Source organism: Elgaria multicarinata, chromosome 8, assembly GCF_023053635.1.
Source record: "Elgaria multicarinata webbii isolate HBS135686 ecotype San Diego chromosome 8, rElgMul1.1.pri, whole genome shotgun sequence".
Taxonomy (NCBI): domain Eukaryota; kingdom Metazoa; phylum Chordata; class Lepidosauria; order Squamata; family Anguidae; genus Elgaria; species Elgaria multicarinata.
The window spans coordinates 67,917,216-68,205,573 of record NC_086178.1 but is presented as its reverse complement, the minus strand read 5'-3'; the positions used below and the strand labels follow the sequence as shown (position 1 = coordinate 68,205,573).

At 41.4% G+C, this 288,358-nt stretch overlaps 3 protein-coding genes across 4 annotated transcripts; 2 read left to right on the top strand and 1 right to left on the bottom strand.

Moving 5' to 3' along the window:
- The first annotated feature begins 48,448 nt into the window (after positions 1-48,448).
- On the top strand, positions 48,449-55,505 carry VAX1 (ventral anterior homeobox 1). The gene is made up of 3 exons (XM_063131579.1): positions 48,449-48,683; positions 50,245-50,432; positions 54,966-55,505. The coding sequence occupies exons 1-3, from the start codon at positions 48,449-48,451 to the stop codon at positions 55,503-55,505; spliced, it is 963 nt and encodes a 320-aa protein (XP_062987649.1).
- Positions 55,506-118,517: 63,012 nt separating this feature from the next.
- Positions 118,518-236,964, top strand: SHTN1 (shootin 1). Of its 2 annotated transcripts, none has more exons than XM_063132709.1 (17): positions 118,518-118,666; positions 130,364-130,416; positions 143,264-143,324; positions 152,212-152,306; positions 160,114-160,282; positions 163,066-163,163; positions 164,481-164,562; positions 170,390-170,484; positions 181,693-181,839; positions 185,203-185,356; positions 188,107-188,209; positions 193,260-193,342; positions 201,549-201,652; positions 202,361-202,414; positions 218,758-218,878; positions 219,719-219,896; positions 236,123-236,964. In XM_063132709.1, the coding sequence occupies exons 1-17, from the start codon at positions 118,609-118,611 to the stop codon at positions 236,325-236,327; spliced, it is 1,860 nt and encodes a 619-aa protein (XP_062988779.1). In that variant the 5' UTR covers positions 118,518-118,608; the 3' UTR covers positions 236,328-236,964. The 2 variants fall into 2 exon arrangements, with proteins under 2 accessions (XP_062988779.1, XP_062988778.1); XM_063132708.1 differs by having other exon boundaries at positions 201,546-201,652.
- Positions 236,965-240,185: 3,221 nt separating this feature from the next.
- ENO4 (enolase 4) lies at positions 240,186-269,281 on the bottom strand. Its single transcript, XM_063131578.1, has 14 exons — positions 269,105-269,281; positions 265,371-265,499; positions 264,414-264,604; positions 263,040-263,173; positions 258,936-259,105; positions 257,525-257,656; positions 255,267-255,320; positions 252,937-253,008; positions 249,876-250,043; positions 249,511-249,636; positions 245,343-245,538; positions 244,060-244,127; positions 242,456-242,573; positions 240,186-240,632 (listed from the first exon to the last, which is right to left on the bottom strand). Exons 1-14 carry the CDS (start codon positions 269,279-269,281, stop codon positions 240,520-240,522), a joined length of 1,848 nt encoding a protein of 615 aa, XP_062987648.1. The 3' UTR covers positions 240,186-240,519.
- Between the last annotated feature and the right edge of the window lie 19,077 nt (positions 269,282-288,358).

Below are 288,358 nucleotides of genomic sequence, written 5' to 3'. Positions count from 1 at the left end.
TGAAGGGCTGTCCAACCTAGGTCCAGTTTGTAGTCTGTTTTTATGCTTGTTATGGTTTTAAATTTTGTACATTAGTTTTAAAATGTTCAATGTTTTTAATCTTTGTAAACCTCCCAGAGAGCTTCAGCTATGGGGCATTATTATTATTATTATTATTATTATTATTATTATTATTATTATTATTATTCAGTATCATAAGAAGCAAGAGCTAAGACCTTGAAGTTGCCCATCAACAGCACCCAGACAGCAGACTGAACAAGCACACAGGCCTCTTGGGTGACAGAACTTCTCCACTCGAGCAATTTATTGCACACTCATGATTGGTCACTCATAGAAGTTTGTGGGTCCTTTTCAAAATATCGTCAACATCCAATGCCCCTCCCACTGTTTCAAGCAGTACTCCACCCTTTTGATAAAAACCTGAAAATGCAGTCCTAAATAGAAAACGCACTATAACACTGTGCCATCTGCTGGAAGTAAAATGGAAACATATGGGAAAGAACAGCAAAAAATAAGGGAAAAGCACATGAATTGCGCCAATCCCTAAACCTGCGAAGACTCTAAGGCCTCAGCTAGACTTTTCGGGCCTAGCGTGATGGAGGGGTGAGGATCTCACAATATTTTTATTGTGAGATCTACTCTTCTGTTTACACGTGGTGCACGACGACCTCAGAGGGAGAGGAGGGCACACCCACCATTTTGTTTTGTTTTTTCCTTAAAGGAGATGAGTTCACAAGCGCTCATGTGCAAAAGGTAAGTTTTCTTTTATTTTTAACAATTTTCCCCACTCCCCCCACCCCCCACCCGCAGGTCCCGGCTCCTCGCGAAGAAGCAGGACAAACCGTGACGCCCACCGAGATCCCAGGGAAAGGGAAGGATCATCCATCTCTGCTCCCGGGATCCCCTGTGTGTCATGTGGACGCCCCGGGATGATCCCGGGGATCGCCCCAGGATATCGCCCCATCTAGCTATGGCCTAGGTAAGGCTGCAGGATTTTTGTTATATGTGAAATGTATTGCATTTTTATTTAAATTATAGTTGTTATATCGAAATGTACAGCTATACATATAAGCATATGCAAATGTTATGCAAATTGGTGTTCTCTTTTGTTCACATTCCACTCTCTTTTACCTTGAGTCTGGTTGATCACAACCAACAAGATGCACAGGCCCAAATCACATTGAGGGATATGAGAATGGGAGTGGGAACCTCTATCAGGCCAAGGGCCAAATTCAATTTCAGAGAAGCTCTTGGAAGTTGCAGCCCAGTGACGGGTGAGACGGAAATCAAAGGGGGTGGAGCCAAAAACAAAGCAAACGTATCAGCATATTTTAGCTTAAAGCTCTTAACTGGCAGTAACTAAGCTTTAGAAGAAGAATTTCAACCTTGCAGAATGGGGGAAAGAACTGCAGAAAAGCCAAGAAGCCACCAAATGAACAATGGCTACAGAAAAGGGGCTAAGGCTAGGGGAAGGGGGGGATGACCCTCTAGGGAAACCCAGAGGGCTGGATTGGGACTGCAGAAGCGGTTTGCCTATTGCAACTTGACTAAAGTCCAAGCTTGACTATTGCAACTTGTTGTATACAGGATTTCCCTCGAAGCAAATCCAGCGTCTGCAGGCTGTACAAAATGTGGCATCCAGGTTAGTCAAGGGGCTTCCGAAGTGTTCTTCTATCACTTCGGTGCTTCGAGAGCTCCACTGGCTGCTGGTGGCTGCTAGGGTGCACTACAAGTTTTTATTAATGACGTCTAGAGCCCTGCACTACCTGGGCCCTGGTTACTTGAGTGCTCGCCTCTCTCCTGTGTCCCACCATTGGCAGACCTGCTCTCAGGAGCAGGTTGCCCTGATGGTTCCCCGCTACAATTTGGAATGTGTGGGGGACAGGGCCTTTTCAGTGGTTGGCCCCCAGTTATGGAGCAATTTGCCTCTAGAAATTAGATAGGCTTCCACTGTCAATTGTTTCAAACGCCTCTTTAAGGCATTCTTATTTTCACAAGAGTTTGGGGGAGGGGGTGGTTTGAATTTTAATGTGGTTTGAGGGTTTTTAATGAGATGGCTTACAACAGTTCAAATAACACTAACAACAAAAAGTAGCAGCACAACAAAGAATCTCAGCAGAGTAAAGACTCGAGTAAAAGGCAGAAGCAAATGAAAAGCTCTTCACATCAGAGTTGTTGCCAGGTGAGCATTCTGCAACAGGGCATTTTCAGCCCCAAAGGCCCTGCCCCAAGTAACTTCACTTCTGAAGGCAGGAGGATGCAGAAAAGGCCCTATGAGCAGGCCCTTAGCTGTCGAGCAGGTGCTTGCAGGAGGAATCATTCAGGTCCCTAAGTCCCAAGCCATGTTAGTTTGCTCCAGAACTGATATTTAACTCTTTCAGTTAATGAGGATAATCACCACCAGTAACAGGCCTAGGCTGCAATCCTTTATACTTTTACCAGTGGATAGGGTGGCCATTTGCATCACTAAAACAGAGGACACTTGTTTGCATAACATTTTCACATGCTAATAGAAATTTTATTATAATTTAAATTGGAATATGGTACATCTCACCATGGCATGGATGATTGTGAGCTGTCTAGCTTGCTCAGTCTGTTGTCCAGGCGCTGTTAATGGCCAACTTCAAGCTCTGGGTTTTTCTTCTGATGGTTCTTTATCTTTGAACAAAACCTGGACCAGATAGCCATTCAAATAGAGGACACCTTCAAAATAGAGGACAACCCATTAGCAGCCCTTCAAATAGAGGACTGCCTCCATAAAAGAGAACACATCCTGTGGACCTTACATCTGAGTAAACTTGCATAGGCTTGCACAGTAAATCTCTAGCAGAACTGGGCTTAACCAACTGAGGATGGATGGGTACCTTCCAGAATCCTCCCAGCATCTTCTGGAGATACCAAGAGAAACAATCTCATTGAAGAGGACAGGCTTTGGATTGTCATAGAAGGCTTAGGAGCTAGACAAGAACTTTATTATCACTGGGTGCTTCCAGACTAAGCTCTTATTGTGCGATCAGCTTGCCTCGTTCATGGATTTTTACAAGGGGATCCAGACATCATCCTCTTGTAGCCCTCTCACGTTTTCCCACTGCTTTTTCTACCTTTTTTCTTACCATAGAAAATCAGTTGAGGAGGAGGGAAGGAGGGAATCGCTCCACAATTTACTTTGATTGGTAGCACTAGGAGCTGTCCTTCTGGATGCACTCTCTATCAAACAGAGAGAGAATGGTAACAGGAAACGCCTGACTAGATCACCAGATACACTTAAGGCCAGTGCTACTTAGTGAATGAAGCTTATAATGACACTGTCCACACAAGAAACTACCAGGTTGCCCACTGTGCTTTCTCCAGATGAAGGCATTGTGTTGGTAAGGTTGGGAAGAGCTGAATTCCAAAAACAAAATCCTTAAACTGATGAAGTGTGGTGTAGTGCTTTGAGTGTTGGACTGGGAAGACTTGGGGTTTTATTCCCCACCCAGCCATGAAACTCACTGGGTGACGTTGGGCCAGTCACTGACTCAGCCTAGCCTACCTCACAGGGCTGACGTGAGGATAAAATGAAGAGGACTATGTAGACAGCCCTGGGGTCTTTGCAAGGGGAAAAAGGCAGGATATAAATGTATTAATAAAGTATAAAAAATAAAATAAAATAAAGTGGTCTCTAGACCATGCAAATGGATGCCACAATAAATATGTTTGTCTTTAAGATGCAAGGATTCTTTGTTGCTGACTTTGGTGCAAATTTTAGCTATAAGGTTCAATGGGTAACTTTGATTAAGTCTTTATTTCTTAGAAAATCTATAGTACAATGCTGTGATTAATAAAAATAAATAAATCCAAAAGCAGTTTGTCTGCCCTGTGAAAAAACTAGAGAAAGATGGTGTCAGTTTTGCCACAAGAGGGCACCTGGTCTCTTTCAAGGTTATTGGAAAACCACTTGATCCTTAGAGCTGCCACTCCACCCCAACCCTGGAGTCAAGATAGAGTTGAAGGAAGTGCAGATAACTACTCTGGATGTGATTTCATTTAGTCGTGTACACCATTCTAAAATGGGCAATTGTGATATCTGGCACTCTCCAAGGAGGGGACACAGAGCTCAAATCACAGGGGGAGGGGTCAGGTTTGGCAGAGTTTATCAGGCTTTTAATGTGAGGAATTATACGAATGACTTTGAAATATTTTATTTTATTTATTTGTGACACTTTTATACCATGGAATATAATAACATTTCCCATACTGAAGGGAAACCAAAAGTAATCTCCATAATTTCCTGTTAAAGGTGAAACACCACCAAAAAAAGTGATATGTATTGTTGGCGAAATAGATAAACCTAACAACCTCCTAAACTATTGATGCTCCATTTTTTTTAAAAAAAAAACATGCTACAGATCAAGTGTTATTCTGACAAAGGCACAGACAGACAAGACAACTGGGATTTCTTCATTTGTTTTGTTTATTTGTGATATTTTATATATTGCTAAATATTATAAAATCCCTAAGGAGGAGATCGCAATATCATCAACAGCTCTAAGAACACATCTGTAAGAAAACAAACCTTTAATTCACTAGACATCAGTTGAACCAATAAATGTGTGATGCATTTTCTTTCTTTCTGAACCCAGTGAGGGGGGTGGGGGACTTTTGTTGTCACAGCAAAATTGATTCTAATATTAAGAGAGTGGTGGCTGGAGAGAAGGAGAGGATGGAGAAACTCCTAGAGAAGAAATTGAGCCACATGGGATGTCTGGAAGCTCTAGAGAGCAGGAGGAACAGTCTAAAGAACAGAGAACCACCAGGATATTCCCTGGATGGGGCGGAGGTTGGTTTGAAGCAGTCTTTGCCAACCTGGTGTCCTCCAGGTGGATGCTGGGAGTTATGGTCCAAATGGTTAAAGAAGCCGGGTTTGAAAGGAAGCAAACTGGGGGGGGGGGGAGCTGTTTAATTTTTTGCCTCACCGCTGCATCCATTTGGTGAGTTTTGATGTTTCCTCTTTCCACATTCTGAGACCTTGACCCTTTCTACATCAGGCTTTTATTGGGTGTTTGTGATTGCTCATTCAGGGCAGTTTGTGTGTCCTTTATCCTCCTCCTCCAGATCTTCTTCCACATACAGAGAAAGTGGAATCAGCCTTCACCAGATTCTGCCCAAATAGACATCTATAAACAAAAGCAAAAATCACACCACACGGGACATTCATAAGGGGGCTCTGTCTCAAGCTTGCTTAGAAAGTACTATTCTCAGGTGGATATCCTCCTTTCTTATTTTAAATTGTGGTGGTGGGCTAGTTATTCAACAGTGATGAAAAATACTCTGCATATGCTCATTAACACTATCAAATTTTTTTTTGTTAAATCACATGTCAAAGGATTTTCCCTCTGGACATCACACAGGATCCCAATACTGATCCTTTTGCATCCAATTCAGCCCAATTTGGTCCAAAACACAGGCCTGTTTTACTGGAGAATCTGCATTGACGGACTTCATATGAGTTTGTTACTATTCAAGCAGAGGGCTGGCCTGGGTGCCACATCTCTTACAAGGCAACTGAGCTCTGAGGATCCTGTTTCAATCTGGGCTGAAGGAAGCCCTGCTTAGGGCAGGAGGAATTGAGGGGTGGGTCATGAAAGGTGCTTGGTGGGAGAAAGGGCTGCAAGAGCCTGTGAATGTTGTGCATCTAGCCAGGTTCACTTAGACTTATGGTTACTGTGTAAAAAGCAGAGCTCCATTAGAGTGCTGACCTAACTGCAGAGAGAATTCTCAGCTCCACCAAAATTGGAGCCACCAGCCCCCCACTGTGTAAAATCATACACTCCAGCAGGATCTACACTACTGCTTTAAAATGGTTTATAATAATAGTGACAACTGTTTTGTGACAATCCGTTTTCAAACTGTCATATCCTGCTTGATGTAGATCTGGCCCAATCAAGGTATGAACACTGGAGGCTGGTGGCTCCAATTTTAGTGGAGCTATGAATCCACTCTGGGTTTCAGCCAGAACTAGCCAAAACCCTAAAGGAGTTATCCAATGTACTGGACCTTTGTGGATAGGGTTCACCACCTTTGATAGCTCCTTTAGAGTTCTGGCCTCTACTAGTATGAAAGAGAGTGGAGGACAGCCCTGTAGTGAGTGAAATAAGAACCTGAACATTGCAGTCCAGTACACGCCTAATCAGAAGACCCACTGAGTTCAATGGTGCTTACTCCTGGGAAAGTGGATAAAAGATTGCAGCCTAACTCTCTTCTCTTCATCTTCAAAAACTATGAATAGGGGACACCATGAATTACTCCAGATTAATTGGGTTGTATCTGATATCAATCTATTTTAAGTCCCAGTATTTCAACAGGTTTACTCTAGGTAGATCGGACACAACCCATTCACTTCCAGTTCCCAGGTTTTCCCTGCATGAAATTTCATAACCATATTCACCGTGGACAGGTCTGTTCACCATCCATAAGAGCCTCATCCATCTTTTGAAAAGTTTTCTTGTCTTTTCTCTCCCCCACCCCTTCCCTGTTTTGGCTTCCTTCTTTTGTTTTCCCAACTGATAAGGGTGCAGTTTTTTAGTTGTTGTTGTTTTCAATGTTTTATTTCTTTAACGGTGGATTCTTTTTTTATTATCCAATGCTGACAATACCAGAAATGCTGTAGCTGCCAGCATCGCAGTGTGGAGCTGGGGGGAAGGGGGGGCAAGATGCAAATGGCCATGAGTTGCTTCCTGAGCCTTCCAAGCACTAAAGACCAAATGTTCCAAAGGAGAAGGATAGAAGTCATCCTCACTACTATCTTCAACCAAGACACACTATAGTACAAACGCCAGCCCCAGGCATATAGGTACGTATTACCTTTACAAATCTCGTATTTCTGTCGATAGAATTTGAGAGCTCCGTGTGTACATTCGCAAGTATCGCATTACAGATAGACAGATGTACTTCCGTTTCTCTCTCTGCTGTGTTCCCAGTTGGATGTTGATAGAAAATACGTTCAAAACCATTCCGCTAAGATGAGCACCCATGTTATATTACTCTTTTAACGCTGCAACGTCTAGGTGCGACAGACGTCTGCCCTTTAGCAGAAATGTTAGAATGAGCACATTCAACTTCTTCTTAATCATATCGAAAGACTACCTCTCATAAGCGCTATTTCAGGACTGCATAACTGTGCTTCTCTCTCCCCCACCCCCACCCCCACCTACACACACACACACATTATTTATCCTTCTTCCACCACCACCTTCTTCTTTCAACAACTTAACTGAGAAACAGGGTAGGGGGGTACTAAAAAGTATTCAATTAGCAATAATGTGCTTCAGATTAATTTCATTGACTACGATACTGCATTGTCGTTCTATATCCACTATACGTATACTATAAGAAGTGATCTCACAAGTTTTTCAACCGGCAGCAATAGACAGATAAAGAAGTACCATCCCCGGCTGAAAATATAGGCGCAGAGGTATATTTAAACAGATGCGGAGGGTGGGGTGTAAAAAGGTAGGAGAAACTGCGAAGGCAGAGGAGCAACGTGCATACTGATACGTAAGCCCCATTACAGCCGACGGGGCTTACTTCTGAGTAAACATGGTTAGTGTTGCGCTGCAAAAGCGGAAGGAAAGACGAAACACTATCGATGCAATTTATGTGAAAAGGAGCTAGAAATAGAAAAGAATAAGGATGTAACTCCGATGGAAGAAAAACCTGAAAACAGGTCTAAACATCTGAAGGTGGGTGGATCGCGTAGAAGCCCAGGCTGACTAGACCGTCAGTTACATGAGGACGGGAAAATAGACGTGTAGAAGCGACTTCTAGGAAGTGGCCTTGTGGCTGCCGCCTTCTCTCTGGGAGGTTCTTCCCAGCCCCTCCTTCGCCTGGGCGAAGTTGCGGCGTTGCTGGCAACTGGTCCTCGAGGGCGTCGGGGGGCTCCCCCTGGCGCCCTGTTCTGCGGGCCCGCGCCAATCGCTCCTCTAAAATTCCTTTCATTCCGCTTCCCGTCGGACAAGGTCTTCCAACGCTCCAGCCAGGGGGAGGGGAGTCCCTCCTGCGGCCCAGGAAGGGTGGCGACGGCAAAACGGTGCTGGGAACCAGAGCTGCAGCCCAAGGGACGGTCAGGACAGAGGCTGGTTAGGCTGGTGACTGACTGGACATGGGGCGGAGCGGGCTAAAGGCAGCCGAGCCCTCGGCGGCGCCTCTCCGCGCAACTCGGACGCTGGTCGGGGGAGTGAGCCGAGGGACAGATGCCCAGCTTCGTCAGCCTCGGATTCGCTCCCCTCCCCCTTCTCCCCCAGTGCTACAGTTTCCACAGAATAGAAGAATTTGGAGTTTAGACAGGGGAGCCAGTAGATGCTTCCGCCCCCCCCCCCCGGGAATGCTTTAGGGTCGTTAGCGCTAGAGGACGCCCCCCCCCCCCGAAGCCAAACTCCCAAAAGTCAAGGAAAGAAAACGCCCAGCACTGCCGACGCCTGCCTCTTACGCCAGACGAGGTTGAGTCGGCTTTACTTTGGGTTCCGCGTCCATCCGCCCACCATCCCTTCAATGCGAGAGCAGGACGGGTGGGTGAAATCTGATGTATGAGTACAGTGAGGATTCACTTCCAAGGCTCCTGTTGGGTCACGGAAAACACACCACCACCGGGGCTGTTAAACAGTTTCTCACGACGCAATCGGGAAGCAAGAAAGAGCTCCTTTTGAAAGCAAAGCCTATTAACCTTAGCGGCATCTTCGAAACTGTCGGTAACTGTAGAAATTAGTTGCGAAAATATGTCTCAAAGGGCGCAGCGCTATGCACGTTTTGGCAGGAAAAAAAGTCCTACAACTCCCAGCATTCCCCAGGCAGATGGGGAGTGCTGGGAATTGTAGGACTTTTTTTTTTCTGTCTAAACATGCATAGGATTGCACCAAATCATTTTTATGGTGGTTTTAATGTTTCAAGGTTGTTTTGATGTTTTAATATGCATTTATGCATTTATGAATTGTTATTTGAATTGTTGTATAACAGCCTTGGTGACATTGGTGGAAAGCCAATATATAAATGTTAATAAATTAAGATGCATGTAATCCATACTGGGAAACAGGGTGGATTTTATTTATTTATTTATTAGTTAGATGCATTGATTTGTTATTTTGAGTGTTGAGGCGTACAATCAAGTTAGCTTACAATCTTCTGTATATCTATTCAGGAGTAAGCCCCATTGAGTTCAGTGAGACTTACTCCCAGTTAATCCTTACAAACCTGCCAGGCCTGAGATTGGAGGCCTTGCTCTCTGGCTCTCAGCTAAAAATAATCAATGACATGATCTTTTCAGCAGGTTTGGAAATTCATTCTCTCATTGGTGACTTTTAAATGGATCACTCTCGCTCAACTGTTTATTGGACTTCATGTTATTGTTGCAGCTGTTTTAATTGTTAATTTACTAATCTCGCTTTTAGTGTTTATTGATATATTGCATTTATTCATTGCTGTAAGCTACCTTATCAGGGTTTTACTTGAAAAGGCAAGATATAAACTGAATCAATCAATCTAGGCATCTGCAGTTTTGCAGCCCAAGCCTAACCATGCTTATTCAGGAATAATTCTGACTGATTTCAATCGGATTTACTTCCGTGAACATAATACTTACAACCTGCTGTGAAGTAGTTTTGTCAAATTGGGCTCCAAGAGGGTTTACTTCATAAGAAGTATGAATTTAGACTGCCTCTTTAGAATGGCCAACCTGGGTTGATATACGTGGATGCAAGAAAATATTTAATTTTCTGGAATTTATTGCAATCGGGGTTTCTGTCTTTTAAACAGGTCATTTTGATCCTTTCTAATTGAATGGCAAAAGTCATTCGCTTAGAATGGATCCAGGGCGATGAACGTACATTTATTTCAATTTTCTGGAGTCTTGACTCTATTACCCAACCTAAAACCTTTTATTGGGAGACTGGGGGTTGCAGGGAGATAAATGTTATCTTTCAAGATGTTTCCCCCACCACCACCATCACTCCTCTTTTCCACTTGTGGCTTTTTAGGAGTGGATAGATTTCAGATAATTCAGGTAGACTCAGATTAAAACACCTGACCAGTTCAAGATCACGAGGGACAATACTTCTGAAAGTTCATAAAGTTTCAGAAAGAGAATCTATGGTTGGTTTCCTTCAAAAGCACAGTCTAATGACCCACAACAACAGAGTATGGCACCTTAAAGACTAACACAATTATTATGGTACAAGCTTTTGTAGGCTATACGCACGTCAGTTCAGCAGATGCCAGAAAAGCATTAGGTAGAATCTGATCCTGTTTCTTCAGCCAAGCTCACGCTTACTTGTAAGTATGTCTAAGTTCAATGGCGTTGTCACCACACCACACCATCCTTTGTGGAGGTCGCTGCGCCCAAGGCTAGCTCTGCCATGTAGAGCTGCCTACTCAGAAGTAAGCTCCACTGAGGTCAATGGGACTTACTCCTGCATAAGTATGTGTATGATTGCAGCCTTAAAGTTCATCTAAACCACCTTTTACCCCAGCTGGTACCCTTGGGGGGGATCTACAACTCCCATCATCCACAGCCATAGCCAGTGTCTGGGAATTATGGAAGTGGTCATCCAGCACATCTAGAGGTCAACAAGTAACTTGGGCAAGGCTATTTTTAAACCAAGCCAACTCAGCTTTGGATATAGAAGGTCGATTAATCCTGTTGTATGTTGCTCAGCACTTCTTACCCAAGCCGCTTTTAAGGGAAGGTGCCCAAGAGCTCTCCACAGTCATAGGCCGATCCTAAACACGTGCACTTGGAAAGAAGAGAAATCCCATTGAAGAATGACTTCCAGGCAATGTAATTGTGGATGTGGCTGCCACAATAGTACATCATGATTAATTCTCTTTCCCTCTCTCTCTCTCTCTCTCTCACACACGCACCCTACTGATACTACAGTAGTACAGTCCTAGTGCTTCAAAAAAGAAAACGGATAGGGTATGATCCAGCCATAGCCAATCACCTTCTTTAAGCCCGTTCCTTGCAGTGGGATAGGAAAATCAACTGCTTCCAGTTGAAATCAATGGACCTTGAAAGGGCTTAATTTTGGCTGGAAGCCTTTTAGGGCGCAACACTATACATGTTTACATGGGGTGGGGGTGGGGAGCCCTACAACTCCAGCATTCCCCAGTCAGCATGTAGGACTGCGCCCTTAATGCAATAGTCTGGGTTGTTTTTGCATTATATTGCAAACATGAGTGGCAGCCCAGTCCCATTCATATATACTCAGGGGTAAGTACCATCGAGATTGTAGGTACTTGATTTGGCTGAATTTGGCTTTCCTGCCTGTCAGTAGAAATATTTAAGGATGCTCGAGGAAGGCTATATGATCCGCCTAGTGCAGTAACCTCTACAAACTGGTGAGACTATTAGGCAGTGGGCTGGATCCAGGCTTAGTCATACTTAGAGTAGACGCATTGAAATCAATGGAATTTAAGTTAACCCCAAGTATGTTTCAAAGTGGAAGGTAAAATTCGACATTTCTTTTCTGTCTCTATTTATCTGTACTCTTCGTATTCTGAACTGGAAATAGTACTCAGAAGATCACTTGGGGCTTTGGGTGGGTTTCTCTTGGTTTTGTGTAGAGAAGCTCTTTTTCGCCTCTTCTGTCAGCCCTTAGAGAGGGATGGTTTTATCTCTTTAAGAAAGCAATGCTAAAAGCAGCTGGATGAGGCAAGCTTTCGCTGTCTCAGTCTTCCATCCAGCCAAATTCCCTCCTGAAAAGTCTTGACTTAGTTTGGGGAAAGTTGCTATTACAGGAGTTAAAAATCACACTGCTAGATCTAGTCAACCTTGCCCCACTTGGTGTCTTCCAGATGTGTTGGACTACGAGCTCCATCACACCAGTGTTTTATCGCACTCTCACTATGCTTGGTATGTGTTTTTGCAGTGCGGTATGCACATGACGTCATCATGATGTTGTCCCTGTCCTGCACTCATCTCGCCTCTTCTCCTCCCTTTTCTGTCTTATTTTGGAGCAGGGGAAAGTCCGTTTCCCCCCTCCATGCACAATAAAGCCGCTCCTCTGTCCCATGTATTGCTGTCCTTGTACTATATCAGACCATCTCATTTTTTTGTTGGGGGCGTGTGTGTCGATGGGCGGTCTCACTGGCAAAAGAGGAGGGCGGGGCAGTTCTCCGCTCAACTACTCGAGGGAGAGAGGGCGCCCGAACACCCCACAGAGAAGGCAAGCGAGGGCACTGCCGCCCGTGCCCAGGACTCGGTCCCATTCAACTCTATGGTTCTTACTCCTGAGTAGACATGTGGACATGTCTAGGTAATTGCACAGTTTCAGGCTGGTTTACTATTGTACTTTTCCAGAATCGCAGGGTATTTCCCTTCTGTCTTTATTTGTCTACCCATCTTCTGTCTCCCTTTCATGTCTGTGCTCATCTTTGTCTGTCTCTTTGGGTCCGTTTCAATTGGCAGCATAAATTCATGGGACCTCTCTTTTGGGGACTCTCTTCCTTCCTGGATAAAGGCAGCTGGAGGGATCTCATCCATTGCTCTCCATTGTATTCAGTGTATAGCAGGTGCCATAGATATTCTGAAATATACATTTGGGACTTTCCCCAATCTAGGGTTCTCCAGATGTTTTAGACTATTTATTTATTTAAAACATTTATATCCCGCCCTATATCATTAAGACTACAACTTCCATCAGCCCCTGCCAGCAAAGCTAATGGGTAGGAATGATGTAGTTATAGTCCAGCACACCTGAAGGGTAGCAGGTTGGGGAGGGCTCTCATCAAGATGCAAATAATCCATTTATCCAGTTACAGCCCCATTTCCTTCACATTTTATGGGAGTAATCAAATTTTGTAGCTTGGTCAGGGTGATGTAGTGGCCAAAGTGGTGGACTGGGAGTCGGGAGATCTGGGTTCTAGTCTCTACTTGGCCATGGAAACCCAGTGGGTGACTTTAGGCCAGTCACAGTTTCTCAGCCCAACCGATCTCACAGGGTGGTTGTTGTGAGGATAAAATGGAGAAGAGGAGGAATATGTTCGCCACCTTGGGTTCCTTGGAGGAGAAAAGGTGGGATATAAATTCAACAACAACAATATTGGTTTTGTGGATGTGTCTCAGCATAGCCATGGAACCTGAGATTGGACACATTATGGACTTCACTGCTGATCTTCACCTAAAGATTGTTTTGGCACTGAAATTGACACCTGATGGATGACCTGTGCCAGGACAAGTACAGGGGGCATGTAGTCCTGGGGAGAAGCCCTAGCTCAGTAGTAGAGCATTTGCTTGCCATGCAGGAGGTCCTGGAAAAACTCCTGCCTGAAACCCTGGAGAGTTGCTGCCAGTCAGTGTCAACAATACTGGGCTAGATAGACCAATGGTTTGACTCAGTATAAGGCAGCTTCCTATGTTCCTATATTCCTGTTAATTTTCCTGGTGGCTTTTCATACCTTTTGAGATGGTTGTCAGGATAGGGCTGGGCACCCTGAAAAACAGTAGTTCTGTTCCAATCTGGATGGTCAGTTGCAGAGGACTATTGCTCTGTCCCATGCCACAAATGCTATGGTTTCTCTACTCTTTCTCCCATGCCATTTAACATCCGCAACAGGAGTGCAGAAACACAGCCCCAGGGCACACCCCATCCCCCCCCACACACTGATTGGTGTTCTCCCACCTCTTGTGCAGTCCCCCCTCCCCACATTCTGTAAGGTTGAAATGTCTCTTACTGGCGGTGAAAGCTTTAAACTAAAATATGCTGGTATTCTGGCCCCACCTCTTTTGCCCTCGGCCCTGCCCACCACTGGAATGTGGAACCCAACAGTGGACATGCAGCATCTGGAGAGCCTGATGACACTGGGGGCTACATGAAATTAGGCCAAAGGCCACATGAGGGTGGCCTCTCTCCCCACAGGTTTCCCTGCCCTAATGGATCAGATTTGCAGCTTAGATCTTGCCCTATCTTTGGAGCCCTAAGTGGCACAAAGCATGCTATCTATAACCCTCTGCAAAGAGAGAGCCAGGTCAGTGTTCATGCTGTGGTCATATCCAAATTAAATTACTGAAGGGCATTGTACTTGGGGTTGCCTTTGAAGCCTTATCACTTGGGAGGATTCTACACGCCGTACTGAGGGCGCCCCCAGTGCGGCCCCAAAGCGATCGTGTAACTTGCCTGGAGAAGCGACGAGGAAGAGGCGTCCTTGCTGCCGCTGCCGCCACCCACCTACCTCCGACCCGGCCGGGTTGGAGAGCTTGGCGGAAGAAGGCGGGGTGGAGAGCAGAAGAAGCTCTCCACCCCGCCTTCTTCCGCCAAGCTCTCCGTCCCGGCCGGCGAAGAAGTAGGTGGGTGGCGGCGGCGGCGACAAGGACGCCTCTTCCTCGTCGCTTCTCCAGGCAAGTTACACGATCGCTTTGGGGCCGCACTGGGGGCACATGGAAGCGCCCTCAGTACAGTGTGTAGAATCCCCCTTGGAAGCTTCCATTAGTCAAATATGTTTTAACTGCAGGACTATTTACCATCACTGGAAAACATCTCATCAGTCCTTAAGCAGCTTACCAGGCTACCGGTCCATTTCTGAGGAAAATTTAGAACGGGTGAGGAACTTGTGGTTCTCGAGATGCTATTGGACCCCAACGTCAATCAATCCCACCCAGCATGGCTCACTCTTGCTTAAAAAACTTATACTGCTTGGAGTATAGCATCTAATGGACAACTTAGCCCCAGATGAACACAGTTTAAACCTGAGATTACTTTCAAGGTCCACCTCCAGGTGTCTTGCCTTCTAGTTTCCGAAGAAGGGGCCCTTTCAGTGATGGGTTTCCTTATGTGTATGTTTCTTACCAGGAAGATGCATCTTTTGTTCTTTTGGCATCAGGTCAGGTTATTTATTTATTTACCGAGGCTTCTTATGTTAATACTGTTGATCCCCCCTTTTCTTCTTTTTGTAGTCTGTTGCTGTTTGAACTAATGAACTGCAATTCAATGTTACTTTTTTTTTAATCCTAAAAGTATAAGCCACCCTAGTAGTTCTGTACAAACAGAAGGGGAGGTGCGTGGAGTTTATAAATAAATTAACTAAAATTATTACATTAAAATAAATAAATAAATAACTCTCTGGGATTATCCATTTCAAATTTGTGTGACATAGGTTCCTGGATGGGGACAGGAGGCGGGACATGAATTAGCTCATTTTGAGGCATGACTAGACAAGCAGTTCCTTGCAAGATGGGAGGGAGAAAAGTTGTTGAAGGTTGCAAATGATTTAACCTTCAGGCAAAAATAGCTCAGCATGCCATTCATCACCCAGAGCAATTTTATCAGATAGTACTTTGGAAACACAATGGCAATGGGGAAGAAGAAGAAGAAGGAGGAGGAGGAGGAGGAGGAGGAGGAGGAGAAGAAGAAGAAGGAGAAGGAGAAGGAGAAGGAGAAGATTATTATTTCCTCCTCCCCTAAAATATAGTGCTTTATGTTGTTTGGTTTGTTTGTCTCTTGCAATTGTCCAGTTAGAGATAAAACATCATCCATGACTCTTGCACACTGCATCATAATATGGCAGATCATCAGTTCATCAAGTATTTTACTGTCACTGGCAGGCAGGCAGATAAAAGTTTAAAAAGCATATAATATCAGAGGTTCAAGGCTGGTACATGACACAACCTCATACTGCATCATTCTCTCTCTCTCTCTCCCCCCCCAGATAGCAGCTCTTTCTTTGCCCGTGGTGGTCAGAGTAATTGCCTGCAACTTTACAAACCACTGCTAGAGCTACATTCAGGAGATGTATAGTGGTGTGCGAATGAGTCTTAAAGCAAATGGCTCAGGAGATCCATTTGCAGCCATGTGCATTGTCCCTTGGGTGGAGATACAAATAGAGGTGGATTTTCCAATGGTTTGGGAGGGCCATGAGGTTCCAGGTAATTCTCAGTTCCAGGATAGATCAGAGGGTGTAGGATGGACCAGATACAAGACAGCTGTAAATCATCCAGACCAGATTTGTGCTAGTTACAGTTGTGGAATGGAGTAGTGCAGTTGGTAGAATGTTGAATTTCAAATCCCTGCTCAGCCACAAAGTGTAATAGATGGCCTTGGATAACTATTTCACTCTACCCCAGAGGTGGGTGACTTTTTCTCTGACAGGGCCATACGTTGGCGGCGGATGAAGCCAAAGCTAGTGTTGAGCAGGGCCAAGGACAGAGCCAACCATCCCTTTCTCTTTCTGCCACCCTTCCCTGCTCCACTGTTTTTGCCATCTCTTTTCTCTCTCTCTTGCCCATGCAGGAGGTTACCAAGGAAGGGTCAGAGATCTGAATTAATTGCTTGCAGAAGACTTTTCTGCCTTGGTTGAGGGCATTGTAAGGAACTTTGTTCATGGAACATTGCTGTAAAACACATGGTGTGGAATAATAATCTAGACATCAAGGCAGATGAGAATGAGATACCTCTTTTTACCCTTGGACTGAGCAACAAAGTAGCTGCTAATGGCTGTGTTACACATTCCTGTTCTGCTCATTCTTTGGACTTGTTCAGTATAATTCAATTTGTATACAAGTGGGTGGACAGGTGGGGAGGGTTTAACCCTACATTAGAGGAACAGATCATTTACATTTTCATTCATGTACAAAAATTATAATAACTGAGACTGTTGTGAGAGGTTTCCAGTTTACTACTTTCAAATTGTATAGATGCTTCATCTTTGACCTGATACTTTTAAATGCCTTGCTTGCATTAACATTTATACAGCAGCCTGAGACCACTATGAGGCAACATCAATAAATTCCATTCTTGCTTCATAGTTTCTATACAGCAAGTGTTTCCATTCTGTCTGACACCATGTACAGCAGCACATTGCAGTAGATTTATTTTGCAAAATAACAGCATATTAGCAGTTTCTGGTTCTTGATCTCATTAACTGGAAAAGAGTATCTAGGATTGCAACTTTCATTGCTCTAGTCTGGTCTGGTAGTTACCTGAGTAGGCTAAGACACATGCTACAAATGGGAAGAATCTGAGGACATTATCTTGGTCAGATCTAAAATGATATGGAAAGTATAATGTTGAGGGCCATGATGCTATTACTACACATTCAAATCTAAGAATACGAGTGAAGCAGAAGTTGAGGGGGCAGGATTGCAGTTTGAGATTGATAAACAAAAGGTCAGAGAACACCTAATTTCCTTGAATGAGTTTAAATCTCCAGGGCCCAATGAACTGCATCCTAGAGTAATGAAGGAGCTAGTGGAAGAACTCTCAGAACCTTTGTCTATTATCGTTGCAAAATCATGGAAGACGGGTGAGGTGCCGGACGACTGGAGGAGGGCTAACGTTGTCCCTATCTTCAAAAAGGGTAAAAAGGAGGAACCTGGGAACTACAGACCAGTCAGTCTGACATCCATCCCTGGGAAAATTCTGGAGCAGATTATAAAGAAGTCAATCTGTAAACACCTTGAAATCAATGCAGTGATTACTAGAAGCCAACATGGATTTGTCAGGAACAAATCCTGTCAGACTAATTTGATCTCATTTTTTGATAGGATAACCTCCCTTGTGGACTGTGGGAATGCTGTGGACGTCATATATCTTGACTTCGGCATTTTTATTCAACATTTTTATTAATGACTAGCTGTACCCTGCCACGCGTTGCTGTGGCTCAGTCTGGTTAAATTGAAAAGAAAGAAAAGACAAAGCGGATGTTTCTAATATGTTTAATTTCACAATGCTTGTGGATATACAATATTTTTCGTTGTTCCATTGTCTGTGTAGATATAGAGATTGTTTGGTTTGCTGACTCTAGAACACGCAACATATAATTGTGTGACATCTATATTCACTCAGCCAATTGTGAGAGAACATGCAAATAGGAGAGGAGGCAGAGGCAGTGGATAGCTGTACCCTGCCACGTGTTGCTGTGTCTCAGTCTGGTTAAATTGAAATGAAAGAAAAGACAAAGCGCAAGTTTCTAATATGTTTAATTTCACAATGCTTGTGGATATACAATATTTTTAGTTGTTCCATTGTCTGTGTAGATATAGAGATTGTCTGGTTTGCTGACTCTAGAACACGCAACATATAATTGTCCATGTGAGAAGCAATCTGTGTCTAGATCTAAACCGCACAATTCTAAAGATTGGCCCTGAGCTTTGTTGATGATGATTGCAAACGCCAATCGAATTGGGAATTGCAATCTCTTAAATTGAAATGGCATATCTCTTGGAATCATAGGAATGCGAGGAATGAGGACATCTTCACCTTTGAGAGGTCCTGTCAAGATTGATCTCCGACTATAACAATTGCCACTTCGTCTATAGTTGGAGCATTGAATCTTCGCACATGTTCTCCAGCAGGCGTTTTGTCAGCATGAATAACAATCTTGTGTGTATCAGATGGCATCATGTCAATTGCTGTTTTGAACAAATGTACTAAATTGTTTTTTTCGTGAAGTAGCTGTTGCAGTTTTGAAACGATGGACCTTTTTATGCCGGTATAAATTCCGCAGCGTGCATTCAATTCATCATTGCCATCACCAATGAAATACATTTGTAGGAATTTATGTTGACTATCTTGAAACGGAAGGAAGGAGCCGGCTTTATGATAAATTTGTCCTTTGACTTTGAAAGTTGGCATAAATGGAGCTGTGATGATTTCTGCGCCGAACGACGTCATTTGGAAGCATGAGTTGTATTTCCTGATGTTAGATAGGAAATGCTTTGATTCTGCGGTATATCCGGCAAGCAAAGTTTGTAATGGCTTTGGTGATTCTCCAAGTTGAGGCAGTTTAATTTTTCCAGCAGCGCAACACATTCCTTTTGTTTCTCCATTAAATTTAAGAGCCTTGCAATAAGGACACACTTCAGTCATAGTGCCGATGAGAACATGCCACCTCAAACTATAATCATCAGCTGGGTTGTACCGGAATGCAAGGCGATTGTAATCGTGTGATTGTTTACCACGGAGTCGTGTTTGACGATGATGTGCTGTTTCTCGTTGACGTCTTTCAGCCACTCTCAGCCTGTCGCGTTCATTCTGTTGAGAACAAAGCAGATCTGAAGCTGTAGAATGCGATTGCTGTGCTCGCAACCGTGCATCCTCAAGTCTGGCTGAACGTTGCTTGGCTGGTTCCTTGGCACGTATTTGAGGCATTCTTTTTCTTTTTTTCTCGTTTGCTGATGCCCGTTCTTCCTCAGTCTGATTTGCAATTTCTCGTCGCAGTGCTTCCGCTCTGCGAGTACGACAACCTAAGTGTGATCTTCTGCGAGGCATTATTTGGATGAAGTAAAGCAGATTGTTTGGTTTTTTAAAAAGGATGTTTTTACGGTGAGGAGGTTAGTGGAAACTCCTGGCAGTTACCTTTCTTCAGAACGTGTAACTGTCACAGGTGTGACATCTATATTCACTCAGCCAATTGTGAGAGAATATGCAAATAGGAGAGGAGGCAGAGGCAGTGGATTGGCCTACTGGTTGGCGATGTCACAATGACTTATAAGAGCAAATAGGAGAGAACATGCAAATAGGTGAGGAGGCAGAGACAGTGGATTGGCCTGCTGGTTGGTGATGTCACAATGATCAGCAGGACTGGTTTTGAGGAGGCCTATTTCTTTGATTTTAAGACAAACTTTTGACCCCATAGAGAACATAGTTACATAACAACGCTTGCGTATTCGAACGCAACGCTGTGTCAAAATTTCAAAGCAATCGGTGAAGAACTTTCAGAGATATAAAAGCATGTTTTTACGGTGAGGGGTTACTGGAAACTCCTGGCAGTTACCTTTCTTCAGAATGTGTAACTGTCACAGGTGTGACATCTATATTCACTCAGCCAATTGCGAGAGAATATGCAAATAGGAGAGGAGGCAGAGGCAGTGGATTGGCCTACTGGTTGGTGATGTCACAATGATCAGCAGGACTGGTTTTGAGGAGGCCTATTTCTTCGATTTTAAGACAAACCTTTGACCCCATAGAGAACATAGTTACATAACAACGCTCGCGTATTCGAACGCAACGCTGTGTCAAAATTTCAAAGCAATCGGTGAAGAACTTTTGGAGATATAATGACAGTAACGAACGGTCTTTTTCATTTTTATTTATATAGATTTGGACGAGGAGATGCAAGGAACGCTTATCAAATTTGCAGATGACACAAAATTGGGTGGGATAGCTAATACCCTGGAAGACAGAAACAAACTTCAAATTGATCTTGATAGGCTGGAGTGCTGGGCTGAAAACAACAGAATGAAATTTAATAGGGATAAATGACAAGTTCTACATTTAGGAAATAGAAACCAAATGCACAGTTACAAGATGGGGGATACTTGGCTCAGCAATACTACAAATGAGAAGGATCTTGGAATTGTTGTAGATCACAAGCTGAATATGAGCCAACAGTGCGATATGGCTGCAAGAAAGGCAAATGCTATTTTGGGCTGCATTAATAGAAGTATAGCTTCCAAATCACGTGAGGTACTGGTTCCTCTCTATTCGGCCCTGGTTAGGTCTCATCTAGAGTATTGCATCCAGTTCTGGGCTCCACAATTCAAGAAGGACGCAGACAAGCTGGAGCGTGTTCAGAGAAGGGCAACCAGGATGATCAGGGGTCTGGAAACAAAGCCCTATGAAGAGAGACTGAAAGAACTGGGCATGTTTAGCCTGGAGAAGAGAAGATTGAGGGGAGACATGACAGCACTCTTCAAATCTCTGGAGAGGCCACCAGTGAGGGAGTAAGCAGCAGCCAGGCACCTCTCCACTGTGCCTGGGTCCAGCTCCAGCTGAGAGCCCCCTCCCTCCTGCTGTCAACTGTAACTGCTGAACTTTACAACTAAGATTGTAGTGCCTGAATTTGCTTTCCTTTTCCCCCTCCTCCTCCTCCCTCCCAATCCCCTTTCCTTTTGTGTCATGTCTTTTAGATTGTAAGCCTGTGGGCAGGGACTGTCAAGAAATACTTTTGTAAGCCGCTGTGAGAGCCTTTTTTGGCTGAATGGCGGCATAAAAATCCTTAAATAAATAAAAAAAAATAAAAAAATACTTAAAAGGTTGTCACACAGAGGAGGGCCAGGATCTCTTCTCGATCCTCCCAGAGTGCAAGACACGGAATAACGGGCTCAAGTTAAAGAAAGCCAGATTCCAGCTGGACATCAGGAAAAACTTCCTGACTGTTAGAGCAGTACGACAATGGAATCAGTTACCTAGGGAGGTTGTGGGCTCTCCACACTAGAGGCCTTCAAGAGGCAGCTGGACAAGCATCTGTCAGGGATGCTTTAGGGTGGATTCCTACATTGAGCAGGGGGTTGGACTCGATGGCCTTGTAGGCCCCTTCCAACTCTGCTATTCTATGTTTCTATGATTCTATATGAACCTGATTAAAAGCCACTTGAGATAAATGAGCATCTTTTAAAGACATATTGATGCGATGTCAAAAGCGGCTTCCCCAAACAGATCTGCCCATTAGTCAGTCACCTGTTATGGCTTGCTGATCTTGGAGCAACCTTGAGGTTAATTATGCCATTTCCTTTGCCACTGAACTATATCCTTGGCTGAGAAGATTTGCTGAAAGTTTAGTCTGGGGCATGCGATACCTATAACAGCAAGGGAACTGCTACATTGTGACTGATTCCATTCTGCCACCAGTAACATTGGAAAAGTAACTACTACCCAGTGTGTGTTGTGTTTGAACCATGGGTTATCGTTTTGTCTGAACACAGTGCATTTTTATGGGGTTGCTTGTTAGCCATGCAGTGTGGCTTATTAACCACCCTGAATACCCCAACAACAAGCCAAAGGTTCCCAAGATGGCTTCCTCAGGAAAAATAAACCACACTGCACGGTTAAAAAGCCACCCTGTGGAAAACGTGCTGCATTTAGACAACACAATTACTTACCTTGCAGAAAACTCACTTTGTTCAGAAATCACATTAACCCACCCTGCAGAAAAAGCACTGCTGGGTTGGTGTGTTGTGTGAATCCAGCCAACGTATGCACCATGCCCTCGCTACATTCTATTGAACTTTGCCATTCCCCCATTTGCTATAACTACTTCCAGATATCCTTTTATAATCAGCTGAGCAAGAGGCTCACTCTGGACTGGTGTTTCTCAGTTCCAATCATTGTCCCAGCTACTACTCTACTGTCTTTTGCTCTTCACTTCCTTATCTCCAGACTACAGAGACCATTACCTTGTCTGGAAGGGGAACTAATTCTGCCATCATTTTCTGCCAGGATTAACATAATTTTATAGCAGGGACAGTGAACCTTCAGCCTATCAGGCCAGCTCATTCAGCTGGTGGAGCCTCGGGTAAGTCCCTTCCTGGAAGGGCCTTCCCCCCACCCCTACCCAGAGAGGAGGAAGGAGTGGGAGAGCAACTGAGTTGGAGTCTTGAGGAGCTCAGTTGGCTTTGCTCTTCCCTCCCTCATCTACTGTTTGCAAGAACAATGACTAGGGCCTTAGCTAGACCTAAGGTTTATCCCGGGGTCGTCCCTGCCTGCTCCCGGGATATCCTGTGTGTCAGTTACATGAACAGGGATGACCCCAGGATGATCCCGGGATAAACTTAGGTCTAGCTAAGGCCTATGTTTCAACATCAAACCGGTATAACATATCACCATCACACCTATGCCCCAGGGTTGTTAAACCTCAGGCCTATGAGCCTAATCCAGCCTGCCTAAAGTTCCAATCCACCCCTTCAGTGTCTGAAACATTGAAATGCCTCTGCTAAGACCTGCTTACTGGCAGTAAGAGGTTTGAGAGCTAAAATGTATTGGGCATTTTAGCCCAACCCGCTTGCCTTCAGCCTCTCCCACAATGAAATGCAGCCCCCAAAGGTGTTCCAAAATTGTATTTTGTCCTTAAGCTGAAAGAGATTCAATACTCCTGCTCTATCCTTTCCTAGTTAGAAATGGAACCTATTATTTTTAATCTTTTATATTCTTTAGGGGACATATGACTAGTAGCCATTGATAGTGTCCTCCTTGAATTTATCTAACCCCTTTTAAAGCCATCTAAACTTGTTGCCATCACCACATCTTGTGGAAGATGAGAAAACTGCAGATGGCGAGAAAGGAAGCACCTTCCACTAAAAACAGGAAGAGAATACATGAGAATCCCAAAGCTCTCACATGGTCCTTTCTCTAAACTAGCAGCACCTCTTAACGTTGCCATCATGTGTATCTGCGATAGCTGTGAATACAGCCTCAGCCTTGAGCTCCATGAAAATCATTCATTTTACACCAACACAATCACTCCACTCATTCGTTTTGCCATTTTTAAAATGTTTGATAGTCCTTTGTAGATATTAACAACTACCTCTCATTTAGAACACAGCCCATCTAATATTTCAGGTGCATTACATGGCGTCCTTCATGGCATCACATCTGATGCGGCTTCCTTTTAATTTGTTCAACAAGATTAGTTCACTAAGGCATCAAGGCCTTCATCCACTTCTAGGTTTTTCCCCTCTATTTAAATAATCGAATCATTATTTTTGCCAAGCACTAAATGTCTTTGGCAAGTAATTTATAATACACATGTCAAGTGTATTACACCGAAAATAAGCTGTGTCTCACAGGAGTGTTAGATGTTTATATTTAATCATCCAGCTCTCCACTTTCTCAATAAAACCGAGCAACATGCATCCTACTTTACATAAGGCAATCCTCCATTTGGAGGCATCCTCTGTTTGAATGGCACTACAGTCAGAGTCCAATTTATTTATTTATTTATTTATTTATTTATTTATTACATTTTTATACCGCCCAATAGCCGAAGCTCTCTGGGCGGTTCACAAAAATTAAAACCACAGTTAAACACCCAACAGTTTAAAACACAATTACGAAATACAGTATAAAAAGCACAACCAGGATAAAACCACAGAGCAAAGTTGATATAAGATTAAAATACAGAGTTAAAACAGTAAAATTTAAATTTAAGTTAAAATTAAGTGTTAAAATACTGAGTGAATAAAAAGGTGTTCAGCTGGCGACGAAAGCAGTACAGTGTAGGCGCCAGGCGGACCTCTCTGGGGAGCTCGTTCCACAACCGGGGTGCCACAGCGGAGAAAGCCCTCCTACTAGTAGCCACCTGCCTCACTTCCTTTGGCAGGGGCTCACGGAGAAGGGCCCCTGTAGATGATCTTAAGGTACGGGCAGGTACATATGGGAGGAGGCGTTCCTTCAGATAACCTGGCCCCAAACAGTTTAGGGCTTTAAATGTCAATACCAGCACTTTGAATTGGGCCCGGACCTGGACTGGCAGCCAATGAAGTTGTAAAAGGACTGGCGTAATGTGATCTCGCCGGCCAGTCCCTGTTAATAACCAATTTAAACATAAAGAACCCTGAGAAGGGAGAGCAGCAGGGTCTGTGAAACTTTCCATCAATATTTAGTACCCAGACAGCAGACTGAGAAGACACACTGGCCACCCCGGTCACCCGTCCTCTGCAAAATGGTGAGATATATTTCTATTTAAATTGTAATTATTATTTCTAAATTTGCATCTATACAAATCAAGTGGCGTATACAAACCTGTATCCTCTCTCCTTTCTTCTTCCTCTTCCTCTTCCTGATATGTACATTTCTACCTTAGACCAATGTTTCCATGTGCAAGCATATCAACAAGAGATCATATGCCTCTGAAACAGGGCATAATCTAACGGGCAGTTTCACCTCCGCTGACTACTTTCTTCCCTGCCAATTCCCTTCTGCAAGCAGTGGGTCCCACTGATTCTGTTGCACAAATAGGAGCCACTACTTGAACAAGGAACTAGAGGAAGGAACTAGAGGAAGGAACTAGAGGATCGGCAATCCTTGACTTGTTATTGACCAATAGAGATGACTTAGTGGATAAAGTGGCAGTTACGGGAACTCTGGGGAAAAGTGACCACGTCATACTTGAATTCTTGATTATGAAGGAGACAAAAGTCGAGCGTAGCCATACACGTACTCTGGATTTTAGGAAAGCTGATTTTAATAAACTCAGAACTATAATAAGTAAGGTCCCGTGGCAAGGGAGCCTAATGAGAAAAGGAGTGCAGGATGGGTGGGAGTATTTAAAAAATGAAATTTTAAAGGCACAGTTACAAACAATTCCAACAAGGAGAAAAGATAGAAGACAACAGAGGAAACCAATGTGGCTCCACAAAAAGCTTATTGATGAACTGAAAACAAAAAGGGATACATATAGGAAGTGGAAGGAAGGCCAGGCTACAAAAGAAGAGTACAGACAAGTGGCGCAGAAGTGCCGAAATGGCGTCAGGAAGGCTAAAGCTGTGAATGAGCTGAGATTAGCGAGGGATGCTAAAAGCAATAAAAAGGCTTTCTTCAGATACGTGAGTAGTAAAAGACAGGAAAGAAATGGTGGTTCAACTGCTTAATGAGGATGGCAAATTGATAACAGACGACAAAGAAAAGGCTGAAGTGCTCAATTCCTACTTTGCCTCAGTCTTCTCCCAAAAGCAGGTCTATGACCCCCCTGGAAAAAGTGAAGCAGAAGTTGAGGGGGCAGAATTGCAGCTTGAGATTGATAAACAAATGGTCAAAGAACACCTCATTTCCTTGAATGAGTTCAAATCTCCAGGGCCCGATGAACTGCATCCAAGAGTAATGAAGGAGCTAGCGGAAGAACTCTCAGAACCTTTGTCTATTATCGTTGCAAAATCATGGAAGACGGGTGAGGTGCCGGACGACTGGAGGAGGGCTAACGTTGTCCCTATCTTCAAAAAGGGCAAAAAGGAGGAACCTGGGAACTACAGACCAGTCAGTCTGACATCCATCCCTGGGAAAATTCTGGAGCAGATTATAAAGAAGTCAATCTGTAAACACCTTGAAATCAATGCAGTGATTACTAGAAGCCAACATGGATTTGTCAGGAACAAATCCAGTCAGACTAATTTCATCTCATTTTTTGATAGGATAACCTCCCTTGTGGACTGTAGGAATGCTGTGGACGTCATATATCTTGACTTCAGCAAAGCTTTTGACAAAGTACCACATGACATTCTGATTAACAAACTAGCTAAAAGTGGGCTAGATGGAACAACTATTAGGTGGATTCACAGTTGGCTACAGAATCGGACTCAAAGAGTACTTATCCATGGAACCTTCTCAAACTGGGGAGAGGCAACGAGTGGGGTGCCGCAGGGCTCAGTCCTGGGCCCAGTGCTCTTCAACATTTTTATTAATGATTTGGACGAGGAGGTGCGGGGAACGCTGATCAAATTTGCAGATGACACAAAATTGGGTGGGATAGCTAATACCCTGGAAGACAGAAACAAACTTCAAAGTGATCTTGATAGGCTAGAGTGCTGGGCTGGAAACAACAGAATGAAATTTAATAGGGATAAATGCCAAGTTCTACATTTAGGGAATAGAAACCAAAGGCACAGTTACAAGATGGGGGACACTTGGCTCAGCAATACTACAAACAAGAAAGATCTTGGAATTGTTGTAGATCGCAAGCTGAATATGAGCCAACAGTGTGATATGGCTGCAAGAAAGGCAAATGCTATTTTGGGCTGCATTAATAGAAGTATAGCTTCTAAATCACGTGAGGTACTGGTTCCTCTCTATTCGGCCCTGGTTAGGCCTCATCTAGAGTATTGTGTCCAGTTCTGGGATCCACAATTCAAGAAGGATGCAGACAAGCTGGAGCGTGTTCAGAAGAGGGCAACAAGGATGATCAGAGGTCTAGAAAAAAAGCCCTATGAAGAGAGACTGAAAGAACTGGGCATGTTTAGCCTGGAGAAGAGAAGATTGAGGGGAGACATGATAGCACTCTTCAAATACTTAAAAGGTTGTCACACAGAGGAGGGCCAGGATCTCTTCTCGATCCTCCCAGAGTGCAGGACACGGAATCACGGACTCAAGTTAAAGGAAGCCAGATTCCGGCTGGACATCAGGAAAAACTTCCTGACTGTTAGAGCAGTGCGACGGTGGAATCAGTTACCTAGGGAGGTTGTGGGCTCTCCCACACTAGAGGCCTTCAAGAGGCAGCTGGACAACCATCTGTCAGGGATGCTTTAGGGTGGATTCCTGCATTGAGCAGGGGGTTGGACTCGATGGCCTTATAGGCCCCTTCCAACTCTGCTATTCTATGATTCTAAGGGAGATTTAGCACTTCCTAGAGGAAGCCCCAAAACGAGTGGAAATGCTCCTTTCTGGAAGGAGGAAGGTCAGCAGAGCTTCCTTATGCGAGCTCTGTTGACCTGCCTCTTTCCAGAGATGAGCATTTCTGCTTGAATTGGGTTGCTCTGGAAGCACTTGGGGACCACTTGCACAACAGCATTGGTGCCGGTGTAAGAGAACTGGTGGCCACAATGTCCTGTTGGATTCTGCCCAAAATCCATATTTTCTATAGCTCGTTCTTTTTGCATTTCTGTTCATAAAATGTTTTACTAGTGGAGAGAGAGAGAGAGAGAGAGAGAGAGAGAGTATATATATATATATATATATATATATATATATATATATATATTCATTCTAGCAAAACAAATATTTATTTAGGTATTCATACTCCATTTTTCAAGGAAAAAAGATTTCACAAAGCAGTACTTGGGGTCAGTTTCAGATGATCCGCCAGCTATGGCCTTTCCTGGACAGGGATAACCTAGCCACAATAGTGCATGCACTGGTAACTTCCTGATTAGACTACTGCAATGCACTCTATGTGGGGCTGCCCTTGAAGATCTCAAGTTGCAGCTAGTGCAAAATGCCGCACCTAGACTTCTGATTGGTACATCTCACAAAGACCATATAACACCAATCTTAAAAGAATTGCGCTGGCTGCCTATATGTTTCCGGTCAGTATTTAAGGTGTTGGTAATGATGTTTAAAGCCCTAAATGGCTTGGGATCTTGATACTCGAAGGAGCGCCTCTCCTTATATATGCCTGCCCGAGACTTGAGATCGGTTGGAGGAGCCCTCTTCCACATCCCACCAATGCAAGACATATGCTATGGTGGGACATGGGAGAGGGCTTTTCTGTTGTGGCACCCTGGCTGTGGAATGCCCTCCCCTTGGAGACATGACTTGGAGACATGACAGTGTGCCACACACTGACTTTATTCCAGAGCCAAGTAAAGACATTACTTTTTAACAAAGCCTTTGATGGCTAAATTCACCAAGCTTGCACACTGTTTTAACTGTTTTAATTGGTTTTACTGCTTTTAAAATCTATACTGTTTTTAATAGCTGGATTAATGGTTTAATTTCTTTTTTAGCTGTGCATATTTATTGTTTTATATTGTTATATAATTTTATTTGTAGGCTGCCCTGAGATCCTAGTGATATAGGGCAGGATACAAATGTATAAATAAATAAATAAATAAATAAATAAATAAATAAATAAGGTAGAGAAGTTCAGGAGATTAGTAATGATTAAATTTTATTGAAATCTTTGGAATGTACACCTTTTGCTAGATTATGCCCTAAGTGTATACTAGTGAAATCATTGATCACTTGTCTAAACAATTAATTAATTGAATTGTAATTTAAACTTGTAGTTTTCTTTAAAGTCAGATTGTTCAAAGCTTTTGCATGCAAAAGGATGCTGTACTGATGGTGCTAAATCAACTCACTCTTGTTGCCTTTATGCCATCCATGTTTGTAATATACAATGTGATGCCATCCTCATGACATATACAGCCATGATACACACACACACACACACACACACACACACACACACACACACACAGAGAGAGAGAGAGAGAGGAAAACATATTTGTCTTATACTGCACACATCTTAGCATTGTACCTGTACATGCTAAAATGCAACTTCCGAAGTAACTCTCAGACTATCTTTCCATACAGTGTTGCTGTGAGGGTCAATGAGATGGTAAGCTTTAATGATTTTTATATATAAAGTGCTTTAGAACAACAGCATTGAGTTACTGTAATATTTATTTTAGGCTTGAGACAGACAATAGATTTTTTAAGAAGAGACATGAAGACAGTTAAATGTTGTTTGTGAGATCCAGCACTTCCCACCATGTGCAAATGTATTTCTTTTGTCCTGCTGTCACTTCTAGCCAAACAGGTTTTACAAGTTTTAAGAACAATATAAAGACCCACAAAACCTGGGGGTACTGCCACTCTATTCTGCTGAAAGACTAGCTCCATCACGTCTTCCCTCCTTCAACTGTGCCCTAGCACCAGCCATACCATCACTCTGCAGCAGAGGGAGGGATGGGAAAGAGGGCCCTCCATTGACTGTGGGGAGAGTCCAGCTCCATTGTGCTCCTCCTGTCCCATAACTGCTCCCATGACAGCAAGACATAATCAGATCTGCTATTTAACTTGTATGAATTGGTGGCAGTATTGGCTTTTTTCCTCTTCAGACTCTGCCCATTTTTCCTTTTGTATTATATCATTTAGATTGTAAGCCTACAGGAAGGGACAGTTTTGTTTTGTTTCGGCAAGCTCCGTTGGAAGCCTTTTTGGCTAAAAGCAGGATGAATGGCTTTCAGCAAACAAATAAATAGATGTTTGTTCTGGAATTGTCACTCTTTGTTTTATGGCGTATCTGCATGACATTGTTAATGAATTGTTGCTCGCCTGTGTTTTGAGGGAGCTCACAAACCCATATTTTTTGGGGAAAGAACAGAATATCAGTGCAATTTCTGCAGGCACAGTTTTCTGCCTTTGTGCTAAGTCTTCCCCACTATAGTGAAACACATTGCATTTCAATTAAGATGATAGTACTTCTTTCCAAACTTGCATCTATAGATATCAAATATTTATGCAAATATTTTATCCCATTTTTGGTGATGCATTTAGCCTTTTTTAATAAGTCGCCACCTTATGAAGAGATGTGGCTGTGAGGTATACTGTGACATTTTGAGTGGTTGAGCCTTATCTCTATGCCTCTTGAGTTTGGCGCATCTTCATTATTCCCTTTCTAGCCAGCACCATTGTAGAAGTGTGTCGATATATATATATTTAAGTTTTCATTTGGACTAAAAGGCTTATTTTGCTTACATGTTTTTTTAAAAAAACAAAAACAAACCCTAATTGTCGTGCAAGAGCACTTAATTGTAATTGATTGTAGGTTTGTTTAAGTTCTTTGCAAAAGGCTGGGAACAATGAAGAATCAGTGTTCCCCTTCCAGCAAAGAAATTAAACAAACCTACAAGCCAGTCTTTTGCAACTACAAAAAATTAAACAAACCTGCAATCAACTGCAATTAAGAACTATTGTGTGAAAATTTAATAATATTTTTAAATGTAAGCAAAAAACATTTTAGTGCAAATGTTTGTTAAATTAAAATAAATAGGCTTATTAAATGGCCTGTCCAGATGCATCTCTCCTGCCCACATGGCTGTTTAGTTATTAATTTTAAATATTTATATATCACCATTTATCTGGTGCCAGGGTAGTTTACAAAATATAATATAGTATCTATTTTTTAAAAAACAAACAAACCACAAACCTACAAAGGGTTGGATCCAGATTAAGTCCTACTTAAAGTAGACCCACTGAAATCAATGAGACTGAAGCTAGTCATGATTACCTTAAGTCCCATTGATTTCAGTGCATCTATTCTAAGAAGAACTAATCTATAGTTCTACTTACTCAGTGAAAGTGGAATGTCAGTTGCAATCCTGCATGTAGTTTGTTGTAGCAGATGGACAATGACTGGTTAGTGCCCCCACCCACCCCGCCTCAGTCTGGAAGTACTCCTATTTCCAGAATAGAAAGTGCAATCAGTATATACATCACAAGCAGCCAGCTCTCTTTCCAACCATCTTCAATTCTCAGGTGGGGGGTGGGCAGATGGGGACCCCTATAATCTGTCCCTGGTTTAACCTGATTAAAGTATTGATCTGTTAAAACTTGAAAGCTTACAAACGTTTAACATTTCTACATTGTGCCAATTGCATGCCTCCAGGAATGTAGATCCTACTTTCAAATCCATTATGTTTTCCCCTTCAGCAACAAACAAAAAATGTAGTCATCACCTAACTTAAGTAACCACGCCTTCTCAAGGTGAAAAACATTTGTGCCCTGAAGGTTAACAAATCTTAGTTCAGGCAAAACATGCATTCCACACAAGAAAAGCTTCTGTTTAGGAAATCTTGTGAACATTCAATGAAACGGGGGGGGGGGGGAATCAATGCAGTCTGAGAATAAGCAGGTAAACTAAGCAGAGATGGTGTTGTATTGAGAAAGAGGCCTTTTCTATGAAAGTTAAAGTTCAGGATCTTTTATTTGAGAGAGCAAACAAATGCCTTGCATGATGCCCAGCAATCAAATAACCTCCTCCTCGTTTAATGTTTGCTTTCAAAAATGATTGGTGTAGCAGAAAACTATACATGAGCTATATATATCAGTACTTCATGTAGTGCTATTTGGGGATTTGGAACACTGGGCAATCAATATGCTGATGACACCCAGCTCTGTTTCTCTATTACATCTGAATCAGGTGTGCAGATTCTGACCTGGTGTCTGGATGCTGTGATGGGTTGGATGAGAGCCAACAAGCTGAATCAGAATCTTGGTAACACCAGAGCCTTGTGGCTGAGTAGTTCTCGGATTTGAGAGCTGGGTAATGAATTGGCCTGATCCGCCTTGCCCAGAGGCGGAGTAGAAGTGAACCGGGGTCCTGGAGAAGCATGGCAAAGAGAAGCGGCCATAGGCGGAGCGCTTCTCTTTTCGTGGAGCGATCCGCCCACCATTTTGGATAATTTCGCCCATAGGATTGCATTGCGGAAAAGATTAGGGGATAACTGTGTTGTTTTTAAAGCTATCTTTCTGAAATTTCGTGTGCTTAGAGAGTCATGGCTGGGAGTCATTTTGAGCCTACTCTCAGTGCTCTGCGTGGTGCGGTTTGCTTGCTATAATTTTTGGGGAAATAGGGTAAAAAAAGTGGGAGAGGTACCTTTTTGAAGTGCTGAGAGGCAGATTCAACTCCAAGTCATGATCACCTGATGAAGCATCCTCCAATCCCAAAGTTGGAGGAGGGGATAGGCAAAACGGGATACTTAGTAACTTGGGATACTGGGAAACTTCTCTTTCTTAGTCTGAACGGACTTTTCCCAGTGTTTTTTAAAACAGTAGCCCCACCAAATGCACAAATACAACCTGAATCACATACTAAACAAATAATTAACAGATAGGAAACACAGCACTGCTACCCACCCTAACCTTGGTGAACAACTGAATAGATGTGGTGCAAGGGGATGAGATCCCCTAGGGCATGTGGATGTGCCCAGTGCACTCCTTGGAGGATCATCAGAGCCCTCCAAAGAGTAACCAGTGGAGACTAACGCCTGTCATGAGTTGAAGTGACAGGTAGCTTCTTAAAGACTGGTACTTACTTAGGGCCAGTCAAAAATTGGCATATCCCCCTCCCCCTGGGCACGTCCACTTTCCTCTTACTGGTAAAAGACAGACATAGCCTTTTAAAAAAAATTCTTCTTGTTTGTTCACCAACACTGCTGCTTTTAATTCCACCCCTCCTTTGTTTGTTATGTATACATACACACACACCCCATAGCCCAAGCTCTCCTGATTTTTCCTCTTCAGTGAAGTCAGGCAGGCTTTCATTGTGGTTCAACTCCTTGTTGTTGTTGTTGTTGTTGTTGTTGTTATTGCTATTAATATTAATTAGTACTGCTATTATTAACATTACTATTGTTGTTGTTGTTGTTGTTTAATAATGGCTGTGATCACAGTGCAGTCAATCAACTCTGAAGCAAGGATCACAAAGCTTTTTTCTTATCCTCCTAGCCTCCTAGTTATGAGATGCAAAAGAAAAGGCATCTCTCTGTGCTGCTCCTGCCTCACAGGGATGGTTTGCATTACTGGCTTTGAAACAATCCTTGGCTCACTTCCTTGTGCCCCCAGAAATGTCTGCTGCCTGCCTGCCTGCCTGCCTGCCTGCCTGCCTGCCTTCCCCCCCGGGATGCTGCTGTGGTGGGGCATCTGCCGGGACTGACTCCCCCATAGATTTATGGCATATCTCTGCCTGCCTCTCTGCCCACCTGGTGCCTGGGAGATGGACTTTGTGGTTCATGCCCAGCAGCCTCCGGCATGCTTGCTCCCAGTCGTCCTCCTCTGTGCTCGCCTCAATGCGTTACTGCTGGCTTAGAAAGAAACAAGTCATCCTTGCCACACTTCCTTGTGCCCCCAGAAATGTCTGCTGCCTGCCTGCCTTCCCTCCCTCCTCCCCTGCCCGCCTCGCAGGGATGGTTTGTGTGTGTCTTACTTTGACTCAGGGGATAAGTCCTTCCTGCGCTCACTTAGACTTTTTGAAGTTCCAAATCAATTTTTCAAGTGTGGAAGAAGATTCATATTTAGGGTTATCTACTCCCCAATTCATGGCATGTTGGGATTTCCTTTGAAATGGCCCCATTGAGCTGTCTGCAGCTTTAAATCCCTGAGATACTGGGGTGTCCGATTTTCAAAAAATCCCCCAAAATCAGGGGAGGCTTGGATTGGCTTGAGTCTTGGCATGCATGTGTATACGTGCATGAGGTGTCATGGTGCTGAGTTTGAGGTTTCTAACGTGAAAATTGACAGAGATATAGAAAGGGGTGTGTGAACTGGGGTTAGGGGTGCTGCATTAGAGGTTAAAGCCCCCCCAAAATCAGGGGATGATGGAATTTGCTTGAAACTTGCCATGAATGTGGATGTGCCTGCTTCCAAGTTTTTATCTGTCAAAATGTCGGAGAAAAGTCCATGTCTGAAAATGGGGTGTCCGATTTTCAAAAATTCCCCAAAAATCAGGGGAGGCTTGGATTGGCTTGAGTTTTGGCATGCATGTGTATACGTGCATGGGGTGTCATGGTGCCGAATTTGAGGTTTCTAACATTAACAGAAAAAAAGTTGTAGGCTTTTTTGGATTTCAATGCAAGCCTATGGGGGGGAAAAGGGGAGCTCTGATCCGGATCCGGAGCTTCGCAGCGAACTGGAGCGGACTATAGGCGGAGCGGAGCGGACCTGATCTGGAAGTTGCAGATCTGGAAGAGAAGCGGATCGGGGGGTCCGTGCACACCCCTAGTAATTTCCTTATTCTTCTTGGGATTGCATTCTCCTTAAAGGAGCGGGTTCTTAATTTAGGGGTGCTTCTTGATCCATCTTTGTCACTAGATGCTCATGTGGTCTTGGTTGCTAGGGGCGCTGTTTACAAGGTTTGGCGGGTGCACCTGTTATGCCTATTCCTGGATGGAGAGAGTTTTACCACAGTGACACATGCAATAGTAACCTCTGGATTGGATTATTGCCATGTATGCTATGTGGGGCCGCCCTTGGAGAGTGTTTGGAAATTGAAGCTAATGTAAAATGCAACAGCTAAGATGCTTAGTGGAACATCCTACCATGCACATATTACATCAGTGCTGAAAGCTGAGTTTAAGGTTTTGTTGTTGATGTGTAAGGATATAACTAGCTTGGGGCCAGGCTATCTGACAGAGTACCTACATCCATATAGACTACAGCAACAACCCTGCTAGTCATGCTACATTTGGCAGAGAAGCATCTTATGGTGAATTGAAGGAAGGCCTTAAATGTGGTGGCCCCCATACTGTGGAATGACCTCCCCATAGAGACCTACAGTACTATTCTTGCAAGCATTCCTAGACATTGAATTTTAGTTCCAGCTTTGTTTAATTTTGGATATTTGTTGTATTGGTTTTATGATGAAAGGTGTTCTATAATCTTTCTATCTATTATCTATCGATCTATTGATCTTGTTTACTTGTTCCAGGTTTTCCAGTAGCAGACAGCATTCTATATTGTGTTATAGTGGAATTCACTCAGGTAGGTTATCAAGCTGTCAGGAATGAGTGAATAAGGAATGCAGAAAAGGTTTTCATGAATGGGTTGTAGAAGGTAGACCATGTAATTCAAAGACTAGTTGCCAGCTTGGTTCAATGTGGTACAGATTCTGAGTCTGATTTAGAGCCTATATATGTTCTGTAATTGAAGACCATGCAAGGGATCACTACCTGCAAAGAAAGTTAAATGGCAGCCCTTCAGCAAGTAGGCATGGAAAATTGTAGAGCTGGGAAGGAAGGCTCTAGTAGACAATTCCTTGCTTTCTGGCTGCAGATATGTCCAGCAGTGGGATGGACTTGACCAAAGGACATATGAGTTCGCACAGGAAATGATAATGCTAGGCAAAACTCCAGTCATGCCTTAAACAGCCTTCCAGTTGTTTTGGACTTCAACTCCCACCATTCCTAGCTATTGGCCATGCTGTCTGCAGCTGATGGGAATTGAAGTCCAGAACATATGGAGGGCACTGGGTTTCAGACGAGGCCTATCAGGTGGTCTCTAAGTCAGGCTGTGGGGTTTCCAGAAGAGTTCTGAACTCAGAGACGGTTTCAGTGTGTCTTGTATTAAAAACAAAACACGATCAATTCTTGAGAAATTATGCACATAGTTTGAGGTGACAATTCTTTTCTGTCTTGTGCAATCAATTAATGTACAGTGTTATAAGATAGTTTCTAACTTACGTCAGAATCCTGCTTGATTAAACAACCATAGCATTATGCAGCTCATTTTTTAAATTATAACAGTTGCAGTGGAATTGCATGGAAGCAAGTCCTGTAATATATTCGGGGAAAGTGCACCTTTTTCCAATGTATATTTTACTCCCTTTTAATTCAACCTGGAATTTATTCCCATATTATGTTAAGAAGGAGAAAGGGGAAGTGTCCACTGTCCAATGTACACTTACGGGAGCCTGATTGCCACCATCAGGCCTTCTCTAATTCACTCATACCAAGCAAAATAATTCTACGCTTCACAATCTTTCTTTGTACATACATCCTACCACACCTATAATCAGTCATTTTCATCACTGTTTCCAGGAGCTTTTCAGACTGCCAATAAATATACCTTACAAGGCAAGTGACCCACATGGAACATGGCATTAATGGGAGGGGAGATTCCTACCACACTTCTCTTTCAGGGACATGCTTTACATTTCTCTAAGACCCCCTTTTTTCTAGTATCCCAATAAATCCTTTTGTGGCATTTAAAATAAAATAAAACCCTGCAGACACAGATTCAGAAGAAAGTGGCACTGATGATATCTGCAGCATTTCCCTTTCCCTCTGAGAGTCCTGAATGTTCAGAGGCCATCCGATTATTTCACTAATGTAGCACATTGCAGCCACTGTGTAATACCTTGCATTTATCCATGATCAATGTCACTTCTTGACGTGCTGCCCAGTTCCCCCACACGCTTATGTCCCTCTGTCAAAAAGCAAGATAAGCCCAAACTGCCCTGAAATCCTCCACAGATTTTTAATAACTATCACCATGGGCAATTTCTCTTGCTAACCCTGCTTTTGCAGTCTCTTACAAGTCATTAGGAAGTATATTGAACTCTATGAAGTGCCCATTTGAAGAATGAGTCAATTAAAGGTAAATTCTCACAGCTCCAGAGCCACAGGTCAAAACCAAGAATATATTGTAAATGTAGACTTCTCTTATCCTGTGTCACACCAGCAAATAAAGTTTTCTTGCCTTGTATCCCCTTCTTCAGCTTTAGTGAAGAAGAGGAGACTATAAGATGAAATTACTTTGTTGCAGATGTCCAGATATTGAACCTGACATTTCTGAATACCCCTAACTTCTTATGGAAGGGGGGGCATATTGTTGTTCAAATGTCTTATTCATTGGGTTTGGTTACTAAAATGATGATTCAATTATTAAAAATATTGAAAAAGGGGGAAATAAATTTGAAGTGCATGAAAGCTTTGATGCCTTTGTGAAGACGAGAAACTTAAGTCAAACAATAACTATGGAACATGGTATGAAGACTCCCATACATAACGATTGTGGAGCCCAAGTTGGGACCAGCCCATATGCAAACTCAGAAACAGGTGAGACATGGTCAGAGAAGGAGGAGGATCTCATCCGGCCATAGCACATATGAGGACTAAGGGAAGTTCACATACTCTGGTGGGCATCCTAAGGCTGCCACTGAGGAAGACAGCAGATCCAAGGAATCTGTAGTTAGGGGATTCATTGCCCCATGATTGCCCCCCTCCCAGTTCCATACCACCACCATCAACCTCTTGACCCCAAGAACAAAAATGGCTATGAGCCTGAGTTGAAGCTCAAACCAGGAGGCTCAATGCACACCTGGCAGCATGAGGCCTCCCATCCTTGAGCTGTACTCAGGATGCAGATATAAGGGTCAAAGCATGCTCAGTATGCTCCTTCTGCTCTGCTTCTTGTGAGCTAGTAATCTAACTCTTTGGCTGGATAGCTCCCCTGCTGCTTCAGCACTTCTTTCTTGGGCCTGATCTTGCCCTGCAGGACAGCTGATATGATGTGAAATCTAGCCACACTACTCAGGTTTGACACAAAACATTGTGTGTACTTTGGTCCCCACTCAAAACGGCCATGCAAGAGTGGTCTATGATGAAGAACTGCAGTTTTAAATGGTACTGCTAGCAGTATGGGAACCATTTGTTGTCAAAAGATGTTGGAAGTAGTACAAGATGCTTACATGTTTCCATTTATTATCAGGAAGATTCCCCCACTTCATCTCCAAACCAGGCAATAGTGCAAACTACTAAAGGACAGACAGTGGATTTCAAATGTTACCTTTTTACTTAAAGATGCAAAGTGTTTGCACTTCTCCGATGCAAAAGCAAAGCGGAAGTAGTCAGTTCAGGTAAAGCGAATGGATGTGCCAATGACCCCCAGCACCATTGATCAACACTACAATTAGAGGGTCGTGAAACCTGTAGTTCCTTAACTCAGGAAATGCAACACATGCCCCACAAGGCCTGAATTGTCACACACACACACACACACACACACACAGAGAGAGAGAGAGAGAGAGAGAGAGAGAGAGAGAGAGAGAGAGAGAGATGCCCTGCCCCCACACCACATTTCCCTCCCCAGAAATCCTGATACAGACCACTTGTTGGTAGCAAAAGCTATGAAAGAATAGTCTGTATAAGGTACTCTGGAAGAGCAGCTGGAGGGAAGGCTAGCAACAAGGAAAGAGCAATCTATATCAAGATTGCTGGGATGATTGCATATGTGAATGTGTATATGTGTGTGTGTTCCAGGATGTTGAAGAAATCTGCAATAGATCCAAATGAGTTCAAATTTCTATGAAACTAACCTGCGGATTTGACAGTGGACTGTTTTTTTTTCTGAGTCAGATGGATTGTGCAGACTTGAAAACCTGTTTCCTTCTTTCTTTCTTTTTTACTTTTGGGGAGATTTGAGCAATTTGGTTAATTTGCAAATGAACAAAATTCTCATACAGAAAATCCAATTCCATCAATGAGCAGCTGATGGAACAAAGGACAAACTGCATAACACAGATGGAGCAAATTTAACCAAATCTGTACATCCCTCATGTGTATATGTACGTGGATGTGCAGCCCCAGAACCAGCATCACATGCAGCCCTCAAGACCAAAAAGGTAGTGCATACCTGTTTTACCTGAACTGAGCAGGAAAAGAGTTGAGAGAGGATGCCATGCCTTTCCTAACAACCACCCACCCCTCAAAGTTGGACTGACCTCGTACTTTGAGAACAATGGGTGAAAAAGTTCCAGACTGGATGATGGAGACAGTGGGTGAAAAGCACAGACACAGATGATGATTGGGCTAGTGATCATGTATCTTGCTGTTCAGGTGACTAGGTGCTCATCTATACCAAGTGGTAAAGAGTGCTTTAGGATAAGATAGGGATGCAGTAGTGGTAAAAAATATTGTGGTAAAGATGGTCAACTGTATACACCCAATGTGTCTTGTCAAAAGCTGTTTTTTTTAAAAAAAAAAAAAAAAGAACAGGCAAACATCTCTCAAGTATGATTCAGGTAAACCTTTCCGATATTCTAGCTCAGGACTAAAATCTGCCTTGTTGAAGCCTTACTTGCATGAAAGTGTGTGTTTGGGGGGGATGAGTATTTTGGCAGTGAAACATAAGAGGGCTGAGTGAGAAGATCTCATATTTTAGTCAGGCGGTGGGATGGACGGATGGATGTCAAGAAAATAATGAATCATATTGGAGGGTCTGATCAGTGCCAGTTCAAATATACAAAAGAAGAAGAAGCCCCACCAATACACACACAAAACCTTCTCACATGATGCACCCAGACAGTCCCTGTGTATTCATGCGGAGATAAGTGACCCAGTCTATGTCGATTGAGAGACCCACGGCTGTGTTACTGGATATTGTCCTATGTATGTTTCTGAGTCTGGGATAATGTTCTAGGATTATTTATACAGTTTGTGTAAATATTAAGCCTCCCTTTTTTGCCTGTCGCTAATATATCGAATAAACTGGTTTTTAAAAAATACTTGGTTAAAATTGTACCTATTTTTACTGAGTTTATTTTAACATTTTATTTTCCTCCAGCAGAGAACATAGAGCCGATGTCTTCAGTTATGGTGTTTTGTTTCCAAGCTCTCTTTTGTACATTGTAAATAGCTATGACCTGGAGAGAGGCCAAGTCTTATTTGTCTCCCTTAATACTGAAGATGTTTAGCACATGTGGGTTAAACAGAATCTAAAGACTTAAGTAAAAGGGTTTGGTTTGGCTGAGAATAAATCTCATGAGATTGTCTACCTCTTAAGTGCTTCACCTTTTATACAGGGCTAAAATGTATAGGTCTGAGACTGCAGGCAGATAAGCATTTATTCAGAGATTGTAATCTACTGAATTATTAATAGAAATTTGGCAACTGGTCACTAGAAAAATGGAACTGTACTGATGAATGAGAAATGCTTGTTTCTACCATCTTGTACCATTCTATTATGAAATCTTGTGACCACATCTGTTTGGTTTTTTATATTCCCACACATAATTTATTATTACTTTCATGCGTACACCACAGATTTTCCCTTGCATTTTACCAGAGAAGAAACTGGAATACAACCAGACATGCATTCAGAATATCTCACTGAATCTTCTTTCCACATGGCTTTTATCAGTGAAGGCATACATTTATGCGTGTGTAGAGGGGCATCATATACAGGTTTGGATCCAGGTTCTACCTGCCGTTGATGGAAGTACTCTGCTCACAGAAGGTGCCTTCACCCAGTTTTTGAGGATCCTTCCACCACTCACCTCAGAGTCCCCAACCTGCTGTGTATCATTTTCAGGGGGCTAAAGGGGTTTCCATGGGAAGCGGGAACTAGGAAGTCTGCTTCCACCAGCCCAGTTGCATCTTCATTTGGATCCAACCCATACTTTTTTTACTCTCTAAAGATGTTCACATGTCATGTATGAAATGGCTCTGAGTAATAGCATTGAAAAGACTAAGCATTCTATAGCATCACAATCTGTAACATAACATCGCATCAGCAGTTATGAGTCAATCATGTGCTCCACACCCGAGCCACAGCATGACCTCACACTAGTGAATCTACCTGAATACTCCTCCATGAAAAAAGCAAACTCCTTATACATAGAAAACTATGTATAGTTTTCTCTGCCCCCACAGCCCTCTGCACTCATTGAAAGTCTGCTGTAAAAGGTTTCCCAGATACTGAAGGTAGCATGTAGCCATCAAGACAAGTAGCCATTGATCACTTTCTCTTCCATGAATTTGTCCAATCCCCTTTGAAACCAATTGGAATTGGTGGCAATCATTACTTTTTGAGGAAGTAAATTCTATACATAGTTTAACTATGTGCCGTGTGGATAAGTAGTCCCTTTTTTCTGTCCTGAATCTTCCATCCATCAGCTTCATGGGATGACCCTGGGTTCTAATATTATGAGAGAGGGAGGAAAAGATCTTCCTATACATTTTCTGCACACCATGCATAATTTTGTGCACCTCTATATCATGTTCCCCCTCATCTTTTTACTAAGATAAATAGTCCAGGCTGCTGTAGCCTTTTCTCATAAGGAAGTTGCTCCAGCCCCTTGATCATTTTAGTTGCCATTTTCTGCACTTTTTCCACCTTTACAATATCCTTTTTTAATTGTGGTGACTAGAACTGTACACAGCATTTTAAGTGTGGTCACCATAGATTTGCTTAAGGGGAGCATGATCTTGGCAGCTTTATTTTCAATCCCTTTCCTAATTATGCCTAACATGGAATCTTCCTTTTTCACAGCACCCACACATTGGATCAACATTTTCACTGAGCTGTCCAGAGCAAACCCAAGTTCTCTTTCTTGTTTGGTCACTGCTAACTCAGATCTCATCAGCTTATACCTGAAGGTGGTGGTGGGGTTTTCGGGGTTTTTTTCTTTTCTTTCCCCAGCGTGCATCACTTTACCCTTGCTTACACTGAACACAGTGACTATGTATGTAGTATTGCATTTATATCCTGCCTTTTTTCCTCCAAGGAACCCAAGGCGGTGTACGTAATCCTCCTCCTCCTCTCCATTTTAACCTCTCCATTTTAACCTCTCCAACAACCCTGTGAGGTGGGTTGGGCTGAGAGTCTGTGACTGGCCCAAAGTCACCCAGTGGGTTTCCATGGATGACTGGGGACTAGAACCTGGATCTCCCAACTCACAGTCTGACACTTTAGCTACTACACCACACTGGCTCTTGCTATTGACTATGCTATTGACTCTTGCTAACGACTATGCTGTTCAGTGCCGGCTCCGGGTTTTTGAGGGCCCTTGGGAAAGACACTCTCAATGGGCTCTCTCCTTCAGTGAGTCTTACCTTCTGACTCCCATTGCTATCAACCTCTATTGTCCTTCTTGCACTTTCTCACCATTGTTTCCACTTGCTTGCTTGCATGCTTGCTTGCCAGGCAGAGAGCCAGTGAACAAGGAGGCAGGGGCATCTGTGGCTCCTCCGTCTCACCACCACTGTTGCCTAGGCTAGAATGAGAGGCAGGTGAACAACCAGGTTGCAATGGTGAAGAGGTTGCAATGGTGAAGAGGAGAACTCCAGGGGGTTCGTGTCAGTGGACCCCTGCTGCAGCATGGGCCCTTGGCAAGTACATGGCCATGGCCTACCTTTGACCCTGGCCCTGGCCCTGATTTTATGTCTCTCATCTCTACAACACATTTGCTGCTAAACAGATGTAAAATGGAAGAAGAAGGTCACTGTTAAGAAGAAGAATGTTCCACAATGCTTCTAAAAAGAAAACAAAAATGACCACATGATAGATATAGATATATATTAAAAATGTATATAAGTCAAAGGAGATGAACTGACAGACATCCATTGGATTAACTGGATTTTGGAATAAGCATGTAATACAAGAGCACAATGATTAACTTCAAAATATTTTTATTTAAATGGTATAATTGAACTAAACAGCTCCATCTTTTAATTATGCCATACATGTGGAAATTGGTATTACTGAAGCATGGGGAATATGTCATAAACACACCCAGACACTTTTAACGAATGTAATTATCACTTTCCTTTCAGTTTTACAATACAGCAGTGTTGCCTGGTTTATTTTAAAACACTTATGTGTTTTTACAAATTCAAAATACATTTTCTCTTATTTCCTCTTGTAAAAACATATTGCTTCCCTACAGACTATTGACACTAGCACAATCATCTTTACTCTTACTTATGTGTGTATTTTGCACAGATTAGCAGTGCCAAGAACAAAATTTTAGGACAGACACAAGAACCAAATGCATACAACTGTCCTGTACAAAACAGAATTGCTCCAGTTACGGGGGGTGCGGAAAGGGTGCTGCCTTTTACCTTTTGTGATGGTCCCTGGAGATGCTGTTTTAAGAAGGTTACCAGGAGTCACAGTTTGGGTAGAATTGGTGACTGTCAGTTGGCATTCATTAAAAGTTTCCCACTCCACCTGTCACCCATAATTAAAGCACTGACAAAATGTTTCATATTTTTATACTTGCTCTTGGCTTTTTCCTCATCCACAAAAGGTGTTTGCTGTTCTCAAGTTCTTATTGGAGAAAATTGCTGTTCTCGTTTCCATCTATTTTAGGGCTGATTTGAGATGCAATTGTTCCATGTTCTTGCCTTAAAGACTTTGGCCCAGTTCAGTCAGTGGCACACTGCACATGGGGATGCTCTCACCTTGTGACCAGTGGGGACTCATGTGGTGTGAACTGGCAACTCCAACTGGAGCCTAAGCTGCTGCATTTTGTGTGACTGCCATAGTTCAAATGAGGGCCACGGGTACTAAACAAAATCATAGGCCCCTATAATCCTCTGTATATACTAGCCCACATATACCTATTCACACACAGTCATTTTCTTTCACGCACAAATCATACATACATGCACAGCATCATTCACCTAAAATGCACACCCCTCGTATTGAGTGTTATGAAGGAAGAGAAAGAACTGCAATGGGGGAAAAAACATTTGGGAAGGGGAAGCACAAGGTCCTGCCCCCAGACCACAGGGTCCTTGGGTCGGGTAAACTGTAACATTTTTTTTAACATAATAAAGATCCCTTCTATTGTTCTGTTAAACTGAATGGAACTCTTTCTTTCCATTCACTTCTATGAAGGTACAAGAGTTATACCAACAATGCTCTTCTCTCCCAGGCCCTGGTGGCTATCTTCTGATGGGGAAGAAACCGCTGCAGTTCTGTCTCTTCTGGAAGGGAGGGGGCAACACCAGGGAGTGTGGATGCTGCTAGCCATTCTGCACATGTGCAGAATCTTTCTCTCTGTCTAACAACCTCCCATAGCATTTGTATTTGCCCAGTTGTGGCGCGGTTAGCCCATTGACAAAGAAGTCTCAGGATGACTATCTACTATATTGCATAAATACATATATAATAGAAATGATATCACTGCAATCCCTCCAGCACGTTTACTTGGAAACATTCTCCCCCTGATTTCAAAAGAACTGGTTTTCAATGAAGGACTTGTCCACATGTGCATATTTCTTTCAAGCAATGATTTATATGTGTGAATAAGCAATGATGGGCTGAATACCATAGTCTACAGAACATTCATATCACCCAATTTCATTTCAGATACAAACAATCATGAAATGATAAACACGCATGTTTATTATTTCATGATTGCAACATCAAGTGGAGTGTTGCATGTGGGGATGAGCCATCATGGACCAAAAACCACAGACAAAGTTCTTTAATCACTTCACATCACCTATCACACAGTGGAGTCAATTAACACCCAAAATTGCTGGTAATCAAACATTGAGCAATCAAAAGGTGATAACCAAGGGATGAACCTGCATTTGTGAACCAGTTCTAAGTGTCCTCAGGACAGGGATATTAATTGTTTCCTAGAGGAATTATTGCTATGATTTTTATCACCATTATCCCAAAGAAACATATACAGTACTACATCCTTTATCTGAATAGCCTAGAAGGGCAGGAGGAGATTTAGAATGGCCCATTGTTGGCAGTTTCTATATAATAGAGTGCAATGTACACAAAAGATGCCATGAATGTGGACAATGAGGAAACTTAATAGCTAAGGTTCACATAACTGGCATTCAACTGTGCAAAATAAGTGGAGTACATCTAGATATAAAAGGCCCTCATTCACTGGAGCAATACCTTCAGTACAGTTAAACCACAGACTGCAGGGGGAAAAAGCTGTTGCCACGCATAGATCTTCCTTGTTGCACTGAAGTTTCCAAATGTTTTTCATGTTATGAGATAACCCTTCGTATTAGGACTATCACCTGGTTATCACAGACTGCAGTCCTATACCCACTTATTTATTTTATTACATTTCTATACGACCCATTCACCAAAGCTTTCTGAGCAGTTCACAAAACAAAACTTAAAACCATAAAGCACAACAATGTAACAAAACAGAATATAAAAACCTTGAAGCCCTCTCTCATCAGGTCTTTCGCACTCCCTTGCACCTTCCTACAAGCCGTATGTTTTGAGCTTTTCTAGACAAGGCTTTTGTGTGCTTGCCATTCCTCACGCCTGGTCTTTTAAATGACTATGTCACTCTCCAGCTTCACATCTGGGTTTTTTTTTTAATAGCAATTTGCAGGGGGTGAGGGTAGAGTTGGGAAAATCCAGTATTTTTTGGCGCTGTGAAAGAAAGTACAAGTACAAGAAAGTACACTAGTGTACTTGCATTGCTCTGCTAAACCACAGCACCACCTAAAGATTATGTAGCAGAAAGTAGGAAAGGAAAGGAAAGAAATTAATCCATATAGAGCTCAAGTCTTAATTCTGCAACAAAACTGGAAGTATAATCAGTGGGTTAAACAGCCTCATCTAGAAAAACTCTTTGTTGGTGTTTGTTTTAGAATGTCTAACCCGATTGACAAGGGCTGGGCAATCTCTTTCACTGTGTGTAGAGTGACTCCTGGGTGTGAAAGTCCATGTCTAGAAAGGAAATAAGGTGCATCCATTTCTACAACGATTCGACATAAATGGATATTTAAGACTGATAGCTGATAGATAGGTCAGTAAGGAGAGTAAGTTCCCATGACCTGGAAGCTTACTTAGGAGTAATCTGCACTGAACTCAATGGGACTTCTGAGTTCTGTAGAATTGTGCTATTAGTTGATTAATTTAATTAATTGATACATTTATTAATAGCTCTGAAAAAGAGGCATGCCTTATTTGTTTTTAGATCATGCACACTTGTAGCATCATTTTAGAAGCAGCATTTTCTCCTATGTTAGAAAAAATGGGGAAGCCTCTTTTATGAGGGTGCTTTATATCAGAGGCTCCTTTTAGTCAATTAAAATGTGTAATTGATAAATCTACTTGACTAATCAATTAAACATTGCCACCTTTCTTGGTATACCTATGCCTCCCCTTTTCCACATAAAACCACAGCTTTATAGTACATTATATATTGTCCTCCATTATGGATTCATATTACACACATATATTGATTAATTACTAGCTCATCCTCATACTGAGGAACTGAGGTGGATAGCAACACTTAAAATGACGAGTCAATAAAAATAAGATTATAGTAAAATATAAAATATTGTATACTACTAGGGACTAAAATTATCCCATGCCTGTCTTATCTCATCTACTATGAGGCTGCCTGGAACAGATGTGGCACTGGCAGGACTTCTGGTGAGATATTTGTACTTAGGGCCCCTACACACAATCACCTGGGAATGAGCTAGGCTTGTGGTGGCTTCTAGTCCAAGGTGAACTGGCTAGACAAACCCTACTATCACATGCATACTGAAATTAAAAGACTTCACATGGGAAGAGGTGTACGGGAACAAGAAATTCCATACAAAGTTGAGGGCTTTGCTGTGCAGATTTCCCCAACTGGCTTCTACCATGCACCCAGATGGTTGTATGAAGGAGTAACCATCTATCTCAGACATGAATGCATTTCTGGGAGAAGAAGCCCTTAGAAACCACTGAAAGAGCCAGTGACTGGGTTCATACAACACAGTAATCCACACTCAGTGACTGAATATGGGTTGTTGTTGAACCACGAAATGGTTTGTTGAACCATGGGTTAGTTTGTTGTCTGAACCCAGGACATTTTCTTCAGGGTGGCTTGTTAACCATGGAGTATGACTTATTTTTCTCAAACAAGCCACCTTGAGAATTCATGGTTTGTTGTTGGGTTGTTCAGGGTGGTTAAAAAGCCACACTGCATGGTTAACAAGTCACCCTCACCCATGAGTTCAGACAACACACTAATCAACAGTTCACCCACTGAGTGTGGTTTAGCATGCTGTGTGAACAGCCCCACTCTGTACCTTTGATGTTCAGACTGGACTAGAATAGTCCAGAAAGAGGCTCTTTGGCCAATATTTTTGTTAAGAGATTTCATTTTGCTTCAAGAATCCCTCTTACTTTTCCTGTCTTGATCTGGAGACCTTTAATATACAACCTTGGTGTGACTGGGTTTCCCCACCCCCATCTTCCCACCCTCTGTACTATGGCCTACAGCTTCCAGTCCCCGCTATTCCTCCTCCTCCTCCTCCTCCTCCTCCTTATAACACAGAAGCACCGAGTCTGAGAGTGTGGGGAAGGATGTCTCACTAAAATGCCTGCATTTGTGTGAAAAGTTCCCTCGCTTTCTTTCTCTCCGCCTGGCCCCCTAAAACTCTTTTGTGAATGAGGCCAGTGCAACATGTGGCCTTTCACCCCGCCCAAGAACCAATGCCAGACAGCCACACTCAGAGAATTGTTTGTTAATAGTCCAATTAGATAATTGCCATCTTTCACTCCTTTCGCTCTACATTTCCCATAAAGGCATGAATAAGGAGAGCAGCATGAAGAGGGCTTCTGCCCTGCAAGGTGACAAGAAAGGCTGGAGCATGCTCTTTGCACAAAGCCAGGCGCTTGAATTGAATCATTGTAGCCTAATCAATGGTCTTATTGGATTACTGGCTGTTGCGGTTCTCAAAGATATTGTAGCAGAGACAATGAAATAGCTAGGGGGAAACTTTTTCTCCCCCTCTAGTAGATCACGCAGTTGAGATCTCCCTCCCTCTCTCTCTCTCCCTCTCTCTCTCTCTCTCCTGGATCCATCTGAATACAAAGCAGGCTTAAAAATAAAAAGCAACCAGGAGCCTGTTCTGCAAATGCGTTCACTGTTTGTGAAGGTGCAGAGAATTAGAAAGAAGTAGTGGAGGGGTGGGGAGGGGTGGACACACACAAATATCTGAACCAAATTCTTGGGAGAGAAGAGTTTAAGATGGCTGGCTGTGGAGATAAGGGTTGAGAAGGATTCTTGCTACTTGGTCAAAAAAGAAAGGGGAAAGGGAAACAGATGTGCTTTCTTGGATAAGAACCTGCACCAAAGAAAACTTCTCCTTCTTCATTGTTGGGTGTTAACTTTGGTGGTGACTTGGTGGTAGTTGGCTGAGACCTCAAGATTCCTTTTGTCAGCTTCATGGCTCCTCTCTCCTCTCTCTCTATTTCTTCCCTCGGTGGCTTGATGTCTTAGGCGTGTCTTGGATAAAACCACTCTGTAATCGGGAAGGGTCAAAGGAAAAACTGGAGAAAGTTAATAATGGCTGCTAATGGCTCCTAACAATTCAGGCTGAATCTTGTCAAAAGTTTTTTTTTTCTTCCCCTATTCCTTTTTTCTTTCTCCCCTTCGTCTCCCCTTCTTCTGGAAGTCTCCGTCTTTTGATTGTGTGTTTCCTGAAAGCAAGACCAATCATTTCAGTTTATTCACTGGCTAAACTCGACTTGATTGGGGACAAGCATACAAACCACCCATTACGATGTGATATATTATCCAAACAATTTAGTGTATTCATGAGGTAACCTAAATGTGGAGGCTGCAAAATTACCCGTAATCAATTGAAACAGCGAGTGCGCGTCCCTCTGGGTGTCTAACAACTGCATCCCTCTCCGTAATAAGGGAGGCATTAAATCATTTTAGAGTTGCACTGTGTTGAGTACCTGATCATTGGGGCGCAGGGAAGCTGGACACTCGCACTAGGACGCTGGGACCGAGGGAGCTGCGGATTTCCTGCCTTTCCATCAGACGAACCGACCTCTCGCCTTCAAGGGACTTGCTTGTTACTCACCGATCTGACCATAAGCCGTGCAATATCCAACACACACAGAGAGAGACTTCTCTTCTTCCCACACACCCCTCCTTTTTTTTCTTTTTTTTGGGGGGTACTTTTTTAAAAAAACCCATATTGCACTACATGTTTGGGAAACCAGACAAAATGGACGTTAGATGCAATTCAGAGATTGAAGCCAACCGGATCTCCAAGAACGGGCATAAAGAGGGCAAAGAAAGCAAAGGCTCCGAAGGAAATATTTCGACTTTTTTGAAGGATCAGCAAGGGACGTTTTCGGCCTCTGGCGTCTCGGAAGATTGCAATAAAAATAAATCCAGTGCCGCTGATCCGGATTACTGCAGAAGAATATTAGTCCGAGGTAGGAGCGTCGCGTTATGTTGTCCGTGTTTGAGATCCCTATTAAGGGAACGCTACTTGCCCCCTCCTTTTTTCCCTTCCTCCTCTTTTTTAGTCCAACAAATTCCTGAGATTTCTCAATGTCTAAATTCTATTGATTTGTTTCACAATATTCTTTCCAAGTCTGGGGATATTTTGCTGGGAACTGGAAGGCTCAGCATTATAAATTAACTAGGTGTGTGTGTGTGTGTGTGTGTGTGTGTGTGTGTGTGTGTGTGTGTGTGTGTGTGTGTTCGTAGTTTCCGTTTCTCCACGTTCTTCTCAAGGGGATATTTTTTGGGGGGAGTGGGGGGGAATCGACGACCTTGCCTTCCACGTATTCCTTTCCTAGCTTATTTTTGCTTGAAGCCCCCCAAAGCTGATGCTTACAGCGAGGGACCTACACAGGATGACCAAGTCCCTTTTCTTCGCCCTTTGATTCAGGCTGCAATCCTATTACCTGGGAGTAAGCCCCATCGAATTCAATGGGACTTTCTTCTGAGTAAATGTGTGTAGGATTTCACCATCTCAAACCTTTTGAAAAGGTTCCAGCTTTGAAGTGTCAAAAGAAAAAAAGAGAGCCCCTCATTGCCACAGGTAGGCGAAATGGGTACGGAGGGGGAGAAAAGAAAAAAGAAATATTTCTCTTCGAAATATTAAGAAACACACGAGGCTGCTTCTCTTACTATAACTCTCCTAGATCCTTCGTTTTCTACAACGGGCAGGGAAAATCTGCTGCTTCTCCTGCATGCGGCGTCAGGGGGGAACCAGTTTCTTCAGGGCTGTTTTATTTCACAGGGAACCCCTTCAGGAAGAAGGGTCAGGTATTTGGAGGAGATTCTTTTTATAAAGGTGCCAAGTTTCCTTTCGGTTGTGGTCATTTTTACAGCGATTTTTATTATAACACGTGTCAGATGATGCCCAATTTTTATTTTTATTTTAAAAAATACCTTCACTTAATTCAGTGTTAAAACCTCCCCTTAAAAATACTGTTTAAAATACTGGGTTATTTCTTCTCTCCTCCCGCCTGGTTCACCCCAAATCCACCGGTGCAATAATTTTACCGGATTATTATTATTTTTTAAATGCTTGTTTAAATTCCGAAAGAAATCAAGTTGTGTTTTTTTAAAACAGGCCTCGGGTAAAAATCCTGGCCGACCGGTTGACCAAAAGAGGCCCATATATATATATATATATATATATATATATATATATATATAAATTGGACTTTTCTGTGGTTGAAACCTTATTAGGAAGGTTTATGTACGGTTTCTTCTGGGTCCGTGTTTGGAGTGAGGGGGGGGCTCTCGGCCTCACCATCTCCTTCTTGAGACGGTGGCGGCGTTTGGGGGCGACGGGCTGGGGTTTTCAGGGCTGGGGGCTCGGTCAGCTCAACTGACAGGAGATGTTCCGCTCAGTCCCGAGGTCGATATCCGTTGCCTCTGCGTGTCAGTTCCTGGAGAGGGGTCCCTTCCCGCTGTCCTTTCCTTCCTTCCTTCCTCTCCCTCCTGGGTCTTAAAAGTACCTCCATCTCTCTTTGCCAGATGCCAAAGGTTCGATCCGAGAGATTATTCTCCCGAAAGGGCTAGATCTGGACCGGCCCAAAAGGACCCGTACATCTTTCACCGCCGAACAACTTTACAGGCTTGAGATGGAGTTCCAGAGGTGTCAATACGTGGTCGGACGGGAAAGGACCGAGCTGGCCAGGCAACTCAATCTCTCCGAAACTCAGGTACTAACAACGGGCAAGAGTATCCCACGGAGAGCGATTCACCTCTCCCTCCCTCACACCCGCACACTATATTGCACTCAGACAGTATGGTGCAATGGCTCCAGGGTTACACTTGAACGTGGGAGACCCGGGTTCAACCCCCCCCCCCCCGCTCTCCCCAGTTATGAAGCTTACTTGGGGTATCCGGAGCTAATCCCTGCGCCAGAATCGCAGCCAGCACAACATTGGCCTGGCACGATTCATTGATCCCATCAGTGCACTCCATGCACTAACGTGATCAATGGATCGGGCCAGGCCAAGTTTTGTAGAGAAACGCCGTTTATGGAGATTCCCAGATCTTCCAGACATAAAAAGTCGCCCTTTCCCCGAGGAAGACATTTGACCGCTTTCCACAATACACGGAATCATGGTGATCTGGTAATACCCGGAATGCAGCGGAACATGGGCCAAGAACCCTGGCTTTTCACAGCACGCGTGTGAAAAAAGCGACGATTCAAAGGAGGTCGCACTTCGGGTTGACCGAGATCTGAGCTACTTGGAGGGTGTGGAAGCCCATGATTTCAATAGGGTGTGCATTGCATCCTTAAATACTAAGCTCACCATCCTAAGCATCTAATAAATAAATAGATTTACGAGGAAGTAAGGCCCACCCTACTTTATGAGACTTATTTCCGAGTATCCACGCTGAGGGGAGCGCTGTCAGTCGTTGATAGGACTCTCTAACTGACTTAAGCGGGTTTTTTATTTTATTTTCCAGAATATTTATTCAAGGCATAGAAGTTGTCCTGTTTGCTCACGCTCAGTTACCTATGTTCGAAGAACACTCCGTTGTCTCAAACAAAACATTACAGTAGAAATGTGTTCTCCCTTAAAGGATTGTAAGGCTAGAGCTTAAGTGTCACAAAAGACATCTTGGGAGTTCCAAAAATTACAGAAGCACCTAAACACAAGAAGACCCTATAAGTAGCAAAAGTAAACTATTCAAAACAGAAATAAAGTTCAAAATATTTTCGGGAAGCCAGAGCCTGAAGAGTTAGCTTATGCAGGCTTACTCGGAAGTAAGTTCCATTGTGTCCAATGGGTCTTATTCTCGTGAGCGTTTAAGAGGTGGAAGGAAAAGTCGGTAAGACGCTTCCGCCCAGAGAAGAGAAGGAAGACTTTGTCTAGTGTCTGACCACCGTAACTGTCAGTCTTTTCAGAGTGGTATTATTATTATTATACCACTAATACCACTATACCACTATACCACTATACCACTAATTAACAATAATAATATTATTATTATTATACCAATATTATTATTATTATTATTATTATTATTATTAATAATAATATACAAATGGGTTGCATTCAGTGTTACTCTGAGTTAAGACCTATTCCTTTTAACGAGTCTATTCTAAGCAGGACTAACATTGGGTACAGCTCTATTATTATTATTATTATTATTATTATTATTATTATTATTATTATTATTATCATTATCGTCCTCATCATTCAAGCTAGATTTCTCTATCCTCCAAAGAGCTGAACTTATTTCTTTAGGGGAATTGCTGTAAAATTTAAAAGTCGAGTTTCACAGATCAAGCCTTTGTATGACCTTAAAAAGCATTCGCGGAGAAGTCCTCTCTGCTCCAGTTCAGGCTTGTCTGTTCTGAAGTAAGTCCCACTGACCACGGTGAGACTTACTCCCCCCACCCCGGAGAAGGCTGGCAACTTAAGTGCCACTGGTCGCAATGGGGCTTCCGAGGATGTGTGGTGAGATTTGATAAATTCAAAACTCCGAGCCTGAAGAGACACCTTACATGGAGGGGGATTTCACTTGTATGCCTATTTCAACTGGAGGTTCCACAGCGCAACGAAAAAGTACAGGCCACAAAGGCCTCCCCTTCCAGGAGAACCGATTTTTTTGCAATCTGCCCTTGCAAAAGGGAGGGGAGTTTTCTACTGCACAATCCTATATATTGTTTACTCACAAGTAAGTTCCCTTTAATTCAATGGTGCCTACTCTCAAGTGCAGCGCAATCCTATACATGTCTACTCAGAAGTAAGTTTCATTGAATGCTATGAGGTTTACCATACCCAGGCAAGTAAGCAGAGAATAGCTTTGGGGCCTTAGTCTGGCTTGAAGTTTGCTTGGGTTGAATGTGTCCCTCGTGCAGTTTTGCAGGGAAGGCGAATGGAACCTCAGAAGCATTTTTGTAATACAACAATCAAAGAGGGGAACACAGGTAAAGCCCAACAATCGAATCTTTTGCATCAGGGTGTAACGTTTACTTTAAATGTATCCTACGGATCCCACAAAAAATGAAATCAGCCTACTCTGACTTTTAAAAACGAGCCCTTTTCTTTCTTATCCTGGAGCCATTTGCTGCAAAATAAGTGTAAGTGGGGTGTTGTTATAATTTTAAGGGCGGACCCATTTTTCTGGCAGTGTGTAGAGAGCCGTGTGTATAGCATAAGAGGAGAGAGGGCGCTTTCTCCTGTTCTGCAGCCCAGGAAGGAAATACCGTATGGAAGATTTACTGAATAAGACAGCATGGCCAAAAGATAATAGGATGAGGCAGAAGGGGGAGATAATTATATGATTATAATGAAATGCTTGGGGAGAATTGAAAATATCCCCAAAGCTCAAAAACAGAAAGAGGTGGTAAAAGGCCCTCTGACCTGAAAATATCATGTCAACTGTGTTTGACGGTTGTGGCTACATATTAGCTCATGAAATAGATGGGAAGGAAGGAGGCCAGATCCATTTGGCTTTGCGTTTACGCATCCTGGAGTAAGAGGAGAAAAAGTGCGAGAGGATGGCGAGACGTATATGAGCGGCTTTATACCTCCTCCTCGAAAACCTCACGTCGGAGCATTATTTCAAGGTGAAGAAAGGAAGAAAGAATCAGTGCAAAAAGACTAAGCGTGTAAGGAGTGGTTTCTTATTTCTTGAAAAGATCCTATACTGTAATGAATCCCTCTGACAAGCTAATTAGCATTTCTTTGGCTGTCAGATTTAGCCGAGTTAGTATGACAAACGAAACAGCCTCAGAGGCTACAGCGTGGCACGTGATGTTGATTTGAGTGAAATAGTATTTGAAATGGGGGAAAGGAGATCTAAAGTCGAGGTGTGTGTGTGGAATTGCAGGTGCTTCTTTTATAAGCCTGGAACCGAAAGAAGAAGAAAAAACCAAAAACTAGCAGGCTTGGACGCTCGCTCTTGGGTCTTCGATTGGGAGCGCTCCAGAACACCCTTGCTGCTCTTGCCACGCACAAGATTGTAAGCAAGCAGCCCAGATTATTTATTTATTTATTTATTTATTACATTTCTATACCGCCCAATAGCCGGAGCTCTCTGGGCGCTTCACTGTAAAAACCTACCCCAGGTTTCTACAGATAGGAGGGAAATCTCCTGCTCCCCGAGGTAAAGCAAGTGGAAAGAAAGTGGCACATTCCGAAGACTTACAACACAGTCACAAGCCTTGTATTCAAGATTCGGGGGGGGGGGGGGGCTTAAAAGGGATAAGATGGAGAAAAGGCTAGTGATTAAATCCGTGGTATGGCGTTTCAAAGTGTGTAGAATCTGATACATTATTGAAGTGTCTTTCATTGGGGGGTTTCTTCTCCACGCGGACTTATTTAATTTATGACCCGCCTTTCTAGCAGGAACTGACACTCACGGCGGCTAACAATAAAAGACAACAATTATTACAGAACGAATACATTAAACACGCACAATAAAAGAATAAAAACGGCACTTTTCGGGGGGAAATTCCGTGTTAGGAAAACTCCCGGTTAGAGGCAGGCGGTAGAGGATATTCAAAGACCAGGTGCTGTTGCTTCTCTGTGAAAGAAAGCTTCGTTCGCGGGGTCTGTTTCTCCTCCTCCTTTTGAATCTCTCGCTCACGTAGCCAAGAGATTCCCTCCCTCCTTCCCAGCCCCGATCCTTCTGTGTATGTTTTCCCTGAAGCCTAAACTGTCCACTTGGTGCAATCTGATGAAGTGGGGCTCTCGCCTAAGGAAAGCTTATTACGCCACAATAACTGCGCTCCTCCTTTAAGGTGGCTGCGAAGAGAACCCTTTGTCATTTCTGCCGTTCTCTGCCACTTCAGTAGCACTTTTAAGTGTGCAAGGTGGCTTGATGGTTCTTATCACGTTTCAAATGGCCACACACGCTCTCGCTCGCTCTTTCACGCACGCACGCACGCACGCACGCACGCACACGCAGGCACGCACGCACCCTGGCTGCCCCCTCGATCCACTTGAGGTCCCGGGGAAATCTGTCGTCTCCTAGAGGTCCCCACTGCTGAGTCAGACGAGGCCCTGGCCCAGTCACACGGGGAGAGCTGGGGAAGGGATGGACGAGGAGGGGGCGCCAGCGGAGGGCCACGCCGACCCCTGGCAGGATGGTGGTGGCGAGGGTCCTGCCAATGTGGGGCTCGATGGGCGCCCGCCCCCCTGCCACGGCCTCCTCTTCTCCCCGCTGGGCGCCACGCCGCTGCGTCTCCTCCGCGTGGCTCTTTTCACCCTCGTGGGTTCTTGTTGCAGGTCAAAGTCTGGTTCCAGAACCGGCGCACCAAACAGAAGAAAGACCAGGGCAAAGACTCGGAGCTGAAGTCGGTGGTGTCGGAGACGGCGGCCACTTGTAGCGTCCTGAGGCTGCTGGAGCAAGGGCGGCTGCTCTCCCCGCCGGGCCTGCCGGGCCTCCTCCCGCCCTGCGCCACCAGCGCCTTGGGCTCGGCTTTGCGGGCTCCCAGCCTGGGCAGCGGCACCGGCGGCGGCGGTGGCGGCGGCGGCGGCTCGGGATCCGGCCCGGCGGGCGGTTCCCCGCACCAGCAGCCGGCCGTTAGCGCCGCCGCCGGCCCGGCTCATCCCTCCCCTGGCGGGAGCCACAATCTCTTCAGCCTGCCCGTGCCCACCCTGCTGGGCTCGGTGGCCAGCCGGCTCTCCTCCAACCCTTTAGCCATGGCCGGATCCCTGGCAGGGAACTTGCAAGAACTGTCCGCCAGATACCTGAGCTCTTCCGCCTTCGAGCCCTACTCCAGGACCGCCAACAAAGAAGGCGCGGAGAAAAAGGCCCTGGACTGACTCGCCGCGGCGCCCGCTGTATTTATATTTATAGTTCACTCTATTGGTGGCAATTATTTATGGAACAACCGCAGGTTAGGTGTGCGCCCCCCGCCCTCGTTTCTCCGTCCTCCCCGCCCGCCCCGCTTTCCACACAGCTCTTCCCCGCACCACTTTTGACGGCTTCCGGAGCCCTCCTTTTTGGCCGACCACCAGCAGCCCATCCGCTCCACGCACCAGGAAGGCTTCGCCGATGGGACCCGAAGTGTCAAATCAGTGAAGCCAATCGATCCGTAGCGGCAACCAGGAAGCCACCCGCCCAAGCCAGACACTGGCAGTAAACAGACGGAGGGGCTAGACAAAACATCCCACGACGAAGAGGTGGCGGTGGTGTGAAGGATGGAGAGCGGGGCAGGGGGCGGAGAATACCTTGTCCTATTGCTGACCCACGTTTGTTATCCTTTTAGAAACGGGGGTGGGAAGAGTGACGCTAAGATGGGATGATAGCGGGGAGGGGGGGCAGGAGAAAAAGAGAGGGTTCTTGTCGAATCGGACACCTTTTACTTCAAGTTGGCTGCCACAAGGTGATGATCAAGAAGCTGCGTGTCTGACAAGAGAGCCGGGCTTTGGGGTGTTTTGAGCGAGAAGGATGGTTTGGGGGGGTGTCTGTGTGTGTGTGTGTGTGTATGCACCCGCGTACATTCACACACACACATTCGAAAGTCCAGCCTGGGAGGCAAGCTGGTGTCAAGTTCTTCAAACACCCCTCTCTTATTTTAAAGAAATGCCCCTTTTCTATCAAAACCCTGCCAGAAAAGGGGTGTGTGTTTTTCTACATCACCCTGAAGATGCACACCACCACCTCCACGACTTACACCCACTCACCCCCATCATTTGAAACAAATCTCTTGGACCAAGAACACCGTTGGGGCAAGTGGGATGAGCCTTGCAGCGTGAGACCCTCAGAACGCTCACTTCAACGGGACTCACTTCCGTCCTCAGGCCGCAGTCTCATTTCCCAGTTGTGTATCTTGAGGGGAGTTGGCAACGCACAGCTGCGAAATGACCGATTCTTGAAATATTGAACCCGGCAGTGCTTATGAAAAGGCCACCTTAAGTGAACTGACAAATGATGCAATCTTGAGGATTTGAGAGTAAACCTCACAGCGGCCAAAATAAATAAAACTTAGCCAAGACTTGTGGTCTTAAAAACTGCCCTCCACTCCACTCGTGTCTGGATCCTAGCCTTTACTTCACCGTGCAGCCCAGAAGAACGGTTTAAACAAACTTTTCTTTGGTTAAACCCTAAATGTTTGAAAGAGACCAGCAGATTGTGATATATATATATATACATATAGGCATAAATGCAGAAAATTGAGGTTTTTAAGGAAATCTTCGCAAACAGACCTTCCCCCCACCTTTTTAATGAATCTAATTCTAACTCTAAAAAGAAATGAAAAACCCACAAGGCAGATAACAATGTGCAAAAAACAAAATGAATAGAGAAAATAACGGAGGAAACTTGAATGCGTCTATGCCTCTAGAACTCGCCTAAGACCAACATTGTCCTTGTTACTTTTTCCATATAAACTGGACCTAAACTGGAAGCTTCAAGTTTTTTACTCCCGTTTTCTGATGCATTTCCGTCTAATAGACTTACCCTTAAATTAAAACAAATGCAAAATACAAATAAGATATTGTCTGATTTGATTTTATACTTAAAAATACTCTTCTGTAACAATCGTTATTTTACTGTTATTTGTTACCTTCACCTTTAAAATATGTGTATTTCTGGATTATTATTTTTCTTTTATATTAAATTCCAACACTTGGAATTTGTCAGGAAACAAACAAAAATTACCTGTATTCAGTTAGTTCATTTTAATTTAATTTTTTAATTTAAAAAAATTGATACTTTGCGTTTACAGACTGTATAAATATGTGCCACCAAACTTTTTAACCAAAAAGGCAAAAAAGGCAAAAAAGTGGAATGGTTGATGTAGTGGATAGAATTAATTCTAGAAGAGAAAGAACTAAAGAAAGCAAGAGAGAGTGAAAGAGCAAAATGAAAACCATCACAGTAATTTTATTGTAAATTATTTACGTCTGAAGTTTCTAGGCAACTAGTGAAGAAAATAATGAATGAATCTGTGGAAGAAGGTGAGTCCCCTGCTACTAACCCTTGTTCTGAATGTTTTGGATATATGGCTGTTTTGTATTTATGTGGTGAGAGTGAAATATATTATATCTATATGATGACAGTGTTAGCTGTTATTTTCGTCTCCTGTTTAGAATTCTCCAGCGTATTGTCAACTCACGTGATAACACCCTTAACTAGTGGGCGTTCTACAATCAACTCTCTTTCTGAAATGATATCTCTGCTGAATGGGTACATCCAGAGGACAACTTTGGGTTCATAGTTAAATAATTGAATATCTACTAGCGTTGGTGGGGATTTTTGTTCTGTTTGTTTCTTTTTACTCAAATTCTAAATATTGCCCCTCCATTTAACCATTGGCATGCCTCAACCCCAATACATTGTGGTGTAAGCGGTATGTTTTATTCTAGTCAATTTCTTCAAGTTGCTGGCTGGCCACCTTTATTAATTAATGATTTCAGAATCTGTTTTCTAGAAGTCCACATATTAGAAGCAGAAAGGCAACTGGTGGGATTTTATTGGAGGGAGAGAGAGATTCGTTACAAAGAAATACCTAATATGGGTCTGATCCTGACCTAATTTTCCCTGAGGAAACCACATCAATCTGGAAACCAATCAATTCTATGCCACAGAGATCATGATAATCTTAAGGCATGTAAAAAGAGATATAAACAATGTACAATTTCAGTATGGCTTTCCTTAAAGTCTCTGAGGAAATTGACTACCATCCTTAAAAACGTCAGTCCATACCTGATAGGTGAAAAGAGAAGAGGACTTCCTTCAAAGGTGAAAACCATTATTTTTATTTCAGCAAGCTTATGAATTTATAAATAGCAATGTATTACAATCTATGAATATATTTATGGATTAAGTGGGTGTTTAAGAGAAAATAACATCCCCAGAGGAGAGCCAGTTTCTTATGGAATGATCAATTGCTCCTAGTTTTAGCCCCATCTTATCAATACATTTAAAATTGCTTTTAAAGCAGAAAGCGTTCCTCCAAAATCAAGCGAAAAGTCCCATCCCACCCCCATTAAAGTGTGGAAGGATTTAGACCCTAAGGGCTGCAATCATATGCAAAGTTGACTGGGAAGAAAATCTATGGAATTAACTGGGACTTCTGAGCAAACGTGCATGGTATCAAACTGCACTGTTATTTATGAACCAGCATTTTACAATAACCAAATAGATTAGAAAAGAAAAATCGTCTTACAGAAGGAGAAGAGCTTAAAAGCAAGTAGGCAGCAGACAGATGAAGACTTCTTCCAGCAGGTATCATACTAAAATTACCTCCCTAAGCTTCTAGTTATGAAGTAACTTCCTTGGAAATGAATGGGACTACTTGCAGGCAAATACTCTGTTTGGGATGAGAGGTGAGATTTGGGATACTTTAAGGATATGCCAGCAATTAAGAAAAATCCTACTGCAGGCACCATTCCCAATTTCTTATGTTTATACCTGTTTCCACTTCCTCATTCTGAAATTATAAAATTGGATGGAATGATTGGTATGGCATTTAAGGAGTGCCTTGTTTTGCCACCTCTCTTAATTTAGATAAATTAAGATGAACTCATACTTCCTGTACATAGAAAGATAAATTCTACTCTGACACAGGTCCAGTTAACACATTAATTCTGCAACCCACACAGGCAGGATCTACACTATTGCTTTATAGTGGTATTGAAGTGCACTGACAATTGTTGGGGCCCATGAAACATCTGTACCAAGCAGGACATAACACTATGAAAGCAGTATGAAAGTGGTATGGCATGTGTCATGGGCCAAAACAGTTGTTAGTGCACTTCAATACCGCTATAAAGCAGCAGTGTAGATCCTGCCTCCATGTAACACTTTCATACCACTCTCATAGTGCTATATCCTGTTTGGTGTAGATCTGGCCACACACGCACACACACTGAAACAACAACTTTCTCTGTATTCAGAGTGGCTCCCATCATAGCTCTGATGTAGTAAACACACCAATCACATTGGCTGAATGGATTACATGCTTATGTCTAACAACCATGTCAGTGCCCTGTTGATGCTGTGTAACCACATCATCTTGGTGAGCCGGGTGACTGGTGCTTTTACATTACAATATAATCTGGGAACTGAAGTATGGGGGAGAGTGTAGTACCTGCCTGGCAACCTTATGGAAATATGTAGTCTGAAATGGTCTAATAAGTCAGGAGATCACCTTTATTGCCAACTTTGATAAAAGATGCACACACACACACACACAAACACACACACACACACACACACACACATCCCAAAACTTCAGTGCAACTTCACGTAACAAGTTTCCTGCGTGGAGATGAGCTCTTTCTAAGAAAAAATAATGTTTAGCACAGGGATAGGCAATCCTTTTGGGCCCATGGGCTCATTTGGTGTTTGAAAAACAATTCTGGGCACCACCACAAAATGGCTGCCATGAGAGGTGTGGTTAGTTACAATGGGCAAGTAACCTGCCCTACAGACTGGAATAGAAGGCAGAGATGAGGTCTGAGTTCCAGACACTAAACACTCACCATGATATTAATCGTATGGTTTAATATGCTTCAAGTATGGATGTATTTTTTAGGTAATCTTTGGTGACGTTTAGGTCAACATATTGTAAAAGCAAGAAGCAGATTTGCTACAATAAGGTGGCATTTATCCAGACTTTACTTGGTTCTCTTACTTCTGATCTTAGCTTGCCTGGAGGGCTAAAGGTGATCTGATCGACAGGTCAGGAATCAGTATGGCATCAGGAGAAGTCCAGCAAGGTTCCTTCCAATGGATCTAGAGACAGTTAGATCCATTGGAAGGCTGAGTATCACTGGCCTGTCAGCATCCTGAGTAGGCACAGAGGTTGTTGCTTTTTGACCTGCTGAATTAATGTGCCTAACATTCCAAGTTTGTGTGGGGACTGCACTTATTTCAGTATTCCTTATAGTCCAAATAAAGAATCGGGGATAAGTGGGATTTTTTTTTATTTTATTTAAGATATTTCTATACTCTCCTTCAATTGGATATTTTCAGGGTGGTTCTCAATGTCATTAAAATACACTATAAGAAATTGGAAAGAAAACAATAAAACAATAGTCAAGGGCAGCTTACAGCATTCAGAACAACTATTTATATCCCACATTTTTTCCTCCAATGAACCCAACGTGGCATACATAATCTTCCTCCTCCTCTCCATTTTATCCTCACAACAACCCTGTGAGGTAGGCTGGGCTGAGAGTCTATGACTGGCCCAAAGTCACCCAGTGAGCTTCCATGGCTGAGTGGAACTAGAACCCAGATCTCCTGACTCCCAGTCCAACACTCTAGCCACTACACCACACTGGCTAGCAAAGATAAAATGATGACAGCAATTCAAAATAGCTGGGGAAACAAAATAAAACAAAATGCTTCACCTAGCACCTGAAAGCAGCATAGATGCCAGTGGAGATAATACCGTAAGTAGGATATTACAACAGAAAAAGCCCTCTCCATTCCTGACCTTGCCCCATTGCACCTCATCTCACTTCACGTGGATGCTGGTCTTCCACCAGGCAGATTAGTATCGGAGAAGACATTACCCAGTCCCAAGCTCTGTAAACCCATTCATTTAGTCACTTGACAGTGTTTGCTGATTATTTCCCCAGCAAACCAGAGTTTCTTCCACTTCATGGTGCTATCACTGTTTGGCTTCTCATCCCAGCAGTAACCATGTGGGGACAGGTATCAGGAGGACATTGAGGTTTGGGGTTTGCCCTGTCATCCTTGCCGATGCTCCTGTGGCAAGCCTGTGGGGGAGGGGGAAGGCCTGGTGGAGTGCTGTGGACAGGACCTCTCCCATGGTCCATTCCATCATGAAGGCTTCTGATGACGACACATTATGACTTCATCTACCTTGTGGAACTGCTACCACAACTGCTATTATGAATCCCTCATTAGGTTGACTTCCTAACTGTCTCAGGAACTATACAAAATAAACAGAAATTTATTCTTTTATTTACCAACTCCAGGAAATGGACCTTTTGTGCCTATTTGGAAGATATGAGAAGGGTCTCTTCAGGTGGTGAATATGTTATTGCATCCCATTTGTTAAGAGAGCAATTCCTTCAAAGCAATTGTATCCTACATAATTTTTCCGCAAGCATCTGGAGAAATTAGAGGTTTCAACCAAATCTGAACTGAATCAAGCTGATTTGGAAAGATCCAAGGGATGTCTGCATTGAAATGGGGCTCCTCCAAAGTGCAGTATATCCAAATCTGAACTCTCCCAAAGCTTTGTTAGAGATTCGGGTTCAGAGAGACACAGAAACCCCTGGTAGTGAGTCTACAAAATATGATACATTTCTCCCCAAGATCTCCCTATAAGGAAAACATCAGGATGTGGGGAAGGAGGGGAGGGGGCACAGTTTTATTACCCACAGCGCTAGGTTCTAATCACAGTGGATTAGATCAGCATTCTCCTGTCCCAGTGTTTTGGGGCACAGAGAGAGCTGGTCCACAGCATGTTGTTGCCTGTGGGTGTGTAGTATCAAAAGCCAGCCAAGTTATTCTGGCACATAAAGCACCTCTTCCTATACCTGGCTGGCAGTAAAAATACAACCCTAGCAAATTGAATAATTAACCATTTTCTGTCATTTCATGACATCCCAAATCTGTTGCCTGAGGCAACTGCCTCACTTTGCCTAATAGTAGGGCTAGCCTTTGTCAGGGATGTTGAAGTAATATATCACAGTACTGCTTCAGTGTTAAGTGCTTTTTACTAATTCTCTCTCCTGGGAGCAGGAATGTTAAAAGTGTTTTGTGTGTGTGTGTGTGGGAGCTGGGAGGGTGTAGCATTGGGAGCTTTCTTCTGTATGCTCCACATCCATCATTTACTTCTACCCTATAGCACTTTCTGTGACTTGGGTGTCAACAAAACAAAACAAAACAAAAGCCTTCATCTGTAATTTGTATATCATAACTCACTAGACCTTGCACCTATCTTTCTGAAAGGCTGCAGGTTTCCTGCCTAGGGATGCCATTATCATGTATGCTAGTTTCATACAAATTGCAAAACAAAACTAGCAGAAAGGGAAATGAATTACTTTAAAAAAAAACAACCCAAATTTGAACACTCCCCTTCCACAAAAAATGCTGCACCTATCTTTAAGAAATTTTGCAGGTTTCTTAACTAGGACCACCTCTATGGCCAAGTAGGATATTGCACAGTGCACTATGAAAGCAGTGTATAAGAGGCAGGAGTGCACTGACAACTGTTGGGGCCCATTGACACATACCATATACCACTTTCATACCGCTTTCATAGTGTTATATCCTACTTGGTGTGGCTCCTGCCTCTTATGTACCACTTTCATACCATTTTCATAGTGCTATATCCTGCTTGGTGTAGATCTGGCCTATGTTTTATGCCATTTTCATAACAATTACCCATAAAGAATACAGGGGAATAAGCACATGCTTTTTTAGAAATGAAGCTCCATCCAGTTTTATTGCACACTTGTTACTGTGCGCTCATGGAGTTTGCTCAGGTCCCTCACATGATGTTTCCTGCCTCCTGAGTACCTTCTGCACCTTCTGGCCTTCATTGCGCAACAACACCAAAACTTCATTAAGTCTGATGGTTTTTTAAACTCAGAATTGCAGCTCTCTCCTGCTGTCTACAGGAGAAGCAGCGCCATTAGAGCAGCAGACTCAATGGGCCTCGTCCTCATTCTGTACTTCCTGTTTTGAAAAGAGGAAGTAACTGAGGAAACAAAACAGGCGAGGAAGTGAAGGTAGGGAGTATGTTAACCCCTGTGTGATGGATCTTATGCTCTTGTACAAAGCTGCTTGAACCTATTCATCTGAAAGTTGGCAGACCTGATTTCCTCAGAAGGGGAACTATGTTTTCAGTTTTCATCAAATTCTACAAGAAATAAACTAAATAAATAGCACAGAAGTCTCTGCCTTTATTTGGCTCAAATTTGACAGATTTCAACCCCTCACACAGTGCTACTGTGCCCATGAATTTCATCTATGACCATCAAACTGCAAAAAAGTTATAGTCATGAATTAATTTCCAGTTATAGTCACTGGGAGGCACAACATTTTGAATTTCCCCGAGTCAAATTGGGCAGCTCCTGAACAGGTGGTTATTATAGGCACAGTAGCTGCCATATATGCAAAGCTGTGCAAACCAACTAGATCATTGTATCCTCTACCCATTCCTGATGTAGCAAGCATTATAGAATGAAGTGTGAGCAATGTGTTCTTGTTGTTGTGGCCTATTTCTTTTATTTTCTCTCTCTCTCTTTGTAATATGTGCACAAGGAAGCCACCTTTCTAATGAACTGGAAATATTTCATGGAGACAGGATTACAGAGTGACTAGGTCTCCAATGGTGCAGAAATATTTTAGTAAGGAGCATATTTTTAGTATGAAACTGGCCTAATTTATGTGCTTTTATCCTGTTAGAGTAATAATCTTTGAGAAAACTGTTCATTTTAAAATACATGTAATGCCTTCATTTGGCAAAGCAATTAAATGTTTTACATGTACTCCACATGTGGTCTAAAAATCTCAGCCTGTGCTGCCTGTGTAAGAGCATTAAGGGCCCGAACAGACATTATGTTAAATGTATGTCAACTGGATTGTTCTTTGACTGTTGCTCCCAGAACATCCATCAGCCCTGTGAAAAAATTGGGGCCACCAGTCTACAATGTACTTGCTCTGATGTGGTCATATTAGTTTTAAAAAGGCTACTGGGGAGCAAATGTGGTGTGACTTGCACCACCTGCTCTGCATTTTAGGAAAGAAAAACTGCATCTACAAGAAACAGCACCATCTGGTGACTTGCTAACATAGTGTTAAAGACCAGGCAGATGCGTCTTGGACCAAGAGTTCTTAAAGCAGGATCTTGGAGGAGTTTACACATGCTGCATTGTTGTGCCTCCTGGAGGAAATGCCAATGAGGTGAGTTGGGGATGCAGGATCTAATTTATAATAATATATCAATGGGAATCAGGCATCCTTGTTGTGCCTTTTTTACCTTTGAACAGCTATACTTCTCCTGTGTCCGTTCATCCGATTGTACAGCTTTGGTAATGTTACCGCCAAGCTCGGTCAGCAGCATTTAGCCCAGAAATGCCAGCCTCACTTTTATGGCAGGGAACAGTGACTGACGCAACAGGAGCAAGTCACATGACGTAAGTAGATAGCTTACCTCCTGCCAAATCTATTTAGCTGATGAATGGGCACCGGGAAACCAAACGTATCTGGACAAAGAAGTCAGGGGAAGCAGGTATGTGCCTAGCCTAAGGGATAAGCCGAATGGAGATGGATTATGAGAACAACTTTTTAATTTATACATTGGGGTCAAATTCCCACCACCATCCAAATTCAAAATATTAATGCCTTTTCCAATTGGTAATGTTGGCAAATTAACCAGCATACTGGGCAACGGTTAGCCAGCAGAGAGCCCACAAAGAGTGAGTGAGTACTCACCAGTTTGAATTCTGTACATGTGCACCCACCCACACCTTCCTGGCAAGGGATGGCAAAACTTGAATGGTCAGTGAGAGACCCTGACTGCTTATCAGCACTGGGAGGAGGCAGCAGGCTAGCCAGAGAAAACTCTTAGGATACAATCCTATGCATGTTTAGACAGAAGAAAAGCCCTACAACTACCAGCAGGCTTTTTGTAGGGCTTTTTCAGTCTCAACATGCATAGGATTGCACCCTTAAACTCTTAATATTCTCAAGTGAAGATGGGCAGTAAAAAGAGCATAATCCTTTACATGTCTTCCCAGAAAGATATATCTATTGAGCTAAGTTGCAATCTTATATCCCTCTTACAACTAAGCTCAACGGAACTTACTTCTCATGAGTCAATTTTTAAATTTATTTAATTGATTTATATACCGCTTACCATATTTCTTTTTAAAAGGTCTCTAAGCAATTATGTAGATGATTGCACTTACTAAACTTCTTACAAACATCCTTCACAGTCCTACCCACAACTGTATTTCTGTAAAAGAAATTCAACACACTCAAAGACTAGATACTAATGCTGGACTACCCTGTAGAGGTCTCATTATTTTCTCTCTCCTTCCAGAAATATCGGTATAATAGCAATGCACTACTTTGCAGGACAGATGTAAGTGATGCTCAGCTTCAGTGCTTGCTTGCCAACCAGCCAACCAGCGAGCCCCCCACCCCACCCCCATAATATGGGTATAATGGTGGACTTTATTTGCATTGGCAGGGGGAATGTTTAAAATATTTCCAAACACCTTTTTAAAAATGCATTGTAATTGTTGTTCTTGCTGCTGCTGCATGAAATAAAAGCCAGAAAATGCATGAATTCCTGTAGTTGCTGATGGCTGTGGGTTTGGGCTGGATATATTACTGCCCAATCACATCTAGACTTCACACATCTTTGGGAAATCTTGGTGTTTGTGGAAGGTGTTTCTTCTAGAACAATAAGAACAAGAAGGGTTTAGCGCAGGCTTGAAATATACCATGAGGGCAGTGTGCAAAATTGAAAAGAAGATGTACGTTTCTAAGCCCTCATGCCATAGATGCCTTTTGAAGTGGAGGCTGGTGGCTCCAATTTCAGTGGGGCTGTGAATCCATTCTGGGTTTCAGTAAGAACCAGCCAGAACTCTAAAGAAGTTTTCCAAGGTGCTGAATATATTCTGGGGATAGGGTCCAGCACCTTGGAGGGCTCCTTTAGCGTTCTGGCTGTTTGCGACTGAAATCCAGAATGGATTGACAGCTCCATCAAAATTGGAGCCACCAGCCTCTACTGGCCTTGTGCAAAAATTGAAAAACAGTATCTAGGCTGACTCTGGATACAACAGGTATTCCGTGTGGAAACTCTGGGTGGGAGTTCCTAACTTGTACTAATGCCATTGTCTTGCTCACTGCTTTACCAGGGGGAGCAATGATTTCTGGCATGGTGCTTTAACCCTCCAGGGCCATGATTGATCAATTCAAATGGGTTTGCTCAGGAGTAAGGATGGCTATGTGCCCCTTTTACAGAGGACCATTCTCTCTATTTTGAAGGCATCCTCTATTTGAAGATGTCCTGTAATTGAAGCACTGTTTGGTTTAAAGATCAAGAACCACCAGAAGGGAAAGCTGGGCTTAGAAGTTACCCATCATCAGCACCTAAACAGCAGGCTGAGCAAGCCACACAGATCACCTGATCAGAGTCTTCCCCACTATAATGAGTTGTACTGTGTTTCCATTTAAATAATGATATTTAGAAAAAATTCCATCTAGCATATACAAAATTCATGTGAACAGATATCCTCTCCCCCCCCTTTTTTTGGTGATGTATGTTCTCTTCTTTAGCAATTCACAAGTGAACACCCTACCCAGGATGGCTGTGTGCAAAAGGAGCTAGATTTAGAGTAAGGCATTTGCATATATGTGGAGTTCCTATACACACCCTTAGGTCCTGGGGTCCTGGCACTTTGCATGAAGTACATGCAAACCACCCAGGGAGCTTTAGCTATTGGGCGGTATAAAAATGCAATAAATAAATAAATTGTAAAATGGGGGTTACAAATACATCTAGGTCATCTTGCCCTGGTTCCCCAAGTCTCTGTTTCTTTCACCTTCCCAAAGCAAAATAATATTTTCCTTTTTAGAGTCAAAGTTTTAGAAGTGTACTCAAAATAAGGTTGTGCTCCTCTATAACAATCTGTCCTGGGGCAACAGATAATCCATCATTTTTTATAAACTGAAAAATAATAAGATAGCTCTTATTCACTCAAAGAGTTGGAAGACAACACCAAAAATCCTGTTTCACAACATTGAGGCTAACGTTGTTTTGTTCAAAGGGGAACATTCAGTTCAAGGTGTACAAACAGTAAATTATTCTATTTATGGTACATTAAATTGTTTGGAAAATAATAATGGTTACAAAAGTGTCTGAAATTGGAAAAAGAAGTGTTTTATTCTCTACTGCCATTTCATCTGTGATTGATTTTGTGCATTAATTTTGTTTGCACATGCACATTCTTTTCCAAAGTTCTCAGCACATCGAATTGAAAATAAAAGCACAACTGAAAAGAAATAAAACACAAAAAGTGTCTCATTCTACCCCTGGAAAGAAATTTTATGTATGAAAAAAGATATAAAGCTTTCCCAAGTTCTTGCTGGACATTGACTTTATTGTGTCAATTGTGTATCTCATTCTAGCCTCTGATGGAAAAAAATGCAGAGTAATTGTCACCCAGCAAATGCAACATAAACACCTTCTTAATATTTGATTGTTGCTTGTCTGACATTTATACATGAAACAGAACCACTATGCTTCATTCACTGACTTTTTATTGTGCACGCACATGACTTTGACATCCTCTGGTTGTCTTGTGTTTTTCATCTTTTCTCTGACTGAAAAAAGTCCAACTTTTTTTGAAAAGCATGGAAGAATAGTGCAACTCTGCAGGTACACATGGCTTTAGCGCTATTTATCCTTTTTTTAAAAAAAGAAAGAAAAAGTTGTGGTTCTAGTATGTGCAGTGATGCATTGAATCCCACCACCCAGCAAACTTCCACCATTATATTTCCAATTGGTGCCATTTTTTCTTGCTGCTAATTCTTTTTCTTTATTTTTTACTAATCCTTTAACTAGCCCTAAAATATTTCCCAGCTATGTTTAAAATTAAAATAAAAACATTTGTGCAATAGCACTTAAATGAAAGAGCATTCTAGTATTTTCATCTTTATTAATCAAACCCAATCTAAAGTTTTGAGTAGGTGGTACGTCTCTCCTGCAAGAATTTAACTAATATATCCAATAGTCAATATTGTTGAGGTAAGTATAGTCAGATTTATTCATATTTTCATCTTTGGTGGGAATGTTCCACAGTGGAGGAGTTTTGGAATATGGTTATTGATTACCTTCAGGAACTTCTCCACATTAGGAATTTCTTCTGGATTCTTGTATGAATTCCTTCTTAAGCAATTGTATATAGCAGCAATGTTTTGTATAATATGCAACTGGAGGTTTCCAAAGAAACCAGCTAAAAAGCAGTGGATTGATGAAATTTGGCAGGCACTGATTATGTACAAACGTACTCAGCAAATGCAGCAAGGAACCTTAACCTTTAAAAGGGTATGATGGCACCATGGTTTCTGTTTATCTCCTATGTGAAAACCCTTTAATCTTTGTATCAAATTCCAATCAAGAACAGATTCCTGTATTTTTTATCCTGGGATAGATAGATAGATAGATAGATAGATAGATAGATAGATAGATAGACACATACATCCCTTATATGTTATATAGCTTATGTATCCAATCTTCTCCTCAGACTGTTTTACTTTAGTTGTTCCATAAGCATATAAGCAGCGAGTTTCTTTATTTCTTTAGTGATCTTGTTGTATTGTGTGTGCCTCCTCCACCAGACACTTTAGGGGATGTATCCTCCCCCACTCCTCCACCACCTTATACCGTATTTCTTCGATTCTAAGACACACTTTTTTCCCTAAATAAGCAGCTCTAAAAATGAGGTGTGCCTTAGAATTGATGGCGTCTTAGAATCGAAGAAATACGGTATACTTTTTAGGGAGTAAACATAGTGGGACATATTTCAGAGTAAAGACGTATAGGATTGTAATATACATATTTGATTATAAAATGCAAATAGGTTTAAATATTTGAGCTAAACCTTTGGCATTACTGAAGATAATTGGCAATGGCTAATGTCTGCATTCTAACATGAACCTTCTTATAGATGCAGTTGATGTTCTGCATTTTCCTTCCTTCATGGAGCTGAAATGAATTTAGAGAGAAAGTCTTACAAATTAAATAAATTCCTGGCTCAAGTCAACTCACAAAGATTCAGGTCTATAATCTCCTAATTTGAATTGTTTTGCCATCCCTAAATCTAAATGGACATTGCTGATTTTTAAGAAACAAGGGATGGGTGAGCAAGTTAAAATTATCTGATTTGGTGAGCTGACGTTGTTGATAAAACTAATCTGTATAACTTCAGTGCATTCGATAAAAATATTTCTCAAAGGTTAATTTCAAAAGCAAAATTTGAAAATCCAAATTCAAAACTGGCCACTGAAAAAATTGTCTAATTTGAAATTTGTGTAAAATTTTAATTTCTAATTAACCTTGCTCCAGTCTTTTGTGACATATATCTACTGGGCAAGGGCATTTAGATCATCCTGGTTGAATAGCAGCAGTAGAGCGAAGCGAAGGATGACAATGGCATCAATGACAGAGCTTCGGTTATTGGGCAGTATAGTAATGTAAAAATTTATTTATTTATTCATTACATTTATATACCGCCCCATGGCCGAAGCTCTCTCAGGGTGGTTTACAAAAGTTAAAAACAGTGAACATTAAAAAGTATACAAAATTTAAAACCATCAAAAACATAAAAACAACAGTATAAAAACAACGGTAGCCATTATTATTATTATTATTATTATTATTATTATTATTATTATTTTGCTGCTGCCAAGTAGGGGTGCAAAAGGCCCAGACCATGGACCTAATACAGTCCACTGGGTTCCCCAATCTGCTCTGCAAAGCCTTCTGCTATTCCTCCAAGAGTCCAGGGAGTGGGGCTTCAAGGCCAAGCTTAGATTGGATATAACAGGGTGGATTGCCCTGAGCACCACATTCCCTCCTATTGGGCACCATGAAGGGGAATCCTGTGTGTGTGTGTGTGTGTGTGTGTGTGTGTGTGTGTGTGTTCGTTCGCTGTTTTCTCTCTGGCTGCTTTCTTGGTCTCTTGCTACTTCTCTCTTGTGCTCTCTACCCCCCTTCTCTATTTGAGTTTTTCTACACTAGACTTTTAATAAGCTGTTAATCCACTGTATTTACTTTCAGTTTCATCACAGAACTGAGATCCGAGCATTTCCTTTTCTGCTACTTAACTTCTAGGTGGCACTGAGGTATAGTGGAATAGTGCAAATACACAAGGGAAAAAAGCAGTTTCTTTCTCTCACAATTAAATGCCTGTATTTCCCCTGCTCTAAAAAAAATTCACAGAAAGTGCTTGTTAGACACAGAAATGAAACTGGAGGATCACAATTCATCTAAACAACCTATAAACAAACCATAGGAGGAAATTACAACTGCACGATAAATGCTCATGTAGAAAAGCTCTCTCTCGCTCTCGCTCTCTTCTACTCACTGCTTTCATTTGCAACTGTTCCTGTTCTAATGGCCAAAGGGAGATCCCTATATGGCTGTTGTGACGTCTCATGAGATCTTGTGACCAGCGTGAAATCTTGCCAAACCTTTCAGGGACAGCTCCCTTGTTCAGAATTATGGGGAGATGGAGCAAAGGAGAAGCAAGGGATCCGCAGGTGCTTGGAATGTCTGCAAGGTACCACATTGTGGCTCACAGGCTTATATCATTGCTAAGGATCAAGCTGTCCATGAGATAAGAATTCAAAGCATTTTGCACAATATGCTAGGTAAATGATAGACTATAAGGATACCCAGCATTGTATGAAAATCCATTTCTCAGCCTGGAATTTGTCCCCTTGTCATTTACCAGGATGTCTTTTTACTCCCTATTAAGCGAATGCTGCCATGAAGTGAGAGCCACAACGGTAAAACACATTTTCTTCTGCTGAAAGTTTGGTGGCAGCTTAATTCCTTCTGTCTCCTGTAGAGATGCCTAAGACCCATCTCCAACTGTTTAGGCTGGGCACTACAAGGAATAAAACTTGAGACTGACTGTGTGCCCTGTAAGGGAAAAGATCTGAGGTTTTGTTATATGGCTTTATTAATAGTTTTCCCACTAATTCTCTATTCATCGGTGTCCATTATGAGATTATCCTGCTAAAATTAGGTTAGTGCATATAGTATATCTATAATGAATTAGGCAATTGTGTGCTTCTAAAAGGGAAAAGATTCCATAATTATATTTAAGACTTGCATTGGGCAGGATAGGCTTTGTTGATTGAAAGATATTTGTCAGGGCAGCTTTACCTTCTCTATGCAAGTCATATGCATCAAAAAATCTTTCTGGATTTTTGTTGTTGCAAGAAATATGGCTATAGCAGTGGAATATGAAGCTGGGCACTGTCTTATGCTTCACTGCCACGAGCTCCCTGGAGGAAGGGTAGGACAGAAATGTGATTTTCAGAGGTTGGGTGCACGGCATGGATCCAATCTCAGATGACGCCTCAGAGTTTAATGAAATATATCCTCTAATACAACTCCGGCTTGGGGCTTGTTATGTCATGCAAACCCAGAAAGTATGGGTTATGCAAGTGTTAAACAATGCCCGCATAACCATGGTCTGTTTTAGGGTTATGTGGGGGTCGTACAGTATATGCAGCTGTGTACCTCTGGGCATGCAGCTTGACATGGGTTAAGGAATAACTCCCATGACAAACCACTGAGTGTCATAAGAAGAGCCATGCTGGATCAGACTAAGGCCTCATCTACACGAAGTAGGATATTGCAGTATGAAAGCAGTATATAAAAGGCAGGAGCCACACCAAGCAGGATGTAGCACTATGAAGGTGGTATATGGTATGTGTCAATGGGCCTCAACAGTTGTCAATGCACTTCAATACTGCTATAAACCAGTAGTGTGGCTCCTGCCTTTTATATACCACTTTCATACTGCAATATCCTGCTTGGTGTAGATGAGGCCCAAGTGTCCATCTAATCCAGCACTCTGTTCACACAGTGACCAACTAGCTGTTGACCAGGAACCCACAAGCAGGACATGGTGCAACAGCACCCTCACACCCATCTTCCCCAGCAACTGGTGTATATAAGCTTACTGCCTCTGATACTGGAGATAGGATATAGCCATCAACCAGCTGTCATCTGAACCTGATCACTGTCTCTCTGCAAATCTATATTTGGCTGCAAACACCACGTGATACAGAGGCTGTGCTCTGAGAGGGCCATTCCCAAGGTTGCCCATAATAGCCTGGAGAGTGGTGGAGGTTGCTCTGTCTTCTACAGCTTCACACTCCCTCCAGCTGTTATTCAGCAAGGAGGCTCATCCCACCTCCTCAGTACAAGAGAATAGAGGAATCACTCCATTCACTTACAGTGTGAAAATAGCTTGGCATGTGCCTCAGCCTGGCCTTGTGGTCTGTGGGGCACCTATGGGCACCAAGCCGGAGACCCCTTATCTAAATACTATTCAAATAAGTGTTTTGATACATACATATTTTTATATTTTATATTTTTGAGGGAAAATATTATATTACCGTAATCAAATTTTTCTCACAGAACTTCTATTCACATTGTGTGGAACACCAGGGTTCAATGGAATGCAGTTTGGAAAACACTGCTCTGATACATATATTATGGGGATAACTCTTTCCAGTAATGATAATTTTAGTGAAGTGTTTAATGGCCTTTTAAAATATCTTTTTTTTAAAAAAGTTTTTAAATTAACATCACAGGGGAATAGCACCATACCCCTATAATACCCCCATCTGTCTGGAAGCACCCATAGTAACTGTAGACACAATTAACTCTGCTGAACCAATATTTCTTTATATCCTGTTCCATTCCATATACTAGTTTGATTTTGAAAATATTAGCACAAACCAAGGTTACTTCTCTAACCAGAAGCAATGTCTGAAAGATCCGTAGCTATCAATTCTGAGCTCTCACTCTAAGCTTCAACAAATTAAGGTTGGCATGGCTTGAATCAAGCTTGTCAGCAAACAGGATAGTGTTTTGTTTTGTTTTTAAAGTGCAATTCTGTGGATGTATATTCAGACCAAAGTCCCATTGAGTGCAATGGGGCTTACTTCAGAGGTGCAGAACTTTAGGCTTGGGGGCCAAATCTAGCCCTCCTGGGATCCCAATCTGGCCCTCTGGGGTTTCCCAGGGGACCATCTCCCATTTCCTTAGCCCCACCCCTTTCCCCCTGACTGCCAATCATTTGGTGGTTTCCTAGCTTAGCTCCCCCCTTCCTTCTAAGATGTTGAAAGGTTTAGTTGCTGGCAGTAAGAGCTTTAAGCAAAAATATGCTGGCATTTTGGCTCCACCCATTTACCTTCAGCCCCACCTACCACTGGAATGTGGCCTTTGAGAGCTTCTCTGAAATGGAATTTGGCTCTGGGCTGGAGGAGGTTTTGCACTCCGGGTTTGCTCCCAGGTAAGAAGGCATTTAGGATTTCAGCTTCTGTGTGTGCATGTGTTTTCAAACTATTCATCAGTATTTTATCAAGAAGATGGCAGAATGTGAGCCAAGTGAAAACCAAATTAGGTCCGATGTCACTCACAGAATTAGCAGTTCCTTTTTTCCTTTTTTTAAAAATAAACAGCTGTCTAATCCAGGGACTCCAAGCCAAAGTGGGTCCATTGCAGGAGGAAACACTTAAATCCCCTACTGCCACAAAGCTGATCTGGATTCTGAGGATGGGGTAATAGTGGCTGCAACTATGATTTCCTTTTTAGAAAGAAAGAAAGAAAGAAAGAAAGAAAGAAAGAAAGAAAGAAAGAAAGAACCCTAACACACACTTGCCAATTATATAAATAATGTCACGTAAAGTTTGGTTTAGAGAACCACAGGGCATCAGAACTGACTTGTACCAAGCTTTCAAATCCATAATGCAGGAGCAATCTATATGCTTCATTTACTCCCAACTTGGAGCAGATACTTGAAGATGTTCTGAACTATTTTTCCAGCATCGGGTCCAGTCAACTGCAGTAGCAATGCAAGAACTGCTAACATTACTACGGTACCTTTGAATCTGAGATCTAAGGGATTTGCAACAGCATAGCTGTAACAATATAACTTTAAGGCGCTGCCTTCAAAGGCATTTCACTTACCACAAAGAGAAAATATGAGAGGGTTGCAGGTTGTTGCTTTTATTTCCTCCCAAATGTTTTCCATTTCAGTTCTCAAGGAGGGAGAGGGGCTTTCCTCCCTTGGGCCTTCACCTCTGCACTGAACAACCCAAGGTACCATGTCATTTGTTAGGTTTCCCTGCATTTCCTGTTATTATCTTTGTTCAGCAATTTCTTCTGCATCTCTGGCTTAGTGCTGTGTCACCAAGCTAAGGGCAATACCCCTGTGTAAATGCACTGTTAGAGGATTTAGACTGAAACTGTGCCTGTTCGCACTCTCCTTCCCTCTTTATTGTTTACTACAACTTATTAGATTGTAAGCCTACGCGGCAGGGTCTTGCTATTTACTGTGTTATCTGTACAGCACCATGTACATTGATGGTGCTATATAAATAAATAATAATAATAACTAGAGCTTGGATCCAATGTCACCTGAGTGTAACTCCGCATGTGCAATAGGACTTCGTCTTGTGCAACAAGACTTTCCTGCCCTCTCCTCCCTCCTGCTGCTCCTCAAAGCTGCTCCAGAGTATCCCCCATCCTTCTGGAGAAGGTTTGCAGGTTGCATGGGGAGCTGCATTAGGGAGGAGAAATCTTTTCCCCTTCCACTGGTGGAGCAATACCATTCAATCCAACCTTAGGTTTTAGGAATAGAAGGCAAGGACAGGTGGAAAACTATCAAATATAATACCTGTCAAATACCTGTTGGTTTTTTAGACCTGTTCTCTTTTCCCCACTCCATCGCAATACTTTGCTCAACCTTGTGCAGGCACTGCATAGCTTCTGAAGGTGGAAACACTTAATGGGCAACATGCTGGCAAGGCAGACACACAGACATGTGCCAAGGAAAGTAAGCTAGCGGGCAGGTAGGCAGATCAGGTGGATGGGGTGATGGCAGTGGGTCCCTGCTTCAGGAGGAGACCTGCCTTTGGCCGGGCCTGCTTAGGTGGGTGATTACACATGAGAGGGCCTTCTCTGAAGTGGCCCCACACCTTTGGAACACATTACCATCAGAGGTCCACCATGCTCTGTCATTACAAGCTTTTAAGAAGAACTTGAAAACTTATTCTTTTACCTTAGCCTTCTCATGATATGACCACTGCTGTTGCTATTGCTGGTTTTATTGTTTTTACTGTTTTATCACTGTAAATATTTCAACTGCTTTTATGTATTTTATTGCTGTAAGACAGTGGTTCCCAATTAGCTAAGTACTGCGGATCCCTTGTTTTTCAAATGCCAAGCCATGGACCCCCTACTTTTGAAAACATTTGTTATCTCTATGGTAGTTACCTGTGGAAAGCAATTTTTTGGAGAAAATAAGGGGTAGCCCCTAATAAGCAAAGGATTTTAGTTATACTAAAAAACAGACTATAAAATTTGTAATATTACCATGCAAAAATGGCAATGATTTAGTTAGGAAAATAAAGACGAATTTAATTTTACTAACGTCTAGTTAACATGTCTAGCAGCTACTAAACCTAAATGTGATGGGAGAAATCATGCCTCTTTTTGTCCCAAACAATCCCTTCCACATCCGGTTCAGTATTTCCTACTTTTAATCTCAAATCTGAATCAACATCGAGCCAATTTCTATGCTTGTTCTAATAATAATAATAATAATAATAATAATAATAATAATGATGATGATGATGTATTTCTTGCCCGCCTCTCCATTTTGATCGAGGCGGGGAACAACAATAAACGATAAAATTCATAATACTCAATTAAAACATAATATACATTGTTAAAAACATCCTAAAAACATTTTAAAACAACTTAAAATTCCACTGGATAGACCTGCCAGAAGAGATCAGTCTTTATAACTTTCTTGAATGCTAGTAGACTGTTAAGTTGATGAGTCAAAACAAAATGTCAAAAATGTTTGTTCACAAAGTTATGTGGAACAAAAGGGAACTAGATGTTTCAAAGCTTTTTCACCTAACTTCTTATAATCATGAAAAACCTTCACCCAGAATTGGTCCAGTCTATATTTTTGGGGAAATGATTTCAATGAACCATCACAAGTCATGTCAACAAGTGCATCTTGCTCTTCCACAGATAGAGTTGTTAGTTGTACATCACCACATTCAAAAGAATTCCTTATCCATGAGTTTTCAGGATTAGGTGCAGGGAAGTAATCTCTGTAACTAGTTGCTAAATCACGCAGGTGCTCAGTGATGTTATATTTTACTTCTGGTAGGAGTTCGTCGTCAGTGGACTCCAGAAATGAATGGTGATTGGGAACCACAGCTGTCAGACACTTTGGGAGGGCTTCTGCTATGAAAGGCAGCCAAGACATGTTTTAAATAAATAAATAAATAAATAAATAAATAAATAAATAAATAAATAAATAAATAGAAGGACGAATCATTGAAAATCACCACCTCCTTCCTTCCTCCAGTGGGAAACTTCAGCTGAATCCTGGGTTCTTCACATGAATCTCACTTGAAAACATTTCTTTTCTCGAAAGCTTAACTGTAGCGTGGTCATACTAGTCTATTTTAGTTTTAATGTCCCCTACCCCTATTGGTTTTTCCCCTCCCTCCCCTGTCTGTTACGGTGATTTTAGATTGTAAGCCATGTGGCAGATTGTCTTGTTTTGTTTTATTCTGTACAGCACCATGAAAATTGATGGCGCTCTATAAATAAATAAATAAATAAATAAATAAATAATAACCCTTTAATTCCCAGAGGTGCAAGTCTGGATCTAACTTAATGGGTCATGCTGTCATATTACTGATGTGAGCATTACAATCCCACATTCATAGATTTTTCCTCTGTGTATCTGAGATGTTATTGGCTATATATATACTCTCTCTCTCTCTCTCTCTCTCTCTCTCTCTCTCTCTCTCTCTCTCTCTGTGTGTATAGTACTGCCATTAAAAAATGCAACATGAAAATATTTTACATCGTATCAGCTTCTGCCTTTGTCAGAAAATGAGTCAACAGAAGGAGAGCATGATATTAAGATGCCACTACCTCATAATTTCTTGAAAATTGATCTTAAAAGAGGCAAACAACAATAAAGTGAGTGAGGAGAAGCTCACTCACTTACTCAGTCCTGATTTAGAGAGTGTACTAAGACTCACCGCACCTTTAAATAAACCAGGAAGGTAGTAATATTACCAGTAGTTATACAAGGTCCATTCTCCCTTTGATGTGCCATTGGTTTTATGTAGGTCTGAGACCCATTAATGTTAATGGAAGTTGTGTGTGTAATTCTCCCATTTCATCAGTGAGAGAACAGACCTTTAGTTTCTAAAGAAATTACATAGGCCTGATATTAAAGGCTTTTAAAAAAGGAGAGCGAGAACGAGAGCGCTTGTCTTTTCATTTCTCAGCTGTTACTCCAGACAAAAAGAACAGAGAGGCAAGGAATGATTTCAACAGTTCAAAAAGCAAAACTGCCAATGTAAGTCCAAATGCCCAGGATCAAATTGGTATCTTGAGACAGTACATCTGTGCAGAATTCGGCATGTGATAAGGTAATCATGGGTTTGCTCTACAGCACATACAACATGCAACTCAACCCATAAGGATACACCACTGTTCAACCTGCTTTATTATTTCCCAGTGCTCTGGTAAGCCATTTGATTTTAGTTCGAAAAACCCAAAGCCTCCAGCCATTCAGGCTTTAGATTGAAAATTCCAACTTGGCCTCCACCAGCAACCAACCACTATCTTCTGTGTTAGTGTGGGTGGGTGCTGGTAAAAACACTCTGAGGAAGGATTGGGCATGGGGTGGGCTTATATGGCCCAAGCCCTGCCCCCTCATGCAGCATGCTGGCCCCATGTGCGGCAGCACGCAGGCCAGAATGCCTACTCCCTCGAGGCTAGCTGCAAATACCACTCTGGCCACAACCAATGCTCAGGTTTATGGAAGAATTCTTGAGCAACTGCCGTCCCAGTCACAAGAACATAAGATGTGCCATGCTGGATCAGACCAAAGGTCCATCTAGTTTAGCACTCTGTTCACACAGTGGCCAACCAGCTGTTGACTAGGGATCAACAAAGCAGGACATGGTGAAACAGCACCCTCCCACCCATGATCCCCAGTCATGTTTTCCTTTTCATTTGCTAATGAATGTTAAATCTTTACCCCCATGACACCTGTTCTTGTTTAACACCCTCTCATCACTGTTGATCTGAATGAAGTCACCTTTCAAAATTTAGACCTAGAACCAGAGTAAAGTGGAACTCAGAGTTAAAAGCAAATATTACGCCAGCTCAGTAGAACTCTGCTCAAGCCACGATAAAGAATTCAGCAATGGGCTTGAGGCTGCACTTCAGGATTTCAGGCTTCAGGCATAGCTGCTCCTTGTAATTGCTGGAAGTGTGGATCCTCATGAGCACATCTAACTCACCTGAAATGGGCCTGCCCAATTCTTCCTATAAATTTTAGAGGATCCATGCCAGATTTGGTTGGACCAGGGATGCTGCTAGGCACTCATGAGATTTGGGGTCCAGGACCCAAACCTGCATATAATATGCACATGCTAATTTATATCAATATATGCAAATTTTAAAAGCATTACCAAATTTATTTAAATTTCACATGGCTGATTTGCAGCATGTTGGAAAGAAAAGTGGACCCCAGATGACATGGTTAATGTAGGCATCTTTTGTTGCTAAATGTGTGGTCCTCAAACACTGGACATCTCACACAGAACCATGAGAGGTGGATCAAAGAAATGCTAACAAGCAGCCTCAGAGCAGTCAGCATACATGAGGGAAATTTTGGTGCTCTTTGAGCTCTGCATTATCTGGAACATGTTCAGTTCATTAGAACAATAATATAATAAAGATTTCAAATGTCAAAGAATAACAACATATATCACGGCACTTAAAGCTTATCCCACAATGTGTTACTGTTGAAGGTGCCAGAAGACTCTTTGTTGCTTTTGCTGTATACAATGTGTTGTGTACTATCATAGAATTGTGGAGCTGAACAGAACACCAGTGCTCAGCTAGGCCAGCCTGGTGTACTAAGTCTGCATACCACCCATCATCACGGCATCCACAGCATCAATGAAAGATATTAATCGAGCTTCCTTCCTATCTTTGCCTAGCCCCTGTAGGTGCAGTTGCAACTCGTGAAAGAAAACATTATAGTACCTGCGCAGAGCCTGGGGGCTGGAGCCATGGGTCAAAGTCCAGCGTTTTCACAGTTCTGTGCCTTGTGGGTAAGTCTGCAGGCAGATCCGAGGGTGAAAGCTGTCCATACAAAATTGTACAGTTCAAAAAAAGAAGCCTGAAAAACAAAAGGGGGGAAGGTTGTTTGTTTCGGGTCAGTTCTCAGCTCTACCTGCAAATAAAGCACAGGTAAAACAAAGTTAGTCATCCCACAGCAAATCCCAGAGGGAGAGTGCTAGCAGGACTCAACAGTGCCAGAGTCCCTTGCATTAGCAAGGCAAAGATCATTGGGAGGATATTCAAAGGACTCAAGCCAACCAGCCCCACCCTCTTCTGCAGAGGGAATAGAAAACTGCCCTCACTGGCCCTAGTTAGTATGATCAGGGAAATATTATTTCCTACCCAAATGTGATGATCAATAGGATCCTTAAAGTAAGCGAATGTTCTATATGTGTCATGCTCCTGAGATAAAGCCATTGCTTTCCAGTAAGGAATACTATGTCTAAATGGCTCCTTTGTGATCTCTCTCTCTCTCTCTCTCTCCCCCCCCCTATATAATATAGGATAGTTGATAGATATAGAATAGATATATGAGTAATGTACATGGAGTCAAAACGTTTCAGATTTCTGCAAATTATAATTTTCCATTATATGAACTTCATCAGAAAGGGAGTAATGCAGTAGTAACTATAAAAAAAACACACAGAGAAGGACAAAGGGGATTTATGAATTAAAGCCACAAACCACAAGGAATTGTTCAAGCCCCCATTGCAATGAATGGGAGTGGCACAAGAGCCCCATAGTGTTTTTGAGCAGTTTCAGTTTCTATTGCTGGGAGCTGGACAAGCGGACTTTTATGTGGATAGTGAATCTCATGCACACTCACCTGTGTGGCTGTAGCTGCAACATAGCCACATTTCCCACTGTTTTCAATATCTACCTAACTGGTATCCCAAACCTAAATGTTCTTACTGGTATATCTGCTTGGGCTTATGACAAAACATTTTTGTATATCAGATGCCATATTTAGTGCATAATGGTGCAAGTCATAGGATTGGGTTGGAAGTCACTGTTAACGGAGCAAAGGGGAAAACATCTAAGATGAGAGCTTGTCACTGTATTCTTTCAATCCTTCCAGGACAGCAAACTTTCACATATAAACCGCACCCCCATTGACACAGTTAGTGTTTGGTGCATAAATTGTTACAATAATGCGTAGAATGTGTTTTGATATGCTGCAGCCATATCTAAATGTTATTTTTACATTCACCGCCTTCATCCTCTATTTACGCCCACAAAAGGATTCTTCAATGTGTTTTTTCTCCTGCCTAGGCTAGTGTTTAATGAAAAGTACAGTATTTGCTATGAATAAATGCCGAGATGAAAATATGTGAGATGCAATCTAGCTGAGCACTTGGCATTTGGCATGATTACAATAATAGCAACACGTACCTGAATCTTCCTGTTTGATCACACCGTGGGAGGCAAACTTCTTTGACCTATGAAGCTGATCTGTGAACTTTGTCAAAAAAAATTAGAACCACACAGTTGAGGTTTGTGCATCCTATTAGCATAATTTGCCACCCACGATGTAAATGTATGTTGCACAATGGCACACTGGAAGAAGAAGAAGAAGAAGAAGAAGAAGAAGAAGAAGAAGAAGAAGAAGAAGAAGAAGAAGATTAGAACTTGAGAGTATGTATATTAGAACATTCTTGAGAATATGTATTTTAGAATATTCTTTTGATTATAAGTTTGCCCTATGCTGGTATTGTCAGAGCTGTTCTGGAATCATCTTGGGATAACATTTATTCTGAACTTTGAGGAGCGTGGAGGAAGAGCGCTCGTAGAAAAGTTATTCCAACGTAACATAAAATCATACTCTGGGTTTTGCAAAATAGAAGGATAATAATGGAGGAGCTTTTGTTTTTCTGCTTCTTGTCAGAAGTTGCAAGGGGGAAAGGATTTTATTTGAATATACCTGCTTGAAGATATTTGAGAATCAGATTCTTAAATTGCTATAATAAGATTGCATGACATCTCTCCCCCTGCCCCACTATTTTCTGTAAAAGGAATATTTATAAGAACTTACAGTTACTGGAATTTGGATTTTTTTTTATTTAAACAAAACACAGAATTTGTTCAGAATCTGAACCTATGATCTCTCTCTCTCTCTCTCTCTCTCTCTTTCCTTTACCCCAGAAATTAAAATGTGTTGGAATGCTCAGTACAGCTTTTCACTCTCTCTTGAATGGGCCCTTTAGTTTTTCACACCAAGGTGTCCTTTGGGGTGCCAGGTCAGGCTACCAAAACAGCTTCTAGGAGGGGATTAGGACCAATTAACATCTCTGTACACAAAAGCCACTGGCAGCTGAACAGGCGGCCTGGTGGCCCGTTTGGGAGCCTGCATTTTAAATAAGGGCCTTTCTGTACTTGAGCTCAAGTGGGAAGAGGCGGAGAAAGTTTTTATTTATAATTGAAAACGCTGCTCTTGGATAATGTGCAAATAAAGGCCGAGCGGTGTTCCAAAGTATCTAACAAATATCATTTGAATATTGACCTTTATTGTATTAATTCCCATCAAGGATACTGTAACAATATAGTAATTCCATAGTACATAAGAAGTGTGTTGGGGTGGGTGGATAAATCCTTTTAGGAAAATCAACAACAACAAATTAATCCACAGATTACATCAGCTTACATTAGGTTTGTCTCTGTGCTTTGCTTTAAAGGGATCTATGATATGTGATAAAGAGCTGCTATAGTGAAGTGAGTTATATATTATTTCAAAGCATCTATTATAAAAGCTTCGTGAAACTTTTTTTACGGAAAAATAAAAGACATATTTTTAGGGAGAGGGCAAAGGTATGTTTGACTGAATTTATCCCTATTTTCTTTCTGTGGGTGAAGAAGCATGCTGGTGGACAGGGGAGGAGACCAGAAGGTAAAAAAGCAGCACTTCTCCCCCACCCACCCCACCCACCAATAGCTCCACTCAAACTTGCAGATTCCCACGGATGCTTTCTGTTTTAAAACAAACAAACAGATCTGTTAGACTCTTATTTGTGTCTGGCTGTGTAACATCTAGTTTGGTCTTTCATACCCCTAGAGCTGGCTTTTTAAAATAATCTACTGATTAGAATGAAGAAACCCCCAGGTGGAATAAACAACCCTTGATTGGCTGGTTTTAATTGAAGTGTGCCACTTGAGAACCGGAATGAGAACCTTTACAGTATTTGCATATTTTCCAATAATGGCCCTTTAAAATCATCACTCTCAGTAATCTAAATAGATGGTAAAACAAGTGGAAAAGGTAGCATATGCATTGGTATTTGTAAAGAACCCTCGTGATTTACCAAGGTCTGTCCTCTGTACTGTATTATACAGGCTTTGATGAAAACTATATCTGCATGTATGCAGTGAACCTCTTTCAAATCCAGTCGTTTAGAGTATTTTTCTGCCAGTTAATAATGATGAAGACAACAATAGCAACAGCATCAACAATAATCTTGTTTCATACAAGCTGAGAAGGAAATTTAATTTCTCTAGCTCGTCTTTAAAACACTTGTCTTGATTTTGCATTATAAATATGAACCCATCAGAAAAACTTGAAATGACATCCCAATGTCTATTTTTTTTTAAGAAAGAAAGAAAGAAATGTAATGAAAAAGGGTGCTAGGAGAATGTTTTAAAGACTCAGGAATCAATGGAAGTAAAAAGGAATAAAAGAATGAAAAAATAGGCACTGATTTCAATGGGCGGCAATTAGCCCGGCTCCATTGATGCCGTAGAATTTAGCCAGTTTATATCAGCTGAAGAACTGGCCCAGTGTAAGTGCATAGTCCTGGATCAAAACGTTCATAGTGGTATTTAGCCATTTGTTTTAAGGAAGCAAGAATTTCTAGCTGTCGCGGCAAATGGGAAACCCCATAATTATGATCATTTTCAGCCTTGGGATTTTATAAATAACTACAGACTCCACTCCAGTGAGATATTTTAGAGCAAACATGAAATGTTCTCAATGCACGGTGCCCCACCACCATTACACCACCCTCCCTCTCTTTCCCTTCCCTCCTCTTTCCTTGTCTTTAGTTTCAGATACTGTATTGTGTTTCTTCCGACATGTTGATTCTACCTCATGTTTAACGGTAATTGGCAGTGGTCTAGGTGGGGACAGAAACATTGTTATGTTTTGTTCGTTTTTCACACTTCAGTAGTTATCCCTTTCTTTCCCTCGATGTATGCTTATTAGTGTATGAAATGCAGGTGTGTGGGAAATAGCAAGCATGCATTGACAGGTTACTTTGTTGGCCACTGCCTAATTAGTAGCATAGTGGATGCACCCTGCTAAGCTTTAGTGTGATGCAGTAGAGCTGGTCTGTTCTAATTTCCTCACAGCTTTGATATTCGCCAAGAGATTGACGGTTAGCACAAAAAGCCAAAGCGCGACAGAGGCCTGCAGAAACAATGGCCGCTCTTGCTTGTAGACACCACAGATGTGAGAGAAAGCGGGCGAGAAACAATTGGCTGACACTGTCTAATTGTCTCCAATGTCAGCATCATTAATGTTTTCCCATGTAAAAAGTAAAAGGCCAAGGTTGTATCCTCCCTTTATTTTGAGTCACATGGTTATGTAACTTACTGAGATTCAGATTAAGTGTTAATTGTATTTGTGCAATAAAAGAAACTGAAGCTACCTTGAATTTAATGAATATGTACTTAATTAATTTGACAGCCTTTATCCTTATTACCTATTCAGATAACCACAATCAGAATTAATAACATTTATAAGCAATTAAAATTACAGCCTATTGAATGATAATATATGTTTACATCTCCTGCCTTTTTTCCCCTCGCAGATATGCAAATTATGAATACTTATTAGCTGAGATGTTGTTTGCCTGCCAGGGTGGTTCTTGCCTGGGTGTTAACAGCAACAAACAACCGTAATCACTTCAATGTGTAACAGTGCCTTTCACAATCAGGCCATTTCCTAAAGCACAACACAGGACCATGTCAAGAAAGGAGTTGAAGAACTTATAGATAATTGCTAAATGGCAAGAATAAGAGTCTACCTGGAAAAACAAAACACCTCTCAAATCTTTCAAATCACACATAAGAAGACAGCAGGACAAAGCATACCATTTTCTAACAAATTTACTATTTTGAAGTGTTACTTCTATAGAGTAAAAAAAAATAATACCTGTAGATTATATACCTATTCCAAGCCCTGCCTGAATTCCAATTGAATTTCACATTGGACCACTTCTAATTGTGTAGCTGTATTGGACCTCCTCCAGTTCATATCAACTGAGAACAGACTTTGGCTAGCGTCCATCATTCCCAGCACTATGAAGGCATATAATTATTGTTACACTTAGCTCTTAGGTCGGTGAATGGTAAACTAATGCCATCCAGGATTTAATCCTGGATGCTGATGCCGAAACTGGCCTGCATTACAGAGATGCAGCTGGGAGAAAGGGTGGGCTTAGCCTCTCCCAGCTTTGCCTGTGAGATTTCCAGGTGCAGCATCAGCATTGACTTCAATGTGTCCTGGTTCACACAATCACAGGGGAGTTAACAAGCCACTGTGGCTTGTTAACTACTCTGCATGTGCCAGTTGCATGCCAGCTGGATTTGCATAATTACCCTCTCCAGCAGTGCTTCTCATGTCGTCCAAACCAAGTGAGGGTGGCTTGTTGGAGAGGGTAACAAACTACTCCACAACCCTAAAATAGCATGTGGATTTACCACCCTGCAATTGTCCAGCTGGGCCAGTGTTCCTATGTTTCATCAATATCGCATTTCACTAACCAGGTGCCTTTTCTAACACCTTATTGTGTAACACCACTGTTGTTTTATACTGTTGTTTTTATATTTTTGATGGTTTAGCATTTTGTATAGTGTTTAATGTTCACTGTTTTTGATTTTTGTAAACCGCCCAGAGAGCTTCAGCTATGGGGTGGTATATAAATTTAATAAATATAAATATTTGTATCTACATGTAGTATTGGGTTCTCGAGATAGGATAGGGATTCTGATAACTATCAGTACTGCTCACTCCCCTGACAGTCTCCCTTACTGAGCTGATGGAGGTGGTCTTGAAGACTCCACAACTTATACATAGTCTTGGAGAACTAATATCCATATTGAGACTTCCTCTTCAGGAGCACCTCAGGACTTTATGGCCTCAATGGCAACCATGGGCCCATCACAAATTATATCTGGCCCAACACACTTTTCTGGATGTATACTAGATTTGGTGTTCTTTTCAGGTCAAGTTTATGTTTATCTGAGTAGGAGAATTAGTTCTGTTGTTATATTCTTATCATTAACTATTAAGTTTGAGTCGTTGGTGGCATTAGATACCCTCCAAAGGAGGTGGGGATTCATTAAGTTGCTTAGCGCCTGAAGGCTTATGGATTTCTGGTGTCTCTTGAGGATTTTCCTGCAGATATATCTGGTGGTTCTGTCCTAGCCCTGGTTAATCTCTGGAATAGGGAAATTGCTTGGGATATTGACAATCACTCCTAAGTACCTTCTTTCTATTCATACAGTTTAGGTACCTCCTTGGTTTTCTCAGAAACATGGAAAACTAAAACTAAATGGAAAACAATTAGAGCTCAGACAGTGGAAGAGTCAAAACAAATCTGACTAAACATATGCTAGAGCCTATATTAGAGCTTACTCTATGGTGGTGACAATGGCAAATAAATTTTGCTTCACTGCTACTGTTGTGTCCACTTGGTGTTGTCCAGCAGAGTGGTGGTGAAAGACCTTCTACAAGCTGGCCAAGGTGGGGAAGTGATAAAACCATCAGTAGCCCACTGTGATGAGTTTGCATATTGCATTTTGCTGATAAAATTGCTCTCATCCATTCCAACTTTTGAAACACAGAGATGAAGGATGTTGTGATGGTGTTTGGTCAAGCTTTCATGACTGAGGATGAAGAAAGATTTCAAACATGTCTACTCTTCATCCTTGCCTTTCTTGCATGCGTAAAGTGGCAAGAATTAGCATACATAGCTGGTTCTAAAAAAATAGTCCGTGCTTCCCTTAAAGAGGGAGTAGTTCCCACAAATACGAAGAAGGCATGGTGAAATGCTTGTTAAAGAAATCTACCTTGACCCTGACAATATTAATAACTATAATCTCATATCCATCTTTCACACCTTAGTAAAGTGGTTGAGTGCATGCCGCAGGGTGGCTCTGTGCCCATGGGGGTCCGGGGAGCAGCAATTTCTCCATCCCAGGGATGGCGGTGGGGTTGGGTGTGGATTGTTGTTTTCTACCTTGTTTTTCACCACATACACAAAAAATGGCAGTCGCAACGTCCCTCTTTCCTTCTGGGACATCGCACGGCCATCAAGTCACTGGGGGAGGATTGCGGAAGCAGGTAAGTCCACGATCCTCCCTCCCTCTACATCCTTAAGGTGTGGACATCCCCTTAATCTGATTAGTTGGTTCCAGGTCTGGTTTTGGAATAGAAACAATTATAGCTGCCCTGTTAGTTGACCATCACTGGAAGTTCATCAAGGGAATAGCTGCCCTGCTAGTAAACTTAGCTCTTTCAGTGGCTTTCAATACTATTGACCATTTAGCTGGAATGGGTATACGTGATACCACTTTTCCTTGGCTCCATTCCTATCTGGCCTTTCAGTTAGGTCCATGAAGTATCACAACATTCAAACTTGTCTCTCATGCTCTTTAGCATCTATATGAAATTGCTTGGTGACATAATCCAGATATTTGGAGTATGTCACCAGCACATACGTAGTTGACAGCACAGCTTCCCTCTCATTTCCATCATCAAATCCCATGGAGCCAATGGAAGTGATAAACCAGTGTCTGGAGTTAGTGCTGGAGTAAATGGGGGCTAATTAGATGAAACTTAATCATGACAATATAAAGATGCTATTAGTCAAGAAAACTGTCATTCTTGTTGAGGTAGTTCAACCTGTCTTGGATGGAGTTGCAGTCCCCTTGAAAGGGCATGTAGGTGGCTTTGGGGGTATTCCTTCATTCAACCTTCTCTTTATTTTCAAGAAGTAGGAGATTATATAAACATGAGTTTATGTTAATAGTGTATGCAACCTAAAACAAACCTTCTGTCTCTTTTTAGCAAGCACTCAAATGTAGAAGAAAATTAATTGTCAATGAATTGTTTAGAAATTCTTTTTAAGAATACGATAGTGTAAGGCGTATTACTCGAGGTCTCCCAGACCAATTTTGGTCATTTCTGTTTTAAACTGAAGCTTGAGCAGAAAGTTTGAAAGTTTGAAAAAGTTAAAAGTTGGAACTTTAATATCAATTAATTTCCTCTGCACCAAATAGGCAGGTTACTGACATCCCTGCTTGGCCAATCAGTGTGGCATGAAGGCAGGCCTTGAGCACAACCACACAGGCTGCCGCTGCCAGTGGAAATGGAGAAGGGGTTGGAGGCAGCCAATCAGGGTGTGCAAAGGAGGGGAGGGGCTGCACCCCTTGCAAAATTCAGAGAGGGGATTCACTATGCATGAGCCACATCTGCGTTATTCATGAGCCCTGCTGTGGTAACGGTAGGGTGACCATATTTGGGAAACCAAAAAAGAGGACACCTAGCGTGTGTGTGTGGGAAGCAGCTTTCTGAGTCCTGCAGAAAGTACTTTATTCCCCCGCCACCTTAAAGAACCCGATTGGAGTGGAGGAGGGGAAAGGATTTCATTCTGCACCACCACCACCCACTCCAATTGGGGCCTTTTCTATAATGTCCACGAATGACCCACTTTCCCCTTTAAGACCTCAATTGGAGCTCGGGGTGAGGGAATGATGTGCCTCAAGAAAGCATGTCACTCCCTCCTGCCATGCTAATGGCAGCCTTAAAGAGGAAGGTGTGTCATTCCAGGACATTATTGAAAATTATAGAAAATCCCCCCTGACACCATGGAAAGAACAAAAACCAGGACAAATCCGGGGAAATCCTGACAGTTGGTCACCCTAGGTAACGGTATTGAGGAGCAAAACAGCAGGAAAGGATCAAGACTACTAGCGTTCATGGCAACATGGTCTTTACTCTAGTCTATAAAGAAAAAAAAGAATCATATAAATTTTGTCATTCAAACACAATATAATAGATACTGCCTAGAAAAGTCTAGAAAATATTTTATTACTTAGTATGAGACTCTGCCACACTTGAAACTTCACTTTCATCTTGTACTCAAAAAGCATAGGCTTAACTTTCCTATAATAACTGGTAACTCAGGATGTTCATCTCTGCACATGACATTTCAATTGATCTTACTACTGCTATGAAAGGACCTGGAGTAGCCCCTCCTAGCAAGGCCTCTCACTCATTTACAGGTTTAAACTGATACAAACCTACCTTGGGTGGTAAAATGTGTTCCGCTGAATAGGATCTGTTTAAGTGTACAATGATCATCTGGTCTTCATTCTCTGTGCCACAAACCCCTACCTCATTCATGTAAACATGTAACAGTTTCACCAAGCCTATGCACAGGATCTCTTAACAAAATCCTTCTTGCCCATTCAAGAATTAGGTTACCTTGGGAGAGTGTTGTCCCTCAACCAAGGATTTAAAGGATGCCTTGGCGCGTTAACAGCCAAACACACAAGGCTGGAGAATACACTTAATCCATTTACCTCCGATACGGCAGTATGGAGGTGCTCTCCTGTTCAAAATGGAGCCACCAAGAACAAAGACATCTTACATCTACAAGAGGGTGTTAGTCTCTTTCTAACCTTTCTATTGGTCAATTCTGGATTAGCAAATTAAGTTACATTCAATTTTCAAGTTAAGGTACACAATCTCAATGAGTCATAGGTTACATTCGATGCTCTATTGGTCGAAAGTTTCCCCCTTTGTCTGCTAGGACATCATGTCCACCATTAAGGAATGCAAATCTGGCATGTAGCCACCTGTAGCCACCCTTTGGCAGAGAAGTCATCTTTTAACCCTTGGCACATTACATTCATCAGAGAGATTAATGTAATGGGTCTATCAATTAGACCCATTAACATGATTACAGAGCAGACCTTTACCCCTCGACCAAAGTATTTCATCTCTATGAATTTCTTCGCCTCTCCTCGATTCTTCTGGATTGGGTCCTGGGTAGTTGACATTACAAGCAATACATGGTTAGATGAAGTTGGCAACATGTGACACACACTTTACTGTACAATCAGATCATAAGAAACACTGGAGCTGTATAGCTTTCAGCAACCAAGAAATCTCAGGGGCATTTGCTATGGCTATTTAGAGATGTTGTTATAAATCCTCTAAGACATTGTGAAAACTAGAAAAACATTGTCTTGTGCTGTACAAAGTAATACACGAGTTCTGGTGTTAAATGGGTTAACTGTGGAGCTTCTTTGGAAAGAGAAATAAAACAAAGTCTTTTTTTTAACATCATTTTTATTTTTCCAACACAATCTACACAAACATCACACATAATACATACCAACAAAAATACATATAATTACACTAAGAAACATTTAAGGGTAAGGTTAGTGTATATGTTTCTTTTGCTCTCTTCATGCCAGAAATGCCCCTTAATTTCTTAATTTATTTACAGTGGACTCTATACTTCTTCCCCTTTCCATCTCTTAATCTAAAATCCACAAACAAATACATCATTTTCTCTGTCTCTTTCAATTATTCTATCAAAGGTTTCCATTCCAACATAAATGTGATTGTTGACCTTTCTCTCATTATCTCTGTAAGTTTTGCCATCTCTGCAAGTTCCAACATCTTCAATATCCATTCCTCCATTGTCAGTATTGTTGGGTCTTTCCAGTTCTTTGTGAATAGCAATCTTGCTGCCATCACCATATACAAAAACAAAGTTCCCCCCTTCTCTAAAACAAAGTCTTATTGAGTTAAACAACTATCTTTGTCTAGAAGAATGGTGTTCTCTTGGCAGCAGGACAAGTTTCTTATCAGCAATGAAGGTACATAGTGTGAAACACAGTTCCAACTTCCACTTTAGCTTTTGAGAAGTGACTTTTACAAATTACAAAGATTGCCAACTGCTCTGGCAAGTTATACTCTGCATATGCTCAGAGTACACAGACCAAAAACATGTAATTCTAGGAAGAACTGGGAAAACATTTTCACCACACTTTTGCAACAAGGCTCTAAATTACTCCAGGGCACTAAGAAATGCTCTATGGGTGAACAACACATTTTTCAACTTTTTCTTCTTTTTGTCTGAGCTGGGAGTTGGCAGTACTGCATTGCAGTGGTTCTGCTCCTACTTGGATGGCTGATTCCAGAAGGTGGTGCTGGGGGATTATTGCTCTGTGCCGTGGCTCCTAAGCCATGGGGTTCCACAGGGCTCTATTTTATCCCCTATGCTGTTTAACATATACATGAAGCCGCTGGGGGAGGTTATCCGGAGATGTGGACTGAGGTGTCATCAATATGCGGATGATACCCAGCTCTACCTTTCCTTTTCATCAAACCCAGGTGAGGCAGTGACTGTTCTGAACCAGTGCCTGGGCACGGTAATGGACTGGATGAGGGCTAACAAACTGAGACTCAATCCAGACAAGACGGAGGTACTGTTAGCGGGTTGTTCATCTGTCCAGCGAGGTGATGTTTGCCCTGTCCTGGACGGGGTTGCACTCTCCCTAAAGGATCGGGTCCATAGTTTGGGGGTGCTCTTGGATCCAGAACTGTCACTTGAGGCACAGGTGAACTCAGTGGCAAAGAGCACCTTTTATCAGCTTAGGTTGATATACCAACTACGCCCTTATCTGGACAGAGATAGCCTAGCTACAGTTATCCATGCTCTGATAACCTCTTGTTTGGATTACTGCAATGCGTTATACATGGGGCTGCCTTTGAAAACGGTCCGGAAGCTTCAGCTAGTACAAAACAGGGCAGCCCATTTACTAACAGGGACTGGCTGGTGAGATCACATTACGCCAGTCTTTTTACAACTTCATTGGCTGCCAGTCCAGGTCCGGGCCTGATTCAAAGTGCTGGTATTGACATTAAAAGCCCTAACCAGTTTGGGGCCAGGTTATTTGAAGGAACGCCTCCTCACATATGTACCTGCCTGGACCTTAAGATTATCTACAGGAGCCCTTCTCCCCGTGAGCCCCTGCCAAAGGAAGTGAGGCAGGTAGCTACTAGGAGGAGGGCCTTTTCCGCTGTGGCACCCCGGTTGTGGAATGACCTCCCCAGAGAGGTCCACCTGGCGCCTACACTGTACTCTTTTCGTCGCCAACTGAAGACCTTTTTTTTCTCTCTCAGTATTTTAACACTTAATTTTAACTTAAATTTAAATTTTACTCTTCTAACTCTGTATTTTAATCTTATACCAATTTTGCTGCGTGGTTTTATCCTGGTTGTGCTTTCTATACTGTATTTTGTATTTGTGCTTTTAAACTGTTGATTGTTTTATTATGATTTTAATTTTTGTGAACCGCCCAGAGAGCTTCGGCTATTGGGCAGTATAAAAATGTAATAAATTAATAAATTAATAAGAACATAAGTGTTTTTATTAGTTGTCCTGTTTGTGTGACACTCTTTTCTCTAAACAGCGTGTCTGGGGCTGCTTCCACTCTTGTATGATGCAACTTTTATGCTTTTAATCCTTGGATTTTTACTTGCTGCACGGGTGGTGAGGATTACAAGATATGGCTCTCTCTACTTGGGTTGTAGAGGCTCATCTTTCCACGACAGGATCAGGACCTCATCTTTAACCTGGAACTTATGGATAGACGTATCCATTGGCAAAAGAAGCTGCTCGTGGAGATATCTGTGGAAAGAAAAACAACACAGCAGACAAGAACTGCAAATAACCTTTGACCCATGTTTTCCCTCTTACATGCATTTCGCCCCCTGTGCCACCATTAGATTCTTAGGATAGGGTTTCCCATACAACAATTTGAATGGGCTAACTCCCAATTTTGCTCTAGGGGCTATGAAAACACTAAGTAAGGCTAGAGGCAAACCTTCTGGCCATTTCAAATGAGTCTCTTGACAGATTTTTGCTTATTGTCTTTTCAAGGCTTCTGTTTATCTGGTTAAAGTATCCACGAGTATTAACAGGCACTTCAAGTGTCTTTTTTTGGGGACTTCAGAGAAGTCCGCTTGCTACGATTCACTAGCTAAGAGTCCATGCTTCCCTGCTCAAGGAGGGAGCTTTGGAGAAACTTTAGGATTGTTGGCACAACAGACAGGGCATCACTGCACTCTTTGGTCGGCCATCTTCTGCATCTTGGGTCTCACCATGACTCTCTGGAGACTTTGGGTCAGGCATCTGCTCCCAGGTGAGTGCTTTGATGATGTCTCTGGATTAAATGGCTGAGAGTTAGCTTTGGCACCAACACTTGACTTTCTGGCAGGATCCGCTATCTATTTTTCTTCTCTCTTGCTCTCAGTTTCTCTGCAAGTTGATTTTCTTTGGTTGTTCCTTGGCTCTTCTGGTAACTTCACCTGAGATACAAGGGCTAACACTGGAGCTCTAGAAGTTCCCTCTCACATTGCTTTCTGTGCTGCTGGGCCTTGCAATGCACTACTGCTATTTGAGTTGGCTTGGGCCACAGCTAGACCTAAGGTTTATTCCTGGATCATCCAGGGGTCAAACCTGTTCATCTAGGTGACACACAGGGGATCCAGTGCTCAGGCAGGGGCGAACCCTGGATGATCCCAGGATAAACCTTAGGTCTAGCTGTGGCCCATGTGACAGCTTCAAGCAAGTTCAAGATTTCAGTCTCATGCTTCATGGGAGGCAGGCCTCTTGCTTCCACAATGTCCCACAGCATGACTACTGCATACTCCTGATCTCCTGGTTCCGTTGTCTGTGAAGCTGCTTTTATCTGGTGCAGGTGGTCCTGAGGGTTTTGGATTAACTCTCAAGCAGGTTGTGATGAGTTCAGGAACTCCTCTCCAGACACACCAAGGATCTGTGGAACTCCATGCGGCGTGTGCACTTCTATATCTGCACCCATCATGAATTTCAAAGAAAGCCTTTTCCACTTCTTTATTCCATCTCCAGCTACTGATATTTTCCTTAGAAAGGGACTCATATAAAGGCTTAGCTTTCCCCCCATAATCTAGAATCTACAGCCTGCAAAAAACAGTAAGTCTTTAAAAAGCTCTCAGGGTTTTGGGGTTCTCTAGATGGGGCATTTGTTGAATAGCTTGCACCCTTTCACTCCCCAAAGTCTGAATCTCTTTTGTTAACTGGTAGCCCAAAAAAACAACCTCTTTTTAGCACATTTGCGCTTTTTCTCTTGGCACCTTTTAACTCTTTTCATTCAGGGTTTCCAGCAAAGACACAGTAGCTTCTACACATCTTCCTTCTGAATTTGCAGCAATTAGAATGTATACTGGAGCAAAGCTAAATCCTGATTGGCCTCCTTCTTTGTGCCATGGCCACAGTTGGCCCCTCTTTTCCTTCAGCTTCTTTTGAATGTCTGGGGCTGACTGGGCCATGAACATGGTGTTTAGCATCCTGGAAATTTCTTGGGCTTCTGGGTTAATGTCACTGTAGCACCAAAAAGCGTCAAACAAACTTTGCAAGAAGGCTCTAGGATCTTCTATGGCAGTTTGCTTGACTTCATACAATTTTGACAAATTGGTGGGTTTTGGAATGGATGTTTTAAGGCTTTCTATAATCAGCCTTCTATATTTTATTTATTACATTTTATTTATTACATTTCTATACCCCCCAATAGCCGAAGCTCTCTGACAAGGGCGTTTCCCCCTGCAACTGCATTGGGGTCGCAGTTGTGTTTATTGTCAGGGAGGGCTTCAGCCAGAGCTGGTCCTGTTCCTTTCAGCCTCTCTTCCTCTGCTTGTTGTCTAGCTCGTGATTCCACCATGCGTCTTTCCTCAGGACTTAAAAGTTCATTCAGCATGGTCTGCACATCTCCCCAGGTGCTCAACATATGCTGTTAAATGTCTGGGAGAAGAAAAAGGTCTTGACTTGGAGCCAAAAAGATAACAATGTTGGTGCCAGGCAAGCCTCGTTGCAGAGATCAATCCATAAGAGAGCTTTGGCTACTGGGCAGTATAGAAATGTAATAAATAAATAAATAAATGGGGGGCACCACTGAAAAGGCCCTCTCCCTTGTAGCCATCCCCTAAGCTTCCCTCAGAGTAGGCACCCAGAGGAGGACCTTAGATGTTGAGTGTAGCGTACGAGTAGGTTCATATTGGGAGAGGCATTCTGTCAGGGATTGTGGTCCCAAGCACTATAAGACTTTATAGGTTAAAACCAGCACCTTGAATTGGGCTAGGAAACATACAGGCAGCCAATGCAAGTGGGCCAGAGTTGGTCTTATATGGTCAAACCTTCTGGTTTTGGTTATCAATCTGGCCGCTGCATTTTGCACAAGCTGCAACTTCTGAACCATCTTCAAAGGCAGCCCCACGTAGAGTGCATTGCAATAATCTAACTTGGAAGTTACTAGCATAGACAACTGAAGCCAGGTTATCCCTGTCCAGATAGGGACATAGCTGGGCCACCAACCAAACTTGGTAGAAGGCACTCCGTGCCACTGAGGCCACCTGAGACTTCTGCTCCTGTTATCAGTCACATTTTGCACAAGCTGCAACTCTTAGATAGCCAGGCCCTAAGCCATTAGGGCTTCAAATGTTAAAATCTTGAACTAAGCCCAGAAAACAATTGGTAAACAGTGCAGATCTTTCAGTGTTGGGGGGTATGTTCCTGATACCATGTACTGATTAGCAGCCCAACTGCTGCATTTTACACCAATTGAAATGTTCAGGTACTCTTCAACGGTATTCTCATATAAAACACATTGCAGTAATCTAGGTATGATGTGACTAGGAGATGGAACAAACATGGATTAGATAGACGAGTCTTCCTATGTTCTTTTGATTCTTCTGATTGGATGGACAGTATTAATCCTGTTTTGGATGAGGTTTCACTCTATCTGAAGGAACAGGTCCATAGCTTCAGGGTTCTCCTGGAGTCATCATTATCACATGAGACTCAGGTGGACTCAGTGGCATGGAGTGCTGTCTACCAGCTTCAACTGGTAGCCCAGCTATACCCCTATCTGAACAGTGATAACCTGGGCCACAGCTAGACCTAAGGTTTATCCTGGGATCATCCAGGGTTCGCCCCTGCCTGAGCACTGGATCCCCTGTGTGTCACCTAGATGAACAGGTTTGACCCCTGGATGATCCAGGGATAAATCTTAGGTCTAGCTATGGCCCTGGTTTCAATAGTCTATGCTCTGATAACATCCAAATTAGATTACTGCAATGTGCTCTATGTGGGTCTGCCCTTGAACATCGTTTGGGAGTTGTACTTTGTGCAAATTGCAGTGGCCAGATTGATAGCAGCTACCAGAAGGTCTGAGCATATAACACTGTTTCTGGTCCGCTTGCATTGGTTGCCTGTACATTTCTAAGCCCAATTTGATGTGCTGGGCTTGATGTATAAAGCCTTACACAGCTCAGGCCCACAATACTTAACAGAGCACCTCTATTGCTATGAACCTACCCATACCCTATGATTAACATCTGAGACCTTCCTCCTTTGAGAGCCTCCTCTGAGGGATGTTTGAGGGATGGCAACAAGGGAGGGGATTGCCTAAGTGGTGGCTCCTTTTGAGGAATCCTCTCTCCAGAGAGGTTTGCCTGGCACCAACATTGTCATCTTTTTCATGCCAGTTTAAAACTTCCCTCTATCCTAGGCATTTGATAGCATACAATAGGGCTTTTTCGTGTGATTTGTTTTTATCATGTCCTGGTATTTTATTGCTATTGTTTTAGCTATTTCAAATTGCTTTAAATTTCTGCACATTATTATACTGTATTTTAAGGATCTGGGGTTTTTTGTAAAGTGTTCAGAGAACTTTGGCTCTTGGGTGGTATCGAAATGTAACAAATGAATGAATGAATGTTCCTTTGATATCAGTGTTAAGAGCAAGGTTCCCCCTCCTCCCCCAAGGTGTTTTCCATTTCTCCAACTGTTCTGCAGAGGACACCAATGTCCTTTGTTTCATCACAATTCTAAAGTCTGCTTCATTCTGCTCCGAGCTTTTTGACACAGGTAATTTGTAACTGGTACGATCCAGTCAAACCTAAGCACCTTTAAGACCCATACAAACCGACAGGCTTGAAATGCACTCAACAATGCATATTGTGCCCAGACCTAGTTTCCTTTTTCATGGCAAATAGTTTACCACATAGTACAGGCAAATAAATTAAAATACTGGATCAAGCCTGGCTGCAAAAAAAAAAAAAAAAGAAAAAGAAAGAAAGAAAGAAAGAAAGAAAGAAGATCAGACTAGAAAGAAAATGAGCATAAGGAATATAGTATTGTACAGTCTGATAATGGTAGTCTCTAGTAATGTAACCAAGGACAGTATTGACTTGTAGTCCATTATGAATCAAGACGTTAGCCTTATTTTCAAGATTTTACAGTAGCTTTTAGTCCTATATATAAAATCATTAAGGATTTTAAACGCAAAGGTCTTAGATTTAAAATACTTTCCCATTTCTCTGAAGCATCATCACCCTTCGCTAATGGATTTCTGAATGCCGTTTTCATCATTACTATTTTGTATAGGTCTCTTCACTGTCTTCATTATTATGCTTATTGTTAGTATTACACATTTTGCTTTTGCAATATGCTGTTGGTTCTTTAAATATTTACCTCTTCTCTGTTTACCATTAACAGAGGTTAGAAGTAATTTGAGCACATAAAAACGTATAAAAGCCTAACCTGATTTGTATCTGATGGCTAAGTGCATTACATAGTGACTGTGTGTACTCTGTAAGTTGAATTGATACCGTGGAAGAGTGATGCATTTATTGCATTTTGGGAACAGGAACTAAGACAGGACGCTTTACTAGATATTGCATTATAGCACAACTAGATAATTTCTTACTTTAGAAATTCAATTTATGAGGGAGCGATCAGGATTGGGTTCATAGTTATGAGTAAAAGGATCAAGACTTTCCTCTTCTGCCATGGCCCTTGTGAAAATCCTCAAACTATCAACAAACCATGACTCCCCAGCAGCTATTCAACCTGGGAGAAAAGCTGACATGGATGCCAATAGCAGCTTCCTTCCTGGGTGTGTGTGTTTCACTATCACTACAGTGAAGGTAAAAATAGAATAGGCATAGTCCCTTTTCTAGCACATCATAGTGTTGATCCTGACTTCCCCCAAAGCCAGTATTTCGAAAGTACAGTCCTCTTCACATGAAACTTTTATTGTGCACTCACAGAAATTTGCAGGTCCTTTTCATGACTCCATCAACCTCCAGGTTTTAAGCTTTATTCTGCTATCTTTAGCTCACTAAAAATGCAATAATATTTCCTGAATCGTGCAACATCACAGTGCCATCTGCTGGCTGTATAAATGGAACATATGGAACTTGCTCACAAAGCAAATAGCCGAGGGGAAAAGTGTGTGCGGGGGTGGAGGGGAGCATGTGTATCATGCCCACTCTAATACTGCAAAGACTCTGGAAGAAGAAGTCCTGCTAAAGGTGTGAGATTTTTCCTTCAGTTCTTCCATTTATTATGCATGGTGAGGAGAATGTGGATAGGAAGACATTTTTCTCCCTTTCCCATAATACTAGAACCAGGGGTCATCCCATGAAGCTGATTGGTAGAAGACTCAGGACAGCTAAAAGGAAGTACTTCTTCACACGGTGTATAGTCAAACTATGGAATTCCTTACCACAAGATTTGGTGATGGCCACCAATTTGGATGGCTTTAAAAGGGATTAAATTTAAATTCCTGGAGGAGAAGGCTATCAATGGCTACTAGTCATGATGGCTATGTGCCACCTCCAGTATTAGAGGCAGTAAGCCTATAAACAACAGTTCCTGGGGAACATCGGTGGGAGGGTACTGTTGCACTGTGTTCTCCTTTGTGGGTTCCTCATCAACAACTGATTGGCCACTGTGTGAACAGAGTGCTGGAATAGATTCACCCTTGGTATGATCCAAGGTCTGTTCTGATGGTCTTAAGCCTTCAAAATAAAAATAAAAAGACACAATAAATGCAAACATGGATTAAATGCAAACATGGATTAAATACATACATGCATTTAACATACAATCTAGTTTTGGATTGCTTTGATTTAACACATGTTCTAGTTTGGGATTAGTTTTTGAATTTGGATTTTGGAGAGCATCTTTGAAATTGAATTTGTGAACTCATTGCTTTGACTGCATTTTGAAGTTCTAATAAATCTAACATAAACCTCAACCAATGTGTTCTGATCTAGCTAGATTCTAATTAATCATGTTTCACCCCAAATTAATGCTTCACGGTGCATTCTGATACATGTCTACTCACAAGACTTGTTTCCAGGTATGTTTGCAGCCGTAGGGCCAAATTTAAAATTATGCCAAACGTGCATAGCAGAGATGTGCATGATTGGCTTACTTACTTTAGCGTAAGCATATGTGGCTCTTTCAGATTGGGAGTGGGACCAAGGCAATTTGGGAGGGTGGATTTAAGTTTCCCCATCCCATTTTTGGCCTGAAATCTTCCTTTTTGGAGAGGTGTATTTAAACAACAACAACAACACCATTCTGATTAGCAGAATGTTTAGTTTGACCCTTAAACTTAGCCAAGCTATGATAAACATGTGTGCTAACTATCTAGGACAGGGGTGGGCAACCTCAGGTCCATGGACCAAATCTGTCCATCTGGGTCCCAATCTGGCCCTCCAGTGTTCCCCAGGTGGCCATACGCTTTGTCTTACCACCCATCATTTGGTGGTTTTCCAGACTGTGTGTGTTCCCATTCCAAAAAGGTTGAAATGCTTCTCCTAAGGCACGGCTATAGGCAGTATGAGCATTAAACTAGAATGTGCAGGTATTTTTGGTATTTGGGCTGCACCCTTTTTTGGCTTTGGCCTCACCCACCACTGGAACATGGCCCCCAAGAGCTTCTCCAAGATTGAATTTGGTGGAAACCAAATGGACAGAGAATGGAAGTTGGCTGAGTTGTAAGCAGGCACCCCAATCAGATACCTCCCACATGGAAGAACCACTACACCAATCAAGTAGATGGTTGCAGCTACTTATTCATTGTGTGTTTTGGGATGGATATCCTCCCAGTGCTACAGCATAAGCTATAAACACCCATCTAATTCAGCTCACGTAGTGACCCACAGGGAGCCAGGGTAAGGAGAGAGGTAAGGACTCTCCAAAGGGCCTCAGGAATGTCATACACACCCAGCAATATTTCAATTGAACTCTGAACTGCCATCATTTTCAGGGCAAGTGCTCTCACATCCCATGGGGCCACTTCATGTCCATCAAAATCAATGGACATTTTGTCACTGGTTTCAGGGGGTCCTAGATTGCATACCATATACATTGATATTGTTTCATGTTTCTCACCTGGGGTGGTAGAAACATTCAAGGGAAGATTTACAGTACCAATTTCTTTACAAGGAAAGAGTACTGACGATTTATGGTGGGGGATTTCTAATGTTCCTTTTAAAAATAAAAATAAAAAATTGAGGTAGAGCAGGCAGGCAGCATCACACATCAGTCCTCCTCCAAAAGCAATTGTGCACCACTGCAGCTCCCCGAGGCTGTTTCTTCCTAAACTCTGGCAATTCAAACTCTGGTTCTCACTCAGTAGCCAGATTAAACCCGTTCCTTTCAGCCCTCTTTGCCACACTGGTTTTAGCTCTTCCCCTTTTCTCAGCAGGATGATGTTACTGCATTATTATAGGAACATAGACTTATCATCATCAACCATCATTAAGCAAGCATATTGATCAAGCTATACAAATTCAGACACAGACAGACAGACAGACACACACACAGAGAGAGAGAGAGAGAGATTCCATGGTACAACAGAATAACTACATTTGAAGCATCTTTGTTCAATGCTTGCAAAATATTGTATATGCAAGTCACGATGATTATAATATTATGTTCAACCTTGGAATATGTATTGCAAGGACATTGGGAGTGAAAGCTACTGACCTCACTTAACCCTGACCCTGAAAAAGATTGATCTCCATTTGGTCATTGCCTCTCTAATGAGACTGTCATCAGGGTGCCGTTCAGTGCCTAATGGAATGTAGACATCCAAGCAAACACAATGAGCTGTCATTACTAATATGACATTTATTTAATAAACACTACCCTTATTTTCAGCCTTGATCCATCCCAATATACTAATTTAAAACATATGCTAATTACATTCCACTGCCACTCAGATCAGCTGATAAATTAATTGAGATGGTGAAGATCACAACTGCCAAAAAAGGATACTTTACATGTCTGTTCTGTTGTTAAACAACCTTGTTTCAAGAAATAATGTGCTGCAACATTGCTCGTCAAATACTGAAATTTGCACATTGGTTATTTATTTATTTATTTATTTATTAGATTTCTATACCGCCCAATAGCCGGAGCTCTCTGGGCAGTTCACAAAAATTAAAAACATTCAAAGTATAAAACAACAGTATAAAACCATACTGTAAGCTACCTCTGAAGAATCCTTTTCTGGTTGATTTTCTGGTTGAATTTTCATAGTTATGAAAGGTATGCAAGTTGCTTGTAAGGTACCTGCTTCCTTTATGCCGTCAGTCATGCTGCAATGCACACAATTTAATTGAAACATCCATTTTTGGGAACCTGCCCATTACAAAGGCTTAATAGAAATAGAGGCTAAAATATTTCTTGTTAACATTAAAGTTCTATTCCTGTCAACCAACAAAAGAGTCATCATTGAGATCTGATTGTTACCTATCTGCCAGGCATGGTTGGGAAAGCTTAGGTAATCATGTTTGGCTACTCATTTTCCCAGGTTCTCTCTGCACAAACAAGCCAAAACCTTGCAGTTGATAACTTTCTACCTAACGTTAGCTCCAGTTCCTTATCTTAAACATACATCTGCACAACTTGACTTAACAAGGAGATGCCCTCCTGATGATCTCAGGAGGGCATCTCCTAATGCAGTCAGGAGTATAGGTAATTGCAGAAGCACCCTTGCAAAGGTCCATCTCCTCAAAAGATAAAGAACTTCGATTTCCAAGAATCAACCCACCAGCAGCAAGCTCCCTTATTCCAGTTTGAAGGACACATTTTTGAACTTAAATCTAGTTTAGAGCAGATATAGCAGTAATTACTCTGTAGCACACACAGATGATAATGAATAACACTTCTATGAAATATAATGAAGTATTTTAAACAATACATGTTACATACATATTTTGTAATAATTTATTCAAATTAAGACCCCTGATTATTTCGGGGGGGGGGAGGAAAGAACTATTTTGTGATACAATAATGCTAAATATTAGGATCCATAACCTCTTAATCTTCGTTTGCAACTGTGCTCAAATTAGCAGCCTTGTCTTGTCAATTTCCGTATATGTAATGTTAGCTACTCTACTTTGGGGATCCCTTTGACAGCTGAAACATATAGGAAATTGCCAAAAGACTCATACCAGACAGCCAAATATGTGCTCTCGCACACTTGCAAAAGAACAATTAATAATAATTGTCCCATTTGCGTAATTTTAAAGCAGTGGTGTTTTTTTAAAGTGAAGAATGTTTATAAAATAATCACATAGCGGTGTACAAAATCACTAAAACCCAATAAAACAATGTTAACAGCAATGAAATAAGTTGCACTATAGAAACAGAGAACAAAGATCTTTCCTGTATTTTGTTGTTTTTGATGTTGAGTAATCATGACCTTATGTTTAGCCATTTTAAAAGTGAAGCCACAATATAACTAATTTATTTCCAATGTCGTTGTAAAAGATGCAATTCAAAAGTGTGATGGTGTTGAGACCTCCTATAATGGATGAAACGGAGCAGCGAGTCTTTTGTTCCGGATGATCAGTAGCTGACCCAAACTGTATATTAAAAGCAGCTACACAAATTAACTTTCGAGTCTCTCTAAAACAAAGGGAATGGAGTAAGTACAGCAAGGCAGCGTGCAGAGTTCAATTATCAATGAAACGAAAGCTACCATCACAGAATATTTACTTTCAAATCAGCACAATGGCTTTGTCTAGAATTGTAAAAGTATTTGATATAGTGGGATGACCTAGTATTCCTACATTGCAGCAGAGCAGCAAATGTTAACCAGCAACATAATACATTATTGAGATAAAGTATTGGTTGCAGTGGCTATATGCATAAGGGGTGGTTTATGGCAACACAGTGAAGAATACCATTACCAACAGACCTTGACCAATGTGCAGTTCTGCCTCTGGCTCTACAAAGTTGGATTTACTCACTAGTTTAATATAACTTCAGCTTTGGACCGCAATGTAAAATATGCATCCTGATCCCCTCCATGTTTACTCAGAAGTAAGTCTAACTAAATTCAACAAGACGCAGGGCCCGTCTTGTTTACATTGCTCATCAACAATTGGCACCTGGATAGCAGAATGTAGTTTGATTTAAAGTATAGTAATTATTTCAAAATGTGCAATAGCACCTATAGAAAATATGTAAATCTATGTCCCCTTTGCTGTCTCTTTTTAGTGATGCATGTACTCTTTTTTTATGATGTGCAAGTGGCCACCCTATCCTTGAATGCTTTTAAGCTTCTGCAGGGTTTTTGCATGCTCTATCCCAAATGCAATGAAAGCAAAAGAGCAATAGTTTGGGCGACTGTTCAGTACAGCTGAAATTTCTGCTCCCACCTTCCCCAGCTTTCACTAAGAAGGCCTGTTAAATACAACTCAGTTGCTGGTGTCAGGGCTGGCATCATGGATAGGCATAGTTTGCCTCCTCCCGAGGGCCCACACCCCAACAGGGGTCCCCCCAAGTTTCTCCTCTTCATCATTGCAACCTGCTTGTTTGAGGGTGCCTTGCCAAAAGGCACTGAAAAAACAGGAGCTGGTCCATTTTACAGTGCGGTGAACAAGGCCTGCAGACTTTCAGGCTGGCTGCTGGTTAAAAGAAAGCAGGATAACCACTCCCCTTTCCCTCTGCCCCTGTCTAAAAGCATCCCTGTTCAGAGCCAGATAAAAACCTTGACTTGTGCTTGTCTTAGTTAGCATGAAACTCCAAAAATTAGCTTTGGTTCATACAATCGTGGTTGGGGAAATAAGTCATGGTGACTTATTTCTCCCCACTGTGCATGCCCTACAAGAGCCCATGGGTTCTGGGTAGATTATTAATCATGGCCACAAGCCATCTTGGCCAGTATAGCTGACTCTAGCTGTGTGTGGTTGCATAGTTGGTTCTCTCTTTTTCAGCAGGCACCTTGGAAAAAATATCCCAGGGCTGGCCCCCAACTCTCTTTGCAGTTCTTTGTACAGGGACTGCAGGTTCCTCATCCTCCCAACCTTTCAACCTTCTCTCATTTTATAGCAACTGCAGTACAAGGCCAGAGGGGCTCCTGCACTGGCTGAGTCTGAGGCAAAACCTCAGCTACTAGGTCCAACAGAGTGCAAGGCATTACAGACTAGGTAGGCCAAGAGGCACAAAGCCTCCAGACAAATTGAAGAATAGTCAAATATATTGATATTAGCCCTGGATTGTATTCCAGACAGTGTTGTAAATAACACACAAATTCCTTATTACAGACAATTATGCAATTTTTGAGCACCCATTTAGGGAAGAACCCAGCCTCCAATAATAATAATAAAAATCTATATAAATAAAAATGAAAAAGACCGTTTGTTACTGTCGTTATATCTCCGAAAGTTCTTCACCGATTGCTTTGAAATTTTGACAGAGCGTTGCGTTCAAATACGCGAGTGTTGTTATGTAACTATGTTCTCTATGGGGTCAAAGGTTTGTCTTAAAATCGAAGAAATAGGCCTCCTCAAAACCAGTCCTGCTGATCATTGTGACATCACCAACCAGTAGGCCAATCCACTGCCTCTGCCTCCTCTCCTATTTGCATGTACTCTCCTATTTGCTCTTATAGGTCATAGAAGCAACAATCTTGACAGGACCTTTCAAAGGTGAAGATGTCCTCATTCCTCGCATTCCTATGATTCCAACAGATATGCCATTTCAATTTAAGAGATTGCAATTCCCAATTCGATTGGCGTTTGCAATCACCATCAACAAAGCTCAGGGCCAATCTTTAGAATTGTGCGGTTTAGATCTAGACACAGATTGCTTCTCACATGGACAATTATATGTTGCGTGTTCTAGAGTCGGCAAACCAGACAATCTCTATATCTACACAGACAATGGAACAACTAAAAATATTGTATATCCACAAGCATTGTGAAATTAAACATATTAGAAACATCCGCTTTGTCTTTTCTTTCTTTTCAATTTAACTAGACTGAGCCACAGCAACGCGTGGCAGGGTACAGCTAGTAATAATAATAATGATGATTATGATGATGATGATGCTTATTTCTTACCCACCTCTTCCTCTGGATCAAGGCAGGGAACTACATCAAATATAAAAAATACTATAAAATATATAAAACTGACTAAAAACATATAAAACTAATACATTATTAAAATAACAGCCAGATATTTTAAAATTCAACTGGGTAGGCCTGCTGGAAGAGATCAGTCTTCATAGCTTTTTTAAATTCAGAAAGATTTTTAAGTTGGCAAATCTCTCCCGGCAGGCCATTCCACAGTCTGGGAGTGGCAGAACAGAAGGTCCTCTGGGTATTAACTCCTAGTATACCATAACAGTAGATTTAAATGTAACTTTCAACATATTTTACAGGGACAATTACCATTTTATCGCAGAGCAAATCCTAATCGCCACAATTATAATGGCAGGGAATGGGCAAGAATGGGGTGAGCCCATCAGCTATGCTTTTGTTTATGAATACTGGCGTCCTCTTTTTTTGGCAATGTATAAGTGGTAGGTTCCAAGGTGTCCTACTTTACAGAGGACAGTCCTCTGTTTTGAAGGCATTCTGTGTTTTAAGGTATTTGATGGGCAGTCCAGTGCAAGTCTACAGATAAAGAACCCCAAGACACGAAAGCTAATAGGGGCTTTGAAGTTGGCCATCCACAGTTAGCACCTGGACAGCAGACTGAGCAAGCACACAAGTCACCAAGTCAGTCCTTCCACTATAGCGAGATGCCTTATATGTAAATAATAGTTATTATTTCTAAATTTACACCTACATATATACATTTGCATATGTGAATGTAATGCAAATTGGTGTCCTTTTTTTATGACACATTTCCCCTTTTGGGGGGCAATGCATAAGTGGCCTCCCTAATAACTGGCCATCTTATTGGCTTGACCCATAGTTCCTGGTTCCCAGCTCACTTCAGAGTGCTACCAAAGGCCCAGCGCTATGAACAATGGTGGATCTCAGGCTCACATGTTCTTTAAACCTCTTCCCCCACTCTTCATATGTGAGGAAAGAGATTAGAAGCTACCTTTGATGCTTTGAAGCAAGCTTCAGCTTTTCATTTTACCCAAATAAGGAAACCATGGTTTACGCAAACCATAATTTCCTTACTTACGCAAAAGTTTTTAACTTTTGTAAACTGCCCAGAGAGCTTTGGCTATGGGGCAGTATATAAATGTAATAAATAAATAAATAAAAACTAAGTTATCAAACCAGGAACTTGTTTGTTACAAAGCAGAAGTTTCAGATTCCCCACCCCATGTGTGAAAGAGGGAGGAAGACGAGGGGGAACACATGGACTTGAGGCTGTCTGTGATGCTCTCTTGTATCAACAAACCATGATTTGATGTTATGTTTGAAGTGGGACAATATTTAATTTAGTTCTTGTTTTTTTTGGATAAAGAATTCAGTGTTTTTTTCAGCATAGGGCCAGGTGACTCATGTTTGGCTTTGAAAGGACTATTTTCTGGCATATTTTTGTCCCATTATAGGAAAGAAAATCCATAAAGCCATTGCAGGAAATGTGTACAACTTGTTAGCCTTCGTCTTGGAATAAAGGCTGAACATGGACACTGGATCTTCTGTATAAAAATGTAGTGTTTTAAATGTTCTCATTCAGAAATAAGATCAGCTTTGCCAAGGTTATTACAATAAAAAGCTTCTTGTGCTGTTCTGTTATTACCTTGGCATTTCTATCACTTAGTATTATAAAAATGCCTAACAGACACAGATGCATTCATATGCTTTGCTACTTCCTAAATCAACAGTTAGTAGATCAATAGTTGTCTTGATTAGAAGAACAAGTTCAAAACCAGATAGCTGAGAACAACCCTTCCTTAAAGAATACATTTCCATCAGTTTGAGCCTTTTTATCCTTTCAAATCTGGTGTGGTATGTGAGCAGGGCCGGTGCCAGACTATTTTGCACCCTAGGCAAGGTGAGCTACTTGCACCACCACCACAGCCCCCCCCCCCCAAATTGCCAACTTCGATTCAGCTGTTGAAGAAGAGTTTCTGAACTTATATTTTCTTTTTATTATGTTTTTTTCTTAAAACAGCTAATTTGTATAAAACTGTGACCCTCAAAGGTCAGTACTGCACCCCTCTGAGGTCTGTGCCCTAGGCGGCTGCCTAGTTGGCCTAATGTAGCACCGGCCCTGTATGTGAGAGATGGGCTTCCTTTACATAAAGCTCCAACAGATGAGCATTTTTTTTTTGCACTCATTTTCACAGGTCCCTCTCACGGCGGCATCTGCCTCCTGAGCGCCTCCTGCCCCTTCTTGCCTTCTTTGCATCACAAAAAAAAAATCTCAGTAAGTCCGATTTAAAATTAAGTCAGAAATCGCCGCTATCTCCTGTTGTGTGCATATACTTTTGAAGGCAGTGCTTTTTGCAAGCCTGCACGAACTAAAGACCTTATTTACGCTTCAGATACAATTTGGGAGTCATGTTTCTTGGAGACAGGAGGGAACGCCAAGTCCCTCATCCTTTCTGATATATCTTTGAAGATTTATAGGAGCTAATTTTTGGTCCTATTGGAAATTCCTGTATATTGGGGGCAAAAAAAAGTTTTTAAAATTCTGTTTAAATTTTTTCCCCACTGATGAAGATCGTGTGGGTCGAAACACTTTTGTGATTATTGTTTGTTGTTATTATTATTATTATTATTATTATTATTATTTATTTATTTATATAGCACCATCAATGTACATGGTGCTGTACAGAGTAAAACAGTAAATAGCAAGACCCTGCCGCATAGGCTTACAATCTAATTGTTGTATGTTTGTAGACCATTCTGTTCATATTTTAAGTGTATATATTTGTTTTATGATTAAATATATTTTCTATGGACACATGATTATATTTCAACAGGTATAGCTCCATTTGAATTTGGCCCATTGTTTCTAATCAGTTTCCTTAAACCTATTTTGTTCTTTGGGTTGTTTTTGGTTTTAAATAACACTTTTTTTTTATCAGATTGGTATAGAGCTGACCACAAGGCCAAGTAATAATACGCATGAGGCCCATTCAGCCTTGCGTTCTAATCATGCTGCTTCTCTTGCACACAGCAGGAGAGAGCAGCAACTTCCAGTTTTAAAAAGATTTCGGACTTTCTGTGGGGTTTCTTGTGGCGCAAGCAAAGCTAGAAGGGGCAGAAGGTGCGCGGGAGGCAGACAATGTCATGTGAGGGACCTGCGAAAAATCTGTGAGTGCCCATAACGAACGTGCAATAAAACGCTCTTCGGATGGAGCTCAGGGTGGGTATTAGTCCTGATGGCTGTGTGCTACCTCCCGAGGCAGTATGCTGGTGGGAGGGTGTTGTTGAATTCATGTCCTGCTTGTGGGTTTCCAGTGGGGAGCTGGTTGGCCACTGTGTGAACAGAATGCTGGACATTATGGACTCTAGGTCTGATCCAGCATGGCTCTTCTTATGTTTTTATGGATTGTAGGGCCATACATTTAGCCCCAGCCCTGAGGTCATATGACCCCGGCCCCTCTTATGTTGAGGAATAACTTCTACAGCAGGAGGCTTTTTCTGCCAGTGCAGGCTCCCCGCACAATTAAGAACCCTGATCTTCCAGGGTTTTAAATTGTGTGGAGAGCCTGCATAGATACAAAAGGCTCCCCCTGCAAAAGTTCACCCTCATTATATGAGGGGATTGGGAGGAGTAACACAGCCTTGGGGCTGAAAATGTGGCCCTGCTGTGTCCACCTTGCAACTTCATATGAGTAATGTGTGGAAATGACTTTGGTTTTTGCACTTAAACAATATCCTGACAACTTTGATTTGGTAGGATAAGAGTTGTCTCATGGTCAAATCAAATGCTCATGTCTCAACCTCATTTAAGAGCTAGTGTAGGATACAAATAAATAAATGGCCAGATTCAAGCTTGTATTATGCGAATCACACATTTAAGCTGATTTAGTCCTTTAAGGGACGTAGCCATTCTAGAAAACAGCAGCATACTTGAGCATAACACAGACAATAATGTTAATTGTGCTGCAACTGTATGTTTAAAAACATGACATTCTGTGTGCATTCTGGGCTTTCCCTCTTGTTTTATTCTCTGATCAAGGTTGTAATTTCTTTGTGTAGACTGGCAAGATCCACCACAGTGGGAGTGGCCGACTTGTGAAAAATCATGTTAATGTCTCTAATCAAATGGCAAAGTTTTTTTTAAAGATTCGGTATTATTAGATTCTGCTACTTTAATCATAGATGTCCTTTGATTATGAATGTGTTTTGATTAGTTTGTTTTCAGCGTAGAAAGACATAAAGCCCATATTTACACACCTATATTATGCTGGAGCTATTATTTGGTCTTGATTGATTTGATGGGAAATTTGCATCTGTTCAAAACATATTCATGATGTTAATTATATACCCGAATAGTTATTGCCATTTTATTCTTTATGGTATTTCATGTTACGGATTGTCACCACACCCACGCAGATGCATACAGAATCTACCTGCTATGCAAATTATAAATGTTCCATACTCATTCAATTTGGTGTGCAATGTCTCAAGTACTATATGTTGGCTGCTCCATGGACTGCATTCTAATGTATTCATTTAATTGGATATTCCATTCTATTCTATGAGCACAACTCCACTGAGCTCTCAAAGACTATAAATAAGAAAACATCAATAGCATTGGTGCTGAATATCAGTATTGATAATGAATATTATTCCTTTAAAAAGCTAAAAAGAGCTACATACAACTGCCCTAAATACAATAGCCATAAGCAGCAATACATATATATCCATTGTTAGATTTGAGATTGGTTGTTTGTTGTAATAACTATATTTATTTCTGTATTTATGCTATTTATATAGGCTATCATATAACAACTGGGTTAAATCCAGACTAAGTTAGTAATGCTTTACTCTTGTTGAAATCAGGTAGCTCACATACTATAGCCAAAACCAATGAAGTGCAGCATAACATTTCTCATCAGGATTAGAATTCAAAAATCACATTTTCAAAGGCCTTAGAAAATAAAAAGGATTGCTCAGTTACTAAAGAGAAAATAAGCACAAATGTAAAACTTTATAGAAGCCCAATATTATGATATAGGCCAAAAGCACCATCTGTAATAAGGGTTTGGCCTTCCAGATGTTGTTGAACAACAACTCCCGTCATCCCTGACCATTGAAGGACCACAGGTTGCCCACCCTGATCAAGACTATCTGGATCCCAGTTGGGAACAAATATTCTTGGTTTAGATCCAATCCACTTTCCCAATTTAATCCCTTTTTCAAAATAAGTCTATTGGTCTGAACTGGCTATCTCTTTCATCATGGAAGTTTAAATCCATTAGGAAGGTGGAGCCATATTATAAGTAATTTCTGATTGGCTACAGTGACCAATTACATCAGAAATACAGCTTGTTTTCACCTTCATTTTAAACTATACTCCATCTCAGTAAAGGGGCTGGTTTCCACTGGTCTCAAATTACCATAAATAAATGGAGTTTATCTCCAGTGTTTGGTCTCCTATGGGAACCACATGCTTTGAAAACCAAAACACTACTCACGCAGGAAGGAAAGAGATCTTAGCTACTGGGCTCATGTCTTGTCATTCCTATTGGGTGGATTAGGCATTGCAACTGTCTCGGGTTTTGGAGGAATTACCAGAGCTTGCTGATCCCACTTGGAATATTGCAATATTCTCAGTTTCCTTCATCTTGGCAGAACAAGCAATGAACTCTCAGTCACTGACTGCATCCTTGGATTAACCATGAGTAAGGCCAAAGAACATAGGCCTTAATGGGCATAGACCTTGGGAGGAAGTGGGAGGTTTTAAATTTGGGGATATCTTCATAGTCTTGTCTATATAACTAATTTTGTGAATGTTATTGCTGTTTGTTAGTTTGCATAAATATTGACGTTTAGCCATATCTCAGTTATGCAGGTGTGGTGTGGGTGGGGGGAAACAGTAATCTGGAGCTCCACATTGAACTCCACATTCTTGGTTGGAGATTCCTGCCAGAACTAAACACAGCCTTGGGTTCTGATTCCAGGGTTTTACAGGAATTTCAGTCAATGGTGTAAATTACACACACACACACACACACACACACACACACACACACACACTGTGATGTAGGTTTTAACTGTTTAATGTAAAATTTCCCATTTCCAGATTTTTCTAGTAAACTGACAGTCTTGAACTTTGTATCAAATTGTAGTTTTGTAGCTGATGTGGAAGATTAAGTGTTTTGGATACATAAACCTTGGCCTCTATGTTGAGGGAGATTTGTACAAATATCTCATTTGCAGACATCTCTAGTAATCAATGTATCTTTCACCAGGTTCCCCATATATACAAATGACACCTGATGAAATTTCCTTTTCAATACAACTGTTAAAGATACAGGAGCCCTCTACTTTTTTTCATATGGTCACCCTATCTAATACAACAAATCCATGCACACTTACCTGGGAGTAAGTACTATAAACCTAGTGGGACTTACATCTGAGTAAACAAGCACAGGATTTGGCAAGGCTATAATCTTGAACATGCTTACTGGAATTAAGTAATTTCATGTCATTTCTAGTAAGAAGATTGCTGTTGAAGAAGGTAAAACCTGGATGAATATTTTCCTAGCTGTAATTTCTCTGCCTTTGGAAATGCTTGTGTTTGAGACAGTCAGGGTAAACATCAGTACTGGCATTCTTGGACAGCTGCTGGGGCCCCAGTGCTCTGTGGAATTATATCACAGTCTGCCTTACACCTCCCTTTGCATCCCACCTCCCAGTGCTGTGAGCAGCACTAGGCAGCTGGGCTATGCCACTACTACATTTCCCATAATGCCCCTGGTATAGAGCCATTGTGGTTTCCATGGCCTGCACTGGGTGGCAAATCTAGAGCAGGAGCTGAACTGGACACTAATGAGCTCAAAGGAAAGCTGCAGGGTGCTGTTGAACCATGTCCTGCTCTGTTGATCCCTGGCCCACAGCAGGTTGGCCACTGTGTGAACAGAGTGCTGGACTAGTTGGACCCTTGGTCTGATTCAGCACGGCACTTCTTATGTTCATATGTCCTTAACCCAGCAGAGGTCCAGAGGAGACTGAGAGCTTTATATATTCACTGCCAGTCCCTCCTCTTCCTAGTTCTCAGTTGGCTCAGTGCTTGCAGCTGGATCGTCTCCCTTCTACCAAGTAGGCCCCTGGAGATTGAGTTTCCTTGCAGTCAAGTTGATACTCCTATGGAAGGTCTGGCCTTCCCACTGAGTCTGCTGCCACATTTGCTCTTGAAAGCTGGGAGTAAAGGGGGAGAATCAAGGCAGGACTTGGGATGGCGTCAAAGGGGTTATTGGTAGGCCCAGGCAAGGCATCTCTGAGATGTGTCTCTTAATTTGGATGGCTGCAATTTCTTCCAGCTCTCAGTTTGGAGTGGTGTTCTCAACAGGATCCTGAGCATCTTCCTCCAAAGAGATTCCTTCTCTGGGCCAGATGGGATCCTGACTTGTGTAAAATTAAAATGGTTGGTAGATCCAGCTGCCCAGTATTGTTCAGGCAGTACAGCTGCTGCTCACTGATGTCCATCACTGTCATCAGGGGGCCATCAGTGGAGGAGTGGATCCACTAAAGGGCACTTTGCTCAGGACCCTGGGAAATCTGGGGACACTGTGGGGATCATCAGATGAATGTTTTATTGCATGCTTGTGACTGGCCACTCCCGCTTCTTCGCAGGACATTTTGTCGATGCAGCGATCCTGCTGTGCGTCTCCTGCTCCATTTGTCAGTTTTCCCATTTTAAAATAAGCCCCAGAAAACCTGACTTTTAAAAAATAAGTTGGGATTTGTTGGGATTTCCTCCCATGTGCAGGAAAGTTCCTCTATAAAGGGTGCTGTTTCCATTGTTTTCTTAGGGCCATGTGGTCTCTGCACACTGCCCCATGTAATTTGAGCTTGTCCCCAATGCGGAAATAAAGTGGGGAGCAGAGCAATGGTACTAATCAGTAGGGAAACACAATTTCCCCCCGTCTGAAGGAGGTCTGAGTTGAGATGGGTAGAGCTGACCATCAGAAATGTGGAAGGAAAAGACAGCCTGAACCTTAATCATTTGTAGTCTGCCTTTTTAATAACTTGGCTAAAGAAACCGTGAGCACTCTGGTAACTTATTGATTCCACACAGGTGTGTGTGGGGATGGACGGACAGAAAAACAAAGATCTAATAGTTAAGGGCCATGGAGAGATGAAAAAATATGGTAGAAAAACAAAAATCTGTGCTTATGCTGTGTAGGAGTAGACATGTGGTTGTTGAAACATGATTCATTTCAGAAAGTACCGTATTTCTTTGATTGTAAGACACCATCGATTGTAAGATGCACACTAATTTCAGTACCACCAACAGAAAAAAAGCTTTGATTCTAAGAATAATAATCGCACCCGCGATTCTAAGACACACCCCATTTTTAGAGATGTTTATATGGGGAAAAAAGGGTGTCTTAGAATCGAAGAAATACAGTAACTAATTTTGGCAAAGTTAGACAAACAGGTAGTCTCTCTTTTGCCACCCCATTCTTATTTCTGAATCCCTCCTTCCCTACCACAACATCAAACAGAATATATTAAAATGCAGCTCATACATGGTGATTAAAAAGTTACTGATCTCTGAACAAATGTTTCTTGGGTAACTATGTACTTGTAGATAGAATCACTGACCTATAATGCCTCTGAATGAAGAGTGATAGACACCATGCTGCTACACATTGATTCCTCAATAGTCAGTGTTGCTTAAACATTATCAATCCAGTTTGTCTCCAGGGCTGAAGATCAATATATCACATAAATCAGTAAATTGTGTGGCAAATGACTTTTAAACTCCTGAATGTATATGCAGCTTGCCTTTTACTGCTATCTGTTCATGGATGCTGATTTTTTAAAAATAACGTGCTACCTTAACTAGCATTGTCAATAAAAAGCAAATGTAGCCATGTTGATTGAAAGAAAAAGTCCAAAATCCATATTAGTGTAATACCTTTATTAGGCCAGCCAAAACATCAGAAGAAATGCCATCCAAACAGGATTTTTTTGGTAATATCCTGCCTTATTAAAAGATCTGGAGATTTCAAGTTTGAATATTTTCTGTGGTCTTTTGGTTGGTCTAATAAAGATATTATACTAATATGGATTTTTGGAATTTAGCATAGGATTACATACCTGGAAAAGGTTCTTTAGGCCCCCTTCACAGCTTTTATCTCTTCTGTATATGTAATACACAACAAAGTCCTATGCATGTAGACTCAGAAGGATGTCCCACTGGTGTTCAACTGGTTTTCCTTCTAAATAAGCAGGTATAGAATTGTAGCTGTACAGTGCATTTTTACCACTATACATTTTTACCACTATGTTAAAAGGGGCTTACTCCCAAGTAATTGGACATTGGATTGCAGCCTTGACATGTATGAACTAGCGTGATTCATTAGGTAAAGGGCTAAATTTGACTCTTAGGCCGTTTCTACACCAGCCGGGTAGTTCGTGCTGGTCACGGCTGAGTCCCTGTGTGTCCAAATGACGAGGCAGGTGGAGACGGGCACGAGTTTTCCGAGGATAAAGAAATGCTGGGAAAACCCAATTCTTCCTGCGGTCTAGGGATCGTCTCAAGCCCGTAGGAGGTGTGGGTGCCTGTCCTGCCTGGTGCCGTGCTTACTCATGAGTAAGCACAGCACCAGAAATGGGCACGGAGCAACACAGTGCAGCTCCGCGCCCATCAGGGGAGGGGGTGGCAGCAATTTCGCCAACCCTGGGATGGTAGGGAGAGAGTTGGAGGGGGCGATTTCAGGTGTGTGTGTCTTTTAAAAATAACAGTTTTGGTGGAGCAGGCCCCCACTGCTTTAAAAAAGAAAAAGGCACCGGCAACGTCCCTGCTTCCTCCCGGGACGTCCTGTGCCTCATCTGCACTCTGGGAGAGGCTCTCACGATCAGGATATCAGCCCTACTTCCCTGCTGGAATGCCGGGAGGTGTAGAAAGGGCCTTATAATGCACTCACTGAACTCTCTCTCTGTAAAGTGGTTTCAGAGGTTTGGTAGTCAGAGGTTTGTGATGAACATAAGAGAGTTTCTAAATCATTTTGCAAATTTTAAAAGTCTGTTATATGAATGATTAATAATTAGATTTTCCCCACCCCATGAACCTAGAAATTTAACTTGGTTAAATCCTTCTAAAACAATATTTAATGGACAGACTTGAGAAAAAGTTCTCAGGTGCCTTGTTGTCAGAACATGTAACAATTTGATGCTCTTGCCTAGTAGTTTAATTCCCCCCCCCAACTGAAATATTGTAATGCTAGCTCTGTGGGTTGCTTTCATACCTTGAATAATTAGTAGTCTGCCATTTCATCTTTGACTTGTAAGATGTCGTGTCACGAACTCAGTAGGCTATGATGAGCCATGATTTGGCCTTTGCCTGAGTCAGCCACTCTGTGATCTTTAATGCCTGTGCCCCCTACTCCCTGTCATTTCATAGTTCCACCCGTTCTTTTTAAAATGCTGTGTCTTGCTGCAGTACATCTCAGAGCTTGTCAGAAAGCATCATCCCACCTTTAAAGTGGTTCTTTCTTCTACCAACCCACTGAAGCAAGCTTGTGCCCTTTATTTCATTTAGGGTACTTAAGAATAAGTCCCGCTGAGCTCCTTGGTATTCCCTACTGAGTGAAAATGCTTAGGATCAGACCTCTACCTGACAAATGCCAAACTATAGTGTAGTTCTCACATGCTTGGTAAGTTCTAGTATTTAACTGGAAACATGGTGGCTGCTTCTCTCTGGTGCAGCAAGAGGGGCTGTGGCAGAGGTTAGGCTAGCCATATGGAAAGGAGAACAGGGCTCCCGTATCTTTAACACTTGGATCAAAAAGGGAATTCCAGCAGGTGTCATTTGTACGCATGCAGCACCTGGTAAAATTCCCTCTTTATCACAACAGTTAAAGCTGCAAGAGCTATACTAGAGTGACCAGACACAAAAGACAGCAGGGCTTCCAAGCACAGCGCCACCACCTCTCCACTCTTCTGTACATAGAAACATAAGAACAGCCATGCTGGATCAGACCAAAGGCCTCTTTAGTCCAGCACCCTGTTTTCACAGTGGCCAACCAGATGTGTATCGGAAGCACACAAACAAGACATGAGCGCAGTAGCACCCTCCTCCTTGTGATCCCTAGGAAATGGTATTCAGTGGTAAACTGCCTCTGCTACTGGAAGTAATATATAGCCATTTACTACAAGAGGTAATGTATAGCCATATATAGGTAATACATAGTATCATGAATTTGTCTAATCCCCTCTTAAACCATTCCAAGTTGGTAGCCATCACTACATCTTGTGGTACCAAATTCCATAGTTTAACTGTGCACTGTGTGAAAATGTATTTCTTTTTATTTGTTCTGAATCTTCCACCATTTTGCTTCATGGAATGACCCTGGGTTTTAGTATTATGAGAGAGGGAGATGTTTTTCTCCCTATCCAATTCCTCCACACTGTGTTTAATTTCATATCCCTCTATCATGTTCCCCCTTACTCATCTTTTTTTCTAAACAAAAGAGTCTTGATCATTTTCATTGCTCTTTTCTAGCTCTACAATATCCTTTTTGGAGTGGTAACCTGAACTGTAGACTATTCCAAATGTGGTCACACCATAGATTTGGATACAGGCAGTATGATATTGGCAGTTTTATTTTCAATTCCTATCCTAATGATCCCCAACATAGAATATGCTTTCTTCACAGCAGCTATCCACCACAAATTTATGACCCCTTTCCTGATTAATCACATAAGTGAAGTCAACTGATAATTATGGGCTTAACCATAGAGTTGGAGCCTACAAATGGCTATCTGTCCACACATCAAGTTTTTAAGCAGCTTCTGTGCAGCTCACAATAGTTGAATCCATTTCTTGGGTGGTGATGCTGTGTGCTGCAAGTGTGTATGTGGGAGGGTGAGTGCCGAAGTTGCATGGAACATTCTTGTTCGGGGGGAAGGGTGGCGGTGGCAAAAGGTTCAGCCAAGTATGTGCGTGGGATTGGTTAAGGCAAGGCTGGTAACATTTATCCTTCCATTTTTACCCATTTATTTGTTACACTTACTTGTTGATTTGAATGCTGAATGCTGTCGTGATGAAATTGTACTTTGGTAAAAGTATTTAGTACTATTTGGATGGCAATGAAAGTGCAACGGGACACTGTAATTTTACTCGAGGGCTGGAGCTTGCAACTTTGCTAGTATGCACTAAAGATGTGAAATTCAAGAAATAATAATAGAGGGAGGTAGTAGGAGATGTTCAAATGGATTTTAAATGTAAAAATCTAGGGACTAATGCATACTTTGCAGGGTTTTTTTTTTTTTTTAAAGGGTGCAATCCTATGCATATTTAAGATATAAAAAACCCTACAATTCCCAGCATTCCTAAGCCAATGCTTGCATCCCTCAGCAGAATTGCCCTTAGTAAAGCACGTATGTGGGGCTGCTCTTGAAGGCCTAGGGACATGCGCCTTAAATCAAGACAGACCATTTGATCCATCTAGTTCACTATTGTACAGTTCTCAAACATGTATTTAGGGACACACTTTTTTTTTTAACCATATATTGCAGGAGTGGGCAACTTGTGGTCCTCCAGATTTTGTTCGACTACACCCCTCTTCAGCCCTGGCCACCACAGACAATGGTAAGGGCTGTTGGGAGTTGCAGCCGCACGTTGCCCACATATTTGTACGGTGGCAGTATTGTAGTTCAGCTCACCTTAGGTCAGCCTGCAAACCAGTCATGGATCCTGACTGACCACTTGAATACCAGCGGTTTACATTCAATGGCAGCAGCACTGCAGAGTTTCAGATTTGAATCTTTTCCAGCCCTACGTGGAGATGCTGGGAATTGAACCTGGGACCCTTTACATGGAAAGCATATACTGTTCTAGTGAGCTATGGCCATTCCCCAGGAGCTTCAATTGCTCCCACTTATTCTGCTCCAGAATAAGGCAGACAGCATTTTGATTGATACTGGTTGATTTTGTTCACATAACATAAACACACATAGGACTGCGCTGTACTGCGGACGGTGGGGAGTTGCTCCTTCGGTACAACAACGCCCCGCATGCCTTTCTCAGCTCAGAAGCTGAGTTCAATGGGACTTATCCCGACGTAAGTAGGTATAGGTTTGCAGCCTTAATATCCAAACAAAACAGTACACTTATTTTACTCAGTCAATTGTTTGGAGCAGGACTGTTCAATTAATGGGAGTTAGGGTATTTTACGGAGTACCGAACACAGAACAATAGAGAGTATAATGTTATTCCAATCAAGGCGTTGTAGTTCAGAATGGAAGGTAGTTTTGGTTGGTTTAATTTAACCCTTCATCAGGCTGGATGTTAAAAGAAAAACAGATTTTCAGAATAGTAACGTAAATCTGGTTCCCAAGGCAATTGTAACACACGAGATTAACGTGGGTGGTGGTGGTGGTGGGGAAGGCACACGTTGTAACGGCTCTCAGCCCTAATATCCGTTAATAAAACCTGTTTATTAAGAAGATCCGCACGGCTTGGGCAGCAGTAGATCTATCGTTCGCACATGCTCCCAAAGAAGCCCGGGCATGTGCAGTAGCGGCTGCTCCGGGGATCTCCCGTAGTGCACGCCTCAAATCTCACCCCCACCCCGCGGCAGCCAGGTAAAACTGGCGCCTGTTTGACGCGATCGGGCCGAGGACAAGTGTGGCGTTTCCGGGTGGCGGTCCTCCAGGCGGCTCCTGGGCGAAAAAAGGCAACATGAGCAGCTCCGAGGAGGAGAAGCAGTTGGAGCTGATCAGCAGCCTGAAAGACCAAGGTAAGGTTAGAAAGCAAGGCAAAGGGAGCCGCCGCCGCCGCCGCCCTGTCTAGCAGTGCACGCCAGGCAGCGCCCAGGAGCAGAGAACAGGGCGCCTCGGCGCTCGAGGCTGGGAGCGGCCGCTTCCCCGATTCTCAATCCGCAGCCCCAGATCCCAACAATAACAACCGAAGCCAAGCAACCCGGTGGGGCGTTCGGGCGTTCCGTCTGCAAACGAGCCCTTCGCTGGAAAATGGGGATCGCGCTGCTCGAAGCCCGGAAAGAAACGACTAGAGCGGAGTGTCAAAAATGCAGCCAGACGCCGGGTGACACAACGTCTGAGGGTGGGGAAGGGGACCGCGCGTGCCACTTCTTCGGCATCAGACTCACGCGCGGAGGGAGTTAAGATAAAAGGGTCGGGGAGGAAGCGTTTGCAAGCGAACCACCGGAGTTGCCCGAACGCCGAGGCCTGCTGTATCTCTCCCCCACAGAGTTTGCAATACTCTCGTTATAAACATTTCCTTTTTTTCTCGCCGTGTTTTTCCTCTGCCCACTCTGCAGGAAAATGTTTGGAATTCCCCTCTTTTTTCTTACCTGATTGACCAATAAATCGGACTAATTTAATTATTAATCAAGTTTCACACCCCCCCACAACTGCAATTGTGCTCTGTCTGGCATTGGAATAATAATAATAATAATAATAATAATAATAATAATAATAATAATAATAATAATAATAATAATATCATCCCAGCCAATTTGTGGGTTTTAATGGAAGGGAGGATGAAATCCTGTAGTGTTTCTGGGTAAAAATCCTGGCTCTTTACCCAGTTTTCTTTACCTCCTGGTTTCCCAACCTGAAGCAAATAATCCTTTACAATTGAAATGCAAGTCTGGATTTCCGGAAAAAAATAACTGAAGTAAAACACCTTGTGTTTTTGGAGATTGCCCCCTCCCTTAAAAGTGCAAAATGATTCAAACTTGGAATGTACCAGCTAATTCATTAGGTAACTTTTGGTCAAATATGAAGCTAAATGTACACATATTTGATGTACACTGTTTAAAAAGGAAGTGTGGTGTAGTGGTTAGAGAGTTGTACTAGGACTAGTGATATTGGACCAATTATTTTCCCTCTGGGCGAGTTAGCACAATTCGCTAAACCACCCTGAGAATAAGCCAAGGTGAGTGGGTGGCTTGTCTCTTTTCCCCTGTAGACTATTGCCTGCACATCAGCTTCTGGTGGCTTGCTTCTCCCTCAGTCCCTCACCTCCAGGCTGCTGCTGGCACATATCCCAGGGGCCTTTGTGGCAAAAGTCCTACTTTCCTCGTTCCCTACAACAGCACCCTCCACACCAAATGCTTTCTCACATTTTTTCTCTAAACTAAACATTTACTACTGACCTCCATTGTCTGTACATTGAGCGGAACATCTTAAAGGGGGCACCTATACATGTGCAATTATAGGTGTGTCACACAATCGAAACCTCATGTGACAGGGGTCTGAATTGTGTGGAGCGCTTATCCAAGTCCAACCATTCACAAGCCCCTTTTCAGACATCCTGCTCGATGTGTGGATGTTGAGGGTTGTCCAGTGAGATATGCTGGGGGCAGGGCCTGCAGGGGTGGTATAGTGTACATGTGGAGCAATGCGTGAAAGAGCCTTGTTTCTTCAAGGATTTAGTACCACTTACTGTCTCATAGTGGACATTTGGGACAGAATAAATAGACTCTGCAAACCTTGGCACTCCTGGGCTGCATCTTGACAATGGTGCTTTTGCACCGGAAGCCCCCAAACCCCTGCGTTTGCACTCCTTTACGTTATCCACACATGAAGAGCGAGCGGGGGGGGGGGTTTGCATGTGAGGAGGAGCGCCTCCTTGCATCCCCATTTGTTTTTTGTTTTCCTTTTCTTTGGAGGAGACGCCCCGCTGATGCACCAGGGTGCCTGTGCCTCCTCACATCTCTATTTTTTTTTTTAAAAAAACAACCTTTGGGGGGCTTCTCCACATGCCGGAGAAGCACGAAGGCAAGCCAGCGGCCATTGAACTCGCTAGCCCACCCCTCCCCCCTGTCTGGGCAGATGTTGACCAATCAGGGTTCGCCATCTGCCCAGAAACACCTCCGAAGCAACTCCAGAGCAAGGCGACAAGACAGCAGATGCCATTGTCCCCTCAGTCGAAGAGAAAAAAGTTGCGGTTAGTCCCCGACTTTTTTAAACCAGAGCTTTGGATGAATGCCTCAAGATGGCTCCGCGATGGTGGCTGCATCATATAAATGACCTCCTGCCACTGCGGATCCACCCCGAGGCAAACCCCTCGTCAAGACAGGCCCCTGGTTTGCCAAGCTTGCTCCCCCCCATAGTAGCACACAGCAGCTTGCACTCCCCATTTGACCCCCGGCAACAGTGACAGCGTGTCCTTCTGCCTCAGGTGGGAGGAGGCCTTGTGCTGGCCCTGAGCTCCAAACAGATATTACTTTAAGTCTGTAGCAACTACGTCTTCCCCCCCCCCCCAATTTTACTCTAGGTGCAGGTCCCCCAGTTTGAAGCAAAACTCTAGCATGGGGGCAGGATGGAGGGGTTTAAGACCCAGTCCAGGCTCCCTGCACTCACTCCAGATTAAAACCGAAAAAGTTCTAGTTGCCTGTGTACAGATTTGTGTAATATCTGTTTTGGCCCTAACTTAAGTGCACTTAGAAGAATTCCTCTGCATAGCTTTAAATCTGACAGTACTGGGTTCTGTTTGTTTGGATGTGGGATGTGGTCAAACACCCTTGTGGTTTTGCTTTGCTTTGCTTTTCCTATAAAACCCCAAGTGATATTTTACAAAAACTGTGGCTTTGGCTCATCTTGGGAATGAGCACATTGAAAACTAGCAAATAAAAGAAACCTTGACTTGGAATTTAGCATAAAATTATAATGCTTAAATTTTTTACGTCTTACTTTTTTACTTGACAACAGACCCCTTAAAGCAACTGCTCTAGTAATCAAGGAAGTTCATTTTGTCTAAGGACACTTGTCACAAGTAGTGTCTCTTATCTCTAGAGTATTGATAAAAGTTTTAAATATGGTTAGAAGGTATCCAACAGAGAAAGAAAGCTTGGATACTCCTGGCTACTAACCTCTCGTTTATTTCATAGAATTTAGCAACAAAAGCCTTTTGTTTTCAGTGAGATGGAGGATATGATTCACAAATGAATTAAGTATCAATGAAGTAACATGGAATCTCCTAGTTAAGAACATTAGAAGAGATGTGCTGGATCAGACCAAAGGCCTATCTAATTCAGAATTCTGTTCCAACCAGATGCCTAACGGAAGCCGACGAGTAAGGATGGGCGAATTTATAATGTTTGAGCTTGTTGAGGTTCTACGAATTCCTCTTCAAAGTTCAGATCACCTCACATTATGAAAAGTGTGTTTTTCGTGATCAAAAATGTGCATCCCCCCAATAGGCTAAATCATGAACATGTCAAGGTTTTTTGCGGGGCGTGCAAATGTACCCCTGCATAAGTGCACATTTTTGGTAAGTGCACAGTTTTGAACATGAATGCAAATTCAGGAAATTGGAAATAATTCCTGAGATTTGCAGTCCTACTCGCTTTCGCATCCAGGGTTGTGAACGGCCAATGTTCACATGATTTGTGAACAGGAATGAAATTCTCATACATCCCTACTCACAAGTGAGACATTAACACAATATAAACCTCCTATTCATGTTCCCCAACAACTCATATTCAGAGGCATAACCACTTAGTGAACCTCATTTGCTGGGAAACCCCAGCCAGGAAGCCTCTTGCTGTGATACTCCTGTGTTCCCAATACTTTTAAGGATTCAGAATACAACGAAGAAACCAAAGAGTGAAGGCTAAAGATTTTATTAAGGAGAAGTGAGCTAAAAGGGTAATTAAAGCAGAACACTACAAGGCAAGATTATAAGGCTTATGTCCCTATAGTTGCCAGGAACCACTCAAATGGCAATGGACGCAACTACAAAAATGGCCTGGTACACAGTATCTTTTCGGATTAACCTGCATACTCTGGGAGTGTCTCAAGGATTCATATATACTATTGTGTTCATATTAATCCCATTCTTATTCTGGGAGCTCTAGCAAGTGGGATCAGAACCAGGTTAGATAACTATGACTATGCCAGACACTCTCCTAACACGTGGCTAACCTTGAGATCTTACTATAATCTTATCTAAAGGTAAATATTAGCTTCTCAAGTTGTACAGTCTCAAACAGATAACTGATTCTGGGAAATAATGAGAAGAAGAACCATTGCTTAACTTAAAGCAACAGGACCAACTGGAAGTCTCAAGCATGGAGGAGGAATTGTTGTTCATCACTAACTCCTTGAAATGGTAGTTGCTTTTTCTGTTTTTTCCAAGGACTGTTTTTGTTTTTTCCCCAAATAATTGAACTGCTTTGGATGGTGAAATATATGTATTTTTAGAATTTAAGCCAATGTATTATATATTGTTACCCGCTTTTACTCCCCCGAAAATGATTTCTAAAAACTATGCAATAAAAACTCTTTTATAGGAAAACTAGAGATGTTAAAATGTCTGGAAATATGAAGCCATGGGGGAAAGTGTCTTTTTAATCCTCTCTGTATGGATTAGCATAGTTATTTCTTTCATTCCTCATTAAAATTATTGATCTGAAATACATTTTACTGATAGACGTTTATGCTCAGTTTCTCCATGTGAGTAGAGTTATCGCTGTTGATTCGTGACAATAAATGTGCATTTCTGACAGTTTGGGTTTTGTTTTACAGAGTCCTGTTTCTGATGCTATAGCAGTCATTTAATATAGTTCTAATTTATTCAGACAATAATTATTTTACTTTTGAAAGTTTTAAAATATAATGATAATTTTATGAGCAAACTAAGTTAAACATAAAACAACTTTAAGAAAAGAAAGTCTGCTTTGTATTCCTCAAGCGGCCCTCACCCTCCCCAGCCTGGTGCCCTCTGGATGTTTGGATTACAGTGCCTAGCATTCTTGACTATTTGCCATGCTGCTGGAGGCTGATGGGAGCTGGAGTCCAAAATATCTGGAGCGGCCCAGGTTGGTGAAGGCTGTCTTAAAACAACAAAATGATTGTAGATCTGCAAAGAGTTCTAAAAATAAGTATTGCTATTTTTGCCAAAATTTCAGTTTTTCGGGGGGTGGGTGGGAATGGAAAATTCATTTTTCTTCCCACAGCCTCACATTTTCAGAAATTTTACATCTCTCAGTTTGACTAGGATTGTATCTGTTCTGTTTTCCCATTTGACTTGTACTTCATACATTCATTCTTCTGCTGAAAATTTTGCACCCTACATCACTACTTCTAGCATGACATCACACATTACTTTTACAAAGAGCTGAACTACATATGACGTTAAATCATCTAGCTGTCTCTTAAGTACAGGATTTCACAAACAGCCAGTGTGGTGGGGGGTATGTTCCAGATTGGAACCATAGATTGCAGGTTGGGGGTGGGGTGCTTAACCCTCCCCTCTTTGTGGCTCCAATCTAGATTTGACTTCTTTCACCTGCTATTTTCATGGATTAGTACTCCCCCTCATGTAAATAGCAGATATAGGGGTCCCAATCCAGATTGGGACCACATGAGGGACCAAAAGTTAAATCCCCCCAAACCAGCCCATGCCACTATCACTGGCTATGTGCAAACAAAAAGTCCTGCACTCAAAGGCTAATTATGTGATTAAAGTGTTGTGTAGTTTTTCCAAAAATATCATAGATGAGGCAGGAGAAAGAGTCGTGGGACAGTTGCTTTGAAGCCTTATTCAACTGTGTGAGGGTCCAAACTATGTAGAAGGTTCAATTTATTTATTTTATTTGTACCTTGCCTTTCTCCCAAAAATGGCATCCAAGGCAGCTGAAAGAGACAGTTAGAAGTGGTTAAAATAATAAAACAAATCATTAAAATACAATAAAAACAGCACCTACCCAACAGTTCCACTTACAGGTCAAAGGCCTTCTTGAATGAAGAGGTCTCTGCTTGGTGGTGGAAAGATAATAGAGAGGGAACTAGCTTCCCTTGGGATGGAATTCTACAGCCTTGGATCAGCAACCAAAAAGGCCTGATAAGGCCTACCCCCGTCTACTCCCAACTTTCATGGTTAGAATATCCTTTCAGACCTTTGTACTCAACTTGCAAAGGTTGGGAATGGACAAGGCAGGCCGGGCCTACACAATGACATTGGCTTTTTCTACACCTAAGCATTATCCCAGGCAAATGGAGGGATTGTCCCTGCCTGCTCCCAGGATCCCCTGTGTGTCATTTGGATGCACAGGGATGATCCGGCGGGAAAAAGGCAGGTGTAGAAAAGGCCATTGTGGGTGGAAGTAACGCACATGGCCTTACACCCCCCGACATAATTTGTTAGCTCATGTGCTCAGCTGAATGCCTGAATATGGTGTGTAGGAACATTTTGTTTCAGGCATAGTGTCTAGTGTTATCTCCCAAGGGGGTATCCTTATCTCATTTAAAAATAATGCATTGTTTGATTTGATATCACTGCATAAACACCATACCTTAGAAAAATCATTGAATTTCCTTTTATGAAAATGGCCCTATGCTCTTATTACTTGTTGTTGTGAATGGTAGTATAGCATTTCCAGAACCTTCACTTTTGAGATATTTGATTTTGCTCAGATGCAGGGTAGTTTCTGAAATTGCCAGATGTGTCCACAGGCCCCCAAAAGTTGCCAAGCCCTGTCTTAGACTATTTGAAACTTCATGCCCTCTTGCCCTTTCCAAGTGGTTCTGCTGGATTTGGAGATAGCAAAGTGGCATGGACATTACATGGTGCCTTTCCTAGTGTTTTAGGTAGGACATGGTGGGCAGAAGATTGGCTAGTGGTCAATCAGTGGACCATGTTCTACTTTTATGGACCACCTGCTTCCTGATGGTTGTTTGGATTCCTGCATAGAATGATGATCTCGTTGGGCAAGGCACAGGTTACATTTTTAAGCAAGAATAACTTATCTTAATTAGTTAAACTAGATTAGTTTTGCCTTAACTGTTAATAAATTTTGAGTAGACACTTGCTTTATAAACCCTGAAACAGATGAATGGGGCCATGAGAATTCTAGGCTACATACATAAGAATGAAGTCAACCCATACTGTACCTGTTCTTGGACAAAAGAGACTGTTCTTATCTGACAGCACAGTCTTTGTATGTCTACTCAGAAGTAAAATCCCAGTAGAGTTCAGTTGGGATTGCAGCCGAAGTGATTGAATTAAAACATTTCAGTGGTTGCTTTGCGTAGACCTGTATAGATCAAGACCTTCTTGCTTTTGAATTCTCATTTCATACTAAGGTTACACTTTATAAATACTTTATCAAGTATATAAATAATTAGTAGATGTTTTAAATGTGTTGTAGACAGGACTGTCTTAGAAGGAAAAGTTTAAAGGGTGGTCAAAAGGCATCAGTACAAGAATCATTTTGGAATCAGTGACAACTGGTTAATCATTCATGGAAAATCTCTCCACATAATTTGTTAACTCACAGCTTAAAGTCTTACCTACTTTTCATAGAAAAAGTACATCATTGCGTTTGCGGTGTGGGTTTGCATATGAATATAATCATTTCTCTATATCTGATTTACGCTGTTTTTATTATTGCTTTTAATGTATTTTTATTGAAGCAAAGCTAATCTAGTAAAACAGTATTTGAAGGATAGGGTATAAATGTTGCAATAAATACATGATACAGCTGAATGAGCCTACTAAAAAGCGTTGTGCTTGTGATATGAAAGTTCTATCTGTAATGTTATATTTGTGGTAGACCATTCACACATCTAAGTCAGTGTGTGTGTGTGTGTGAGAGAGAGAGAGAGAGAAAATGAGAGAGAACAAGCCCTTGTTTATGTCAGAGTTTTACATAGTCATGCACGCTTTGGGAGGGAAACCATAATACAAGAATAAAATAAATAAATGAAGTTGAGGCTAGCTAGAGATGTAAATTTTTTAGAAATTTTGAAGCCATGGGGAAAATACAGATTTTTCCCGTTTTGTTGGGTGTGGGGACAGAAATTTTTGGATTTTTTTTTTTAAAATGCAGTATTAGCACTTTTTACAGATTGAAAGTCACATTGTTACTTTAGGAACATAAAATGCAATTATGTACAAGTTGGTTTTGCATAAAATTATCACATTTGGTATATTAAAGGTACAGTGTATTCAAACAATTATTACAAATTCAATTTACTTTTTACTTTTTTTAAAAAAAAAAAATTGGTCACAAATGGAGCGACAAGCTCCTGAACTGTAAGGAGAACCTGAACTGTAAGGAACAGGCTGGATAAAAATCAATGTTTTTTTAAATTTTTTTTTTAAAAAATGGATTTTTTTTATTTAATTCGGATTTTTTTTAATAAAATGCTTTTTGAGGAAAAATCTATCTAAAGATAGTTTTCTATTTAAGATACATTATAATCCAAAGGTTATTCATCATGAAATAAGGATTAGTTTTTAATTATGTAGCATGAGGCTGTATATCCATGCAATGTTTAAATTTTTTGGTAAATGAATTCCATTAATCCATTAACAATGTCATGGTCTTCCAGAGGTTTCTGCAAGATTATTGGGCAATTCTTCTATCTAGAAGATATTATCACAGATGCTTGGTTTTACAATTCTCAAAACTGTGAATTTGTGTCTGCAGAGATCACAATCCCATTGTTCCTTTGCAAATCTATGTACACAGAATCAACCCCTTACCTCTTGTGCTAAGTTTCAAAAAATTAAATGAGTAGAGTGCACTTTGGGGGGGGGGAGAGTCAAATGATTAAATCGAGTCTTTCTGAGTAGTGATTTAAATCGTGATTTAAATCACGATTTAAACCAATCCACCCTGGTAAGGAACCTCTTTGGTTTTGTCAGTTTATGAGGAGGCAAAAAACAATTTAATCCCGCCCAGAAGAAACCATCAACATTAGTAACAAAGAAAATTATTTATGAACATTTTATTCTTATGCAACAATAAAACATTCCATAATCCATTTTTTCTTCATTTCCCTCCAATTTTTCCATTTTTGGGGGGGGAAAACTCGGGAAATGTTTTCCCCCCAAATTTTTCAGTTTTTTTCCAGGCCTTCATATCTCTAAGCGTCAGTGTTATGTAATGAAGATCTAATTTCACCCAAGTTTTGGTGATGGCAGCTAACTTGAGAGCATGTAGTTCAGTATTGTTATGAAATAAAAGGATATATCAGCATGGATAGTAAAACAGAAGTTTAGACTTCTAATTAGAAATCTGAGAGACAGAGAGATTTGAAGTTGTGAGCAATGGTCTTTTCAGATAATATATAGCATGTGAGTTCATTTTGGACTTGTTATTATATATTGGGATGAATATATAAAATACCTGCCTGAATAAAGTCTTAACTTCTTAGAACCATTTGATACTTAATTTTAGTACTCTACAACAAAGGGTTTGCATTTTCCTAAGTACAAAATGTGGAGAAACAGGGCCATTTACAAATGGCATGCATACCTTGAAGCTTTTGCATCTGGTAATAGGTAGGACTGAACTTCTATGAATATTACTAACGCAAGTCACAACTTATCCACACCTATGTAAGTTAACACAGTACGATAAAACATAACCAGGGGAAGGGTTATATAGAACATTTTCAAGGTCTCCTTAGAAGCCTGCAAATGATGGGGCCTGACTGACCACCGATGGCATCTTATTCCAGAGGTTTGGGGCCACTGTGGAAAAAGCCTTCTCTTGCGTGTCTGGGCAAATCAGAAGGGCCTCCCTTGCTGATATTAAAGTGCAGGCAGGCTGATATGGGTGAAAGCGATCCTTAAAGTAATTTGGTCCCAAACCATTTAAGGCTTTAACGTTCAAAACTAGCACCTTAACTTGGGCTTGTAAACACATGGGTAAGCAGTGCGGCTGGTGCACTGTAGGTGTTATGATTGAGTTGAATTACCCCCACCAACACTCAGGCAGCCTCATTCTGTATCAGCTGATGTTTCTGAACTGTTTTCAAAGGCAGCCCCACATACTGTGAATTACAGCAGTCCAGCCTGGACCTCAATAGTGCAATAGCACATGGATAACTGAAGAGAGGTCCGTCCTCTCCAGAAGGGCCACAGCTAGTGCATCAGCCTAAGCTGCTAAAGTGCACTCCTGGACACTGCAGCTATTTAGGCTTCCCCAGTTACTGCAGAGTCCAAGAAGACTCCCAGTCTATGCATTTGGTCTTTTAGGGTGAGTGCAACCCCATCTAAGACCAGTTGAAGCACATCATCCAGGTAGTTGGTTTTCCCTAACTAAAATACCTCCATTTTGTTTGGATTAAAATTCAGCTGGCTTGCCCTCATCAACCCCAAAACAGCCTCCAGACACTGGTTCCTGACTTTGACATCTTCCCTGGGATGTATAGATGGAAACAAGAGATAGAGCTGAATATCACCCACAGATTGCCCCGCTCGTGCTCTCCGCTCCTCTGATGCCATGCTTCTCGCCTGCCCAAGGGCCTCTACTTCCCTTACTCGGCTTCATCCTTTTTCTTCTGCTGCCCCTTACGCCTGGAAAGCTCTTCCAGAACACTTGAGAACTACAAACTCAATCACAGCTTTTAAAACTCAGCTAAAAACTTTTCTTTTCCCTATAGCTTTTAAATATTGAGTTTGTTCTGACCCTATACTGTCAGCTTCACCCTACCCGGTGCCTGTTTACACTTCCCTGTGCCTGTTTGCATTCTCTTTCCCTCCTTATTGTTTACTACAACTTTATTATATTGTAAGCCTATGCGGCAGGGTCTTGCTATTTACTGTGTAATCTGTACAGCACCATGTACATTGATGGTGCTATATAAATAAATAAATAATAATAATAATAATAATAATAATAATAATAATAATAATAACAACAACAAACCTCCTGATGACTTTCCCCAGAGATTTCATATAGATGTTAAAAAGCATGGGGGACAGGATAGAACCTTACAGCACCCCACAGGCTACAAAATCCCCCCCCCCCCGGCAGCACCACCTTCTGATGTGACTTCTGTGATTATAGTTGATATAGGCCTTTGCTAGACCAGGCTATATCCCGGGGTGATACCCGGGATTGTCCCTGTGCATCCAGATGACACACAGGGGATCCCGGGCTCAGGCAGGGATCAACCCTCCCTGGCCCCGGAATATAGTCTACCCCTTCAAGCCCACTTTTCCCCGCTGTCTCGAGACTGCGAGCATGTGGCCAGTTTTCGTGGCTTCTCCCGGCTCCGTGTGATTACTCGCACAGAGCCGGGAGCTGCGCACGGGGCGCAGCGCTTCTCAGGAGCGCTGCGCCCATTGGGGCTAGGGTGGGGGAAGCGGGGAAACACATTTTTTTTTAAAAAAAAATCCTTACTTTGGCACACGAACGTTCGTGTGCTTCGTTCCTTTAAATTTTTTTTAAAAAAATGGCGGGCGTGACGGCTCTCCTCCAGAGGTCACCGCGCCTGACATGTAAACGAGGGCGGGATCTCGTGTTATTCACAATGCGAGATCACCCCTCCTCCATCCTGGAATATGTGGTAGGTCTAGCAAAGGCCATTAATACCTTATAAAGATTACCAGTGGACTTACAGATGTTCTTTGTAGCAATGTTTATGAACTTGTAAAAGCTGATTGTATTTCTGCAAAGAGGGCTAATAAGGCAATAATAATAATAATGTTTCTTGTTTTGTTTTTGTAGCTATTGGTGAATATGAAGATCTAAGGGAAGAAAATAAGAAAACAAAAAAAGAGGTTTGTGCTTATTTTCAAAATATTATGTAACCATTGATATATTTTTTTGCACCTTGCTGGATTATTTTGTCTTTTAGCCAAGATTTATATAGCCCTTTTGGCCACCCAATTTTATCCATATGAGAAAGTATTTGCAGCAATTTCCTGCAATCATAGTGCTGCTTTGGCGCCGGTGTGATTATGGAAATTACTGATACAGATTTGTGTACCACCAGTTTGCTTAGTACTTTTCTCATGTATGTGGAGACAGAATTACCTGGAGAAAACATGAATGCGATTGTAAATATAGATTATTAACTGGTAAAATTGACATACTCGGTTCAATAAAACAGGTCACCTATTGGATGACCGTTATCAAGATAGGGATAGAAGGAGTTCAACCTTAAAGTTGTGCTTGTGGGTTTCCCTTGGACTGCTGGTTGGTCACTGTGTGAACAGAATGCTGGACTAGATGGGCCCTTAGTCTGATCCAGCATGGCTCATGTTCTCTTATCAAATCTCTCTGTGGCTTTTGATACCATTAACCATGGTATCCTATTAGATTGGCTTTGTGGGATAGCTATCAGGGCACTGTACTCCAGTATTTCTGTTTCTACCTACAAAGTTGCTGTCAGAGAATGGTGTTGGGGGTGTGCTTCTCAGTCCCCTGGCACTTCTGTTATGGGGTGCCTCAGGGCACTATTTTATCCCCCAGTGCTATTGAGCATCTATATGAATCCGCTCAGAGCAGTCATCCAGGAATTTAGAGCAAGGTGTCATCGGTATGCAGCTCTCTCTCTTACATTTGAATCAGGTTTGTCCTTGCAGGGTCTGGACCAGTGTTTAGATGCAGTGGTAGGCTGGGTCACAGCTTTGGGAAATACATCTAGATAGGGTTACACTCCCCCTGCAGAAACAATACTCTTGGGATTCATCCTTATCATTTGAGGTTCAGGTGACCTCTGGCCGTGACGGCCTACTACTAGCTTCAGCTGGTATGCCAACTACGGCTGTTCCTGGACCATGATAGCTTAGCCATGGTGGTACTGGCAAGGTGGTAACCCCATGAGAGGATTATTGAAATGCACTCTGTGGGCCTACCCTTGGTTTTGGTCTGGAAGCTGCAGCTGGTGCAGAATGCAGCTGTGAGGCTGCTAACTGGGGTTTCTTATCTAAAAGAACTGAAATTGGCTGCCAGTAAACTACCGGGCCAAGTTCAAGGTGCTGCTTTTAACATATTCAATAAATAAAAAACCTACGGTTTACAAAACAACGTTAAAGGCTCTACAGTTTTCAACCAAACTCCGAAAAGCAGGGAAATTGGGGGTTAAGGCTCACAGGCCTATAACGCCACATCCTCCCTAAGGAGGCAGGATGAACCGCCCAGAGAGCTCCGGCTATTGGGCGGTATAAAAATGTAATAAATAAATAAATAAATAAATAAGTGCCAGTGAAATTCTCATTCTCCTAAAGCAGATATAAACCATGAGGACAGGATGGAGAATAGGATATACAGAGGTGACTGTGGGGTTGTGGAAAACTGATGATGAACAACTTAGGGCCACCTACTTCTCTTTTTTTGTTTAGAGCAGCCCTTCCCCAACTTGGTGCCCTCCAAAGGTGTTGGACTACAACTCCCATCATTGCAAGTCAGTATGTCCCATGGTCAGGAAAGCTGGGACAGCAGGATAGGGAACGCTGTTCTATATCCTTACCAAATACAGGGGCTGCACAATTTTTTTTTTCACACACATCTCGCATAGAGCAGCACGATTGATAACAGAAGGGGCACTATTTGTTGGAGATGTAGAACCAGAGCAAGGGCTGGCACTTTCAGCTTTTGGTAAATACCCTGCGCTTCAAAGAACCAATGTTTTTTCTTAAAATGTGTTCATACAAAATATACTGTTCACTCCCCACAATCCCTCCACAATACATCATCTCATCAGAGTGACAGAGGAACAGAAAAGGATTAGTTTGGGTGTCTTGAACTCCTTTCAGATGAGATTAGTTTGCAATCCTATACCACTTGGGGGGGAGCCCTAGTAAACTCAGTGGCACTGGCTTCTTTGAAGACGTGTATAGCATCCAAGTATAAACCATCTTTCTCCAGCCTAGTACTCTCCAGATGTGCCGCGCTGCAACTCCCATGTTATGGTGAGGACAAAAATCATTTTCATCAATAGTTTTTAAAATAATCCTTCCTTACACATGAATCTATTAGGTGGTAGCTCTGCCTTTGATCTCACACTGCTGAACACATAAGAAAAACCCTCTGCGGTCACACATTCGCAGCATTCTTGATCACTGTCCATGCTGACAGAGACTTTTATGAGTTGAATGCCAAAACATCTAGAGAGCTACATTTTGCCTGCCCTTGCTCTAGAACAGCATTCCCCGATCTGTTTTCCAGAACCCCACAGTCACCTCTCCACATGTAGAGAAGTAGGTGGCCCTAAGTTGTTCGTCATCAGTTTTCCACAACCTCACAGTCACCTCTGCATATCCTATTCTCCATCCTGTCCTCATGGTTTATATCTGCTTTGGGAGAATGAGAACTTCACTGGCACTTTCTGCCTCCTTAGGGAGGATGTGGCATTAAAGGCTTGTGAGCCTTAACTCCCAATTTCCCTGCTTTTTGGAGTTTGGTTGAAAACTGTAGAGCCTTTAACGTTGTTTTGTAAGCCGTAGGTTTTTTGTTTATTGAATTTCATGGTTTTGTGTAACGGATGACCACACAGGAAAGAAGTTATATAAATATATGGGATGTGGGGAAAGCTTCATCTGTAGTTGGACCTTGAGTAGACATCAAAGAACCCACACAGGGGAGAAAAAATATTTTTAAAATAATTTCCCAATTTACACTATTTAAAAAATTTAAATTATGACACTATAGTGTAATTATTAAAAAAATTACACTAAAATTTATAATTTTTACTATATTGACATTAAAGAATCCACTTAAACCAAGGATCAGAGTATCTAGCTTTTTTCATATAACTGCTTGATAACCCACATATCACATAACTTCCAGATGAAAGGCATCACCAAATGTTGCTTCCTTGCTCCTATTTTCTTGCTATGTCAATAACTGGAGATCATTGTTAACAACACATTTAGGTATTTATTGCAGAGCTTTGGCTATGGGGCAGTATATGAATGTAATAAATAAATACACCCAGGCTATGGGGCGGTATATAAATGTAATTCCTTATGCCCCCCCCTTCCCGGCTTTCCCTCAGCCTACACTACCTCATAGGGTCGTTGTGAGGATAAAATGAAGAAGAGGATGAAGAGGACTACATGCCCTGGACTACTGCAACTACTGAGGGGCATTGAATTCTATGATTCTGTGAATCTAAGTCTACAGCAACTGGAAGGTGCCAGGTTGTAGCAAAAACTAGGTCCCTTAACCATTTCTCTGGTGTGAAGTAATGTTTTGGGTATAAGATTCATGGATGTACATTTTAGAAAACGTTTCCCTTTCATACAAACATAAAGTAGCAGATTTAGCTTATAAGAAGCAGGTACACAGAGAAAGGAAAATATTTTCTATGTACAACCAAAACTATGCACCTTCCTTCACACCAAAACCTTCCTTCACACCAGAGATTTTTTTTAAGAGACCTATATCTGTGTTCAGATTCAAAATACACACACACACAAATCTATAAAAAAAAGCTTAAAATGTAGTTCAGCGCTTTTTAAAGAAACACACTACCTGAAGAAGTTTAAACTCATGGCAGATAGGCCAGGGTTAACCTCCTCTCATTCCTAGTTTCAAAATATTTCTTTCCATAAAGTTTAAACTTTAAGAGGCTTGGGTGAGGAACTGCCACTCCAAAGGAATGTTTGCCATATATTCTTTACTTTGAATTAACTAGCATGCACCAGCACTTCAAACACACACACACACACACACCCTCCCTCTTCACAATCACAGACACACAACAAAGTCAATCAAACCCCTACCATAGCCAGCCAGGTTTTCTTTTTCCTTGGAGGCCAGGGAAGGGCCTCCCTCCAAGCAAGGCAGATAGTTTGTCTCTCCCTCCCTGGCCTCCACAGCACTGTGGGGAAGGAGAGGGCCCAGACAGGGCCTTGGCTTATCTGCAGAAGGAAATGGCTCCTAAATGAGCCAGGCGGCCATCTTATTTCAGCCAGGCAGCCAACTTATTTCCAACATTCCAATCTATTTGAGACAGGAGGGAGGGGGGGAGAGCGACGCTACTGAGCATGCTCCATTTAGGAGTTATGAGTCTGTACTCACTTTAATGGGGCAAAGAGATGTTCATTAAAAAACAATAGAAGCGAATTTTGAAAAAAGAAAAGCCATTCCACCAACTAGAAGGACAGGGGGACAAGATCCCACCACTAGTTTGAAGGGTAAGGGTCCCAATTCGGAGTTTTAGTGAGCAAAAAAATCATCGCCACCCGGAAATAGAAAGCCATTTTGAGCCAGAGAGGTTTTTCCCATTTTGGTACTTTGAACTGCCATCCTGCCCTCAATATTTCACAAATCTTCTTGAAATGTTCAGGGTATGTAAAACCAGCATTTCTTTCCATTTTATGAACGTCAGAATGATCCACCCCCAATTTCGGCCTTAACGTGGCGGAATGCTCTTTTCACTGATCGCCTATAACACAGGGAAACACTCCCGTGTTTCCCTGTAATCAAGGCCTAAACAACTTGGGGCCAGGTTACTGTATGGACCGCCTCATCTCTTATGTCCCTGTGATCATCAGAGGGAGCACTTCTGAGTGCACCACATGGCCCTGAGATTTGCACCACGAGCACTTGCAATAGAGCATTTAGTGTTGCAGCTAGTGTCTTCTGAAACATTTTACCAAGTAACGTTTGACAGGCTCTCACAGTTCTGACATTAGACATCTTAAAACTCATATCTTCACACAGGCTTTCCCTAGCACATAGCTGGGCCACACATAGTAGAATGTGCAATTTTACTGGTGCTTAATTTTGTATTCTGTTGTTTTATTGTTATAGTTATTGGTTTTTTTATGCTATTATATTTTATAGTCACTGTTTTGATACCTCTGTGGAAAGTGGTATATAAATTTGAGTAATAATATAATATAATAAAATAAATCAAAGTGATCGAGTGAGCTGATCTCCACCCCAGTTCTTTTTTTGCTAAAAAAAATTAAGCTCTGTTAAGTTGATGGCCTGGCTCATGGAATGTATATGAACTGCCCTGAAAATATTTTGTTATAGGCATATAAATAAATAAAATCATCTATCTGATTTTTCTTTTAATTTTTGATCTTAACAAACATATTGGAAGCAATGTGTAAATAACTTGATTATTTTCCTTGCAATATTTTAATGAATCCTGGCCAAATTGAAGCCACTGGTTGGATTTTAAACCTATATTAGCCGTGGTGGTTGACAAATTACCAAACCAGGATGGTAAATGGCAGTTTGAAACGAGTGTGGAAGCCACATGTTGTGTTTTCTGTTATGTCTAAATTCACAAGGTGGAGTATAACCTAGCCCATCTATTGATCAGACGAGGGAGTACCTGCAGGAAGCTCGCTTCCTCCTCCCCTTCAGAAAGAGCACTCACATCCTCCAACTACCTGTAGCCCTGAGTCTGCCGAAGCAAGGGGATAGGGCACTTTGACCTCATCCGTCAGCCAAAGGAATAAGAGCCACCCATTGCTGTTAAATGCAGAAGCACCAACAACGGAAGATCATCCTGGGCTCTTCCAGATGGAGGATTCCTAGCGCCTCCAATTATTGCTTTTCATCTGTAAACTACAAGTGGAATTGCTGTGGAATTGACATGACATCCCGCTAAGTTCTGTCCAAACCAGTGGGTGGCAAATGACAGGATATATCCAAAGCTCAGAATAAAATGGGTTTAAGAGAACTAGTACAATACAAAGTTCAAATGGAGCTACCACTATACAAACTCAGATAAAATTTAATGAAATAACTAATCCATACTGCTAAGCATAAAAAGTGATAATAAAAATTTAATGATTTAACCCATAACATAAAATTATACCAAGATAGAAGCTAAACAGTTCAAAACCCTAAATGGAAACTACATATTTCACTTGTTTCTACTGGTCATTTGGAAGGATATACACATCCACCTGTACCATACGCATTTCGACTACAAGGGTCTTCATCAGCGAGATAAGAAATTGGTCAAAATTATAACCCCAAACATTGAAAATTGTTGTTAACTTAATTGTTCCATTCAGACCAAACTTTGACCCTTGTATGGCTTATCTGAGTCGGTCAGTTTATGGATGCATCAGGAGAAAAAGGGGGACTTCGCATTCCTTCCTATCTTGTAGCTGTTAGTATATAGCTGAAGCATCCATAAACCAAAATCTTCACTCAAAACAGGCTTTCAGTAAAGCTCTGCATGCAAAGAACCTATGCATGGCAGGCTTAGGTCACCATTCCTTTTGCTGTTGCTTTCCATGCATTGTGCAGAGGAGTTAGGGTTTTTTTGTTTGATTTTTCCATAATTATACTGTTCTGGAAGCTCAAAAGTTTACTGCTGTGGCTTCGTTCATTCTGGTTTAAAGTTTAAAATTCATATAGTGGTGGCCTGTGTTTTATTCCCATGCACTCCCCTCCATGGCTTGTCATGTCATGCAAACCCAGCAAGGGTGGGTTGTTGCTATAGTTAACAAACCACCCACAACTCTAAAGCAGCCATGGGTTGTGGGTAGTTTATTAACCATGCCAACAACTCACACTCGCTGCATTTGTATGACACAACAAGTTGTGCTGTGCCTCCCTCACAGCTTGCATATGGCTGGCTGGGGAATGCTGGAAGTTGTTCGACATTTTTCTGTGTAAACGTGCATAGGATTATCATGACCTAGGGTCATGATATATAGTCATGATAGCTATATATTGGCCGCTGTAGACCATTATGCTGGGAACATGAGCAGGAGGATGCTGTTGCACTCATGTTCTATTTACAGCCTTCCCATCTGGTCCAGCATTGTGGGAAGACAATGCTGGCCTAGGTGGACCTTTGTTCTGATTTATACAGCTCTTGTTTTGTTGTTAGATACATGCCAATGGGCAAAATACTTTAACAATGTAATCTTCCGCATGCCTATTCAGAAGTAAGCCCCATTGGTATATACCTTAACTGAAGGTAATAAAATGTATACCTTCTGACTCAGTCTGTTGATATGAGAGGACAAATTTCTGCTCTAATTCGCCTGGAGCTATATAGCAGACTTTGCCCCTACTTAGTTCCGATAAGAATCTCAGGTCTCGATAAGAATCTCAGGTCTCGTCTCACTATATGTTTGCACAGATATCGGTAGTAAGACGACTTCCCTGTTTGCACAGTAATTTGAAACTATCAGCAACAGCACAAGGTGCTACTTAGATCCTGTGTAAATACATTATTATGGCCGTTATACCCGAACCTTGGATGGCGTTCATACAAAAGTCAATGTGTGTACAACAACTTGGCCAGTTTTCTTCTTGGGTCTGTCATACAAGCAAGATCTTACATGGGTCCCCTACCCAAATATGCCATACATGGGACCCATGTAAGATCTTGCTTGGATACTTTAATAAAGCTCCAAAGTTCGAGTTACAACCATCTTCCTATGCAGATTGCCTCTTATACAATACAAACAAAATACAAAGCTTTCAATTGAGTATACACTATTGAGCATGCATCTTGGAAGCATTCGTGGATCGCAAATGAATATTGATCATTTTGTACATCAATCCTCCTGTGTATCACTGTGACACTAGATGGAAGTAAAATGAGACAAGATGTATTTCAAAAATATCCCCAGAATAAAAAGAAATACTAGCTCTTTAGTGCAATGTATATTTGAACTTAATATTTCCTTCCTTGTGTGATTTTCATAGCGTAGTGCTATTCATGTCCTGGATTCCAAATGTAAGAACTATTGTCTTAAGCAAAAGATTCCTACTGCTTGGTGGTTAAGGCAGACAAGGGAATGTTGGGAGAATTTATGACAGAGGTGAAATAGGGAGGTAGTAGCTATCGCCAGCTTCCAATTTCCTAATGATGGTTAAGAGATCAGTGGTATTAAAATCTGCATTGAGCCAAATTCTAAGGGAATAAAGAGTAATAGTTACTCTTAACTATTTTTGTTGTTGTTGCTTGTTGCATCTTTTTTGTGATAAGCCCTATTGTTAATAGAAAACATCAATTTCTATTGATAATAGAAGAAAGTTGTAGAGGAGTACGTAATTATTATCTTTTTACAGTCTTTTCCCCATTAAGTAAATACAACAGACTATTGATTTACAGCAAAACTATGTATTCAAGCCTTTGAGCCTGATCAATATGAATCACTGACATGAATGTATAGAATCTCTCTCTCTCTCTCTCTCTCTCTCTCCCTCTCTCTCTCTCTCGTAATACTCAGTACTCAGAAGGGTTTGGCTTTGTGTGGATGTTTTTGTACGTGTGAGTTAAGATTGAGGAAAGAATACTATGTTGGAGGTAGGGCAGCTGGCATCTCTAGATTTGATGGCCTTGACCATTCATTTTCATTCTAAGTTGTAAAGGTTTTTTAGTTTTTTAAATGTGGTATGCAACACCATTGTCATACAAGTCTTGTCTGGTTTTTGAATGAGGTACTTTAATTCCAGTCTCTCCCAGAGTTGCTTCTTACTCTTGTTTTATTTCTATAAACGAAGATGCAGTCTATGATCCTGACATTTCTATCGAATTTGGACTTCACTAGGTTGAAATGTTCGCTAAGGTTAAGTATGTGACTGTTATCTTGGGATAACAAAAGCAAGACAAGTTCAGGGCGAGATGGGATCAGTGCTCAGAATGCCCCTGGATTTCTTTCAGTGTTAAAAAGAGACACGGGCTAAGTCAAACTGACCCTAACCTAATCAAAATTCCTTCCTGGAACTGTTATTTGTCCTTTGGGGGAAAGAGTATAGATACCTGTGGATTTTCTGCCACAAAGCAAATGGCGCTAGCAAATAGGTGGCTTGGTTTTGATTGGGGAAATGGGGATGGCATGCTCCTCCTCCTTCACCAGCATCACCATAGCTCTGATACAATTCAACCCCCCTCCCACTGTGGCCTGCTTATATTTTTTTAAGAGAACCATGGGAGATTTATTGTATTGTATTTATTTATTTATTTAAAGATTGACATGCCTCTCAGGGATGCCCCCCCCTCCCCGGCAATGTGGCATAGAAAATTTAAAGCAACAAAACACAATAGACCAATGATTTAACCCCACCTCACCCAATACTAGAATCAAAATTAACAGTTCAATCCAGATGGCAGGATATATACAACAGCACCTAATCAAATCTTGACTCAATTATTGGCCAAGATAAACACAAGTAAGTCTTTAGGGCCTGCTGAAAGGCCTGTAATGATGGTATGGGCAATCAATTTGAACAGAGTTGCACAAGCAGGGACCCACTACCGAGGAGCCCCCTATTCCTTGTGCCCGTCAGCCTAGTTGCTTTGACAAGCAGGGGCTCCTGGGGTTGATAACAGAGTTCACACGCACTGCCCCACCCTCCATCTCTGCATGTCTGCTGGTCTTGCCCCCACTAACCCATATGAGTCTGTGATTCTACATGCCATTTAATTTAGGGTGACCATATGAAAAGGAGGGCAGGGCTGCTGCAGCTTTAACTGCTGTGATGAAGAGGTAATTTCACCAGGTGCTGCATCCCTACAGATGACACCTGCTGAAATTTCCCTTTCAATACAACTGTTAATACAGGAGCCCTGTCCTCTTTTCCGTATGGTCACCCTATAATCACATATTCTTCCCCTCTTCTTCTTTTTCTATGTTGACTTCAGACTGTAAACCCCTATTCTGTGCCATGTACACATGTGTCATTATATAAATATGATATAATAAAATAATAGTAATAGCAACAATATCAACAACAATTGAGCAGAAGGTGAGAATGGGATTTCCATGTGTTTACAGCTGTATTTGCCTGTAAGTCTCATTTCCACCTTCTGCCAAATGTGTGGAAGTCAGAGGTGGGAACAGCAGGCCTGGTTCCCCTCCTCCCATTTATAGAGAAGATAGTAATAGAGCTGTACTGTCTGATTTGTTTACCTGTTCAAGAGTTTCAGTCAGACGCTGAAGTGGGTTGAAATAAAAGATGAGATGCCCTGGGACAATTAGTGGTTCTTGATTTAGTTAATTTCTGGATGAAACAGATGTGTCATTTAAACAATAGCAGGGTGATTGCTTGCTGAGGTGGATATAATGTAAAGTTCTTTGTGATTACAAGTAACCTGAGATGGGAAGAAAGGGGAGGACTGAAAGGGGAGGAATTTGTCTGTGTAGGCAAAGGTTGCTTTAACTTACAGTCATACATCAACTAGCTTTGAAAAAGCTACAAGCATCCCTAATAGTGTAAGCAAGCCCTAGATCAGGGAAAAGTAAGGTTACGAGGCCAGTTCGCATGATAAGTAACCCTGGAAATCAGTTATGGGGGCATTGGTTGGTTAGTTGCTTGCTAATCCGAGTTATTCCTGACAGATGGTTGGGTGTTCTGTAGCTTTCTGTGGCTTGTTTCCCCATTAGTCCTTTTGCCTGCTCCTGACACGTATCCCATGGGCCTTTGTGGCACCACCTCAGCAGCCTATTCTACTACTCCACTGATGAGTGCAAATGTGCTCATTTAAGAAGTCGTTTATTTTGTAGATTTTTGCTTTTCACCTTCTGGGAGATTTGCACATATTTAGTGTGCTTTATTTTCTATCTTCAGAAAGTTGGAATAGCTTTCTGTTTTGTTTTTTAACCTTTTGAGGAGATTACTGCACATTAGTGAATTTGTGCAGATCTACCCAAAAATCTTACTGAAGGTGAAAAACAACAACATGAAATTTGAGCAAATCTCCTGAAGATGAAAAACAAAATGTTAAATTTGTACAGATCTCCCCAAGGTGAAAACAACAACAGTGTAGGTATCTAGGAAAGTGACAAAGTGAAGGAGTAAATTGACTACTATCATTTCAAGATGTAATAGACAGCTAATCTTGCTAGGGAGATGTCGCTGTTCTTGCCAGGTGGCTCTGTAGCCCTTTTAAATAAGCCACACACAAGCCATTGTGCCTGGTTCACACAACACAACAAAACACCCTGAACAACCCAACAGCAATCCATGGGTTTCCAGGTGGCTTATATGTGGTTTGTTAAAGATACTGTGCTGAGTTCAGACATCATGGCAAGCCACCCTGAAACAAACAAGGGTGAGAACCCACCATGCTTTACCATGTCACGTGAACCAGGTCTATAAGTGTCATCAGGATCATGGCCAGAGTTTTTTCTTTCCTTTGAAAAAAAATGCAAAACTGATAGAAACTGAAATTGACATATTTGTCTATCCCTGCTCCAGATTCAGATTGGACTAGATCTGCTCTTCGTATAAAACTGCAATAATTCCTGGGCGCAGAGTAATCAAAGTTTAGTAACGACTTTAAAATGTAACAAAGCCTCTATCTCAGACTTGCTTTTGGTAAATGAAAGCATTAAGTTTGACATCTAATAATTTCTCTTGAACAATTTGGGATTGTACCTGTCCGACTAAACTTAATTATAATTTCTGAGCCCATCTCACAAAGATTGCTCATATTTGTGAATGGCTGGAATCAGCAAGATTTTGTGAAAGAGTAAATGTGAGAACTTTCTACAACAGTCAATGATTTCTTTTCTCTTTCTTGGAGGGTATATAAGTTAGGGTGACCTTATGAAAAGGAGGACAGGGCTCCTGTATCTTTAACAGGAGCACAGAAAAGGAAATTTCAGCAGGTGTCATTTGTATACATGGGGAACCTGGTGAAATTCCCTCTTCATCACACAGTTAAAGCTGCAGGTGCCCTGCCCTCTTTTAAATCTGGTCACTCTAGTATAGCTTCTGCACCTTTAACTGTTGTGATGAAAAGGGAATTTCACCAGGTTCCCCATATATACAAATGACACCTGCTGAAATTCCCTTTTCTGTGCACCTGTTAAAGATACAGGAGCGCTGTCCTCCTTTTCTTATGGTCACCCTAATATAAGTTGGATAATCATATTTCCCCCCCTGAAGTCGGTTCATATGTCATGGTGGCAATTCCTGGGTTGCTTAACCCAGGAATTGTTACAAGCAGAGTGTGTGAGCTGCACAAAGCACTGGGCCATGTAAATGAAATTCTCAATAACTTGATAACCTTTTACAAAATCTGGACTGCCCTTTCTTGACTTGTCCTTGGAAATGTATGGATAACAACATGAAAGAAAGCACAACATGGCTGTGCTCTGTGTTCAGTTAGAAATTATGCTAAACTTGTTAATTGGATGTAAAAGAAATAAAGACATGAGCTATGGTTCTTTTTATGACATGTTTTCACTAGGGACATCAGGGCCGATTCTTACTATACTTGAGCATTGAGTACCTGATTTTAAATGGTACAATACAAGTACAGCAGTTTTACAGAGGCATTGGACTGAGACTCCCATTATTCCCACTCTGCAATTGTGAACAGACATGCATGTTTAAATGGTCAGTGTTTCTTGCATTAAACATGAAAGCAGCATTTGGGAAAGAATCATGTTTACTGAAACAAAAACTAGGTTATTTAATTGTGCATGCTCTGCTTATAATTGCTGATGCCACCTATGCTTCTTGCCATTTAAAGTTTAGTACTTTTTGTACTGGAATTTAAAAAGTAAAATCAGGAATTGTCTCTCGATTATCCAATGCTATTCTTTAACATTTAATTTTAAGTTAATCTGTTCTTATACTTTTAACTGAATTCCCATTTTTAATCTTCTTTAATGTTGATCATATCAAAATGGTTTTCAGTTTTAAATATGAACATATTGTTATATCTTTCTGCAGTGTGACAAAATCAAACAGGAGAGAGATGAAGCAGTCAAACAGCTGGAAGAGTTGCAAAAGGGTAAGTAGGCATTTGGAAAGGAATAATGGTTATATGCTGACATATCAAATGGGCAAAAATCAAGTAGCTCTTTCTAGGGGTGTTGCTAGGTGCTTATGGGATTTGGGCATGGACCCATAGACACAAATTTATATTAAAAGGTGCACATTTTAATTTATACATATAGATAAAAAATTAGGAAGAATTACTTTAAATTGCTTAGAAAGCAAGCCAACTAATTTTCCATCCAAATATCCCAAATAAATCATTCAATTAATCACACCCACCCACCCAGCTCACCCGTCCAGTAGCCTAGTTTAGTAGCCCTTGTTAGCTTTATCCTTTAAAGGTATTAACTTGATCTTTAATAAATGTCCGCCTGATTTGGTACAAAACTCCTTCAGTAGTCCAGTTCTTCCTTGTAACCTTGGACTCCTCAAGAGCTTGTAGTCGAACACAATGCCTGTGATTTAGTAGCTCTAGTTAAAGTGCAGCCAACTGATTTTAACACACAGCTCCACCCTTTTATTTATTTTTCTGGCAAGCTGATATTCTTATTCACTTCCTCTTTCCCTCATATCACAGAGAAGCATTTTGACTGCGGCTTAACATCCACTTTTGGTGGTGGTAGTAGTGGTGTAGAATGTCAGAACCCTCAGGGGTTGACCACATTGCCAGAATTTGATCTTCCTGGCCTTGTCAAAATAGATGGATGTAAAATGAGTCAAAAATGTTTGGGTTTCTATTTCCTTTAAAAATATATATCCTGCCTTTGCAAAGGTAATTACTTCTGGTCAAAAGGAAATTGCACTCTGCATATGCTCAGAGACAGTGTGTCCTTTGGACCGTTTAATAAATAACAGTTGGAACTAGTTCTTTTCACACAAAAAAGACACTCCGTGCATGGTGGGTGTTGGGAGGAAACTTTGTTCACATTGAAGGAAAGGCATTCTGCTTGGAGGCACACAGCTCAAGGTGCAGAATGCTTTGAAACCACATTAGCAGCCCTGCAAAAAAGTGCCTACACAATTATTCCCATCAGATTTGCCCTGAGAAATGAGTGCTGTTTAGGAAGTTGAAGGCTAATGATTTTATTTTTAATTGTCTGGGGATCACTTGTCATTTTAAAATATCTATCTTAAATAGCAATAGAATAAATATAGTCTTTATAATATGATGATATTGCGCCTGCCTGGATCTTATTAATATTTCGTGAAGTTTTCACTTGAGTATTTCCAAATAAACCCACTCAAGAGTTCTTTGATTCCTGAATTATATTATTGTGCTTGCTTGTAATCCTGAATTGCCAAAGTCCAAACACATCCATCAGATTTCTTTGGGCCAAAGAAAACGTTCTTGTAATGGATCTGGAACTACAGGTTAAGCTCCCCCTTCAAATCCCTTCACTGGAGTCTGTGATCCGATTTGAATGAAACACCTTGGCATGTTGTTATTTAACTCAAAATGAACCTTGGCACCACCTTGCATATGCAACTCCCACTCGGCTGTTGTCATGTTGTGCAAACCCAGTGAGCATGGGTTATGCGAGAGTTAAACAACCCTTGCATAACTCTAGAGCAGACTGAGCGGGGGTTGCATATTTAAAATGGTGGCCCCATGCACTGCAGCCTCACCATGGGTTAAATAACCCACAGTGGGTTGTTGTGTCTTGCAAACAGCCCCAATGGATCTCTTTCTTCTTCTTTTAACTTCCTCATGGTGTGTGTATGTTTGTGTGTAATTTCAGGATGAAAATGGGGACAGGGAGCTTAAATGTGTGATTACAGGGACATTGAGTTTGGCCCTGTATTTTACTAGCATAGCTCCAAAGCCTCCTTGACTAATTGTACCTTGAGGGGAACATGGGGTAGGGTGACAGTCACTGATTTGCCTCCCTTGCTTTGTCTGGATGGGGGTTCCCAGCAGGAGGAAGTCGAGGGAGCCCACAACAACAGCAGCAAGGGGAGGAGCCGCATTATTCCATTCTCCCAATCGGTGGCAACTCCAGGCAGGCCCTGCTCGTGGTGGCCCTTCCAGGCGAACCTTTTTTTTTTTGCTATGGCAGGGCCAAGTGACACAGCAGAACTGTTACCCATACACCTCTCCCCCACTTTGTCCTTTGCAACTTAAGGAAATTGTAATCAACCCACCGAGTGCAGTGCACGGCCTCTGCTATTCCTGCCAACCCTCCTTCCCCCATTATGACTCCTTCTTTACTCTCAAGTTTACAATTGCCCCCCCCCCTCGTGGATGTCCATGGGAAGGGAAAGAGCCCATCATGGACCCTTCTTGCACTGGAGCTGGGTCTGAGAGAACCCCAATCGGAAATTCAACCCAGTTTTATCCAGCGAGGGCTTATCCAAGCCCAAGCTATGCAATGTTAGTGGGAAAAGAGGCACTGTCTGGTGGCATCCAGAGCCCAGACTGGCCAGCTTGAAGGCTCCCTACTTGCATGGCCTTCAGCGCCCCTATGGCCTTCCTACAAATGAAGCCAATCTCTGTGCTGCTGTACATAGTACAAATCTGAAAATGGCAATATTGGTAGAAAGCAGCCATTAGCTGACCCCACAGCAGCCAATCCTAGAGCAGGAAATACAAGTCCTAAAACTCAGCCAGGCTACTAAAAAAATCTAACAACCTGACTCTCACAGGCAGTGGAGAGTGAGAGAAGGAGGCACTTGCTGGTGACAGCTCCTCCTGGCCTGAACCAGGAGCTCCTATCTCCTCTCTCCAGTTCCTGGGTATAAAAACAGCAAAATTCATAGCCACAAAGTGAACCGCCCAGAGAGCTTCGGCTATTCAGTGGTATAGAAATGTAATAAAATAAAATAAAATAAATAAATAAATAAATAAATAAAAGACTCACGTCTTGCAGTGGCAGGCACACCAGGAAAAACTAAAGGCAGCCCTCTTAGACCACCTCATAAAGCACTCACTACAACATTCTTTCTGTGCAGCCCACCCCAGGAGGTCTGGGGCCCTTAAGGAATGATTCGGGGCAGAGGTGCAGGTGTGTCCCTCTCACAACAGTGATGTGTCTTTCTTAAGAGTACAAGTACCTTGTATGTTATGGGCTGTATCCGTTTTTCAGTAATCTGTTCAAGGCTGTGTGTACACTGGAGTTTTGCCCATATCAATCAAACCCAGATTTGCATCAGGAGATTTGAGTCCACAAATCCCTTCACAGGTCGCCAGTGGTGACTGATTCTCCGCACCCTCCTCCTGCTCAGTTTGGTTACCCAGCAGGCATTGCTGAGAACATGGAGGGGATTATCTTTGCTGCATGTGAGAGACAATCTCTGCTCCCTCAAGGGCAGGGGTGGGCAACTTGTGGCTCTCCAGAAGTTTGGGCCTACAAGTCTTATGTTCTGTCACCACTGGCTATGCTGCCTATGCTGCCTATTGGGAGTTGTAGACAAAAACATCTGAAGGGCCAAAAGTTGTCCACACCTACCCAGGGGCATACTCTGGAAATTAAGGAACTGGGCATTGTTAGTCTTTTTTGCACCTTTTAATAAGAGCCAGAAGCAATTATACACTCACACCACTTGTGCCTTCTATAAAACCCATTGCAAAATGAAGAAAGAAGAGTTCCTCTCACCCACGTTCTTTGGGGGCACCAGGTGGGGGAAGGCTGATATAGTGGAGTCAGAGGAAAGGAGGGGTCCTCCAGTGCCACCTCCAGTTTCAGAGGCAGTATGTACACCAGTTGCTGGGGAACATGGGTGGGAGGGTGTTGTTGCCCTGTGTCTTGCTTGTGGTTTCCTGGTCGACAGCTGGTTGGCTACTGTGTGAATAGAATGCTGGACTAGATGCCCCCTGGATCCGATCCAGCATGGTGCTTCTTATGTTCTTAATGTGTTTTTCTTTTTGTACCATATGACACACATTTCCTTCTTCCTTCAAAATGCAATTAATTAAAGGGCAGCAGTTTTCATTTTTCTATAGTAGGATTGTAGTTTGTGAAATCTTCTATGTGCTGATGCTCACTGAAAATACATAGAAATTAAACATAAACCAGGCAGGTTTTGAGGCACTGTTTTGTTGTAATGCTTTGAAATAATCATGCCTTCTACCCAAATAAGAGTAAAAGAAGCAGCTAGATAAGAATGAATTATTATACACACTTTTTTTTTCTAGTAAGGCTTTTGTTTGCTTAATGACAAGCCCCAAAACTGAAGGGAATGCAGTGATGAGAAAGACTTTTAAAGGTACTTGGGCTTTGAAAGCTTGATGTCCTCTGCCCATAGTAGAAAACAAACCACATATGATTAAAAAAAAATTGGGAGAGCCCCTGTGCCTTAAAAGCAGTCAGAAATTCAACAGGTGTAGCTCATCGTGGAGATACAATGAGACAGGCTACACCTATTGAATTTCTGCCTCTTTTGCTGCCTTTTAAAGATGGAAGAGGTTCAATAGGCTATACCTATTGAATGTCAAAGCACATTCCAATAATCTCTCTGGCCTTTCCAACCTCAAATAAAACCTATGCTTTAATTTTAATAGGGTGTTGGCATCAAGCGTGTGCTTAAGGATTTGCTCATCATTTCCTCTTTACATTTTCTGGTCAAGGAATCACGTCTATTTAGCTAACTGCCCAATTACAATCCCTCCTTTCTATCTCTCGCAAGGTTACCTAAGCCGAATAGGGAATGAAATGTTGCTTTAAATTCTGCCAGTTGGTTAGTGTTACTTGAATCGAGCACTCAGTTTCCATAATGACTTATTCTTCTTAAATCTTAATTAAAAATAAAATGAATTAAACTATGTGTACTGAATGCCACCTTTTTCTGTCTTCTGCTTTCCACATTTGTCAACAGCCCAACTCTTGCTTTTATTTTTAAAATATCCAGAGTTCAATTCCAACAATTGGTGAGGGACCAGGTTCATCCCGTGAGCAAAGCACTTCTGCCCTTTTTGGCTGGAAAGGGCATTTTCTTTCTTTCAAAGCTTTGCGACGCAAACGGAGCCTTTGCCCCCACCGAGTTTCATTTATGTTTTACATTTGATGCAAATGTTGCTTCACTATTTTTGCCCAAATATGGAGCATTCAAAGTGGAATCGGATGTAAGAGCTGTGCGGAACTCTTCCTTTTGATATCTCTGTGGTGTGAAATGAGCCGGAGGGGGGGATGACCGCCCCACCCCCTCCGGCCGAGTCTTCTGTCTCCAAAAAGGCCTGTTTGCTTATGGTCTAATGGCCGGCACTGCTGATTTCTTCAGCATCAGATTCCCACTTTATGAAGATCAAACACATGTACATAACCAAATTTAAAGTAGGTATGACGGTGTCTTCCACTGGCAGAAGGAATAAATATGCTAACGAGGCGCCCCCCCCTACCAAATATCCCGTTTTCCTCTTGTGTGATAATGGTTCTATTGATTCAGTGTGGTGTCTGGAGGTAACAAAGCGCAGCTAATGGGAGTGGAAAAGGCTCCCATGAATAGCTTCTCGAGAGAGGGGATGACAACAGTATCGCAGCCTGTTATGTTAGGTCTCTGTCACTCTAGTTTAATTTACACAGCTGTTGTTTACATTGGTTTATAAATGCAGCTAGGAAATACCTCCTACAAAACAGCGCTAAACTTTAGACTAATTTGAAACGATCAGGTGACAAATCGCTCTATGTGGCAAAAATGTTCTAAGAAGTCAAATTCCTGTGAAAGAGAAGGGGAGAGAATAACATACACGCACACACACACACACACACACCTTGTGGTCTGTTTGTGTTTGTTATGATACTGGGAATTCAAGAGATTGGCAGAAAATGTCAAGTAGTTAAGCCTTAAAACACAACAGTAATATTTGCTCTTGTAAAATGTCGTAGGTTTCCTTTATCTTCCCTTTCACAGACTTTTTATTATTATTCTTTTTAAAAAAGAAGAAGACATACCTTGTAAACATAGCGATAAAATGCGAGGAATATTAGGATTTTACAGCAATAATGGAGCCCATTATTTAAACGACAATATAAAGGCAATTATATTGATGAAGAGCTACATGGGCTTTGTGTCTGTGAATAAACTTGGCCTGCGCTCAGCTTCTATTTGTTCTCCAGGCATAAACACATATTGTGCGTGATTCCTGTTTAATGGGGCCCAGTTTGTATGCCAAGCAGCTGCATTTTAGGCCCTATAGCGTGATTTCATAGCTCTCTGAAAATTGGTTCTATTCAGCACAAGAGATGGAAGGTGGTGGTAGGGGGGGGGGGAAGCTTCAACACACAATCATTTCTTTTCAATTGGAGCCAGAAAGGTTGATGACAACATGACCATTGTGTGATAATGATAAGACCACTAAGGATCTGTACTTCTCATCAAGGCTTTCACACAACAGCAGATACAATTTAATTCACTGCTCTGTCAGCAGTGCTGATACCATTATGCCGTCTGTCTCCACAGTTATAATCACTGTCCTCTGAGAAATGCAGTTGAAATGATCTTGAGCAGTCAAAGAAACTCTCAATTAAGGCTGCCACTTCCAATGTGTCAGATTGTGTCTTATGCACTTGGTACAATTTTCACTTCCAATCCTGTTTATTTACAATGTCGGCCAGTAATTACGCTTAACGTGTCATTTAGTGAGGGTGCCCCTGCCAAGGAGATTGTTGGGTGCTGCAGTACCATTGAGTGGGAGTTTCTTGTAGTCAATGCCATCAGCGGCTTTTAGTCCCTGATGGGATGCGGTAGTAATGTTGATAATGCAAGTATCACGCTCATCAAGTCATAATTAGATGCCACTCAAATGTGCCACTTGTAATAACAGTGTTGATTCATGTTTTCTCGGTGACTGCAACTACTAATTAGTTAAGTGGTTTTTGGTTGGCCTGCATTTGCTGCATATTATTATTACCCCTGAAAAAATGTTGAGGTTGGAGAGGTTTCTGGCCACTTAGTGCTGCTTTATGAATTTTAATATCAACGTAATAAGAAATTTGGGCAGTCTTAGAAAGTAATATATTTTTGTATTTAATTTTTCAGATTTTTTTCCCTTCGGAATTTAATCATAATTGTAGGTTAACTAATCTTAACTGAACCATGAGTTATCTCTAGGCAGACAGGCTCATTAAAAAACACACAACCTTTACATTTCACATGAAAAATCTGGTTATTTTTCTCCTCCCACCATTTTAATGTAAAGGGAATCTATTTCTCATAACTTTCTTGACTAACTTTATGAAATAACAAAGCGTTTTTGGATAAGAACAACTGACATACAGAAAGTTTTTATTTTCTTTTGACTATGGATTAGACCAGATGTAAGAACGTAATGCCACATCAGTTAGAGATTCTTTTTTCCAGTTCATTATGTTTCTTCAGGCTGTACATATGTATGTTACGTATGCATCCAACAGGGGTAGTTCACCCTGGCTCCTTTGCATTTGTATATGCATTTGCAATTTGCATTTGCAATTTGACACATTTCAAATTGATCTTTACATGTTCAGTTGCAGGTGTAAAACCTTTTATGTGTACTTAACTGAAAAAAGGAGCATGTTCCGTGGGTGTGATAGAAAGCTATGAAATATTCGCTTTGAGAAGATCAGCCAATGCACTTTGCTTTCTGGGCTTAACTGACCACTAGCTTTTTAGAAAAGGGAAGATAGTTTCCCATGCAGCTTGATCCTACGCATGTGTACTTAGAATTCCCACTCAGTTCATTGGAGCTTATTCCCAAGTAAGTATGCATTGGACTATGGCCTAAGACAGGTTGGCTGATGACTGTGATTATATTTCCAGTACAGCATTCAGCACAGATTAGTTGAGGCATTTCATCATGTTTTGCTCAACTCATTCTGTATGGTACATCGTGCTTACGTCTGTTTTTGGTTTGTGGCACATAGTAAAAATGGGTGGCCTGGAGTGACCTCATAGGAAATAAGCCTCTTAAAGTACAGGGACTTGTGCAGACTCTTTCACTTCTACAGTGAAAGCATAGGGATCCCAGCATAGAGAATTTCCCTAGGCTAGCCTATATGAGAAGTACTGCCATGTGGCATTTTTCCAGGCACAGCTGTAACAATACATCTAGCATCTTGCATGTCGATGTATAACTCCTTCTGTTAAGACAGTTTGCTTTAATCTCTCCCTTGATTCAGTGCCAGATGATGACAAAACTCAAAACATAAATAAAAATTACAGAAAAACGAGACAGAAAAATAATAATTGATCTTTTGTTTTCCAGATACCTTTTTCACCTATAAAGAACTAAAGGGCTTGAGTCGAAGTCTGTAAGACAGGGATGTGGAGCATGTAGTCCTCCAGTAGCTGTTGGACTGCACCTCCCATCAGCCCTAGCCAGCATAGTCAGTGATGAGGGATGATCGGAATTGCAGTCCTATATCATCTGGAGGACCACATGTTGCCCATCCCTGGTGTAAGAGAGCACCCCACCTCTCTAACATCCCATGATGACTGACAGAGCACACCTTAATGATATCATCTATATGCTATGTTTGGATAGAGAACATTGTGGGTGACTGTCCTCCAACTATAGACTCCTGTCACTTAGAATTTTTCATATTTGTTCTTAGGAATGTTAGACTGCAATCTGTTACACTCTTTCTTTGCAGTAAATCCCACTGAAAATAGTGGGCCTACCTTCTGAATAAACAGTCATCTTGTCTCCATGTACTGTATGTAGACATTGGAGATATGGTACGTTACCTTGAGCCTTCATGTTTACTTTTGTTTTTAGCATTCATAACTTTTCTCATTTATTACGTACACACACACACACACACACACCACACACTACATTACTTCTAAAAAGTAGTTGGCATGGAAGTCCAAGTAGATATTCATAATCACAGGATGAGTGTTCTGAGTAAAAATGTATGTGTGTGGTGAGGCGGGATGCTTGACTCACAGAAAACTATATGAATCAAATATTTCCCCATATGCTCTAGTTTCTCACATGGTCATTGAGGAAGTCAGCTGTATGCAGAACCACCTTGAAATTGAAAAGACATGTCGTGAAAGTGCAGAGGCTCTGGCTACTAAGGTAAGAATTAATATTACATTTTCTGTGTTCAGAACACAGTCTTAGGGTACTGGACTTTTCAGGATTCTGAAAAGCTTGATTCAGCATGGCTGTCATGTCCTCAAGGAACATGACAGCTATGCCAATTTCTTCCAGTCCACTTGGCACACTGGATAAACTATGGGGTCAGCATAGTGATTGAAGCTGCAACCTTATGCAGACTTGCTTGGGAGTAAGCACCATTGAACACTTTCTTCTGAGTAAACATGTATAGGATTGTGCTGTGGGGCTGCAGCTCAGTGCATAGTTACTTGGCTGTAAGTCCCACTGAATAGTGTGGGATTTATGCTGAGTAAATATGGATAGTATTGTGCTTCCTGTCTACTTGCAGGAAGTCTGTGCAAAACCCTGCTCTCTGGTATGTGGGTGCAATGAGTTCCCCATACTTCCAGTTCAGTGCCGAACCATGTGCTCTTAGACTCTGTGCATGACAAAATTCCTGCATGGAAAGCACTTGCGTGCGGACAGCAATGTTCAACTTTTAAGTAAGTTAACATAGTTAGATTAGACTTGCTTGTATTTTGCTGCATCATATATGTTTGCTGGAAACCCATAATCGGCCAAATCCAGGTGGGCAGTCATCACGTGTGACAATCTGTATATAGGTTTTACATTATTCTGTACGTGGATGAGCTTTCTGTGTGGTACAATCTTGTTTCTGAAGCAGCCCTGAGTTGCTTGAGTCTGGGGGAATGGAGAGAAGATGTGACTGTTTACAGAAAAGATAAGCAGCTTTCTTTCAAGCAATGGAAGACACATGTTGGAGGTTTTATTTTATAACTGTGTGCAGTCTCCAAAAGATATTGCTGCTTCACTTGGCTTTAAAGCTTTTTAAAGTGTGATAAGCATTATCAAACTGCAAAAAAAAAAAAAAAAAAAAAAAAAAAAAATTCACAGCCTTTTTTAGCCTCCCCCCAACCCCAATTTTCTGCTTCTGGGTTAACCGATAAACAAGTTTAGAAATGCCCTGAATGTCTGTGACATGAAAGAATAATGAGCATGTCAGTGTTTGAATCAAATGGAAAAGTCAGCTGGAGGATTACATTTCAGGTGATTGTTTATGAAAGCAAACCATGGAGCAAGCAAAAGGTGACCTGTACTGCTCTGTTGATTGCATCTAGGTTGATGAATTTACAAAGTATATAATTTTTTATATTCCATCTCATCAGAAGTGCATTATTATTATTATTATTAAAGAATGTTTTTATCTCTTTGTGAGATATATATTGTCGTGTAAAACGTGTCTGAGCCACTTCATCATCAGAAAATGGATTGCAGCAATTTTGAACCAAATTTCATTAGCAATGCTGGCTGGTCTATGTGCATTTGTGCATTCTCCCCCTCCCCAAAGTACTTCTTCAGATGTGGCAGAAATCCCACCAGCAGGAAATCTTTTTTTCATTTAGATGCATTAGCAATGTACTTTCTGGAGATATTTACTTAATTGTTTGCATAATGATACTACATTAGGATTCATAAGATAGTCAATCAACATATCAGTAAGAAAATGAATTTATGGATGTAACTACCCTTTTTTCCATTCTTGGTACATAGTGACACACACTGACAGTTAAGAGACTAGCATCTTCCTGTACGTCAAAAGCTGACTCACCCCGTAATATATGGTGACCAAGCTAGGCAGTTTCTCATATTTTCTGTTGAGATCTTTAAAAGTAAAAAGCACGTAGAGGAACTATTAGTGCAGGGTGACTGGAAAGATGTGGCATTTTCATAAATTATGGCTGAGGATTTGTGTTGGAAGATGAGAATGACTGTCAATATCTGCCTCTTGATACTGTGTGGTGTCTCTTCCAAGTAAACTAAGATTTGAATCCTGAAGTCATTTCAGGCATTGTTGAATATCGGGAGAACAGGAAGCACAAGTGCCTTGTGTCCCCTTTCTGATTCTTGATATACAGTAGGTCTTGCATCTCCCATCTGGAGATAAGCAAAATGTCCCTGCATTGCAACATTGGACATCTCATGGCAGAGAGTTCTTTAAAAGTTATATTTTAGATGATACAAAGAAGCAAAAAGAAAAGGAAATCGAAGGTAATGCTCCCTTAATGTCATCCCTGCTCCCAGGTTTCATAACTTAATGGCTCTGTTAAGACAACACACTAAGGCATGATGGTTAAGTGTTTTGAACTAACCATAATGGCTTAGTGTGTCGTCTGATGGGCGTTTTTCCAAACTATGGTGGCTACATAATTACGGTTCAACCACACGCACTAACCAAGCACTTCAAAAAGGTTAGTGGCCCTAACCATGGCTTAGTGTGTCATCTGTAAGGCCCCTGTGGTTAACCAAGTGCTGATAATAGAGTTCTGTGGCAAAAGCGGCTAAAAAAGCTGGTGCCACTCTTGCCACCACACGAGAGATCAGCATGGTCGAAATCTGCATAGCAAACACCAGAGGAAGTGGCAGCCAAGAGCCAGCTATCCGTCCCTGCCCAGAGCACACAATTTGAGAAGTGTGCCAAGGTCAAAGCTGTTTTTGAGTGAGAGGAGGTACAGAAGGGCAAGAGAATGAGGGTGCAGACGTGGTGAGAGGCACACTGTAGGGGATATCACAGTGGTCCGCGAGAGGGGGGTTTCCGATGGTCTCCTCCCCCATTCGGCAAGCTGTGAGGCCATGCGGTCTGCAGGGCCATCTGTCCTTGTAGCGAGTCGCCATTTTGCACAAAAATGGCGGCTCTGGGTCCATCCCCCCCGTAATACATGATGCAATTGTTGTTTTAATTGCTATATTCATTAATTTTAAGTGTATGACTTTTTCACCAGGCTTTGGTTGGTGGATTTTAGTATTCTAGCAAAAAAACATATGCACACAAAGTAGATCCCGGAAGCCCTAAAGACTGCTCTCCCTTGTAATATATTATATTATACTACACTATAACAATGATACCATACTGATTCTATTCTCTAGCATATCTATACATGCTATACTAGTGGCTTTGATGCACAAACAAAATTCCACCTGTTCAGGAGATGCTCTGTTCTTTGCTGAGTGTCCGGGAGTGCCACACAAGTACTGTACTGAAAGAACGAGGCAGCAATTTCTACTACAGAGTTTCATGTGTACCTTGAGCTCTAGAGCTGTCCAGATTCTGCAAAGCGATTCACTGTGCTAAATATTATCAAGATAATATAAGGAGGCCACTACTAGTCCTATTTTTCAACTTAAAGAGAGTGATGCCCACAGTATAGATGGGCCATTATATCTATAGTATATCTGTCCAAAAGATTGCATGGACTGGCTAAATACTAACTGGCTGGTTCATAATATGTATTAAATGATGATTTTGTCAAAAATATTTACTATGTAAGAAAATCCTCTTTGATCAGTTCCCTGAATAAGAAGCTGCATGTAAGTTGCTGACAACAGCACCATCATTTAAAAATGGTGTGTGTGTGTTTGTTATTTAATATATAATTTTGCTAAGGATCTGTGAATAAAGTGTCGCATTTGATCAAGAAATGCAAATCAATATACAAAACTGCAGATAGTTCTCTATAGAAATGGAGAACCACGCAAAATGGTTGTGTTGGCGTTACTAATATGCATTCCCAATACTTGAGTATGGAAAAACATGCCACGATCATTATCCTATTAATTTTCTAAGCATCATCATTATTTTTAAGATATAGAAATAATATAAAGAAACTTGCCCAAGCATGTCCTGTAATTCCACTTGAATCCATGTCTGAGAGTCCACCTGTTAGTTTAAAGATAGTCAGAAGCTATATTTCTTCTTATTATTCAAAAATATGTGTGAAGGACCCAATCTAGATTGGGAACCTAGTATGGAAGTTTGGAATCTTGAACCCTTCCCAGTCCCAATCTGAATTGGGAGCCTATGCCTGAAATTTGCATTGCCCCCAAATAATCCAGTAGTTTTAATGGATGCTTTTTTTGGTAGTTCATATTGCAGGTGAAAGGTTAGTGTTCTTCTACTCACCATACTAAAGTTCAAATCGGGATTGGAATCTTAGCATGTGCTTATTTTTGGATTCAAGTGGAATTACTGGGCAACTTTGATAGACATCAGTTCCATATCTTAAAAATAAGATTTTTGTTTGTTTGTTATACAGAGGTTTTTTGAAGGTAATGACTGTGACATATTTTTCCAGTTACATGTTGTGCATCATGAAATACAAAATAATTCAGAAAAAAGCCAGAGGTTTTATTGCTGGACAATTTATTCCAGTAACTGTCCCTTTCTCCCCCACAAAGGTGCATGATTGCAAGAATTCTCTCTCTCTTTTAAATAGCTCACAGAGCCTTCCTGCTCCAATTTCAGCATGTGTTCTCTGAGTTACATTGTTAAGTTCATGTCCTGATTCATAAGACTCGGCAGGCTGGCATGTAATGTGTCGGTGAGATATATATTGCAAAATGTCACAAAGTATGCCATTATGGTGGCATCTAGTGCCAGTTTGCAAAACAGAACAAGGTTGCCGATTGCTGCTGTCATTTTTATTATACGTTTACATTTGAGCCTGTGTTTATTAAACCTCTGGCGTTGCTGATCTTGAATAATCATGGTTGCCTTTAAAACCATAGCCTTATATTGAATGAAAACGCACATTCAAGGGCAATAATGAAATAAACGTAGGGAGTGTTAAAACAAATGTGGTGACAGTCTAGCATATGGTCTTGCTGTTCTGTGTCTTGTTGAGCTGACCTCCTTTCAAAATTGGTTTCTCTGGCTCTTTATGAAGACCTTTCCTTTTTTTTCCCCTTGCTCTGTTTTCTGCAAACCTTTTTTCTTTCAAATTCAGAGACTTGGTGCCGTAAATAAAGTAAGTAAAGTAAGAGGCAATGCAATTTTGAAACAAGATGCTGACTGAGTTTCATACAGCGCAGCAAACTTTAGCGATTCACGTTCAGTTCCACCCTTACTTCAAGAAACCCATTCCCTACCTCCTGCATTTCAGTAGTGCTTTCATTTAAATTCCAGCAACATCACAGCCCGACTTGGAGTGGAATGTTGCAGGTGCTGGGCACACGTGTTATCCCTGCACTATCTTTTCCCAACCTGGTGCCCTCCAGATGTTTTTTGTACTACAACTTCAACAAGCCTGACCCAGCATGGGAGTTGTAGTGCATTACAGCCGGCAGGCATCAGGTTGGGGAAGGCTGCCCTACATGGTCTATTCTGCAGTAGATTGCAGTAGCCCATCTTATATTATGTCATATATTATATTATGTCATATATTATGTCATCAGTGCTTACAATCTGGTTAATTCATTTTACTTTGTGGTAAATGTCATCTGTGTCCATGCTATGCTAGAGCAGCCTGCAGCTGTACCTCAGGTTTTCACTTCTCTATAGAGCTGCTGCACTGAAGAAAATGAGAAGAGTGCTGCAATGTATGGAGCTCTGTGTACACATTGGATCTCTGAAAGTGTTTGAATTATGGCAGTTGGAGAAGTAGAGGGTCTCCCGTGACTTCCCCAGTTTTAGCCATATTATGCCCTCCCTTTCGATAGTAGTAGTAAATAGTTCATTTGTGTAGGGCATTACAATAAACACATAACAAGAGCAAGATATATGTCAGTTTAAAACAATAACAAAACCTAGCAGTAAAGCATTACTCATCAAGGAAGTTCAACTTGTCACAGAATTTCCTCCTTAGAATTGCTGCTCTGAAAGCAATAAACCTTTTATTTATTTATTTATTATTTAGTTATTCATTACATTTATATCCCGCTTTTTTTCCTCCAAGGAACCCAAGGCGGCATACATAATCCTCCTCCTCTCTATGTTATCCTCACAACAACAACCCTGTTAGGTAGGTTGGTCTGAGAGTAGGTGACTGGCCCAATGTCACCCAGTGGGTTTCCATGGCAACAACTTAGCCACTACACCACACTGACTCTCTTTTCAGAAACCTGGGGCAATCTATCCCCCAATAAAAAATTGATCAAATACCCATCAGATATACCGGATGGCAGGTCTAAATCACTAAACAAGGCTATCCTTAAATCTTCATAAATTGGGCAGACAAGCAGTTAATGAGGGAGGTCTTCAGGCATGTTTAAGATAATCATCTTAAATGATAAATAATGTGGCCAGCGTAAAATAAAAGGCTCCAGGCCTCCTCTGCCCTTCCCATGTTATTCAAGCACTGTGCAAAGCAATACACACACATTATCTTGGTAATCCCTAAAACAACCCTGTAAGGTAGATGATGATGTACAGATTTGGGGGAGAGGGTTGATGAGGCTGATAAATATGTAGCGAATTGCTTGAGGCCACCTCCTGAGCCACTTAGTTTAAACCAGGAACTTTCGTTCTCCCAGCTAACACTATACCAGATATCCATAAATCTGGCTAATTAATTACCACATAAATGGCCACTACTTTTTTGTGGGGACATATTCTGGGTTTTCTCTAACCTATTGAATTATGGCTTCCATTCTGAATGTACTCTACTTCCTAGAAGCCCCAATGCAGGGTGGGACCCAAAGGCTTGCATGTAGAACTCCAAAACATGAGCCAATCTCTCCATAGCCTTCCTACCCTCAGAAAAACTGCTTCAGATTCTCTTTTGGCAATGCAAATTGCAGTCGTGGCCCCCACCACACTGATCTGGATCACTTGAGGGGGTGCAGAGGGTTAAAGCTCCCTACTCCTCATGCTAGAGTCCCAAAGAGCTTCAGCTATTAGGCAGTGTAGTAATAAGTAAACTCGGATTGAATTCTCCATACATTCTTTTGAGTGGGAAAAGGGAGAATGTACCTGCTAGTAAAATTTTTAAAGTTTGATTCTCACTTGGGCCTTAGCTAGACCTACCTCATAGTCCGCGATGGAGGAGGGAAGATCTCGCATTGTGATTAATGCAAGATCCCTCCTCCATTTACACGTGAGGCGCGACGACCTCAGGAGAGGCGTTGCGCCTGCTATTTTTTTTTAAAGAGAAAGGAGTGCATGAACGCTTGTGTGCTAAAGGTAAGGTTTTTTTAAAAAAAATATTTTTCCCACTCCCCCCCCCCTACCCCCAATGGGCACAGCGCTCCTGTGGAGCGCTGTGCCCTGTGCGTAGCTCCCGGCTCCGCAGCAATGGGCCACACGTTCTGCGGTCTCGGGCTCAGCCTGGGACCATGGAAAAAGTGGACCCAAAGGGGAGGGTGAAATCCCTGGACAAGGGAGGGATCATCCCTCCCTGATCCTGGGATCCCCTGTGCGTCATGTGGATTCACAGGGATGATCCCGGGGTTCGCCCCGGGATTTCCCTCGGTCTAGCTAAGGCCTTGGTCTTTGCTCTGGTTCCACTGTTTGCTGTGTTGTAGCTTTGGAATCTGACGGCATACATGTTAAAATAACCAAAACATAAAGAACTCAACTTGAAACAATGGCAGAGATGTACTTGAGGAATGTGGGAACACTATTTCTGAAAGCCAACTTCAGATACTATAGAAGCAGATCCGTGGCTTGCATCCAAAATGTCCCATTAGTCTGACAAAAAGAGCTTCGTTTGCAGGAAGGCAGCCTTTGGATGAAATTTGTCATTGAAGTTCAACCTTTGGCCGTCTAGATATTTTGGCCTACAACTTCCATCAGCCCTAGTCAGCATAGCCAATGGTGATGGATGATAAGAGTTAGAGGGCAAAAAAATCTGGATGGTCACAAGTTGCCCACTCCTAGGCCTAAGCTTGTTTGGTGCCCTTTAGGGTGACTGGCACATTTTTTGCCATTAAAAAGAAAAAAGAGAAATGGTGCAAAGATATTCTTCACAACGTGTATGTTTTACATTTGTAGCTAAACAAAGAAAATAAGACCCTGAAAAGAATCAGCATGTTGTATATGGCAAAACTGGGGCCAGATATCATTACAGAAGAAATTAACATTGACGATGAAGATCCATCCACAGATATGGAAGGTAGCCCTGGTGCTTGTGACTCAGTGCAATGCCAGCAGGTGATCAAAGGTGAGCCCTTGCCTCTGGATTAGGATGGGGTTGCTTTTTGAAAAAGTGAGCATGAATATGGAATATAAAGTTGCGCTGTAATGCATAAATGGTAGTCATATTTGACTGAATTCCTACACACACTTATTTATTTATTTATTTATTTATTTAATCATTAAAACATTTGTATCTTGCCCTATAATACAAGGATCTCAGGGCAGCGTATAGGTAAAACCATGCAAACAATATAAAATAATAAATATACACAGCTAAAAACAAATTAAACAATTCATAAGTTAAAACTAGTATAGAATTTAAAAACAATAAAACCAATTTAAACAATTAATACTACGTTCAGGCTTGGTGAATTTAGCCATCAAAGCCTTTGTTAAAAAAAAAAGTCTTAACTTGGTGCCGAAATGAACCCAGTGTCGGCGCCAGTCTGGCCTCCAAGGGGAGAGCATTCCACAGCCGGGGTGCCACAACTTAGAAAGCCCTCTTCCACGTCCCACACTGCAACATGATGGATGCACATGCATTTTATTTTGCCATGTATACAAATTGGACTAACCTCTAATTAGCAGCTGGCTCCTGATGTATACAGCTTCTCCTTTCAAATATATAAATGGGCCCAATCCTTTCCCATTGTGAATATGTTGAAGAAGAAAATTCCATCTGCCTTCTTCACATTGCATACATACTTTGTGCTTGCATTTTTGTAAACAACAATAAAATGTCTCCTGCAAAGTGGCATAAACTCTGCAGCTTAGCTGTAAGCTAAAATCCACTTAGCACTGACCTAAAATAAATTTCTAATGTGGATAGACCAATAATTTCAGATTCTATAATCCTACTTTCAGAATGATCTTCCATAAAATCATGATTGTAGTATTTAGCAAAAGAGTTTCCTGTTTAAATGATTTTAAAAAAAAAAGAGAAAAGAAACTGGTCCAAAGAAAAAGTTATTAGCCTTAAGTCTTCTGCCAGAAAAGCCTGTGTTAGGGTGCAGTTCAAATAATGCCCAAAGGGCTATATCTTGACAGCCATTCAGAATTTTTTCTTTCTTCTAGTTACTCCTTGTTGTGAAATGACTGTTGTTTCTCAACAGAACTGTTTAGTTTTAATTTAGATTAATGCTGGTTATTTTAAAACTGGATTAGGCTTTTAAAACGATAATTTTAAAATGGTTTCTGCTTGGTTTGCTGTTGGTTTTATATGCTATGTTTTTGTGGATTTTATATTGATTTTTAATTTTATTATATGTTTATATTATAATTTTATTATAATTACATTGTGTTAACCTTCTTGAAATTACTATATGGCCCTTAAAGGCAATATATATAATAATAATTTGTTTAATGTGATTGCTAAATGGTAGTATTACATAAAAAGTAATTGCTTGCTGTCCCATGGATGCTGAGAATCTCTTTAAGCAGGGATTGCCGAGTTGTGGTTTATGAACTACCAGTGCATTGTAGGAGCCTTGTTGCAATGATTGGGTTCGGATGACATAATAACCCACAATGTGTTCAATAAACCACAATGGTTTATTTAACCCATCATGGGTTATCGTGTCATTTGTCCATGTCTGCAGTAAGGGTTATTTAAACCACCATGGCTTATTGTGTTATCTGGTGCTCTACAGTGAGTAATTAACCCATCATGGATTAAAGTGACAGCCGAATGCAGCTACTGACACTAGGGGCCTTCCTAGACGAGGTTTAGCCCGGTGCGAGGCCCGGGCTCCTGCTGTGGTTAAACCTTCCCTTGGCCCGGGATAACCGGATCCACTTTTGGGCTGGTTTTTCCGCAGCCCTGGGCTGAGAATGGGGCTGCGGAAAGTCTAGCAGTTTCCGTGACTTTTCCTGGCTGTTTGCTTACTTGCGAGTAGCCAGGAGAAGCCGCGCACTGGGCACAGCACTCCATAGGAGCGCTGTGCCCATCGGGCCGGGGGCGAGGGAATCGCGGGGGGGGGGAGTGATGGGGGCCATGGGGGAAAGAGCGGGCCCAGCAGGAGAGATGGGGGGGGAAGAGTGGCGCCAGGGTGGGGAGATTGCGGCTGGGGGGGTGGAGGGGGCATCGGACCTGGCGGGCGAGGCGAGCAAGGGGGCGAGCGGGGGGGCGGACTGGCAAGCGGTGGGCATCAGACATTGTGAGGTGAAATCAGCGGCAGGGGGAGTGGGGAACCCTTTATTTTTTTTAAAAAAACCACTTACCTTATCGTTGGTGCGTTCCTGCACAAATGGTCCCTTTAAGATTTTTTAAAAATGGGTGACGCGACAGGGCTTTCCTTTCCCCGTCGCGTCTGATGTCTGGATAGGCGCGACAGCCCATGCTAATTGTAGCATGGGCTCGCCGCGCTTGAAGGCCGGATTCAAAGGTAGGTCTAGCAAGGCCCTAGGTTACAGATGATGGGCATTAAGGACACAAAACATGCATGGGGTTCCAGTGTTGTTTTGGAACTAACAAATAGTTCATGAGTCCCCTTTGGAATAGATCTTCTCTAAGATAGGCTGAGAGAAGCCTACGGTCCTGTAGAACTGATTTTATAACATAAATGGGAATTCAGACTATGAGGTCCCTGAAATGAAAATCAGACTAAGAAAGGATTAGACAAGGCAACCTGACAGAAAAAGCAACTTGTAATAGTATCTGCATGTAAGGCACCTGCATTCTTAATAATTTAACAACCTATTGATGCCAGATTCTTCAGCTTTTCTGCCAGGGTATTTCTATGCTTACTGTCTGTGTTTGTTTTTGTCTCAAATGAAAAACAACTCCCACCATCACTCTTGAAAATGTAGATCTACGAGATCAAATTATATCTCTTCAGGAAGAAAAGAAGACCATAGCCATTGAGCTGGAAAATCTGAAGAGCACATTTGTAGAAGAAATTGTTGAAGTAAGTATTGTGGAAATAAAACAAAGTCGGTGAATTTAGTCTAGAGTTTTTGTGCCTAGTTTTGATGAAGTATTTGAATGCTACCTGGTGTTGTGCTTTTTATTTTGGTTGGGACTCTTTTTGTTCCCCATTTCCCAGATCTCCTTTAGATGAATAATTATATGCTGGTATCTAGAAAGAGGAGTATGGTTGGTAAACAATACTTCGTGATGGAATTTGAGTATTTGGGTATTCAGGTCGATGGACTTAATTTGTAACTAACCTCCAGTGAAGCCACATTCACTGTAGTAGTTGGGGATAGGGAATCCCTCCTAATGACCTTCTCCCAAAATGCAGCTCCAGGATTTTGGAGCTTTTTGCGAAGGCCATCAGTTGGCCCCCATAATCAGCAAGAGGAGGCCATGACAGAGTCTGAGAGTCAAAAGCACTCTTACTTTGCAGGGCTGAAAATTGGCAAACTCTGTGTTTCCTGTATAATGCTATTGTATTATGCTGAGCATAGCTACATCCAGAATATTAACTATATGTTTGTGAGTCTCCTGGCCCTTGATTCCCACAAGCAATCTTGGGAGGGTCTGAAATTCAGTGGTAGAGTATTTGCTTTGCATGCAGAATGATCCAGATTTAGTCCCCAGTATGTCCAGGTAGGACAAGGAAAGAATCCAGCCTGAAACCCTGGAGAGCCGCTGCTAGTCAGTGTTGACAACACTGGACTAGATTGACTTACGGTCTGAGTCTGTTTAGGGTAGATTTCTATGTTCCTAATCTTGCTAGCTAGTTTTAATTTTTTATATACAATGACTTAAGAATCTTTTTGCTGTACATGAGTAGCAAAGTATTTATTGATACTTCCCAACTCCCAGTTGTTGTTAAATAAAAGCACTTAAGTATTCTAGCTGGAAGCAAGTCCCATTTTAAATCAACAGCACATGTCCCAATAAACTTGCTTAGGATTGCATAGTTAACTAGGAAATGAATGAGCAACAGCTTCTTGTAACTTCTTAGAAACTATTAGAACATTCGCAAAATCAGCTAAGAATATTGAAACACTCTGTGCTTGCAATCTCAATGGGCAACTGTTAATGAAATATTATTTTTTCATATAGGATAGGTGACTAGATACATTTATAGCCAAATTTAGTGTGCTAGTGCTTTGGTTGTCCTGATTATCTCTATTGTTAGATTGTAAGCCTATGCGGCAGGGTCTTGCTATTTACTGTGTAATCTGTACAGCACCATGTACATTGATGGTGCTATATAAATAAATAAATAAATAAATAAATAAATAAATAAATAATAATATATCCTCATTTCCAGGTAAACAAAGTCAAGGGAGAAAATGCAGCTCTGACAGCAGAAGTTCAAAAACAACAGGAAGTGTTGGAAAAATGTAATCGAAGTATGTATGCATGCTTCATAGTCTCTTTCTGCTTTTTGCTTTCTCATCACTAGCATTTTGAGAGCTATGTGGCAATTCTTCTATATATAGTAAGACTAAAAACAGAAAACCAAACTTAGGGGATAACTGTACTAGTGTTTAACAGATTCTACAGGCCAGAGCACATGTTAGATTTCCCATGGAAATTCTGCCCCTGAATGTTCTCCTTCTAGTGAACAATCCCCCCAGTTATAATGTCCAAAACTACTCACTGCATGAATAGTTGCAATTTTCTTGCAAATTTCTACACCTCACTCTCTGAGCCAGGTGGCTACTAGTTAGGAGAGTTTATCCATGCAGTTTGTGCTCTGATAGCATTACCTGATGTGAATCATGCAACAATTGAAGAAAGTTCTGCCTTTGCTTTGCTGTGATCACCAGAGACGGGCCCATGGTTGTTAACCACTCAGAGAGCTTCAGCTAATGGGTGGTATAGAAATGAAATGAAATCAAATACATGGTCACAGATTCTATTTGAGCTGCTCAGAGCTTCTGGCACTTTTTTCCATAATAGCTCACATGTGCAAAACAGGGCTTGGCCCCTCAGAATCTACTTTGCACTAGCAAAGTCTTTCCATAGTGATGATACCGTATTAGTCATTTGTGACAATGGGCCTTGCTAGATGAGGCCTTAGCGCGCTTTGAGACCCGGTTTCCCTGCTGTGCGTCCACATGACGCACAGGGGAATCCGGGGTCAAGGTGCACTGAAGCCTCCCTTAGTGCGCCATAAGCGAAGTCGCTTATGGTGCGCCTTTTCCGCAGCCCCGGCCTGAGGCCAGGGCTGTGGAACGTCTAGCGACTTCCGTGGCTTTTTGCGGCTACTCGCTTACTCGCGAGTAGCCGCAAAAAGCCACGGACTGGGCACAGCGCTCTTACGAGTGCTGTGCCCATCAGGCCAGGGGCATCCGGGGGGGGAGATGGGGGGGAAGGCCGGACCGGCAGGAGAGGGGGATGGCGGAGGGCGAAAGACGCGACACACGAGAGGGCGAGGGGGGGCGGAGGGCGAAAGACACGACACACAGGAGGGCGAAAGACGACACACGGGAGGGCGAAAGACACGACACACGGGAGGGTGAAAGACGCGACACACGGGAGGGCGAAAGACACGACACACGGGAGGGCGAAAGACACGACACACGGGAGGGCGAAAGACACGACACACGGGATGGCGAAGGGTGACACACGGGACCGGGATGGGGAGGGAGGGCTGATGGGGGGGCTTAAGTAAAAAAAAAAAAAACCTTACCTTGTCCGGAGTCTTCGGGGCGCACGTGGCCCCTTTAACAACAACAACAACAAAAATGGCCGACGCTGCAGGGCTTCCGCAGTCCCTGCGCGTCGGCCATCTAGGAGGCGGGGTGGCGCGAGCTAATGTTAGCACGCCGTCGCCTCGCCTCCCTGCCGGCTTATCCCGGCAGGTCTAGCAAGGCCCAATATGTAAAGTGACACCAGCTCTTCCATCTCCTGTGTAAGGGGCAATTTGGGTATGAATGATGTTTGTATGGCCAGGACTAAAATACACTCTGGGGCTTAGAGCAGAATCAAGCACTGGCAGACGCAAGACAAGATGAGGTCCAAGAATGCTAGAGCACACTTTCAGAAAGCAAGTGACGGGAATTCAGTGAAGGATCAGGTGAAGGTTCCATAGAGGGTGCCTGGCCTACAGCAGGAATATTGTAGGGGTGTGCACTCTGCACCGGAAAGATCCGGTAACCGCAAACTTCTGCAGAGCATTTGATCTTCCAAAGCGGAGAATGGCCGCCTCTAAACTCAGAGAATAATTTCAGAGCGGAGACGTGCCCAATTAGAAATTATTGGAAATTATTTGACCGTTTAGTGCGTCGAACCTCACATGGCCTGTCTAATTTAAAACTTCCCAATAAGGAACATGGGGTGACATCTGTGGGTAACCAATTAGGAATTGCCACAGTGCTGTCTGTGACTGTTCTCCTCCAATGGCAGTATTCGGGGGAGGGAATGCCAATCATTTTTCTCACAGTGTCCTTGATTCCACGCTCATTGGGGTTCTCAGTTTGGCAGCGTTTGTTTCGGTCAGAGAGTGAGAGAGTTCAAAGATACTGTTTGTTTAGCGTTTGTTGCAAAATGAGATATTGAATTTATTTAGGAGAGAGAGAGAGAGAGAGGGACCTGTTTTTCGTTTGGTTGTCTTTAATGCTTCGTTTGTTTGAGCTATTCCACCCCCAGCGTATGCGTGTCCAAAAATCTTAAGAAATCCTTTAAAAAAGCCTTTTCTTTGAGTTGTTCCTTCAAATATTATTTTAAGTCTATTCAAGGCAGCTGTGTGTGTGTGTGTGTGTGTATGTGTGTGTGTGTGTCTTTCTGTTCTTTAACTTAAAAATCAGTGTGAAAGTGTTGTTGGGCTGGCATTGTCAGTGAGAAAACTTCTACACTTGAGTCAGACAGGCTCTTTATTTCAGTTAAACTAGTGCTCCTATTGGCTGGCTGGCCTTCCAGTTCAGGGCAGGTGGGGCCTTGTCATTGTCGTCGACATCCTCCTCTTCCAAGCTGCATAGCCTCCTTCAGGGAAACTGTTGTTGTTGCTTTGATTTGACTCGCTTCAATGTGTTTGACCGACGGTGTGTGGGGTTGTGCCTCTTCCTCGTCCTGCAAACCTATCCTCTCTGGGGATGGGCAAGCTGTGTGCTGATGTTGTAGCATTTATTAATTTATATTTATTTTTTATGGATCTATAGATCGCAATAAAGAAAGTTAAGTTAAGTTAAATTTATATTTACTTACTTATTATTGTGCTAAGCGGTTTTATCCCACTGCTTAATATCCTCTCCCTCGCCATACAGATCACAGCACGAGAGGTGCCTGAGAGGACATTTGAGTTCAGACTTTAAAAATTACCAATAAATCACTGCATGCAGGGATCTGCTCCAAACTTGGCATGCCTAAAGCCCTCTTTAAAAGCTGTCACAGTGCTAATTTTCATGTGTTTATCTTTAAAACTGAGGGAGCTGTAAACATTTCTATTAATTTCCATTGACGATAATGTACTGGCCGAGCCTTAGGAGAGGCAATGCAATTTTTTAGAAGGAGAAAAAACTGCACAAAAGCCACCAGCCAATTGGCATTTGAAGGGAGGGGGTGTAGTCCCCTGGCACCCAAACTGGGCCAGATTTGGCCCTGGGCCTGAAATTCTGCACCCCGGGCTTACAGAAACCAATGTACCAAAGGAGATAGGATCTAGATGCTTCTTGTTTCCTTTTTCTGGGGTTGCTGGGAGAAGAAGCCAATGAGGCTGGGGCATCCAAATGAGTTCCAGCTGTGAATCATTTCAGGACAATAGGATTGGGCTTTGGTGTGAGTCATGACCCTTACTTACCAATATTTTGGTGGTGCAGATCTGATAAAAGACTCCGATCATGCCCAGCCAAACCACTTTTTGTTTCATATTGCAAAGGGTCTTTGCTCTGTTCTTGGACTGCTCTGGTTCTGGTGAGGGGGTGCTCCCAAAGGCACGGTGGACTTACTGAGTCTAGATTTTGAAATTCCATGTCATTATTCTGAATCCCAGCTTTTAGAACTGAAGTATGTCAGAAGACATACTTGTGAACCGCCCAGAGAGCTCCGGCTATTGGGCGGTATAGAAATGTAATAAATAAATAAACAAATAAATAAATAAAATAAATAAATAAGATCAGGGCCTGTGAGCAGTCATTAAGAGATTTGAAAGAGTTTATTCAATCTCAGGCATGGGCAGAACAATGCAAAAGAGCGTGCACAATATCTGTGCACATTCTGGCTAATTTCATCTAACAGTGTCTGCCGCAATTTTAAGAACTATTGTTTTTCTAATGCTTACATTACAATCAGCTTGTGGGGCTGGGAGGTTGTATTTCTAGGGTTTAGTAATGGAGAAACCTGTTCTCCTGTAAGTACAGCTCGGTTTTCTCAGGTTTGCTTTGCAGGTGATGCGGTGACATGCATGTTTTTTTCCATGTGCACTCAATGGGGGTGATGGCGGGGGAGTCTCAGCCAATCCTGGCTCCATAGTGCACACACCAATATCAGAACCATGATTAAAAATGTATCTTTGATGCATGTACATGTTCATTTCAGTACAGCTAGGGACATGTAAATGCAAAAGCAGATTTCCCACATTTGTGTCCCTAACTAAGTGTGGAACAGTGTGAGCAAATGAGTGTGCTGTGTGTGCGGTTCTTGATCCAGAGTTGCACATTAATAGCCCCAATCCAGCAATTGTCAATAGATGATTGACAGTGTTTGAGAGTGGGGAACAGAAATTAAGATTCAGTTGCCCCTGCTCTCTCCTGCATGCAGATGGTTAACAACATTATTATTTCCCTGGAGCTGTGCATAACCAGTTCCTGCCTGTCTAATGCACATATAGCTGGAACACAGTCATCATATTTTAGATATACATATAAAACGCTTTGCATTACTTCTGCTTTGTGCCATATGATGGCCTAACAGATAAAAGTTCCAGTTTGTAAAATATACCTGGAAGAAATTCTTTGTCATCACAGGTAACTGGCTTTTTGTATGCCTGCACTGAATGGTACCATGTGCAGTGATATTGTCATCTTGTATACTCCCGCCTAGCGATAATATAATTTTACAGATAGGGTTCGTGTTTTAAAAGTGTAAAGCTAGCCAAAGCACTGGTATCCATGGGGACCGATTCAAGAAATATAGGAATTAAGGCTACTAAGGGTTCCCACTCCAGATCATTTAGGATATATTTGTTGACCCTTGATATCCTTTGACTATTCTGCCTTATTCACAGTCTGAGTGGCTAGAATGGTAAAAGGATGGATTACACACACACACACACACACACACACACACACAGAGAGAGAGAGAGAGAGTCTTATCAATGCATACTTATGAGTGAAGTGGGAAATTTATGTAGTATAATGAGTACTTGAGGTTACTTAATCCAATGTCAAAGGCTATGGTCTTGTTTCTATGCTGCATCTGGGCTTAATTAAGGCTGTGTCCACTTATTACCCTGTCAGGGTGATTGTAGATCTAAAAATGCTCAAAGTCCATGCGTACCTTTTTGGTGTGAGTTCTGCTACAATCTCAGATTTTGGGCAAGTTTCAAGTTAAACCAGAAAACCTGATTTCTCCTGCCACAAGGGAGATGAAGGGTGATTCCACAGATCAAACGTGTGTATCTGTTTGAGATGATCATTGGCTAATGGACGTGGAACCACTGGAGGAAAGTCACAGAGAAATTTTGCAATGGCTTCTAAAGTCTATGGTGTGTGTTTTTAAATAAAGTGACGAATGGGCACAAATGTATATGTAGATACAAAGTAGTTCAAAGCTACCCACTCCTTCCAGAGCAATTACAAGTTTATTTCAAGATTCCATTTCAAGACTCTTTATTTCTTACAGTTTACAAATCATTTTTTTATTCTCCGGTCTCCATCCCCAGCATTAGAGCTCAAGTTGCACGGGTTTTAAAATCTCTTTTTAAAAGACAAGGCAGGCTCCTCTCCTCCACCAGGGCTATCTCCAGTGAAGCAAGCCTCCTGTTCCACTTCATTACATTTGTGTGGTTATTTATCTTTCAATGCACAGTGATGTGTAAAATAGAAAATGTTCCAGTGTTTTATTTTTCCATGGAAATTTTTCCATTTCATAAATTCATTAGTAACAATGAATGAATGCCAATGAAAAATACAATATTAGGCAACCATGGCAGTTTCAAAGTTGTAGATGACTAGTTGTCAGCCTGTCACACAATGTCCTTCCGGTTGTGTCCTGATGTGTTTTTGCTTTAAACAGTGTCTGTACTGGCAGTAGAAGAATATGAAGAACTACATGTAAACTTTGAACTGGAGAAAAACTTGCGGAAGACAGCAGAATCCTTTGCCCAAGAGGTATGTTAAGCCAATATATTCTACAAAACAAATAATGTGGGTATTTTAAAGAATGAGCTAAGAGAAGAATGGTTTTCTGTAATGCAGGAAGCATTGGTATTCTTCTCATTCTCACTGTAGACTTTAAATGTGCACAGGTCTAGAGATGTAAAATTTCCAGATATTTTGAGGCCAGCGTAGGAGGGTGGGAATCCTCCAGGTTTTTGCTTTTTTTTTGCTTTTTGGGAAAAAAATATGGAAATTTTGGGGAAATTTAAAAATGAGCGATACTTTTCTTTAGGTCTGTTTACACCTCTAAGGTCACTTTATTGCTTTAAAGACAGCCTTCCCCAATTGGCTGCCTTCCAAATATTTTGCATTTCAGCTTCCAGCAGCCCCAAGCAGCATGGCCAGTGGTCAGGAATGCTGGGCACTGTAGTCCTAAACATCCGGAGAGCACCAGGTTGGGGAGAGCCTTTCCGTTCCTGAAGTTATTTTATGTATAACTTAGTTTGTTCATAAAATTATCATTATATTTTAAAACTTTTAAAAGTAAACTTAGTAAATTAGTAATTATTGCCTGAATAGAGCAAACTACATTAAATGACTGCTGTAGCAACTGAAACAGAACTCAATACAACAAAATCCAAACTGTCAGGAATGCACATTTATTGTCAGTGGTAACTCTACTCACATGTTGGGCAACTGAACATAAACATCTATCAGTAAAATATACTTTTATATATTTTATTAAATATATTTTAATATGGAAAGAGAGACATAACTATGCTTGGTATCTTACAGAGAGGATTAAAAAACATTTCTCCCCATGGCTTCATTATTTCCAGATACTGTACATCTCTAGTCTTTCTATAAATCTGTTCTTATTACATATTTTTTTAGAAATAATTTTGGAGGGAGTAAAGGCTTGGTAACAATATATAAATACTTTGTCTTAAATTCTAAAATAAAATATTTCATAATCCAAAGCTGTTCAATTTTTCCAATTCCTAAAAAACAGAAATGGTTCGGGGGGCGGGGGGGGGGGAATGTTGTTTTTCCTGGGGGCGTTCTGGGCCTTCCATCTCTCCACAGGACACAAGCAGTCCCTAGAATGATGCAGGGAGGGATATATTCAATTCATACATAAATGAAAGCTAAACTACAAATGGCCCTTCAGTTGGGAAACCTACATTTATGTTTATGCTTCACTCAGTCAAGGCTAATACATTTACCATAACTGTAATAAAAGTCTAGCATTTGTAAATTGTATATTTATCCAATATGGTTGTGTGTGTTTTTAAGCTTGATACAGATTTCCAGATGAAAGGGGCATTTATGTTTGATCCTTAATGGTTTCTGTTTGTTTATAAATAAAAACTGTTCCCCTTCTGTTCTGCAGAGGGGTGTTCTTTTACTGTGGTTATTTGGAGAGCTTTTCTCTTCTTGGACTAGAAAAGAAATGTGGCCTTGACTGTATTTGGTGTTTTTTTCTGCAATGCAAAAAGCCCCTTTAGGTCTGCACAAAGGATTGCAGGAAGCAGCAGCTTGCACTGAAGTGGAGGCCAGTTCTGAAGTTCCCACGAGTTTCAAATGTGGCTTTTCTGACAATATTTTGGGAAACATGGGGCTAAGAACACTACTGACCATGCGATGAACACCATATGAGCCTGGGGTGGGGCCCTTTTCCCTAAAATGCACACCTCTTTTCTTCTCCTTGAGGCTGGTTTTTGAGATTTGGGATGGGCGAACTTGCAATGCTTGAGTTGTTTGAGGTTCTCCAAATTCTTCTGCATTTTACTTCATTTGTGTTTTCAATCAGCATTTTTAATTGGAAAAAATACACATTTTATAAACTGCACAATTTGTTCCAGGGGTTGTCTATATGTGGGGAAAGCCCTGCAGTGGCTGTGAATCTCCGCCCCATTGGTTAGATGACGTAGGAAATTGCTTCCCCATGATGGTGTGTTTTGAAAAAGTTGAGGATTTACCCAACACGGTGCTTCCGCTGTGTAACATTGCTCTGTGGCCAACCTGGGGGCAGAGCCTGGTGGAAAGCGACCAGCAGTTGGTTGCCTTCCACCAGGAAGAGGGCGGGGGCAGCTCCAGAACCTGGATGGCCACTCAGAAACCCTGTGCACTCTCCTTGGCATTGTGATTACCTGACGCCACCCTGGGAGAAGGAAAGTGCGGGGTTGAGGAGGGAAGCAGGACCAACCCGACACCATGAAGACAGCCACCCAATTGGAAAAAATAAGCTTTTTTTTAAAAAATGTGCTTTTTACCCAACCCAAAGAGGTGCATTTTCTCCCATAGGCTAAATAATAAAAATGTGAATTTTGAGAGGATTTTACAAATGTGCGCATTTGGAAGTATACGTAAGTGTAAAGGCAGATTTCCACAAGTGCACATATACACACATGCACATTTTGAGAAGTCTGCATTTGCACAAGTGTGCAGTTTCAAACACAAATGCAAGTTTAGGAAATTGCAAAAAAATTCTCATAAATTATATTCATCTTCACGTTCAGTGTTGCAAACCGCTTGAGTTGCAAACAGGAACAAAATTCACATCCATCCATATTTGCAATTCATTAAGTGTGTACTCACGCGAAGAATGTGACCCAGGAAAATTGAATCTTCATAGTAAATCAAGAAGTGTATACATATCAAGCTTCAAATTTAGGTTCTCATTCATTCATTAAGAACAATAATCCCAGAAGATAGATGCCGAAAGCTAGGTTCATTAGCACATACTTCATGGTTTTTCATTGCGTGCTCCATTTCAGGAGCACTAATTGTGTCTCCTGGTTTCATCCTGTTGAAAGGTTTAGTTTCTTCATGACTGAATTGTGTGCATTCAGTTATATGTTGTATATCCGAATCAATTTTTATTGTGCATAGTTCAGAACTAATTCCAGCAGAATGAGTGTTCCGTGTACTAAAGTGTGTCGGGGAAAGATAAGTCAAGAGTGTTGACACAATCAGAGATGTGCTTTTGCTCCAGGGTCTGGTTGAGGGCCACTGGAATGACACTCCACTGTTGGTTTTAAGCATCAAGAACTCGCAAGTATTCCCTTATTATTGTCTTCAGAGATTAAGTTATTTGGAAATAATGTCCTCTGTATGTAATAGATATGTTTATGATGTTGTGACCTGCTTTGAGCGCCATTTACCACAGAAAAGGAGAATACAAGTAAACATTATATTAATATATGTCATTATGACACAGGAGATAGCTATAGAAAGTCCAGTGTTTGCTTTGAGAAAAAGTACCACAAAAGAGCCATGGCTTTTCTTTATGTGTTATATTGGATTTCACCTTTGGAAAATGGATGTCAGGTGACAAGTGCAGTGCTAATTTTGATGGATTGGCAAGGTTATTTCAATGTTGCAAAAGAATGAGTGAGTATTCTACTCATTCTTGTGGCCTTGGGGAAATGGAGACTTCTAGGCATGTTTTCTGGTGCATATGAAGCTGCCTTAGGTTGAGTCAGACTATTGGTCTATCACAGTGGTTCTCAACCATTTTTGCTCCATTCCCCCCTTTCGCCATTGTTCAGAATATAATTCCCCCCTTCCCAAGATAGTCTAACTCAAAAGGTGCATTCCAAATAATATGCATATAATATTGAAAATCTTTTCTTTTTTTCTATATTAGTACCATTTAAAGGGGCAACGCAAAGCATGGGCCCTTTTACATTCTCAGCTCCCATGCTTTGCGTTGCCCCTTTAAATGGGAAGCTTGAAACTTCTAGGATTGCGAGGGAGGGAGGGAAAAGAGAACAAAGGCCTGGCTTTTGCAGACAGCATGACACTTTTCTAATAACATGTTTAGGAAGACATAATCTACAGGACATCATACTTTGCAGAATAGTAGTCCCAATTCCCTGCCTGGAACCCTAAAACTCCCCTCTGGGAGGAATTCCCCCCTTGTTGAGAACCCATGGTCTATCAACATATTATCTATTCTAACTGGCAGCAGCCTTCCCAGATCTCAGGCATATGTCCATTATAACCATGTTACCAAAGATCCTTTAGATCAGAGATGAACAGCTTGTGGTCCTCCAGATGTTTTGGCCTCCATTTCCCTTCCCTCACTATTGGTTATGCTAGCTAGGGCCGATGGGAATTATAGGTCAAAACATCTGGAGTTGCCCATCCTGTGCTTTACATGAAAAAGATGGGGATTGAACAATGTGTTCAACCATTGGGTTAAATCCAGCACTACAGCTCACACAGAAGGCATATCTTTACTCTGCCTCCCCCTGCACATCCCCAAATTGTTCCAGATTGTATCTCAACCCACTGAAGCAAATTTAGGGGGTGCAGAGAGGAGGGGGAATTTGATCAGCCAGCAGTGTCTGACCTGCTGGTGGAAAGACACTGTTAGATACAGCCCATTGAACTACAGGCCTCACTTGGTGGTTTATTTCCTTTGTTTTGGAATGGTACCTTAATTTGAAACTTGTATCTTTTGTCTCAGGAAATTTCCACACCAACACTGGAAAGGCAGCCATACTAGAGCTCCAAGATCCTTTTATTGTTTAGTCACTTAAAATATTTTTAGGTTGTTTTTCAGAGCAGGAGTATGGAATCTATTTTGTAGCCGTTTTGCTGTGATATGGAGAGGAACTCGACTTAAGTTTGAGGGCACTCCTCCTATTCCTGTAGCTTTGAATGCAAAACTATTTATAGATAAAGATTCCCAAGTCATTTGACCAATTTTAACCATGCCGACGCAATCACTCCCCGCCTCAAAGTAAGATGGATAAAATCAACTGAAATATCTTCAAACAAATGCCGATGCAGTTCTGTTTTCAGCAGCTACCACACGACAAAGGTGATTTGTAAAATTAGATTCACCATATTGTGAGGACAAGAAGTTAAGTTTTTACGTGGCATCTTAAAAGTCACTACAGCAAACTTTAAATGGGGCCAAGCAGTAAGCTGGCAAGACAGAGGGAACGAAATGAAATGACTTATGTCATAGGGTGAGAATATTTGTTGTGGTGTTTGTTCAGATAATTTCACTCACAGAAATTGGCAGGAGTTTTGTGTGTGCCTGATTTTTGTGACTGGAAACAATAGAGAGGGCGTTTTCAGTAGTGCCCTCATTGGAATGTTCTCCCAAAGGAAGCACACAGGGTGCTTACATTGCTACATTTTCAGCACCACGCTAAGACCTTCCTGTTCTCCAAGGCTTTTTGAGCATTTTTAGTGGTTTAAAGTATTTTACTATTTTTTGCATTTTAACTTGTTAATCTTAGAGATGTCAGGAAGCAATCAGCTAAGGCAGCCTTCCTCGATGTAGTGTTCTCCAGCTGTTTTAAGGCTGCACATCTGGAGGGCATTACATTAAGAAAGGCTGAACTAAGGTCTGTGGAGGTGCTCATACAAACACACGTATTGCAAAATGACTTTTTTCTTTTTTCTAACTTTTTTCTTTGTTTTAGTAACAAAATAGAACAGAAAATAAATTGTGAAAATGGAAAAAAACATATATTACACATATAGGATTATCATTAATTTCCATCTTGTGTACCGTACATTTTTTTAAAAAAGGGAGAGAGTTATACAAAGATTTCAAGAAAAGCAGATCAGATATCCATGTATTTATCCACTTGCAAGTTGTGTCTATATACAGTAACAGCTGTTCAAAAGTTGATAATGTTATTAAGTCTTCGATCCATTGCATTATGTGAGGTGCGAATTTGTCCTTCCAATGTGAATTTGTCCTTCCAATTACAGTTTGATCCATTTTCTCATGCAAAATTGACTATATGGGGAAACCCAGATTTAAGAATTGGAAGGAAAGCATTTCTGTGGAGGACATGGAAGGATAAGATGATTTTTACTCTGGATCAACTAATAGGCTCAGATGATGAGTTTTTGCCTTTTACAGACTTGTGTGTTAAATATAATTTACCTGCTACGGCCCAATGGCAATACTTGCAATTGCAACACCTGCTGGAATCTAGGTTTGGTCCAGCTGCTTTTACAGCTTCAGAGCCTCCAGCACTGTTAGAAACACTTATAACAGCTGAACTGACACGTCGATCCACGACCCATATATCTAAGTATTTAGTAGCAGTAAGTAAATATTATACCCATAGTTTAAGACTAGACTGGAACAGAGAATTGGAGTGTGCCCTATCTTGCCTAACCAATGGATGGTTGCCCTAACATCTATATCTGAAGTTTCTATGGATCTCAGGTTACGTCTTATTCAGCAAAAAAAAGTTTCGGGTTTATTGAACTCCACAACGCCTTTTTAATAAGTATTTGTCCAACTTGCACAGTTGTTGGAGATGTAATGCATCTAATGCTTCTTTAAGTCATATGTTTCGGCAATGCCCCGTAGTTGCCCCTTTTTGGGAGGAGGTAACAATAAGGATGAACTCTGTACTGAAAAAATCTATAATATGGAGCAATGTCCATGTCCTCCTAAATTATGTACCGGCATCTTGGAAGTTAACACATGGTCAGTGCAGATGGATCTTCGGAGCTCTTATGACAGCCAAAAGACTTCTACTATCACATTGTTGCAAAATGACTTGCCTATGTGGAATTGTAGTATGGGTTGAAGCACTGTGAGAATTTCAGCTTTTGTTTTATTTTAAAAAAGCAAATTGCTATCCTATAGAGTTGCATATGTGGGTTTGAAAGTGTGCCACATTGCCTGGGGAATTCTGAAACTGGGATGAGTGCCAGGAAGGTAGAAAGAATCCACTGCTCTGACTGTCATTTTGCTCAATTTTTCTGTGTATGTGTAAGTAATAAAGGTTCCATACACAATCAAATATAAGCATAATATTCTTACTTTTAAAGTGCAATGACAATATTTATCTTGGTTACTTAAAATGCCCTTCTTATTATGGGTCCCTGAGCAAGTACTTGGCAGACATTGTGTTTAAAATCCAGTATTGAACATTTGCATGCGAAAAGGTCAAATGCTGTTATCTGCTTTTTGTAACAGTAGAGAAAAATGCTCATAATTCCAGACAGCCATGACCTCCTTGTATAGGAATTTTGCTCCTCTCATGAGATTGCATGCTATTGATTCAGAGATATCAATGGGCTTTATTAATAACAAGCTCCACAATAACTCTCATTTAGATGCATTAATGGCCTTTGGGTTATTTTGTAATAACAGTTCCATTAATATGTGATGTCTCTAAATGGATTGAAAAACCTGCACTTATGGAAAGATTCTTATCTGTGTTTGTGGGGGAAAGCTGCTATATAACTATAATTAATGTGACTCCCCATAGCTTCAGCTGTCATATACAGGAATTGGGTGAGGTCAAATGGCATGTATGTTAGCCTTTAACACCTTAAATCTGTCACCTGTAGTACATAATGGAAAAGGTCAAGGTAGACCTCTATTGTAAAGGTATCTAATATTTCTAACAAGGTTAAGAATATCAAATGTAAGTCTTCAATAATAAAGCCCTATTCAGGTGTCCTGGAACAGAGTTTAATAAACATGTGAGATGGTGAAATGCGCTAGCTCTGTTCTGTCCTCCACCATTTCAATTGACCTATATATGTGGAAGGTGACTTCCTGAAACAGAGCGTTTCTGTCTGTGGAAACTCTTCATCCATATCAGCCTCCCCACACTTTATGATCAGAAAGAGAGGCCCTTCCCATTTGCTCACCGGTGGGAGCAATTAGGTCCACACAGGAGAGGGCCTTCTCTGCAGTGGCCCCAAACCTCAGGAACAAACTTCAACCAGAATTCCGCCATGCACGATCCTTGCAGGCTTTCAAGAAGGCCTTAAAAATCTTTTATTTTACCATGGCCTTCCCATAATGAATACTGTTATTGCTGCTATTGTTCCTGCTAGTTTTATTGTTGGTTTTATTGTTTTAATTGCTATTTTATTGTGATCTTGTTTTTATTGTTTTTAATATTTTATTACTTTTAATATTTTATTGTTGTAAGCTACCTTGTGATGGTCGCTGACCTTTAGGGGGCCAAGAAATGTTTTTTAAAAATAAATTACATAATTTGGAGCTCTTAGGACAGGCAGAAGGTAGATTGGTATATACTGGTAGATTTTCCGGTTATTTGCAATCAACAAAACCCTCCTAAATTTGGTTGCTGAAATCAAGAAAGCTTTGGGAGGGGTGGAAATAGGAGTAGATTGGTGTGTTAGCTCCAGTTCTGGTATGGAAAACAAATTCCTGGGTTGTGCATGTGCTCAGATGCACCTCATTCTACAAGCCTATGTCCTCTTTTGCATCTGGCTCCTGTTGGTGGTTCCTGCACTTCTAGTGAAAAATGTAATATATCCAGTAAGCCTAAAGTCTGCCTACCCCTGCCCCAGGTCAAAAATGACATGGATGCCGACAGGTTGGGAAAGAAGTTTGTGATTCTACTAGTTGTACAGTAGTCTTTTGCAATCATATGGGGAAAGTCTTTCTCGCTCGTTTAAAAGGATTTGAAGCAGCAGAGAGTACAATGGAAGTTGGTGAATAGAAATTGTAAACAGCAGGGGCTGTAAAAGTGAAGTCCTAAAGTCAAGCATTTAAGCCTGGTTTGTGTGTATATAACTATTCTTTTTTATTTGCGTTTTCAAACACTATAGGCTATTTTTAAATGTTCCCAAACTAGCATGCTCATTTTTATGCATAGTAAGTTGCGATAACTTTAGTGCATGAAGGCACATAGTTTTGGAAGAAGCAAGAGAAGAAGCACATAAATTATGTGACATACTTTGTAGAATAGTAGTAGAGGGAACATCAGTTCAAAGTATTCCGTGGGCATATATCTACGTGCACAATATATTCCTTAGAATCCATGTTTCTGAATTGTGTACTTGTGATTCACTAGATTCCTTCCCCTCAATCACTTTTTCCCCACACCCTGAGTCTGCTCACTGGGGATATCCTTTTGTGCTGTACTTTTCCAAACACTTTTACACTTGGTCCAGTATCAGTATGTGCCTAATTTTTTTTAAAAAAAGTCTAAACACTAGAAGGCTGTGCACTAGCCTCCTGGAGTACATCTCAGTACATCTTACCTCTGTAAGATGATCAGCATCATTTATGTTGACAGCATTAAAACGCATGTTAGGTAGAAGGGCATAAGACCTGAAGTCTACTCATCACTACTGTTCTCTCTCTCTCTCTCTCTCTCACACACACACACACACACCCTCACCCCTAGGAGATTGGCAGTGTAAGTGATATATCTTAATGCTGTTTTCCATAGCTTTTGGTATTTTAGCCTGATTTACTGTTTTCATTGCTATGATTATTCCCTTATTTCTGTTTTGTGTAACCCCTTCCCCCCTTCATATGTTTTAATGTGATTTTAGACTGTAAGCCTCTAGGCAGGGTATTGCTGTTTTATTTGTATATTCTGTACAGCACCAAGTACATTGTTGGTGCTATATAAATAAATTAATAAGTAAATAAATAAATAAATGATCTAGGAATACAGCCTATTCAAACTGGTGTGTAAGTTGTATGTATGTATGTATAAATTAATATTCAGATACCTGATTTACATGCTTTATTTAATGATAAACTATTGAGTTACATAAGGGTTAGTAAGAATCTATCAGCCAGCCTGCTGTGGCTATTATTTTACCTGGAAAATAAACAGAATGGTTTTGGGATAGAAAATAATCTATTTCTAATACAATTATCCTAAAACATGTTTCTATTTTTTGCTGCCCTATGGATCAATTTCTCAGTAATTTTTTAATAATTACTTTACCTTTTCCTCTCCATATACAAAAAATCCTGTCATAATGCACAATAGGCAGTAACTGTTCTGTGTCTAGCATATGGATCAAAATTGTGGGGGCGAAGGTCGAGAATAAGAAGACGCGACAATAAATAAGAGACGAGACAACTTTACAGCTGGATTTAAACAGGGCCACATTTATTATATGATCTGCAGGAGGGAATGAATCCTAACGGGCATCCAGTATGACCTGTTGCCAGGCCCCTGAAGTTGGGCAAGCCATTCGCGGCCCAAGGGTAGGCGCTGCATCTTTCGCCTTCCCCCGGGCCTGCCCCTTGTGGGGTTGGGGAACCTTCCTTTGTCACGCCCTAACTCACGCCATCCAGCTCTGAGTGGGTGAGTAGAGTCGGCCCCAAAGGTAAGTCGTATCTCCCAGGTAGGCTGTGGGGCTCGAAGCTGGGAGCCTCGGACTTACCAGTCACTGTAAACAGTGCCATGTGAATGCTCACCATTCCCCCACCAATCTGGATGCCCGTACCTAGTGCCACAGAGAACTTCAAGCAACTTGCTTAGATGCTCTCCCCCCCCCCCCAAACCTAGCTGAAATTATCTGGGTGAGTTCCCTCTGCAAATCTCTCATACATAATTTGTTCATTTAAGAAACAGTCTTGTGTTAAAGCCACTTGGAGCAAAAAGAAGTTGTAATGGGATTTTATGATATTATTATTATTATTATTATTATTATTATTATTATTTACATTTATATACTGCCTCATAGCTGAAGCTCTCTGGGTGGTTTACAAAGATTTATTAAATACACAGGCACCATATTTTGAACCTACAACACTGATAAATTTGAAGTATTACAGCAGAGCACAATTCCCAATTAATTTGAACTTCATTTATTGCTGAATCTCTTTTCATGCAACTTCAGGACTACATAACCCTGTGAACACAATTGAATACATTTTATTTGTCTATGGGACAAAGGCCGTTACAATCACAACAATAAAACAAGATGTCAGGGAACAAAAGGTCATATAAAGCACCAGACTGGGAGAAGAGGCTAAGATTTAATAATAATAACAACAACAACAACAACAACAACAACAATAAATATATCCCCTAGTGACAATAATAACAGTAGATTGAACACAATCTGATTATCTAATTATTCTGGGTATTCCTTAGATGTCTTCGATAAATGAAACTCTTGTGCACTGAAATCTTCTTTGATTCCTTCGCCTATTTAAAAAATGGAATAAAATCAGAAATGCTTTTTAGAAGTGTAAAAAGAATAGTATCTAGAGAGGTGCAGGAATGACAGGGACAAGTGAATTTTCCCTAGTTCTGTTTTGTTGTTATTCCAGGGATTGGCTCTCCACCATATTCCACTCCATCATCTGCTGCATCTGGATTTTTTGGCTGTTCCAAAAAGAAACTTGATAACGAAGTTTACCATATATTCAGGTTGAATAAATGCAGGTCAAATAATCTAATCCATTTTTTACATGGTTGTGTTTGGCAGATGTTTATTGAACAAAATAAACTGAAACGGCAAAGTCAGCTTCTGCTGCAAAACTCAGCCCCGGATGAACAACTTTTGAAAGCTCTGGATGAAAATGCCAAGCTGAACCAAATGCTAGAAGAAGAAAGGTTGAAACACCAGCAAAAGGTGAGAGTTGGACTTTTCATTGACCAGGTCATACTTTGTTTTTGTCACAACAGGTTGTCTCAAGTTTAAGAATATTTGTGTTGTAAGTTAGCAAGTCCCTGTACTATACAGTGAAAAGAGACATACTGGGCTCATCTAAATGAGCAGTTTATTGCAGGCTTATGATTGGCCACTAACGAAAGTTTGCAGGTCTTTTAAGTGACATCATGAACAACCAGGACGTCTCCCACAGCATACATTGGAAATTCCATCATAAAAACATCCACTTTTAAAGTGGTAACATCTGGGGGGAAAAGTGGGATCTTCTGCCACTAGATGCTGCTGCCTCAATTGAACTGAATGGAACTTAACGGAGAGGAAGTATTCAGTTCAAACATGTGGTTGCCTCTCTCCGCTGTGCAATTAAGCCCATAACAATTGTGCCAAAAAGCAGGAAGCACAAACACCCTGTTTAAGCATCACGATTTCCCCTTAATGTAAAGACATCCACTCTGTCTTCTCAAATTTATAGAACTTAAAAGAATGGGAAATGATAGGATACTAGCTGTATATAGTGACCCACTTCAGCAAGCCTTACGTTTTTAAACAGAAATGTCAAACGCATGACAATCCATATTATTTTTTTACATGGAGCCACCAGTTGTGCAGGTCCATTCTGCACTAAAAGTTAGTTTCTAAACAATGTTTGCAAAGATGTTGCAAGATTCAAGATGTTTGCAAAGCCAAACATGGGCTTGGAGAAAGATTTGGCTTCATTTGCACACCATCTTAAATTAAAGGTTCGAATTTCAGGTAAAGGAGCTAGTAGTGTACCAGCTACAGTGGGACTCTCAGGACTTTGGCCAAGACTCATCCAGGCACTTACCAAGCTGAAACCTTATTAGCTTAAACAGTGTAACAGCATTACATACAATTGAACTGCACTAGAAGCACTGAATCTGTAGATGTGAAAAATATATAACCTGAGATCTCCCAGTGAACTGTCACAGGTATCAAATTCACCTTTAGAATGGGAAGGTGGCTTTTGAGAACTTTTTCAAATGAATATGAAATCTGCTCCTTTGGCTTCATGAAAGGAAGTATGACAATGAGTTACAGTTGTAAAAGCTAGCACAGTTCAAATGAATGGAGATTTTAAAATCTATAATTCTGGAAGTAATGAATTAGTTGTTAGCAATGGAGAAAGTATCATGATAATTAAAATTAAGCAATGTTAATGTTCCAATTTTAGCAAAAAGCAGTAATCACTTCTAAAACATACATACATACGAGTGTGTGTGTGTGTATATATATATATATATATATATGCATTGAGAGTAATTGCCAGCTTCTGGGAAAGGATTGTTTTCCCAATTTGTCCAAATTGTGTATATTAAAGGGCAAAGAGGTCTTTATTTTAGTGTGTCTCAGCACTTCAACTAGAGTATTCTATAATTCACCCATTGCAAACAGCAGGGGTTAAGGAAAGAGTGTGCATGTAAATAATAACCTTTAACAGATGCAGTCATTTAATAACTTACATTAGTGTTTCATTGCTTGAGATTTTTTTAAAAAAGAACCTATAAGAAAAAGTGTTCTTTTCTTTAAAACATTTAGGCATTTCAATTCCGGAAATATTTTTGTAAAATTATCATTGTCAAAAGAACATTCTTTTTGATTGCAACTAAAAAATGAGATCTTTGTGGCTATCAAAGGATAAGATTGTTTTTAACTGTTGTTTGTACACCATGATTGACCATTTGTCCAAATGTTGGACTGTATTATAAAATGAATGGATTTGGACATTTAAACAATTAGGATGCATCTCAGGAAACTAACATGCTGCAGGTTTAAAAATATTTGCAGTTCACTGTTCACAGCATACACAGTTCACTGTTTCAGTAGGAGAGGTGGACAACACTATATATAACCAAGAGGTTGGAATATGCATAATTTCAGATTATATTTTCAGAACAGAATCTGGTATCTTCTGCAGAATCCCATGACTGTGATGTTTCATTTAAGCAAGACAGATGTTTCTAGTCCAGCCTTCCCCATCCTGGTGCCCTCTACATGTTTTGTACTAAAATTTCATGAGCCTGAGCCAACAAAGCTAATGGTCAGATTATGGGATTTATAGTCCAAAACATCTGGAAGGCACCAGGTTGTAGAAGGCTGTTCTAATATAGGCAGTTTCTGTGGGCTGGATCACTATTCTAATGGAGGCTTCCCTCCCTATTCGAATAGCAGCTTCAAGGAGTTTGTTTTCATTGGAACCACAGGAGCAGAGGAAAAGGTTAAACTCTCCCTGTCCACTCCTTGTGTTTTCACTCCTTGTGCTGCTCACCCCCACCCAGAATCCTGCCTGCAGTTGCTAGAGAGTTTTGGCTATTGGGTGGTATAAAAATGCAATAAATAAACAAACAAACAAATAAAATATTTACACTTTTAACAAACCTGCGTATTAACTGCTTTCACATGATTACCTTCATATCTAGTTCGGCCCTACGATTTAGGGAATGCTATGTCTTTCCTCTGCACAGTACTTTGGCATGCTCCCTAATTCTTTTAAGTATGATATATCTGTAAGATTTTATCTCTCTGTATTATTATTGTATTGGTTTTGTTGTTGTTGTGTAAATCACTCTAGAAACAATTTTTAATGAAGAGCAATAAAGAATTTTTTTAAATAAATAAATAAACATTTTTGTCTTTTCCCTAATTGCCATTGCCCCAAATTTTAGAAAAATATACATATTTAATTTGATGAAATTCTACATCCAGAATAGAGCAGAATGCTACTTTGATTAGGCAAATTTATTCAAATTCATAAAATGTACTAGCTTTCTAACATTGGGTATCATAAAATTTTGGAATTCTAGAGCTCCTAAGAAAAAATGAGATTTTTAAAAACACTTGAAACATCCATGAGTGCTAGAAATATTGGGTGAGAAGAAGTGTCATGCAAGTGGATTCCACTTGTGGCTTGGGACTTTCGCCTCCTCTTCTCTTCCTTCCAGCCCTTCGTAACCTCAAAATTTCAGGAGTTCTGAGGGGCTGCAGGGGTGCTCACCCCTCTCCCTCTCCCCCCCTTTAGGCATTCCATCGGTAGGAGGTGCTAATTGGGTACAACTATTTGGTTTTAAACAGGATGATTAAATCAATGCTTCCTCATTTCTTGCACTTTCCTTTAACATGAACTACTTGATCATGGGTTTGAACAAACTAACATACTGCTATATATCCTTAAGGATTTAGACCATAATACTAGATTTTGATGAATCATTAGCATGACTCTGTTGTGGCTGTTCCTTTGTTACATTGGTGGATAGAATAAAAGAGGATGTTGATTTTCGTTGTAATTTTGTATTTGTCAAAAAAAAGGTTGAAGAGTTGGAGGAGCAATTAGCTAATGAAGTCTTGCGGAAGGAAATCAAATCCCTTAAACAACAACTTGAACTTCTAGAAGAAGATAAAAAAGAACTAGAAGAAAAGTATCAGAGTGCTGAAGAAAAGGTTAAAAACTTAAAGCATTCAGGTAAAAAGAAATGTGATATTTTAGCTTTCCTGTTTAATATGATGGATGCAGACTTAATGGAAATACATTTGATATCATTGAAATCCAGCTAACACTGTCCATTGCATAATTATAGTGGGCTGTCATGTGGTTTCATAATGTGCAATTATGTGTTACAACTAGAACATCTCTTTGCAGCTAGAACATCAACCATCTATAACAAATGTTTTGACATAAGGGGCAGTATCCAATGGATCTGTTCTGCCTTGGCTGGTTTTGTTGTACTCACAGGAGTGATCGAGCTTTCGTGTGCATAAAAATAACCCCCATTCACTTGCTTCCAGATTGGACAGGTCAGTGGAATTGCCTTCTGCAGTTTTGCTCATTTCAGGTTATTTTAAAAGCACAGAAGCGCCGTTGTGCAAGCAGTTGCTTCCGCGAGTGCATGGGCACAATAGGATACTGCCCATACGGTTGTGTTCAGGCTAAGTTAATTGCACTTAGTTCTCGCTGAAATCAATGGGATGCAGGTCATGACTAACTTGTCTCATTGTTTTCAATGGGACCATAATGCACCTAACTTAGTCTAAATCTAACCCTATGTGTTTTGACATATAATGGTGGTTTATCTGTTTTTATTTTATTTATTTAAAATTTAGGCTGACTTTAAGGGCAAATCCCTTTATAATGCCACAGTGTCCCTTTCAAGGGAAATCCTTTTTGTACTTTCCTAAATGGGACTATTAACAAATGTAGAAGTCATGGATAGATTAAAAAGATTCACACAGACGTTCTGGATACAGAAGTTATTGGTATATTCCAAGACATTTTTTAGCTTTTCACAATGAGTGGAAAAACAAGAAATGATTCTCCTACAGATGTAAAGGTTTTGTTCTCCCATGTTTGATGTGCCCTTATGTGACTGACATTTTAAAAAGTAAATGCTGTGTTGTCAGCTATGCAGAGGGAATTAGCTTTGCAACTCCCATGGGTGTTAATGGCTAAAATCCATGGGAGCTGTGTGGTTAATTCCCTGCACTTCATGCTAAACATTTACCCCTCACTATCTGACTGTAGAAATTGTCTGACTTGCTGGCTATTATTTGTCCAGTTTATAGGCTAAAGAAAGACATCAGGAACACTGACAAAACCACTTAGAATACATACAGTATGGATCAACTACTGTAATTTAGTTGTTACCAAAGACTTATTTGCCAGGATGGTGCCTGACCAGCTTACGACATTGTACCTATTAAGTGCTAAAAACTGTAATTTACTACTCTTTATCTAAGATTGCCATTTCTTAATAAATTCAAAATACAGTTACCAGCAGGGGAAGTACTGTTTAACTATCCTAAAGCAGCTGGATTATGTGGATGGAAAATGTCAAAAGAAAAACATACTAATGCCTTTGTGCGAGGCCCTAAAACTGTTTTACAGTGTTGTGTGTTAAATTAATCACAGGCTTGTAAAGTGACTGGAAAACTTATGGAAATTACCAAGGAGGCTCACTCAGGGACCACTATAAGACATGAAACGAATTACCTGAGTATGTGAATTGACTACATTTCAACTTGATGGCGTCCTTTAATGGCTGCTACATTCAGCTATTACCTGAACACTAAAAATAATGGTTGTTTACTGTATCAATAAGTGAGAAGGAAGAACACACTAATGATTCTTCGGGGAGTTCGAGGTAGTAGCATGTCAACTGAAGCAGACTCTTATGAAATCCAAGTAAACAAAACCAATAATCAGTGCAAAGACATACAGTTTTAAGAGCCAAGGCTGGTTCTTCTACTTGGCATGCATGTTGGGTTTTCTAGATTTATCTCCACGGTTAGCAACGTAGTCCACATCAACAGCATAGGATGATACAATATCTGTATGCCGCTCTGAGATCCCAGTGATATAGGGCGGGATACAAATGTTTTAATCAATCAATCAATCAATAATAAATAATAGGAAGAACTGACACAATTAAATTGGATCCATGAATTCTAAAATAAAGGAATGTTGCTTCTCTGGAATCCATAGCTTTTCATTCAGTTTCAGTTATATGTGCTTAAAAGGACCTGTGTCTAGATAGACAAATCATTTTAATTGCTCCTAATCATTAACCCATCATTGAACATGCATTGGCCATTGACTCTCTCTTTAGGGGTTTCTTAAAAGTTGTATGTGGTCAGATATTTTCTTTCACAAAATCAAGCAGAGATCTGTTTTATAGGCAAGAGCTGCTTTTCGATACATGTAAATTTGCTAGGAAATTTGCTTCAAAACTCCCAAACACTGACAGATAAAGCTTTCTCGGAAAGAAATGGCAAGTTTGGCATACAGCTTTAGTAGCCATTTTGCTTTTGGCCTTGTATTGAATAGATACCTGCTTACTTATTTTAATAAAGCAGCCAGTGAGATTGGAGATAGACAGTGATGCTTCATCCTAAAAAAAAAAAAAAAAAAAAGTCTACCCAAAAATATGCAGGCTTCTTTGGTTCTTATTGTTGTTTTTAACAAGCTGAAGTTTTTCTGCATAGGATAATTAGAAATGTTTGGCACTCTAATTGGTTCTGACAAACCGTGTAGCTGGGAAAGCACTCCAGAAAAGAAAATATCAGCCAATGTTATACCTTTCTAGATCATTGGGTATTGAATCACTTTGCATTTTAAAGGAGTTGCTTTTTTATTTTAGCAAACCTATATGTGCTTAATTCCAATATACATGAGTGAAAGACCATTTGAGCTGAAGACTCAATTCTGTCTTTGTACAGTTGATGAACTCCAAAAAAGGATACACCAGTCAGAAAACTCAATTCCACCCCCACCTCCACCTCCACCACCTCCACTTCCTCCTCCTCCTCCAAATCCAATAAGGTAAGTCCTCTGAGTAGTGCAACTTTAAGCTCTTTGCTTAGGCAGTCATATATCCTTCTCAGTCTTAAATTCATGAATATCAAGATTCACACATAGCATGGCTTTCATTAAACCCTTCAAATAAATCAGAACACATTAGCATCATTAACCAGAAAGCTAGGTTGGTTAATAAAACACTCGAATCTAGGATGAAACTAAAAAAAAAAAAAATTGTTTTTATATTTCGGGTTGGATCCAGAATCTCATGTGGACAGAAAGGCTCTGCTCATGGAAGGTGCCTCTACCTAATGGTCACCCCAGAGCTCATGCCATTCAGCAGCCTCTCCCAACCCTCCATGTAACATTTTCAAGGGGCTGGTGTAGGGAGGTAACAGCAGGGAAAGCCACTTCTGCCGGTCCAATTGCACATATTTAAACCGCGATTCCAACCTCAATATCTGACCTAACTCATGGGTGGGGCGGCTTTTTCATCCAGAAGGCTGAATTCAATTTGGGAGAATTCCAGTGGTGGGCAAATCCAAAAGCAAAGGAGGTGGGTCTGAAGACAAATGCATTGGGGGCAAATATCAGCATACCATAGCTTAAAGTTCTTACTAGCAGTAACTAAGGCTTAGGAAAGAGATTTCAACCTTTTAGAATGGGGAAAAATGCACAAAAGTCAAACTACCAGGTGCTCAGCTATTATTATTATTATTATCATCATCATTATTATTATTATTATTATTATTATTATTTATATACTGCCCCATAGCCAAAGATCTTTGGATGGTTTACAAAAGTTAAAAACAGTGAAAATTAAAAAGAAATATACAAAATTTGGAAGAAAGTGAGTGGGGATGGGAATATGGCGCTCTGGGGAACCCGGGGGGTGGGCAGAATTGGGAGTCCAGTAGGGCCAGGTTTAGCTCCCAGGCCTGAGGTTCCTGATACTTCTCCTAGCTGATAACATAGACTGTTTAACTATGGTTCAGTTCAGACAGCAGGTTTCTCAACAGTGGTTTTAGAACTTTACGGTGGAGTTTTTTCACCATTGTTGAGAAATGTGTTGTCTGGTGGACAAACTCCATGCAATGGTGGATTTTTCTTGGAAAACTCTCCACGCAGAATATCCACGATGTGTAGAGGAAAGTTCCTACACAATGGTTGTGTTGCGCATTGTGTAGCAGGCTCTGTGGAGTTTTCCGTTGCATTAAGTTGACTTTCCCAACTGGTTACAGAGTTCCCTGGCTAGAGCAGCAAAAAGTGTGAGTGCTTCTGTAGGAAAGTTGCTGGGATTGTTTTTGTTTTTGCAGCAATGGCTGATGGGATACCATTGGGAGGACCAGAGGAAGAGAGAGGGCAGAGGAACTGTCAGTCAAATGTCATGATGGATTTTACTCAACTCCATGGTAGCCCACAGTCACACAACGGTGGAGTTAAAACATGTTGCTTGGGGAGTACCCCCTAAAAACTCAACCGTTGAGTGGAGTTTTCACACTATGTTGACTAATATGCTGTCTGAACGCAGCCTATAACTTTGTAACTACAATGGATCCACAGTAAAAAGCAATTGTTAAGAAAAAATTAAATTCTTTTTCTGACTTCCTGGCAGAAAATGCAGCATGGAATCTAGTCAGCATAGTTTTGATTAACTCTGAACTAAATCCCCCTTATGCAAGACTTGGGTGTACATTTATAGGAACTTGCCTGAAAATGGAAGCAAGGACATGACCTGCTTTTAGGATATCAGGCAGGGGTGAAGCAGAGGCCAGGTGCTTAGAGAAGCATGCATGTTTGCCCCTTAGGAAGAAAGACAAGTTGGGTGTCCGGGTGAAACAAAGCTCAAATATAGGTTTACAGATTATATGTAATTTCTACAATTTAGCTTTTTGCATTGCTAACTCTTCATGACAGTCAGATAGGCAATATGGAATTAGTAGATCCCATTGCTAGTATATGGATGTTTTTGGGCTATAGCCATGGGAAATTACTGTCAAGACGATTTGAATTGATCTCTTTGCCCCAAAGCATCAAAATTATGGCAGGGGTGTCTGAGTCTACAGAATCCACATCTGTCAAAACTTGGTAATTTTTGTATTCAACACGAACCACAGTCCTTTCCTGGTCTGAAATCTAATTACAGGGTTTGTTTTTGTGGATCCCAGACTGAAAACCAATTGCAGGGTTTGTGTTAGCACCTAATGGATCTTTCTGAGATTTGAACTTCTTGTCTCATATGGGCATTTGAAAGTAATAGTTTAGATCTCAAAAGACCCTGCTTAGTCTAATTTGGTGGTGTTCCAGTATGATGAATAGTTCTTACAGAATACTCAAGAAGGCAACTACTTCTAATCACTGAGATGTAGCTTTTGATTATGAATAATGGGAAGATCTTACCTAAAATTTACTAACAAGGCTCCACAAATCTGATTGCCAGGCTAGCAGTGGTGACTGCCTCAGCTCTTCAGACTGTCCCTGTCCTTGTCAAGATCCCCAGCACAAATAACTCCTCCTCTCTCCTGAAATCTCCACAAGTTGCCAAGAACTCAGAGGATGAATGTCTTTCACTGAGAGAACAAGCTTCTCTTGATTCTTCAGTGTGCTCCAAAGCCCAATACAGAGACCAGGCTTGGCCCTCTGGATTCCTTTGTGCATGAGGCAAAGTGGGGGGCTTAATGGTGACCACAAATAATGGCTGGCTACTAAACCAAGTCAAACATCTGTAGAGCTTCATTTATCTGAAGCTCTACAGATGTTTAGTTACCAAGGTGAAGGTAATAAGATATATAACTGAAAATGGCAGTAACATTTAGTGAAAGTGTTTTGAATGCAAGCCCATGTTAAGAAGACTCACATACATGATTTTATATAGGATACCCACCAGAACTCCTGTGATTTTTTGAAATGTTTGTCTTCATAAGGAGTGCTTCCAGACTGGAGGCTCCTAGTGCTACCAATCAAAAGATTTTTGTGTGTTGAAAGAAATAAGGTGGAGGAAATGGTGGAAAAACACAGGAGGATTGGTATGATGATGACATCTGGACACCCCCAAACATTCTGTGAATGAGCCAGGACAAAAGCTTCATTTGGAATCAACTAAGCAACATTTTTCACAAATGTTGTTTACACTTGCAAGATCTTACTGATTTTTTGTACATAGTTAATTATCTCTCTGCAAGGCTGTACTTCTGTTGCAGGTTATTGTATTTATTTATAGAAAATATCTATACTGTGCTTCAGCTCTAAAAAGGTGGTCTACAACCATAAAATACTGATACAACTAAAAAGGAAAGGAAAGGAACCTCTTGTGCAAGCACTTGAGTCATTGCTGACTCCTAGAGGGATGCCTGCTTTCGCTGACGTTTTCTTGGCAGACTTTTGTAGCGGGGTGGTTTGCCATTGCCTTCCCCAGTCGCAGTTACCTTTCCCCCAGCTAGCTGGGTGCTCATTTTACCGATCTCGGAAGGATGGAAGGCTGAATCGACCTGAGCCAGCTGCCTGAGAACCAGCTTCTGCTGGGATCGAACTCAGGCTGTGGGGAGAGTTTCGGCTGCAGTAACTGCCGCTTACCACTCTGCACCACACGAAGCTCTTGCAACTAAAAAGAAAAGCCAAAATCAAACAAAGAAACATGATCATAACAAAATTTATTTATTTATTTATTACATTTATATTCTGCCTTTTCCCTCCTTAAGGAATCCAATCCTCCCCTCCTTTTTATCCTCATCACAACAACAACCCTGTGAGGTAGGTTGGGCTAAGAGTCTGTGACTGGCCCAAAGTCACCCAGTGAGCTTCCATGGCCAAGTGGTGACTAGAACCTGGATCTCCCAATTTGCAGTCCCACGCTCTAGCTACACATCACACTAAAAAATGAAAGCAATGAAGAGCAGCAAGGTGACTTCTTCACTGCCCTGCCAATGTGCTAACCTTTAGCTCAGGTTGTGGGGAGAGGGGTTATTTTGGGGGCCTCATGCAGAACAGCTAGTTTTCTTTTAAAAGGGTAAGGGACAGAAGTGTGGCTATCCCTCCCTGTCTATGACATGTGGAACAGATACTGCTTTCTCGTCGCTGGATCAGGGCTTGTGGGAGTATTGCACAAAGGATAAAATATGGAGCAACCTTTGTCTGATCGTTAATGTGGAGAACAAAAATTGGTCAATTTCAATTTAATCAGCATGCAATGTGTCACACAGGTTAGCCTTTATGCTTAAGAAGAATTCTCGCAGTTCTAAAATGTGCTTATCCTCTAAACGTTGCAGGCAGTTGTTGTTTCAAGATCACTGAATTTCTTTATTCATTTGCCTGTTATTTAACATTCTAAAAGGTGCTCAAGGCATCCTGGTATGCATACATAATAACAACTTTTTTCTTCCTTGTAGGCATTTTAAAAGCTTTTTGTGAAAAGAAAAGAAAAAAATGACAACACGTACCTCATATTTGGTCAAATATTGACTTGGCAGTGCCTGTTTAAAATTAATATCATGCTTTGTAGATTGAACGGAAAGCATAGATACTGTGAGGGTTTTTATTTTCCATTCTCATTTTGTTTGTTTACCGTAGACCTATTCTAGCAAATACATACAGTAGAAATGAAGGGACAATATAGAGGCACCCTGCTGGGAAACATTGTTCTCTAGAGAGTAATGCATCATGTTAACATTTCTAAACCTTCAATTTTTTATTGTGTGAGAAGGCTTTATTTTGTCACACATGTCACAGTGCCACGTTACCTTTTAATATTCAGATCTTGAGTGTTTTGCACTATGCCTTGTCAACAGCAATTGCAAAATAAATAATACATTGCGGGTATTTTTAGGAGGTGTGACATTTTCTGTCTCTGCCTGGCAATGTTTGAACACTCTTGTCAATAAGACAGCTAGCTGTTTTTCGGTTAACACCAGCTCTTTATACAAAACTCTTATAAATGGGCCCCAATCCTAGAAGTGCTTTCTGCCCTCACATGAATGGGACTTACAAGCAATTGTGAGCCCTAAAGCTAGTTCTGAACGTACGGGTGTTACGTTCAAGAGAAAGCTGAGTGACTGTCTCCATCTTCACTTTGTGAAAGGTCCCTTATGTCAATGATTCGTAAGAAGTCTCATCCAAACAGCAGTGTGACCAAGAAAGAAAAGGCGTCTCTGCAAGATTCAGGTACTTCACATTTTCCTGCCAGTAAAATGAATTGTTCTGTCAAAGCAGTTACATGTCTGTACCTTCTAGGTACTTCCTTTAAATAAACAAACCTTCCATTTTAAGAATCATCCCTGTTGACTGAAAATCAGGTTAGCAGAAACCAACACAGATTTTTACTGTCTGCAAATAACTGTGGTGGTGTTACCAAAAAGAGAAGTAGCAGACTTGTGTATAATGACTAAATCCCCAAAAGCAGACTTTTCTGTGCAGCTGGACCTCCCTAACATGCTTAACCTGGTTTTCTGTTCTTGATTATTATTCTCAGTGTTGCTGCTGCCTGCTTATGAATTATGATATAATGAAAGGCCTGGTTCCGAACCTCCACCTCTCCATGCCAACTTTGTGTTCCAGTAGAACATAGGAACCCTGATTGGAAGCATAGTTAATGTGGGGTCCACAAAGCAGGACCCATGGGCACCATGACACCGCCATATGCCGGTCATGGTGTCCACCAGGCTATCCGCTCTCCTCCACACCAGATCACTTGCCTTTTAAAAAAATGACTAAAATAGAAAACGGAGAAGATGGGGTCGTGCAGAGGGGGAAACAGCAAGACAGAGAGGGTTTGGGGGCTGTTATCCTGAGGAAAAGGTGGTGTGTTTGTGTTAGGGTGGCGATCCAGGAGAGAGAAGAGCATGTGTGTCCATTTAGATGGTGATGCGGGGGAAAGAGAAAAAGATAACTGAGTGGGGGTGAATCGGCTGACACACACACAGAGAAAGAGTTTGCCTTCTGTAAAATGGATTTCTGTTGGATTAGAAAACTCTGGGTTCCAAGGAGTAGTTTTGCGTTTGGAGCTCAGAGTCCTCCTGTGCCTTTTACTCAGGTTCCTGGGCAAGTTACTTGTCTCTCAGCATCATCAGTTTGCCTACTGTGAAATGATTGAGATTGGCCTTGCCCACCATGACAGCCCTTTTCTAAATGGTCATGTCCCCATCACCACATGGCAGCCTTTTTGAGACAGCACCCACAACACTTCCTCCAAAACCCAAATGTGCCCGTGGGCCCAAAATGTTTGGGTCTCCTTAGGCACACAACTCAAATTACTCTGACAATTATTTTTACATTTGTGTTAATGAAAAGAAATCTCTATGCTACAGTATCCACAAAATGCCCTGGATGACCTTGGACCAGGGTGGGGGAAGAAATATATACAGTGCCTTGAATTCTTTAGAGAAAAGGCAGGCTGCCTATTCGCTACTAGGCCAGGTTTAAGGTTCTAGTACTAGTGTACAAAGCCCTAAACCAGTTGGGACGAGGACCCCTGAGAGAGCACCTTCTCCTTACCAACCTGCCTGGTCACTGAGGACATCTAAGGCATGCTCCTGGTGGTTCCACATGGACCTATGGTTTGATTGGAGTCCGCCTGGAGAAGAGCCTTCAGTGTGATGGCCCCTTTTCCTATGGAATTCCGTGCCTTTGGAAGTCAGGCAGGCACTAACATTATATTATTATTATTATTATTATTATTATTATTATTATTAATAATAATAATAATAATAATAATAATATGTTTATTTCTTACCTTCCTCTCTCTCTGGATCGAGGCAGAGAACAACATCAAACATAAAATACTATAAAATATATAAAACTTATGAAAAACATATAAAATTAATATATTATTAAAATAACAGCCAGACATTTTAAAATTCAACTGGATAGGCCTGCCGGAAGAGATCAGTTTATAGCTTTTTTAAATTCAGAAAATTTTTTAAGTTGGCAAATCTCTCCCGGCAGGCCATTCCACAGTCTGGAAGTGGCAGAAGAGAAGGTCTTCTGAGTAATGGTCATCAGCCTAGTTTTCACTGAGTGAAGTACATTCTTCCCAGAGGACCTGAGTGTGTGGGGCAAATTGAATGGGAGAAGGCAATCCTGTAGGTAACCTGGATCCAAACCATATAGGGGTTTAAAGGCAATAACCAACAGTTTATACTTCACCCAGAAATTTTCTGTGCCTCCTGAAAACGTCGTTCTAGGGAGCTTTCTCCCCATGGAGATTCCTCATCAGAGGATGAGCCTGAGCTTTCAGAGCCAGATGTCCCCAGAGAATAGGTTGCTTCAGAAGACCCAACACTACCCAAGACAATCCTGGGCCCTCAGAGGTGATGCCTTCAGATCTGTCTCCTCGAGAAGCAGAGACCTCAGCTTTTGAGCTGGAGGGGGATGCTGAGCCATCACGTAGTCCTTGAGAACACTGATGCCTTAAAATTCAGGCTCACATGGTGGCCAGGAAAAAGACTTACACTTCTTGAAGAGGGCTTCTCGTGAGTAAAGGACTCCTTGAGAGTAGGGCCCTCCTTGCGAGGAGAACTTCTTACCCAAGCCACTAATGTGGTGCAGCTGAGTCCTAAGTGGGTCTTTGGAAATGCCAACATGTAAGCTTCCAGTGAAGACTTCGTAGTTGCTGGAACAACACCTTGCCTCAGTTCCTAGTGTCTTGAACACTTTGGGTTTCTACTAGACTCTCATGTTTGGACAGTTTTTGTATTGAACTGTTTACCTGGGTTTGGGCCTTGCCTATGCCTTCTCTTGGAATTATTGTTCTTGACTGGTAATACTATCCTCTTGACCTCTGCCTGCTTGCAGACTTCTCCTGCTTTGAACCACCCTCTTGCTGGACTGAAACAACCATGCTTGACCTTTGCTTGTCTGCTGACTAGCTATCACATTAGGCCTATGTTGAACCTGACTCAGTCATAGCAGGACATCAGTCTACTTCAGGGGTGGGCTGTCTTTGGGAGGTCTGGGGCCATTTGCACTTCTGGATTCTCCCACCCCTGTGGGCTGCAAGTCTGCTGGTTAACCTGAAGATTTTTTTAAAAAAATGGGGGGTGGAGGGGAATGGTATCTGCAGTGTTATGCAGTGCCTAAATGCTCAAATTTAACTTGTTGACAAGCTAGTTTTGACTCATTTAGAGCTCCATAGGAGCTTGTTTGCAAGCTGTAGCCCCTTGGTGCTACAGACACCATTTTTTCCTAAAAAATTTTTTTAAAAAAATTTCCGGGGGCAGCAGGGCCCACATGCAGTAAATAGGCCATGTGTTGATCTATTTGAATGTATTGGGAAACCTGCATAGATTTGTGCTGTTCACAGTTTTTGTTTGAGCAGAGCATGTTTTTGGTTTAATTAGTAGATTTTAGCAGCTCTGTCCTTGTTTAACTTGCACAATAAATTGCTAGGTCTGTAAATTTATTCTTCTCAATCGTCATTAACGACTTAAAATTCATGCTTCCTATTCTTCACAGACAAATAGGCTTTTAGGTTTACACAGATGGTCTGTTTAAAGCCTAACTTTAAATAGGGCACAATATATTTATTGATTTGATTTTTACCCCACCTTTCTGCCAAAACACACACAAAAAGACGAACTCAAGGTGGCTTACACGCAGAATTAAAATGGATTAAATTTTACAATATAAAATAATAAAACAAATAAGTAAAATATAATATAAATTTTAAAATAGAGACCATATTAGGCAATGTTTTTGGTTTGTGGGCGCATTTGGCAGTTTGAGAAACTTGCTGCCTTGGCCCCAAAGTCAGAGTACAATGCAGAGACGGGGTCCAAGCCCAAACACACTGAACTATTCTTTTGAACCCACAGTTTTCAGCATCAACAGAAGCCTATTTCACAGCAATCCTAGTTGCTGGTAAGAAAATGTGTTAGTTAAAAAAAAGAGTGGGGTGGGGCAGAGCATCTTGGTGGACAAGAAAGGTGTTCGGGGGCAGATTGGTGCCCACTGGCACCATGTTAACTACCCCAGATATAGGCTAATGCTTTTCTGCAAATCTATATAAATAAAAATGTAAATGTTCGTTCGAAACAGACGTTATATCTCCGAAAGTTCTTCACCGATTGCTTTGAAATTTTGACACAACATTGCATTTGAATATGCGAGCGTTGTTATGTAACTATGTTCTATATGGGGACAAAAGTTTGTCTTAAAATCGAAGAAATAGGCCTCCTCAAAACCAGTCCTGCTGATCATTGTGACATCACCAACCAGTAGGCCAATCCACTGCCTCTGCCTTCTCTCTTATTTGCATGTTCTCTCACAATTGGCTGAGTGAATATAGATGTCACACCTGTGACAGTTACACGTTCTGAAGAAAGGTAACTGCCTCCTCACCATAAAAACATCGTTTTTTAAAAACCAAACAATTTGCTTTACTTCATCCAAATAATGCCTCACAGAAGATCACACTTAGGTCGTTGTACTCGCAGAGCAGAAGCACTGTGACGAGAAATTGCAAATCAGACTGAGGAAGAACGGGCATCAGCAAACGAGAAAAAAAGAAAAAGAATGCCTCAAATACATGCCAAGGAACCAGCCAAGCAACGTTCAGCCAGACTTGAGGATGCACGATTGCGAGCATGGCAATCGCGTTCTACAGCTTCAGATCGAGTCGACGGACAACCTGGCATATTCAAAGAAACAACGATAGGCAGACTGTACACCTTGCATCCCAATCAAGATGAATGCTTCTTTCTTCACATGCTGTTGGTAAATGTGCCCGGTCCAACATCTGAGAATTGTCAACGGCGTTACACATGTCACTTTCCGCAGTGCATGTCAAGCTCTGAATTTATTGGAGAACGACCGACACTGGGATGTGTGCATTAATGACGCGTGCAACATGTCACATCCAAATCAAATTCGCGCATTGTTTGCAATCATATTGACCGCCTGCTCTCCTTCATCTCCAACAGAGTTATGGGAGAAATATAAATCAGACATGACTGAAGATATTCTCCGTCAAATACGCAAAGAAAATTCAAATATAAACATGGATTTCACACCAGAAATCTACAACGAAGCGTTGATAATGATTGAAGATTTGTGCTTAGAAATCGCAAACAAAGTTCTCAATCAATTGGGAATGCCATCACCGAATCGAACTGTTGCTGCTTCATTCGATGTAGAATTGCGTCGTGAACAAAATTACAACACGGATGATCTTTTGTCGTATGTGCAATCAAATATTCCTAAACTAACGCTTGAGCAAAAACGCATTTACGATCAAATAATGAAAACCATCAATAACGGGATTGGAGAAATCTTCTTCTTAGATGCGCCAGGAGGAACTGGTAAAACGTTCCTAATTAGATTGATTCTGGCAGCAATTCGATCCCAAAATGACATAGCCTTAGCTCTTGCATCGTCCGGAATAGCTGCGACATTGCTACCTGGTGGAAGAACTGCTCATTCCGCTTTGAAATTGCCATTAAACATACAATTCATTGAAACTCCCACGTGCAACATTTCCATAGCATCCGGCATGGGAAAAATATTACAAAAATGCAAACTTATTGTTTGGGATGAATGCACAATGGCACACAAAAAATCACTCGAGGCTCTTGATAGATCATTGCAAGATTTGCGTGGAAACATCAGACCATTTGGGAACACATTAATATTGCTTGCAGGAGATTTCAGGCAAACATTACCTGTAATTCCTCGATCGACACCAGCGGACGAAATAAATGCTTGCCTGAAATACTCTACTTTGTGGCGACACGTAAAGACGTTAAAATTAACTACAAATATGCGTGTCCAGCTGCAAAACAATCAATCAGCTGAGATATTCTCACGTCAATTGCTGGAAATTGGGAACGGAAAGGTGCCGGTAGATCTGACCTCAGGACGAATTTTATTACCTCATAACTTCTGTAATTTAGTGACGTCAAAAGAAGAATTGGTTGAAAAAGTATTTCCAAATATTCAAACCAATTATAAGAATCACGATTGGCTGAGTGAACGAGCTATTCTTGCGGCCAAGAACAAAAACGTCTACGAACTTAACAATATTATTCAATCTAACATTCAAAGCGAGGCAGTCACATACAAGTCCATCGACACTGTTGTGGAAGCAGATGAAGCGGTTAATTATCCAACAGAATTTTTGAATTCACTCGATCTGCCAGGGATGCCACCGCACGTACTGCAATTGAAAATTGGCATGCCAATTATCATGTTGCGAAATATCAACCAGCCAAAACTTTGCAACGGCACACGGCTTGCAGTAAAAAAATTACTGAGCAACGTCGTAGAAGCAACAATCTTGACAGGACCTTTCAAAGGTGAAGATGTCCTCATTCCTCGCATTCCTATGATTCCAACAGATATGCCATTTCAATTTAAGAGATTGCAATTCCCAATTCGATTGGCGTTTGCAATCACCATCAACAAAGCTCAGGGCCAATCTTTAGAATTGTGCGGTTTAGATCTAGACACAGATTGCTTCTCACATGGACAATTATATGTTGTGTGTTCTAGAGTCGGCAAACCAGACAATCTCTATATCTACACAGACAATGGAACAACTAAAAATATTGTATATCCACAAGCATTGTGAAATTAAACATATTAGAAACATCCACTTTGTCTTTTCTTTCTTTTCAATTTAACCAGACTGAGCCACAGCAACGCGTGGCAGGGTACAGCTAGTGACTAATAAAATGCTATTCTAAATAGCATAACCCAGAATTTCATATGCTCCATATAATAAGTTGTCATGATCTTATTCAATGTCTCTATTCACCTCTCTTAGAATATCAATATGTTCATATGAAGTTTTTGCATTTTTTTGGGAAGGAACTTTTAGTTTCATTTCAGGCATGAACATTTTTCATGTCAGGGACATGTTTTAATAATTCTTTATCTTGTATTTCTAATGTGCAAAACACTTGATGATCACTATCATATTCTTCCTCATAACAGTCTTGTTGAGGATGTTGTTTACATTTTACAACTGTGGATCTGAAGTGTTATTTCTCAAAGCTAACTACTGAGTCCATTGGTAGGTTGTCAAAGGCTTTATCCCCTTGATAGCACTCTGTCTTGAATATTTAGGGCCTTTTGTTCTCCTTGCACAGCTCAAGGTCATGTTATACTATTTAATACTTGCAACCCTTTATATTTAACAAGATATACATAATATCACAGCCTTGCACTCTGTATTAATTAGTTTGGTATATCTCACTGACAGTGTCTACTTGCAGACACTGAGGTGGATTAGACTACACCTCACTCATAAACATACACTAGATAGAGGAAAAATTCCACTCTTTTAATTTCACTTTAACTACCGTGATCATAGTAGTTAAAGGTATGGGGAGCTGATCAGTCTTTAAAATTCCCTACAGGGTTTACCACAATCTGTGAAATTAACCAGAAATCCAATATAGATTAGTATATTTCACAGTTATAGCGTGGTGTGCTTCCCAATTGTAGGATTTCTCTTGAAATGTAACATGAACATCTTCTGGAAGCACTGGAAGATCTACCTATTGAGACTGGCTTTTGGTGGCTAAAGACTGATGTAGATTGGGTGGGGAGGTTAAGCCGGTATTTTCATTTTGTTTGGATTTTGTTGGAGGGGAGTATTTAATATTATCTATGTTGACTGTTTATTTTTATGGGTATTTATTTATTTATTTATTTTTGGAAGTGCCGAACCACATGTGTGACTTTAGACATATAAGAAATAGGGACACTCTTCATAAGATCAATTTAGCAAGCATGTTTATGCATAATTGAATATAGGCTCATATTACTTTCTTCCCAGCTTCATCCTTATCCTCATTCATTTGACCAGCTCTATTGGATACATTTCCCAGAGTGGCATATAAATGTGAATTGGGCATTCCAAAATTGCCTTTGGATAACTCCTGATTTAACTGGTTAAATTGGGATTATATCAGGATGAACAAAAGTTTCTAAGATCCTGCATATTTATCCAATATAAGGACCATGTGAAATAATGCAAACAACATTAATTGCAATTGTAAGCCACGTAGGGCAGCACATGTCAGTGGTGTTTGAATATTAATAACATTGATGATATAATCATGATGATTACTTACTACTACTACCACCACCATTTCCCTTCCAACTTGGTGGTTCTGCATTCCTCTTTTAACACTCCTGTGATGCATTTTGGGGATCAATGATCTAGGGAGCATACGTAGTTGTTCAGCACTATGATGGCATGAGTCAGGAAGGTTGGCTTCTTTCTTTTATTTTTTACCCCTGACTCTTGTTTTCACCAACTTTCAGTAAAGGGAAAGCAAAGGCAACTTATACAAGGAAGTAGTAAACTCTCTTAACAGGAACATTCACTCTTTTTAATTTGACTTTTTTATTTGTTGGAAACAAGGAGAAGTAACAGATCTGAAGAGACAAGCAGTGGAAGAAATGATGGATAGAATCAAAAAGGGAGTTCACCTTCGACCTGTTAATCAGACCAGCCGTTCTAAGACAAAGGTTTGTAGTTAGAGCTTGCCATCTGATATGGATTTGAGTTGGCACAAGCTTTGAGGTGGAATTTGGAGAACTTCACCCAGCTGGAGTTTTTCTAATTCATGCATCCCTACTATATACTGATCATGACCTTGATCATTTATGTGGGAGGTCAAGGAGACTAACTGGAGGCCTGATAGGGCAATCTATGACTTCTCGGTTTGGAGGAAAGGAATGGTGGGGGTGAGGTGGGGGACTCCCTTCCCCAACTATCTCAAAAGGCTCTTTTCAGACTATCCCATACAAATTAGCCACAGGCTGACTAGAGGAAAGGAAATTGTTTATATTAAGATGGGACAAAGGGAGGGAGCAGCCTGCGTTCACTCCAGCCTGTATTGCTACAGTTAATGGAGTTTTATATATATAAGCTAGAAGACCACCCACTCCCCATCTTCCCCTCCCCCTTTTTAGCAAAGATATTGCAGGCAGATAACAAAAGAGCTTTTTTCTTCTTTTTATCCCGCAAACCACTTTGCACTATTAACATTCATCCCGTACATATTACTCCAATCTAATCTAATGTACTTCAAAACAAAGACTTTGTTGTGGAATCCCACAGTTTATCATCTCCCTTCCTAAGAATGTGGATTTCTTCTTGCATGCTCTTGAATGCTTTATTCAGCATCTGCAAAACCAGATTATTCAGATGAGGGTTTTGTTTTTTAATTACAGCCAGAAGTGCCCAAGACGTCTGAGAGTGCAATGAAAGAGCTAAAGGGAATTCTGGTAAGAAAAAATCCTCTGCTAGTCCTCTTTTCCTTGCACCTTTGGTAAAAAGTAGCCTATGGCATTGAAGATGGATGGATGTAGGCAGGCAGACATTGAGAACATACTTCTGTTTTGTTTTGCTTTAAATTTTGTGAGCTCATGTGAACTCTTACAGGATAGAGAGTAACTACCTTCTTTGCTTCCAAAGATCTCAACCAAATACTTGGATTGAGTCTAAGTACCTGCTGTAATGGCTCTTACTCGCTCCTTGCATTTTTCTCTGTTAGAACTAAAAACAGCACTTTATAAAACCAACTTCTGGTGATTTTGCAAGGCTAGTCATTAGCACAGTGAGACAGGAAAAATAGCGTTGGGAGGCGTATAGCTAAATACTTATATGCATATTGTTACTGTGCTAATTATGCATTTCATGTAGGCCTCCGTATAATTGTTGTAAACAAAGTGATATTAATTTGTTCCATTTCAAGCTTGATGTAAAATAGCTTACTTTATTTGCTTTGCTACTAGATCTGTAGCATGAGCACAATAGCAAGGAGTTACTTGTTAATAATATGACTGCTCTGTTAAATTCAGAATACTAACAAAATGCAGCATTTAATTTAATTGAAGGAAACATTGGGAATTAAATGCTGTTTTGCTGAAGTCTTTAAAGATGTGCCAATTTTAAGAACTATGTGCTGCAGTTTTCATTTTCTTCCTGTGTGAACATAATTCAGGAGTTAGATGTATAGACTAGGAAAACCCTTTTTGTGTTATCCCTGCACCTTCCATCAGGAAGGAGACATATTCTAAAAGGGGATGGGGTTTGAAAGTCATAACATCATGGAATCATCAAAGACTTAGACTTTGTCAGGAATTGTGGTTATCCTGAGTTCTACAACCAGTGAAAGTTGTAGGAGCCAAGCTAACATTTCTACTTTTGATCACTCTCAACATATTCCCACTTTCTCATAGACTGTGCTATTTATTTATTTAATTTGTACACTAGCCAGTTGGCAAATGCACTTGGGGTGGTTTATTATCATCATCATCAACAACAACAATGACAATAGCTTATTTGTATGCCACTTTTCCATGGCAAAACGATGCTCAAAGCGGTTTACAACAATATCGAGAAAATTGACACAAAACAACAACAATAAAATAACCATAAATAAAGAAATACTACAACGATACGTATCAAAACAATACAGTATTAAACATTACATTTAAAAATATTAAAAACATTGTGGAGCCACAGCAAAATTAACAAAGCAACAGATTAAAGATTAAATGCTGCTTAAAGAGGAAAGTCTTAAATTTGCACCTAAATATATACTGTAAAGACGGAACTCCCTGGGAAGGGCATTTGATGGATGGGAGGGGCCACTACAGAGAAGGCTCTGGTAGCCACCCATTATACCATTGTGGGCTGTGGTACCCACAGAAGAGTCACTGAAAACAATTTTAGCAATCGAGCAGGAACATATGAGTGAAAGTGTTCCTTTAGTTAGACTGGTCCTAAGTCATTTAGGACTTTAAAGGTAAGCACTAAACTTTACTCAGGCCCAGAAACTGACCAGTGCATTTGATGGAGTACTGCAGTAGTATGTTCAATACTGCCAGCCTTAGTAAGCAGCCTCACTGCTGTATTCTGCATTAACTCAAGTTTTTGGACCATCGTCAGAGGTGGTCCCATATATAAAGCATTGCAGTAACCCAGGTGGGAGGTGACTAGAACTACATTCCCAGATTTCCTTGTGTGTAGGCAAGAGGGAGGGACAGCTGGTGGCTGGGATGAAACACCTTAATCAGAAACATTGATTCGAGAGACAGTGAGTGTCAGTGCTTACTGTAAATGTCTAGTTCACACACAACACATACCATAATATAGCTGTGGCAATAGATAATTCATGACTGTGATGGAAAAGGCAGGAAAAATAAAGGTTGAAAGTGACCTTGTTTATTTTATTTATTTACTTATTACATTTTTATCCAACCAGTAACAAATGGTCTGTAGGCAGATTCTACAACCTAATTAAGAACTCAGCACAGGAATAAAATATATAAAACCAGCCATAAAATCTAAAAAATGAAACTCTGAAAAGGAAGTTCTTCGCCTGGCGCTCTGTGTCTTGTTGCCACCTCCTGACTTCTTTTGGCGGGGTACCTAGAAGAGGGCCTCTGAATATTACCTGATAGTCTGAGCAGGCACATATGGAACAAGATATTCATTTAAATATTTTGGGCCCAAGCTGTTTAGGAGTTTAAATGTCAACACCAACACTTTTAATTAGGACCAGAAAGGGAGTAGAGGTGATGAAGCACTGCATCACATGATCATATCAACCAGGCTCTGTTAGTAGCCTAGCAGCTCTGTTCCGAATGAACTGAAGTCTTTGAGCCATCTTCATAGGTAGCTCCATGTACAATGTATTGTAGTTATCCAACCGTGAGGTTACCAGAACATGGATAGCTTCACCAGGCTATCTCTGTCCAAATAGGGTTGCAGCTGGTATATCAACCTAAGCTGTTCAAAGGCTCTCCCAGCCACCAACCCACCTGAGCTTCAAGTGACAGATGAACCCAGGAACACCATCATGTTGCACACCTGATCTTTCAAAGGGAGTACAACCCCCTCTAGAACAAGTTGAACCACCTGCCAACAGTACTTTTGTCCTGTCTGGATTGAGCTTCGGTTTATTAGCCTTTATCCAGTCTATTACCCTGTTCAAGCACTGATTCAGGACATCTGTAGGCTCACTTGTGTTAGATGAAAAGGAGAGGTAAAGCTGAGAGCCAGTGTGGTGTAGCGGCTAGAGCGTTGGACTGGGAGTCTGGAGATCCAGGTTCTAGTCCCCATGCGGCCATGGAAGCTCACTGGGTGGCTTTGGGCCAGTCACAGACTCTCAGCCCAACCTACCTCACAGAGTTGTAGTGAGGATAAAATGGAGAGGAGGATTATGTACGCCATCTTGAGTTCCCTGGAGGAAAAAAGGTGGGATATAAATGCAATAAATAAATAAATAAATAAATAATAAAGCTGGTTATCATCAGCACATTGGTTACACTACAGCCCCCATCTCCAGGTAACCTCTCCTAGTGGTTTCATGTAGATATTGAATACAACGGTGGATAAAGCTTATTTATTTATTTATTTATTACATTTTTATACCGCCCAATAGCCGAAGCTCTCTGGGCGGTTCACAAAAATTAAAACCACAGTAAAACACCCAACAGGTTAGCCCTGTGACATAGCCCTGTGACATAATTAACATGGAACAGAGCAGTAATTCCCCAGTACTTACCTTCTGGAAATGGCCATCTGAGTAGGAACAGAGCTTCTGTAAAATGCTTTCCCCAACTTCCAATGCACACAACTGATCTAGAAGGATACCATGGTTGATGGTATTGAAAGGTGATGAAAATTCCAAGAGAACCAACAGAGTCACACTCCCCATATCTCCCTCTCAGCAAAGATAATCCTGCAGGGCTGTCAAGGCCATTTCTGTTCCAAAACGGAGTTGTTTTGGTTTTGAAATGGATCTAGAAAATCAGTGTCATCCAAGAATGCTTAGAGTTGACCGACAACCACCAGCTTTAGCGCCTTGCCAATGAAGGAGATGTTAACAGCTGGCCTGTCGTTTGCCTCCACTTCTGCATCCAGGTCAGGTTTCTTCAGGAGCATCCAAACTACCCCCTCTTTCAAAGATGCTTTGTATCACTCCCTGTCTTGAGGAGGTATTTATGACCTAGTGGATCTAACAGGCCATTCCCTCCTTATTAAATGTTACAAGTCAAGATGGGCAAGGGTCCAAGTGTACAAGTGTCAGTCGAACTCATCCAAGCAACTTGTTTGCATCCTCATGTCTCTACAACTGAAACTCATCCAGAAACGGTGCTCTGGATACCTCTGTTAATAGTGGAGTCCATGCTGTATATGGATGATTTTACATTCAAAGTGTCTTGCAAATTTATCACAGCAAGCCAGCAAGGGTGTGTCCAGTCCCCTTTGAGGGTCAGATTGTAATAATTCCTTTACCACCTAAAACAGCTCAGCTGTGTGACACTTTATTTATAAAATGTTATAGCAGTGTTGGTTCATTAGAATAAAAATAAGCAAAATGTGGACAGTATGTTTATTATAAGTTGCAAAACAGTCAACAAGATTTGTAGGAATTTCTTTTATGTTAAAACAAACATAGTAAAGGGAAGTGGGAGAGAATAGGGCACAATAGTAAAACCTCAGCGTGGGGCATGGTTTTCTACATATCGGAAATGTAGAAAATACAATTTTAGAATTCAAATAGGCCTTGTGTAAGATGAATCATAATAGCTCCCATTTTTAGATGCTGAAAGAGAAGGCTTTTGAAACCCACCCAGTCAATTGATATAATGGGAGGAGCTGGGATTAGTCCCCCCTCTCCTCACGCCAAGAATTCAAGTAAAGGGATGTCTGTAGGAAAGGAAACCCTATATTAAATGTCTTGGTGTCACAATAACCTTATTGTAGACTAAGGCCTGGAAGGAAGCCCCATTGAACTTACTGGACATGTATAGGATTGCATTGTAATTGATTTCAAACTCTTCATTTTGAAAGAATATCACTGTAGAACTGGTTAGGCAACACCTGTTCTGCAACACAGAGGGCAAATTTGGGCCAATGCATCAGTGACACAGTGGCATTTCTTTTTACCTCACATTAACCTTGTGACATAAGTTAAGCTAAGAAATAATGACTTGCACCAGACCATCCAGTGAGCTTCGTACTGAGTGGGGCTTTGAAATATTGGTATTGAGGGTGGGGATTATCCAAGCCCAATATTCTACCACAGTGGCGCTTGAAAATGGTGACTGCCTTGGTTGTAAGTGTATCTGTCCATCTTGAAAATCTTCTGAGAGGAGGTTAGGATTACCGACATGAACAACAACAATTCTATGAATCAGTCTTTAGCACTAGGCCTTGTGGCATTAGGCTGGTTTCCATTATTAAAGTTCTTGAGAGCTGATATATTTATTTCAAGCCATTCTACCCTACCTTTAAGTAAAATAATTTCCAAAGCAGCTAACAGCAGAAATTAAAACAACCAATTTAAAATAAACACAACAATTAAAAACTATTAAAATAGAAGCAAGAGAAAACCAGCAATAGAACTATCAATACCAAACCACCAATAAAATTATAAAAAACATAAAAGCTTCTACAAAAACATTCAGGACAATAAAGTAGTTTCATGTAACATATAAAAGCTAATAAATTAGCCACCAGACCATTATCTCAGTGAGAGCATTACATTGTTTGGGTGCCACAGTCAAGAAGGCCCTATCTATTTTTACCACCCATCTAACCTGTGAAGGCAGGGACACCTGGAGGAGGGCCACTGATAAAGACCGTAACAAATGGGCAGGTTCATATTGGAATTCACACTCCTTCAGATACCCAGAAACAAACTGGGAGCCGGTGTAGGGTTGTTGTTGTGTTTTTTTACCACTAATATTTATTTATTAATTCAATGAACAAAAAACCTACGGTTTATAAAACAACGTTAAGGCCGTACAGTTTCCCACCAAGCACCAAAAAGCGGGGAAATTGGGAGTTAAGGCTCGCCAGCCTTAACGCCACATCCTCCCTAAGGAGGCAGAAAGTACCAGTGAAATTCTCATTCTGCCAAAGCAGATAAACCATGAGGACAGGATGGAGAATAGGATATGCAGAGGTGACTGTGGGGTTGTGGAAAACTGATGACGAACAACTTAGAGCCACCTACTTCTTTTTTTGTTTAGAGCAGCCCTTCCCCAACCTGGTGCCCTCCAAAGGTGTTGGACTGCAACGATCTATCATTGTGTTAGATCAATGTTCTTTTCACCCAAGGACGAGATCCAAACAGCCCTTAAGCACGACTCCACCATTCCAGCGACAGAGGGTTCAAAAGCGCTTTTGAATTGCCTTCTCAACTTCTGCTTCATTTTTTCCAGGAGAAGGTCATAGACCCGCTTTTAGGAGAAGACCGAGGCAAAATAGGAATTAAGCACTTCAGCCTTTTCTTTGTTGTCTGTTATCAATTTGCCTTCCTCATTAAGCAGTTGAACCACCCACTGATGATCTATTTAGATGGCTCACTAGTTATCCAATATGGAGTAGTTAAAAGAGGGATTTCTTGCATTGTATTTTGTTCCATTGTAATGATTTTTGTTTATCCTTGCTTTTTGCCTTCCCTGTATTTTGTCTTTTGTGAAAAATCTTGCAAAGTCTGTAATCCACCAGCAAATGTATTTGTATTGTGAAGCCTTAGCCACAGATGATCTAAAAGAAGTTAGCAAGCTTGATTTTTAAATTGCTTTAAAGGGGGGAAAATGTTAGCAGAACCACCTCCATTTTTAACAGGAAACTGTAAAATCTCCATTGCACTCCAAGCAAAATGTCAAAATGCCCTGTATGAGAATGTCTCCTTGTGTGCGTCCTTGCATCCTTGATTACTAATATAAACAAGAGTCCTGGCTCCAGCTGTCTGTGTTGAAGTTAACTCTCTGTAACTTACTGTCAGGCCAAAGGTATTGTTTACAGGACTGTTTAGCATAATTAGCTATGCCTCAGTGTTATGTTCTGATTGGTTAATGCTGCTACTGGGCCCTGCCCCTTGAAAGCTTTAATACTGTACCATATTCCCTATGTCTTTTGTCTGATTGCTCCCTTTGAAGAGACCAGGCCTTGATTACTAATCAATAAAGCGCTTTTGAACCCTCTGTCGCTGGAATGGTGGAGTCGTGCTTAAGGGCTGTTTGGATCTCGTCCTTGGGTGAAAAGAACATTGATCTAACAATTGCAAGTCAGTATGTCCCATGGTCAGGAATGCTGGGACAGCAGGATGGGGAACGTAGGGCGGCGCCTCCAGGCAAGCCCCCCCCCCTACCCCACCCCGCTTACCTGCTCTGTCACCGTTGGGCCCGGGCTTGAACTGAGCGCCCTGGTGCACCTGGAAGCAAGGCCACACTTGCAGCCTTGCTTCTGGGTGGACCCAGGGGCTCAATTCAAGTCAGGGCCAGCCGATGACAGAGCAGGTAAGAACACACACCCCACACACACCTGGCCCCTTACCTGGACCTGCTGCCACCGCTGCACAAAGTGTGGCAGCTCCAGCCAACCCCCCTCCTGCCTGGCCCCTTACCTGGAGCTGCCACTGCACAAACTGTTGCAGTGGCAGCTCCAGGCAAGCCCACCCCAGCCCACCCCACTTACCTTCTCCGTCATGGCCTGACCCGTGCTTGAATCAAGCCCCTGAGTCCAACCAGAAGCAAGGCTGCAGATGCGGACTTGCTTCCGGGTGGACCAGTGCACTCGATTCAAGCTGGGGCCCAGCAACAACGGAGCAGGTAAGTGGGGTGGGCTGGGGTGGGGGCTTGCCTGGAGCCGTTGCTGCAGTTTGCACAGCAGTGGCAGTGGGTCTAGGTAAGGGCCCAGGCAGGAGGGGGGTGCTTACCTGCTCCGTCGTCCCCGGGCCCAGGCTTGAATTGAGTTTCCTGATGGACCAGGGTGCTCAGTTCAAGCCCGGGCCCAGTGACGATGGAACACGTAAGTGGGTTGGGGCTTACCTGGCAGCAGGGCCAGGCAGGATGGGGTGGGGTTTCTTACCTGCTCCATCGTTGCAGTCCAACACCTTTGGAGGGCACCAGGTTGGGGAAGGGCTGCTCTAAACAAAAAAAGAAGTAGGTGGCTCTAAGTTGTTCGTCATCAGTTTTCCACAACCCCACAGTCACCTCTGCATATCCTATTCTCCATCCTGTCCTCATGGTTTATCTGCTTTGGCAGAATGAGAATTTCACTGGTACTTTCTGCCTCCTTAGGGAGGATGTGGCGTTAAGGCTGGCGAGCCTTAACTCCCAATTTCCCCGCTTTTTGGTGCTTGGTGGGAAACTGTACGGCCTTAACGTTGTTTTATAAACCGTAGGTTTTTTGTTCATTGAATTTCATGGCTTTTTGTAAAGGATGACGAAAGCCCTGCCCTCTTTTAAATGCGGTCACTGTAGTATGGCTCCTGCAGTTTTCACTGTTGTGATGAAAAGGAGATTTCACCAGGTTCTCCATATATACAAATGACACCTGGTGAAATTCCCTTTTCATCACAACAGTGCAAGCTGAATGAATCCATGGGTACGTAAATCCTACAATCCTATGCAAGGTTAGACATAAAATCCTACAATCCTATGTATATACCCACGGATTCATAGACCCACTGACATCGGAGTCACCAGCCCCACCTTGTGACCATATGCAAAGGAGTACAGGGCTCCTGCCTCTTTTACAGTTGCATAGAAAACGGAATTTCAGCAGGTGTCACTTGTATTCATACAGCACCAAGTGAAATTCCCTCTTCATCACAGCAGTGAAAGCTGCAGGAGCTGTACTAGAGTGACTCCATTTAAAAGGGGCAAGGCTCCTGCAGCTTTAACTGTTGTGACGAAGAGGGGATTTCACCAGGTTCTCCATATATACAAATGATATCTGCTGAAATTTATATTTATAAATATAACTGTAAAAAATTTATATTTTTTACTTAATTAACATTAAAGAATGCACAATGCACCATTGTGCATTCTTTAATGTTAATTAAGTAAAAAATATTTTTTTCTCCTGCACCTTTAACTGGTGTGATGAAGAGGGAACTTCACCAGGTTCCCCTCTGCTGAAATTCCCTTTTCTATGCAACTGTTAAAGATACAGGAGCCCTGTGCTCCTTTTCATATGGTCAAAGGGGCAGGGGGCTGGTGACTCCGATGTCGGTGGGGCTATGAATCTGTGGGTACATAAATCCTACAATCCTATGCAAGGTTAGACATAAAATCCTACAATTCTATGCAAATACCCACAGATTCATAGACCCACTGACATCGGAGTCACCAGCCCCACCTTGTGACCATATGCAAAGGAGTACAGGGCTCCTGTATTTTTAATAGTTGCATAGAAAAGGGAATTTCAGCAGGTGTCATTTGTATGCATGTAGCACCTGGTGAAATTCTCTCTTCATCACAATGTTTAAAGTCACAGGAGCCTTGCCTCTTTTGTATCTGGTCAAGATGGCAGGGTTCCTGCAGCTTTAACTGTTGTGACGAAGAGGGGATTTCACCAGGTTCTCCATATATACAAATGACACCTGCTGAAATCCCCTTTTCTAGGCAACTGTTAAAAATGCAGGAGCCCTGTTTTCCTTTTCATGTGGCTAGGGAGACCATATGCAAAAGAGTACAGGGCTCCTGTATCTTTAATAGTTGCATAGAAAAGGGAATTTCAGCAGCTGTCATTTGTATGCATGTAGCACCTGGTGAAATTCTCTCTTCATCACAACATTTAAAGTCGTAGGAGCCTTGCCTCTTTTGTATCTGGTCAAGATGGCAGGGTTCCCGCAACTTTAACTGTTGTGACGAAGAGGGAATTTCACCAGGTTCTCCATATATACAAATGACACCTGCTGAAATCCCCTTTTCTAGGCAACTGTTAAAAATGCAGGAGCCCTGTTTTCCTTTTCATGTGGCTAGGGAGACCATATGCAAAAGAGTACAGGGCTCCTGTATCTTTAACAGTTGCATAGAAAAGGGAATTTCAGCAGAGGGGAACCTGGTGAAGTTCCCTCTTCATCACACCAGTTAAAGGTGCAGGAGAAAAAAATATTTTTTACTTAATTAACATTAAAGAATGCACAATGGTGCATTGTGCATTCTTTAATGTTAATTAAGTAAAAAATATAAATTTTTTACAGTTATATTTATAAATATAAATTTCAGCAGATATCATTTGTATATATGGAGAACCTGGTGAAATCCCCTCTTCGTCACAACAGTTAAAGCTGCAGGAACCCTGCCATCTTGACCAGATACAAAAGAGGCAAGGCTCCTGCGACTTTAAATGTTGTGATGAAGAGAGAATTTCACCAGGTGCTACATGCATACAAATGACACCTGCTGAAATTCCCTTTTCTATGCAACTATTAAGCATACAGGAGCCCTGTACTCTTTTGCATATGGCCTCCCTAGCCACATGAAAAGGAAGACAGGGCTCCTGCATTTTTAACAGTTGCCTAGAAAAGGGGATTTCAGCAGGTGTCATTTGTATATATGGAGAACCTGGTGAAATTCCCTCTTCGTCACAACAGTTAAAGCTGCAGGAACCCTGCCATCTTGACCAGATACAAAAGAGGCAAGGCTCCTGTGACTTTAAACATTGTGATGAAGAGAGAATTTCACCAGGTGCTACATGCATACAAATGACACCTGCTGAAATTCCCTTTTCTATGCAACTATTAAAAATATAGGAGCCCTGTACTCCTTTGCATATGGTCACAAGGTGGGGCTGGTGACTCTGATGTCAGTGGGTCTATGAATCTGTGGGTATTTGCATAGAATTGTAGGATTTTATGTCTAACCTTGCATAGGATTGTAGGATTTATGTACCCACAGATTCATAGCCCCACCCACATCGGAGTCACCAGCCCCCTGCCCCTGTGACCATATGAAAAGGAGCACAGGGCTCCTGTATCTTTAACAGTTGCATAGAAAAGGGAATTTCAGCAGAGGGGAACCTGGTGAAGTTCCCTCTTCATCACACCAGTTAAAGGTGCAGGAGAAAAAAATATTTTTTACTTAATTAACATTAAAGAATGCACAATGGTGCATTGTGCATTCTTTAATGTTAATTAAGTAAAAAATATAATTTTTTTACAGTTATATTTATAAATATAAATTTCAGCAGATATCATTTGTATATATGGAGAACCTGGTGAAATCCCCTCTTCGTCACAACAGTTAAAGCTGCAGGAACCCTGCCATCTTGACCAGATACAAAAGAGGCAAGGCTCCTGCGACTTTAAATGTTGTGATGAAGAGAGAATTTCACCAGGTGCTACATGCATACAAATGACAGCTGCTGAAATTCCCTTTTCTATGCAACTATTAAAGATACAGGAGCCCTGTACTCTTTTGCATATGGTCTCCCTAGCCACATGAAAAGGAACACAGGGCTCCTGCATTTTTAACAGTTGCCTAGAAAAGGGGATTTCAGCAGGTGTCATTTGTATATATGGAGAACCTGGTGAAATCCCCTCTTCGTCACAACAGTTAAAGCTGCAGGAACCCTGCCATCTTGACCAGATACAAAAGAGGCAAGGCTCCTGTGACTTTAAACATTGTGATGAAGAGAGAATTTCACCAGGTGCTACATGCATACAAATGACACCTGCTGAAATTCCCTTTTCTATGCAACTATTAAAAATACAGGAGCCCTGTACTCCTTTGCATATGGTCACAAGGTGGGGCTGGTGACTCCGATGTCAGTGGGTCTATGAATCTGCGGGTATTTGCATAGAATTGTAGGATTTTATGTCTAACCTTGCATAGGATTGTAGGATTTATGTACCCACAGATTCATAGCCCCACCGACATCGGAGTCACCAGCCCCCTGCCCCTGTGACCATATGAAAAGGAGCACAGGGCTCCTGTATCTTTAACAGTTGCATAGAAAAGGGAATTTCAGCAGAGGGGAACCTGGTGAAGTTCCCTCTTCATCACACCAGTTAAAGGTGCAGGAGAAAAAAATATTTTTTACTTAATTAACATTAAAGAATGCACAATGGTGCATTGTGCATTCTTTAATGTTAATTAAGTAAAAAATATAATTTTTTTACAGTTATATTTATAAATATAAATTTCAGCAGATATCATTTGTATATATGGAGAACCTGGTGAAATCCCCTCTTCGTCACAACAGTTAAAGCTGCAGGAACCCTGCCATCTTGACCAGATACAAAAGAGGCAAGGCTCCTGCGACTTTAAATGTTGTGTTGAAGAGAGAATTTCACCAGGTGCTACATGCATACAAATGACACCTGCTGAAATTCCCTTTTCTATGCAACTATTAAGCATACAGGAGCCCTGTACTCTTTTGCATATGGCCTCCCTAGCCACATGAAAAGGAAGACAGGGCTCCTGCATTTTTAACAGTTGCCTAGAAAAGGGGATTTCAGCAGGTGTCATTTGTATATATGGAGAACCTGGTGAAATTCCCTCTTCGTCACAACAGTTAAAGCTGCAGGAACCCTGCCATCTTGACCAGATACAAAAGAGGCAAGGCTCCTGTGACTTTAAACATTGTGATGAAGAGAGAATTTCACCAGGTGCTACATGCATACAAATGACACCTGCTGAAATTCCCTTTTCTATGCAACTATTAAAAATATAGGAGCCCTGTACTCCTTTGCATATGGTCACAAGGTGGGGCTGGTGACTCCGATGTCAGTGGGTCTATGAATCTGTGGGTATTTGCATAGAATTGTAGGATTTTATGTCTAACCTTGCATAGGATTGTAGGATTTATGTACCCACAGATTCATAGCCCCACCCACATCGGAGTCACCAGCCCCCTGCCCCTGTGACCATATGAAAAGGAGCACAGGGCTCCTGTATCTTTAACAGTTGCATAGAAAAGGGAATTTCAGCAGGTGTCATTTGTATGCATGTAGCACCTGGTGAAATTCTCTCTTCATCACAATGTTTAAAGTCACAGGAGCCTTGCCTCTTTTGTATCTGGTCAAGATGGCAGGGTTCCTGCAGCTTTAACTGTTGTGACGAAGAGGGAATTTCACCAGGTTCTCCATATATACAAATGACACCTGCTGAAATCCCCTTTTCTAGGCAACTGTTAAAAATGCAGGAGCCCTGTCTTCCTTTTCATGTGGCTAGGGAGGCCATATGCAAAAGAGTACAGGGCTCCTGTTTGCTTAATAGTTGCATAGAAAAGGGAATTTCAGCAGGTGTCATTTGTATGCATGTAGCACCTGGTGAAATTCTCTCTTCAACACAACATTTAAAGTCGCAGGAGCCTTGCCTCTTTTGTACCTGGTCAAGATAGCAGGGTTCCTGCAGCTTTAACTGTTGTGAGGAAGAGGGGATTTCACCAGGTTCTCCACACCCCCCACCCACACACACACTCCACACCCACCCACACCCCACCCACCCACACACACACCTCCACCCACACACACCACACACACCACCCCCCCACATCCCCCACCCACACCCACACATCCACCCCCCCACACCCCCCCCCACACCCACCCCACACCCACCCACACCCACACCCCACACACCCACCCACACCCACCCCACCCCCACACACCCACACACCCCACCCCCACACCCCACACCCCCACCCACACCCCCCACCCACACACACCACCCACACCCACACCCCCCACCCACACACCCCACCCACCCACACACACACTCCACACACACACACACCCCACCCACCCACCCACCCACCTCCACCCACACACACACTCCACACACACACACACACCCCACACACCCACCTCCACCCACACACACCACACACCCCACCCCCCCACATCCCCCACCCACACCCACACATCCACCCCCCCACACCCCACCCCACCCCACACACACCTCCACCCACACACACACACACCCCACACCTCCCCAACCCCCACCCCCCCCCACACACCCCACACCCCCACCCACACCCACACCCCCCCCCCACACACACTCCACCCCACCCACCCACCCACACACACACACACAACACCCCCAACACCCCCCCACACCCCCCCCACACACTCCACACACACACCCCCACCCCCACACCCCCACACCACACCCACACACACCACACACACCACCCCCCCACACCCCCCACCCCCCCACACCCCACACCCACACACACACTCCACCCACACACACACCCCACCCACCCACACACCTCCACCCACACACACCACACACCCCACCCCCCCACATCCCCCACCCACATCCCCCACCCACACCCCCCCACCCCCCCACACACACCTCCACCCACACACACACACACCCCACACACCTCCCCACCCCCCCACACCCCACCCCCCCCACACACACACTCCACCCCCACCCACCCACACACACACACACACAACACCCCCAACACCCCCCCACACACCCCCCACACACACTCCACACACACACACACACACCCACACCCCACCCACACACACCACCCCCACCCCCCACCCACACCCCCCACCCACACACACACTCCACACACACACACACCCCACCCACCCACACACCTCCACCCACACACACCACACACCCCACCCCCCACATCCCCCACCCACACCCACACATCCACCCCCCCACACCCCACCCCACCCCACACACCCACACCCCACACCCACACCCACACCCCACCCCCACCCACCCCATCCACACACACCACCCCCACCCCCCACCCACACCCCCCACCCACACACACACTCCACACACACACACACCCCACCCACCCACACACCTCCACCCACACACACCACACACCCCACCCCCCACATCCCCCACCCACACCCACACATCCACCCCCCCACACCCCACCCCACCCCACACACCCACACCCCACACCCACACCCACACCCCACCCCCACCCACCCCACCCACACACACCCACACGCCACACACCCACCCCCACACCCCACCCACCCCCACACCCCACCCACACACACCCCCACACACCCCACCCACACACCCACTCCACACACACACACACACCACCCACCCACACACACACCTCCACCCACACACACCACACACCCCACCCCCCCACATCCCCCACACACACCCACACATCCACCCCCCCCACCCCACACACACCTCCACCCACACACACCCCACACACCTCCCCACCCACACACCCCCCACCCCCCACACACACCCCCACACACACTCCACACCCCCCACACACCCCACCCCCCCACCCCCCCACACACACACAACACCCCCAACACCCCCCCACACACCCACACACACACACTCCACACACACACACACGCGCGCGCGCGCGCGCGCGCGCCATGGGAGAGGAAGGACTTCCCTTACCTTCCTCTTGCTGCTCTGGTGGGGAAATGGGCTTCCCTGCCGGAAACAGAAGTGACGTCACTTCTGTTTCCGTCAGGGAAGCCCATTTCCCCACCAGAGCAGCAAGAGGAAGGTAAGGGAAGTCCTTCCTCTTCTTCCCCCTCTCCCCCGCCCAAGTCGGCTGCAAGCCGGCTGTGTGTGTGTGTGTGTGTGTGTGTGTGTGTGTGTGTGTGAGTGAGTGAGTGATTGACTCCCTAGCCTCCGGCCGCTGCCGCGGTTGGCAGCAGCAGAGACCAGGGAATCAATCTCTCTCTCTCTCTCTCTCTCTCTCTCACACACACACACACACACACCAGCGGCGCGGCTCTTCCCTGCCCTCGCCGCCGCAGTTCGAGCTGCGGCGAGGCTAGGGAAGGTCCCCCCGCACCCCCACCCCAGCGACGCGGGGCCCCCTCTCCTCCCCCCCCTCCGCCCAAGTCGACTGCAGCCCGGGGTTTCAAGTGAGCGCCCGGCTTGCTTTCGGGTGCAGCCGGGCGCTCAATTGAAACCCCGGGCTGCAGCCGACGGACAAGGTGAAACCGGGGGGTGGGGGGCGACTTCCCCCCCCCCGATTTCCCCCCCCCGCTACGCCTGGGCCCGCCGCTGCACGAATGCAGCAGCGGCTCCAGGCAAGCTCCCCTAACCCCACTTACCTGGCCCATCGCGCTCTCCCTGCTCTCCGTTTCCCTCTGGGGATTCTGGTGCTCACGCGCATGCGTGAGCTTATCAGATTCCCCATTGAGAAACATGGGAATTTTAAAAATTAATTAAAAATTGATGGAACGGTCTTTTGAAAAAAGAAAGGCCATTCCATCAATCGGATGGATAGGGGAATTTAATCCTGTTTTTGGATTCCACCGGGAGGCTTCCCCTTTTGCGCTACGAGTGCGCAAAAAAAAAGTCGCCACCCCCCGAGAAAAACAAAGCAGATTGTGACGGACAGAGTTTCTCTCCCTTTTTCTCCTTTAAACTCCCACCCAGACCTCAATATTTCAGGAATCTCCCTGAAACGCGCAGGGAATGTAAAGCCAGCATTTCTTTCTGGCAGTACCCGCGTTTCAGAAAGATTCCTGAAATATTTTTCATTTTAGGGTCCTAGGTTCCCCTCCCCCCCCCCCCGCTAAATAAATATAATGGTGGAATGCTCAACTTACTCATCAGCCTTAACAACAGGAATCACTACAGTGATTCCTGTAATTACATTTCTATACTGTCCAATAGCCAAAGCTCTCCTGTTGGAGCCAATAGATACATTTGTTCCAGTCAATAGTCTGAACCATCTGGAGTTTCCAAGTAATTTTTAAGGGCTGTTCCATGCACAATGCATTGCAGTAATCAAGTCTGGATTATGTTCAGTAAGGCAAATTTTGATTTAGGGAACTCTCCTTGGCTATCACACTGCTGACCTTTTTATTAATATGTTTTTTTTCCAGGAAACTTTGAATACATCTGCAAGTTCAAGAAGCCTAAAATCCCTTGACACATACAGTAATGAAACAGAGTTAGAAAGAATTTTGCGCCTCAGGAAGGTGACAACTGACCAGGATAGTAGCAGTAAGATACTATGATCTTTTCAGATCCTATAACTGAATTATCTTTTGTCTTCAATGTTGTTCCAAAGGTCTAATTGCCTTATTTTTGAAACATTTTAGTTCTCATCAACTGAGGGAGCTCAGATTGCTTTTCTAGATAATCTATATTCTCATAACAGCTTCCCTCTAACTTTAACCAGTATCGTTTAGTAAAGCCAGACTAGGCAAATTTCTGTTCTGGTGTTCAGACACTAACACTAAAGACATTGTGTTCTTTTCAACTAATAATTTCTCTCTCCAATCAGTTCATAAGATGAGCACATAAATTATCTGGGTTTCAGCAAATTCCATCAAATCAGCGGGCCTTTTTGGTGGTGGCCCCATATTTGTGGAATTCCCTACCAAGGGATATATTTCATCTTTATTAGATTTTAACTGGGTCTTAAAACCCACTTAAAAACCTATTTGTCTCCATCTGCTTTTAACGAAGGTGATGGGGATTTAACTGGTTAAACTGTTGCTATTTTTGTTGTTTAATCTGATTTATCTCAGTTGCTATGCTAAGCTGTATTTTGTTTTTAGAGTTCTGTTTTCAGTTTTATAGTTTTAATGGGGTTGTTTTTAGTTGTGATTTATGCTTTTAGTACTGTTTTATGTTTTTAATTGTTTATATGAATCATTTTGGGTGGGCTTTGCCCTGAAAGGTGGTGCATAGGTTATTGAAAGGGGAAGTCTAAATGACATGCTCTTGAATAGAAATTGGTTTATATATGAAAGAGATTGAAACTCCTTTGGACTAATTTGTATTTTGGCACATTGCCATTTATATCATAATGCAAATACTTGATTCTTTCGGTTTTAGGTCCAACTGGAATCTTGGCTACTTCTGAATCCAAATCCATGCCGGTGTTGGGTTCCCTTGGAGCACAGGCTGAACTGAACGAGAAAACCCTAATGGTGGAATTCAGTCCCAACTCTTTGGGGTCAGATGAACAGTGTCATAAAATGGTCAAAAGCACAAGTTCCAAGGTTGCCATTCAGTAAGTAGTCATGTTTGTTGCTTGCTCCTCACGTGAGGAGATTTGAAGCTACTAAACTATTTTATTTGCAGCAATCGAAAGACATTTAGATTTTTATTGGCACAGTGATGCTCATAAAGGTCCATATGTACATGGCAGTAAAGTGTGAGAGATGGCACCCTGTGCATGCTTGTGCTTCCCAGTACATAAGGGCTGGCTTAGCATTCCACAAAAGATGTACTGGAAGCCTGGATTGATGCTCCTTTCTGCCAATTGTTCTTTGCTTTTGAAGGGCTGCCTTTGGAGATGGAAAATTGGTGTGCTTAACCCCTTCCTCTATCTGCATGGTAGGGAGCACTACACACCTAGGATACACCCAGATGTAACAGTGTCCCTTTAAGTACTACACTCATACTGTTCCATTTATTCTTCTCAAAATTAGTTTTACCCCTGGGATGATCAGAAACTTTTAGCGTATATTAGATCCACACTTCAACTTGGCATAAAGTACATTTGCTACATGAACACTGGTATTTGGAACACTGAATTCTACAGTGTGCGAAGGGTAGTCACCTGTATGTAAATATGCAGTGGATGCACATGTGGGAGCCATAGCCACTCATGTTTCCCTGGCACATGTTCACTGCATGTTCCTGTATTTACAAAAACAGCTTCATGTCTCAGCTTACTGCTTTAGCCTGTTGATTAGCCTGTTTATCCTCTGGATAAAGTATGAATTGGTTTGTTGTAGTAGACTGTACTTAACTATGGTTAATTCTCACTTGCCTCGTTGAATTCTTTACAGCTGCTTAAAATTGGGATTGCAGGTGTCTAAAACTGTATGGAGAAGTCATCTCTTGAATCTCCTTTGTACTCAACCAGTAAAAAAAGAGTTCTTAGTTCATTATGATCTGAACTTGTGCCTTATTTTACAAGAAATTGTTAACATAAACAAGGTGAGAATTGTAAAAGCACTGAAAATATCTAAAGTGCTACATAAACGATGATGATTCAGAAGATGAAAGTCATTCCTAGGAACTGTATTAACTCATTTAATGGGCAAACTGAACATGAATTTAGTTGTAGTTCTGCCCTTGATTGAGTTCAAGGTCTTTTTTGTCTTTTTTTTACAAATTGCTGGCATGGGCCCCAAGTCAGTATCTGGATCCTAGTATAGGGAGTAGATAGGTTTTAAATCTTCCTCCCCCACTCCACTGTGGTTAGTGTCCAGGAAGAGCAAAGAAGTTCCTGTTCATGAAATGCACTTTTCCCAAAACTCTAATCTTCTTCAAAGCCACTTGTCTAAAAATTACATCCCGTAGTTGAGATCTTGGTCAACTATTCCAGATGATTAAACCACAAATTGCTATTAAATAAAAATGATTGGGAGACACTTTAGGTGTCTCCAGTGTCTCAACTAGTTTGGTCATTTGTCTTCTTGGCAAACAAGGGACCAAAGCTCACTGAAGCCACCCATACATCTGGACTGAGGGAGCTGAAAGCTTGAAAAATAATCCTTGTGCTGGAATTTAAGAGTGTTCAATATAATGCCCTAAGTTCCATTCAGCTGGGATGACCCAGCTCTTTGGCATTGCTATGAGCGAAGTTGAAAATTTTGTTAATCACTTTTAATATAATCTGATGTAACAATATGCCATCTCTTATTTGTACCTGGTCTTTCATACTCATCTTCTTAATTGTTGAAAATATAGACATCTAAAAGAAAAATGAACTGCAAGTTTTGGGTTGCTCAGGCGCCATTTCACTGATTGGTTGCCTAACTGAAATGAAATTATTATGTTGCAAATTAAACATTAAGGCTGCAATCCTATCCTTACTTACATGAGAGTGGTACCCATTGAATTCAGTAGACCTAACATTTGAGTAGTCATGGATAGGATTGCACTGTAACTGACAAAATATATCTCATAGGTGCCGGCACAGTTTAACTGTGCCAGGTAGATATACATTTTCTCAGCCTAAAATGCAGCTGTCAAAGCAACTTTTAATCAGCAGAAAACAGAATGCTGAGCTAGCTGGAGGTGTTGAGATCCCACACTTTGAAGCCTCCATCTGTTTGGCTGAATAAATCCTCAGTTACGTTTGCCAAGGTATTACCTGACTGACTGTACATTTTCTTTCAAAGTGCTGTTTAATCATCAAAGAGTTAATCCTGCTTCAGAAATGCACACTTCAGACAGATCCGGTCAAGGGTCAGTTTGTTTTATAACAATTCCCAGCTTTAAAAAAAAAAACCTCTGAAGCTTGCGTTTGGTCCTGTTTCCAGGATGTCAGGCAGTTTATTACTTAAAGAAAAAAGGAAATAGGTGAGACAAATCAGATCAGCAAAATGTTATAATCATGGTTAATTAAACCTCTGATTTCCTGTTCTATCAGTGGAAAAAGGAACACCTATTCTTAAAGGTCTGCATCTCATAGTTCAAAGGGGTAAATCTCAACAAATGAAGTGGAAATTCAATTCACATGTATTTTTCTGTGCTGCTTTATTCCCTTACTAGTGCTTTTATCATTTGTAGAAAAGTTGGGCGGGGGGAGAGAGTTATTTCCTCTTCCTCTTACCTTTCCAGGTTTATTTAATTTTGCTGAACTTTGTGTGTCAAATGAAAATATCCCACTCCAGTCGCATTTTATTTCCCCTCTCAAATATACTCTGATAAAAGACTACCAATACTTTTTATCTTTCTGATTAAATTTCTTTAATTTGACATCATGGTTGTTGTTTTTTGAACCACTAGTAAGACACAAAGGCAATTTAGTTCACAGATGAGTTCCCCCCCCCCCCCATGAACTACAGCATTGTTCATCTGTGGATTTCCACCCATTTGAATGGATAATGTTAATCAAGATTCTGCTACCCTTGCTACATTTTTTGTCTACCCTTTATTCTAGTAAACTAAGTGGAAATTGCATTTGCAAAGAAGGAAATGAAATAATTGCAGGCCCAAGGTCTCCTAGAATGCGTGGTGAATTGACCATGAAAAGGATCTTGTGTTGACTGTCATAGTTGTTAGGTGCTGTAAAGAGCATATGTGAAGCTCTGTTTATTATGTGGCTTGCCTATTCAGCAACAACCAAAAAAGGCACCTTTTGATTTTAAATTATCTGCTTTTAAAAAAATTAAAGCAAGCGTCATAGTCCATATACTTTGAGGTAACTGTGCTATAGTGTTAGTGTGAGCTAGTCATGCAGCCAGTATAACAGAAAATGGTGCCTGGTTAAGACTTTCCTTTTCTCCCAGGCATTTAACAACATATATTGAGTTTTTAACGGACTCCAAAATGAGCTTTGGCCTGGCTGAGTATTCAAAAATTGTTTAAAATGTTAGCTATTTTATGCTTTTGTTTTTAAATTTTGTATATTGATTTTTAATGTTCAGTCTTTTTAATCTAACCTTTTTAAACCACCCAGAGAACTTCGGCTATGGGGCAGTATATAAATGTAGATGATGATGATGTCTAGCATACAGTTTAGTGAGCCATAAACAGAAAGTAGCTACAGTTTTGTAAGTGCAATGCAAACTGCTGGGTGGAAGAAATGCTCTATTACTGGCTGGGGTTAGCGGGAGGAAGGGGAGGAAATGACGCAACTGGAATCACTGAAGGGTCTTCCTAAGCAAAGTCACAACTCCCTGGCATCAGTACGGATCTCGGCGAAATCTGCCATGGAATTTGGATTTTTATGAATCCGACCCGCATGCTGGATTAGTCCAAGAGTCTACCTAGTCCAGCACTAGGTTCTCCCAAGGTTAGGGCTGATCAGGTGTTTGGTTGTTGTGGTTTGGGCCTGTTGGGGATGTCTTCCGAGGATAATTTTAGAATGCACTGTACATTAGGTGTGTTCTGCAAGAAGAACTATAGCTTAAGAGATGAGCACTTACTTTGCGTGTCAAAGGTCCTAGGTTTAAACTATGGCCTCGCCAATGAAACAATATCAGGTGGCAGGGCTAGGACATATGTTTGTCTGTGACTATGGAGTGCAGTGGCTGATTAGAGTGGGGAAAAGTACTAAACTAGATGAAACCATGGTCTGATAGCTCCTTAAATATTCTCACTCCTACATGGTGGATCATAACTTGAATGATTCATCAAATTTTCACAAATTCCTAGAATTGCAGTCTGTATGGTATCCAGTAATCTGCAAAGGTTAGGCATCCATTGGAGCATTCAGAACTTTTTGATGCTGTGGGTTTAGAGTCCAGCTGGTTTAGGTAGCAGCCAACTTTCAGCATTCACACTGCAATGACATTATACAAGTGCTGCATCATGATGTCTGTGTTGATTCTTTTATGCAGATAATTTAAAATTAAAGTTGCCTTTTTAGTTGTCACTGAACAGTTGTCATTTTTTTTTTAAAAAAAAAGGTGCTTTGCATATGCTTTTAGAACAACTATGAATCTGTGGATGTCAGTGGAAATCAATGTAGGAGTCCATGGAGGAACCTGCTAATACACTGTTCAAGATACTTAGAGCAGAAAAGAATGTGACTTCTAAAACATTTAATTTGAAATTGGGGAGAAAGAAATCCAACATCCCACGTGATCATGTTAACTTCTTTTGTGCTTGGTTAGCTAGAGAAGGCTCTTTTGTTCACACAAGTGTTTCCTTTACAAGTGTGCAGGTGCATTACAGGTTTGTGTAATGTCACTGCTTCAGTACAGTAGACATACTTAATTGTGCACCATTCTGTGGCACTTTAAGAAAAAATGGAACAATTTCAACAAGTAACAGTGACAAATAAGCAAAACCTTCACCACAGTAGATCACTGACAAAACTTGGCTCAAGCTTTGTGGCATGAAGATAAGGGGCAAACTACACCTTCCATTAATCACGTAGTTCGATGTTGCATGATTCTTTTTTAAACTTTCAGTAGTATTTGGAGGAGAGCAATAACAATTGGAGTATGGTAAGATGAAAGGTGGGTTTTTTTAACCCTTTTCAATCTGCACTACTATCCCAACAAAAATCACTTCAATCTGCAAAGTTTCTATTTAGGGATGTTGCCTTTAGTGCCAATGGCAGTTTCCCTTCTGTGCCAAATAGAAGATAGGGTGTGTGCAGATTTTTATTGGAACTATAGTACAGGAGGAAAGGGTTAACCTCCCACCTCATGTGATCGGGTTCTCTCTGCAGCTGCTTTTTTAAAAATAAATAAATAAATATGCAGTGAAATATATGAAAGCATAGGATGAGTTTTTAATCAGGTCCTGGATTTGTTTTAAGGTTGTTTGAAATGGTTTAATTGTTTAGATATATTATCTGTGCATGTGCTGCCTGTCTATATGTTTTTATGTAAATAGTTTTAAACTTTTATAATGTATTTTTAATGGTATTTATTTATTCATTACATTTCTTGGCCGCCTTTCAGGGCAGAGATCTTGACAAGGTGGCTTACAACAATAAAATACATAAAATATTAAAACCGTTAAAATATTAAAGGCAGTTTTTAATCTTTGAAAGGCACCCAGAGAGCTTTTGCAATGGGGCAGTATAGAAATGTAATAAATAATAATAAGGGTGACCATTAGATATAGATGACACGAGGCTCATTTCCAATTCAGTGCAAGTAAAGTATGCAATGTATAAGCAAAGGGTAAAGGAACTAGCCAGGTTTAATGGCAGTCGTGCCCACTTATCTATACTTAAGCCCAATAAAAGCAGTGGGATTAATATGGGACAGCATGGAATTGATTGAAGGGCAGCATGCTGTCATTTCAGAAAGGACTGCTGTAAAAGTCAGAGATGAACAACTCCTTTATTATTAGTTCCACTATGGGAAGATAATAGGTTAAAAGTTGTACCAGAATACATTTAGTTTGCATTATAGCAAATACTGCAAAAGCACTTTGGTAGCAGGAACGTTGTAGAATTTTCACCTGGGTCTTTTTAAGAGGACCAGATGTGCATCATTGTCCACAGGATGGAACAGAACATTAAAAAGTTACAATACTGAATTGACATAAGCATTCAGTGTATAGTCATTATTCTATGGGACTCATGTTCCACAAAATCTCTGAGCAAACAAATGAGGGGAGTTATTCTTGCTCCATCCCAGCTGACAACCACCCACAGCAATTGACTAACTTCTTAACAGAACTAGTGAGTCAGATGTTGTTTGTTGCTTTGTAAACAACAGGCTGAACAAATAATTTGCGTTGCCACCCTCTGTTTTCCCCCAAAAAAGTTTATTTAGTGTCCTTGTTATTTACTACTTTAGGTATCTGGCAAGGGTATAACACTTCTGTACTGTTTGGGTAGCCTTGGAGAACACCAGTCATGGTTACTTTTGATTTTACAGAACAGACATTTTTCTGCCTCTCTCATGATACTGGAACCCAGGGTCATCCAATGGAGCTGATTGGGGAGATTCAGGACAGATAAAAGGAAGAACTTCTTCACACAATGTGTAGTTAAACAATGGAATTTGCTACTGCAAGATGCAGTGATGGCCACCAATTTGGATGGCTTCAAAAGGGGATTAGAAAAATTCATGAAAGATCAAGCTAATCAATGGCCCCATTCAGATGACACCATTAACCATGCCGTTAACCATTTTATGTTTAAGCAGCATGCATCTGACACACATTTTCCCTAATCATGCACACCTGTTAACCACATTGTGGTCAGCCTCACTAACCATGTTATGCAGCATGGTTAGCATCACAAAATTTGGTTTAAAGTGTCGTCTGACACACACCTCTGGTTAGCGGGCCCAAATCATAGAGCTTCCTGTACAGAGTTACCAAAATTGCCCCAGCTGCTCTGGCCTATAGGCTCAATCGCTGCTCCAGCCTGCTGCTTGGTTGTAACTGGTGTGGCATCCGCCATTTTGCTTAATTGGCCCCAGTTTTTGTTTAAAGGGGCGCCTTCTGGAAATATGCCTTTTTTACTCCCCGATCCCATACTAATATACCCTTTCTCCTACCACGTTGAAGCGCCGTTACAACGTGAAGTGAAATGGGGGGTGCAACTGCCACTTGCCTTAGTGCATGGACTGCTGGGATACGGTATGGAGCATTCAGAGGACTCAGGTGCTCATCTAACTGCTTTGTGGTTAGTGTGTGGTTAAGGAAAACATAACCACAAAAGGGTTAACGGTGTCTGCTAGCATTCTGCATGTGGTTACAAGGCACTGAATGTTGTCTGAATGGGGCTACAGGCTGCTGATCCTGATGGCTATATGCTACCTCCAGTATCAGAGGCAGTAAGGCTATGTACAGCAGTTGCTGGAGAACATGACTGGGAGGTTGTTGTTGCACTCATATTCTACTTGTGAGTTTCCTGGGACAACTGGTTGGCCATGTGTGAACAGAATGCTGGACAAGATGAACTCTTGATCTGCTCCAGCTTGTTTTTTGTTATGTTCTTAGGATCCCAAAAAGCTCTAATGGTTAAGAGAAGTTAAGGCACTTACACATTCACTCATGCAACAAAAAGCATGGGAATTGCAAGTTATCAGTTTTGATTGCAACTTACCATGCTTGCTTGCAACTTATCATGCATGCATTCTTTCTTTTGACCCCAATCTGTTTTCCTCCACAAACTGGGGAAACACTGAAGCTCAGGAGGCTATGGGGACAGTGGCTACCTTCTTTCACACTGACCACCTACTTACCAGGATATGCTTTCGTTCGGGTTAGAGAAAATGGCTACCATTGAAAGTTACAGGCTATATATTTCAGGGAGGGAGGTGGGGAGAGAACAAAGCTGATTGATGAAGGATGCAGAGAGGGACACCAGACTCAGATTGGATGGGCATTGGGACAAGTGTCTTTTTCATCATAAGGTGACATACAAGTCAGGAAAGGAAAGGGCAAGGTAAATATTCACATGATTGATCTTTGCAACAGGTTGAAATGTCTAAATGACTAAAATGAATTAATTAAACCTTTAGAATTTAAAGGTAAAGCAGAGCAAGTCTCCTAGTCTGATATGCTTGAATAGTTGTTTCGCTGGCTTTAGTTTTAGGTACCAGTATGCAAGATTGCACTCTACAGCTTAAGCAATGCAACGAATTGGTTGCCAGCATTGAGAATTTAGCATTAAAAAGTATTAAGGATATACAATTGACTCCAGCTTCAGTTGAGCCCAGTCTGCAATGGAAGAGGTTCGGGGTTGAAAGACCAAGGAAAATTGTGGGTGGGTGGAGGTTAAGTTGTACACAATATGTGACACCTAATCCAGTTGTTCTCTCAAAATATTTAACACAGTCGGAGTCTCATTTAGGAATTTCTTGAGAGAAACTAGGTGATAATTTTGTTCAGTATGAAACTAAAACATTTGCAATATTCCTAAGATGTATGTACACTGAAAGGAAAGGTGTGTCTTACTCTTCCAACCTTTTGTTCCCCTTAGTGCATTCTCAACACTAAGTAAACATTTCCATGTAGTAGAGGACTCAGTTCACAGAACAAGTGATGTAGAGGGTAAGGCTTAATCTGATGATTTTATACAATTAAAGGATTTTCTTTCCTTCCCTCGGCTGTAATCTTAGCACCACTGAATTGTCTACTGACACTGCAGGAAACAGCTCGACCTGAGAAAGACACAACTACAAAGGTTTTCCATGTGCAGTTTGAACATGGACAATTAAGCTTTAACAACAAATTGAAAAGAACAACAGGATGTTCTGGAAGTTGAGAATCTTCTCTTAAAAATAGCTGCCCTGTTGATGGCGGATGCATGTAGCTATGGCAGAAATGCAGTTTAAAATTGGCCTGGGTGATTTCAGCACCTCCTCACTCTTGCTTCCTTGTTCATGATATGGTGGCTATCAGAAATCTTAGGACCAATTCTTAAAATTAAGACGTGGTTCAAGGATTCCAGCACTTGTGTCCCCTCCCAGTGCTAGAGCTAGATCGTAACCCAACTTTCAGCACAGTAGGAGCCATCAGCATTGCTGTTCCGTATTTCCCTTGTGTAATGTGAGTGCATAGGTGCTGTGCAAGGGGCGTTTCTTGGAAATGGCAGGTCAAAGGAAAGATGGAGGGGATGGCAGCCTTTTGACAGCGATCTGAGTTACCCAGGGGCCTGTTGCCTTAAACAAATATCCTGATGGTTTGTTAGCGAGACTAAATAGAAGACTGGAAGTTGGGACTACTTCAGATGTTATCTTCATAATGAGAGTATATGTGTACCCTAGAGCTTTTCTACATGAGTACCCTAGAGCTTTTCTACATGCTCATGATTGGCCACTCATGAAGGTTTGCAGGTGCTTTACATGATGCCATCAACCTCCAGGACAACTGCTGTGCTTCCCCCGGTAATTTCACTTTAAAAAAAATCAGCAATCATGCAGCATTTAAAATTACCCTGGGATGTCCCAAGTGTGTAAAGCTGGCGTAGCACTATAATTCCGCTACTAGATGGTGCATCTTCATTGAAATAATAGAATTCCATGAGGGGAAGTTTTTAATTCAAAATCACATGGTCGCCATACAAAGGAGCCAGTTGGAAAATTCCAGAAGAAGAAACCCGGGTAAGGTGCAGGTTTTTCCCTTAATGTAGATACATACACACACACACACACACACACACACACACACACAGTCCCCCTGTTCCTGCTTAGGAATCCAGGAGTAGGGAAACAGTCTTCCTTTGTCCAGTAGCTAATAGAGGTAGCAGCTGCTGAAAAGGTTACCTTTCTCTGTACTCCAGAACCAAAAGAGAAGGCCAGGAGTGGTGGTGGGAGGAGAGACACAGTTATTGCTGTAGCCTGATTTCTTGGCAGTAGCAGCAAGAACTCACTCTTTAAAGGCAACAGTAAACCACCCAGAGAGCTTCAGCTATTGGGAGGTATAGAAATGCAATAAATAAATAAACAGTACTTCATTCACTTAGACAGTGGCATCTCTCTTTAGTAGATAAGAAGCTTCTGCTAGAGCACATAGGAACACAGGAGGCTGCAGTACATTGAATCATACCATTGGTGCATCTAGCCCAGTATTGTCAACACTGACTGACAGCCGTTTCAGGCAGGACTCTTTCCTTGCCCTACCTAGAGAAGCTGGGAATTGAACCCAGGACGTTCTTCATGCAAAGCATATGCTCTACCGCACTGAGCTATGGCATATTAATGAGGTAATGTTCCCTTTAAAAACAACATCAGTGTTGCTGAGGAGGGTTTGGTGCATGGCAGGGATAGTGGTTGCTCTCTCCTTTCTAGAAGCATTCATTTGTTTCATTTCTATATCACCCAATATCCTAAGCTCTCTGGGCATTTCACAAAAATTACAAAATCTTATATAAACTTAACATGCACATTTAAAAACATTTTGAAACACCTAAAACCATTTACAGTGAGATACTGGGACCTAATAAAATAACTGACATTAAAATCTCAACATATGTCATCAAATGCCTGGGAGTAGAGGACAGCCTGGTGCTGGAAAGATGACAGTGTTGGTGCCAGACAGTCCTCAATTGGGAGATCATTGCACAGTGGGGATGACCACTGAGAAGTCTTGTCCCTTATTGCCATTTCCTGAGCCTTCCTTGGAGGAGGCTCTCGGGAAAGGGCCTCCAATGTTGATTGAAGTGTAGCATGGAGCAGGGTGAAAGGAAAGCCAGCCCAGGAAGCCTCTTTAACAGCTGCTGCCTGTACTGACCACTGGAGGATTCCAAACAGCCAGAAGAGGACTCAGACACATGTGTTAATCAGCCTTTGGAAATGAGATTTTTAAAAAGAAAACGTGGTTATGGGATACTAGACCCATAATCATGTTTGTAGTGGGAATGCAAAGGAATAGAGAGTTCCTCCATATACTCATGAGGAACAGAAATAACAAAGTTGGTGCTCTTGTAGGGACATTGAGGCAGATGTATATAACCACATATAAGCATGATCCCAGAGTATGGAATCAACCGAAACCCCGAGTCATCTACAAAATGTATGTTTTTAGGGAGCTGTGTCTTAATGGGCCAAATTGCTACTGTGGTTGGTAGAATACTACTTCGTTTGTATGGTAGTTTAAAGGGATGTTTCATCTTATGAGATCCCTCAAAAATATGACGCATCTGCAGATGGGGGAAAATGGCAAAACACATCCAAACCACCTCCATAGATTCTCGAAAAAATGTAAATTAATGTAATTGCTGTTAATAGTTAAAAAGTGGTCTTTATTTTTGTTTTCTAGTAATTCCAATGTAGCAAATCAGTTTCTAGTTCCCTTTGTAGGATTGGGATTTAAGGATGCAATCTAGAGCAGGTACAGACAACCTTTCTGTCAAGGGTCACTTTCCTTGCCAAGCGTTGCATGTAGGCAGAGCAGAAGCCAATGGCGGGCAAGACCAGAGCCAAAGGTCTTTCTATTTCTGCCACCCCATTTTCTCACTCCCTCTTCTGTCTAGCTCAGTGGGCTGCCAGGAAAAAGGCAGATCACGCTAGCTAGAGATTGCGTACAGAGGGCTTTAAAATTAGGCCAAGGGCCTCAGTTTGCCCACGCATGATCTAAAGCCATTAAAACGAAGGGGTCATTTCCCATAAATTTCAGATACCTAGGAATTCTACCCAGAGCCCATTAATGTAGAGAGAAATATGATTGTGCTATATGATCAGATTGGAACATAATTTGGATAATTATTTTGCTTTTAAAGTTTTGTCTTCAGAGTATAATAAAGCAAGTGCAAAATTAAAGCAAGATGATTTAAGCACAAGGTTTCATTGAAAAGTCAGAAAGATCCAAGACACCTCTTAGTTTATCCTTTGCTTTTTGCTGTTTGGGTAATGCTTTGGTTTACATGAAAATTGTGGATAGGTGACCTATAGCACCAACTCTCATGTGGCGTATTGTAGTATCATTTTTCTTGCTTGCTTCTAATGGTTCGTGTTATGTTTTGAAATGTATAATAAGTGCTTATATTTTAAATGGAAGAGGGTGTTAGAAAGTCTTGCTTGATGACAATTATTACTACAATGTGCATAGAAGCTGACACAATAAGGCTTAGATTTGTTACTGTTTTTGTTAAATATGTATTTAGATTTCAATTCATAGGTTAATAGCATTTAGCTGTTGTTGAAAATGTGGATTCAGAGCTGCTATTATGTAAATGTAGGCTACACATATGCCCTCTTCAAAAACATTTGCTTTGTTTTAAATAGGTATGTGTACAACTGTTGATTTGCATTTTGACTTCCAGGACAATGCTCTTAATGGGAAACTGGCATAGAGATAGAAGTTAATAATGTCTGCTGTTTACGGATCTGTAATCACAAAAATGCTATTCCACACGAATTGGTCCTGAGGTCAGAAAATGCCTGTGTGATTATTCATAGCAATACAGTGGAGAGGTTTAAAAGCAAATATATCTTTCTCCCCTCCCCCTCCCCACTACTTTCTAAATAAAAATAGGTTGTATGGTGTGTGTGTTTATTATTTGAATTTCTACTGGCACTTATTCCAGAGTAGAACAGCAAAGTTTCACTAATGCCACTGAGACTGTTCTGGAATGAATTAAGTGCAACCTACTGTGATCTGCTCTTGTTCCGATCCTATTCCTTGCAATAAAGCTTCAAGGGCAGTTGTTTGCAAAAGAGATTTGGTGGGTTGTACCCCTTTATACAGAATCCATACATCTGTGTTGATCCATGACGTTACTGCGCAAAATTTCAGCTTGGTACAGCGTAGTAAGTCAGCAATAAACTCTTGGGAGAGATTTTGTGATTTTTTAAAAGAATAATATTATACCATAAATAACAGCAGTTGTGTTCAAAAAATAAAAATAAATACAGACTTTGGGTAGCGAAGCACCAAAGGAACCCTGAGTGGCAATTTCTAATTTTGCCCTGCAACATACAACATCTTAATCACTGGATTTCACCATTAAACTGTTATATTGACAGACTTTAATCTCCCATTTTTCTGTCCTTGAAGGTGATAAATATGATTGCTCTCAGGCTTCACATTATTCTTCTGTGCATCAGTCGTTGGATTGCTGCCATCCACTAATGCAGGCTCCCCATGGAGAGCCCAGTGAAGAATTATACTCTGATTCACCAGATTGTGTTAAATAGTCCAGCTGTTGAGATTTGAAAGATAGTTACCTCCAAGGTGAAATAAAAAGGATCTTGGCATTTATGGTTTGACCATTTTTATAGTGTTGGGGCAATCAGCATTTCAGGGGTAGCATTTTCTAAGATATTTCCCTGGCTGTTCTGTCACTTTCACTTTATTTGCCATCATTTTAAAAATGTCTCTTTCCATTTTGGGGAAAGAAAATAATCCTGAGAGCTGTGTATAATTTGCATAGAGTAGACTTTGGTGCCGAAGCTCTCTCCCCATAGCCAGTTTCTCAACTAATGAGTCTCAAGTTCCACTGTTAGTTGCGATAGAAGTGTATGTAATTTGAACTGTGAATATCACAGAAGGCAAGTAGCATTTGCTGTTACAAAATTCCCATTCTTGTTGAAGGCATCCGGCTCTGGAAGATAAAATTCTGCCAGAATGACACTTTGCCTTTTCTGTGATCTTGCTTTCACTCAATAAAATGGCAAGATTTTATTGCTTTTAGGGTGCAGTCCTATGCATGTTTAGACAGGAAAAATGGCCCAGAACCTTCAGTGTTCCCCAGTTAGCATGGCCGGCTGGAGAATGTTGGGAGTTGTAGGACTTTTTCTGCCTATACATGCATAGGATTGCATCCTAACACAATGAAATTGTAGGCATTTCTACTTCACCATAGCTTGCTGAGTAACATTTCTTCCAGAATAATTGCCTGAACTGTCGTAATAATCATTGGACCCATCCCATCAATTTCTCTTTCTCCCTAAACAATTCTTCTTGTATTTTCCAAGATTTATATCTTACTGGCAGCTTACCTTATACTGTGGTCAGAACTGCCAAATAATCTGTAGTTGGCTTTTCCTCTGATGGTGGTGAGACCCTATGAAGGCCTGTGACATTACACGTCAGTATAAAATGAGTCTATAGTTATAGTTATGTATTCCTATTATATCTGTGTTTTATGTAAGTATATCTATGGTGAGAGAGAGATGAGTGGCAGGAAGAATGGTGGATTTGCATATGAGTTATGATTGGTTGAGTGAGTGAAGGGGAATGAAATATGTGTGCTATATAAACTGTGATGTGTGAGTCAGGCAGGGACTAGGAATGAGGGATAAAATCAGAGTTGGGATTTGTGATGAGACAAGGATAGGATTTTAGGAGGGGGGGAAAGGAGGTCTATAGTGATTGTGCAGGGATTGTTTGAGAGTGTGATCTAGAGTATTGTATATGAGAGAACATGTATTGATAGAGCCATTAAGAGTTACTTGTTTATTATTCAATAACTTATATATGTAATTAATACAACTCTCTTTGTATATAAAATTCTATGCCTTCTGCTCTTGGCTACATAAGAGGGAGGTAAGAAAAAGGGAACATTACAAAGTTATAGAATAAAGTCTGTGTGTCCTCACAGCTCAAGGACAAGGTAAAAAGGGTTGGGCCTGAGCTTTAAAGGTCCTGATGGCAGCAAAACCCAGTGTGTGAGAGAAGGAGACTAAGACACACCAGTGCCTGGACAGGACATCTGCATCATTAAAATCTCATAATGTAAACCAGGGCCTCTATGGTTTAGTTAGTTGATGCCTGCATGTATGTATGTCTTTAAAAAAGTCTGTACGAAGAATGTCTTTTCATAAAAGTACTGAAGGTGTAATGTACAATAAAAATATATAAGACCAGTATACTAACACACCTTTACAATAGCATAGGGAAGAACTTCAGCAGCAGGGTAAAAAAAATGAAGGATAAAAGCTTACAACCCAAAAGCCTGTCTATCAAGGAAAGTTTTCACATATCTCAAAAAAGCAGGCAGAGATAGCCTGAGGTTCTCTGCTGAAAGATAATTCCAGGTTATAGGCACTATAATTGGAACGTTCTAACCCATAGCCCAGACTCAACCTAACATCACAAGTAGATACAGAGTCAGGCTTACCCAGCTGATCAGAATTAATGGGAAGCATGGGATAAGACATTCCTGCAAATATGCTGCTTGCTGAATCAAAACTATTTTGATCTTCCTTAACTCCAACTAACAAAAACAAATTGAGACAAGCATACAATGCTTTTTTCAAGTCACAGGGATCTTGCAAACCAGAGTTGTGGTCTTTAATTTCTAGTACTGATAATATGTAGCCCAGGGTCAGGTTTCCCTGACATAGAATTGCAGTCCTATTTATGCCCCACTGCATTCAGTGGCCTTATTCCCTAGTAAGTGTGTTCAGGATTGTAGCCTTAATCATGTAGATCAGCCTTTCCCAACCTGGTGCCTTCCTGATATTTTGGACTACAACTCCCAAGATTCCAATGGGGAATCTTGGGGCCAATGGGGGTTGAAATCCAAAACATCCCAGGGGGCATCAGATTGAGGAAGGCCTGTGACAAAAAAATGAAGTTCATTTACAAAGAGCTTTCTTTATAGGAAGAAAGTATTAGCTAGGTTTCCTCTTCTTTGGTTACATTTGCTCTAGACAATGAGGATGTGATCCGAAAACTAGCTAAGTGGAAATGCATGAACTTAAGCATTTTATGGATTACTTTTCATTTACCATCACCGTGTCTCAAGTATTAATAGAGATTATATATAATGAGAATAATAAATATATCAGAGGAGCTAACATAGTAGAGCAACGTAAGCTGTTTAGATGAAATATGACTAGAGCACAATAGGCTACAAACTGGATACTGGTAACTTTAGCCTGGAAATATTTAAATTCTCATAACCAGCATTGTGGACATGAAGTAGCTGCTACAGCTCCTATTACATGCTAACCCTGGGACCCCTCCCTACTTAGCCCCTTACTAAGAGGAAGGCCATCAGCAAGGATGTCCCTTGAACAAAAAAAAAAGTCAATGAAGATGCTGAGTGGCAGGGCCAACCTGTGTGAGCTTATTTTATTTAGGCTGGGTTGTAGTGCCTGGTCAGTGAAATGTGAAGCACTGTACGTTTGGATCTGTATCTAACGATCCTTTCTTGCACACTGTTAGTATAAGTCAATTGAGATCCTCAAACAATTAATTTTAGTGTTCCCTCAGGCTCTTCCAGTTCAGGTTGTTTGAGAACTATAAAATTAGGTGCTGAGCCTATGGAATAAAGTCTTGCCATTTCAGTAGTTATAGTTTCTTCAACATGTGTGTTAACACCTGAAGTGATTGATCGATTTCCCTTTGCATTAAGAATTTGCAAGCACAACGTTGATGCTTTAAAAAAAATATCATGCCTTTCAGGTCATCAAGCAATGTGGAACTTGAAAACAAGGTGGTTGGTACAGAAAAGCAAGCAGAATCCACGGTCCTGTTGAATCCTGAGAAAACCAAAGACCAAATGCTTGAACGTGTGGATCAAGGCAAGATGATTGAACAAAAAGGTCAACAGCTGCGTAAAGATACAAGGGTTGAGAAAACAAAAGAGCGAGACAGCTCTCACTGCTAATTGATATGCTAAAAGGCATTGACTTCTGGAAGTTCTTTTCAGTGATTGTTTGGCAGTTGTTTTATTTAAGTTTACTGTGAAGGGCTATATTCGATATTCTCTAATGTGTCTATGATTGTTTACTGAGATAGCCTTAGTTACACACAATCCAAAGTCTCACTTTGGGCCTCTCTTTCCTCATATAGCAGGTTATTGTTGTTCTTGTTTTCTAAATTATTGTTTATTTCTTAAATTATGCAAAATATCAAGATTTATTTCGATGAACTTGTTTTACATTAATGCCTTGTTTAGGGCTTTGACTCAAAGCCCGCTTAAGATGATTTGAAATAGATCAAGCCTTAATTAGGTAATCACACATATGCACTTGCACTACTGTTAGGAGCAAGCACAAATCAGTTTTATTAAACACAACACACAATCTGTCGGGGACTTCCCTGCAAGGCTCTTGAGAATGTGGGCAGCCAGCTGGTTAAAGTTCCATTAACTTCGGTAGAATTTATTTAAAATTGAACAATTAGTCAATTTAATTGTATGCATTCTAATTTATCAATTTAAATTGACAAACATTTGGATGTGAGGAAGAGCAATAGTTTTGAAGAAAAGAGTTTATTTCCTTGCTTTTTAGATGATATATGAGTATGTTGCAAGACAGAAGAGAGAATGCCTCTTATATACCACTTCGGTGCTTTGTAAGTTCTAATATTAAAACTTTTTTTAAAATGAGGGCACCTTTGTAATAACCCCCCCCCCAAAAAAAAATCAAATCGTTTAGCCATTAATTGACTCATGGTGCATTCATATATATACACATATATACACACACACAACAGCAAGCTCCATTGAATTCAGTAGGGCTTACTCCTAAGTAAGTAGACATAGGATTGCAGCCTAAGGGTGCAATCCTGTGTACGTTTAGATTTTTTTATTTTAAAGGTCCTACAACTGGAGCTTCCGTTATTGCTGTCTGAACTCTATGCACATACAGAACCATTTTCTGGCAATCACAAATTAAGTCTGCTTTGACAAAACTGTGCCATCTTGTCCCCAGCTGTTTTTTCAGCTAAATATTCAGTCTGCCAGTATTTTATATTTTACTTGTTTTATCAGGGATAACCTCAAAACACGACTAACATTCCACAGTGATGCATTCATTTCAGATGGCAAACTCACAGCCAGCTGCAGTTATGCTGAATGTTTCAGAAGACGAGGTCCACAGAAATATTGTCTTATTGTCATCTCTAATTTGTAAGTGTATAAGCTATCTGGACCAAGTGCAGGTAGCAACTTCTAATTATTTCTGTAATCTACTATTAAAAATGTAATAACAGTGGAGTCATACATCTCCACATGGTGACTATGAAAAACCATTTCTGCATAGCATCATTTCAGGTGTGTGCGTGCGTGTGTGCACATGCACATATTCATGCCTAACATCTGTATGTTTCTCACTGCATGCTGGCTAAAGAATAGCCACATGTACACCAGCAGGTACCTGGAACACAAAGCACTACTACAGAGACTACATGCAATCAAGCTGCTGTTTCAAAAACAACAACAACAAGGCAGTGTTGTGCCACTCCAGAGAATGCTGTCATGCATCCAGCAATCTGTAACTTATCATATGGCCCTGAGTTTAGAGCTCTTGCAGATATTGGATTTGTGCTAGCACAACCCTCTTCGAAACTCTTGGGGCTTATAATGGCAAAGCGCTTTGAGGACTAGCCTGTATGCTATAATCCTACAATAAATCAGTATCATGCCCCAAACAGCAAAGATATTTCTTTCCTTTTTTTATTGTAAAATGACCCCTGTAAGCTGTAGCCTGTTGAAACATGGGGTTTTAACCTCAGAGTAAAATTGCTCATTTGGTCGTCGCTCACGTCCCCAACGAAGACCGTGACAAATAAGCAATAAGACTACCTTGCCTGCAAATTCACAGTTCACTGGTGTTTCCCAAATCAACATGCTTTCACACTGTAATGAACAGGTGTGATTAGGATGTATATTTTTAAATGAATGTTTAGTGATTTAATGTTCATTTGAACTTGGGTGGTAACATTTCTGAATGCACTGTAAACAGTTTATGATAGGAGACAGAGATCAGTAGTTAGAATGAAAGAATTAATGTGTTTACTTTGCTAGCTTGGCTCTGTATGTTGTTCACTGCTTATCTCTGAAAAAGCAAATCATTAAGGCTGCAATCATATATACATGAACTTGTGAGCAAACCCCATGGAACTCGGTGGGGCTTACTTCTGAGTAGACATGTATAGGATTGAACTGTTAGTGGTAGTTGTGTGTGTAAGTGCACTTTTTTATTTTGCATGTTTGTTAAAGAAATATTAGAGTTAAACTGATCAGTCAATTAATGATTCATAAATACAGGGAAACATGTCTTTTTGCGGTTCTCGTGAATCTATCCTTCAGTAGGCTTATTCGCCTACTAATTGATTTTGCACTTATCAGTTTGATTACACTGAATTTAATATGACAATTTCTAAGAGGTTTTTCCTTGAATTGTTACTGAAGAATATACAAAAAAAATTCAAAAATGTATTTATTTCTGGTTAAAGTATTTGTTATACTACAATATAAATTATTTCTTTTTGATGCTGCTTATTAAAATGTTTTCTGACTTTTTCCCACACATTGTGATGTTTTACTGTTATTTCCTGCTTAAATATGATGCATCAGATTTCATTGTCCATATTAAGGACCTAATATGAATAGAGTCCCAGAGAAGTATTGCGGTGGCAAGAGTAATGAAAGCTAAGCCCCTTCAACTTTTGCATGACCATTGTCCCCTTGCAAACCTGGGAAGAAAATTTTGGGGACTTATGGGGGTGGGCAAAAAAATCACTTGACTTCTAGGTGTTGGGTACAAGGTGGCAAGAGTAGGATGTAGTGGTGGTGGTGGGGCACTTATAAAAAGCCAGGCTTGGGAACAATGTTATTTATTTATTTTATTACATTTTTATACCGCCCAATAGCCGAAGCTCTCTGGGCGGTTCACAAAAATTAAAACCATAATAAAAACAACATAAAAAAAATGTTATGTTATCACGTAGAGTGGTTTCCTTGCCATTTCCTCTCAATTCCATTTTCAAAATGTCAGGTGGGCTGCCAACCTTTCAGCCAAGCCAAGATTGGCTTTTTATAAGGGAAAAAAACACTTTTGCCACCTCGTAAAACTTTAAATAGCCAACCAAAAATCTTCACCTACACATACCCAAACTTTGTCTTTTCATTTAACTGTGGAGAGGGCTTCAGGACGCAAACCCCACCCCACCCACCATCAATTTATTAAGAGAGCCGAGGCCAAAGTCTTGGCTCAGTCCTAATCATATGTACATAATACAGATCACATGAATCACTTGCCCTATGGAGACTGAACCATTTCTTTACGTGGATGAAGCCAATCCACAAATTCATTGTTCTTGCACAAAGATGGGGGGCTTCTACTGAAATAAATGGGAAACTTTTGCAGAGAGGATTACTCTGTGCATTCAGTTGAGCTCCTGCATCTGCAAATGAGCACTGTTTACTAAAACAGTCACAATTTTGTAAGAATATATTAACCTGAAATTGTACTCAAACTGATTATTTTCAGGGTTTATAGCAAGAAAGATCAGCAGAACAGATTTTTTTTTTAAAAAAAAATCCATCTGAAATGCCTAAGAGTCAATGCTTCTAAAACAAAACGTATAAATTATTATTATTATTATTATTATTATTATTATTATTAACTTACTCTGAATAAAGACACCCGAGGTGAAGCACTGCATTACAGCTGACTTGTTTAATACCCCACATCCATAAATAGACTTTCAGACTATTAAACATGCATGACCAGTGGATTTTGTAGTCATTTCCAGAATATACAATTATTTCCCAACCACTTCAAAGGCAGAATATCCCTGAAAGTGCACACATCCTTATAAAACAAGGAACAGTAGTAGATAGTATGCCATGTAGCAAATTTTCATTAAGCTGCTTTGGAGGCTGAAGAGTAGGAAGACAAAATACAAATGTTTTAAATGCCCCTAAAGATGCTGAGACAAACAACATGATCTACTGTCTCATCCCAGCTGCTATCCCATGGTGGTAGCCTGGGAAAGATGAGTATGCTCTCAAGTGAAGAATTCCAGGCTTAGGTCTGAGCTAACAAATACCACATCTGAAATACCACTTTCTACACAGCAGGTTGCACTGCCCCTGCAGGAAAATCAGTATAATCAAATTCCTCCTCCTCCTCCTCTTCTTCCTCTTCAGTAAAATCAATAAATTCATGCTCCTCTCGGTCACCTAAAATGGAAAACAGGCATCCTGAGTATTTTGAAAGCCATGCGCAAAATATTTAAGCAAGAACTGTGTTTTCTAGCCCCGTTAACCATTTTCCTTCCACCTTGGATATTTTTTTTAAAGGTAAACTGACCTTTAAAAAAGCATGGTTTACTTAGGCACATTTTCATATATTTTATAGTATAATATAAAATGAACTCATGTTCCTTGACTCTGAAGAGCAAATACAGAGATACGGGAAATGTACAGAGACCTCCTGTTCCCTAAAATGGCTTGGTGCTATGCCTTCTAATGCGCCTGTGTGCACACACTAAGGGATGAAACCATTCTTCCATTTAAAGGCACTGAGCTTGCATAGGGAAGAATTCTGCCCATGGATTTAGTGCAACCAAATAGGTACAAAAATAAAATTCAGTTTTCCATGGAAAAGTTTGTTTACTTTTTTATTTATTTCTTTATTTCTTTTTTGCTGTACTTTTAAACCACCCGGCAACTGAGGTTCTCTGGGTGGAGTACAAGACATTGAGAATAGAAAATTCAAATATTTTATGAATTTTTGAATTCATAAAGGTCAAGCAGGCGCCAACTTCGTATTCCTTCCGGCGCCTCCTGAAAACGTCGTTCCAGGAAGCCTTCCTGTAATGACCAACCGTGTTTTATTTTGCACTTTGTTACCTTTAAAAAAAATGTACTTTTAATGTGGTTTTATTTTGTTTTTATTCTATTTTATTTTGTTTTTATTCTATTTTATATTTTGTCCACTGCTCCAAAATTCTGAAATTCTATACTGTAAATTAATTAATTAAATAAATAAATAAAATCTGGAATAAAAACCAAGTGGGAAAAAATCCAAGATAAAACCAACAGCAAAGAATAAAATCATTCCATCCCATAAAACCAAACTGAAACTGCCTGGGAGAATGAAAAGGCCCTCACCTGGCAATAGCATGTTTAGAAACCGTACATATAAAACTACAGAAAGAGCATCTTCAAACTTTGTGCTTTTTATATTGTATTTTGTATTTGTGTTTTTAACTTGTTGGTTGTTTTATGATGGTTTTAATTTTTGTGAACTGCCCAGAGAGCTTCGGCTATTGGGCAGTATAAAAATGTAATAAATAAATAAATAAATAAATTTTCATTCTGATTAATCCTGCAAGCTTTATGGCAAAATGAAACAGAAACCTAGGAAGCTGCCCTATATAAGGCCAGATTATTTGTCCATGAAGCCCAGTATTGTCTATGTAACTGGCAGCAGCTCTCCAGGGTCTGAGCAGGGAGTTTTCCTACCACCTTTTTACTGATGGTTTTAACTGGAGATGCCAGGAGTTGAACCTGGGTCCCTCTGCAAGCAAAAGCTTGTGCTCTTGTCACTGAGTGTCATCAGATACACAATTTGCATATATGGCATTTTCTCAGTCTGTTTCTGTATCTTTAAATGGAAGACTATAAAGCACCCAACTGGAATTTTTAAAGCATCATCTGCAACATGCCAGTCTTCAGCTAAAATCCTATGTGGAGACTTTTTTTCCTTTCAAATATATGTTCTCCGTTGGCCTTGAAGACTCCAACCAATTAATTCTGCTGAAGAAAAGGATGTTGTGGCCTATTCCAAAAGAATGTCTTATTTTAACATTCAGGTAAACAGATAACTCATTATAAGGACAATATACTTTGTGGCAAATGTCATCCTGTTTTCTGCAAGTGCTTATTTATAGTCTTTTGATTCCCCTTCCCTCCTGCAGAGTGATTTCAATCACTCCTGCTACAATCTTTGTATTCTTATTCATTAGACACTGAAAACAAAGTAAGAAAGAGGTTTTTACGGAGTCTTCCATTCTTGCCCAGTTCCTCCTCTATAGCAAGAAGGCGGTTGTATTTGGTCACTCTCTCTCCACGCGAAAGACCTCCCAGTTTGATGAACTTGGTTCCCAGTCCAACAGCCTTAGGCAAAGAAATTCACATTTTAAAACCCCACAGTTGGAAAAAATGAAGCATGTTTATTGCTACTTACCTAATCAGTTTTATTTATATATCATTTCTGATCTCTACATGGAAGCCCACAACTAAACACGATTCATCTTCGTAATACTGCCAGTGCATGGATTGAGCTTTTTTCTTTCTTTTTTTACTTCCTCCAAAGACCACAAGTTTGGACTGAAAATTAGGTTACGGGTTCAGTTTAATGTTACATAACCCATAAATGGACTAAGGTGACAGAGTACGCACTTCCCTACTTCCAGTCCAAAGAAAGACACAGAGTCTGCTGGTCCAATTAATCATAAATATATTTTCTAACAACCATCCACCACCGACTACATCAACTACCCAACCACAACATGAACATTACCTACAGAATATATACACAGGGTTTTCAACCTGACCAGCAACATCCCAGGTGCTGCTAATCACCACACCCTGGCTGATGCAATTAGCTCCCTTCATTTCAGGAGCTTGGTTAACCCTTACCATTCAGGTCTGTAAAATCCTTTTTACTTAGAGTGAATACACTGACATAAGGGTGCAATCCTATGCATGCTTAGACAGAAACAAGTCCTACAACTCCCAGCATGCTGGCTGGGGCATGCTGGGAGTTGTAGGGCTTGTTTCTGTCTAAACATGTATAGGGCTGCACCTTTAAACCCATTATACTCACAATGGACCAAAACCTGGCTTCTTGCTGATAATTCATGAGCCTCTCACATGTAAGCCCCACAAGTTATGACTGAACTGCTGTGAGGACATAGAATAAGGAAAAAAGGCAGTCATAGAATTTAAACAACCCCAATCTTTAGCTGCTATGAGTCAAAGAACATGTTGACTGGGCTAGGAGGAAACTTCATACAGGCTCTAGAGATAGGAGAGACTAGGAAGCATCGGTGGGATAGGTAAGAAGAAGAGGTGTCCTAGCTGGAGGACAGGGAAGGGAACCCACAAAGAGTTAATGGTCAGGAAGAGCAGTATGCTGTTCAACAGAAAGGGAGCGGAAGCTAAAGAGACATCAGGAGGCAGGGTAGGGTGGTGGGGTTGGGAGAGAGAGATGGATGAACATACATTACATTTAAAATGTGGCCATTTTTAGTGACAACTCCTATGTAATTATACTTTAACACAAAGAGACCAGGCTGGGTCATTAAGACCTGTTATACAAGAAATACAGTTACTGCTGTACATTTTGAATAATTTACTTAACTTTTCCTTAAAATGTCAGCAAGAGACAATACGTATTTTCAATGTCCCTCCCTTGTCCACTGTAGTGCTGCTTTCCCCCTTGAAGTTCAAAGATTAACTCTCTTTAAAAGGTGACTTTCTCAAAAAAGCCAATTTCCTGAAAGGTTATATGTGTCTCAACTACAGGCAACATTTCTACTAAGGGCCAGTTCAAGTTTAAAAGCAGTGTTTGAGCAATTGAACAGCTTTCAGTACTTACCAGGTCCACAAGACTGTCATCAGAAGACTCTCCGTCTGGACTTCCTAATATGGAAATGTGTCTCTGACCTGTAGAGGAGGGAAAGGGCTTTGGAGTTTTTTCATTACCAATCTATATCCTGCCAAAAGGTCTCTCTGTCTTCCATGCAAAATTAGTCGCTGCTTGCATCTGGCTGTCACAATGCAGTTTTGTCTTACCATGTCTTATTTTGTGCTGTTAAATCCATTGTCCACAACCCAACGCAGAGTTGAACACTTAAGCCCACTTATTTAAAACTGGGTGTAACTCATGTAACTCTGTGTTGGGTTGTGAGCATTCTCTGTAACTGGTCAAATAACACTTGCCTCCATCCGTCCCTACAAGTTCTCCAGGATCATTTTGGAAATACATTTGAGACAAAACACGAGGTCAGTGGTGGGGCCTCAGGCCCAGTGGTGAAATTCAGAGTTCCCAGATGGCCATGCATGCCCCTTTTCCCTGGCCTCACCCTTTCCCCCCTAACCATTGATTGTTTAGTGGCTTCCCAGTTTTTGTACTCCCCCCACCCACCCCAGTCTAAAAGGATGAAATGCCTCCCCTAGTTACTGGCAGCAAGAGCTTCATGTTTAGACAGAAAAAAGTCCTACAACTCCCATCATTCCCCAGCCCGCCATGCCGACTGGGGAATGCTGGGAGTTAGTTGTAGGACTTGTTTCTGAGTGGGGAATGTTGGGAGTTGCAGGACTTTCTTCTGTCCAACCATGCATAGGATTGCGCCCTTAAGATACAATATTCTTGTAATTTCTGTGGTTTGGCCCGACCCCTTTTGCCTTTGGACCCACCCACCACTGGAATGTGGTCCCTGAGAGCTTCTCCAAAATTGAATTCAGCCCACAGGCTGAAAGAGGTTCCCCAGCCCTGCATGAGGCTCAATTTAAACTTCGCTCTTGTATAGGAGTTGGCTTTTCTGTGTGGATGAAACAGACTCCCCCAGCTGGTGTAAAAAATATTCTGAACCTTAGAATTCATTTCAGCAGACTTGCTGTATTTTAAAAACTTATAAAAGGTCGCTGAAAAGATACACTATAAGCCAGTCGTATGGGAGAGACGCCCTTCTCACCCAGGCCCTGTAGAACACAGAAGAATTCATTTCAAATATTTTGAACATGACCCCACAAGTCTCTTGTTAAGCCACGATGCCAGCCAATTTTGGCTAATGAGTACTTCTGAACTTGTCAATTACTGTATTTAAATATAAAATGTTGCATACTTTTAAGAATCATAAAATTCAATACTTTCCTCACCATCTAAAAGCTGGGTCATTTCTAAAAGGTCAGAAATTTTAGCCTCGTTTGTGTGTTTTAAGATGAGACCACTGCATTTTGGTCTGTTTTTGGTTTTGCTCTCCAGAAGTTTAGACACACTCCTGCATGAATCTTCTGCAATAAGATGACATTTAGAGCCCAGAGTATTGCGTAAAGCAATCCATTGCTCGTGGTCCTATATAGATCACAAAAGTAAATGATTTAAAATGTCAAGGATTAGTACCAACAAGCGAGGGAAGTTACTGTCATGAGTTTTATAAAGAAAGTAAGATGCTTTCAGAACTTCAGAAAGTTCAGTATTAGAAAGGACAAATAGGAACTGGCAACAAAATCTTGCAGTTTACTCTCAGGCCTAATAACAGTATTCCTGTCCAGAGCTATAACCAACCAGAAACAGAAGTCCGTTGGTACTGTTAAGAAGTCTTTGTTTCCCATGCTTCCTTTGCTATATAGTTTTAAAGGGCTTATGATCAGGCCTAACTTCAAGGTGTGGCCCTAAGCACTTTTTTTGCTATATGAGTGAGGAGGGGGGCAGGGGAAAATAGCTTGAGGAGGATAATTTTGTCAAGTCTATGGCATGCATCCCCCAACCCTAACCCTAGTGCTTACCTCCAGGATACTATCTATCTATTTATTTATCAATTATTATTTATATCCCACCATTTTTCCTCCAAGGAACCCAAGGCGGTGTACATAATCATCATCCTCTCCATTTTATCCTCACAACAACCCTGAGAGGCAGGCTGAGCTGAGTCTGTGAATGGCCCAAAGTCACCCAGTGAGCTTCCATGGCCAAGTGGAGACTAGAATCCAGATCATCCAAGTCCCAGTCCAACACTCTAACCACTACACTACACTGGCCCAATAAGATTGTAGTGGGCACCAGTAGGTTAATTCCATCCCTTTCCTCTATTGTCCTTTTTAAACTTATACCTTGAACATTCCATGGCACAACTGCTAACAATGATAACACTGAATTTCTAAACTGACACATTACGCCCCGATTCCTTTAGACACTTTTCTTTTCTGTCCCCAAGTGGAAGGTCTATAGAAGGGATGGCCCCCGGTGTCCACATGCACTAATGGGTTGCAGTGATGGACATGGCCAAAGGTGGGAGCGGGCGAGGACATTGCCAGCATCCTCCTCACACCCCCACTTTCTCACACAAATTCACACACACACAGGCTTCCTCCTTGCCCCTCCCCACCCCTCTCTCAATCATACACGTGCATGCAGCCTTCCCCCCTCGGCCCTCACTCTCTTACCCCCTTTTGCCCAAACCCAACGAGAGAGGGAGAGACTGGCTCCCCGCCAACTCTTCATGTAGGGATGGGGAGGTTTAAACCTCCCTCCGAGATCCTGGTGTGTATCCCATTGCCCAGCTGATTGGCACTGGGGAAAGCATAACCAATCAACCAGGCAGGGCAGGAGGTCCACGATTTAAATGGGGAGGGTGACAAGTAGGGATGACTCTCCTCATGTGCCATTTCCCCCATTTTAATTGTACTTCAGCCAGCCCAGCAAAGAGTGCATTTGGGATAGAGTGGATGATATACAGAGAGAGTTGCCCCCACGTGCCTTCCCAGCTAACTCACGCTCTGGCCAATCCTCTGTTCATATGTCTGGTAGGCTGGTCACAGGATGAGGGGGATGGGAAGGTGCTCAGAAAGGACCACGTCTATGCACCTTCTCTTCATCAAAATTGTGCCCCCCTCCAAGTCTAAAGAACAGCTGAGTAGCAGGATTGTGGGGACAGCCGTTCTGGGGCTTGGACACCTACTCTTGACCACACTCAAGGCTTCCAATGGCCGCATGTGACCCATGGGCTGGGCTTTCTATGGGAAGTTGTCTATAGAAAAATAACGGAGAAAATCAGGATTTTAATTTAGTTCAAACTGAAACAAAAGGTAGCAGCAAAGACAGGAGCTCCAGTCTTTTGCATTCAGTGTGAATCCAGAAGCTCTCTATCCAAACAATAGGAGAAACACTCCAATAAGTTTTTTTAAAAAAATCTCTATGCCCTTAACATGTCATTGGAATCTCACAGCTCCTGGAAACTCGCAGGGCTATTTGGGCATTTTTAAAACATTTCTTTTCTTTTAATTTACAGGTGTATGTATCTAGGAAGTCCCCAAGTATATAGAACCCATCTTTTTCATATTTGGCTGTACTTGTTTTGCTTCCAAATCAATGTCAAATGTTAGAAGGAATGATGAGGGCCCTGTACCAATACTTCAGGACTGTAGCCTCCTGAATAATTTCAAGTATTAGATTTTGACCTACAAAACCAATATTTAAAACTGCCTTCTTCCATATATATATACAGAGAGAGAGAGAGAGAGTATAAAAATGGTGCAAATTATTCTAAACAACACATTTTTATACGAAGACACTGAAATAAAGCTAAATTAATCATTCAATATTTAATCATATCTAAGACTTTCAGAAAAAGAATGAATACATGCCTAAAGTGGGTGAATTTATTTGTTAGCATTATCTGCCAAAATGTCAGATAAATGTCAGGAAAAGATACAGTATCTTTTTCCAATATTTTGCCAGTAAGCAATACACTCCCAGCCTTTCCCCTATATTTCCACTATGATTTACGAGAGTGATAGGCAAAACATTTCTTCGCTATACAACTTGTATGCCGTGGGCATGTATGACTTGATGGCTGCCCCACAATTCTCTCCTTTTGGAGACTTGCCAAAATCTTCCCAGAACTATTGTTAGTTTTGTCTGAGTTTTAATGCTTCGTATTAAGAGGCGTTTGGAGGCGATTTTATTTTGGGAGCTTAATCTTGATCAGATATGAAAACATTTATCTATACTGGCTGAAAGGCCAATCAAGCACCAAGCACAGAGATGATGACCAAGTTAATTTCCCCCTTTCTCTTTACTCATCTCCATCATCCTCACTGGAGGAGGAGGAGAGCCCCAGAGCCCCTAGCCTTTCTCAGGACTGCAGAAGACATGTACGCACTGCAGCACGTGCGTCTCTGATAGTTTCCTCTCCCTTCTAAAGACAGAAATTAGGTATTTGACTGAAAATACCCAAAAAGCTTCCTTCTGATGATTACTGCTGAATGGTCAACTTACAAGTTTATTTTTTCAAATCTAATCTATGGTTTCTCCTCAAGTATCAAGAGCAACCAAAAGTGACTAAGTTGAGTTTAAGTTAATGTCAATACAGCTTTTACATCCAGACATCCAGAATACTAGTGACTCTTGAACTTGTCTATTTCTTATTGAGAAATACTGTTCTCCTGAAGGCACCTTCATCTATGTTTTTCAATATATAAATATATTTAAATCTATTTTTAATTAGCTAAAAGCCAGATAATTAAATTGAAAATGCTTTACTGTTGTCTGTCCTAATTTGCACAAAATTTAAATTCTAAAATCCTTGCAGATGTAACACCACTGATTTTTATTTCTAGCACAATCCTATACCTGTCTACTAAGAAGTAAGTCTCATTGAGTTCAATGGGGTTTACTGTCAGGTTAGTGTATAGAGGATTGCAGCCTCAATGTATTTATTATATTTCCCACCTTTCAAGTTACAAATCCTTCCAAGATAGTTCACACCAAAACGTAAAACAATACTGTTAAAACTATGTAAAATTGTCAGATATTAAAACACAGCAGGATGAATAAAAACAGCACATACTATGCATGACTGCTCCCAGGTAATAAGTATGCACCTGTGTTCTGCAATGCACTCTGAATCTCTTTCTCTCTCTCTCTGAAAATGAGACTTTAATATGACTTAAGTCCTATTTAAATCAGTGGAAATTAAATTAATCACAATTTTGTCACACTAATTTCAATGGGATTTAAGAGTGATAGGGTGCAACTCTATGCATGTTTAGACAGAAAAAAAGTCCTAAAAGATCTGGCTGGGGCATGCTGGGAGTTGTACAGCTTTTTTCTGTTTAAGAAAACATAGCATTGCACCCTAAGTTAAGTTAAATCAGGGCCACATAGTTAACATGTGGACTTCAGTGTGATTTTGAGTAATCTAGCCTTTTCTTTAAAATGCATGACTTCCAAAGCTTAAAATAGTTTCTATATGTTTCTTTCATTTATAGGCCCAGTTCTGGAATTGTGACAAAAGCATTAAAAAAAGAAAAGAAAAGATCCTACCTCTTTCCTCAATGGATCTATTAATGTTATAATAGAAGGAAATTTATTAAGCAGGTCCGCATACATATCCACCATTTCTTCTGCGGTCTTGTATGTTCCAAGCAGTACTTCATATTTTCCCTTAGACTAAAATTAAAAACATGGACAAGGTAAAACAAAATTTAAAACAATTTTCTTTTGAATTGGTAAAGGTAGAACGATGATGTACCACAACAGAAGCCAGTAGCCTTTTATGTGAGTGAAGTGGTTTAGCTACTTATTCTTCCTTCCCTTTATCATGCACACCCCTCTGAGTTCTCCTATTAGAAGAGCTACTGACAAGGAGAAGGAATGTTCAAAATTAAGGTATCGAAAGTGAAGCTTACGTAGTCCATTAGTTCATGAGCAGCACAGTTTATTCCCAAGTACATGTCTATTCCTAGTTCCAAGGTAATATTTGCACAGGCCGACTGGATCAAGGTCAGAGGTTGTTCTAGGCTTTCACTCCCTATCGCTAGGCAGCCCAAGTGAGACATTTTTTTAAGAACAGAAGGCTGCAAATAAAGACAACAACAATAATGCTAGAATTAGTTTACATGTGTTCACATATGAGAAGTATAACTCACTATAACTCTTCCCCACAATCCTGACATTAATCTTAAATACTATATAGATCATATTACACTCTGCTACAAGCTAGTCAGAGAGCAGATTTATTCCTCATATAGCCATTTTATAGTTTACTGTAAGATTACCTTTTAATATTTCAAATGGATATAGTTTACCAATGCCTACATGAAACCACCTCGCTTCTTGCAGATAGTTTATTTAATATCTCTAGTTTCTATGACCAGGTTGATGTGAAGATAACAATTACTGAGTGGCATTTGTAAAAACTAACTGCACAGATGTTGCCTCTTGTTCCTAGATGCTTTGGGAATACTTTCCAGCCTTTGTATGGCCACAACATTTGGAAGGAAGAAAATAGAAATATATTGTACTTCTTGCAGACCATGTCTACACTAGCCATTAAATCCGGGCTGGTCTTGTGTGGTTCCCTGTGCGTCCACATGTTACTCAGGGAATCCCAGGGGCAAGCAGGGACGGCCACAGGCTTTCCATGGGATATCAAGAACTGCGGAAACCAGATGTTTCCCGAGCGCAATCCCAGGAGCATCTCGAGGACTGCGGGCAGTGTGGCCACCACTCCCGCCTCTTCCTTTCCTCCTCGCGAGTAGAAGGCTCTGAAAATGGGCTCGGAGCTGTACAGGGAGGCTCCGTGCCCATGTGGGGGGGGGAGGAGCAGGTTTGGGTCTTTTTTAAAAAACAACAATCCACCAACAACTTACTTTCGTGGTGGAGCGCAATTCCGCTCCATCTCTCATTTTTAAAAAATGTCTATACCCTTAGGTGTAGACATGATCCAAGGGTGCAGAACCTCAGGACCAGGGGCCAAATCCAGCCCTCCAAGGTTGCCTAGATGGCAACGTCTCCTTCCCCAGCCCCATCCTCTTTCCCCTATTAACTAAGTTTTTGGTAGTGTTCACCAACTTTTGAGCAGTTCCCCCTCCCATTCTAAAAGGTTGGACTGCCTCTCCTAAGGCTTAGTTACTAGCAATAAGAGCTCTAAACTAAATACGCTTGTATTTCTGTCCTTGCCTCTTTTTGCCTTTGGCCCCACCTACTACTGGAATGCAGCTCCCAAGGACCTCTCTGAAAAGGAATCCCGCCCTTGGCCTTCAACACCCTTGTCTTAGACAATTAACAGAAGAAAAGGGATGAAACTATTCTGTTGTTTTCAGATGATCCAGCATCTTTACAATCTGCAATACAGTACAAAACAAAAAATAATGGTCATGATCCAGTCAAAACAAAATAAAACGACTGAGGGGAAAAGTTCAGGGAAGTTCTTGAGAACTGCATTTCCACCTACACTTAACTCTTCCACTGATGTCAGTGGGACTTAGAAGAGTGCTTAATTTTGGCTGGATTGTGGCCTATGTAATTGGAGCCACCGAGATCTTAGGAGGGAAAGAATACATAGCAATGTATGAGCTGGATCCAGATTTAGTTATGTCTAGGACAGACCCATTAAAATAAAAAGAAATTAAGTTAGTCATGATTTATTTGTCACATTGATTTAAATTTATCTCCTCTAAGTGTACAGCAAAATCCTAAGCATATTTAAACAGAAGTAAGTCCAATTGAGTTCTTATGGACTTATTCCCTGCTATTTAAGAGTGCAGCTTTAGACAAGCTTTTTAGTTTTCTCAGAGCTTGGTAAACTGAAGAGGAGGTTTGTTATACCTAAAAGCTTTACTATTTGGACAAAATGTGTTTTTCCAGCAAAAGATTTTATCTGACAGGGCTCATTTCTTCCACCGCTCCTACTGAATCAGCAATTCGTAAGCACGGTTCAACTGTTTTGATATTTCAAACCTTTAGGCCTCTTCACACAATATTTCACAATCATATATCGCACAAAGTTCCTTACATTATCAAGGTAGATTTTAACAACATTAAAACAATTAAAATATGTTCAAAGTATTACAGAAAAATATATATTACAAAGTACAAAAATGCTCTGTACATTTCAACTTCACTAAAACTCTCACCTATGGGTTGACAATTTTCACCAATGGTTTATCCAAGAGAAAAAGCCTTCATCCTTCTTAACTCATACAGATATAAAATAGTCTTCCCTCCCACATATAAAATGACTATCAATCAGCACATGGATAATTTCATACTTCATTTATGATTACATGACTGAACTTAGTTGATATGCAGCCAATGCATCACCTTTTGAACCTCTAGACCTTCACAGGATATGCCATGGACAATTAAGCAACAGGAACTAGAGACCAGGGCCAGATCTACATTAAGCAGGATTTAACACTTTGAAAATGGTTTGAAGATGGTATATGTAATGTGCCCTGGGCCCAAAGAGTTGTCAAAACCATTATAAACCATTATAAAAAGTAGTGTAGATCCTGCCCAGAACAATACGGTCACCTTGTTGCCATTTTTATGGGAGTGACATTGGTACTAGATGTTCCACTGTTAAGAGACCAAGTAGCTTGTAATCCCTCTTCCCAATTCCTGCTTCCTCAGAATGGCAGCAGCATGACATGCAGTATGAAGAACTAAGACCTAGTATTTTAATGGAAGACAACAATGTGTTTTCAAGACTACTTGATGAAAAGCAGTCCTGAATTTTACTAACAATACTAGTGATACATGGCATTTATTTAGTATTTAGCCCAAGCATACAAAAGCAATATATTTTCTGTGGGACTACAAGCCCCTTCCAGCAAATTTATGGTATATTAGTGTCAATGCGTGATGCACTAGTATGCTGCTTTGCTAACAAATCTATCACCTTATGGCTTAAAATATTGTGTTGTGCAATAACTGACTCTAAAACGGCATTATTTTCCCCCTTACCGGAGCTTTTTTCCCTGCATCTCGTGAAGCAGGCTTTTTACCATCTCCCACGGCGCTAGGCTGTTGAGAGCGCTGTTGTTTTTGAAAAAAAAATGTTTAGAAAGACGTGAGTATTTCAACAAATTTTAACAAAATGCTAACCATAGTTTAAACAAATAACATTGAGGATATTGTGTAAGATAATGAGGAATATGTATACAGTAAATCAGAAAACTTAGTTTGAATTAACAATGAATTTGCTTTGTCTTATTGCCAACTGACAAGAAATATCCAAGTCAATGCTATGAATAATGTCAGCAATTTGGAATGAACTATTCCCAGCAAATAAAATGAAGCACAGGATTCACATGTAAGACATGTAAATGACCTCTATAACAGAGTAACACATCCTCCGAGCTATTTCTGATCCTATTTCCCTAGTGCCAGTACCACTTTGCACTAGCAAAACAGTGTAGCATACAAGTTTGTACTATAAGTACAATACAACTGGGGTAAATCTGCATAACTTTTCTGTTTGATTTGATTATGCCTCTGCTGCATTAAAAACATGGCTTCCCATTTATTTTACTTACAGCACAATCCTATGTACATTTAGACAAGACGGAGGTACTGTTAGTGGGTGGTTCATCTGTCCGGCGAGGTGATGTTTTCCCTGTCCTGGACGGAGTTGCACTCTCCCTAAAGGATCGGGTCCGTAGTTTGGGGGATGCTCTTGGATCCAGAACTGTCACTTGATGCACAGGTGGACTCAGTGGCAAGGAGCACCTTTTATCAGCTTAGGCTGATATACCAACTACACCTTATCTGGACAGAGATAGCCTGGCTACAGTTATCCATGCTCTGATAACGTCTCGTTTGGATTACTGCAATGCGTTATACGTGGGGCTGCCTTTGAAAACGGTCCGGAAACTTCAGCTGGTACAAAAGAGGGCAGCCCGTTTACTAACAGGGACTGGCCGGCGAGACCACATCATGCCAGTCCTTTTACAATTTCATTGGCTGCCAGTCCAGTCCGGGCCCGATTCAAAGGGCTGGTACTAACATACAAAGCCCGAAACGGTTTGGGGCCAGGTTATTTGAAGGAACACCTCCTCCCATATGTATCTGCCCGGACATTAAGATCATCTACAGGGGTCCTTCTACGTGAACCCCTGCTAAAGCAAGTAAGGCAGGTGGCTACTAGGAAGAGGGCTTTCTCTGTTGTGGCACCCCGGCTGTGGAACGAGCTCCCCAGAGAGGTCCGCCTGGCGCCTACACTGTATTCTTTTCATCGCCAGCTGAAGATCTTTTTATTTTCTCAGTACACCTAATTTAACATAAATTTAAATTTTGCTGTTTTAATTCTGTATTTTAATCCCATATCAATTTCTGCTGTGTGGTTTTATCCTGATTGTGCTTTTTATATTGTATTTTGTATTTGGTTTTTTAGATTGTTGGTTGTTTTATTATGTTCCTCATGGTTTTAATTTTTGTGAACCGCCCAGAGAGCTTCGGCTATTGGGCGGTATAAAAATGTAATAAATAACTAAACAAACAAACATGCCCCAGCCAGCAGCATACGACTATGCATAGGATTGTGCCTTTAAGGATTTGAATGCTATCATCTGTGAACACCCACAATACCTCACAACCTTTTAACACACCAAGAAAACAGTCACATAAAATCTAGTTACACATCAATAAGCATATCACAAACTGCTTATGAAACTTCTCTTGGTTTCAAAAGTGGTTTGTTATAGGGCTGTACAGCTATTTGAGAAACATGAGCCCAAAGTTCCTTCAGGAGAGTGTTGCTAGTCCCGTAGTTCTTTAGATCCAGGCTTTAAAAGTTTGCAACCTTGAGCTTTTGCAAGCCACATTTGGCAAAGAATCCTGTGCAACAACGAATCCTATGGAACAATCTTTGACCAGCCAATCTTATTATCTGACTAGAGTGGATCCCAAGGAGGGCTCTCCAGCTGTTTTCAATGGACAAAGGTTTGTCACTCATTAAATGGAACACATGGAATCTGCAACAAAATGTTACAGTGTGACACGCTCCTGTTCAGCCAGCCATGCCCTCCTCCACAACACTCCATTCCATTACTCCCTCCACTTCCCCCCACAACAGTCAGTCAGCATTCTGAGGCCACAGAGCACACTCAGTCCTAATTGGGTTGTTTATGGATTTCCCCCCTTGTGAGTTTTTTATCTGTGGGTTCCCCAAGGCTGCTGATAACTCTCTGTTGTGTACAGGCAGTGCTAATTTATTTATTACTCACTTATGTAAGCAATGGCACTCATTCCTGAACATCAGAAATAGATTTATTTAAATACTATTATATTACCACTGGTTCGACCAACTTCATAATTTGTTTCTGAATATCCATACATCTTTCTATAGCCTGCAAAATAAACAACAACAACCGGACAGTATTAACATTTTTAAACATTTGGCTCTTAGAAAAAAGAAGTTACAAGTAATGAGTATGAAGTGAGCATGAATTTGAAGCATAAGGAGCTAATTTAGCATATTTTATTCACTGCTAAAAAAAGTAATAGCGTTACAACAGAAGGACCTTAAATTTACAGGCTTGAATGAATAGTATAAATTGGTGTGGAAGACAACAATAATGGAAAAATTGTCATATAAATTACAGGTCATGAGAGGTCAACAAAAGTATGATTCCTTTGTGGCTGTTTGGTTACCGTTTATTGAATATACTAATGGAGCAGAACAAGGCCAGACAGCACCTACAAGTTATAAATCACTATGGTTGTTGTAAATGATTTTATACTATTTTATTCTCAAAAGTTAAATATGCATCCTGAGGGATCCTGTACTTCTCTACTTTGTAACTTGGTCTAGGGATACGAGGGGAGGGTGGGAATTGTTGCACGATTTTGTATTTTAAACACACACACACACACACACACACACACAACAACAGCAACAACCTCAAAACACACACACACACAAAATACAAGTATGCTAATTAAACTGCAGATATTTACTATTACTGGCATGTTTCAGGCTGCATGAAAAGTTGTAAAGCAGTCACAACTTAACGACTGGGCGTAGGATGCCGAGAGTTAAGCCCTGCATGCAGAATACGTTGAGGTAATAGCAGGCAGGAAGGAGGAGTGAGCAAACAGGAGTCTGGGATGGTAGGCAAGACATTGGGACCATGGACAGAAGCCAGATAAAAGCCAGTGAGCAGGTAACCAGAACTAGTAAGCCTGAAATAATACTCTTTTAAGGAGGTGTGTTATTTAAGCCCCACCTCCCAGAAAGAAAGGGGACGCTGCTCTTGCCTTGAGTTGTGCCTTGGCCTTGAACAGGATAGAGGCAGGATTATAGTCAGCTCTGCCAGCATGCTATCACCACTAGTGTTTAGAGTTAATTTTGTCCATATACATTCTGTTGTGCCATAGAACAAAACATATACTTTAACCCTCCCTGAGCAGCAGTTATATGTTCGGTAGGGAAGTCTATGCCAGTACTCTTCTGGTTCAAAAAACTGTGACCATATCAAATGAACCCTGTTTTCCACCTGGCCCAATGCTTTATTTCTCCTAGTCAGTCTTTGAGCAATGGATGCATTATCATACATCTTTCATTTTAGAGGGAGGGATTAAACAAAGTTTGCCTGGGAAGGTGGCTGAGAAACCCATTAATCTATTAAAGCTAGTTTCATCTTAAAACCACTGTTTGTAGACAATGACTTTATGATCTTTCCAGAGAAAGGCTTATTGGCCTGGTTTGGATATCGAAGTGCATGCTGCTGGTGCATGCTTCCTGATTCTCCTAGTGCAAGCAGGAGTAGGTCAACAAACCACAGGTCATCTATTCCTGGTTTGTTTAGTGTGACATATTATCCCAGAACTCTGTCTTCTCTCTCCCCTGATGAGCCAGAGAAAGAACCCATGGTGGATTTTTATTTGTTTTTTGTGGGGGTTTTGGCTTATTTCTCTGGCTTGCTGGGGGAAGAAACAAGCAAGAGTTCCAGGTTTGCACATCAAGCTAAACAAACCACAGAGGGAAGGCCCATGGTTTGTTCAGCCACTTGCAGAAGGAGTGATCAGACGGTGTGTATGAGCACGCTGTTTGTAAGCGGTTTAGCCAGGGTTCCTGCAAAAAGGTTCCTGTAATGAATAATAGTTATCATCTTTGAACATGGAGTCCCATTTTGTGAAAATAAATTTCCTACAGTAAAGAAGAACTCTACTAAATATTTCCACTGTCATTACTAGTTTTCTCAAGTCAAAAGAGGCATACTCCACTGGGAGCTTCTGAAATATAAATCTCAATGAAATGAATTGGGGTTGTATTAAAAGCCCAGCGATTTATTGCATACTTCCATTTTCATGATATCTTCTGTACCGTCCTTGTGCTCAAACTAGTATCATTTGCTTAAGACTGCAATCCTGCACCCAGTTGTCCGTTCTTACTGCAACTGATTACCAACAGGTATAAGCATGCAGAATTGGGTGTAAGCTTATGTCCTAAATAAGCAATATTTACTTCTTCCATGGACTATAATATGGCTGAGTGCTTTTTCAATATTGTGTCTATTATGGTCAAAGTGAAAACAGCAGCATACAGTACTTGTTTAACTGTTGACCAGGTTGGAGGTATAAGCATCACTTCTTTCATTAAATTCAATTTTCCAGGTGATGATTTGCCACAACTCAAAATCGTTATCATCGGCAATGGCATAGCCAGTTCTTTAGGCAATTCCTAAAATGGAAAAAGTCATGTGGTATCTTTAGAGTTCACTCTACACATAAAAGTCTCATTCCTTCATTGAAGTGTTATGGATTATTGTGAACAGCCTTGTCCATCATCTAGATCAGAAAAGAGAGTTATTCCATTTGCAAATAAATAATAACCACATGCAGCTATTGAACCCATGCAAGAAAGATAAAGGCTCAGTTCAGACATGTTAGTCAATGCAGTGTGAAAACTCCACTCAATGGTTGAGTTTTTAGGAGGTACTCCCCACACAACAGCTGCTTTCAGACAACACAATAGTCAGTGGTAGGTTAATAGCCAACTCCAGGGTTGATTATAGAGGGGTACTCCCAACACAACATGTTCCTACACAACTGTGTGGTGGTTGGGGATGGCGTTGAGTGGACTAATAGACTGACACAGACCCTATCCCCACCCTCCCTCCTCCGTCAGTCCTCCCGGTGCTATCCCAGCAGCGTCTGTGAGTTGTGCCGGCTGTAGCAGAGCAGCCAGCACAGTTTTGGCCACTCTTGCCCAGGAACTCTGTAGCCAGCTGAGATAATTAATTTAACCCTGCATAATAGTCCACTGAGCCTAACAGACAACACAATAACCAACCATTGACTATTTAACCAACAGTTGACTACTTAAACCACCACTGACTATTGTGTTCTCCAAACGCAGCCAACGCCTGATTGCTCCACTTAACTTGCTAGTCAACCACACTTTTAAATTAAGTCCACATAGGGCAGTACCTGAAGGATCATAAGATTGAAACAAAATACCAAGGGGCCCTTGCCAGGCCACGAAGGGCATCCCTTGCATGCTACAAAAAGACAGCATAAATTAGAGCAGCAGCACACCAGATTAGGGTTAGGTCCTGGTTCTAGCGCAAAGACACCCACCGAGCTCTTTAAGGCCAGTCCCATGGATTCTAGCTGCAGAGAGTCTGGGCACAGAATTAAGCCAATCTTGCTTAATACTTGTATTAGAATATGATTCTAAGTGACATTAAGTAAAAGGTTCTGCATATCTTAGACTACCAGTCTAGCCATCTTCCTGACTGCTTCTTATTCTCTTTTTTTATGCTTTTCATGGTTTTAAATTTTGTATATTGGTTTTTAAATGTTCAATGTTTTTAATCTCTGTAAACCACCCAGAGAGCTTCGGCTATGGGGTGGTATAGAAATGCAATAAATAAATAAAAATTAAATTAAATTAAATTCCCATCCTGAGTAGGGCAACCGGAGCAACTTGAGCAAAATGCCAAAATCTTGATGAATACCTGATTGTGTTTCAGCGAAGCGATATGTAAGTACAAAGGTACGTCACAAATAGTCGCAGCAGTCTTTGCAACACCAAGTGATATACACCCAATAGCCATGCTGCCCATCACTACAGGTTCAGTGGGTTCTGCTGGCAGGACTGGCTTCTCTGGCAAAGAGGCCTTCTTCCCTGAGAAGAAAAATATATATGTTTGCATGGTTTTCTAATTACATTATCAACATCACAGGAACAAGTTATATGTTGGCAACTGAATACTTTATTCCAGCTTTCCCTGACCTGGTGCCCATCGGATGTGTTGGGGATTATGGGAGTTGTAGTCCTACACAGTTGTGGGGCACCTCGTTAGGAAAGGCTGCTTTATACTAATGCTGTGAAGGAAATTAAGGATAAAATTATCAGACTCCCTATTCTACAGCAATCCTATTGAGTCAAAGAGACTTCTACAGCAATAAGTGTTTTGAGGTCTGCCGTCTGTCATGTCTAACCCTACTGTCCCTGTTTTGGGAGAAGATGTTTCAGGTAATTAATCAGAATCAGATTCAGAACTAGAAGACACAGTGCCAGACACCAGCCAGCCTGTACCAGTGGGGGAGGAAGCTCTCACGGGCGATTCCCCAGCTGGGAGTCAGCCCTCTCCAGAGCTTATCTCCTCAAGGCCAAATCCTACACACTCAGTGGGAAGTGAGCTTTCTTCCGGAGGTGAGCATCCTGACAAGCCAGCTGATGCTAGGGTCCGCCGGAAGCTCAAATGCGCGGGGCAGAAGGAAGGCGTGAGAAAGTTGGTTCAATTACGCCAGAACCTGCCTCCGCACCAGGTTCTCTGAAGTTACGGGCGTTTGGGAAGTGGCTTCCTATTCTTCTTGAGTGGACAATTGTCTTGCTTAGTCTGCATAGTTTTGCCTAGGGGGACGTTTCCAAGAGGTTAGGCTCTCTTAAGGTAGAAGAGATGTTTGTTGCTTAATAAAAGCTTTGTGGATTACTTAGCAAGCCTCGTCATTTGCCTCCCATCGAAAGCAGTTTTCTGAGAAACACGACACCATCCTAACTCTGTTTTAATTAACCCTCCTCATATTTAGCCAACTAGTTTTCTAACACTAATTTCCTATATTTTAAGCTTTCACCATCTCTGTTCATAGATGTAATAATCTGATAACCTCAGCACTGAAAGTTTGTTTCATTCTTGAATTGAACCCTTCTCTCTTTTCCCATTTTTTTTTTACATTTTGCCCTTCATCTTCCAACACCCTTAGATCTAGACTTTCCAAACCACATTTTACATGCACATAACTCAGAATCCAAGTTACGTTTTGAAAATTACTCAGCTCCCACTTAGGTACCTTAATAGCAGCTAGAATTTTGTGGCACAGAACGTAGCAACCATCAACTCCTACTGTGACATTTATGTCCTCAAATCCTTATCATCCAATGGTTTACTTTGATTCCCAAATAGGAGCTGGCATCTTTTGAAAATACGACACTAGTTGTGGGTGCTGAGCTCCTTTGAAAATCTGACCTTTAATCCAAGCACTTAACAGTACTTTTGAACAGCAGAACATAAATGCCCCCAAGTGCGACTATGGGGTTCTATGTAGAGACACAACTAAAGAGGTCTTTAATTTGAAGCACACCATAGATTTGAACTTCCTTACAGCCAGAATGTGCACAGTTAAGGAAAATTATGGATGATGTGTCAAACATGAAGCAACAGAGTTAAACAGGATATGTGCGCTCCATAGGTTCTCAGAAATCAATTTAATTCTCCATAAAATGGCAAGCTCTACCTTTGGAAGCTGAAAATCCTTTCTTGCATCAATTGAGATTGCTAAAACTCTAATTACTTAATATTTTCCTCAAGATTTTTTAAAAATGTTTATTTTATATTCACTAAGAGTACAATTCTAAATCCTAAACACTGATGGCTAGGTTAGGATGGCATATTAATGCCTCTCCACTGTGGAGGCCACCACTGTGCCCAGGTGAATGATCTGAAATGGGGTGAATGCCAGCTGAAAGTTCTGAAATGGGGTGTTACATGTGTAGGGTGGAGCTGGCTTTGAATTCACTGGACTCAAAGCTGCTCCGCTTCTCAAGACAGGCTCAATCTGATTGTGTCAGTTACACAAGTCCTGGAGCTGGCATAGCTAACCCCAGTTTGCTGCCAATAGGAGAAAATCGGAAGTATATCAACATGCCAGATTAAAAAGCCCAATGAAACCATCTCCATATGCACACATTTTGCCTTGGCTGGCACAAGCCACTCAAGCTGGGGATGAGGTGGTAGATCTGCTGCTCTGTTCCTATCCAGCCCTTCTTAGGATTGCTCTGTAAGATGTCAGCGCTGAGAATTAAAAGTAGTGATGCCGGCAAAACTGAGAATTAGGCGGCTTGTCAGTCAAATCTACTATGTTTGTAATGCTTCCATGTGTACTGAATTTGGGTAGCTATTCAACAAACTTCATTATTCAAATAGAGATTGATTAAAAGCACCTAAACTTCCTGTAATGCCCATGTGACATGTCCTGGAGTGGTCACATGGCCATTCCAGGAAGTGTTTGCCAGGCTAAAACACTGTTTAAAGATAGCCACACTGCCACAAACATAAACAAAGCTTTCATAAAGCTCTGAATACTTTAGAAAGCCTCTTTTCCTCTTGCTGCAGCAAGGTTATCTTCAGATTTAAGTGTTTCAGCTCAACATCAGGGTGCATCACTGGGACTGGTTTTATGGGCATTTCAGGAAGAGCTGTCTGTCTGAAATGCTATCTCTGAAGACAGCTACACTTGCTAGGAACAAGGTGTTTCAAAGAGAAAAGAAGAAGAAGAAGAAGAAGAAGAAGGAGGAGGAGGAGGAGGAGGAGGAGGAGGAGGAGGAGGAGGAGGAGGAGGCAGGAGGGGAGCAATGCAGGGTGGGCTGGCTGGCAGGCAAGGAAGATATCTGTGTTTCCGTAATTCGTATATACAAAATTAGAATTTGGAATAATGGAGAATTTTCACCCAAGGTTAGACAGAAGAAGTTGAAACCTAACAAGCAAATTACGATTTCTGTTGGGGTAACGTCACCCATCACTAACTAAAACTACTTAATTAGTGATGTAATGGAATTTGTATTGAAACATTTGCATCTATCACTGAAAAATATTTATAATTCTGACAACTGTAGATATGAAATGTTAGAGTAAACGTCTATAGAAACTTTGTCTATTGGCAGGTATAGAAATGTAATAAATAAAAATAAATAACTAAAATATAAAACATTCACATTCCCCGTCTTTACCTAATAATGGAACCACTCACAGTAACTATAAAAAAGGCTAGTGAGAATAGCAGCACTTATGAAAGATATTTGCTCAAGTTCAACATGGGATAATGGGAATCATTTTCTCAAATATTTGCAATAAACGACCCACATGATTTTCATGCGGTTTCCATGCATGAAAAATTGGTGGAGGATCTTATCCCAGAAGACGTGACAGAGCCCTGTTTGGCAACTAGATCAGCTGGCAGGCCACCCTAAAGCCAAGTAGTACGGCAAGGAGGTGCCTTTAGCACCCTTTTGTTGTGTTGTTGTCCTGCCAAACTTGACCAAATGAACATAAGCCTAACAGCAACAGTTGTGCTCTTCCATATCCTACTATTAATGTTATACTTGATAGATTGAACTAAACACGCACAGGGTGATAGGATAGGTATTCATGAGTCAGGACATAGAATGTAGCTTGATGTTTAGGTAATATACATTTTGCATCAAGCCAAGGAAGGAGAGATGGAATCCAAAAGCATTTAGTTCAGTGTCTTTTCTTTGTCGGTGGATGGAACCCTCGTTTCTGGGCTTCACATGATGATCATCACCTGCACACCATCTTCAACTGCCTTGGCTTTACTTGGAACCACCTTGCAGTGTGATGTGTGTGTGGGGGGAATAGAAGCAAAATTCCAAAAACTAGTAGGATTAGGTGAGATATTCTGTACAGACTTCTAACAAAAGTATACTCGGGACAGCTATGCAGCATGTTTCCGTAGGAAGAGAAAAAGCTAAATGCCATGAGAGAAACCCTTTTAGGAAACTGATATTGTCTTTACTAATACAAATTCCATTCTGTAACCTGGTTTGTTTGATTTCTTTTTCCCAGATGGTGCTGTAGCAGGTTGAGAAACAGGAAGCACTACTTCCTGGTTTTCTTTTTCTTTTTCTTCCCTTCTTTCCTTGTCTTCTTCTGCTTTGTTTGTAAAATATTCACTGTGATAAAAGGAAATGACATGAACACTCCATACTTAAGAACGTTTGCATTCTCTTCCCCTCCTTATTGTTTTATTATGATTTTATTAGAATGTAAGCCTATGCGGCAGGGTCTTGCTATTTACTGTTTTACTCTGTACAGCACCATGTATATTGATGGTGCTATATAAATAAATAATAATAATAATAATAATAATAATAATAATAATAATAAAATCGCAGATGAAATCCTTCTTGACATACACAAAATATTAAACTGAATATTTTAACTCTGTCCTTTTTTATTTTTACGCTTGGTTTTAATTTCTGTTATTTGATGTATTCTCTATTTAAAAAACTGCTTTGAGGGGCCCTAGCATTAAAAGTGCATTAAAATGTGTAAAATAAATACATACAATAAACAAAGGGCTAGTGTGAAATGACAGGTTAGGATAACAGTGCAATGTTTTTACTTTTATACATATTTATAAGAGTGAGAGGGGAGAGGAGGAAGCTAGGGGGGATATATACATTTTAAGAAAAGATAAGCATAAACATATGAATAAATAAAGGCCAGAGTATGGTCGGATCCACTTCCAGGTCCATAACTAATAGATTGCAGGAAGTGGTGTCTTTTAGTCAATCTTATCATGCCCCAAATGTACCATAATGAAGCTGAAATGTAAAAGGTGTTGTGGGGATGCTATACCTGGGCGAGACTGACTTAAGCAGTAGGTATCAGCCAGTGCAGAACTAATGCAATCATATAAATCTAATCCAGTCCCTTCTTTAAGACAGGTAGCTAAGCACAATCAGCAATCTGGAACCTAGCTTGAACCTAAATGTGTTGCTTAAGGTAGAGTCTGCGAGCAATCTCGCTTCTGTTCCTGTAATGCATTCAATTCCACTTATATCCTTAATTTTCATCCATGAATGCATTCAAACCCAGCTACCCACATGTCTGTTTACCCTCCCTCTTCATTTTTGGTACCTATGCCTCTGATCTGTTTTGCTCCTTCCATTTCACCACCACTGAAGCGCACTTCTGACTTAATGAACTGTAACAAGATTTGCTGGCTACTAGGCAGATGAATCAGATAGATAATAAAATTTCTCTGCAGCTATCAAACCAGTCATCTCAAATCCTTAAGTATACTATATGCTGGGGACTGAATCCCACAATTGTTGAAATTACAATCTAATGGAATTTCAGAAGAAAAAACAGACTGGACAATAAGCACAATAAATATGTGAGACCTACCCTAGCAGTTCATCAACATTATGTTGGTCAGTAGGTTGAAGGCCTCTGAGCATTTCATTCAATGATTTGTTTATCCATTCAATTGCTGTACTTATAGATTCATATCTTTCCTTTTCATCGGCATCAACTGTTTCTGGTGAAGCATTTTCAAGAAATTCAGCATGAGAAGAGATCATGCTGGAACAAATTCTCTGCAAAACAGTATTTAAAGATACGCTTACTATTGAAAATTCACATAATAAACATAACATTGAAATTATTTTCTGCTAAAGGCCTATTTATTATTGATGTATGTTTGAGGTTTGTTTCTTATTTTATTTATTTTTTGCTTCCACTGACAAATATAATAAACTCTTCACATTTCAAGTATTTCACTAAGGTATTCAAAGATATGTTTTTATCACTACAGTAGAATTCTTCTATTCACAGCTTTCGATTTCAATTTTCTTCACTCCTTATAGTTCTTTGTTAATGTAAGCAGCGCTGTTTATGTGAACATTTGAATACTGCAAATATAGCTAAATTGTATTGTATTATTTATCCTTTGATTCTCCCTTGAATAAACCATAATACATATTTTTCAATAGGTAAAAGACAAGCTGACTGGCCTTAATCTTTACATTCAATTCACTAAAAGCCTCAAATGTGGGATGTTCTTCTAGAGGTGTGGACTGCACGGTGGTCCCAGTAATGATCAGCACCCCGCCCCACTTCTGTTATTTAGAAGAAAAGAACAACTGGACACATTAAAAAAACATTCATGCATTTAATGTCAAGCCTAATTTGCCCAAAGAACTGCCTCCTAGCCTCACCATATTGCTCCAACAAAGGACAGGGTTTGCTCTAAGTTTATACAGGCTCACAGACAAACTCAATTTGGGGACCACTACTTCTCTCCAGTCTGCCAGTCGGGCATCACTAATTTAGATACAGAATTAAGCACACCGCAGCTCATACCTTGTCGCAGTCCCTAACTCGGCAAGACACTTCCACTTCTAATATTGGTCGACCAGTACCATCCAGCACCCGTTTTCCAACTAATTTGCTTATCGCTGGTGGCTTTGATAATTCAGAGAAGTAGTTTGCCTTGAAGATAACAATTATTTCAATTAGTATTCATATCTTTAAAAGAAGATTTCTTTGCCATTAGTAAACAATGGTATGCATTTGCTGAAGATTTAACAACCTTCTCATTTAGTTGCCCATTCTTGTACCCATGGCTTGGGTCCATACCAATTATCATTGTGGTCCTCAACCCACTTTTAAATCCTGATGTAGCCCTCTTGTTTTTCATTGGACAACGGTTATTTATTCTAGAATGTGTTGCTGGTAAACTACCATGGTATTCATTAATCTATGGTAAATAAAGCCACAAGTGACAACAGTCTCTGTGTTAGATTGTACCACCTGCATTGATTCTGCTGGTTCCTAGCCTGCCATTTGGACTAGTATATCCTCTTCCATCATGGATTCCATTGTCCCTACTAAGTGACAGACCAAGCAAAGGAGCACAGGGTAAAGTGGCTAACTGAAGTAGGTCTGAAATAGAGCAGATTCAGAAGCCCAGACAGAACTACGGGAACTGATGCTGAGAGTGGGGTCTCAGGTTCAGGACCACGGAGAGCAATCCTGCAGTTAAGGTAAAGACACATTACTCCAGTACTGGCCTAGGACAACTAATAGTTTTATAGCCAGGCGTGTCCTACTAGGATTCCACCTCCACAAGTGCTACACCCAGCTTTTAAAGCCCAGTGCCCTTTCTCGTAGTTGCTAGCTTCTTCTTGGGGAGTGGGAGCGGGGAATGAGGGTCTGAGGAGTCAGGAGCTGGTTGGAAAATGCTTCCCAGGGCCTCTTTGCTCACTGGAGTAATCTGAAGTCCACTCCTCAGTCACGGAAGTCTGCGGCACCTCCAGGGGATTGAGTGGTTAGGGTCCAGGAACCAAGGTGAAGAGCCCCACTGGGAATTGTTTCTGATTCCTTAGTAGTGGCATCACTGGAAGCCTCAGTCATCAAGGGTTCTTGTTCCTATTTCATGACAGACTATGGATAAGCACAATTCCTGCCTGGCATTCAGGAAAATGCTCCTTCTGGAAGTACACCGAGGTATAGTATGATGCTTTGGAAGATTTATTGGATTCAAATGTGAGAGACACAGGCAGGGGTCTGCAAATGTTGGCTGTCTTTGATAGCTGGCCACAACTGGTGTTTGCCATAAAACTGGGCCTAATCCTGGAGGCCTTTCAGGAGTGGGGATGGATGATCACAAGGTTTTGTGCTTTCGGGATTGTCCGCCAGTGAGTTTTCCTGGAAGTAAAGGAGAGCCATTCTCGGGCACCTTTTTTTTACAAGCAGAGACATTTACACAACTGCATGGGCACGATCCTGTGCGAAGGTATGATTTAAAACACACACACACACACACCAAACTTGGCGCTGGAAGGCACCGAGAGCCTTCGCAAACATGGTGAAAATGCTCTCCCCCTCACTCCCAATGCCCTGACTCTCCCTGCATAGCTCCTTGCCCATTTCCTGAGCCCCCGTACTAGCGTGGAAGAGGAAGGACCCCGGGAGGGAGAGCTAGACCACCTGCGGACCTCACTATTTTCCCAGGACCAGAGGGAAAAACGGGACATAAGCAGTCTCACATATCCTGGGAGAACTGTGTGGTCATCCCTGGTTCACCCCATGATCAGCTGTGCATCATTTGGACCTGCAGGGACAACCTCGAGTCCATCCCGGGATAAATGGCAGGTGTAGATTAGGCCCTGATTCCCCCTGCAGAGGGAGGGGCAGGGTCTTGTCTTTTTTTTTGACATCACACCATCCTTATGGCCCAATGCAATTGGGGGTTGGTACCCGTCCTCTTTCTCAGCACTGAACTGGGAAGTAGGGTGAGGGTTCTTGCCTGTTGGATTGACACTCAGAAGGTAGAGAGAGGTCTCACTGCTTTCTAAGTATCTCCAAGGCTCATCATATTGACAGAGGAAGTGCCTATCTTTCTCTAGCCACTCAGGAGTTCTCCCAGATGCTGGACTTGACAAGTTAAAAGTTGTGCTTTCCAATGACAAGTATATTTGTGATCCTTGGACACAGGCTGTAGTCTTTAAACATGTAAGAAGCTAACTGGGAGGCCTGAGATAAAACACAATCAAAGTAGGCTTATTTTGAGTATATGAATATAAATGAAATAAAAAGATACAAAAGTGAGCCTTGGGTTAGGATGGGAAAGAAATCTAGAATAAAGTATTGGTGTTCTGATCAGATTGGGTATTCTGTACAGAATGGGAATCATTATTGCTGCCGAGGTATATTTGAACTACTAAGTATGCCTGGGGGAGAACACTTCATGATGATGTGTAGTTCAAATTCTACAGATGCGTAGCAAAATAATTTGTTGGGGGCTGAAGGCACAGCAAAAAGCAAATGCAACAAACAAGACAAAATACAGGTAGCTTTACATTTTAAGAATTCTTTCATTTATTATAAAATTTTAAGAAAATTATATTTACATTTTGATGAAATCTTAAATGTGCCAAGTGCTTATGGACATGTCAATCATCCCAGGGTCAGAATATGGGAAGACAAAAGCAGGTTTACTTAGCACTACAAGATGGGCATGAATTCATATACATGTACAAGTACCATGAGCCTCTGTATGAGGCTTTTTGTACTATCTGAAAATTCAGGGTTAGGCAGCACAATAGCGTACACTTTAAGTGTCCCAATTTTCTGGTATCTCTCCCTGGAAAATCTCTCTTTCTCTCTCTCTCTCTCTCTCTCTGTGTCCCATTTTTGCTTCTTAAAATGTTAACATGAGTTGCTACTTTTGGCATTCTTCCGAGTTCAGCTCTCTCCCCCATGGCCTCTAGAAATGAAATCTTTGAGTGCTTGGGCACATGCAGGTCAATGCATACACATGAACACTAAGACACCATGCAGTATGCAGCCTGCATGTACCAATAGCATACCACCACTGGCTTTTCTGCCTCTGAATTTAGAAATGAGCCTTTGCCCACAAAGGGTGATGGTGCAATGCACCCCTTAAGTTTGGCAATCCTACACACACACTTCACTTCAATTTCCACGTGGGCTCACCCTTTAGTCTAACATGGCAAGCCCACAAAAAACAAAGGGGCATATGGCACCTTAAAGACAAACACATGGTTATTATGGCATAAGCTTCCAAGCATTTCCCATAATAAAAGTGTTAAATCTTTAATGGCACATTCTTATGTATGTTTAGACAGTTCTACAATTCCCAGCATCCCAGTATGCTGACTGGGGCACGTGGGAACTGCAGATTCCCCCCCCCCCCTTTTCAACATGCATAGACAAGTCTGATTATATTTTTCAGGGATTGAACTCAATGTGACTTACTTCTGAGTAGACATGTATAGGATTGGGCTGTGGGACTTATTAAATGGGGACCTACTTCTAAAGAATCATGCATAAGATCATCCTGTAAGCGGCCATCCTATAATTTCAGGAGATCTGTCCTTCAGGCAGCAGCACTTTGGAGGACCTGCGAATGGGATGAGCCCTACCCATTCAGTGAATGGGATTTCTTTTTGCGCTCCCGCCTAACCTCCCACCTCATTCCCATCACCCCCGTTGCGCCCTAGGTATCCTCTGAGAGCGGAGGAAAGGCGCATGCGTGCATTTCGGCGCCGGTACGCAGGGCTTTAACGTACCAGATAGCCATAGAAGTCTACGGGGCGGTGGTAGAACATGGTGTTGAGCACCTCCTCCAGGCGCTGCGGGACTTCGTTGATTCGGTAGTACTCCGCAGCCTGGTGTTTGAGATCGGCATCGGCGAACCGTCGCCGCTGCTGCTCCACAGCCCCAGCGCCGCTTTGCCGGCACGACATGGTGAAGCGCCCAGAGGCCGTTGCGTGGAGACGCGGGGACGCGCAGCTCTCCCGCCGCCTTGAGACATCCAGCTTCTCGCGGGATCTGGCGCCACGTGACCCTCGCTCCTCTCCCTCCTCCAATAATCCGGGGGCGCTTGAAAGGGGCCCCGCGTTGCCCTGCCGTCGTACTCCTCGGGCCTCTCTTCAGCTCTTTCGTTAGCAATTTCATTCTGCCTTTGCGGCGCTTTCTTAGGCTGCTATTATTGTGGGCCAGCTTACCTGGCGGTAGGCCCCGTTGAGCTCAGTCCGGGGTTTGTTTGTTGATTATACCGCTCAATCCATAAGCCAAAATTGAGCTGTGGACAAAACAGCTCAATGTCGCACTGCTAGGGCCCAATCTTGTTTAGACAGAAGAAGAAAAGTCCTACGACTCCCAGCATTCCCTTGCCAGCCATGCTTTTTAATATGTATATAGCTAAACATGCATTGTGCCTTTAGTATCTCGGCTGCAGGGTAGGGCTCATCTTCTCTTTGGCATCTGTAGAAAATGGATTGTAGTTTAGAACAGGGTTGGTTCCAAGTTATAGGGTGTGGTGTGGCCAAAGTTCTCCGCCCTACCCCACCCCACTTCCCCTTTGTGCTCTCCCCACTCCTCCATCCTCTGCCTTGCTGACCTTCCTGTCATGGTGCCCAGAGAAAGAGTGCAAGCAAGTGAACTGAAGTTATTCCTGCTGTGCGGCGCACACCTTCCAGCAGGCTCAATCCTCCACACCACCTAAAGGTTTAGCATGAGCAAACCGACCACTGATGGCTGCTCATTTGCGCTCCCCCTCTGGGTGGCCCAACAGTGGGGATTAGGCTCCCCGTGCTCCCTGCGGTGGTGTCCAGAGAGAGAAAGGCTAAGCAGGCAGCAATAAGAGCAGCTTCTTCGTCTTCTCCCTCTCCTATGCTTTTTGTCTGGAAGGCACAGCAATGTAGATTAAAGCCAATTGGCTTAATCCTCAAGCCAACGGAAGAAAAGGCAAGCAAGCAGAGGTGGCTTGCCTTCTCTTTCCTTGAGCAGCACTGTTGGGTCTAATTCTGCCCGCAGAGATGACCAGAAAGCTCCCAGAAGCCTTGCTCTCACTTGTTCCCATGTTCTTTTTGGGCATTACTTGGCCCAAGACTCACCAAGCCTGCCAGAGAGAGAGAAGACAAGGGCAGGGCAGAAACAGCTTCCTCTTCCTGTTGTTCACTCATTCACCTCCACTCTCCCTCTGTGAAGATAGGACCCATGCTGCCAAAAGAGACAGGATAAACGGTCAGGCAGATGCTCAGGTTATTCTTTAGGCAGCAGGGATCAATACTCTCTGCTGCGCTGCAAAGAGGCAAATGAGTTAGCGTTGGCAGTGACTGCTCCTGCAAAGAGCTGCCTCCTCTCATACATGCTCTGTTTTTCTCTCTGGGGAGCTCCATTGGGTCCCACTGTCCACACACTGGCCCTGTTCAGAAGACACCTTAAACCATGATGGTTACAGCTTTTTTGTTAACAAAAAAGCCCTAGCCACCGTGGATTAAAGTGTCTTCTGAACAGGGCCACTGTCAGCCAGAGAGGGTTAGTAGGAACAGCCACTACTTTCTCTCACTTGCTCCTTCCTTGCACTTTTTTCTGGGCGGCAGGGTGGGCCCAATCTCTACTGCCATTCCTTCTAGCAGGAGAGGAGAAGCGAGAGATTAGAGACAGTAGCAATGGCTCCTTGCAGTTGCCATGCAATTACCCACTTGCTGGGTCAGCTGCCCACTGCCTGAGTCTGTTGAGGCTTTGAGGACAAGGAGGAAAAGGAGATATTGGAGCATTGGTGGACACTACTGACCCCGGCCCTGGATTGGAAACTTCTTGCATCTTCTGAAAGCTCAGAAACACTGTCAGACTGTTAGAAACTGGAGAGTACCACCAAAATGTACTTACAGATGATCAATTAATGTTCTTGTCTACTGGTTTGACCTGAATTAAATGCACATACTGACGAGTGGGACCTGCATGAAAAGACTGCAGGACAAGTCCTCTTGTTCACTCTTCAAGTCCCTCGGTCATGCCCTTTCCCATGATACTCCATTCCATCCCCCCCTCTCCCCCACCCTTTTTTGGTCACCCGCACTACAGTCAGCATTATGTGTTTCCTGAGCATGCTCAGCCCTTATTGGATTTTTTGAGATCTGTCATGCTCAGGATTATTTTTCTTTTTTAAAAAAATTGTACATTTGCAAACCTTGGAGTTTTATCAAGCTCGCTGATACCTCCCTCTTGTACATGGATGGTGCTGTTTTGGCTACTCACCTCCGAACTTCAGAATTAGGCAGGTTTATTTACTTGCATTTTTAAAGCCCTCAAGCATTTCAGTTTTAAAAAATGACAATAAGGAAAGTGCCCCCTTCCTACAGGGTAACATTGCAGTCATTCACTTTGGGGATGTGAAGGGGGGTGGAGTGTGTGAGCCCAAAGTTTGATGCACCTCATTCCCATCAAGATAAACCACAGTTTATTATGATGTTTGAATTGATATCTCTCATTCAATTTTATTATGTCCCTTCATGCGATTACTCTTTGGCTCAATTGTGGGAAAGAGGTATCCTAGATCTATGTTTGAAAACACACAGCTTTTTACACACATCAGAGTAAATTACACAATGTAATGTTTTCATACGAAAATGGTTTGGTTATTCAGTGTTGCTGTTGAGCCCATATATGTTATCTTTCTTGGCCGTGTACTTGAACTTCTGCTACCTTAAACATTTCCATCTATAAAATGGGGATAACTTCTTAAGCACCATTTGTTGTTGCATACAAGAAAGGTCATAGAAAAATCCAGTCTTAATCATATTTATTTATCAAGCCTGAAAATATTAATAAGCATGCTTTAAACTGCTCTTTTTATGTATATAAACTGCACATTACAGAAAGCTTTGCTTAGAGATGTGTAAGGCCCTTTTATTTTTGAACACAGAGTGTGTGTTGTTTTTCAAGACTTCTTAGAGGTTGGTTATGATCTTTATTGCCACAAATTTTCTAGCAAGTACCTTTTAGGATCAAAAAAAGACGCTTTGAACAACAAAATTGCTGAAGATTACCATCCTGAAAGGGACACAGATTACAGCTTGCAAAATGTCTCGCAAGGATAAAGCAACCAAAAACCCCTCCTGACTTTACTTCTGTATTTAAAAACCCTCTACTTTTGATGAAAAGAACATTTCACAATCTAAATGATCACTTTTAGCCTGCAATTTCCCCACAAAAAACTTTCACTTTGTTACTTTCTTCATTCGTAATTTTGTTGAACTAACTGAAAATGGATACACTTAAAATGCTGTTAGCTGTATACTTCCTCAGATCTAAAATCAATGTGCATGGACCTCCCTCATTGTATGTTCACGCCAGTGGGCTGGGAAGTAATGAAGAAAAATCTTCACTGAATCATTTTCTTTTCCTTTCACATCCTTTCTGAAATATCACAGTACCGCTCCAGGGAGTTAATCCCTCTTCATGTCTCTGTATTCACCAAAGAAGTTTCTAAATTGAAGAGACATTCCTTAAAGGAGGTGTGATCATGATTGCTGTGTATTGCTGCATCGCACAAGTTTTCATTAAATTGCTGAAAAGTCCCCTACAAACTCTTATTGAATTCCACATGTGTTCTTATGAAGCATGGGTTTGGTCTACTTCTTGATATGTGTTTGTAACAAATTTGAGTTTATCCTTTGAATATGCCCCAGTTTGCAAGAAATTATTGAATTTACATTGAATTCCAATTTACAAAGTATTATTACACTTTCCAATGATCTAGCAGGAAATTTCATTCCATTATCATATGATTTCATTATTATATTATTTTATAATTAAGAAATTAGTAATCCAGCAATCCAGATAGATTTAGGAGATATTGCCTTCTAATTTTGTGTGAAGATAATAGCTCATTTTTTAAAAATGTACTAGTATACTCATTTAGGCAAGGTGAACAACTAGTTATTGGGGTTGGATCCAGACTTAGGCATATTTACAGTAGAACTATTGAAATCAGTGGGACAGGTTCCATTGATTTCAATAGGTCTATTCTAAGTATGAATAGTTCTAGTCCAGATGAAGTCATAGGCATCTAGCCGCACACAACTGCTTGCCACAGTTGGAGATATACATCCATATTAAATGATGAAATCAGCTGATCCATTGAGGCTTCTGGAAGAGCATAACAATGCAAACACCCATACAAATACAGATCCACATGTGCATCCACATTGATGGTACATGCAATAGACCATTCCTGTGCATGGTTCTTCCTTCCTAGATTGTGGAAGTGTATTTAATGTCTATAGCTCTTTTTCTGTGGCTAAAAAGCATATTCAAATTTGTTTCACATCCTACATTATGATGTTGGCAGTTTAGATTTTCCTCTGTAATTCTGCTGAATTGAGGATTTGACTCTGGGAGAGTAGTTTGATTGTGGTTTTGAAAATGTTTATGGATATCCAATAATTTGCAGCTTATTGTCTTGTCAGTGATCATTGGCATGACCCAGTCAAGCAAATATAGTTTTCAAAAATGAGTTCCTACATGTACTTATGCTAAAACAGAACAGATTTATAGTGGGATCCTGTAATATTCTGTAATTGCTCAGAAGCAATACCCATTGTTTGCAATGGGACTTATTCTCTGGTAAGTGCATATAGGACGTCAGCCATAATATTACATTTGCCAATTAATTACATATAATTTTTGTTACTTTGTTACAGCTTCCTAAATCAATATTTGTGCAAGACAACATAAAATTACATTGATTGATCAAGATGAGTATTACTTCTTTTGTTATCTGTAGTTTTATAACATATTTGCTATAGTTATCTGAAACTAAAATCTAATATTAGCTGATAGCTATAAAGTGTTTTAGTATTAGGCATTCCTGTTCTCAGCCACATAATAATTCTTCATTGACCATGTAATTATTACCATCCTTCTGGAATATTTTCATTGCTTGTTTTTACATCATCCTGTTTTGTACCTCTAAAAAGAGTAACAGTGTGATTCTATAATGTCTACTCACAAATAAGCCCACTGAGTTCAAAGGGACTTACTCCTAGGTATATAGGATTACAGCCTAAGTGAAATTAAGGCAATTTATGTTCCTCCAGATGTTGTGGCCTACAACTCCCATCAGCCCTAGCCATCATAGCCAATTGAGAAGGATGATAAAAGTTGTAAACCAAAACACCTGGAGGGCCAATTGCCCATGCCCGAGTTTAGGCTAGATTTTCACATGGGCAGGTATCATCAGTTTCTGCTATTGTTTTAATTACTGGATTATTAGATGTTTCACTTATTTTTTTGTCAAATTTATTTATTTATTTATTTAATTTTTATACTGGCCAATAGCTAAAGCTCTTGGGCAGTTTACAATTAAAACATGAATGCAACAAATCAGATCATAATATAAGTTATAAAGGTTTTTTTAAAAAAAGCTGTATAAATATAAAACCAAACTAAGTTACAACCCAAGGAAAGCCTGCCTGAAAAGATATGTTTTCAGGAGGTGTTTAAAGAATGTTACATTTTCCACCTCCCAAACCGTACGAAGGAAGATTTTCCAGATGGTGGGTGCTACTATAGAGAAGGCCCACTGTTGAGGTTCTTCATGGTAACATTCTGTTTGTTTTGGAAAGATGAGCAAGACCTCCTCTGAAGATCAAAAATTTCATCTTGATGTATATAAGGGAAGGTTTGCTAGTAGTTGATAACTGCTCAGTGGCAGTTCTCCTGCTTTGGACAGTGGAAGAAACTGTGCTGAAGTTTATAATTTAATCTGGTTAAATTATTGATTTAGGCTATAAACCTCTACCCACTTACCTGGGAGTATGTCCCATTGGACTCAGTACTTCTGAGTAGGCAGTGCCGGTGCTAGACTATTTTGCACCCTAGGCAAGGTGAGCTACTTGCACACCCACCCACCCCAAAATTGCCAACTTCAATTCAGCTGTTCAAGAAGAGTTTTTGAACAATTATATTTTCCTTTTATTATGTTTTTTCTTAAAACAGCTAATTTGTATAAAACTGTGACCCTTAAAGGGCAGTACTGCGCCCCTCTGAGGTCTGCGCCCTAGGCAGCTGCCTAGTTAGCCTAATGACAGCACTGGCCCTGTGAATCAGCATGTAGAGGATTGCACTGTCAATCACTTTTTAAATACTGATAGTTGAGTGATCTTCCATTCTGCTACCTGCATGTGACTTCATTCATTCATTACATTTCTATGCCACCCCATAGCTCTCTAGACAGTTCACAAAAATTAAAAACCATTAAAACACATAGAATCATAGAATAGTAGAGTAGGGAGGGGCCTATAAGGTCATTGAGTCCAACCCCCTGCTCAGTGCAGGAATCCACCTTAAATCCACATTGTACAAAGTACAAAAAGAAAGGCATTTACATAAAACCATATAAACAGATAACACATACACAGGCAACATATATCTAAAAACAATTTGTTAAAACATCAGCCGAAGACAATCCAAGACCTTGTTTAAAACTCATTGTATGCTGCGAAATGCCTGACAGAAGAGGGCAGTTTTAACCTGGCGCCAAAAAGTTAACAATGTTGGTGCCAGGTGGGCCTCAGCAGTGAGATTGGTCCATAACTGGGGGGCCACCACGAAGAAGGCCCTCTCGCTTGTTGCCACCCCCTAGCTTCCCTCGGAGGAGGCACCCAGAGGAGGGCCTTAGATGCTGAGCATAATGTATGGGTTGGTTCATACTAGGAGAGGAGCTCCATCAGGTATTGTGGTCCCAAGCTGTGTAAGGCTTTATAAGTTAAAACCAGCACCTTGAATTCGTCTCAGAAACAGGTATCCAGTGCAAGTGTGCCAGAATCGGTCTTATATGTTTGGACCTTCTGGTCCCCATTATCAATTTGGCTGCTGCATTTTGCACAAGCTGCAGCTTCTGAACCATATTCAAAGGCAGCCCCATGAGCATAGAGAACTGAAGCCATGCATCCTTGTCCAGATAGAGGTGTAGCTGAGCCACCAACCGAAGTTGATAGAAGGCATTCTGTGCCACTGAGGCAACTTGAGCCTCAAGTGACAAAGATGGCTCTAGGAGGACCCCCAAGGCATGAACCTGTTTCTTCAGGGGGAATGCAACCCCCATCCAGAACAGGCTGAGCACCCTCCATCCAGTCAGGAAAATCACCCACTAACAGCATCAAGTCTAGATTTCAGTTTATTAGCCCTCATCCAGTCCATTGTCACAGCTAGGCAATGATTTAGCACATCCACATCCTCACCTGAAGAAGATAAAAAGAAGAAATAGAGCTGTATGTCATCAGCATACTAATGACAACACACTCCAAAACTACAGATGACTGCACTAAACAGTTTCATGTAGATGTTGAATAACATAGGGGATAAAACCAACACCTGTGGAACCCCATAATGGACAAGGGCCCCAGTAATATTCCCCAAGTACCATTTTCTGGAGCCAACCATCCAAGAAGGAGCAAAACCACTGCAATGCAGTACCTCCCACTCCCAATTCTGACAGTTGTCCCAGGAGGATACCATGGTTGATGGTATTGAAAACCACTGAGAGATCAAGTAGAATCAACTGAGTCACACTCTCCTTGTCTTTCTCCTGATATAGGTCATTGTAGAGTTCAACAAAGGCTGTTTCCATGCCTAAATCCAGCCTGAACCCTGACTGAAATAGATCTAGATAATCACTCTCATCCAAGAGTGTCTGGAGCTGGTCGGCCACCACCCGTTCAAGAACCTTGTCCAGGAAAGGAACATTTGCCACTTGCCTAAAATTATTAAGACTTTCCAGGTCCAAGGAGAGTTTCTTAGAAGGGAAAGGTTAGTCTTTATTTCATGCCTAGCACATAGGCTCAGTAACACCTCCTATCTTTATTTTTATCACTTTTTCTGAAATCACCTGTACTCAAACTGCCCAGAAGTAGCATGTGGCTCACCAGCTGCAAAGTAGCCGCATTTATGCTTTTGTATTACTGTGCTTTTGCATCTTTTTAAAAGATAACTATATAAAGCATATGAAAATGGGAGTGCTTTTGACTTTGAGAGCCTTTGACTTTTCATAGGGTTTTCCAAAATGAAGAGGAATAAGGGCTGATTTAAGAATCTTTTCTCCTGCTAATTAGTGCAAGATAGTCTTTGACTTCCAGCTGTTTTAACACTCTGGGATACAAAAAAGAAACAACTCAACATAATTGCTTAGTTCACCACAACTCCCACCACTAACTTCTAAGCTTATAAAAAGTCGGCATCAATTTTCCCTAATCCATTTGGAGATTGTAGTGTGTAAATTCTTATGTGCTACACCGCAAAGGTCATTTACATAGTAAAGAGAATAATTTCAAGGCTTACTAAGAGATTCCATTGTACTACCATTATGAAGGAGCTATTGTAAGCTATCATGTCAAGGTTTGCTTAATGACTTATTAGTTCAAGGATCATTGACACAATCGACTAATGACTCTCTTGGCAATGTTGTCACTTGTTGTGTTAATATGCTTACAGACTATGAGACCAAAGTCTATATCTTTTGCATGCGTGTATGTTTCTACATCAGTTATTGCTATACCTATGTAAAGAATACATTGTTTTCTATTTCAAAATGGAAGATCAAGACAATCTTAAAAGGATGATGAATCTCTTAGAGAATATCACCATGAAATATTAAGAAAGTCAAGCAGTAGCCAACTTGCATCGTTAGGAAAATCCAAACTAGTTCTTTGAATGCTAACTCATGAACATTCAGACAAAGGTAATAAAACACTTTGTATTCTAAATTGTTCATATTCTTTGTTTTGTGAACCAGATGGTGTAAAGGCAATTTTAATAGCTATTTAAAATAAATTTATTGTGCTTGTTGTGATCCAACTATAGTAATAGTAACATTACAAAAGTAATCTGAATAGTGTTATTAAAATTAACACACATTTTAACATATCTGATGCACAATGCATTCTGTACATTGAAGTGTTTTTTCTAGAACATATTGAATCTGATGCTCAAGCCCAGCTGGAATCTGATTTAGCATGTTTGACTAATATATAGTAAGTAAAACTGTTTTTAAAACATGCCATGTTAATTCTATCTGCTATATAAACATCTTATCCCTAACATAATTGAACTGAAATGTTTGATTAGGAAGAAAATTCAGTAAAGTGCACTTAATGTGGTTTAAACAAATTCAGAGCTTGGAATACTTGTAACTGTATTAAGGCATGACAGCTGAATAACATACACTTCCCTTGCATTCTTTACATTTTAAGAACAGAAGTGAAGACAGCACAGTAATTTTAGAGTACCGCAGAGCTGTGCATGATATGTCACTCTTGTTCACTAACAGCACAATACTATGCAAATCTGTGGAATGAGCTCCCTAAGGAGGTTCGCTTGGCACCTACATTATATTCTTTTAGATGCCAGGTGAAGACCTTTTTATTCTCCCAGTATTTTAACAGTCTATAAATTAATTTGAACTTGCTGTTTTAAATTTGTATTTTTGCATTGTTGCTGTTTTTATCTTGGTTGTGCTTTTATATTGTATTTTATATTATGGTTTTATACTGTTTTATACTTGAATTGTCTTAATTTTGTAAACCGCCCAGAGATCTTCGGCTATTGGGCGGTATAGAAATGCAATAAATAAATAAAATCTGTTTGGACATAAGTAATAGGTAATTCAATGGGACTTACTCCCAGATAAGTGTACATAGGATTGCAGCAGAGCAGAGCAATCCAACCCCCTGCCAAAGGCTGACTGAGAAGTCTAGTGGAAGTAGATCCAGCCGAAGTGCCACTTCCGCCCTGCAGCCCCTGCACTCCCCCCACCCCCATGCCTGTGGAAAGCTCCATAGTCATAGAACTACACTACCACCAACAATGCTCTGGCTAGCAGTAGAACCTGAACTAGGACTTTCCAGTGGGTGTGTCAGGTGCAGCCTTGGAATTAGAGAATCCAAAGTCCACGTGTTGCAATGAAGTGCCCGTAGATCGGGTCCTTGAATTAGGCCTGTCTGGAGCTGGAGTAGCTATTTCCCCATTCTTTGGAGTCAATGGGAAGGAATTTAAAAAGTGGGAGGGTGCAGCAAACCTGTAGGACTTAGTGGTTGTTCCACTATAGAAATCACACACAGACCCCTACACCTTGGGGTTGATGTTAAACTTCAGCAGCGTTTAACATTTGCCATGGGCACCTTTAGTTTCAATATCTGTGAAAGTGCTTGCTTTTAGTACCAATTCAGATTGAGACCTGATTCAGAATTACTTCACATTCTCCTTCAGTAAAGGATGGCTCTACCTGCAACAAGGCAATGGACAGATTTATATTTTGGTATCGTGAAGGATCCTAGTCATAATGTAAATATTTAATGAACAACATATTCCTCCAAGCTGGCTTCAACAAGGTCAAACATGTGGGCCAGTATCAAAAGAACAGTGATGCGCAGCAAGTTTGACATAATGATGCAGCCCCAACATTATCTGGAAAGAGCTTTGAAATCAGTTCTGTAATTCTCAACTCAGTGCAAGCAAAGATGATGACCCCCCAAATCTTCTGTGGTTTTGATTTAAATCCAAACTAAAAAGAAACTATGTCCTGCTTTCCTCACACCCAGGTACCCACTCCTCATCTCCAAGGTCCTTCTCCCAACCTTTGTGGTTCATACTGCTTAGTCAATAGCAAGGGAATGGAAGGATATCTTCCTCCAGTTCCTCCACTGATGCTTGGCATGCCGCTATGTTGTGTGCCAGGTGCACTGAGAATTGTAGCCTTCCCAGTACTTTTGACCCCTGTTCCAGTTATACAAATTTGCAGGCAATTTACCAGCTATAGAAATAGTTACCAGCAAAATGACCCATAGCATATACATTGGCCTGGTTCAGACAACACACTAAACCATGCTGCTTAACCACAAAATGGTTAAGGGAATGCATTAATGCATTCCCTTAACTATGGGACAAATGTGATGGCATGGGAGGCTGCGACCTTGATGAAGCTAAGTGGGTCTAGGCCTGGTCAGTTTCTGGAAGGGTGAATACTTGGGAACCCCATGTACAATGATTCCTGCATTGAGCAGGGGGTTGGACTCGATGACCTTGTAGGCCCCTTCCAACTCTATGATTCTATGATTTTGTGGTTAAGCAGCATGGTTTAGCGTGTTGTCTGAACCCGGCCACTGAGTAGATTCTTTGAAAATTGTGCCATTTCATGTCAGGTGACTAGATTTCCTTAGACAATAACTGTTGGACACCGTTGAACTTTAAAAATATCTTGTCTCTTCAGCAGCTGGAAATTCCACACGAAAAATAATACCAGTTGCACTTGAATTTTCAGTACAATAAATTATTAGGGATGTGCTCCGCTTCTCCTCAAACCGGAGAAGCAGGAACGGAGCGGGGGGCTTCGCCTACCCTTAAGGCGGAGGCGAAGAGAGTCAGGGGGCTGCGGATCGAGGCGAAGAGGATCGCCTCAATCCGGAGCTTCGCCTGAAGGTAAGTGGGGGGGAGGGTGACTAATCTGGCGCTGCCGGCGCCGCCATCCATGCGGCTGTGGCGGCGACAGCACCAGGTAAGGGAGCAGGGAGGAGGGACGCTTACCTTCCTCCGTCGCGGGCTTCAATTGAGGCCCCGGTTGAAGCTGGAAGTGAAGGCCGAGGCCTCTTCCGGCTTCAACCGGGTCCTCAATTGAATCCCGTGATGGAGGACGGTAAGGGGGCGGGGTGGGTGGGTGGTTTCTCTTGCGCCACTGCCACCGCCACCACAATCCATATAGTGACGGCGGCAAAGCCGGATCTTGCTCCGCTCCGCGGAGCGGGAGATGGGCGGAGCGGCGCGAAGAGGATCGGGCCACAAAGCGGATTGGGGGGTCCGTGCACACCCCTATAAATTATACTGAGAAATAACAGTGAAGCTCAAGTATTCTCAAACACCAAGAATTATATTTTTCTTCCTGAATTCAGCCAAGGGGTAAGAAGTACAGTAACATGTCATTAGGTAACATGGGACTGAAAAAGAGGTATTCACTTCAATTTAGTGTTGTGGCAGGAGTAGAAATGAACAGCGCTCAGGAGAGAGGTTTTACATGAAAGGTCAACAAAATCTAACACATCTGGAGAGAGGAAGCTGGTGGCAATAACTACCAGTACTTTCTACCTTGGAATAAAATGGCCTTTGCATGAACTCCCAATACAGACTGAAGTACTGGGTGAAAAGATTAAACAATTTTTATGCAGTTCTGGGAAATTGTTACCTACAATAAGGGGACAAAAGAACATGAAAAGTGAGCCACTTGCTTTATAGAACAAACAAAACAAAATTGCACCCTGAATATCCAAGGAATTTAAACTTTTCTTTGCCCTTTCCCCCCTCTTGGTATATGCAGTAACAGACAGCAAACAAAGAACAGCAGAAAATAAGAAACTAACAGAATGTAAAAGAGATGTTACATACATATAGTAGGGTGACCATATGGAAAGGAGGACAGCGCTCTCGTATCTTTAACAGTTGTACTGTAAAGGGAATTTCAGCAGGTGTGATTTGTATGCATGCAGCAACTGGTGAATTTCTCTCTTCATCACAACAGTTAAAGCTGCAGGAGCCCTGCCCTCTTTTCTATCTGGTCACTCTTTTGTATCTGGGCTACAGGACACTGAACTTAAAAGCAGCAAGAAGGCACAGGAAAGTTGCTGGGAAAATGTCATACCTACGTAACAGATCTTGTCAGCCTTGCCCTAGACCCTGAGCCTTGCCCTCACCCTATACCTTGGATTTGGGACACTGGGTTGCAAAAGGACCTTCCTCTGTCCTGCTTGCTTGGCTTCCTTGAACCAATAACATTCCCAGCTCTACTTACAGCCTCGCCCTCACCCTCCATCCTTCCCCGGCCTTGACAGGTTTATTACCTAGCTCCTCTGCAAGTGATTAATCACAATCGTTGCATACCAGCCTTGCTTAGCTGGCAAAGTCTGACAGTGATTCTCAGAAACTGGTGCTGGGTAACTCCTGTTTGACAACTTGGCCATTGGCCTATGGTAGCCTTCCCCAATCTGGTGCCCTCCAGGTGTGCTGGACTACAACATGGCTGGCTGGGGGATGCCCTTACGCCTGGAACGCTCTTCCAGAACACTTGAGAACTACAAACTCAATCACTGCTTTTAAAACTCAGCTAAAAACTTTTCTTTTCCCTATAGCTTTTAAATATTGAGTTTGCTCTGCCTGTTTACACTTCCCTGTGCCTGTTTGCATTCTCCTTCCCTCTTTATTGTTTACTACAACTTATTAGATTGTAAGCCTATGCGGCAGGGTCTTGCTATTTACTGTGTTATCTGTACAGCACCATGCACACTGATGGTGCTATATAAATAAATAAATAATAATAATAATAATAATAATAATAATAATAATAATGTTGGGAACTGTAGTCTAATGTATCTGGAAGGGTGGTCTATAGGGTCCCATAGGGTTGTCCTCCCAAACCACTAAGAGATTCCAGGAATCTGGAGTTCCATATCAGTAATATGAGGATGACAACTCTGTCTCTCCTTTCCATCTTATTCTAGGGAAGCTATAGAGGTCCTCGGCTCAGTAATGGACAGGACGTGGGCAAACAAAGTGAAGTTCAATCCAGATAAGACAGAGATGCTCTCAGTGAATAGAAATGACCTGTGTAAGGGATTCCCAGGTTCATACACTGAAAATGCAGTTTCATACTCAGGGGATTCTTTTGGATCCAGCTTTGATACTGGATGGCCAGGGGGTCAGCCATAGCCATCTTAGAATGGTGTAACAACTATGGACACTGCCAATCTGGTCAGGGTAACATTTATTTCTTACATTTCTATCCTGCTTTTTTTTTTCCCTTGCAAGGAACTCAAGGTGAGTTACATGATATTCCTCCTCTCCATTTTATTCTCACAACAACCCTGTGAGGTAGGTTAGGCTGAGATCCAGTGACTGGCCCAAAGTCACCCAGTGGGGATTAGAACCCAGATTTTCCAAGTCCCAGTTCAGCACTCTAACCACTACACAACCACACTGGCTCTCTGCCCTAGTTACATTGGTCTCAATTATTGTAATGCCTATGGAGAACTGCCTATGGAGAAACTAAAATTGGTTCAGAATGTGGCATCCAGGCGGTTCACTGAGGCTACAGGTAGGGTCACATGTGACTCCCTTACTGAAACAATTGCACTGGCTTTCTATTTTAATTCAAAATTCTAGTGACACCCTTTATGGTTTGGTACAAAGATATTTGAAGAACTGCTTACTCCCATACAACCCTGCCAAACTTCTACAATCTTCATCAGAAGCTGCTTTGTGTGTCCCAGGATCCCCAGAATGCTTATTTGTCCATTTATACAACTTCCAGAGGGGCAGCCATGTTGCTCTGTTGCAGCTAAAACAACAAAGATTCCAGTGGCACCTTAAAGACTAACACATTTATTCATTCTGGCATAAGCTTTCATGGATGCTATTCAATTCATACATCTGATGAAGTGGACAGTGTCCACAAAGGTTTATGCTGGAATAAATGAATCTGTTAGTCTAAGATACATAGGAGTCTTTGTTGTTTTTGTCCATTTATAAGTGCTTGTCATAATTCTATTTATATCCTTTTGTGATATTATTGTATTATGGTACTGCTGTTTTAAATTGTCCATCACTTTCAGGGCCTTAATGGGCAGAAAAATCAACATTTCAGACATCATCGTATTATTATTTTTTAAATAATTGGGACCAGGCTCTGGAACTCCCTCTCATGGGAGGCTTGTCTTGCCCCATCCTTGATGGCCTTCTGCCAGATGGCTAAACTCTTCCTCCTTAGGAGGGCTTTGGGGGCCTTGAATGGCTTTTAGCTCTGGCACTCACTGTACTGAATTTTTTTTATTGCTGCAAGGACATCTGATTGTTTTAAAAGCAGCCTTGTATGCTTTTGTATCTTACTACTTTTAGTAATTTTGTTTTTGTTTTAACTTACTATTGATAGTTACCTTGAGCTTTTAAAAAAATAAATAAAGGGAACGTAGGATAGAAAATTGTGATGTAGAAGTTAGGTGAGCCTTCCCAATCAGGTACATTACAGGTATATTGAACTGCAGGGCCCACCTTTCCCAGTCAGAGTTTGGGGATTCTGCCCAAGCAGAATCACTTGGGCAATCTGCTAATATTTTAAAGATGCAATCCTATACATGTTTAGACAGAAGAAAGGTCCTACAACTCCCAGCATCCACCAGTCACCTCAGGCTGGCTGGGGCATGCTGAAAGTTGCATGGCTTTTTTCTATCCAAATGTGCTGAGGATTGGGCCCTAAATGCATGATTTCAGACATTTCCATAAAAAGTAAGCAATATCCTACTATTTCTCAGCAACTCCATCAAAAGCCCTTGTTGCACAACTATACTGGTGCCACCCACACAAACACACATATATAACAACTTCACATGGGAATCCTATTTCGCTGATTTATTTTAGCACAATCTCTTTAGATTGGAGAAAGGTTAAGCATGAAAGCTCTAGCCATTCCTGCGATTTTCCATGCCTGGTATAACAATTAGCTAACTTGTTGGCTCTCATAATATTCTTCGAGAAATAGTTGTTGCCTATAGCTACTGAGCAGATCTCTGTAAGCTGAAGGTGTGCTATGGCATGCGAGCATCTTATGTGTTGCTGCTGCCGCCAAGTGACAGGTCATGAGGACTTCACAGAATCTTAACAGTTTACAGCAGCAGTGTACAAAACCCTTTGTCTGGTTTTTCCAAGGCTTTCCCCTTGTATTTACCAGGATTGGATCCAATTTTATGGGGTCCTGAGCAAAATGCCCTCTGGCAGGCCCCCTCATATATTGCTGGACCCCCTCCAGCTTATGTTGCCATGGCAGCAGCTTTCCAAGGGTGGCTGGAGGTTGTGATTGTTATTTTCCACTATGGCCCAAAGCGCTGGATGTAGTTTAACTCTGGGACGTTGAGTAAGCTAAAACAGAGGTTAATGTGGGTGGGTCCCAGCAGGGTATTCCTGGTAGCTGCCTTAAGCTATCAGACGCTGGTGTCAGGTCCAATATTTATTTATTTACAACACTTATATACCATTCCACATCTAAACAGATTCTGGAGCAGTGAACAATAAAAGATGAAATAATGAAACATCATATTAAAATGTGTTATTTTAAAAAACAGAATACCAGTAAAAACTCTGGCTGATCAAGTCAAGGAAGGCTCTCTGAAATACAGATGTTTTCAGGAGGAGCCAAAAAAAGCAACACAACGTTGGCACTTCCCTAATCTCCAGAGGCAAGGAATTCCATAGGAAGGAGCTACCACACTGGATTATTCTCCATGTGGACTCCAGCCAGGCCATAGGTCCATGCAGACATACCAGGAACCAAAAAGTAGGTCTCTATAGGACATACCAGACACTGGTTAGCTTCTGACAGCTGAATATCTTCCAAGATGATGGGTGTAGGAGATGTAGACAGCCACAAGCAAACCTCACCCACTTTTTATGGGGCTGTTCATTTATTTTTCCATTTTGGTGAGAATTAATATGACCCTAGAAGCCTCAGGCATGATAGAAGATTCTCGTAGGTCAGAATCCCGGAACAGCGGCTTTCTCCACTGTGGCACCCTGGTTGTGGAATGAGCTCCCCAGAGAGGTCCGCCTGGCGCCTACACTGTACTCCTTTCGTCGCCAGCTGAAGACCTTTTTATTCTCTCAGTATTTTAACACTTAATTTTAACTTACATTTAAATTTTACTGTTCTAACTCTGTATTTTAATCTTATATCAATTTTGCTGCGTGGTTTTATCCTGGTTGTGCTTTTTATACTGTATTTTGTATTTGTGCCTTTAACATGTTGGTTGTTTTATTATGGTTTTAATTTTTGTGAACCGCCCAGAGAGCTTCGGCTATTGGGTGGTATAAAAATGTAATAAATAAATAAATAAACAAACAAACATGGTAGGGGGCATCAGAGAATTGTTCACTGGGGCCATTCATAATTCACATAAATGCATAATATTACAAGCATGGAAATCTCCAAGGACTCCAAACATAGATAATTGGATACAAGACTTCTAGCCCTAGCTGCCCATAGAAATAACTTTTATACTATACTAAACTTACAAAAGAATAAATGTCAGATGATATGACTAAAGATTCTTGAGCTCTATGTGGAATGGAGTTAATCAGCATCACCATTGATCTGAAAGCACAATAATATGCATCACAATCTTTTCCTTTTTTAATTTTTTTTAAAAAGGAATCTTCATCATCATCATCATCATCATCAAAGGTCAATAAAATATACTATACTAATTATGTAGAATAACCCCATTTTAATTACAGTAATGATTTTAGGGTTTTGCTTATTTTAGTTAGAGGCCTTCTCTATATTTGTAAATAAGTCCCAACCTCTGTATAAAGAAAAGTATTTTCTCATTCTGTTTTTTCTGTTATGCCTTTTTATTTACATTTCCCATACCCCACCACAGAACAGAGATAATAAAGCTGCTAAAATCCCTACTAAAAATCACTGGTGTTCCATTGCTTAGAGAGAGAGAGAGAGAGAGAGAGAGAGAGAGAGAGAGAGAGAGAGAGAGAGAGATTTTTTAAAAAACAAACTTTTTATGTAAAACAGATTTCCTCCCCCTTCATCCAGACACTGTGTGTCCCCAGAATATATTTGTTTTTTGTTTTTAATTTAAAAAAACACCCCAAAAGTATGCTAAAAATGCACTCTAGATTTTGGCACCCCAATCAAAACTCTACACAATATAGACAAAAATAAATGTGATAGGTAATATGGATCAGAACTTGAAGAAGTGCACCAAATTGGGTAGAATTCATGCTTTTTTGGCATTGGGGTATGCCTTTAACTTGGTTCCCTTCCATGGCAAACTTTTCTACAATTGTGTCAGCCTGAATGATCGCCTTTTCCCTTGACATTGACATTGCTTTGGTTCCCCCTTCCCCACCTCTGGTGGAGTTTCAACAAAATTATCTACATCAATAAGCGTTCTTGTGGTTTACAGGGGAGTATTTCTATGAATAAGGTTGCTCAAATGAAATTAGTGGTGGGCAATAGAATGAAAACAATGTTCTACCTCTCCAGTATTACAGTGTAGCTCTTTTATTCTGGGTACACTGGTGCATTAGTGCTTTTTGCCTGCATTTATTGTCCAGGAAATTATGGCACTGTTGGCAGCAACCCAGGGCATAGTAGTCAAAAGCCCAAAAGAGCTGAAGGAAGGTTGGTGATGGTAGCAGCACCTGAAAGAAGGAGGCGGTCTGGTATTCTACCCTGCCACAAAAAGCACTGGATGGCTTAAATATTCACAGCGCAATCCTATACAAATCTATTCAGAAATAAACCCCATTGAGTTCCGTGGGGTTTACTCCAAGGCAGCCAAGTATAGGACTGCAGCCTTATTTATTTGAAAAACATTTCCATAACCCTCTTCAGTTCAAAATTTCCAAAGTGGTTTACAATAACACAACAAAATACACACAAATACAATCACAGTAGAGAGAGAGAAATACGTTAGAAGTGAAACATCTCAGTTTTTTTTAAAAAAAGCTTTTGCTTGGTGCCTAAATGTCATGAACATAGAGGCCAAATGAGCATACCTGGGGAGACAGGGGCAGAAGTGAGATGGCTCTACCAAAACTGCCCTCTGCAATAAGTGGGTTATACTGCAGTTTGTGTTGAGAAAGAGAGATGACTCCAGTGAGGCTAGTGGTATTGTGTATCAGGTAGAGTTATCACTAAAATATGCAAGACAAATAAAGAATAGTACTTCTGTGTTCCAGTGATGAATTAATCTGTTAGTTTCACTTTCTACTACGCTCAATTTTTCTAAATCTCAGGTTCTTTCCATGCCATTTATGAAGAAATATGTAAATATGTGTACATTCTTTTTTTTAAAAAAAAATGAACAAAATTCTCACCCATCTGCATTGGCCAAATTAAAGTAAAGCTATATCCAGCATGGAGAGGACCGTGTTGTACGTGCCTTCCATGTAGCTGTTAATGATGATTCTCCCACATTTAATTTCTC

Bases quoted from the DNA above. Each gene is read 5' to 3' on its own strand.
- VAX1 (XM_063131579.1), top strand. From the start codon at position 48,449: ATGTTTGGGAAACCAGACAAAATGGACGTTAGATGCAATTCAGAGATT. The intron at 48,684-50,244 runs GTAGGAGCGTCG...TCTCTTTGCCAG, and splicing joins CAGAAGAATATTAGTCCGAG to ATGCCAAAGGTTCGATCCGA. The intron at 50,433-54,965 runs GTACTAACAACG...TTCTTGTTGCAG, and splicing joins TCAATCTCTCCGAAACTCAG to GTCAAAGTCTGGTTCCAGAA.
- ENO4 (XM_063131578.1), bottom strand. From the start codon at position 269,281: ATGTCGTGCCGGCAAAGCGGCGCTGGGGCTGTGGAGCAGCAGCGGCGA. The intron at 255,321-257,524 runs GTACTGTATGCT...TTTATTTTGCAG, and splicing joins CCTGGTCAACAGTTAAACAA to GCTATAGAAAGATGTATGGA. The intron at 242,574-244,059 runs GTAAGTACTGAA...TCTTTGCCTAAG, and splicing joins ATGACAGTCTTGTGGACCTG to GCTGTTGGACTGGGAACCAA.
- SHTN1 (XM_063132708.1), top strand. From the start codon at position 118,609: ATGAGCAGCTCCGAGGAGGAGAAGCAGTTGGAGCTGATCAGCAGCCTG. The intron at 170,485-181,692 runs GTATGTTAAGCC...TGTGTTTGGCAG, and splicing joins CAGAATCCTTTGCCCAAGAG to ATGTTTATTGAACAAAATAA. The intron at 202,415-218,757 runs GTAAGAAAAAAT...TTTTTTTTCCAG, and splicing joins AAGAGCTAAAGGGAATTCTG to GAAACTTTGAATACATCTGC.